Source organism: Saccopteryx leptura, chromosome 4, assembly GCF_036850995.1.
Source record: "Saccopteryx leptura isolate mSacLep1 chromosome 4, mSacLep1_pri_phased_curated, whole genome shotgun sequence".
NCBI classification, from domain to species: Eukaryota; Metazoa; Chordata; class Mammalia; order Chiroptera; family Emballonuridae; genus Saccopteryx; species Saccopteryx leptura.
Window position 1 is genome coordinate 812946 of NC_089506.1, and position 262055 is coordinate 1075000.

The 262055-nt window shown below is 60.1% G+C and overlaps 4 protein-coding genes and 1 non-coding gene across 18 annotated transcripts; 4 read left to right on the forward strand and 1 right to left on the reverse strand.

The window, feature by feature from the left end:
- Positions 1–16169: 16169 nt before the first annotated feature.
- On the reverse strand, positions 16170–17861 carry LOC136403407 (basic proline-rich protein-like). The gene is made up of 3 exons (XM_066382091.1): positions 17689–17861; positions 16768–17589; positions 16170–16683 (listed from the first exon to the last, which is right to left on the reverse strand). Exons 1-3 carry the CDS (start codon positions 17859–17861, stop codon positions 16170–16172), a joined length of 1509 nt encoding a protein of 502 aa, XP_066238188.1.
- A 4223-nt stretch (positions 17862–22084) lies between these two features.
- On the forward strand, positions 22085–102395 carry ARHGEF10 (Rho guanine nucleotide exchange factor 10). 7 transcript variants are annotated; one of them, XR_010750990.1, is made up of 29 exons: positions 22085–22145; positions 34468–34632; positions 35758–36045; positions 37510–37576; positions 41074–41150; positions 43524–43583; positions 48223–48386; positions 50595–50711; positions 53189–53303; positions 54654–54760; positions 56588–56665; positions 58099–58278; positions 64246–64362; positions 65598–65690; positions 67247–67417; positions 68839–68984; positions 71630–71790; positions 82575–82690; positions 83348–83475; positions 83613–83713; positions 86248–86369; positions 87615–87701; positions 89005–89225; positions 89605–89762; positions 91580–91722; positions 96383–96557; positions 98934–99056; positions 100813–102098; positions 102186–102395. XR_010750990.1 is itself a non-coding variant. In XM_066380051.1 (28 exons), exons 1-28 carry the CDS (start codon positions 22118–22120, stop codon positions 101295–101297), a joined length of 3993 nt encoding a protein of 1330 aa, XP_066236148.1. In that variant the 5' UTR covers positions 22085–22117; the 3' UTR covers positions 101298–102395. The 7 variants fall into 7 exon arrangements, 6 of the variants coding, with proteins under 6 accessions (XP_066236148.1, XP_066236150.1, XP_066236151.1 ...); XM_066380051.1 differs by having other exon boundaries at positions 100813–102395; XM_066380053.1 differs by having other exon boundaries at positions 65601–65690; positions 100813–102395.
- Positions 102396–106578: 4183 nt separating this feature from the next.
- On the forward strand, positions 106579–141233 carry KBTBD11 (kelch repeat and BTB domain containing 11). 8 transcript variants are annotated; one of them, XM_066380070.1, is made up of 3 exons: positions 106903–106958; positions 107262–107362; positions 134719–138526. In XM_066380070.1, the coding sequence occupies exon 3, from the start codon at positions 135508–135510 to the stop codon at positions 137464–137466; it is 1959 nt and encodes a 652-aa protein (XP_066236167.1). In that variant the 5' UTR covers positions 106903–106958; positions 107262–107362; positions 134719–135507; the 3' UTR covers positions 137467–138526. The 8 variants fall into 8 exon arrangements, with proteins under 8 accessions (XP_066236166.1, XP_066236167.1, XP_066236168.1 ...); XM_066380073.1 differs by lacking the exons at positions 106903–106958; positions 107262–107362 and adding exons at positions 121150–121278; positions 140745–141233 and having other exon boundaries at positions 134719–137505; XM_066380069.1 differs by lacking the exons at positions 106903–106958; positions 107262–107362 and adding an exon at positions 106579–106763.
- TRNAG-GCC (transfer RNA glycine (anticodon GCC)) lies at positions 130293–130368 on the forward strand. The gene has a single exon. It is a non-coding gene; the product is annotated as a tRNA-Gly (tRNA).
- Positions 141234–156927: 15694 nt separating the features above from the next.
- On the forward strand, positions 156928–242046 carry MYOM2 (myomesin 2). Its single transcript, XM_066380064.1, has 37 exons — positions 156928–157054; positions 162969–163087; positions 165330–165494; positions 172605–172743; positions 172894–173051; positions 173937–174029; positions 180221–180309; positions 183128–183178; positions 184529–184693; positions 188410–188571; positions 190585–190726; positions 192970–193169; positions 193734–193787; positions 200228–200355; positions 200930–201113; positions 202056–202230; positions 205238–205359; positions 207027–207214; positions 210946–211072; positions 213470–213648; positions 214820–214934; positions 216003–216159; positions 216250–216356; positions 218803–218847; positions 219362–219498; positions 223616–223760; positions 223893–223952; positions 228583–228650; positions 230578–230691; positions 230870–230957; positions 231479–231517; positions 232498–232603; positions 235765–235928; positions 236330–236366; positions 238148–238170; positions 239898–239953; positions 241435–242046. The coding sequence occupies exons 2-37, from the start codon at positions 162981–162983 to the stop codon at positions 241750–241752; spliced, it is 4407 nt and encodes a 1468-aa protein (XP_066236161.1). The 5' UTR covers positions 156928–157054; positions 162969–162980; the 3' UTR covers positions 241753–242046.
- Positions 242047–262055: the final 20009 nt, after the last annotated feature.

Below are 262055 nucleotides of genomic sequence, written 5' to 3' on the forward strand. Positions count from 1 at the left end.
AGCAGCAAGGATGGGGGCTCTCACAGGACGGGGCAGACGTGGGGATGGGGGGCTCTCACAGGACAGGGCAGAGGTGGGGCTGGGGGCTCTCACGGGATGGGGCAGAGGTGGGGCTGGGGGCTCTCACAGGACGGGGCAGAGGTGGGGCTGGGGGGCTCTCACAGGACAGGGCAGAGGTGGGGATGGGGGCTCTCACAGGACAGGGCAGAGGTGGGGCTGGGGGCTCTCACAGGACAGGGCAGAGGTGGGGCTGGGGGCTCTCACGGGACAGGGCAGAGGTGAGGATGGGGGCTCTCACGGGACGGGGCAGAGGTGGGGCTGGGGGCTCTCACGGGACGGGGCAGAGGTGGGGCTGGGGGCTCTCACGGGACGGGGCAGAGGTGGGGCTGGGGGCTCTCACGGGACGGGGCAGAGGTGGGGCTGGGGGCTCTCACAGGACAGGGCAGAGGTGAGGATGGGGGGCTCTCACAGGACGGGGCAGAGGTGGGGCTGGGGGCTCTCACAGGACAGGGCAGAGGTGGGGATGGGGGCTCTCACAGGACAGGGCAGAGGTGGGGATGGGGGGCTCTCACAGGACAGGGCAGAGGTGAGGATGGGGGCTCTCACAGGACAGGGCAGAGGTGAGGATGGGGGCTCTCACAGGACAGGGCAGAGGTGGGGCTGGGGGCTCTCACAGGACAGGGCAGAGGTGGGGATGGGGGCTCTCACAGGACAGGGCAGAGGTGGGGATGGGGGGCTCTCACAGGACAGGGCAGAGGTGGGGATGGGGGCTCTCACGGGACAGGGCAGAGGTGGGGATGGGGGCTCTCACAGGACAGGGCAGAGGTGGGGCTGGGGGGCTCTCACAGGACAGGGCAGAGGTGGGGATGGGGGCTCTCACAGGACAGGGCAGAGGTGGGGCTGGGGGCTCTCACAGGACAGGGCAGAGGTGGGGCTGGGGGCTCTCACAGGACAGGGCAGAGGTGGGGCTGGGGGCTCTCACAGGACGGGGCAGAGGTGGGTCTGGGGGCTCTCACAGGACGGGGCAGAGGTGGGGCTGACCCATCACCTTCAGGTTAGGATTCAGATATGAATCTGGGGTGGGGGACACAGACATTCAGACCACACCAGGACTGCTGTGAAACCAACCACAGGACCCTTGCTGAGGGCGGGCAGGAGCAGACTCGCGGGAGGTGGAGGGGAAGCAGCCGACACAGCGGATGGTGGAGACATGGACCGACGTGGGGGTGCGGGACTCCGGCTGCCCTGGCTTCGCAGGGGCCTTAAGAAACTGGGCGAGGGAGGCCGCCCGACCCCAGGAGCCCGGGCTGCCTGTAGCACGTTCAGGGTGCCTGCTGCAGTCGGCCTGGCAGAGCGTCTTCCTGGTCCTTGACCTCGTCCTCACCTCCCAGACCTCCCGCCTCCACGCCGCCGGCCTCCACAGATCAGACTTCCTTGCAGAAACCTGCTTCCTGCCCGGCAGCGCCTCCTTCAAAGCTGTGAGTTTGCTTAACTGACGGAGAGCGTGTAGCGTAGTCACATAGCATAGTCACAACCCACCCGTCCCCTGAGCAAGCACCGTCCTGTCCCTGCGGCAGAGCCAGAGGGCCTCACCGCCGGGGAGCACGGCTGCAGTGGGCTGGCTCCTGCCCCCTGCCCAGCGGGCGGCCCTGCTGGCACAGGCCCCAGGGACCTCTGCATTCCCGCCAGACAGGGACCTCTGCATTCCCGCCAGCACAGGGGCCTCTCCAGTCTGCAGGGTCCGGTGTTCTGCCGGCAGGCTGGGTCGCGCAGCAGTCCTGACGTCCGTCACCTGACCTCGGAGCCCGGGACGTGTTCTCCCCGGGTCCGGAGGAAATCCCAGGTTCCCGGTGCTCCGACTGGCCTTCCGCTGCTTCCCTTCCCGTGAGAACGCCAGTGGTTCCACAGCGGCGGCCTGGGCCAGCTGTAGGACCTTCCCAGGCCAGTCCCCCAAACGGCCCTGAGACAAGCCGCTCGGGGCGGGGTGACCGGAGGTTCTCGCCGTCAGCGGCGCTGCAGGGGCGAGTGTCTTTAAGTCGGGTCCGAGGCAGCGTCACAGATCACGCAGACTGTGTCCTGACAGGGCCACCCCGTTTCCCAGCTCAGAAAACAGACGCAGACCGTGGCATACGTGTCGATATTAAAGTAGCAGGTTTCACTTACACTGTAGCAGCAGGGAAGGAAATCACGGCTAACATCAACCCTGTGGACCTGGGGATAAAAACGACCTCATTCTTCTCTGAGTTACAGGTGCCACCACTTGGCACGTGTCCCAGGTGGGTGCCCTGGACCTCGGCCCTCCCCTCACTGGCTGTGTGCCGGAGCTGGGGACCCCCGCCTCCGGGCTCGTTTCTTCACCCGCAAACTGGGGGTGATCCTGTGGGGCTGCCCTGTAGACAGACACCCCATAGCTGTCTGCCCTCAGCCAAGCACAGACAGACAGACAGCGGTGACTGTGGACAAGCCTCCGCTGGTGTCATCAGTCAAGGACCTACTGACCATGTAACTGACAAGTGACAGGTAGGTCTGAGTTCAGGTGAGACCGCTCCCACCCTGTGTTCCCGGGACCGCGCCGTCCACCTGCAGGTCGGGCTGCTGGGCAGCCGGCACAGCCTGGCTTCCCCTGCGGTGAGCTGGCCGTCAGGAGAGCTGGTGACTGTCCTGTCCCTGCCACCAGCTGGTGTCACTTCGCAGTCGCCTCCTGGGCAGGTTTTCTTCCCTCCCCGAGAAGTGAGAGGCCCGGTGGCTCCCGGGGCCCCCTGTGCCCGCCTGTTGGGGGCGCCAGCACTCCCCAGGAGGGACGTGGGGTGGCCCGTGTCCGGGCAGGCAGAACCCCGCGGTGCCTGGTCCCCGCCCTGCTGGGGGCGCCAGCACTCCCCAGGAGGGACGTGGGGTGGCCCGTGTCCGGGCAGGCAGAACCCCGCGGTGCCTGGTCCCCGCCCTGCTGGGGGCGCCAGCACTCCCCAGGAGGGACGTGGGGTGGCCCGTGTCCGGGCAGGCAGAACCCCGCGGTGCCTGGTCCCCGCCCTGCTGGGGGCGCCAGCACTCCCCAGGAGGGACGTGGGGTGGCCCGTGTCCGGGCAGGCAGAACCCCGCGGTGCCTGGTCCCCGCCCTGCTGGGGGCGCCAGCACTCCCCAGGAGGGACGTGGGGTGGCCCGTGTCCGGGCAGGCAGAACCCCGCGGTGCCTGGTCCCCGCCCTGCTGGGGGCGCCAGCACTCCCCAGGAGGGACGTGGGGTGGCCCGTGTCCGGGCAGGCAGAACCCCGCGGTGCCTGGTCCCCGCCCTGCTGGGGGCGCCAGCACTCCCCAGGAGGGACGTGGGGTGGCCCGTGTCCGGGCAGGCAGAACCCCGCGGTGCCTGGTCCCCGCCCTGCTGGGGGCGCCAGCACTCCCCAGGAGGGACGTGGGGTGGCCCGTGTCCGGGCAGGCAGAACCCCGTGGTGCCTGGTCCCCGCCCTCCACGCAGGAAGTGCTGCGGACGGGCAGGAAGGATGGAGTGACGGCCACCTGCAGCTGCCGCTGAGTTGGGAAAACTAAACAATGGGAAAACGTGAACTATTTTTGGTCAGGAGTTGCTTGTGTCTGACCCCAGGAGCAGCTGGGACACCCGGCCTGTCCAGACCCTGAGACAGCCCTCCAGCAGTGGCTTCCTAGGGGGAGGCCTTCCGGTGCTCATCACAGTGAGATGTCAGCTCACAGAGGCTCCAGGGGAAGCATGCTGACCCTGTCACTTAGCAGGGTTTTAAAATGAGATGGAGGCCCTGGCTCGGTGGCTCGGTAGCTAGAGCTATGGACATGTGGGGTTTGATCCCTGGTGGGGACACATAGGAGAAGTGACCATCTGCTTCTCTCCCCCCCCCTTCTCCTGCAGCCATGGCTCAGTTGGTTTGAATGTGGCCCCAGGTGCTGAGGATAGCTCAGATAATTCAAGCATCGGCCCCAGACAGGGCTTGCCAGGTGGATCCCAGTCAGGGCACATGCAGGAGTCTGTCTTTCTATCTCCCCTCCTCTCACTTGAAAATTATTTTTAAAAGTGACATTGATCAGGATACTAGAGCCAGCCAAGAAGTTTGATTACTTGTGAGTGATGGCTGTGGTAGAAAACTGGTCTTATTACCAAAGAGCTGGCTTGTGAGGACAGGGGACAGAGCGAGTCTCATGCCCACTTTCTCGTCTCTAGCCCCATCCCCGTGCCACCCATGAAAATGGAACGACTTCACTTAAGAAGTCGATGCTTCTGCTTGATCTCATCCTTTAAAATGTCAGCCAGCACTTCAGAGAGCCGTAATCCAAGTGGGAGTGGCCTCAAACTGTCCTACAATCGAGGGACCCTTCAGTCCTCGGGGCCGAGAGGAAGATATCCACGTTGTTCTGACACTTAGGGGAGCAGTGCTTTTATGTGAGACAGTCCCCACGCCCCTCAGTCTGACTTCCTGACTCCGCTGTTTACTTCTTCAGACAGACTGTTTACTGTAACAGGATGATGACATGTCTTCTTATTCTAAAGCGCTATCCTGATGAACTTTTGTCATCTCTGTGGACATGCGTATAGAGCAGAGAAAATGCATTTCATTATTATATATATATATTATAATACAGTAATACGATATGGTATCATAAATGTACTGTGGGTGTATAAACAGGAGCACTGACCAGTTTGGAGTCCACAGGTGATTCTGAATTCCCTGGGGAACTTTCCCGCAGAACCTTGAATTCACCTGTTACTGTGATTGTGTTTTCAGGGTTGGGCATATTCTCTTGCTTTCTGTTCACTTAATTTTGCATTTTTCTGGGGTACCCCTCAGTGACCTTAACAGGCAAGTTGTTCCACGGGCTCAACAAGAACGCGGGGTCCCTGCTGCCCTGCCCTGCCCTGGGGGGCTGCTCCCAGAACCACCTCTCGACTCCTCTGCTGTTTCTCCAGACGCCCGATCCCTCGTGTACGGGTTCCAGCACCAGTCGCTCACCCACCGACTCCCCGGGAAGGGGTGGAATCTCCACAGGGTCGTTCTCCGTCCTTCCTGCGTTCTGGGACTGGCTGTCCACACCCCTGAGGACTGGGGGAACATGGCTGCCCCCTGGGGTGGCGGCGTCTGGGCTGGACTGCGGGATGGACACACTGTCACCACCCACCTGTCAGCCTCGCCAGCTGGTCTCTTCTTGCAGAGACACCTGGGGCCTCTGGTCCCTGCCAGGCGCCCGGAGCCCCTGCCGGCCCTCCTGGCTGGCTCTCCCTCGTGTCTGTCCATCACCTGCCCGTGGCCGGCCCCAGGCGGGGCTGCTGCCTCCTGCTGTCCCCTCTTTGCTGGGGGGGGTTGTCCTCCAGTTTGCCCAGCTCACGTTAGCCAGGTTTCAGGAGGTGGAGGGAGCAAACCAGTGTTCAGTCTGCTGTCTTCAATCGTCACGCCTCAGTCCTCGGTCAGCCTTGCTGTTGTATTGTGTTTCATCGACAAAACTGACATCAGCTGCAGCATTTAATGCCATATATAACCCCAGTCTTTCAATAAAGTAGTTCTTAGGAGCTGGGCCGACAGACTTGGGAGGAAACCGGTTGTGTGACACCCAGACGAGAACTGGAGAGGCATCCCAGCAATGCGAAGTATTCCGGATTTGGGCTGCAAAGAATGTCCTAAAAAATTGCTAGCAGATCGGTTTCACCTCGCTCTGGGGCCTTCTCGGAATATGAGGTAAGTCTGAGGTAAGTCATTTCCCCGTGGGGACAGCGGTTTGGGACCTGAGGGGCCCTGTGTGGCTGCTGTGGGGCGGCCGGTGTTCCAGTGTTGCTCTCTGGCTGCACGGCTGTTCGAGTCACGATCCACGAGTTTTTCTGAACGGATAGTTTACTTCACAGTCAAGTGTCGAAGCAAAGGCATCAGCAGTGCAGTGCGACTTTCTCTGGAAACTTCTCACGGGTGCTTTCTGGTGGCCCACAGGAAGTTGTTATTTATTATTTCTGAATATCATGAAAGTGCCGTGTGTGGGTCGGAAGTGGAAGTGTTAGGTGGGGCTCCCGCTGGTTTTCTCTGGTGAGGCTGCTTTCTCCCCTTGCAGGCAACCTGGCAGGCCTCCTGTGAGAGTTTCTGTGAATTGATGGCTATTCACATGCCTGAAACAAGTAAGGTTAGCCTGACCAGCTGGTGGCACAGTGGGTAAAGCGCTGCACTGGGACGCAGAGGACCCAGGTTCGAAACCCTGAGGTCGCCAGCTGGAGCGTGGGGTCGTAGACATGACCCTGAGGTTGCTGGCTTGAGCAAGGGGTCACTCGCTCTGCTGGAGCCCCCAACCCCCATCAAGGCACATATGAGAAAGCAATCAATGAACAACTAAGGAGCCGCAACGAAGAACTGATGCTTCTCATCTCTCTCCCTTCCTGTCTGTCCCTCTCTGTCCCTCTCTGTGTCTCTGTCACACACACACACAAAAAAAACAAGCAAGTTTAAAACCACAGAAATCACAGGGTTCAATAACTGACTTTAGGTCCGAAAGGTAAGCCTTTGCTTTGCTCTGGGTGTTGGGCCCGTGGACCTCCCATCGGTCACTGAGGGTCACGGGAGGCCGGGTCTCAGCAATTGGGACAGGGGGGCTCTGGTTATCTACGGGAGTAAGTCTCGTCCCACAAACTGGACTTGCTCAGAAATGACGGCAGCACGGGGCACTGAGGCTGATCCCCGGGCTGTGGGGGGTGTGGGGAGCCGCGGCAGGAGCAGGGTGGGGGCCAGCGGCTCTTGCCCTGGGTGCCCCGGGGGGACAGCACCGCAGGGGCACAGGGCCTGGCCTGAGGGGGTTTGGAGGGAGCGAGCTCTGGGCTGAGGGAGGCCGCAGACGCTGAGCCCGGATTGGCTGCACCGCAGGGGCACAGGCCTGCCAGGGGCAGGTGTGCGGGTTGTGGACGGCACGAGAGGACCTGTGGGGGCTAACGTCCACGGGGTGGGGAGCGGGAAGAAGGGAGAAGAGGACCGGCCGGTTTCAGCCGAGATGAAACCGAGCCAGTGGCTTCCCTTCCCCCACGGCCGACAGGCCCCTCAGGTCCCTGCTCGGTCCTTGGGGATGCTCATGACCACCCCCTCCCTGCACGGCAGAGGCCACTGTGTTTAGAGGGCACTGTGCCCTTGGTCCCAGTTTCACTGAGCTACAACGGACACGACACTGGATGAATGTCTGTGTACATGATTCGATACTTTGTGTCACAGCAGGTATGCTTGACATACGTCAGCACCTGTAGACACTGTGATGAGAACTTTTAAGAGGAACTCTCAGCAGCTTCCAAGGACATGATGAAACATTGTTAACTTCAGCACCCTGCCGCCCGCCCCGCCCGTGAGGGCCCCAGGACTGGTTTGGTTACAACAGGAAATCGGAACCTGACCTGTCACTCACCTCGTCTCAGCCCCGTTCCACCCACGGCTCGACGAGCTCGGTGTCTGTAGCTTGCTTGTGAGGTCACACGTGTTTGTCCTGCTCTGAGGTCACGGGGAAGGCAGGCGGGCTTGTGTGGGTCTCCCGTGGGTGCCTGGAGGGATGTGGGAGTCACATGCGGGTCGGGTCCCTGGTGGGCGCGTGCCACCTGGCACAGGACGGGGCGGAGGTCATCCCTGGGGCCCTGGCCATCTGGTGCCCGGAGAGTGAGCTGAGGGCCTTCTGGCCGAGGCTCTGGGGAGAGGGCCAGGCAGGTGTCCGAGCGAGCGGGCGGGCGGACGGCACACTGCGGACGTGCTGGGACGCTGTCTGCGTCCAGGCGGGGCCCGGGGCGAGGAGAAGCGCGTGCAGACGACCCGGTGCTGGCTGTCCGGTGCTCTGACTGTGGACGAAGAGGGCTGGTGACCAGGAGAGCTGGGCGCGCTGGACGCTGAGTGTTGACGAGGGGAACCGGTGGTGGCGGCGGGGAGGAGGGTCGAGGTGGGCGGGAAAGGCGAGCGTGGACAGAGAAAGCCGAGGATAGACACCTCTCCCGACCTGCACGTGAGAGCCAGGATGCCGGGAGAAGGTCCTTATCGCGCGGGTCAGAGCCGGTGTGAGGCCCTGGCCTAGGGAAGGGACTCCCAGGGGGAGGGGACACCAGACCTGTAGGCAACCCCCCCGACCGCACAGCCCCCCCACACACACAGTGCCCCAGGCGAGCACTGCTGCCGCGTCAGGCCACCTGCCGGTGACGGAGCCCCGCGAGGCCCCTCTCCTTGGGGACCCGCGGCGTCACCGGCCTGGAGCTGTTCTCGCGAACATGGAACCCCAGGTCTGTCCCCATGACCCCTCCTCGGGCCACAGCGCGGAACCCCAGGTCTGTCCCCATGACCCCTCCTCGGGCCACAGCGCGGAACCCCAGGTCTGTCCCCAGGACCCCTCCTCGGGCCACAGCGCGGAACCCCAGGTCTGTCCCCAGGACCCCTCCTCGGGCCACAGCGCGGAACCCCAGGTCTGTCCCCAGGACCCCTCCTCGGGCCACAGCGCGGAACCCCAGGTCTGTCCCCAGGACCCCTCCTCGGGCCACAGCACGGAACCCCGGGTCTGTCCCCAGGACCCCTCCTCGGGCCACAGCGCGGAACCCCGGGTCTGTCCCCAGGACCCCTCCTCGGGCCACAGCGCGGAACCCCGGGTCTGTCCCCAGGACCCCTCCTCGGGCCACAGCGCGGAACCCCGGGTCTGTCCCCAGGACCCCTCCTCGGGCCACAGCACGGAACCCCGGGTCTGTCCCCAGGACCCCTCCTCGGGCCACAGCACGGAACCCCGGGTCTGTCCCCGTGACCCCTCCTCGGGCCACAGCACGGAACCCCGGGTCTGTCCCCAGGACCCCTCCTCGGGCCACAGCACGGAACCCCGGGTCTGTCCCCAGGACCCCTCCTCGGGCCACAGCACGGAACCCCGGGTCTGTCCCCAGGACCCCTCCTCGGGCCACAGCACGGAACCCCGGGTCTGTCCCCGTGACCCCTCCTCGGGCCACAGCGTGGAACCCCAGGTCTGTCCTCAGGACCCCTCCTCGGGCCACAGCGTGGAACTCTGGGTCTGTCCCCGTGACCCCTCCTCAGGCCACAGCCCAGGTCCATCCCCATGACCCCTCCTCAGGCCACAGCAGGTGGTTGGACGGCAGCCGTGCTCACAAGGACCCAGGAGGACATGTGGTTTCCTCCCAGGTCTGCTGACCACAGCGCTGGCTCTCTGTGTTCTGGGGCAGAGTTGCCCGGCCCTCCGGAGGATGGGAATGGTCCCAAGGTCAGGGACCTGGTCAGGGGCCAGGCTCCGAGGCCATCCAGGGTCCAAGGCCTGGCTGGACTGAGCGTGGGCAGCTGACAGGGAACGGCCGGATGGAGATCGAGTTGGCGTTAGCACACTCAACGTGCGGGTCTCTGTGGTGGACGGCTGGCTCTTTGCTGGTTTACGGAAGGACACGCAGAGGGACGCGGGGGAGGGGGGGGGCTGCGTGGTGAAGAGACGCAGGGGCGAGGTGGGGGCGTCCCGACAGCAGCTTCTGTGCCCGTGGAGTCGCTGTGTGCCACTCCCCCGCGCGGAGACCTTCCGTAACCCAGACCCCGTGCCGCTGGGACTTCATGGGCCTTCCTCACGACCATGGTCACCTCCCCCTCCAACCCCCTCTGGTGCCCAGCGCCACCCCGGAGCCACCCACAGTCGCCTCCTCAGGACAAACACTCCCCTCTGGTGCCCAGCGCCACCCCGGAGCCACCCACAGTCGCCTCGTCAGGACAAACACTCCCGTCACCCAGGAAGCCCCTGGGACTCGGGATTGTCGGGAAGGAGAGCAGCCGGCTGTGTTGTGCACGATGTCACGTGTGGAACCACTGGGCTGTCAGAGGCACGAGGCCACAGGGAGGCGGGAACCAGAAACGCAGCCCCTTCACCTGGGTCTGCAGACGCTCCCTGGGGGCAGGCTGTGCCTGGTGACCCGGCCTGCACGCGGACTCTGCCGCACTGGCCACTTGGGTTTATGGAACTAAGGTCAGACTGCACAGGGCAGTCCAGCACAGAGTTGTGCCCACGGCCTCGTGCGGGAGCGGAGGCGGGAATACCAGTGACCCTGAGAGAAGAGCCCAGGACTGCACGTTGTGCTGTGGACAGGCTGGGCGGAGGGGGCACCTGGGCCTTGAAGGCACTGAGAATTAGAGCAGAAAAGAACCTTCTATCTAGATCACCTGCAAGAGTCCTGGCCCTCTGTTTCTTTGACCTTCCTTCCCAGACTTTGTTCCTGGTAGAACTGGGGCCCCGTGAGGAAGGGAGGCGTGGGGAGCACAGAGGGAGGGAGGGGTGTGGGGGGAAGTGTGTGGGGGGGGTCCAGCCTGCGTGAAGACGGACACAGCCCTGCTCGCCCTCCGTGCTCTGTGCTCAGCCTGCCGGGCTCCAGAGAGCCTACGCGCCCACCCTCTCACACGAGGCCTCCCATCCATTCTGGCCCCCCCCCCGCGCCATGCTGGCCCCCCCCCCCCGCGCCGTGCTGGTCCCCCCCGTGCTGTCCCATCCCGTTCCCCCCCCCGCGCCGTGCTGGTCCCCCCCGTGCTGTCCCATCCTGTTCCCCCCCCCCCGCGCTGTGCTGCCCCCCCTCTCGCGCCGTGCTGCCCCCCCCCCCCCCCCCCCCCCCGCGCCGTGCCGGTCCTCCCTGCGCTGTACTGGTCTCCTTGCCGGGCGCTGCCTTCCCTTCTGAAAACCCCCTCCGCCCACTGGAGAGGGGGCAGAGGCAGAAAACAGGTCCGCTGTTGTTGCAAGTGCTTGGAACAAAAGGGCCCCTGTGTGGGGCTGGACAATGCCTCCTCCCCTGCTGGACTGCAGCCCATCTGAACTGCAGCGGTGTGGGCTGCCCTGCTGGCCCGTCCCCCCTCTTCCCCCCCACCCCCCATCCCTGCACTGTCCCTTTGGCCTGCTCTCCACTGGCCATCCAAGGGGCGTGGACCATGCAGGGAGTAGAAGTATTTGGGACAAGCAGAAAAAGGGTAGCCGAAAAAGCAGCCTCTGTGCTCAGGACTTGGCGAGAGCCGCTGTCCCTGTCCACTGCTTCCCGGTGACCCTCTCCACCCACTGGCACTTCTGGTCCAGGTGCCGACCCTGGGCTGGGTTGCTGTCTCCACAGACACACCCCTCTGCCATTCAGGAAGAGATGGACTCCCAGGTGTCCGGGCTGAGGTGCAGACCCCGTGGTCTCCAGCACAGTGGGGGAGAGACGGGGTGCTGGGTTACCCAGCAGCCTCGTCATGGCCTGGACTGCCCCTGCACTGGTGGTCAGGGGGTTGGGCCAACCCAGGGGACGACTGTCTGTATTTTACCTGCCTCGCCATTTCCCCATCCAACGCATTCCTTTTTTTTTTTTTTTTTCTGTATTTTTCTGAAGCCGGAAACGGGGAGAAACAGTCAGACAGACTCCTGCATGCGCCCCACTGGGATCCACCCGGCACGCCCACCAGGGGGCGATGCTCTGCCCCTCCAGGGCGTCGCTCTGTTGCGACCAGAGCCACTCTAGCGCCTGGGGCAGAGGCCGAGGAGCCATCCCCAGCGCCCGGGCCATCTTTGCTCCAATGGAGCCTCGGCTGCGGGAGGGGAAAAGAGAGACAGAGAGGAAGAAGAGGGGGGAGGGGTGGAGAAGCAGATGGGCGCTTCTCCTGTGTGCCCTGGCTGGGAATTGAACCCAGGACTTCCACACACCAGGCCGACGCTCTACCACTGAGCCAACCGGCCAGGGCCCACATTTTTTTCTCTCGAGGGACACGGCCCTGTCGTTTGCTCCTGCTGGAATTTTTGCAAACGTGCTCTACAGGCAGGGGACACCATGCCAGTCTGTGAGGAGGGGGCACTGCAGCGTCCACTGGGAGCTTCCTGAGCCGCGGCCGGAGGAAGGTCCCCACTGGGAAATCGGGAAGACTTTGAAGTTGAGGGGGACGCTCAATGTGGGGCATTGCACAGGTGGCCAGCATGGGTGCTGACGTCCTGCAGTTCGGGGCAGAACCCCGGACGGCAAGCACTGGTCCCCCCTGCACTGCTGACCAGTGTCCCACTGGACCCTCACCTGAGTGGGACGCTCTTTATAGCTCTGGCATCTGGACGCCCAGTTCTGTCTTACCTGTGAGCACGTATATGGAGTCTCCGTGAGTGGAATCAGAAGAATTCTGCCGCACAGGGTGGCCCTCAGGGACCTGGAGAAGGGCCTGCGCCCTAGGCCGGACCTCGCGGTCTCCAGTTGTTTAATTTGAACAGCTCACTGAGGTGTAGTTGACACGTGATATACAGTGGGGCACTGAGGGGCACTGCTCAGTGTGCTTGGAGGACGACCGCACTGCAGTGTCACCACCGGCTGGACAGAGAGCCCCCCCCCCCCTCCCGCTCGGGCCACCCGCCCCGCCTCGCTGCTGCAGGGGGCTCATGCTTGCGGGGTTGTTTGTGTTTATGTTACGGCTTCGTAAGGATACGCAGAGGTCAGCTGAGTGGGAGGGTCCCCCACTGCGTGAACAGTGAGCGGTCAGCAGTGGCGCCTCAGAGTGCATAGGGACTCTCCTCAGGTGGCGGGAGGTGCTTCGCCAGGCATGCTGTCCCAGGCCTCCTCCCGGCGTCAAGCGTGGCCCCAGCTGGCTGCGCTGTCCCCTGGCAAGGGGGTGAGTGTGGGAGGCAGGCACCCATGCACAGCGGACAGGGAGCCCGCCAGGGGAGAGCCGCGCTGGGCCGGATGGGGAGGGAAGCGTATTTCACCTTTACCCCCCCCCCCCCGTACCCTCTGTCCAGCCTGTACTTCTGTCAGAGGGCAGACGATGCTTCCGAGGGCCTGGAGAGGCCAGAGGATGGGAGAGCCGGGTGCCCGTTGGGCTCAGAGCTCTGTGGGCACAGCCAGGGCACAGAGGGGCTCCCGCCTCCTCACACGGCACGCGTGTCCTTGCGTTGCTGAGGGCCCCTGCGGGCCCAGTGACTTCCCGGAGTGGTGTCTGCCACCCTGACCTCACGTGGACTTGTCTGAGCGGCACTGGGGTGAGGCCCCTGCTGACTCGTCTGCTGTCCCCGTTGACAGGCACTGGACCACTTAGCGAACAGCCCGCTGCTCTGGGCAGAGCGCCAGGCAGGTGTGTGTCCGCAGCGCACGTGAACTCCACGGCCGGTGCCGCGCTGGGACCGTCCTGAACCCGCCTCTGGGAGACAGCACGGGGCTCAGTGGAGATGTCCCGGCCCAGGGCGCCCGGCCTGGCTGTCGGCACACAGACCTGAGGCCAGGCTCCAGCGCCTGCTATGCTCATCACGGGACACACCGTCTGCTGAGGCTGCACATCTGAGAGCCACGCTCTCTCCCCTGGTGTCACCTCAACTGTAGTGACAGGGCCAGTGGGTGTGGCCACCAACCAGGGGCACACAGAAGTGGAACCGCTTCGCAACGTTGAGATTTACTGCAAGGACGCAGCTGATGGGGTGTGGAGGCTGCCTGTGAGGTCCGGAATCCAGGAGGTAGGCCACGACGGGGGGAAGCCTCCAGGAAGGGAGGCCACGGGCCTGGGGGGCAGAGTCCAGAGCCCTCAGGCTCGAGCTGAGTCTGCCTTCCGCAGGCAGAGCCTCTTGTGCAGGGAAGACTTCTGAGGGGTTGAACGGGGCTCACCAGATGGGCTACTAGAATCCAGCCGTAGTCACGATAAACAGAACCAGAGAGTCCCTAAAGGTTTGAAAATTGAACCTAACTTTTCTAAACATCCCCTGAGGTCAGAGGAATCAGAATGGAAACTCCCAGCTTTCCCACATCCGGACTCACAGACCATGGTGACAGCTGTGACGAGCTCTGGAATAAACCAGATGGATTTGGGTCTTAACACAGAGACTTCTCTCTGCCCCAGCCCCACCCGGCAGTACTGCCCTGGGGTCCCACGGCGTCCTTCCTGGTGGCTCTGAGCTTGGGGTCCTGTGGCCACGTGGCAATGTGGAAGCTGCACTTGCACTTATAGTGCTACTGTGTTGCTGCCACAGGTCCAAACAGCACCGTCTCTTGGTAAAACGTGATGACACAATGGCAGCTTCTTGATCTTGAGTTTTTATTTTTTTTATTTTTTTATTTTTTGTATTTTTTGTATTTTTTTGAAGCTGGAAACGGGGAGAGACAGTCAGACAGACTCCCGCATGTGCCCGACCGGGATCCACCCGGCACGCCCACCAGGGGGCGATGCTCTGCCCACCAGGGGGCGATACTCTGCCCCTCCGGGGTGTCGCTCTGTTGCAACCAGAGCCACTCCAGCGCCTGGGGCAGAGGCCAAGGAGCCATCCCCAGAGCCCGGGGCCATCTTTGCTCCAATGGAGCCTTGGCTGCGGGAGGGGAAGAGAGAGACAGAGAGGAAGGAGAGGGGGAGGGGTGGAGAAGCAGATGGGCGCTTCTCCTGTGTGCCCTGGCCGGGAATCCAACCCGGGACCTCTGCACACCAGGCCGACGCTCTACCACTGAGCCAACTGGCCAGGGCGATCTTGAGTTTTTAAAAACAAACTCTGAACCACCTACGAGAAACACCGATTCAATATGTTTTCTTTCTTCTGAAAAGAAAGAAAAAGATGGACACAGATTATGACTTGGCTTGCTGTGCACATGTTCTTTCCGGACACTACAGTGGGGCGTTCTACTTCTCCCTACTACACTCACCTGTGATCTTTGTTAGAACTCACATTTCCAGGTGGTTAGACGGAAGCTCAGAGACTTACACATCAAGCAGGAGTTTACAAGCCTCAGAAACCTAAACAGGATCCCCAAGCTAAGTCCACACCCCGGACTTAACCCATACATGATATCACATGTATTTCCTGCTTACTTCTGCCTATTTGACCAGGAAGCAGAACCGTTACCAGGATATTCTTGGGTGGCATACAGGAATGAATACCATTTGCCCCTTTACCTCTGTTTGCTGTGGCCATTAAGATAATTGTCTGGGTAGGAGACCTGAGGTTAAGATCCTCAAAGAGCCCTCCAAATAGAGACTAAAATAAGTTTTCTGATGTAAAAGTCACTGATAGGAAAGATCTGCTCTAGTAACTTTGTGGTGGGCTATCAGGTCTGAAATATATAGCATTTAAGAGTAGCTCAGGCCAGGCCTGTGGTGGCACAGTGGATAAAGCATCAACTTGGAATGCTGAGGTTGCTGGTTCGAAACCCTGGGCTTGCCTGGTCAAGGCACATATGGGAATTGATGCTTCCTGCTCCTCCCCCTTCTCTCTTTCTCTCCTCTCTAAAATGAATAAATAAAATCTTAAAAAAAAAAATAGAGGCCCTGGCCGGTTGGCTCAGTGGTGGAGTGTCGGCCTGGAGTGCAGGAGTCCCGGGTTCGATTCCCGGCCAGGGCACACAGGAGAAGCGCCCACCTGCTTCTCCACCCTCCCCCTCTCCTTCCTCTCTGTCTCTCTCTTCCCCTCCCGCAGTCAGGGCTCCATTGGAGCAAGGTTTGCCCAGGCACTGAGGATGGCTCTATGGCCTCTGCCTCAGGCGCTAGAATGGCTCTGGTTGCATCTGAGTGATGCCCCAGGTGGGCAGAGCATCGCCCCCTGGTGGGCGTGCCAGGTGGATCCGGGTCGGGCGCATGCGGGAGTCTGATCTCTGCCTCCCCGTTTCCAACTTCAGAAAAATACAAAAAAAAAAAAAGAAAGAAAGAAAGAAAGAAAAAATAGAGTAGCTCAGTCCCTTTGCATAAAAAAGAGCGTATGCTACCCTGGCCGGATTGTTCAGTTGGTTGGAGCATCCTTCTGAAGCACAGAGGTTGTGGGTTCAATTCCCAATCAGGGCACATGCAGGAATAGATGTTCCTGTCTCTCCTTCTCTCTCTCTCCCTGCCTCTCCCTCTAAAAAAAAGAAGCAAATGCTACTGTCAACATTGCTAAAATGTGGTGGCCCGTCTTTTATTTGCTAACCTTTGCAGTCTTTTATGTGTTAGCCGATGTACATTTCGGTCAGAATCTGCAGGAAAGAACTTCTCCTGAGCACAGGGGCTTCAGGGACACTTACAGTGGGAATTAGTTTTGTGACATTTAACTACTTTGCCTTTGTTGTGTAGGCCAAGTGAAGGTGTGCAGAGTGGTGACTTCAGTTACTCACAGCGTCAGGGACGTGGGCAGGAGGGCGAGGGTGTAGCACCTGTTGACCCCTCTGACTTGTGAGCAGGGGCCAGGGACCCTTCTTTAGTTGTGACTGTGGTTTCTCCTCTTCTTAGGGCCGCCTGTCTCAGGCTTCTCCGTGTTAGTAGTGAGTCACCCCTATTTGTGAAGGCCGGGCACGGGGGCGGCCTCGACCTCCGCTGCCCGGGGCACCGTCGCCCCCTGCCTGGCACGGGGGCTCTCCGGGCGGGCGGGGCGGGGGGCTGCGCCCAGAGAGGGGGCTGGGAGGCGAGGCGATGCCTTCGACGGTTCCTTCTGCTCTTCCACGCCACGGAGTGCGGCCGCCGGTGCTCACGGGGCAGGGACCTGGGAAAACGAGCCCCCGGAGAGCCCCGAACATGGCTGGAAATGTGTGAAATCGGTGCATTTCCTCCGAAGGCGCAGGACTCGGCGGGTCTGAGGGCAGCTGACCTTCCGACGAGTCAGGACGGCCCGGCTGGCAGGGCGGGTCCCGGAGGGAAGGGGCGGGTGCTGCCGGTGGTCGGTCCCGCGCCCCCTGCCCACGCGTGCGCGTCCCGCGGGGCTGAGCGCTGGGCCGCGGGGGTCGGAGGGGGGGGGGGGGGGCGCGGGCAGCCACGTGGCCTCTCAGGAATGCGCTGGCGCGGGGGCAGGGAGCGGCCAAGAAACGGGCAGACACTTCAGCCAATGGGCTTCTGGTGCCATCCAGAGCGGCCAATCACGATGCGGGGGCCGAGCTGCCCTCCCGTGGGCGGGGCCGAAGCACATCCCGGGCGGCGGACGCGGGGCGGGGAGAGGGGCGCTCGGAGGGACGGCGGCGGGGTCCCGGCGGCGTAAGTGAGTGCGGGCCGGGGCGGCGGGTCCTGGCGGGGTCCCGGCAGGGAGAGTAAGTGCGGGGCCGGGGCGGCGGGGTCCTGGCGGGGAGAGTGAGTGCGGGCCGGGGCGGCGGGGTAAGTGCGGGCCGGGGCGGCGGGGTCCTGGCGGGGTCCCGGCGGGGAGAGTGAGTGCGGGGCCGGGGCGGCGGGGTCCCGGCGGGGTGAGTGAGTGCGGGCCGGGGCGGCGGGGTCCCGGCGGGGTGAGTGAGTGCGGGCCGGGGCGGCGGGGTCCTGGCGGGGTCCCTGCGGGGTGAGTGCGGGCTGGGGCAGCGGGGTCCCCGCGGGGTGAGTGAGTGAGTGCGGGCCGGGGGCGGCGGGTCCTGGCGGGGTCCTGGCGGGGTCCGGCGGGGAGAGTGGGTGCGGGCCGGGGCGGCGGGGTCCCGGCGGGGTCCCGGCGGGGAGAGTGGGTGCGGGCCGGGGAGGCGGGGTCCTGGCGGGGTCCCTGCGGGGTGAGTGCGGGCTGGGGCAGCGGGGTCCCCGCGGGGTGAGTGAGTGAGTGCGGGCCGGGGAGGCGGGTCCTGGCGGTGTCCGGCGGGGAGAGTGGGTGCGGGCCGGGGCGGTGGGGAGCGGCTCCGCTGCGGGTGATCGCGGCCCAGGCGGCCCCCAACCTGGGTGAGTGCCCCGGTTTCCGCCGCGGGCGGTGCGGGGAGCAGGGCCAGGCGGCGGGTGCTGGGTGCGGGGCAGGTGGGGGGTCGGGCCTGCAAGCGGGGCCTCGGGCGGCGCTGAGCCGGCAGGTGTCTTCGCGGGAGCATCCTCTGTCCCCTCTACGGGCGCGGCCCTGGCCTCGGGGTGTGGGGCGCCCCGGTCGGCAGGTGCTCCTCCCAGCTGGCCTCTGTCTGCTGCTGCGGCCCCGAGGGTGCGGCGGACGCGGCGCAGTAACGGTCGTGGCCCCTGGTGGAGGTCGGAGGCGGCAGCTCAGGATCTGATGCAAAAGGCCACATCCCTTCAGTCACCGACTTTGCTGGGAGTGGAAAGTCCTCATTGGGATTTGTCCTTTTGTCTGGCGGGGCTCCAGCGGAGCGAGGTCGCTGTCAGGGGTCTGATGTCCTGCGGGAGGTGACGTTTCTGCTGCTCCCTTGTTGCCGGGAGTGTAGTCTGAACATCTCTTCTATGGGGAGTAACTCTTGTTAGAAGGAAAGGAGAGGTTAGTTAGCTCTGTGTGTCTTCTATATAAAACGTGCCCAGCCCCGGAGCTCTAACAGCAGGAAGGTACTTGCTTGGCGGAGGTTGGCTTTAGTGGCCGGTACCAGCGCTGTGTACACAGTGGCCTTAGGGACAGATGCGGACTCTAGAGTCCTTCCTCTCAGATGCTGTGTCACGATTGGCCAGTGTCTCCTTCAAGAGGGTTAGGCAGTTAGGGAAGAGGTAGAATTCCAGGTTATTCAAGATAGCTTTGTGTCTCGTAAAAGATGAGCCTAACTTTCTAGTTTTGTCAAATTCATCATCTTTGTATTTAGAGTTACACACTGTCTCCTGAGGTTTCTGTGGTGAAGTTAGAGGCGGACTCTGGGAATTCTGGATGGAGGTGCCTGGTGGCGGGTGGGGTGGGGTGGGGTGGAGGGCTCAGCAGGCGAGCCCCTGGCCGAGTTCCGGGACTCTTCCCCTCATACACCTTCATCTCACAGAACTTCAGCTTACGCAATTGCTGGAAGGCAGTTGTCTGAAAATGCTCTTAAACTAAAAATGTTCTGCAGATGGTCGAGCAAAATAAAAATGCAGTGATTCTGGCTGTACAACAGCGTTAAAGAACGTTACCATAAAAACTTAGAAGCCCTGTTGTCTGATGTTACTCTTTTGGTGCCCAAGGCGTGGTAGAAATGCTGCAACGAGAAGCCCCGGTCCTGAGAGACTGAGCAAGGCATGCTTTATGCGCACGTTACAGTTTGCACAGGCAGGAAGGTCCGTGGAGCCACATGGGACAGACGGGGAACGCAGATGTTAAACATTTATGAGGCAGGATTACAGCCGCAGGTAGGCCTCCTGGAAGTGTAGTTTTGGAAGAATGGGAGGGATGTTCTGGGCTTTGCCGTAGAGAGGGGAATTCCGGGTCCAGGGAGACCTGGCAAGGTCCCAGAGGTGGGGTCGCCATGATTGTGTCCCCCAGTGGGTGTGGCTGGGCCTCTCCTGTGTCACAGGTGGTGGCCGTCAGTGGGCCCTGCCTGAGAACAGGTGAGACACAGGTGCGGAGCTGACAGAGGGCCCACTGCCCTGCCACCAGCCCCTCCCAGCACATCCCATTCCTCCTTTCCAGAGAGAGTGGCCAGGCTGAGAAGTTTCTCTTTGCTTCTTTGCTTTTGGAGATGAGTTTTCAAAATGACCAGTCATGCCATAAAAATAGTCAGCCGCCAGCACGGTGTTGCTCTGCTGTTTCCTGCTCCTCTTTGTGTCATTGCCATCACGCCCACCTGCACGCCCACCTGCTGGTCGGGAGGGATCTCCGGGTTGTCAGTGCTCCATGTTCTTATTAAAGAATGTTTAAGACACTTTTTAAAATGTCAAAGAAACTTTCTTAGGGTTAAAGCTCTGCTCGTCCAGGAGCCACCTTCGGATACTAGAAATGATTTTCTAAAGTACAGGGTCCCAGCTGGAAGGAAGCCTGGAGAGAAGCTCAGGAACATTCGGTGCTCCTGAGCTCCCGGCCCTGCGAGGTGCTCCTGAGCTCCCGGCCCTGCGAGGTGCTCCTGAAGGCAGCGGCCCTGCGAGGTGCTCCTGAGCTCCCGGCCCTGCGAGGTGCTCCTGAGCTCCGGGCCCTGCGAGGTGCTCCTGAGCTCCCGGCCCTGCGAGGTGCTCCTGAGCTCCCGGCCCTGCGAGGTGCTCCTGAGGGCAGCGGCCCTGCGAGGTGCTCCTGAGCTCCCGGCCCTGCGAGGTGCTCCTGAGCTCCCGGCCCTGCGAGGTGCTCCTGAGCTCCCGGCCCTGCGAGGTGCTCCTGAAGGCAGCGGCAGGGCTGCGGCTTCCCCCGGGGGCTGCCTGCCTGGCAGCACCGTCTGGGCTCCAGAATCTCAAATCTCGGCTCAGAGGGGCCTTCGGGACTCTGGAACTGGGGAGTTTGTGAAGAAAACAGAAGGAACGGTGCTTGTGCACTGATAATGGTCCGGTGCAGCCCCAGGGTCTCCCGGCAGGGGCTGTGCTTCCGATCCAGGCTCGTGGCTTGTCTGGCAACGGGGACCAGACCCTTAATAACAATAACTGGACGTCATTGTTATTATTATTATTATTATTATTGTATTTTTCTGAAGCTGGAAACGGGGAGAGACAGTCAGACTCCCGCATGCGACCGACCGGGATCCACCCGGCATGCCCACCAGGGGCGACGCTCTGCCCCTCCGGGGGGGTCGTTCTGCCGCGACCAGAGCCACTCCAGCGCCTGGGGCAGAGGCCAAGGAGCCATCCCCAGCGCCTGGGCCATCTTTGCTCCAATGGAGCCTCACTGCGGGAGGGGAAGAGAGAGACAGAGAGGAAGGAGGGGGTGGTGGGGGTGGAGAAGCAAATGGGCACTTCTCCTATGTGCCCTGGCCGGGAATCGAACCCGGGTCCCCCGCACGCCAGGCCGACGCTCTACTGCTGAGCCAACCGGCCAGGGCCCATTGTTATTTTTAAGGAAAGTAATGTGGGCATTCAAACTTCACCGTCAACTAGATGTGTGTGCTTTGAACGTCTGTTATCTCTCGTTGGCATGACCCTAAGTGCTGGCCGGGCAAAGAATTACATCTTGATGCAAGTTACACATAGTTGCTGTTTTGTGCTGTTATTTGCCTTCTTTCTCTGTCGGGAAAAGAGCCGTGACTTCGGCCGGGTTCTGATGGTCAGGATCGTGAGAAGGTGAATTGGAACGGGAGGTTTACATGAACATGGTCGCAGGTGCCCATTTGAGAGGAGGCTTCGGGCTGGGGCGGGAAGGCTCCGTCTTCGGGAGGATGTGGTCGGGATGCAGCGCACGAGTCGCTTGGCTGGTCCCTGACGGGGCCAGGCTCTGCCTCCCTGCAGCCCGGCGTCCAGGTGGCCTGAGGAGGCCGGGCACGGGCTGAGCAGTCAGGACAGGAGCCCTGTGGACTCAGCCCAGGGGCGGGGGAGCTGATGACGGCACATTTCGGAGGCCGAGCACCTCTGCGTCCAGGGGCTGAGCTTTGCCGGAAAGAATCCGGTGTGTCTCCTTACTCATCCGTGCAGGTCCGAGCCTGACCCAGTCAGGAGGCGGCTCGCAGGGTGAGCGGTAGGAGCGAGGGAGGCTTGACTGGGAACTGCTCTGTCCCTGCCCTGGATGGTGGGTTCCGCCAGGGCCTCAGCAGACCCCTGAACTCCAGGTGGCACTGGCTGTGCCCCCCGTGAGGCTGGACAGGCGGGCCCCCTGACAGCAGTGTGCTGGGACGGCATGGGGGGAGGGCCTGGACCCCAGAGCCTGTCCCGCGGGAGGTAGAGGGGTCGTGCAGACGGCTCTGGGCGGGCGGCTCCGGGCGGGCGGCTGTGCCAGGTCAGGGTGGGTGTCCGTGCTGGGCCATGGGCCTCTGTGTCTCCCCCACTGCCTTGTCCGGGGTCTCTGCAGATTCCCAAAGGCTCCCTGCGGAGTGTGGCCTCTGGAGCACACTGTGCTGTCCACCTGTGACTCTGCTGGAAGCCGGGCAGGTGTGACGGTGACACTCTAGAACCAGGGACCACGGAGGGCCCCTTCCTGTGGTGCAGCCCCTGCCGCACTTATGCCCGGCTTGCTTTTCCCACGAGCACGCAGGGAAGCGAGAGGAGATACAGAGGACAAGCAGGGGTCGGGTTAAGACAGTGGTCAGCCTGCGTCTGAGTCCTGGGCAGTCAGTTCTCCACTCAGGACCCTGGATCTTGGTGGGAGGCAGAGGAAGACAGACGTGTGACTCGCGTGTCTGCTTCTCCCCTGGCCTGTGTCTGCAGTGAAGCAGAGGGGACGTGGGCCTGGCTAGGCGGGTCCGGCGGGACCAGCGGTGGAAGCCAGCCCTGTCTGCTGCCCAGCTAGAGGCCGGCACATGGGACTGTGTTGGGTTTCTCGCTGGGTTATTTACGGGAAGTTTGCTGTCCTTGTGGCTCTTTAATTGTAGCTGTGCTGAGAAGCAGCGTCCCCCCTGCCCGGGGGCTGTCCCTGGGGCGCCCTGTGGGCTGAGGGCAGCTCCCACGGGCCGTGACTGCCTGTCTCCTCCCACAGGGCTGCCCAGCCGGAGGCTTCCGGAGCCACAGCATGGACCCGCCTGCCCCCACTCCGCAAGGTAAGGACTGCGCCTCACTGGAGGTGTCCGGGCCGGTGACCCTGCGCAGGGGGTGGGGGTGGGGTGCCGGAACTTCCTCCAGGGGCTCTGTGCTCTTGGAATCAGTCATCTGCTGGCCACGGGGCTGTGACCAGGTGGGTGCCCCTTGGCCAGGAAGGTGGTGGACCCCAGACACTGTGGAGGCGGAGCTCTGGTGCCTCCCGGGGGGGCTCAGTTGGGGTGTCCTGGCTGAGCCTTCTCCGTCCCCCCAGGAGCCCCCCGAGCGGAGAGGTTGGTGAGGAAGGTCCTGGGTGGAGACTCACTCAGGCGGCCCCACTGGCTCCAGGCCCCTGCAGGTTGCCAGGCAGCGTCCAGTTCTGCTTCCCTCCCGTCCGGCGATGGCCCCTCAGGGACGGCAGGGCCTTCCCGTTCTGCTGCTCCCTCAGGGAGGACCGAGGGAGGGCGGCAGGTTGGTTCCCCTCTGCGGTCCTGGGCCTCCCGGAGCTGAGCCGCTGCTGGAGAGACTGAGGCAGGGAGGTGGCCATGCACACCTGGGATGGAAGGGGCTCCCTGCTCCCCAGGCCTGCTCCTGGGGTTCTTGTCACCCAGGTGTAGCTGGGCCACCTGTGTGCAGACAGCCGTCTGTGCCTGCAGACCGGAGGCCACGGGGGAGGGGTGGAGTCGGGACACCACCACGGGCTTGGGAGTCGCTCCTGTGTCCTCCCAGCGGGGGTGGGGCCCTGCTACCCAGCCTCACGGGTCACAGGGGGGCTCGCCATGTGCGCTTCCCACGCCTGCTCTTACAAACTGGGGGCCAGACCCTCCACCAGCCGACAGGTCACCCCTTTCCCTGCCCCAGCCCTCGCTCACGCTCGCTCTTATCCACGGAGTCCTGTGTTTGCAGCGGGGTCAGGCTGTCCCTCTGGTAAATCGGGACCAGGTTGCCCTCGTCCCCCCCTGGGGAGCGTGGGGCGGGAGGGGTGGGGGGGGCGTGGTGAGGGGCCGTGCACAGACAGCCGGCGACACGGGCGCACGCACCGTCGGACCCCCTGCACGTTAGACACCGGGTCTGTGCTGGGCGTGAGTGAAGCCGTGGGACACAGGGTCTGTGCTGGGCGTGAGTGAAGCCGTGGGACACAGGGTCTGTGCTGGGTGTGAGTGAGGCCGTGGGACACAGGGTCTGTGCTGGGTGTGAGTGGAGCCGTGGGACACAGGGTCTGTGCTGGGTGTGAGTGAGGCCGTGGGACACAGGGTCTGTGCTGGGCGTGAGTGAAGCCGTGGGACACAGGGTCTGTGCTGGGCGTGAGTGAAGCCGTGGGACACCGGGTCTGTGCTGGGCGTGAGTGAAGCCGTGGGACACAGGGTCTGTGCTGGGTGTGAGTGAAGCCGTGGGACACAGGGTCTGTGCTGGGTGTGAGTGAAGCCGTGGGACACAGGGTCTGTGCTGGGCGTGAGTGAAGCCGTGGGACACAGGGTCTGTGCTGGGTGTGAGTGAAGCCGTGGGACACAGGGTCTGTGCTGGGCGTGAGTGAAGCCGTGGGACACAGGGTCTGTGCTGGGCGTGAGTGAGGCCGTGGGACACAGGGTCTGTGCTGGGCGTGAGTGAAGCCGTGGGACACAGGGTCTGTGCTGGGCGTGAGTGAAGCCGTGGGACACCGGGTCTGTGCTGGGCGTGAGTGAAGCCGTGGGACACCGGGTCTGTGCTGGGTGTGAGTGAAGCCGTGGGACACCGGGTCTGTGCTGGGTGTGAGTGAAGCCGTGGGACACAGGGTCTGTGCTGGGCGTGAGTGAAGTCGTGGGACACCGGGTCTGTGCTGGGCGTGAGTGAAGCCGTGGGACACAGGGTCTGTGCTGGGTGTGAGTGAAGCCGTGGGACACAGGGTCTGTGCTGGGTGTGAGTGAAGCCGTGGGACACAGGGTCTGTGCTGGGTGTGAGTGAAGTCGTGGGACACCGGGTCTGTGCTGGGCGTGAGTGAAGCCGTGGGACACAGGGTCTGTGCTGGGTGTGAGTGAAGCCGTGGGACACAGGGTCTGTGCTGGGTGTGAGTGAAGCCGTGGGACACAGGGTCTGTGCTGGGTGTGAGTGAAGCCGTGGGACACAGGGTCTGTGCTGGGCGTGAGTGAAGTCGTGGGACACCGGGTCTGTGCTGGGCGTGAGTGAAGCCGTGGGACACAGGGTCTGTGCTGGGTGTGAGTGAAGCCGTGGGACACCGGGTCTGTGCTGGGTGTGAGTGAAGCCGTCAGACAGCGGGTCTGTGCTGGGTGTGAGTGAAGCCCGAGCCTCTGCCTGTGGGACCTGGTGAGCACGGTGTCCTGCAGGAGCCCGGCCGTCTGAGAGCAGGGCCAGGGCTCGATGCTTCTGCTTCCCTGGCTGTGCACCAGAGCCTGTGGGCCAGGACGCCGCAGGGCTCACGCGTGATTGCGATTCTGCTGTAGGGTCTCTTGTGTGGGAGACTGCCTGCTAGCACAGCCCTCGCAGTCTAAGGCTGAAGCTAAGGGCTGGGCTCTTCCCCACAGCTCCACGTTGGCTGTGAAGCTGAGTATTTCTCCTGGTTTCACCCCCCACCTCACTTGCCTGGTTAAGTTGCTAGAGGCTAAGCTCTCCCCACAGCCTCTGACTGTTAAGGGGGTGAAGGCAGTTTGCGTGCCCTTCCCCACACCTCGTGCCAGCTGGGTGTCCGCTGTCCCATCCCCGTGTCCCTCAGGGAGACTGGAGGCAGCTTCCCTTTTACCTTTGTTTTGTGAAGTTAAGATGTTACGCAGGGTAGAGCGGTTTCTGCACTGGGCCTCGGAAATGTGACTTTGTATCAGAGATCCCTTTGATTTGCTAATGACTTTGCTCTGCCCTATAAATAAAGCGTTGGGGGTCAGACTCGCTCCTGCAAGCTGTCGGCTGCATTGCATGACCTCCTGATTCCGTTCTTCTCCGAGTGAGCTGCCTCATTCCGCCCCGCTCTCACTCGGGACCTGCACAGTTATTACCCGCGCTCGTCTGCGGCACTCTTGGGCTGCATCTGACTTTGTTTTCTTTTTCTTTGAAAGTGAAGGAACACGCTCACCACCTCCCATCCTGTCTAACTGGCGATGCCCAGAGGGTGCTGGGAGTGTGTGTCCTCGCGGGTGGGGTGACTTCCCCCGACCACTGCACGGGCTCTGCTACTGTGTGAGCTCTCTGAGACGTGGGGGCCGTGGGAGGCCCCAGCCGTCTGCGTTCAGTGCAGCTGTGCAGACGCCGCCCTCCGTGGGTGCCAACCACATGTCCGCACCTGAGGACGTTTATCTCGGCTCTCAGTCCTGCGTTTGTGCCGGTGCCTTCGTGTAGGGTTGTGACACAGTCACCGGTGAGCCGAGCCCGGGGCGTGGCCTGCAGTGGCCTGCGCTGAGGGACGGCGCTGTCCAGCAGTGACACCCAGAGCCAGGCGGAGGCGGGAGGCTGGGAGCAGCCCCTGCTGAGGAGCCATGGCAGCTGCTCCTCCTGCCACACTCCTTCCTCTGTGTTTGGCTTTGTTTTCAACAATAAAGGAATTAAAGACAAGTAGCGTTCATCAGAAATAAGAGAAACATCGTATCTTGGATAAAACTTTCATATTACAATGAACGACTGTTCTTTAGGCCTCAGGAACAAAATGCGTAATTTATATCTCTGAGCTTGAAATTGAACACTTTCCATCCTCTCCTCACCGTGGTCGTCTGTGCACGTCTCTGGAAGCTGCTGGTGGGTTTTGAGCAGTCTGGAGAGTTCTCTGCGCCCAGGGAGGGACCTGCCCCCTCGCCCTGAGCCCTGCGGCCGGCTGTGCTCTCCCCGGGGAGGGTGAGTCCCAGCCCACGTCACTCGAGCGACTGGTGGGCTGCAGGTCCGGCTGGCTCAGGCTTGGGCCGCCGGGTTCGGGGCAGTTGGATATGCCTTCCCTTCCCTGTGCTGCTGAGGGAGGGGCTGCGGTGGGAGACCCCCCCAGGATGCTGGCGACAGAGGTGTCTCAGGGGTCGCTGGTCAGAGGGCTCTGCCTCCACCAGGAGCTTGTTTCCCTCAGTGAGAGGAAGTGGCTGGACCATGACCCCACCTTGGGGACAGCGGCCCAGTGGGCGGGCCCTGCACCCTCATTGCAGCTGGGGCATAGGGGGTGCGGCCTCTTTGGGGGGCAGTGGGCGGTTCTTACAAGGCTGAACCTCACATCTTCTTCCCAGTGACTGAGCGATCCCACTCCTTGGTATTTACCCCAATGACCCCAAAACTGATATCACGTGACGTTCGTAGCCGCTTTATCCAACCTGCAGTTGTCCTCCTGCAGGTGACAGACTGTGGTCCGTCCAGACTGCAGGTTGCTATTCAGCTGACCAGAGACGGGCTGTCCTGTTGTGGGGGGACACGTGGAACCCCAATGCACGTCCTGAGCGACAGGAGCCAGTCGGGGAGGCTCGCCCTGTGGTTCCGACCCCGTGGCGTCCCAGAAAGGGCCACACCACGGAGATGGCAACAGAGTGGTTGCCATGGCATTGGGAGGGGTGACAGGTGGGATCACGGGACTTTTAGGGCAGAGACTCGACTCTGGTGAGACTAATGATAAACACACATCGCTGTGCATCTGTCTGGACCCACAGAATGTACAGCACAGAGTGGCCTGCTGTCCACTGTGGACTCTGGGTGGCAATGACATGTCAGTGTAACAAGTGCCCTGCCTGGTGGGGGTGAGACGGTGGCGGGGGGTGTATGTGCGAGGTCTCTGTGCCTTCATCTCAGTTCCTGTGAAACCGAACCCGCTCCAGAAATGAAGCCTGTTAAAGCGACACGAACCGCTCAAGATCGATAATATCAATGAAGCCCTTGGAATGCGGAGCCGGTGCTGCTGTCCCAGAGGACCCGCCCTGGACCTTTGGGTGGTGACACAGGCGAAGTAGCCCTTGGGCGGGGCCCCAGGCCACACTGCGCCCCGCAGAGCGGTTTACAGAGATCAGGAGAGAGCGGGTGCGGTGGCCGTGGGACGGCTGGTGCGGACGGAAATCAGAAACATTGTGTGGAGTCAGCATCCGTGTGCCAGCACCTTCCTGCTGTGGGTGTCCCTGTCCCTGTCCCTGTCTCGCGTTGGGACACTAACTGGGCTCGGCCTGAATCAGTGCTTCTGGAAAGCCGTTCTTACTCATCTCAAATCGGTGCTTGTCGCTTCTCACCTTGAAGGCTTTTATTTTTACATGAGTGAGTCTCGATCTAGGTCCTGTCTCCTGGGCACAGGTGGAGGGCCTGGTGGGGTGTCCCCTGGGGTGTGGGGACGGTCCGCGGTGTGTCCCCCGGGGTGTGGGGACGGTCCGCGGTGTGTCCCCCGGGGTGTGGGGACGGTCCGCGGTGTGTCCCCCGGGGTGTGGGGACGGTCCGCGGTGTGTCCCCCGGGGTGTGCGGACGGTCCGTGGTGTGTCCCCTGGGGTGGCCGGACGGTCCGTGGGGTGTCCCCTGGGGTGTGGGGACGGCCTGTGGGGTGTCCCCTGGGGTGGCCTCTATGGGGCTCAGCGTCTCGAGAAACCAGAGTCGGTTCGTAGGTCATGCTGGCCTCCCGGAGTTCAGGGCCACACAGGGGGCAGCACAGGGCCCGTCCCTCGACCCCGGAAGCTCTGCTGGACGGCTCTGTTGCCCAGAAAAGAATTCCAAAGATCGGAATTGAGGTAGCTCCTGCTCCTTGCATAGAGGCACAAAGTGAGAGGTGTGTGTTGTGTTAGGTTGTGATGAGAAGAAATAGGACATTCCTAAAATGTTCTGTGTTGTAATAGGTTTTAAAAATCTGTGCTTAAGTTGGTGAGCGAGTAGCTGCTCACTGACGAGCTGAAGCAGCAAGCTTGGTTAGAAGTTGGTCAGTGCATTAAGACCCTGGCTGGTGGCTCAGTGGACAGAGTGTCAGCCTGGTGTGTGGATGTTCCAGGTTCGATTTCCAGTCAGAGCACACAGGAGAAGTGACCTTCCTCTCCCCTTTCTCTCCCTCTTCCCTTCCCACAGCCAGTGGCTTGGTTGATCTGAGTGTGTCAGTGTCAGGCACTAAAAATAGCTTGGTACTCTAGTGTTGGCCCCAGATGGGGCTGCTGGGTGGGTCCTGGTTAGGACGCATGTGGGAGTCTGCCTCACTATCTCCCTGCTTCTGACCTAAGAAATAAATTGGTCACTGCAGCCAAGGCTGTGCCCTGTGCTGTGCCTGGGAAGGAACCAGGCCTCATTCCTGGTTCAGGGGCCACTGCTGTGGGTGGGGTCGGTGGCATCCTGCTGAAGACTGGTCGCCCCGGTGACTAACGGGATGGCTCTGAGGATGGCTGTGCCTGCGGTTTCCTGGAAGGAGAGGGTGTGGTGGGGACAGTCCCCCAGAGGCTCCTGGAATGGGCAGGCCTCTGCAGGGCTGTGCTCACAGCCTGGACACTGGCTTTGGTTTGGGCCGGGTATGAGGGCGGTGGCACTGGGTGCTGGTCTGGGCCTGAGGGTCTCAGCGTCCGTCTTCTTGGGCCTGAGCTGGAGGTGCTGCACTGTGTGTTTAAAACGAAGGCTCAAACCTTCGGAGGGACGTGGTCACTGCTTTCCCCTGTCCTGCTGATCGGACGCTCAGGGAGCTGTGTTAGGAGAGGTGCCTGTCAGCAGCCTCCCCTCCCCTCCCCTCCTTCCCCTCGCCTCCCCTCCCCTCCCCTCCCCCCTCCCCTTGCCTCCCCTCCCCTAGCCTCCCCTCCCCTCCCTTCCCCTCTCCCCTCCCCTCCCCTCCCCTCTCCCCCCCCCCTCCCCTTGCCTCCCCTCTCCCCTCCCCTCCCCTTGCCTCCCCTCTCCCCTCCCCTCCCCTCCCCCTCCCCTCTCCCCTCCCCTCTCCCCTCCCCCTCTCCCCTCTCCTCCCCCTCCCCTCCCCCTCCCCTCCCCTCCCCCCCTTTCCCCTCCCCTTCCCTTCCCCTCCCTTCCCCTCCCCTTCCCTTCCCCTCCCTTCCCCTCCCCTCTCCTCCGTCCCTTCCCCTCCCCTCCCCCTCCCCTCCCCCTCCCCTCCCCTCCCCCTCCCCTCTCCCTCCTCTCCCCTCCCCCTCCCCTCTCCCCTCCCTCTCCCCTCCCCTCTCCCTCCCTCCCCCCTCCCCTCCCCTCCCCCTCCCCTCTCCCCTCCCCTCTCCCCTCCCCTCTCCCCTCCCTCCCCTCTCCACTCTCCTCTCCCTACTCTCCCCCTCCCCTCTCCCCTCCCCCTCCTCTCCCCTCCCCTCCCCCTCCCCTCCCCCTCCCCTCCCTTCCCCCCTCCCCTCCCCCCTCCCCTCATCTCCCCTCCCCCTCCCCTCTCCCCTCCCCTCCTCTCCCCTCCCCTCTCCCTCCCCTCTCCCCTCCCCTCCCCCCTCCCCTCCCCTCCCCCTCCCCTCTCCCCCTCCCCTCTCCCCTCCCCTCTCCCCTCCCCTCCCCTCTCCCCTCACCCTCTCCCTCCTCTCCCCCTCCCCCTCTCCCCTCCCCCTCCTCTCCCCTCCCCTCCCCCTCCCCTCCCCCTCCCCCTCCTTCCCCCCTCCCCTCCCCCCTCCCCTCATCTCCCCTCTCCCCTCCCCTCTCCCCTCCCCTCCCCTCTCCCCTCCCCTCTTCCCTCCTCTCCCCCTCCCCTCTCCCCTCCCCCTCCTCTCCCCTCCCCTCCCCCTCCCCTCCCCCTCACCCTCCCTTCCCCCCTCCCCTCCCCCTCCCTCATCTCCCTCCCCCTCCCCTCTCCCCTCCCCCTCCTCTCCCCTCCCCTTCCCCCTCCCCTCCCCCTCCCCTCCCCCCTCCCCGTCCCATCCCCTCCCCTCCCCTCATCCCCTTCCCCTCACCCTCCCCTCCCCTTCCCCTCCCCTCCTCCCTCCCCTCCCCTCCCTCCCCTCCCCTCCTCTCCCCTCCCCCTCCCCTCCCTCCCCTCCCCTCTCCCCTCCCCTCTCCCCTCCCCTCCCCTCTCCCCTCCCCTCTCCCTCCTCTCCCCCTCCCCTCTCCCCTCCCCCTCCTCTCCCCTCCCCTCCCCCCTCCCCTCCCCCTCCCCCTCCCCTCCCCCTCCCCTCCCCCTCCCCCTCCCCTCCCCCTCCCCTCCCTTCCCCCCTCCCCTCCCCCCTCCCCTCGTCTCCCCTCCCCCTCCCCTCTCCCCTCCCCCTCCTCTCCCCTCCCCTTCCCCCTCCCCTCCCCCTCCCCTCCCCCCTCCCCCGTCCCATCCCCTCCCCTCCCCTCTCCCCTTCCCCTCACCCTCCCCTCCCCTCTCCCCTTCCCCTCCCCTCCCTCCCCTCCCCTCCCCTCCCTCCCCTCCCCTTGCCTCCCCTCCCCCTCCCCTCCCCTCGCCTCCCCTCTCCCCTCCCCTCCCCTCCCCTCCCCTCCCCCTCCCCTCCCCCTCCCCCTCGCCTCCCCTCTCCCCTCCCCTCCCCTCCCCTCCCCCCTCGCCTCCCCCCCTCCCCTCCCCCTCCCCTCCCCCTCCCCTCCCCTCTCCCCTTCCCCTCACCCTCCCCACTTCCCAGGCTGCCCTGCCTCTCGGACGGACAGTGGTCATGGTGAGCAGGACACCTGACCTCAGCAGCTCCCTGCCCTCCCCTGCAGGGGTGCTGGGCAGGGGTGCTGTATCCCTGTAGCATGTGGGTGCCCCAGGGCCCTGCACGCGGCCACTGTCCTCTTTCGAGGGAGCGTGCACTGGACACCCCGAAGTTCACCTCCTGTTTTGTCCTCTCACAAGCTTGTAGGAGCCTGTCTTGGGCCACGTGTTTGAAAGCTTTATTTTTTTTAAGTAACAAGTTTCCTCTTGACATAATTAATTGTTCGGGTTCAGCAGCAGGAAAAAGCCGTTCCTAAGGCGCGTGCGTGCCGGTGGGAGGAAGAACGTCAGACTGAGTCGGGGCTCGGGTTCCGAGCCTGCGCCGGCCGGCACCTCGTGAGGCAGCGTCTACTCTCCTGTCACTTGTCTGCTGTGTCAAGGCCACCGTCTCGCCGTCAGGCTTACCTGGCGACCGGGGCCTCAGGAGAGGGTGACAGTTACACTTGGAAAACATCCTGGAAGCTTCTGTGCTTCCGTCACAGAGATGGATTGCTCTGACGTGAGTTCACCAGTTTATTCAGTGAATGGAGTGACTAAGGGTAGATTCAAAAGCGTCGTCTGAGACATGCGTCGTTTCCCAGCCGTGTGGGACAGACGGGGTGGTGAGCACCGAGTCGGAGAGCCGGAGAGCGAGTCGGAGAGCGGTCTCTCGTCCCAGAGGGCGGCGTCCCGGGCGGGGCTGAACCTCAGCGTTATGTAACAAACGCGCTCTTCTCACTTGTAGCGCACAGGAGGTCTTGTTTTTATTATTTATTAACTGGTTGATTTTAGAGAAAGAGACAGAGAGAGAAACATGGGTTTGTTCCACCCGTTCATTCATTGGTTGTTTCTTGCATGTGCCCTGACCGGGGATCACACCCACATCCCTGGTGCATCAGGATGACGCTGTATCCGCTGAACTACCCGGCCAGGGCAGGAACGGGTGGTTTTATATTTTAATTGAATAGGAGCATCAGAGGGTTAATATGCTGCACAAGGAGGAGATGACTGAGTAGCAACATGTTCTTAAAACAAAAACCTCTGTGGAACAGACAAGAAGTGACTTCGTTATAGAAAATTTGCAAAATGGAGAAAGGCACGCAGAAGAAAAGACAAATTATTTTCAGCAGTCCAGAGACAGCGCTCTTAATGGACTGCGTGTGAGCACACGGGGATTAAGTTACCAAAGCCAAAGTCTTCTTTATTGTGGTAGAATATGCGTGAGGTGACACCGACCACCTTCCCCGTGTTGACGTGCACGCGGGTGGCAGGAGGTCCGGTCACCCGGCTGCAGACCTTTCTCCTCTTCCAGGGCTGAGCCCCTGTCCCTGTGAGCGCTCCCGCCCACCCCCCAGCCCGCGGCACCGCCACCTCCCGGCTGGGTGGATCTGATGACCCCGGGACCTCGGGACCTCCTACAGGTGGAGTCCCCGCACCTATCCTTTGTGCTGGCTTATCTCACTCAGCAGCGCCCTCCCTGTCACCGCTGTAGCAGGTGTCGGGATTTCCTTCCTGGGGGGGACCGGATAATGGCCCATTGTGTGGCAGACACATTTCCCGGGGTCATTTGCCCGAGGGACACTGGACAGCCTGCCCCTCCTGGTCCGGAAACACGGTGAACACACGTCTGTCTGCACCCGGCTTTCAGAAGTGAGGCTGCAGGGTCGAATGGTGACTCCATGTTGTCACCGCCGCCCTGGTTTCCACGGCGGCAGCTGCGTGTCCCATGCCCACCAGTGGGCAGCGCGGCTCCATTTCCCCGCAGTCTCGCCAGTATTGACCTCTGTTGAACAAGTGAGAAATGACAAGTTAATAACCTGTATTAACTTAATAGATCAGGGACTTCTGTCCATGTTACTGCATAACCTTCAACGAGATCATTGTCTTCATTTCACAGCATGTCACTGTGTGAATGTGCCATAGTTTGAGAAATTATCTTTTATTATAAGACAGGTTGTTTCTTCAAAAGTATCCTTGTACTCAAGTTTTGTAAAGATCTCCAATTAGTTCCTGAAGATAAATGTTAGTAAAATAATTTCTGAGAAAAGAATATACAAAATTGTGAGGCTTTTAGTGTATTGGCGACTTATCACCCTAAAAGGGCTCCACATACAATCTTTTTTCTTTTTTCTTTTTGATTGCACGCAGAGAGAGAGAGACAGGAAGGGAGAGAGACAAGAAGCATCAATTCTTCCTTGTGGCACCTTAGTTGTTCATTGATTGCTTTCTCATATGTGCCTGGGTGGGGTGGTGCCACAGCAGACCCCTTGCTCAAGCCATCGACCTTGGGCTCAAGCTGGTGAGCCTTGTTCAAACCAGATGAGCCTGAGCTCAAGCCAGCAACCTCGGGGTCTCAATCCTGGGTCCTCAGCCTCCCAGGACTACTCTATCTACTATGCTACCACCTGGTCAGGCCATCCGTTTCTTTTGAAAGAAAATACTTATAAATATAAGGTCTACCGGAAAGTTCTGTCCGTTTCTATCACAAGTTTTGACACGTAAGCACATGTTTCTTTAGCACATGTGTGCCTCTCTATTTTTATCACTTCATGTATACATACTGACGTAGCAAATTAACTAAAACAAAGTTGATTCACGTTAGTCTTATGTGTGAAGTGATAGTGTACCCATGGCTACTGATAAAGTTCATTTACCCCACTGTAATTTTTACGAATTTCAACAAGGAAGAAATGCTACAGAAGCATGTCTGTCACATCCACCATATTCCCCGGACTTAGCACCCTCCGACTATCACTTGTTTTTGTCCTTACAAAATTTTTTGAAGGGCAAAAAATTCAAAAATGAAGAAGATATCAAACAAGGACTGGTTCAGTTTTTCACATCAAAAGATAAAAAACATTTTTCAAAAATGGGATCTACAAATTGCCCTCATGCTGGCAAGAAATCATTAATAACAATGGCAATTATATTATTTAATAAAGTTTATTGACGATAAGAAAAATTTGTATTTTGTTTTATTCCCAAAACGGACAGAACTTTCCGGTAGACCTTATATAATTTTTAAGTGTTTCTGTATATAATATACACAAAACACAGGTCAACATAGAGGATTTTAATGCCAAAGTTATGCATTTTTTCCCCTAAAGTTTTTGAGGCAGGTCCCTGTCGTGGTGCGGGGTTGCGGCCATCCCAGGGTGGGGGCAGGCTCACGGCTGGGGCAGGGGCCCTCCGGTCTGCGGCCAGGGCAGGGTGGGGGCAGGCTCACGGCTGGGGCAGGGGCCCTCCGGTCTGCGGCCAGGGCAGGGTGGGGGCAGGCTCACGGCTGGGGCAGGGGCCCTCTGGTCTGCGGCCAGGGCAGGGTGGGGGCAGGCTCACGGCTGTGGCAGGCCCCCCCCCTCCGGTCTGCCGCCCCCGGCCCAGGGTGGGGGCAGGCTCACGGCTGGGGCAGACCCCCGCCCTCTGGTCTGCGGCCAGGGCAGGGTGGGGGCAGGCTCACGGCTGGGGCAGACCCCCGCCCTCCGGTCTGCGGCCAGGGCAGGGTGGGGGCAGGCTCACGGCTGTGGCAGACCCCCGCCCTCCGGTCTGCCGCCCCCGGCCCAGGCGGGCACTGCTGTGTGAGCAGGACGGGTGGGAGGGGCCGCGGCTGAAATGGGCCCCCACACGGCTCAGCCCCGCGCTGGGATTTGAGTTCCCCGAACGTCAGGGTCCGCCGTGGAGCTGAGAGCGGAACCGTGGCCCCTGACCCCAGGGCCGGGACTCCCGCGAGCGCGCAGTGGTCCTCGGAGCTGGGTGGCTGCCGCCCGCCCCTCTGTGGCTCCCTCTGCTCAGGAGCAGGACAGTGGTTTTGCTGGTAATGGATGTCTGACCTCTGTTGCCTTAAACTGTAGGAAATGAAGTCAAGTACGACACTAACAATAACGAGGAGGAGGCGGAGGAGGAGGGGGAGCAGTTCGACTTTGACAGTGGAGATGAGGTTCCGGAAGCTGACAGAGGCGCCCCGGGTGCTGTCACGGCCAACCCCACAGGGGCCCAGGCCGCCTCCCACAGCTCAGGTGAGTCCTGTCACGGCCAACCCCACAGGGGCCCAGGCCGCCTCCCACAGCTCAGGTGAGTCCTGTCACGGCCAACCCCACAGGGGCCCAGGCCGCCTCCCACAGCTCAGGTGAGTCGGGGGCCCGCCCGCCCCCCCTTCCTGCAGGTGGAATCCCAGGGGAGGGGCCTGAGCCAGGGTGGTGACGTTTCTGGGATGCGGTGGAAGCTACAGTGACTTCGTGTCAACGTGGCCGGGTTTCCTTAAGTGTGTGTTTCCAGGACCTCAGCTGACCTTCTGTGTTTTGGAGGGAATATGTCCTCCTCATTTCTAACAAAAACGGCCTCATCAGCGTCTCACTCCAGCACACAAAGTCGTTTTGTTTTGTATTTTTCTGAAGTTAGAAGCAGGGAGGCAGTCAGACAGACTCCCGCATGTGCCCGACCGGGATCCACCGGGCACACCCACCAGGGGGTGATGCTCTGCCCATCTGGGGTATTGTTCCATTGCAACCTGAGCCATTCTAGCGCCTGAGGCAGAGGCCAAGGAGCCATCCCCAGCGCCTGGGCCATCTTTGCTCCAGTGGAGCCTTGGCTGCAGGAGGGGAAGAGAGAGACAGAGAGGAAGGAGAGGGGGAGGGGTGGAGAAGCAGATGGGCGCCTCTCCTGTGTGCCCTGGCCGGGAATCGAACCCAGGACTTCCACACGCCGGGCCGACGCTCTACCATTGAGCCAGCCGGCCAGGGCCGCACACGGAGTCGTTTTAAACGAACGCTGCTTAAGGTGAATTAAATCACTTCAGACTTGGAGTTTATGTTTTGGTGTTAGGAGGGGAGCTGGCTGTTTTACTCACGGCCGATGGACGGGTCAGACCAATCTTGGTTTCTCTGTCGAAACAGAGCCCCCCTGTAGCTCACAGTCCCAGCTTCCAGCAGTCCCCCCCACTCAGGTCCTTGGGCGAACCGTCCTGGGCACTGCCTGGCCGTGCCTGCCTGCCCCACAGCTTACGCTCCCTGATGTCAGCCTCCCCTGCGGGAGCCGTGGCATTGATGGGTGGGTGGGGGGCTCACGGCTGTGGGGGGCTGTGGGGGCTCACGGCTGTGGGGGGCTGTGGGGGGCTGTGGGCTGACGGCTGTGTTCTCCTCCAGGGGGGGAAGACGGGACCGGGACAGACGTGGGCGTGCCGGCGGAACCGACGAAACTCGGCGTCCCAGCCAGAGTCAACCCCTACTCCGTCATCGACATCACGCCCTTCCAGGAGGAGCAGAGCCCGCCCCCGGCCCCTGAGGCCGCGGAGGAGAGCGCCATCCTGCCGGTGCCCAGCGGGTACTTGGTGCCCGTGCCCTGCGGGTACGCGGTGCCCTCCAGCCTGCCCGCGCTCCTGCCCGCCTACTCCAGCCCTGTCATCGTGCGAGCCGCGTCCCCGGACGAGGAAGGTAGGACCCCTTGCCCTACGTGTCCTCCGGGGCTCTGGGTCCGAAGGTGGGAGGTGAGCCCTCAGTTGTCGTCTGGGACGGGCACACGGTCGAGGGTCTCAGACCTCGTGGTTGGGGAAGTTTTGAAGTGGAGTCTGACCTGGGACTCACCCATCCCCGCCCCCCAGGGGCTCCCGTTTGTCACCTCTCTCTGAACAGGGGCTGTGTGTGAGGCCCGGGCCATGCACTGACCCGAGCGCAGGCTCTTGGGGTCGGTCTGTCTGCCTGGCGTCTTTGTTCACCCTCCTCTCAGACCCGACACGGGCGCCCCAGGAAGGGGCCTGGCCGTCCAGGGGCCTCGGGAGCTTCTGAGTCAGCGCCTGAAGTTCCTGGGACGCAGGAGGGGTCCCTGCTGCTGAGAGCGGCATCGTCTCACTCAGCGGGGTCAAGGGCGTTTCTGTGGGCGAGGCTCCCAGCTCTCCCGGAACTCAGACGCTACAGCACTCTGAACGGCTCTCTAGGCTGCGGGGCAGCTCTGCCTGTCGAGCTGCTGACAGTGGTCTGTGTGCTGTGGCCTCTGTCCTGAGTGCATCCTCCCTGCGTGTGTGCACAAGGGCATGCATGTGTGGGGATGTGTGTGCATGGGTGTGTGTGCCTGGTGCGTGTGTGTGCACGTGAGTGTAGGGGTAACTTTGGTTGTCAGACATTATTACACTTAAGTATTTCTCTCTTGAAAATCTTCTGCCCTGGCCGGTTGGCTCAGTGGATAGAGCATCGACTCAGCATGCGGACATCCCAGGTTCAATTCTCGGTCAGGGCACACAGGAGAAGCGACCATCTGCTTCTCTTCCCCTCCTTCTCCTTCTCTCTTTCTCTCTCTCTCTCTCCCCCCTCCCCCCCAGCTGTGGCTCAGGTGGTTTGAACATTGCCCCAGGCACTGAGGATGGCTCAGTTCATTCGAGCATCAGCCCCAGACGGGGGTTGCGGGTGGATCCCGGTCAGGGTGCATGTGGGAGTCTGCCTCTCTCCTCTCCTCTCACTTAAAAAAAGAAAAAAATCTTCTAAGGTTGCCATGAAGACACACTTTCAAACAAATCACAATTATAATTTCCTGTGAAAACTCAAAAAATGGGGAAGAGTATGACACACACACACACACACACACACACACACACACACATTTAACTCTGGCTTGATTTAGTTGGGTGTGATTTTATTTCTGGCTGCTTCAGACTGTTGGTCCCACCCTTTCTTGTAATTCCATCTGGAATATACTTCATCTGAAAGCTAAAAAGCCTTGACTCTATCAGTTAATCGCCTTCCCGCCAGGATAGGCCTGTTGTTGATAAGAAACCAGGTACGAAATTTAGGTTGAAGGTCAGCTTGCTGAAGATTTTTGTCGTCCCGGAGTGATGCACAATGTTTCCTTTCTAAGAGACGCCGGAAGTGGCGGAAGAGAGTGATACACAATGTTTCCTTTCTTAGCAGAGACACCGGAAGTGGCAGAGGAGAGCCAGTTCAATTCCCTGAGCTCCGAGGACCCAGCCAGCAGGTACCGTTACTCACCTGACAGGGACGGGCCCACGACTGTGTGTCTGAGTGCCCAGCGCCGGCCCCTCCCTGGCTCCTCACCCTCTGTCTTCCGCACGCTCTGCCCTGCGCCCCGGCCCCCACCTGGGTCCCCCTGAATACCAGGACTCCGCGGGACGCCAGCGTTGCTGTGTGGAAAATCAGCCGCGAGCGCAGGGCCAATAGAGCCGAAGACGTGCGCCCGCGGCCTCCCTGGCGGCACTTGGCCTCAGAGAGGCTCTCAGAAGTCTTGGATGGAAAAATTTTTTTTTTAACTTTCCCCAAAGCCAGACTCCACCTAGAGTGCTCCAAACTGATGGGCTAATAGGCTTCTCTTCATACCCCTTTCCTTGACAAATGCTCCTTTATCTGCTTAGCATGCCGAGGAAAACCCTTGCCTAGGCAAACTCCTCACCCCTCAAAACCCAGCCAAAGGTGGCATAGGGTTTTCTCTGTGTGCTCAGCTCAGTGCAGCAGATGCTCTGTGCTCTCACTGGTGTCCTGTGTCCCTCTCTGCTGCTAGATGGACTTCTTTTTTATTATTTATTTATTTATTCATTAAATGAGAGGAGGGGAGGCAGTCAGACAGACTCCCGCATGCGCCCAACCAGGATCCACCCGGCATGCCCACCAGGGGGCGATGCTCTGCCCATCTGGGGCGTTGCTCTGTTGCTCAGCAACCGAACTCTTCTTGGGGCCTGAGGCAGAGGCTGTGGAGCCGTCCTCAGCACCCGGGGCCAAATTGCTCGAACCACTGGAGCCATGGCTGCAGGAGGGGAGGAGAGGGAGAGAGAGATAAAGGGGGAGGGGTGGAGAAGCAGGTGGGCACTTCTCCTGTGTGCCCTGGCCGGGAATTGAACCCTGGACTTACACACGCCAGGCTAACGCTCTACCACTGAGCCAACCGGCCAGGGCCTGGACTTCTTCAGAGACGGAGAGCAGGCTCTCCTGGGCCTCTGAACCTGACCCCCCGGCCCGGCCGGGTGCTGCCCTGTTTCTAAGCAGCTCTGTGTGACGTCATCGCACATCACACACCCAGCCATTAGACTGTCTTCTACTCTAGTTTTTAAGAAATTAATTTTTTTTACAAGTGCTTGTTTTTTAATTTTTCCACTGATTTGTTTGGGGGGGAGGGGGACAGAGAGAGAGAGAGAGAGCGAGAAGCATCAGCTCGCCGTTCCACTGAGCTGTGGACTCGTGGCTGCCTCTCATCTGTGCCCGGACTGGGGGTCGCACCCACAACCTTGGCATTTCCGGACGACACTCCAGTTGACTGAGCCAACTAGCCAGGAATGCTCTTCTCTAATTTTTGATAGGTTGCGTTATTCATTTTAAAATTGTAAAAAGTCTCCACATAAAAGTTGTCAGTTTAACCATTTTTAAGAGTAACATGCTGTGGCATCAGACACATACAGAGCAGTAGTTTTCAACTGCACAGCCCGACTGTTTAGTCCGAGGAACCGACCTCTTGTCCTGAGACTGTCAAATAAAAAACGACAGTGGGGCCCTGGCCGGTTGGCTCAGTGGCAGAGCATTTTCCCAGCGTGTGGAAGTCCCAGGTTCGATTCCCAGACAGGGCACATAGGAGAAGCACCCATCTTCTCCACCCCTCCCCCTGCCCCATCTCCCTTTCTCTCTCTCTTCCCCCCTCACAGCCGGGGGCTCCGTTGGGTTGAGCGTTGTCCCCAGACCGGGTGGCCAGGTAGATCCCGGTTGGGGCGCATGCAGGAGTCTGTCTCACTTTTTCCCCTCCTCTCACTTAAAAAAGAGATGACAACAGCCACCACAACAATAGCTCCCAGTTTGAATCCGTCAAAATTATACGACTATTTTTTTTTGTCAGATCGGCAGATGATACAACAGTTTTTGGTGTGCCACAGAATTTTAGTCATTAGTTTGTGTGCTGTTAGATGAGAAAGGTTGAAACTTGCTGGTTTAGAGTTCTGCTCAACCATCACAACTTCCTACTTTAAACCGCCTCTTCCTCCGCCCAGTCAGGAACTGGCCCCTGACGCAGTCAGCCCCGCCCCGCCCCCACCCCCGGCCTCTGTCCTGCATCCCGTCTCCGTGGATGCGCCCGTCACAGCCCACTGGTGTAATTGGAACCACACAGCATTTGTCCTCCTGTGGCTGCTCAGTTCACGTGGTCATGGTCTCCCCATGTGGTGGCAGGCGGCAGGGTTTCCCTGTTGTTTTTTTTTTGTTGTTTTTTGTATTTTTCTGAAGCTGGAAACGGGGAGAGACAGTCAGACAGACTCTTGCATGCGCCCAACCAGGATCCACCTGGCACGCCCACCAGGGGGCGACGCTCTGCCCCTCCGGGGCGTCGCTCTGCCGTGACCAGAGCCACTCTAGCGCCTGGGGCAGAGGCCAAGGAGCCATCCCCAGTGCCCGGGCCATCCTTGCTCCAATGGAGCCTTGGCTGCAGGAGGGGAAGAGAGAGACAGAGAGGAAGGAGAGGGGGAGGGGTGGAGAAGCAGATGGGCGCTTCTCCTGTGTGCCCTGGCCGGGAATCAAACCCGGGACTTCTGCACGCCAGGCCGATGCTCTACCACTGAGCCAACCAGCCAGGGCGGGTTTCCCTGTTTATGATGAAACACGCTCCCACATCTTGTGCCACATGTTGTTTGTGGGATCAATCCCCTGTTGGTGGGAACGGGGTGCGTGCCCACCGCTTGCTGCAGTGAACACCGGGGTCCGTGTGGGAGGGGTGCATGCTCCTGTGCCCAGCGTGGCCCCCAGTGGAGCAGCTGGCTGACGGGCATGGTCACCCTGGGCGCCAGCACCGGCTCGCACACCAGCAGAGCCTCCGTGTCCCCAGCACGGTGGTGGCACGTCCCCTTCACGCACAGCCTCGCGGAGACCGAGTGGGGGCTGGGAGCGGGGCCAGCGGGTCAGCACACGTGGCCGAGTCCTGGGCGCGGTGGGCCTCACGCCGCCTCTGCGTTTCCTTCCCGTCTGGCCTTTAGAAGAGTGAGCGCTCGCTCCCCGGGGCGCGGAGGACACGGGGCAGGTCTCCGGGAACAGCGCTCACTGTGCACTCTCAGAGTGTGTCACGGGGACCCAGCGGCCCCTTCTCAGACGCGGAATTCTGTGTAAAGATGGGGGGTCGTCTCCCTGGTCACTCAGGACTCAAGAAAGGTGGCTGTATCCACAGAGGGCGGTTTTTTCTTGTTTTCCTTTTTTTTAGAAGAAGAAATGACTACAAAATGAAGTGAATGGAACCTGAAATGATTTTCAAAGGCAACATTTTTTAGACAGATTAAAGTATTCGGGAGTAATTTGAAATACCCTGTATATTTGATTCATATTTTCTCTTCATTTTTTGAGGAGCGTTTTATTTTGGTATAAACTCAGACTTGAATAGTGCCAGAAACAGGCAGTGGCTCGTGAGGTGGCATCTGTGTTCTTTGGGGACATCCAGCCGCCTCGTGGCCGGAGGACTGTCAGTGTGGTGACTCACGGTTTGCTCTCCTGCAGCGAGGACCGCGTCCATGCCGAAGACAGCGCCCTCGCCCGCTGGGCCGCGGATCCAGCCAACACCTCCTGGATGGAGAGTAAGCACCCTGAGTCCTCGCCACGCCCGGCGCTCTGCCCGGCTCTGCCCGGAGCCTCCTGCCCTAGCAGATTGGGACTGAACGTTCTAACACGGTGCCCGGCTCTGCCCGGAGCCTCCTGCCCTAGCAGATTGGGACTGAACGTTCTAACACGGTGCCCGGCTCTGCCCGGAGCCTCCTGCCCTAGCAGATTGGGACTGAACGTTCTAACACGGTGCCCACTCTGCCCGGAGCCTCCTGCCCTAGCAGATTGGGACTGAACGTTCTAACACGGTGCCCACTCTGCCCGGAGCCTCCTGCCCTAGCAGATTGGGACTGAACGTTCTAACACGGTGCCCGGCTCTGCCCAGAGCTTTCTTCCCCAGCAGATTGGGACTGAACGTTCTAACACAGTGCCCGCTCTGCCCGGAGCCTCCTGTCCTAGCAGATTGGGACTGAACATTCTAACACGGTGCCCGGCTCTGCCCAGAGCTTTCTTCCCCAGCAGATTGGGACTGAACGTTCTAACATGGTGCCCGGCTCTGCCCAGAGCTTTCTTCCCCAGCAGATTGGGACTGAACGTTCTAACACGGTGCCCGGCTCTGCCCGGAGCCTCCTGCCCTAGCAGATTGGGACTGAACGTTCTAACACGGTGCCCACTCTGCCCGGAGCCTCCTGCCCTAGCAGATTGGGACTGAACGTTCTAACACGGTGCCCACTCTGCCCGGAGCCTCCTGCCCTAGCAGATTGGGACTGAACGTTCTAACACGGTGCCCGCTCTGTCCGGAGCCTCCTGCCCTAGCAGATTGGGACTGAACGTTCTAACACGGGTCCCTCACCTGGCGTGTAGCCTGTGCTCTGCAGCCCACCCTCCCACCCCGTCCCGTGTCCCTGGCTCTCAGCCCCAATGCGTGCCCCCCCCCCCCCAGCAGAGCGGCTTCCAGCACACGTATTGGGTTGGGTGACCGCGGCACCGATACGTGTCCCCAGCCGCAGCCGGCAGTCACCCTGGGACACAGCCTCTCCCCTGTGACTGGACCACTGCCTCACTGGCCGGGGGCACGCCAGACCTGTTCCACATGTGGTGTGGAAAGCTCAGTGATTTTTAGCTAGATTTACTTGTTCAGTAACTTTTAAAGGAAAAATGAAGCTTACTTTTCTAATGACCTCTTTTATTATCTGCTGGCTCCCTAATTTCTGTGTAATTGTTTTATGTGCTTGACTTCCAACCACCTTAGCTGTCTCCTGAATCTGAAGTCATCCCTGGACCGTTTCACCCTGGTTTTCCCTCTGACACTGTCAGACGCGAGCATGTGTGACGAGCTGCTCCTGTATGTGTGTGTGTGTGTGTGCAGGGGTGTTGGGTCAGGACCGTCACAGGAGTCGGTCACGGTCTCTAGTCCCAGCAGTTTTGTTTCCAAAGGAAACTTGTCTGCCTTTCCCGTCCCCGTTTGTGTTACCCGTGTGGCCGTCACCTGGGATGGCGGCATCTGCAGACCCCGTCCTTGTCAGGGGCTCACTGCCGTTCACAGAGAGGAGGGCACCCCCCCGATGGGCTGCAGTGGCTGAGGCCACAGAGACCCCCCCGTTCACAGAGAGGAGGGCGCCCCCCCGATGGGCTGCAGTGGCTGAGGCCACAGAGACCCCCCCGTTCACAGAGAGGAGGGCGCCCCCCCGATGGGCTGCAGTGGCTGAGGCCACAGAGACCCCCCCTGGGCTCCCCTTGTGCTCCTCGTTTCCGGGTGGGAGGGTCGGAGTTGGGCTGATGTCCACGTCGGCCCAGAACGCTCAGACACTCAGAGGAGTGTCAGATGTTGCTGCCGCCACCCTCCTCCACGACTTTCTAGTGCAGTGGACACTAAGAATTTCGCCCGTGGAGGACCCTCCCACTGGTATTTAAGAAAAACACACATGTTCCACATAACACTGTTTGAGAAACTTTGTCCAGGAAGCTCATTTGTGTGCTCGCCTGAGTCTGCCCCTTGTCCTGGGGGTGCAGACGTCACAGGTGTCAGTCTATTTGTGGCTCCCCACTTCACAGGGCAGGCTCTGAGCTGCCCCTGGGGTTCTGAAAGCCTGCGTGTCGCCTTCGCACGTCACCTTCGCACGTTGCCCGTCAGGCACGTTAACTTCACAGCCTGTATAACAGAGCCACACTGAGGGGGGCAGCGGGGCGTAAGATAACTGGAAACCGTCGAGCTCCTGTGGGGGATGTTTCACAGAGGGGCCATTTGAGGTGATTTCCTTCAATCCTGAGATAATGCTCGTGGTTGGGTAACACCATCCGTGACGTCTGGCCAGCTGCTGGTTGTGACATCGCAGGAGACGGCCCCATCACGGGTAATGTGCACTCGGCTGGTCTTGGTCCGTTTTTAAAGTTCTCTTTCATTCCAGATCCGGAAGAAGAAGCCGTTTACGACGATGTGCCGCACGAGAACTCGGACTCGGACCCAGGTCTGGCTTCCTCTGTGTGTGGGCAGGCCTCTGCCGGGCACCACGTGCCACCCGTGTTCCAGCGTGGGCTGTGTGTGTGTGTGTGTGTGTGAGACCACACGAGATGGGGGGTCAGGGCCGGAGTCTCCCTAAGAAGCGGGAGGCGTTGATACGAGAAGTGCTCACGACGAGGACAGAAGCACGCAGGCTGAGAAGTTCTGGGAGCGTCTGGTAAGTGAGAACGCGGACGGAAGGATGACGAAGAATCTCTGGAACTAAAGACAGACAGAAATTCCCAGATCATAGAATTCAGATTCGAAGCAGGACAAGCATCGGTCAGCCCGCTCCTGGCCCCCCCTGCGGCGCTGCCGGCCCCAACCCCATGGTGGACACTGAGCTACGGGCCGCAGGCACGGGGGCCGCAGGGGAACCGCCTTTTGTCCAGCAGAGCCGACGTCGCGCTGCGCAAGGAGACACGGGACAGTAGTCTCAGCACTGACGGAAACTGGGTATTTCAGCCCAGAATTCCACACGCAGCCAACGTTTCATTCTCTAAAAAGAGACGAAGATTGGGGAGGTTTTCTAGTCATTGGCTGTAAAGAAATACTCGTTGTATTTCGAGGATGGGGGTGCTGAGCATGAGGGGAAGCTAAGCAGGGTGGGGGGCAAATAAACCCATCAGTCTGTGAGTAAAGGGACACAGCATGAGCCAGCACTGAGGGTGGGGGTAGGAGAGGATGGTGCACGGCGGGCAGCTGGCGCGGGCGCTGACCCGAGACCCTCGTGTCTGCGCACACCTTGGGGGAGGGACGCACGTGAGTAATGAACACAGCACGAGCCAGCACCGAGTGGGGGGGGGGAGGGCGGTGCACGGCGGGCGGCTGGCGCGGGCGCTGACCCCGAGACCCTCGTGTCTGCGCACACCTCGGGGGCAGGACTCACGTGAGTAATGAACACAGCACGAGCCAGCACCGAGTGGGGGGGGGGAGGGCAGTGCACGGCGGGCGGCTGGCGCGGGCACTGACCCCCAGACCCTTGTGTCTGCGCACACCTCGGGGGAAGGACGCAGACTGGATTTTTTACATCATCAGTCAGGTCTGCATTTCCTGGGTGACACTAGAAGAACAGAAATAGATTGAACTTCCAAGTGAGTAGAGCAAAACCAGGCCAGTAGACTGTGAGAAAATACAAGAACAGGGCAAACAGTATGAAAAACAGGTGGCAAAGTCCGTCCAAATGTGCTGGTGTTTATCGTAAATACAGAGTGGCCCCAGCTGCGGGTGGAAGGTCGTTCTCGGAGGACAGCGCACTCGGCACACGCGGCAGACATAGGTGTGCGGTCGTTTGTATGGAAAGTGATACAGTACTTAATAAATAACAACACAGGACAGCCTCTGTGTTTCCCGTCCTCACAGCTGGGGACCTGCGTCTGCCCCGCCCTGTGGCTGACGTGAGCCACACGTGGAAGGACACGCAGCATTTGCACGGCGAGCAGATGGAAAAAGGAACGTAAGACAAGTCTAACCAGCATGTAGCCACGTAGCTACAACAATACGGGTCGGGCTGTAAAACCTGATCCATACGGTTCTTCACCAGGGAAAGGTGTCATAGCTCTGATCTGTGCACCTGACGCCATAGCCTACAGCACGTAGAGCAGAATGAGTGGCAGGCAGACCCAGGCGTGGACAGGGCGTAGCCGCTGTGGGCGGCTTTGGGACAGCCGTCCCCACTGTCCGGGACCCACCTCCCCTGCAGAAGGACAGAACGTAGGATCGACTTAGAGGACAGAGAGAATCCTGAAGCTAACGGTTCCTGAATGGTTCCAGAACACGTCTGTTCCCCCAGATGCACGGACACTTCTAAAACTGTGCCGTGTGCCCCGAAGCAAATAGGAGCAGATGCCGGAGACGAGGGCTTCAGACCTCATTCCGGGATGAACGCCCGACCCAGCATTAGAAAAGAGGCAGCGGTGTTGGAGGATCGAGCATCACACCACCGCGCAACTCGGGCCAAGGGCGAAATCAGCGTGGACGCTGGAGAATGCCACGAGGCATGACAAAATGACCACAGAAACTCCTGGGAGACACGGGAATGGGGCTGTGGGACTCGGCATCCACTGAACCGGGAGAGGGAAGCAGACGAGCCGAGCATCCGACCCCGTGTGTCAGGGAGGGGACCAGAGATGACGCCCTCCGGGTCCAGGAGACACGGTAACAGGCTGTGGGGACTTGGCATCCACTGAACCGGGAGGGAAGCAGACGAGCCGAGCATCCGACCCCGTGTGTCAGGGAGGGGACCAGAGATGACGCCCTCCGGGTCCCGGAGACGGGGAACAGGCTGTGGGGACTTGGCATCCACTGAAGCGGGAGAGGGAAGCAGATGAGCCGCACGTCAGGGAAGGGACCAGAGATGACGCCCTCGGGTCCTGGAGACGGGGACGCGGAGAAGCGACCAGCAGGACGGGGTGGCGGTCCCCAGGGACGTGCGGGAACCAGGAGCCCGTGGCGCGTTAGCGGGAGGGGCTGTCATGGAGGGGCGTCCCCCAGGAGGACGTAACTGCAGGAGATGTGTATGAGACCCGGACAACCAGGAGAGGATTCTGTGAACTTTGTCGATAAATTAAAACACTTAGAAAACTGAGCCCTTCCTTCAAATGGGCTGTCGCTGAAGTAGAAACAGGGATAAATCTCTAACGTCTCAAGGTGCTGGGTCAGTTGCTCAGTGAATCTGCCTGACAAGACCCCAACCTGAAGGCCACACGTGGTCCCTGTGACGAGAAGGCGGGACTCCCAGTCACCCACGTTAGGATATCGTCATAAACTTACAACCCCGGTCACCAGAGAGCCAGATGCTGAATGTCCCAGATGTCAGGAAGTGACGACCTGCGGTACCCAGTCAAGGAGGACAGCCCACTGAGCCTCCCGGCCTCCCCGCGGGGTTCAGGGACTTTTAACAACGCAGGTTTTTTACGACGACATTCCCCACAGGCACTGACCGCTGGGCGCAATCCGTAACCTGTCTCAGTGTTGACTAAGACCCGTGGCCGTCGGATGTTAACTCAAAAGGAAACAGCTAACAGAGGTCCTGTCCTCAGAGTGTGCGGCAGCCTGACCATCAGGAGCTCGGGTTGATGCTTTCATTCTGTGACTGCTTGTGGACACTGTCCTGCCCCCGAGGTCCTGCAGGGGCCCCCGATGCTTACCTCCGGGCCTCTGTCCAAGTCGGCTCCCAGATGCTTAGGGATGAGTACGCTCTGGGTTGATCCTAAAGTCTGTGCTGCAAATCAAGTGAGACAAAGGCTAGTTTCTGCCGAAACAAGTTCAAAGGCACTTTTGGGTAATTTATGCCACCAGATCTCTCAGCAGACGGTGAATGAGGCCACTACAGCCAGAGCACCAAGAAGGGTCTGGTGTGGTCCTCCTGCCAGAGCTGGTGGGCCTAGTCAGACCCCTGTGTCCCTCTGTGAGGACGCCTTTGTCATGGTGGTCTGTGTGTTCTCCAGTTCTCGGTCACTGATGTGGTGCAGCCTCTTCCGTACAGTAACAGATTAATTACAGGTCTTACTAGGTCATTCTTAGCACAAGAGCGAAGTTTATAGTTGTCTGCCATGACCTTCACTGTGTTCATATTTGAATTAATCTGCTATCCACCCATCAATCCATCCACCCATCAATCCATTCACCCATCAATTCATCCATCCACCCACCCATCCATCCACCCACCATCCATCCATCCACCCACCCATCCATCCACCCACCATCCATCTATCCATTCACCCACCATCCACCCATCAATCCATCCATCCACCCACTCACCCACCCACCATCCATCTATCCATCCACCCATCCGTCCATTCATCCACTCATTGATTCATCCATCCACCCACCATCCACACACCATCCACACATCCATCCATCCATCCACCCACCCACCCACCCACCATCCATCTATCCATCCACCCATCCGTCCATTCATCCACTCATTGTTTCATCCATCCACCCACCATCCACACATTTATCCATCCACCCATCCACCCACCCACCATCCATCTATCCATCCACCCATCCGTCCATCCATCCACCCATCAATTCATCCATCCACCCACCATCCACACATTTATCCATCCACCCATCCACCCACCCACCATCCATCTATCCATCCACCCATCCATCCATCCATCCACCCATCAATTCATCCATCCACCCACCATCCATCTATCCATCCACCCATCCGTCCATTCATCCACTCATTGATTCATCCATCCACCCACCATCCACATTTATCCATCCACCCACCCACCCATTCATCCATCATCCATCTATCCAATATGTTTATATTCCTTATGTTTATCTAAACAAGACCTTTCCTTCGTGGAAAGTGTCCTGTGGTCCACAAATCAGTGGTGCAGTTGTGGGCTCTGTGGAGCACCAGGGTCCGAGGACACAGAGGGGGCTGGGGGTGTCAGAGCCTGGTCAGGCTTTCAGGCCTCAGCTCAACCCCCACCAGCCCCACGAGGGCCCTCCCAGGGGACCAGACCCAGGCCACCCTGCTCCCCCACTTTTCTGAGACGCCCCACGCACTTCGTGGTGAAGTGCAGCGTGCAGGAAGCGCCCGCCCGTGAGTGTACACCTTTAATCTCACTCTGGCGTTTGTGCATCAGATGAGATGATTTACGACGACGTTGAGAATGGAGACGAAGGTGGGAACAGCTCCCTGGAGTACGGGTGGAGTTCCAGCGAGTTCGAGAGCTACGAAGAGCAGAGCGACTCGGAGAGCAGGAACGGGGTGCCCGGCTCCTTCCTGCGCAGCAGCCACAGGAGGCAGGTGAGTGTCCGGTCCGGTTGTCCGTGTCGGGCGCGGCAGGCGGGGCCGGGCCACCTTGTCCACGTGGCAGGCGGGGACATGTCACCTCGTTCACGCGGCAGGCAGGGCCGGGCCACCTTGTCCACGCGGCAGGCGGGGCCGGGCCACCTTGTTCACGCGGCAGGCGGGGACACGTCACCTTGTCCACGCGGCAGACGGGGCCGGGCCACCTTGTTCACGCGGCAGGCGGGGCCGGGCCACCTTGTCCACGTGGGGCTGCCTGTTTCAGAGCGGCGGGTCTGTAGTTGGGGAAAGCGGAGGCGTTGGCAGAGAGGCACCTCACTCCACACGGGGGGGGGGGGGGGGACTGACCTTTCATAAACTGAGTCGCTCAGAGGCCCCGAGGAAGCTGCTGTCGTGAGCGTTTTAAGGAAAGAACGGTCTGAGTCACTTGGGCTGTGCACACGTCATCCCGCTCTGCCCGCTGACGGACCCAGTCGGGCTGCCCAGGGTGCCCTGCGACCCGCTCGCCTTCCGGGGGCGTCTGCGCTCCAGGGCTCCCAACACGCACAGGAGCGTGACGGAGGGTGTGAAGGGTATCCGAGCCGCCCGTGACCACCCTGCGGGCATGTGTGTGTGACTCCTGGGCGGGGTCCAGCCAGAAGTGTGGGGAGCAGAGCGTGGTTCTGGACTGGGTGCTGTATCGTCAAAGTCCCATCACCCGAGGGAGTCCCGGTTCTGTGGTGACTGAGCCGTGTTCCCTGTTGGTCGGGGCTGGTTCTTGCTGATGGCTGCAGCGCCCTGGCGACTCCTGCCCCCTGTGGAGGGGGAGGTGTGGGCCGCGTGCGGACGGGGCTGGTGGGTCTTGCTGACGGGTGCCCCCTGTGGAGGGGGAGGTGTGGGCCGCGTGCGGACGGGGCTGGTGGGTCTGCACAGCAGGTGCAGCCTGTGACCTAGTCCCCGTCATCATGACAAGACCGGTGAACAGCTCCACCAGCCGGCCCCCGGGAGCCAGGCCCCTGCACGCTTCAAGGCGGCCTCCACGGTCTGTTGTGTGTGGGTCGTCACAGGTGCTCAGTGGCCCCTGTTGTGTAAACTTGCGTCCTGACCCCCGAGAACAGGCTGCGTCTGTGCAGGTTGGCCGACTACTTGTGCTGTCACGGCCCCCAGGAGCTCGGGCCCCTGTCGTCACCGGCATGGTCACGCCCGGCCCTAGCCAGTGGGCCAGGGGGGAAGCCGCCCTGGCACTTGACTCGGTAGAGCCGAGCCCAGCACTCTGGCTCTCAGCTGAGATTTGAACGTGACACTTCAGGGCCCACTTTGGGCAGCATGGCGTGGTCAGTGGGTGCCATAGAAGAGCAGGCAGAGCTCCCTTCTCTGTCGTCTCTGGTCAGCCGGTCAGTCCTAGGACTGCGTGAGCTCAGCGGGTGGGCCCCTCAGGGAGCTGCTGGCATGATCACTGAGCAGACCTGTCCGCCAGCCGTCCGAGTGGACCGGCCCCGACAGCCTGGCCGTAGCGCCGGCTGAGCGTGTCAGCTGGTGCAGCGTGGACACCAGGGTGAGGCCAGCACAGAGCAGCTCAGCACAGCCCCGGAGCGCGCATGGCAGGGCAGCGTCCTGGGGAAGGGTTTGCAGAGCTGGGCGTTCAGACGCAGGTGCGTGGAAGGACCTGGTTTCCTGGAAGAAAAGGTCAGGTTGTGACTCACAAAAGGACTCACCTCAGAAGTGGTCTCAGGCTTCCACCACAAGGACTCCCCGTGCCCTCGTCCCGGCGGAGGCGGCAGGACGCCTGCGTGAGGAGCAGAGGCCAGCCTCACACACCTGGGGCGCTCGTGGTCACAGCTGCCCGCTGGGGACGGCTCACGGCCGCGCCGGCCACTCCTGGGTGCGGCACAGCCCTGAGCTTGTCCAGGGTCCTCCGCCAGGTGATGACACGCGTGAGGGACTCCATGCCTGTTCTGCATGTTTGGTCATTTTAGTTTCATATAAATAAGAGTGTGGCCGGAGCAGGGTGTCCAGTTGCTCTCACCTGGTGGAGACGCCTCCTGTCCGGCTCACCTGACGTCGCGTCCGCCTTCGGACGCCGTTTTATGCCCCGGCTTGCCGCCGAGGGTTGTGGGGCCAGAAGGGGGTGGTCCCAGGGCCGGTGCGGCCGCTGGCCCGTCAGTGTAGGGCTCTCTGCAGCACCAGGAGAGCGTCCTCGTGAAAAGACTGTCTCTTTGTGCTCAGCTGTCCCATGACCTGGCGCGGCTAAAGGAGCGCTATGAGAGGAGGATGAGAGAGGCGGTGGCCAGCGCGGTGGGCGCGGTCGAGGCGCAGCGGCTAAAGCAGAAGCAGGAGCTGAAGGTAGCGTGGGCCCCTCCGCACAGCGGCGCCCACCACGCGCTCAGAACACACTCGGGGACCCGTCCGCCACGTCCACCGCAGGGGTCCCCCCACAGTCGGTCCAGGGGCTCCGGGCGTCCCCCGGACGCGCTCTGTGGGTCCCTGCTGGTTCTGAGGCCGTTTGCCTTCCTCTGTCTCCTCTTCGCACACGTGAGGGGAGGGATTTCCCAGAGGCTCTGCGTACGATGTGTGACATCCCAGCTGATGGAATGTGACCTGGATGCAGGAGAGACTGCCCCCCAAAAGTGGAGGATGCCACCCATTGTTTCTGTTTTGGAAAACACAATAATTACTCATAAATGTGTTAGCTGAGGTAACGTTAATGGGTTTGTTACCACTTTTAAATGAATGTCGGTTAAGGCAGTCAGCATCCTCCTCAGCTTGACCTCCTCCTGCAGTAAACGCAGGCGCATGAGACCCGGGGACATGGCGGTCATGCTCGCCAGAGGAGAGGGCCCTGAGGCCGACGGTCTGGGAACGGCTGGACGGAGGTGGTGGCGGCCAGTTCCCCGAGCTGTGTTTTAAAAGGCCACTGTCAAGTAGTACGTCCTTCAATCCGGCCTTCCGCCCCCCTGCTCTGTGACTTGTTGAGCGGTGCTTACCTGGAAGCAGATGTCCACGTGGAAATGGGGCCGCTGCTTCAGTCCAGGGAGCCTGTGCCTGGGCTCTTGGCGGGCAGAGCCGCAAGCAGCACACCCGCTCGGGTCAGGGTCGGCGGGCTCCTTGCAGGTGGCATGACTGGTCAGGGGTCCGTCCCGGGCAGGGGTCCGTCCCGGGCAGGGGTCTGTCCCGGGCAGGGGTCCGTCCCGGGCAGTGGTCCGTCCCGGGCAGGGGTCTGTCCTGAGCAGGGGTCCGTCCCGACTAGGGGTCTGTCCCGGGCAGTGACCCGTCCCGGGCAGGGGTCCGTCCCGGGCAGGGGTCTGTCCTGAGCAGGGGTCCATCCCGACTAGGGGTCTGTCCCGGGCAGTGACCCGTCCTGGGCAGGGGTCCGTCCCTGGGCTAATTCAGGATCTGGCGGGTTTTCCGGGCAGTCCTCCACGTGGCCATTGGGAGCGTGTGAAGAACAGAGGCCAGGTCTGGTCAACAGTGTGGGAGCAGGTGGACAGTGGGGAGCGGCAGGGCCCAGGGGGTGTGGGGGTGTGGGCAGCATGAGCAGTGTGGTGGGCGAGTCACCGAGGGCCAGCGGCTACCCCGCCTCAGGCTGGAGAGGGAGCCAGTTGTGCACCCTCCTGGCCTCTCCTCTTGCATCCTTGTCCCCTCATGGGGGGGACTCGGCTGGAGGCTCCTCCCTCTTCATCTGCCCACAGTCCTGGTTGTCCTTAGAGGGATCCGGGCTGGGGTCACAGGGGTCGGGGTGGAGATGAGGTGAGGCCCCAGGTCTGGGGAGAGGGAGGCTTGGACACGGAGAGGGGAGATCTCAGGTGCTGTCGGGCGTGTCTGTCAGGACACCCGGTTTGGGCAGGAGGGACGCAGGATCGGAGCAGCCCACGAGGGGTGCAGAGGGTCCCTGCCACTGACGGATGGGGTGGGCCCTGCTGGGAGCTGATGTGGTGTCAGTGGGCAGACACTTCAGGGAAGGCGTCTGAGGCACAGGGACAGCGGGCTGGGCAACCCTGTGTGACGTCCCCTCAAAGCCGTTCCCAGGGGCGACAGCAAGCAGGCAGGTGAGCCGGCGGCCGTCCGGACACTCTCTGCTGGGACCAGGGAAGACAGGGCCAGAGGGTCCCTCAGGAAGGATGCTGGACCGTCTCACGAGAGGCCGTTCGGGTTTTCTCTGGAAGAACCTCTAGCACCTCGTGGCCAGTGCCTCCGACTGAGACTGTTAAAGAATCAGAAACGCTTCCGAGCCCTGAGGCCACCGGAGGCTCTGGCTGTGGGACGGAGCGGGGGAGCCCCACGCTGCAGGAGTGGCCTTGGGCTCACCTGTCGCAGAGGAGCGGAGTGCTGGCTGTCCCTCTGCCTGTCTCTGGGCACTAGCTCTCTGGCCTTCCGGGGGGGTGCAGGTGGGAGGCTCCACGCGGCTCAGGCTGGCACGCCTGTGCCAGGGGCTAGTGGGTGGGCAGGTATCCGGTCTGTTCTCCCGTCTCCTCGATGTGCCATTTGTCACCTGTGGGCTCTGTGTCTCCACCTTTAATATCTACACAGTTGTCTGTGTCAGCGAGTCTAGTAAACATAAGGACCGCATGAATTTTAAATGTGGCAGTTTTGTAACCATGTCAGCGAAGGGCTCTGCAGCTAGTTTGTAGCGGACGGCCCCAGACCACACCCGTCAGTCCCCGCGGGCGGGAAAGCGCTGCCCCATCAGAGAGCCAGTGTCGGGGGACTCATTTCGGGGGACTTTTCAAGACCAAACTACTTGACAGTATTCTTTTAAAACGGGTGGGCAGCGGCAGGGTGACCTGTGCCGGACGCCTGCTCCTCACGCTCTGGCCCCGCAGGTGCAGAAGCTGGTGAAGGCGGCCCGGGACGGCACTCGGGACGGACTCGAGAGGACCAAGGCCGCCGTGAAGCGAGGCCGCTCCTTCATCCGGACCAAGTCCTTCGTCTCCCCAGGTCTGTGCCTCGGGCCCCAACCACGGCCGGACCCCGGCCGCATCCTCGGACCGCACACCACAGGGTCCCTCGGCCGGGTCTCCTGGGGTCGGGGCTCTGGGGGGGTCTCGGGCACACTCAGCAGGCAGCAGAAAGGGAGTGAACTCTCCCGGGTGGCAGGTGTCACCCCCACTTCACTGTCCCCTGTCCCCATTCAGCCTGGGTCCCCTGAGGGGCTGTCACCCCCTCTTCTCCCTCCTGAAGCCCCCCCCCCCACCCTGGCACTCAGGGGCTCAGTCTGTGTGGATTCTCCGTGAGTTCGTGCTGCGTGGTGACGGAGTGTGTCGTCACGGAGCCCCCTCTCCTGGTCTGTGCGCTTCCCACGGGGGCTGACGCGCACCCTGGGAAGGCGGTGTGCCAAGCGGGGGCTGTGGGAAGAGTTGGGACGATTCTGGAGTCTTGAGACTGTGACACAGCTGCTCACTGAGGGCAGTGCTGTGCTGTGGGGGTCAGAGGCCCCCCGGGCAGGAACGGGGTCCGCAGGCACAAGTGGGAGGACAGGACTGGGGTGTGCGAGGGTTTCTGTGCCCCAAGCTGCAGCGGAGTCCTGGGTGTGCGGCCAGGAGCTCCGAGCGGACCGTTCCGGGGTGGCCGCGGTCTCTGACCCGCTGTCCCGGAAGCACGGCTCTGTTGATCCACGAGCTCCCAATGGCAGACGCGGCCGTGCAGCGTGCGGCGTGCGTCTGCTCCCTGCGCGGGGTGAGGACTGAGCCCCTCGCGTGTCCTCGCGGCCGGGCCGGGGACGAGACGTCAGTCTCTGCAGCTTGAGCTGATGAGGCCTTTAGGAAGCGCAGTCGTGGGGAGGCCTCCGAGGGTCCCGGGTGCGGGAAGGAGACGCCCGTGGGCAGAGCCCAGAGGGACAGGCTGGGCGGGGATCCCGCCCTGTGCTTTTCTGGTTTCCAGCCATTTTGCACGATCTCTTATTTAGCTTCAAGTGTTTAAAGAAGGACTTAGTTTTGGCCTAAACTTTGTGACCGGGAGCCCGTTCCTTCCCAGACTGGGGGACAGGCAGACAGACGGCCGGTTTCCTGAGTGTCACTGTTCGCGGGCAGGGACCTCGGCCTCCTCGCTGCCGTCCTACTTGCTGGTTGGGGTCGTGCGGAGGTGGAAACGTGAGGAGCCGTCTCTGCTTTAGCAGCTGGGCACTCAGGTGGCCCCTCCGCCCTCCGAAGCGCTGAGAATTCCAAAACTTGGCGAACACTTCTGAGTGGGTCGGATTTTCTCGGGGTGATGGTCGCTGGCGGGTGTGCGTGTGGAAACGGTGTGGCGAAGGTGTCGCCCCTGTCCTAACGGGGGGCCCCGACTTCTCAGACCACAGGTCGGGCCCCGAGGAGGAGCAGAGCGTCTTCATCGACGTCGACTGCAGGCACCCGGACGCCGTGCTGACCCCGATGCCCGACGGTCTGTCTCAGGAGCAGGTAGGCGGCCGCGCGGGGACACAGCCGCACGGTGACACAGCCCGCACCTCCTGGTGAGCCGCTGTCCGGTGTGGACGTGCACCACCGGCTGGTGACCGGCTGCCATTCCTGTCACTGTGTCCCCACCAGCCTCTCCTAGTCCAGCAGGGCCTCCGGGACCCCGGTCAGCAGCAAGGCCCGGGTTCGGACACCAGTCCTTGATGTTTTGAGGCTCACTCACGTGTAACTGAGGAACACGTGAACTCATTCCCTGTGAGTTACTGGTACTAGCGTGTATGACAGGCACTCACGTGTAACTGAGGAACACGTGAACTCACATTCCCTGTGAGTTACTGGTACTAGCGTGTATGACAGGCACTCACGTGTAACTGAGGAACACGTGAACTCACACTCCCTGTGAGTTACTGGTTCTAGCGTGTATGACGGGGTGCTCTACAGGGAGAGCGTGTGGGTGTCTCAGTGTACGGGACAGTTCTTTGCTTTTCTTTCTGTATTTCCAGATTGCCACGTACCAGTTCCGTGCTTTGACCCGATACATTAGTATTGTCTCAGGACTCTTAGGAAACAAATGTAGTTCTCAGATCAGTCACCCAGAGTCTCACTCCCAACCTCAGTGCTTGAGGTTGTGTCAGGGAACATGGGTTTGGGGCGTAGGCTGGCCTAGACTTGACCCTCCGCCAGGTTGGGGGTGACTCGGCCCCGGGGTCAGACGCCCTTGCAGATGGGCAGGTCTGGGGGGAACTGTGCCTGGACCCAGCCGGGTCGCACGGGGCTGCAGCCGGGGGGCTCTGTGCTTGGGTTTCAACCCTGGACACAGCTGGGGTTTTTTAAGTATATCACTTTCCTCAAGTATCCAGAGGGTTGGTTTTGGTCTGAATTTTTGAATCAAATGGCCCTTTTGGTAAGGAAAAGCCACGCCCCTGTCATAGAGGCTTGCAGCCTCCTTCCTGGCTTGTGCCTGAGGGCTTCTGTGCCAGACCTGTCCCCACCACCAGGTGGCGCTGCGTCCTCTGCGGGCGGCGGACCCGGGCGTGGGGGCTCGGACTGGGCATGTGTGCGCTTGTGTGCCTGTGCGCCTGTGTGCCTGTGTGTGGTTTAGAACCAGCCCAGTTGTGACTCCATGCTTCATTTCTCATTTACTGGCAAAAATAACTTGCCCCAGGCTGTGCTGGGTGTGACCACACCTCACGGGCCTTTCCCCGGCCAGAAACTGGTGCTTGTGTGCACACTCCGTGGAAGGCACCGAACCAAAAATGAAGTCAGCGCTCGGAAGGGAAGTGTCTCAGGGCGCAGCAAACTGCTCCTGGAAACGACACTGTTGACTTCCCGAGTTCCCCTCCTCGAAGCTGCGTCTTTCATGGTCACAGGTCTTTGCAAAAAGAAGTGTGTTCCCTCCACCTTCCAAAAGATTTTGTTTTTCTGTCATTTTCGTAGGTGTTGCCAGTAGCGTTCTAAGATGACCTGTTCCTAACACTGATTTACACGTGAAACAAGTAATTGGGAGTTGGGCACACAAATGAGTTAATTCAGTTAGTTATTGTTGCATTAGTGAGTGAATCTGTTGTTAGCCCTGTAGGGTCACGTGTCCTGCTGTTGTCATAGTTTATAACTTGAAGCTTAAAAATGAACACACTGTAGCAATGGGAGGTGTTTAGCTCCTGCAGTGCTCGCTGGTTAACACACCATTTAAGTATTCCGGAGGCCTTGTAGATTACACTTACTTCCTATTTTGAAAACAAAAACCGTCTTTATCAACACGCCTTAAGTAGAAGTAAAATTTATCTGCATGAAGTAATTTCCTGCTATTGTATTTTCAAATCCCATCAGGTTGTAAGAAGATACATTCTGGGTTCGATTGTCGACAGCGAGAAGAACTATGTCGACGCCCTCACGAGGATTTTGGAGGTACCCGAGTGTCACGCTATAGAGTGTATGCGTGTTTTATCCACCTTTCTCACATACATGTGCTTGTCACATGCACATGTTTATCTGTACGAATCATCAAATACCCAAATTTGCAGAATCCTCAAAAGAGTTTAAATATTGTGCTTGTGTCATTGACATCAGAAGTCCAGTGATAGCAATAAAAACATTGCAGAAGAAATCCAGGCACAAGCAAATCAAAGTAGTGAGTATTAAACACATTCCTGCCACTTCCTCCAGGAAATGGGCTGCCTCGCTCAAGCACAGGGTAGTGGCTGGCAGTTGAGGCCGCTGGCATTTTAGAAGGACTTGTGGAGCCCTGGCTGGAGAGCATCGTCCAGCTTCGAGCCCCGGTCAGGGCACAGGCGAGAATCAGCCAACCCAACGCATAAATAAGTGGAACAACAAATCAGTTCTCTCTCTCTCTCTCTTTCTCTCTAAAATTAATAAAAATACGAAAGACTTGTGTGCAGAGACTGTCTGCAAACCAGTTCTGTGTCCTCACCAGTTTAAGTGGGTGATGCCTGTCCTTTACGATCAACTTTCCGTTGCCAACGGCTCTTTCATTTTTGCCCTTAAACCCGAGGCGTTCACTAAAAAGTGTTCTGTAAAACACAACATGTAAGGCTGTTGAAGTGGTTCCGTCTGTGAGAATGCGTTAATAACATCTTTTTTACTCCGAACCCTAAGTGGAGGGGGTGTGTTGAGTCGTGCGCCCGCCGCGGGCCGCCCCTCGCGCTGTGCCGCCCTCACCCCCGCTGTGTCGCCCTCACCCCCGTGCTGTGTCGCCCTCACCCCCGTGCTGTGTCGCCCTCACCCCCGCGCTGTGTCGCCCCCACCCCCGCGCTGTGTCGCCCCCACCCCCGCGCTGTGTCGCCCTCACCCCCGCGCTGTGTCGCCCTCACTCCCCCCCCCGCGCTGTGTCGCCCTCACCCCCGCTGTGTCGCCCTCACCCCCGCGCTGTGTCGCCCTCACCCCCGCTGTGTCGCCCTCACCCCCGCTGTGTCGCCCTCACCCCCGCTGTGTCGCCCTCACCCCCGCTGTGTCGCCCTCACCCCCGCGCTGTGTCGCCCTCACCCCCGCTGTGTCGCCCCCACCCCCGCGCTGTGTCGCCCTCACCCCCGCTGTGTCGCCCTCACCCCCGCGCTGTGTCGCCCTCACCCCCGCTGTGTCGTCCCCACCCCCGCGCTGTGTCGCCCTCACCCCCCGCTGTGTCGCCCTCACCCCCGCTGTGTCGCCCTCACCCCCGCGCTGTGTCCGCCCTCACCCCCGCGCTGTGTCGCCCTCACTCCCCCCCCCCCGTGTCGCCCCCCCCCCGCTGTGTCGCCCTCACCCCCGCGCTGTGTCGCCCTCACCCCCGCTGTGTCGCCCTCACCCCCGCTGTGTCGCCCTCACCCCTGTGTCGTCCCCACCAGCAGTACGAGAGGCCGCTGTCGGAGACGGAGCCGCGCCTGCTGAGCGACCGGAAGCTGAAGGTGGTGTTCCACCGCCTGAGGGAGGTCCTGCAGTGTCACCGCCTGTTCCAGATGGCGCTGGCCAGCCGCGTGGCCGAGTGGGACTCCGTGGAGATGATTGGCGACGTCTTCGTTGCCTCCGTGAGTGACCGGCTGCCCCGCCCCGTGGTGTGGTCCCCGGGACATTAGCACCGTGGTGAGCCACCTGCATTCCCAAGGGAGGAGAGTGATGGGCACTGCCAGGGAGACGGGCATGCGGAGGCCCGGGACAGGGACGTGTGAGGGCACTGCCAGGGAGACGGGCGTGCGGAGGCCCGGGACAGGGACGTGTGAGGGCACTGCCAGGGAGACGGGCGTGCGGAGGCCCGGGACAGGGACGTGTGAGGGCACTGCCAGGGAGACGGGCGTGCGGAGGCCCGGGACAGGGACGTGTGAGGGCACTGCCAGGGAGACGGGCGTGCGGAGGCCCGGGACAGGGACGTGTGAGGGCACTGCCAGGGAGACGGGCGTGCGGAGGCCCGGGACAGGGACGTGTGAGGGCACTGCCAGGGAGACGGGCGTGCGGAGGCCCGGGACAGGGACGTGTGAGGGCACTGCCAGGGAGACGGGCGTGCGGAGGCCCGGGACAGGGACGTGTGAGGGCACTGCCAGGGAGACGGGCGTGCGGAGGCCCGGGACAGGGACGTGTGAGGGCACTGCCAGGGAGACGGGCGTGCGGAGGCCCGGGACAGGGACGTGTGAGGGCACTGCCAGGGAGACGGGCGTGCGGAGGCCCGGGACAGGGACGTGTGAGGGCACTGCCAGGGAGACGGGCGTGCGGAGGCCCGGGACAGGGACGTGTGAGGGCACTGCCAGGGAGACGGGCGTGCGGAGGCCCGGGACAGGGACGTGTGAGGGCACTGCCAGGGAGACGGGCGTGCGGAGGCCCGGGACAGGGACGTGTGAGGGCACTGCCAGGGAGACGGGCGTGCGGAGGCCCGGGACAGGGACGTGTGAGGGCACTGCCAGGGAGACGGGCGTGCGGAGGCCCGGGACAGGGACGTGTGAGGAGCCATCCTCTGCACACGTGCTGAGTTTCGGACTCGGTGGCAGGAGATCTGACGGGCTACTCGAGGCCCAGCCAGGCTGTGTGCGGTAGCCATGTGGGTGGCGGTCCAGGCGAGCCCCCTGTCTGAGCACCAGCCCCCCCAGGAGCGATGGGACCCTGTGAGGAACCCCACTGTTCCCTACAGACCTGGGCTCTGTGCCCGGAGCTCCGTGTACAGCCGTCCAGGCCTGGCACCCATGCTGGGCACAGCCGCCCGTCAGCTCAGCAGCTGGAGATGGGTGGCACCGGGTGAACATCGGCCGCGTGGGCCCGTGTGGGGACTCCACGCTCTGTGTGCTGACTCCTCCCCACCCAGTGTAGGGGACACACTGGGGTCTCTGATGGCTTCACCCCAGCTGCAAAGTTTCTGTGTCCGTGGGCGTGAACGGAGACCGTGGCAGTGATGCGTGGTCTGTGTGTGTGCCGGGTGGTGCGTGGTCTGTGTGTGTGCTGGGTGGTGTGTGGTCTGTGTGTGTGCTGGGTGACGCGTGGTCTGTGTGTGTGCTGGGTGGTGCGTGGTCTGTGTGTGCTGGGTGGTGTGTGGTCTGTGTGTGTGCTGGGTGGTGTGTGGTCTGTGTGTGTGCCGGGTGACGCGTGGTCTGTGTGTGTGCTGGGTGGTGCGTGGTCTGTGTGTGCTGGGTGGTGCGTGGTCTGTGTGTGCTGGGTGGTGCGTGGTCTGTGTGTGTGCTGGGTGGTGTGTGGTCTGTGTGTGCCGGGTGACGCGTGGTCTGTGTGTGTGCTGGGTGGTGCGTGGTCTGTGTGTGCTGGGTGGTGCGTGGTCTGTGTGTGCTGGGTGGTGTGTGGTCTGTGTGTGTGCTGGGTGGTGCGTGGTCTGTGTGTGTGCTGGGTGGTGTGTGGTCTGTGTGTGTGCTGGGTGGTGCGTGGTCTGTGTGTGTGCTGGGTGGTGTGTGGTCTGTGTGTGTGCTGGGTGGTGCGTGGTCTGTGTGTGTGCTGGGTGGTGTGTGGTCTGTGTGTGCTGGGTGGTGCGTGGTCTGTGTGTGTGCTGGGTGGTGTGTGGTCTGTGTGTGTGCTGGGTGGTGTGTGGTCTGTGTGTGTGCTGGGTGGTGCGTGGTCTGTGTGTGCTGGGTGGTGCGTGGTCTGTGTGTGCTGGGTGGTGCGTGGTCTGTGTGTGTGCTGGGTGGTGTGTGGTCTGTGTGTGCCGGGTGACGCGTGGTCTGTGTGTGTGCTGGGTGGTGCGTGGTCTGTGTGTGCTGGGTGGTGCGTGGTCTGTGTGTGCTGGGTGGTGTGTGGTCTGTGTGTGTGCTGGGTGGTGCGTGGTCGGTGTGTGTGCTGGGTGGTGCGTGGTCTGTGTGTGCTGGGTGGTGTGTGGTCTGTGTGTGCCGGGTGGTGCGTGGTCGGTGTGTGTGCTGGGTGGTGCGTGGTCTGTGTGTGCTGGGTGGTGTGTGGTCTGTGTGTGCTGGATGACGTGTGGTCTGTGTGTGTGCTGGATGACGTGTGGTCTGTGTGTGTGCTGGGTGGTGCGTGGTCGGTGTGTGTGCTGGGTGGTGTGTGGTCTGTGTGTGCTGGGTGGTGTGTGGTCTGTGTGTGCTGGGTGGTGTGTGGTCTGTGTGTGCTGGATGACGTGTGGTCTGTGTGTGTGCTGGGTGGTGCGTGGTCTGTGTGTGTGCTGGGTGGTGTGTGGTCTGTGTGTGTGCTGGGTGGTGCGTGGTCTGTGTGTGTGCTGGGTGGTGCGTGGTCTGTGTGTGCTGGGTGGTGCGTGGTCTGTGTGTGCTGGATGACGTGTGGTCTGTGTGTGTGCTGGGTGGTGCGTGGTCTGTGTGTGTGCTGGGTGGTGCGTGGTCGGTGTGTGTGCTGGGTGGTGCGTGGTCTGTGTGTGTGCTGGGTGGTGTGTGGTCTGTGTGTGTGCCGGGTGGTGCGTGGTCTGTGTGTGTGCTGGGTGGTGCGTGGTCTGTGTGTGTGCTGGGTGACGCGTGGTCTGTGTGTGTGCCGGGTGGTGCGTGGTCTGTGTGTGCTGGATGACGTGTGGTCTGTGTGTGTGCTGGGTGGTGTGTGGTCTGTGTGTGCTGGGTGGTGTGTGGTCTGTGTGTGCTGGGTGGTGCGTGGTCTGTGTGTGCTGGATGACGTGTGGTCTGTGTGTGTGCTGGGTGGTGCGTGGTCTGTGTGTGTGCTGGGTGGTGCGTGGTCGGTGTGTGTGCTGGGTGGTGCGTGGTCTGTGTGTGTGCTGGGTGGTGCGTGGTCTGTGTGTGCTGGGTGGTGTGTGGTCTGTGTGTGCTGGGTGGTGCGTGGTCTGTGTGTGCTGGATGACGTGTGGTCTGTGTGTGTGCTGGGTGGTGCGTGGTCTGTGTGTGTGCTGGGTGGTGCGTGGTCGGTGTGTGTGCTGGGTGGTGCGTGGTCTGTGTGTGTGCTGGGTGGTGCGTGGTCTGTGTGTGCTGGGTGGTGCGTGGTCGGTGTGTGTGCTGGGTGACGCGTGGTCTGTGTGTGTGCTGGGTGGTGCGTGGTCTGTGTGTGTGCTGGGTGGTGTGTGGTCTGTGTGTGCTGGGTGGTGCGTGGTCGGTGTGTGTGCTGGGTGGTGTGTGGTCTGTGTGTGTGCTGGGTGGTGCGTGGTCTGTGTGTGTGCTGGGTGGTGCGTGGTCTGTGTGTGTGCTGGGTGGTGTGTGGTCTGTGTGTGTGCTGGGTGGTGCGTGGTCTGTGTGTGTGCTGGGTGGTGTGTGGTCTGTGTGTGCTGGGTGGTGCGTGGTCTGTGTGTGTGCTGGGTGGTGTGTGGTCTGTGTGTGTGCTGGGTGGTGCGTGGTCTGTGTGTGTGCTGGGTGGTGCGTGGTCTGTGTGTGTGCTGGGTGGTGTGTGGTCTGTGTGTGTGCTGGGTGGTGCGTGGTCTGTGTGTGTGCTGGGTGGTGCGTGGTCTGTGTGTGTGCTGGGTGGTGTGTGGTCTGTGTGTGTGCTGGGTGGTGCGTGGTCTGTGTGTGTGCTGGGTGGTGTGTGGTCTGTGTGTGTGCTGGGTGGTGCGTGGTCTGTGTGTGTGCTGGGTGATGTGTGGTCTGTGTGTGTGCTGGGTGGTGCGTGGTCTGTGTGTGTGCCGGGTGATGTGTGGTCTGTGTGTGTGCCGGGTGGTGCGTGGTCTGTGTGTGTGCCGGGTGGTGCGTGGTCTGTGTGTGCTGGGTGGTGCGTGGTCTGTGTGTGTGCTGGGTGGTGTGTGGTCTGTGTGTGCTGGGTGGTGCGTGGTCTGTGTGTGCCGGGTGGTGCGTGGTCGGTGTGTGTGCTGGGTGGTGTGTGGTCTGTGTGTGTGCCGGGTGGTGCGTGGTCGGTGTGTGTGCTGGGTGATGTGTGGTCTGTGTGTGTGCCGGGTGGTGCGTGGTCTGTGTGTGTGCCGGGTGGTGTGTGGTCTGTGTGTGTGCCGGGTGGTGCGTGGTCTGTGTGTGCTGGGTGGTGCGTGGTCTGTGTGTGTGCTGGGTGGTGTGTGGTCTGTGTGTGCCGGGTGGTGCGTGGTCGGTGTGTGTGCTGGGTGGTGTGTGGTCTGTGTGTGTGCTGGGTGGTGCGTGGTCTGTGTGTGTGCTGGGTGGTGCGTGGTCTGTGTGTGCTGGGTGGTGCGTGGTCTGTGTGTGTGCTGGGTGGTGCGTGGTCTGTGTGTGTGCTGGGTGGTGTGTGGTCTGTGTGTGCTGGGTGGTGCGTGGTCTGTGTGTGTGCTGGGTGGTGCGTGGTCTGTGTGTGTGCTGGGTGGTGCGTGGTCTGTGTGTGTGCTGGGTGGTGCGTGGTCTGTGTGTGTGCTGGGTGGTGTGTGGTCTGTGTGTGTGCTGGGTGGTGCGTGGTCGGTGTGTGTGCTGGGTGGTGCGTGGTCTGTGTGTGTGCTGGGTGGTGTGTGGTCTGTGTGTGTGCTGGGTGGTGTGTGGTCTGTGTGTGCTGGGTGGTGCGTGGTCTGTGTGTGTGCTGGGTGGTGTGTGGTCTGTGTGTGTGCTGGGTGGTGTGTGGTCTGTGTGTGTGCTGGGTGGTGTGTGGTCTGTGTGTGTGCCGGTGGTGCGTGGTCGGTGTGTGTGCTGGGTGGTGTGTGGTCTGTGTGTGCTGGGTGGTGTGTGGTCTGTGTGTGCTGGGTGGTGCGTGGTCTGTGTGTGCTGGATGACGTGTGGTCTGTGTGTGTGCTGGGTGGTGCGTGGTCTGTGTGTGTGCCGGGTGGTGCGTGGTCGGTGTGTGTGCTGGGTGGTGTGTGGTCTGTGTGTGTGCTGGGTGGTGCGTGGTCTGTGTGTGCTGGGTGGTGTGTGGTCGGTGTGTGTGCTGGGTGACGCGTGGTCTGTGTGTGTGCTGGGTGGTGTGTGGTCTGTGTGTGCTGGGTGGTGCGTGGTCGGTGTGTGTGCTGGGTGACGCGTGGTCTGTGTGTGTGCTGGGTGGTGCGTGGTCTGTGTGTGTGCTGGGTGGTGCGTGGTCTGTGTGTGTGCTGGGTGGTGCGTGGTCTGTGTGTGTGCTGGATGGATGGAGAGTGTCCATCACAGGACGCGGCTCTTCCAAACGCCTGCACACCCCGCTCGGGGCGTCAGGGAAAGCTGACCGTAGGGCGTGTCCTCTGTCACCGCCGTGTCTGTGTACTCTCTGTTAGCGTCCATCTTTACCCTTCTCAGACGCCTGCCTGGGAACACATGTCTGAGTGGAGAACCTTTCTTGTTCTAACTACAACGTAGATGAAAGTGTTCCTCGCTTGGTGACGGCCACACCAGGCGTGTGTGGGTGGCTCTGTTATCAGCATCGCTGTACGCTGGTGGTCATTCCTGCAGCCCACCCTGCCACTGTGTCGAACGTGAGGCCTCCCGTTGCCCTGGGGCCAGCAGCACTAGGCCACTGCCGTCTGTCTGTCCATTGTGGACCCGACTGGGGTGTGGGTCTGGGGGTGCGGCTCGAGGACACTGCCCGTGCGCGGAGCCCCCAGACGTCCCCGGCGTCAAAACGCGCCCAACCAGTCTGCTCAGAAAGTCCCGGCCGTCCTGACGTGTATCTCGTGACCCGTCCCAGCTGCTGGGGCCGAAGGGAGGACCCCGTGGGCTCCGCTTCGCTCACTTTTCTCAATCTCCCGCCCCCAGTTCTCCAAGTCCATGGTGCTGGACGCCTACAGCGAGTACGTGAACAACTTCAGCACCGCCGTGGCCGTCCTCAAGAAGACCTGCGCCACGAAGCCGGCGTTCCTGGAGTTTCTGAAGGTGAGGAGCCTTCTTCCCTCTGGTGACAGGTTCCGTGCCGGCGTACGTGGTGACGGGTCCTGCCCAGCCTCACCTCTGCCTGCAGGGTGCTGCTCGTTAGGAAGACCTTCATGCCAGCAGCACTCTACGTATCGGGGCCACACTAGAAATAAAGATGAATTTTTAGTGGTAACATAGCTTTAAAAAATATCCCTCATTTGCATACCTTTCAGAGAGTGGGGCTGACCGGCCCATCAGCAGGTCAGGTCAGGTCCGAGCGGAATGTGGGGACAATGGCCCTGGTGCTCGGGGTGGGACGGAGGCGTGTGTGGCCCCGTGAGTCAGGCTGCGCAGGCCCCCGGGAGGCCCGGTGGGTCTGTGTCAGGAGGGAGCCCTGCGCGGGTGCGTGGGGCACCCCGTGTCGCAGGCTGGTGTACACACACGACAGACAGGTGAGCTCCGGGCCACTGAGCAAGGTTAAAACTCCTCCTCAGATGCTGTGGCCCCCCTGGCCCGGCCTCGTTTGTGTGAGGCTCAGTGCCCTGGGCGAGCGCAGACCTGAGCTTGTCCTGCTGGGTGAGCCGTGTCCCTGCTGCCCGTGGTGAGTGATGCGGGGAGGTGTCCTCGCCAACCGCAGGCTGTGCCGGAGCCAGACACGTCCTTGCCCTCCTTCCTCCTGGAGGGCGGGCCCCACCGCCGGACAGGGGCTGCTGTCTGGGCCTCTGGGCGTGAAAGCTCCGGCTGTGGGGGCCTCGGGCCTCGGTGTCTCTTTCGGGAAGGAAAATAGTTTCTGCCGGAGCCTCTCCTGGGGCCGCGTGTCCGGGACACAGGCACCGGGCCAGCCTGCAGTGGGGGCAGGGAGCCCACCAGGATGAGCCCTGACCAGCGAGTTCGCTGGCACCAGGCTCGGCCTGCGTGGTTTGCTGTGCATGGTGGCACCCTCCCGTGGTTGTGGCGTCTCAGGGACTCGTCCTTAGAGGCTGAACTAACTGGTAAACAGAAGCAGAGGGTCGGAGGCGCTCTGAGCACGTGGGGTGAGACGGCTGGATACTCAATTCAACAGCCAGTCCCGCCGTGCTCTGGGCCGGGCGGCAGGGTGGGTCTGAGGGGCGGGCGGTGCAGCCGGTCTGGACGGACCGTCTGTGGAGACCGCAGGGCCCTGCGCAGTGCCGTGTTCGTCAGGAGGGCCGCGCTGGGCGGGGACGGGGGCGCCGAGGCCCGGCTGCTGGACTGGTCGGACCGCTCTCTCCTCGCAGCAGAGCCAGGAGTCCAGTCCGGACCGCGTCACGCTCTACAGCCTGATGACGAGGCCCATCCAGCGGTTCCCGCAGTTCATCCTGCTGCTCCAGGTACCCCGTCCCTGGGCGACCCGGGTCCCCCTGTGGCCGTGTCTCAGCCCCCTCCCCGGCTGGGTCTGGGGCCCCCCAGTCGGCGTCCTGCACCCAGCTCAGCTCTGACACCGACTTCCCAGAAACCATCAGACCCTGCAGGTCACGGGCTCTGTCCCACTTGAGACACCAAGTGCAGTGCTGGTCCCAGGCCGCCGGTCTGTCCAGGGGCTCCCAGGGTCAGTACCTGGCTAGAGGGACCCCCAGAACTCAGGAATGCACCCAGGCTCTCTGGCTTAGGACCACGGCTGCAGCTCAGGCCCCAGGTGAAGAGATGCAGGGTGAGGGGTGGGGCCTGGAGCCTGAGCTGGGCCAAGACCAGGGCTGGGGCCTGGAGCCTGAGCTGGGCCAAGACCAGGGCTGGGCCGTACGGGACGGCAGCTCTGGCCCCGGGAGCCGGCGGGGAGGGAGGCCCGACACAGCGGCTGCGCCCTCCCTGACTGTCCAGGTTCTGGTCCAGGTTCTGGCCCAGAGTCAGGAGAGAGTGCCCTCTCCGTGCCCAGCGGGCAGGGAGGCTCAGCACCCCCATGCCCGCCCGGGGCCGAGACACCAGACTGTCTGAGGCCGGGTCCACGGCGAGGAAGAGGTTCCTTTGGACCCCCTGGTTTTAAACCAAGAATTCTCAGTTGGTTCCATTTACTGAGCTGTAGGCAGGTTATTTTTTCCTAAAGTTAAGTATCCAGAAAACGTTTCATTTGTTCCGTGGGCAAGGCCTCGCTGGCCTCTGGCCACGTGCAGACACTGAGCTTTAGGGGGGGGGGGGGCGTGACAGGAGGGGCTGGCCTCCCGGGGGGCAGGTCGCAGAGTGGCGAGGAGAGGTCCACGCCCTGACTGCCGTGGGGTGCTGGGGTGTCCTCACGGGAGCAGGGCCGCTGTGCCCCCCCAGCTGCTGGAAACACGGGTGTCGTTGTGTTTTTAGTGCTTTTTTACTGGAAATCACTACTTTCCCTTACAACGTCTTTAGTGAGTTAGTTTTGTTTTTTTTTTGTATTTTTCTGAAGTTGGAAACGAGGAGGCAGACAGACTCCCGCATGCGCCCGACCGGGATCCACCCGGCACGCCCACCAGGGGGCAATGCTCTGCCCATCTGGGTGTTGCTCTGTCGCAACCAGAGCCATTCTAGCACCTGAGGCAGAGGCCATGGGGCCATCCTCAGCGCCCGGGCCAACTTTGCTCCAATGGACCCTTGGCTGCGGGAGGGGAAGAGAGAGACAGAGAGGAAGGAGGGGGAGGGGTGGAGAAGCAGATGGGTGCTTCTCCTGTGTGCCCTGGCCAGGAATCGAACCCGGGACTCCTGCACGCCAGGCCAGCGCTCTACCGCTGAACCACCCGGCCAGGGCCTTAGTTTTGGTTTTGCAGAAGGAGCCATTGAGCATTCAGCTGAGCCTGTGTCCTTCCGAGTGGCTGTCCTCCTCCCCGAGACTCGGCTGGGGTCACGGTCACCCTGCTGTGGCGTGGGCGATGCCGCGGCGCCCCCCACTGCCCTCAGATTCCCCGCCGCCTCCTCTGTCCCGAAGGACATGCTGAGGAACACGCCCCGAGGACACGCGGACCGGCTGCCGCTGCAGATGGCGCTGACGGAGCTGGAGACGCTGGCGGACAAGCTGAACGAGCGGAAGCGAGACGCGGACCAGCGCTGCGAGATCAGACACATCGCGAAGGCCATCAACGAGCGCTACCTGAACAAGGTGCGGGTTCCCCGGGCTCTGTCTGAGGTCCCTCGGCCGTCACTAACCCACCACCCGCATTTCAGCCGCGCAGCACTGACCACTAACCGGGGGCCTTGGGGGTGGTGGTCCTGGCCTACCTGGGAGTGGATGGGGCCCCCACCGGCCCCGCGCCTGAGCCCCGTCCCTGGGCGCCTCCGAGCGGGCTGCACGGCCCCGGGTCCTCGGGGGGCAGGGCCCAGGCAGGTCAGGGGCGGCTCAGACCACAGACGTGTGCGCTCAGGTGCAGGTCTGCACTTCAGACGCTCGTCATGGAAGCATCGTGTGCACACGTGAGCCGTGCTCGCGTGCCCGTGGACGAACCGTGTCCATCGAGGCTGGTGAGGGAGCGTGGAGGGCCCTCCTGTGTTCACAGAGCCCCAGCTTTGCTCACGGAGCTGCGACCTGTGACAGCCGTCTGGCCTGGTCACTTCTCCACACGCCCCCCGTCCACCGGGAGGGCGATTCGTGTGAGCTGCGCTAAGGAATGGCGTCTAATCGTCGTCACTGGCAACATGCCCTGTTTGTGTGAGGACGGTGGCTTCCCACCACACGGGGACAGCCAGTCATTTAGTGTGAGAAGTTTATTGTGATCTGTTTTAAGCAGCAGACTTTTTTCTGATTCTCCAAATGACTTACAGGAATTTTCATAAACAGACAGTCTCATCAGACGATAGCCGCTGCTGTTTAAAATTGTGCTTTGCTGCGGTTCTCACGTAGGAGAGCCGTGTGGTGCGGTGTGCTCTGGTTCCGTAGACAGTGGGGTGTGCCGGAGGCCAGGGCAGCGTGGGTGGGTGAGCGTGAGCGTGGGTGTGGGCGTGGCGGAGACCATCTGCGCTGAGGGTGCTGGGCTTCCGGGGGCTGTGATAAGTCTGCGTCTCTGGGCTTACCAGTGAGCACAGCACACCCCCCCAGCCGGCCATGGGTGTTTCCTGGGCTCGTGAAGTAAGACGAGGCCCTGAGCGGTGCTGACGTCACTGCTGTCTGGTGGGGAAAGTGACATTGCTAAGTGACCACTTCCACTTATGTTTACAAGTGGACACAGTGTCACACAGAGGAGGGCAGGTCAGCACGGCATGAGTGGTGGGGGCGGGGCCAGAGCGATTCTTCCAAGAAGTCAGGTAACGAGAAGGAATGTGCTGGTGACAGGTGACTGCAGGTGCAGCCACAGAAACAAGTGTGTTTTCAGGGAATAAGTTACTTGTCATTGTGTCGAGTCACTGAAACCCTGTGTGTAAACTTAGTTAAAAAAAAAAGCTCCTTCCTGATCTTGCTGCACTTGCATGACGTGTGATGGGGGGTGTGGAAACGGGGAGGCTGCGTGCTGACCGGGAGCCTCTCTCACCCTCTCCCCTCGGTGAGCTCGGAGGTGGTGACCGTCACGGGTGACTCTGAATGTTCAGCTTCTCAGCAGTGGGACCCGATACCTCATTCGCTCCGACGACATGATAGAAACCGTGTACAACGAGCGAGGGGAAGTGATCAAGACCAAAGAGCGCCGACTCTTCATGCTGAATGACGTGCTCATGTGCGCCACCGTCAGCGCCCGGTAAGGATGCGTCCCGCCCCGCGCTCGCCGGGCTGCCACCGTCAGCGCCCGGTAAGGATGCGTCCCGCCCCGCGCTCGCCGGGCTGCCACCGTCAGCGCCCGGTAAGGATGCGTCCCGCCCCGCGCTCGCCGGGCTGCCACCGTCAGCGCCCGGTAAGGATGCGTCCCGCCCCGCGCTCGCCCGGCCGCCCCTGCGGCCTCTGGCGGCTGCTCACTCGCTCCGAGCCGTCCGCGTGGGAGCTCGTCTCCCCGTCCTGGGATCGAGGGGCGCGCACGCACCTGTGCCCAGCGGTCTGGCCTGAGCCGCCGGGCAGTGTGGGTCGGAACTGGGGACGGTGAGGGGTGATCTCTGCTCGGACCCCAGGTCGGGGCTGGAATGGACGCGAGCTGGGTTTCCCTCCGCGGCCGTCCTGCGGGTCCCGTCGTCATCGTGAGGATTCTTTCTCGTCAGCCACGCCTGTGTGGACGTGTTTCCTGTGGGCTCAGACGGGGCGGGCGCCCGGGGGCCGTGGGAGTGCACCTCGGTGTCCTTTTCCTGACGAGGCTTCACGTCCGAGCTGTCCTCGCATGCCGGGCAGCGGAGGGTCGACAGGAGGTCAAGGCCGTCAGCTGTGGGTGGAGATAAGGGGGGAGCAGGCTCTGGTGCCCGTCCCGTGACCCGGCTGCAGGGTGTCCTGGGGCCGCTCCTGACACTGGGCAGGGTCGGGGACACTTCCTGGAGCCGTGGGAGCCGTGGCTAAGCTGTCACTAACCTGAAGTCGTCTCCAGCGGGAGCGTCTGCACCGTGGGAACTGGCCACCACGCCCGGCCGGAGCCCTGTCTTCCCGGCGAGCGCTGGCGATGGAGCCCGTGCCAGCTCACCGCCGAGCACAGCAGAGCCCATGGTTGTGTCCTCACTCACTGGCTACCCACGGACCTGGTCCCCCCTCCCCGCAGCGTCCAGCCGATGGCGTGGCACTGAGGGCGCACGGGGCACCCAGAGCAGTCGGACTGCTTAAAGCTGAGTTCCTGCACCGCTTTCTCGTGACCTAGTGACGGCCGCTGGGACAACCACTCTGACGGCCACTCTGACGGCCGCTGAGACAGCCACTCTGACGGCCACTCTGACGGCCGCTGTGACGGCCACTCTGACGGCCGCTGAGACAGCCACTCTGACGGCCACTCTGACGGCCGCTGTGACGGCCACTCTGACGGCCACTCTGACGGCCGCTGAGACAGCCACTCTGACGGCCACTCTGACGGCCGCTGTGACGGCCACTCTGACGGCCGCTGAGACAGCCACTCTGACGGCCACTCTGACGGCCGCTGTGACGGCCACTCTGACGGCCGCTGTGACAGCCACTCTGACGGCCACTCTGATGGCCGCTGAGACAGCCACTCTGACGGCCACTGTGATGGCCACTGTGACGGCCACTCTGATGGCCGCTGGGACAGCCACTCTGACGGCCACTGGGACGGCCACTCTGATGGCCACTGGGACAGCCACTCTGATGGCCACTGGGACAGCCACTCTGACGGCCACTGGGACGGCCACTCTGACGGCCACTGTGATGGCCGCTGTGACGGCCACTCTGACGGCCGCTGTGACGGCCACTCTGACGGCCGCTGGGACAGCCACTCTGACGGCCGCTGAGACAGCCACTCTGACGGCCACTGGGACAGCCACTCTGACGGCCACTGGGACAGCCACTCTGACGGCCACTGGGACAGCCACTCTGACGGCCACTCTGATGGCCACTCTGACGGCCGCTGGGACAGCCACTCTGACGGCCGCTGAGACAGCCACTCTGACGGCCGCTGAGACAGCCACTCTGACGGCCACTGGGACAGCCACTCTGACGGCCACTGAGACAGCCACTCTGACGGCCGCTGGGACAACCACTCTGACGGCCGCTGTGTGGCCTTGGGGAGCGGGGGGCCCAGCGCTCTGGGGAGGAAGCCTCGCCATTTACGTGGAGGAGTGGCCTCCACCTTTGAAACATGCGCTCAAGCCGTGGACCGGGCTGCATCCCGGGGGACCAGCCGTGGAGCGGAGGCCGGCGTGCTGACCTCAGCCATGCCTCAGTGCGGGTCAGCGCCCAGCACGCTGGCATTCCTTTGCGTTTTCCCTTAAAATATATATATGTATGTACACACACACATATACACACCTTGAAAAAAAGTGAAGTGTGGTTATTGCAAAAAGTAAAAACAGCGGTTGCTTTGGGTGGAGGTCCCCGTGCGTGCTCTGACGTTCTCTACATGTTCTGTGCTTCTCTTCACACATTACACATGTGATAAAAGGAGAAAATAACCCATATGGGTCATGAGGTTTTTTAAAATTTAATTTCTACATAATCAGTACTCTAATTGTGGAGTCCCTGGTACGATTTGGTTTGATTTCAGTGGTTGCCCTGCGCCCGAGAGTAAGGGGGGAGTTTGGGGTTGACCCACGTGTCCGGGGAGCTTTGTCGTGTCACGGTGTCCCGGGTCCTCCGGGACCTACGGGAGCCAGGTTCCCACCCACGCACCCTGTGGGGGCTGCATTGCCCGCTCTGCGGGCCGGTTCCCCTGGCGCAGGGTGACGCGGCGGGCGTGGGTGCCGTGGACGCCCGCGGGCTGGACCGTCCGGCGGCCTCACCTCTCGCCCTGGTTGTCTGTTGCAGCTCCTCCCCGGACGGCCACGCACTGCTGTCGACCAGCCAGAGGCACCTGCTGAAGTGGAGCGTGCCCCTGGGCCACGTGGCGGTCATCGAGTACGGCCACCCCGCGGGCGCCGCCGAGCTGCCCCCCGAGAGCCTGGCCGTGGTGGCCAACGTGAAGCCACGTAAGTGACCCGTGACACGCTCGCCGTGGGGGGCGGTGTGACCACCGCAGAGCAAGCGTCTAACGCTGTAAGTGACCCTGTTACAGTGTGTATGTGGGGGTGACTCGTTAGACCCCGCTGACCGATGGGCTGACCTGCCTATCAGGAGGTGCGACCTTTGCACATGGCCTCAGGGATGGGCGTTGTGACCCTTGGATTCGCGGTGAAGCACTCGTGTGTCTTGCCCATGCTCCGTCTCCCGGTTCCGTCCTGCGTTTCCTGTAAGCAGTGAAGACTCTGCTGTAGTCCTGAGCGTGCACTGAGTTCCCGCACAGCAAGTCCTGGGTCACAGGTCAGCCCTGCCGTGCACCGGCTGTGACACCTCTCCTTCAGCCCGTGGAGGTGGCCCTTGCCCGTGAGTGTGACAAGGTGCAGGGAGAGAGAGGTGTCAGCTCACTTTGGAAATGCTTCAGTGGTTGCATAATATTTACGGTTATTACGACTGAATGTTCTTTGGACGGGGGTTTTGAACTTAGTGCAACATGATTACTTTCTCCTTCCCTCTCTCTCTTTTTAATCCAAATAAAACTAGGCTAAGATTAAAAAAATTTTTTTGTTTTATTACTGGTTTTAGCGAGACAGGAAGAGAGAGAGAGAGAGGAACATTGGTCTGTCCCTGTGTGTGCCCTGACCAGGGATTGAACCGGCAGCCTCTGTGCTTTGGGATGGTGCTCTAACCAGCTGGGCCATCTGGCCAGGGCCAGGCTAAGTTTTATTCAGTGACTGGCCTCATGCAGAACGCAGTGAATGGGAGCCTGTGATAAATCTCTCTCCGTCTTAGGTGAGTCTGTCTGAGACATCAGTAGCACACGTGTCCCGGCACCTTTCTGGTTTGTCTCTGGGTGTTTCCCAGGCACCGGTTAAAATGTTCAGCTCACTGAGCACGCTCGGCCACTGGGATTCACAGGAGCACGGTGACGAATGCTGGGCCTGATTGGCGCTGGGTTGGGGGTGGAGGGCAAGTGTGTCTGGGCCGTGGCCACTGGGCGAGTGCCTGGACCCTTCGGAGCCTGGAGTTGTCCGTCCAGCGTGGCCATTGGGCGAGTGCCTGGACCCTTCGGAGCCGGGAGTTGTCCGTCCAGCGTGGCCATTGGGCGAGTGCCTGGACCCTTCGGAGCCGGGAGTTGTCCGTCCAGCGTGGCCATTGGGCGAGTGCCTGGACCCTTCGGAGCCGGGAGTTGTCCGTCCAGCGTGGCCACTGGGCGAGTGCCTGGACCCTTCGGAGCCGGGAGTTGTCCGTCCAGCGTGGCCATTGGGCGAGTGCCTGGACCCTTCGGAGCCGGGAGTTGTCCGTCCAGCGTGGCCATTGGGCGAGTGCCTGGACCCTTCGGAGCCGGGAGTTGTCCGTCCAGCGTGGCCATTGGGCGAGTGCCTGGACCCTTCGGAGCCGGGAGTTCTCCGTCCAGCGTGGCCATTGGGCGAGTGCCTGGACCCTTCGGAGCCGGGAGTTGTCCGTCCAGCGTGGCCACTGGGCGACTGCCTGGACCCTTCGGAGCCGGGAGTTGTCCGTCCAGATTTGTCTCTGGGGCCCAGGCCTCCCTGCAGGATCAGAAGCCAGGAGGGGTCTGTCTGCTGGGCTCTCTGAGACGGGCCCTCAGCTCTGGCTCCGGTGGTGACACGTGGAGGAAGACGGAGCATCAGAGCGTTGGACTTCCCATCCTGAGACCTCGTCCTCCCCATCCTGTGAGCCTCTCTCTGGTTTCAGGGACACACGTGGTCGGATGCCAGGGGCGGAGTCGGGGTGAGGGGAGGGCAGTGGGCTCACTGCCGGTAGCCTAGTGCCCTGTCCATATGGGAGGGACAGTGACAGAGCGAGGTGACTGCGGGTCATTGCTGCTGACGAGACGGAGCCGCGTGTCTGCGCCCACTGACCGGCGGGTCCAGCGGGACAGTGACTGGCACGGTCGGGACGATCTCCAGATTGAAGTGCAGTTCTCAGCGCAGGTCTGAGCTGCGGCCCCTCCTGCGCCTGCCCTGTGGGCGTCTCAGTCCAGCCTCGGGCGTGTTCCTGGCGGGCGCGTTCCTGGCGGGCGTGTTCCTGGCGGGCGCTGTTTCCACGGGGTCCCCACAGCACCGCCGCTGTGTCGGGTGCGCGGGCCCGTTGTCTGGGACGACGCTCCGTGTGGGGGTGGGGGCCCCGGGACCGAGTCGGTAGGTCCGGAAGGCCGCCCGGGTCCTCGGCACACAGGCTGCGCTTGGCGTGGGAGCCGACACTCCCCGGGCTCCTGGGGTGGGTGCGACCTCAGCCCTCGGTCCCCCGTCCACAGAGTGCGCTCTGAAGGGAGAGAACACAGAGTAAGTGGTCCCTAAAGTGCCTTCTAGGTTAAAAGAAGTTGTTTTAAACAAGTTAAAGTTATTTTGGGTTGGAAGACGGACCTCACGTGGACGAGACAGGGCCCGGCCGTGAGCCGGAGTCGGGGGGGGGGGGGTGGCCGGGACCGTCGTCCCGAGGAGCCGTCCTGACCGCGTGGGGGACGGTCCGCACTGTGCCGCACGCTCCCTGCCACGTGCAGGTGCTCTGCGTGTGATGTCACCGTCCTGGAGGGAGAGTGTGGCCGCGCCTTGTCGTGAGGAGGGCTCTGGCTCAAGTGCTGGACCAGCCGCGGTTCTGTGCGGCTGTGCTGCTCGGACTGGCGAGCCGGTCGGGGGTGTGACGCGCTCGTGCGTGGAGCAGTGAGAGGCGCCCTGGTGGGGCCGCGGGGCAGACGCCGCGTCGTGACAGGGCTGGCGTCATCTCGGGCGCCCGGCACTTCCGGGTGGAGGACGGCAGGTCCATGGGCAGACCCCCCGTGTGCCATCGGGGGCTTTGCAGAGAGACTGGGAGGCCAGCCGCCTGCCCTGGGCGAGGTCACGCCCGTCCCCACAGCAGTGACTCGGGCCTCCCTGTGCTGAAACCTCTAGAGCTGCCCCCGGTGGCGGAGGGACAGGGACAGTGGGGCCGAGGGAGGCCGCCTGTCCTGGCTGACAGCGAGCTGCACACGGCCGAAGCTCTTGTCCAGAGCAAGACGGGGCAGGGGGATGGCAGACAGTGGGGGGACTTCCTGTAGAAGTTCAGACCCAAAGAATGAGCACAACTAACAGACAAGCGCAGAGCAGGAGGAGGAGCTCTGGTTCTGACAGAAGCGGGCGGGGTGACGTGCGCTGGGGCCGCAGAGCGAGAGCCCAGCCTGGTCCCTCTGCAGAGGAGGAAGAGAGAGACCCTCCTCCCGCAGAAGCCCCACCTGGGGCAGGGCCAGCGTCTCACTCCCTGGGGGCACGGCTGGCCGGCTGCGTGGTTGTGGGGGTCAGGCTGAGCGCTGTGACCTGTGCCGTTCACCCAGACGCACCCCCGAGTCCCTGCCAGGCTCTGCCAGCAGTGCCAGTGTCCCCACGGCGGGGACAGCACCGTGTCCCATCGGAGCTTGGCTGCCCTCGTCCCCGGCCCTGCCGCCTTGCACTGGGTTGAGGGTGGGCAGGCAGGAGCAGCGGAGCCCTGGGAACACCTCGGGACCGACACAGCCCTCTGTCGTGGGCTGCGCAGGCGAGGAGGTGCCGTCCCCCGGTGTGCGGTGGGCGCTGCGCAGGCGAGGAGGTGCCGTCCCCCGGTGTGCGGTGGGCGCTGCGCAGGCGAGGAGGTGCCGTCCCCCGGTGTGCGGTGGGCGCTGCGCCGGCATCTGGAGTTGTGCCGTCGGAACAGCGCTCGGTGCGGGCACAGCGCCACCTTCCCCGTGACCGCGAGTGTCAGGTCTCCCCCGGGAGGCCTGGGGGCTCAGAGCCACGGAAGGTTCTGGATGGATGTCGGGAGCAGACGTGGAGGTGGGCGGTCCCAGACTCCTGCGGGGAAGCTGACGTCCTGCAGAAGGTCTCAAGCCGGCTCCTCAGCTCCCCTCACTAAAATCCAGTTCACTCCTTGCTTTCCATGACATCAAACTTTTTTTTTTTTTGTATTTTTCTGAAGCTGGAAACGGGGAGAGACAGTCAGATAGACTCCCGCATGCGCCCGACCGGGATCCACCCGGCACGCCCACCAGGGGCGAGGCTCTGCCCACCAGGGGGCGATGCTCTGCCCCTCCGGGGCCTCGCTCTGCTGCGACCAGAGCCACTCTAGCGCCTGGGGCAGAGGCCAAGGAGCCATCCCCAGCGCCCGGGCCATCTTTGCTCCAATGGAGCCTCAGCTGCGGGAGGGGAAGAGAGAGACAGAGAGGAAGGAGGGGGAGGTGGAGAAGCAAATGGGCGCCTCTCCTGTGTGCCCTGGCCGGGAATCGAACCCGGGTCCCCCGCACGCCAGGCCGACACTCTACCGCTGAGCCAACCGGCCAGGGCCCATGACGTCGAACTTTGAAAAACTAAAACGTGAACTTCTGGAAGGGAGTGCTCGCCAGGGCTGGAGCCTGCGGGGCGGGGCAGGTTGGCTCACTCCCCCCCCTGCCGGCCCCACACCCCCGGGAGCGCCCAGCCTCCTCAGCGCCGTCCGGGACTCTGGAACCTCCCCGGACGTGGCCAGCCCGCAGCCCCACGCTGCTCAGCAGTCTGCATGCATCACAGCCGCCCCCTCGTCCCTGCCGGTCTCCTCCAGCTGACGGCCCTACATTGTCCCTCGCACGGCAGGCTTTCCATGGTGACGGGCCACGTGGTGACAAAGTGCTGGAGGCCCCGCGGAAGGGGGCGTTGGCCCCGGGCAGCCGTCACTCAGAACGCTGACTCGCTCCAGGGAAGTCTTCTGTGCAGATTTGTTGTCCAAATCCACTTGGCCAGAAAGAAATTATTTCCTAAACCACAGGTTTCCGTTAAGAACACGCTCACCCCTGTGCTGCGTGTGTAACAGGAGTGGAGCCACAGGTGTTTCCGTGTGCGTGGTCCGTGTCCACCAGGATTTCTGTTCACTGACTTCCCCAGGATGTTCTCGCTCGCTCTGTGGCCCCTCTGTGTCCACCTGCCCGGGACTCTGCTGTCCCTATGGACGGTGGCCCCTTGGGCTCCTCGGGGCTTTGTCCCCATTCGGCCCGGGACTCTGCTGTCCCTATGGACGGTGGCCCCTTGGGCTCCTCGGGGCTTTGTCCCCATTCTGCCCGGGACTCTCTGCTGTCCCTATGGACGGTGGCCCCTTGGGCTCCTCGGGGCTTTGTCCCCATTCGGCCCGGGACTCTGCTGTCCCTATGGACGGTGGCCCCTTGGGCTCCTCGGGGCTTTGTCCCCATTCGGCCCGGGACTCTGCTGTCCCTATGGACGGTGGCCCCTTGGGCTCCTCGGGGCTTTGTCCCCATTCTGCCCGGGACTCTGCTGTCACCGATGGACGGTGGCCCCTTGGGCTCCTCGGGGCTTTGTCCCCATTCGGCCCGGGACTCTCTGCTGTCACCGATGGACGGTGGCCCCTTGGGCTCCTCGGGGCTTTGTCCCCATTCTGCCCGGGACTCTGCTGTCCCCAATGGACGGTGGCCCCTTGGGCTCCTCGGGGCTTTGTCCCCATTCTGCCCGGGACTCTGCTGTCCCCGATGGACGGTGGCCCCTTGGGCTCCTCGGGGCTTTGTCCCCATTCTGCCCACCCCCCACCCCCAGTTGCACAGACAGCCTGGTGGACCCTGGCAGTGGTGACCACAGGGAGTCAGGCCCTGGTGACGGAGCTCCAAGGGCAGGTCCCTGAGCTGCCAGGACATGTCTCCACCTGCCTCCACCAGCAGCCTGTCCCCGCAGGTCAGAGGCTCACAGTGGGGGCCCACCTTCCTCTCGGCTTTTCTCCGTATTTCTGTCTTTTCCTGCTTCTTCACTCTCTCTGAACTTTCCACTTGACTGTCTTCCAGAGAAGCAGTAGTATGCACTCCAGGAGACTTTAATATACCTGCTTATTGAAAAGCCTCTTCGCCTGACCAGGCGGTGGCGCAGTGGGTAGAGCGTCGGACTGGGACCCAGAGGACCCGGGTTCGAGACCCCCAGGTCACCAGCGTGAGCCCAAGGTTGCTGGCTCGAGCAAGGGGTCACTTGCTCTGCTGTAGCCCCCCGGTCAAGGCACATGTGAGAAATCAATCAATGAACAACTAAGGAACTGCAATGAAGAATTGATGTTTCTCATCTCTCCCTTCCTGTCTGTCCCTCTCTCTGACTCTCTCTCTCTCTGCCACACACACACAAAAAAGACTCTTCGTTACAGAAAGAGGAGTCTGAACTCCGGACTCAACCTGAAACTGAGCTGCTCCTCCCTGGTGGTCACAGCAGAATCCCAGATTAGTCCCCTAGTCACAAGGTGTGAGTCGGGGGTGGTGAGAACCCCCACTCACCTAGTTCACACGTGGAGAGACTCCCAGAACTTGCAGATTTTTAAAACTTCAGTTTAGTGGGGTGACCCTAGTTAACATAGTTATCAGGTTTCAGGTGTCCAGCCCTATAGTACGTCTCTGCACCCCATCGTGTGCTCACTGCCCCCCAAGTCAAAGGTCTGTCCATCACCATCTATGTCCCTGCACCCCCTATAGCACATCTCTGCACCCCATCGTGTGCTCACTGCCCCCCAAGTCAAGGGTCCATCACCATCTATGTCCCTGCACCCCCTATAGCACGTCTCTGCACCCCATCGTGTGCTCACTGCCCCCCAAGTCAAGGGTCTCTCCATCACCATCTACGTCCCTGCACCCTTGTCGTGTGCTCACTGCCCCCAAGTCACAGGTCAAGGGTCCGTCCATCACCATCTATGTCCCTGCACCCTTGTCGTGTGCTCACTGCCCCAAAGTCACAGGTCAAGGGTCTGTCCATCACCATCTATGTCCCTGCACCCTTGTTGTGTGCTCACTGCCCCAAAGTCACAGGTCAAGGGTCCGTCCATCACCATCTATGTCCCTGCACCCCTATAGCACGTCTCTGCACCCTTGTCGTGTGCTCACTGCCCCCCAAGTCACAGGTCCAGGGTCCGTCCATCACCGTCTATGTCCCTGCACCCTTGTCGTGTGCTCACTGCCCCCCAGGTCAAGGGTCTGTCCATCACCATCTATGTCCCTGCACTCCCCGCCCCCTCAGTAATCACCACACTGCTGTCTGTGTCCTGAGCTTTTTTTCCCCTTTTTTCTCTCTCCCTCCACCCCTCCCCCAGCCGCCGCCCTCACAGCTGTCAGCCTGCTGTGTGAGTCTGTCAGTTCATTTTGTTCATTAGATTCCACATGTGAGTGAGATCACAGGGCCCGTGTCTTTCTCTGACTTACTTCTCTTAGAACAGTGCTCTCCAGGTCTGTTCTCGCTGTCACAGAAGGCAGGATTTTCTTTTTCTTCTCATGGCCGCGTAGTATTCCACGGTGTAAATGTACACAGCTTTTTATCCACTCATCTGCTGACGGGCACTTGGGCTCTTGTAAAGAGCACTGTAGTAAACACAGGAAACCTTCAGCAAAGTGCAAAGAAGACCCACACAACAGGAGAACATACTCGCCAGTGATACATCTGATAAGGGGTCAATATCCAAAATTGATAAAGAACTTGTAAAACTCAACACCGAAAAACCAAACAATCCAATTAAAAAATGGGCCAAGGACCTGAATAGACACTTCTCCAAAGAGGACATACAGGTGGCCCACAGACACGTGAAAGGGTCTGTCAGCGTCACTCATCATCAGAGAAATACAGACGAAAACCACAGCGAGAAGCCGCCTCACAGCCTCAGCATGGCCGTCGTCAGTGAGTGAGCACACAGCAAGAGCTGGCGGGGGTGTGGAGGAAGGGGGACCCTCCCGCACTGCTGGCGGGGGTGTGGAGGAAGGGGGACCCTCCCGCACTGCTGGTGGGGGTGTGGAGGCAGGGGGACCCTCCCGCACTGCTGGTGGGGGTGTGGAGGAAGGGACACCCTCCCGCACTGCTGGCGGGGGTGTGGAGGAAAGGGGGACCCTCCCGCACTGCTGGCGGGGGTGTGGAGGAAGGGACACCCTCCCGCACTGCTGGCGGGGGTGTGGAGGAAAGGGGGACCCTCCCGCACTGCTGGCGGGGGTGTGGAGGAAGGGACACCCTCCCGCACTGCTGGCGGGGGTGTGGAGGAAAGGGGGACCCTCCCGCACTGCTGGCGGGGGTGTGGAGGAAGGGACACCCTCCCGCACTGCTGGCGGGGGTGTGGAGGGACACCCTCCCGTACTGCTGGCGGGGGTGTGGAGGAAAGGGGGACCCTCCCGCACTGCTGGCGGGGGTGTGGAGGAAGGGACATCCTCCCGCACTGCTGGCGGGGGTGTGGAGGAAGGGGGACCCTCCCGCACTGCTGGCGGGGGTGTGGAGGAAGGGGGACCCTCCCGCACTGCTGGCGGGGGTGTGGAGGAAGGGACACCCTCCCGCACTGCTGGCGGGGGTGTGGAGGAAGGGGGACCCTCCCGCACTGCTGGCGGGGGTGTGGAGGAAGGGACACCCTCCTGCACTGCTGGCGGGGGTGTGGAGGAAAGGGGGACCCTCCCGTACTGCTGGCGGGGGTGTGGAGGAAGGGACACCCTCCCGCACTGCTGGCGGGGGTGTGGAGGAAGGGACATCCTCCCGCACTGCTGGCGGGGGTGTGGAGGAAGGGACATCCTCCCGCACTGCTGGTGGGGGTGTGGAGGAAAGGGGACCCTCCCGCACTGCTGGCGGGGGTGTGGAGGAAGGGACACCCTCCCGCACTGCTGGCGGGGGTGTGGAGGAAGGGACACCCTCCCGCACTGCTGGCGGGGGTGTGGAGGAAGGGACATCCTCCCGCACTGCTGGTGGGGGTGTGGAGGAAGGGACACCCTCCCGCACTGCTGGCGGGGGTGTGGAGGAAGGGACACCCTCCCGCACTGCTGGCGGGGGTGTGGAGGCAGGGGGACCCTCCCGCACTGCTGGCGGGGGTGTGGAGGAAGGGACATCCTCCCGCACTGCTGGCGGGGGTGTGGAGGAAAGGGGGACCCTCCCGCACTGCTGGCGGGGGTGTGGAGGAAGGGACACCCTCCCGCACTGCTGGCGGGGGTGTGGAGGAAGGGACACCCTCCCGCGCTGCTGGCGGGGGTGTGGAGGAAGGGACACCCTCCCGCGCTGCTGGCGGGGGTGTGGAGGAAGGGACACCCTCCCGCGCTGCTGGCGGGGGTGTGGAGGCAGGGGGACCCTCCCGCGCTGCTGGCGGGGGTGTGGAGGAAGGGACACCCTCCCGCGCTGCTGGCGGGGGTGTGGAGGAAGGGGGACCCTCCCGCGCTGCTGGCGGGGGTGTGGAGGAAGGGACACCCTCCCGCGCTGCTGGCGGGGGTGTGGAGGAAGGGACACCCTCCCGCGCTGCTGGCGGGGGTGTGGAGGCAGGGGGACCCTCCCGCGCTGCTGGCGGGGGTGTGGAGGCAGGGGGACCCTCCCGCGCTGCTGGCGGGGGTGTGGAGGAAGGGACACCCTCCCGCGCTGCTGGCGGGGGTGTGGAGGAAGGGACACCCTCCCGCGCTGCTGGCGGGGGTGTGGAGGCAGGGACACCCTCCCGCACTGCTGGCGGGGGTGTGGAGGAAGGGACACCCTCCCGCACTGCTGGCGGGGGTGTGGAGGAAGGGACATCCTCCCGCACTGCTGGCGGGGGTGTGGAGGAAGGGACACCCTCCCGCACTGCTGGCGGGGGTGTGGAGGAAGGGACACCCTCCCGCACTGCTGGCGGGGGTGTGGAGGCAGGGGGACCCTCCCGCGCTGCTGGCGGGGGTGTGGAGGAAGGGACACCCTCCCGCGCTGCTGGCGGGGGTGTGGAGGAAGGGACACCCTCCCGCGCTGCTGGCGGGGGTGTGGAGGAAGGGGGACCCTCCCGCGCTGCTGGCGGGGGTGTGGAGGAAGGGGGACCCTCCCACGCTGCTGGCGGGGGTGTGGAGGAAGGGGGACCCTCCCGCGCTGCTGGCGGGGGTGTGGAGGCAGGGGGACCCTCCCGTACTGCTGGCGGGGGTGTGGAGGAAAGGGGGACCCTCCCGCACTGCTGGCGGGGGTGTGGAGGAAGGGGGACCCTCCCGCACTGCTGGCGGGGGTGTGGAGGAAGGGGGACCCTCCCGCACTGCTGGCGGGGGTGTGGAGGAAGGGGGACCCTCCCGCACTGCTGGTGGGGGTGTGGAGGAAGGGGGACCCTCCCGCACTGCTGGCGGGGGTGCGACTGTAGCCCCGTGGAGAAGAACAGTGTGGGGTAACTTCAAAAAATTAAAACTGGAGCGGCCTCCTGCCTTGCGACCCCGCTCCTGGGAATTGACCCTAAAGACCCCAAAACACGAGCTTCTAGACCGTTTAGGTGCTAACTAACCATCTGTCTGATCTGTCCCAAAGTGAGGTCCTGGATTAGGACTGAGCAGCCCGGAGGCCCTCGCTGTGGCCGCTGGTCATTGGCGGTGCCTGTGGCCGCTGGTCGGTGCTGTGGCCGCTGGTCATCGGTGCTGTGGCCGCTGGTCATCGGCGGTGCCTGTGGCCGCTGGTCGGTGCTGTGGCCGCTGGTCATCGGCGGTGCCTGTGGCCGCTGGTCGGTGCTGTGGCCGCTGGTCATCGGCGCCTGTGGAGGGACCCGGCCCCTGCGATGGCAGCGGGCTCTGCTGGGTGCAGACGGGGTCCCTGGTGACGCGGGGCTGCTGTCCTGCAGGGTCTTATCGGGGGTGGAGCTTCCTGGAGGGACGCCGCTGTTTTTAAAATGTTTCTGTGAATCTAAAACAATTTCAAAGTAAAAAGTTAGAAAAGCTAAGGTTCCCAAAACCTTGAGAACACTTACTTTGTAAATGACGGAATTTACCTCCGCGTCTTCGTCCTGGAGCATCGCGTGAGCGGGGCCTGAGGCCGCGGCCCCTGTGCTTGTCCTGCAGACAGAGTGGACGTGGGGCCCGGGCAGCTGTACCAGGACCTGCAGAACCTGCTGCACGACCTCAACGTGGTGGGTCAGATCGCGCAGCTGGTCGGGGACCTGAAAGGGAGCTACCAGGTAGGGGGGGCCGCCCCGCGTCCCCTCCCTCCCGCCCCTCGCTGGCCGCCCAGCGCCCCCTCCCTCCCGCCCCTCGCTGGCCGCCCAGCGCACCCTCCCTCCCGCCCCTCGCTGGCCGCCCAGCGCCCCCTCCTCCCGCCCCTCGCTGGCCGCCCAGCGTCCCCTCCCTCCCGCCCTCGCTGGCCGCCCAGCGTCCCCTCCCTCCCACCCTCGCTGGCCGCCCAGCGCACCCTCCCTCCCGCCCCTCGCTGGCCGCCCAGCGCCCCCTCCCTCCCGCCCCTCGCTGGCCGCCCAGCGCACCCTCCCTCCCGCCCCTCGCTGGCCGCCCAGCGCCCCCTCCCTCCCGCCCCTCGCTGGCCGCCCAGCGCCCCCTCCCTCCCGCCCCTCGCTGGCCGCCCAGCGCACCCTCCCCTCCCGCCCTCGCTGGCCGCCCGCAGGTGGGCCCCGTGGCGCGGACCCTAGTCCACGTCCACTGTGAGGCCTGGTCGGGGCGTTTCCTCTGGGTGGACGGGGTAGGACCCGTCAGCGTGGCTGTCTGTCCCCTCTCGGACCCGAGTGTCCTCCTCGTCATCAGACACGAGTTTTCCACGGGATGGTGTGGCCCCCGGCAGCCCCGTCCCGCGAACACGTGAAGACGTGTGCGTGTGTCTGTCGTAGAACTTGAACCAGGCTGTCGCCCACGACTGGACCTCGGGGCTGCAGAGGCTCATCCTGAGGAAGGAGGAGGAGATCCGCGCGGCCGACTGCTGCCGGGTCCAGCTGCAGCTCCCGGGCAAGCAGGACAAGTGCGTGGGTCAGGGAGCGGCCCCGGCGCCGCCCACCGGGGGTTCCGGGTCAGAGGGCACGTCTGGGGCCGGCTGTCGGCCGGCGCTGGGGGCGTGGGGCTCGTTCCCCCATCACGCGGGGGCTCCGTCCTCCACAGGTCGGGGCGGCCGACCTTCTTCACCGCCGTGTTCAGCACCTTCACGCCGGCCGTCAAGGAGTCGTGGCTGCACAGCCTGCAGATGGCCAAGCTCGCCCTCGGTAAGAGCGGTGCGTGCACCGATGGGACGCAGTCCGCCAGGGACCGTGCGTCTCTCAGTCCCCGGGGGTTTTCTGGGTCGTGACGAGCTGTGTGCCTGAGCTGATGGATCCTGCTGGGGCGGGGACCTGGACCGTGAGTCATCCGTTCACCTGGGAGGGTGCTTTCAGACTGGGAAGTGAGTCCCAGCACAGGGCAGGGAGCAGCAGCGTCTGACGGAGGGGCGTGGAAAAAGCCCGCCCTCTATCACCGCAGAACAGACCCTCAGCTGGGACCCCTGAGCTCGGGTGCCGGCCCAGGTCCCCTCAGGTCTGGGTCCACACGGCTGGAGAGGCAGGGACTGGACTGTCACCCTCCCCGCTGGGACCCCTGAGCTCGGGTGCCGGCCCAGGTCCCGTCAGGTCGGGCCACACGGCTGGGGAGGCAGGGACTGTCACCCTCCCCGCTGGGACCCCTGAGCTCGGTGCCGGCCCAGGTCCCGTCAGGTCTGGGTCCACACGGCTGGGGAGGCAGGGACTGGACTGTCACCCTCCCCGCTGGGACCCCTGAGCTCGGGTGCCGGCCCAGGTCCCGTCAGGTCGGGCCACACGGCTGGGGAGGCAGGGACTGTCACCCTCCCCACGAGCGGAGTGCAGGGGACCTCCCGTCACGCAGAGACGGGGCCAGTTTGTGATGATTTTCTTCTCCCGGGCCCTCCCGCCTTGATGTGGATGAGTGTCATCCTGACTCCCACACAGGGAGCTGCAGTCACACTGGGGCGGAGCGTGTGAGCGCACAGAGCTCTCTCAGAGGCAGACAGTTACGCTCACTGACAGTGAACTAGTGACGGACCGCACAACACGTGACCAGTGGCCGTGGGAGCTGTGGACAGTGGAGACGCGGTGTCAGCCACGCCCGTGGGAGGGGACTGTGACTCAGCATTGCCTCAGGCTCAGGGCGACCCGGTGGGTTCAGGGGGACTCAGAGGGCTCAGGGAGACCCGGTGGGTTCAGGGGGACTCAGAGGGCTCAGGGAGACCCCGCGGGTTCAGGGGGACTCAGAGGGCTCAGGGAGACCCCGCGGGTTCAGGGGGACAGCAGAGGACTCAGGGAGACCCCGCAGGTTCAGGGGGACTCAGAGGGCTCAGGGAGACCCCGCGGGTTCAGGGGGACTCAGAGGGCTCAGGGCGACCCGGTGGGTCCAGGGGGACTCAGAGGGCTCAGGGAGACCCCGCGGGTTCAGGGGGACTCACAGGGCTCAGGGAGACCCCGCGGGTTCAGGGGGACTCAGAGGGCTCAGGGAGACCCCGCGGGTTCAGGGGGACTCAGAGGGCTCAGGGAGACCCCGCGGGTTCAGGGGGACTCAGAGGGCTCAGGGAGACCCCGCAGGTTCAGGGGGACTCAGAGGGCTCAGGGAGACCCCGCAGGTTCAGGGGGACAGCAGAGGGCTCAGGGAGACCCCGCGGGTTCAGGGGGACTCACAGGGCTCAGGGAGACCCCGCGGGTTCAGGGGGACTCAGAGGGCTCAGGGAGACCCCGCAGGTTCAGGGGGACAGCAGAGGGCTCAGGGAGACCCCACGGGTTCAGGGGGACAGCAGAGGGCTCAGGGAGACCCGGTGGGTTCAGGGGGACTCAGAGGGCTCAGGGAGACCCCGCGGGTTCAGGGGGACTCAGAGGGCTCAGGGAGACCCCGCGGGTTCAGGGGGACTCAGAGGGCTCAGGGAGACCCCGCGGGTTCAGGGGGACTCAGAGGGCTCAGGGAGACCCCGCGGGTTCAGGGGGACAGCAGAGGGCTCAGGGAGACCCCGCGGGTTCAGGGGGACTCAGAGGGCTCAGGGAGACCCTGCAGGTTCAGGGGGACAGCAGAGGACTCAGGGAGACCCCGCGGGTTCAGGGGGACTCAGAGGGCTCAGGGAGACCCCGCGGGTTCAGGGGGACAGCAGAGGGCTCAGGGAGACCCCGCGGGTTCAGGGGGACTCAGAGGGCTCAGGGAGACCCCACGGGTTCAGGGGGACTCAGAGGGCTCAGGGAGACCCCACGGGTTCAGGGGGACTCAGAGGGCTCAGGGAGACCCCGTGGGTTCAGGGGGACTCAGAGGGCTCAGGGAGACCCCGCAGGTTCAGGGGGACTCAGAGGGCTCAGGGAGACCCCGCAGGTTCAGGGGGACTCAGAGGGCTCAGGGAGACCCCGCGGGTTCAGGGGGACAGCACATTGAGCCTGAAAATAAACCCCTCTTGTCTCTACATGAATTCTGGGCTTACCCCTGAGAATGACCAACTCCTCACTGTAGTTCTGAGGTTGAACATCTCAGTTGCTTTAAAAAAAAAAAGAGAAATAGATAAAAGAAGCCCCAGGTGTTGACGCCGCGCTGTCAGGCCCTCTGTGTCGTGTGTCCGTCACTTGCCTGTGGCCACCGCGCTGTCGGGACAGGACCGTGGGGGTGTGGCCGTCCTGGCAGGAAGGGTCGTCCCTGCCCCAGGAACAAAGCGGTCAGCGCCCCCGTCTCAGCCCCGTGGGGCCAGTCACTGCTGTCCTTGCTCCTCCCCGAACGTGAGCAGAGGAAGACAACCACATGGGCTGGTTCTGCGTGGAGGACGATGGGAACCAGATTAAAAAGGAGAGACACCCCCTCCTCGTGGGACACATGCCGGTGACGGTGGCCAAGCAGCAGGAGTTCAAGGTGAGGGCGGGTGGTCCCCGTCCAGCTCGGGGTGGGTGGCTAGCCGAAGGCGGAGTCCAGTGCGGGTCTCCAGGCCACTGTGGTCACTCCTGCTCCAGGGGTCATGGCCTGGAGCACCTCGGGTCCCTGTGGTGTGAAGCCGTCCCCGCCGTGTGTCAGCACGGCTCCGTGTGCGGCAGCCTTCAGCGTCCCTGGCTGTCCAGAGGCACCGTGGGGGCTCGTGCTGCGTGAATGCAGGCCCGCTCCCGGGTGGTGGTCTGTGCACGTCCCCTGCGTGGGCTCACGTGTGACGTCCCTGTGGGAGACGGGAGAGGCCACTTCTCTCTGTTCTCTGGTGACACCCACACCTGAGGGTGAGGGGACCCCCCCGGGAGGCACAGTGTGCGGCAGGGGAGGACCTCACCGCCTCCAGCCTGTGGCTGAGCTGCCTGCGCCCGTCCCAGCGGGCACTGTGGTCTGAAGGTCAGCCCAGACGCCCAGCGCCGCTCACTCTGCCGTTTGCCCCTGAGACGTGAGCTCCCTGTTCTCACGTGGGCCGCGCAGTCACCCGGTTTCTCTGGTCACACATCAGAACCCTGTCATTCGTGTAAGCCAGTGGCGGTCAACCTGGTCCCTCCCGCCCACTAGTGCTGGTCAACCTGGTCCCTCCCACCCACTAGTGCTGGTCCGCCCACTAGTGCTGGTCAACCTGGTCCCTCCCGCCCACTGGTGCTGGTCAACCTGGTCCCTCCCGCCCACTAGTGCTGGTCAACCTGGTCCCTCCCGCCCACTAGTGCTGGTCAACCTGGTCCCTCCCGCCCACTAGTGCTGGTCAACCTGGTCCCTCCCGCCCACTAGTGCTGGTCAACCTGGTCCCTACCGCCCCCTAGGGGGCGCTCCAGCTTTCATGGTGGGCGGTAGCCGAGCAACCAAAGTATAAATAAAAAGATGGATTTAGCTATAGTAAGTTGTTTTATGAAAATTTATTCTGCCAAACTTAGCGAAAATCCGACATAAAGTACTTGGTAAGTAATTATTATCATATGCTTTAACTTGCTATAACTGCTTTATAAATTTTATAAAGTTAAGTTACTTCCCTACTTTATAAATCACCATGACTGTGGAACCGGTGGGTGGTTAGAAAATTTCACTACTAAGAGAGACACAGAAGAGGGCGGCAGGTATAAGAAGGTTGACCACCCCTGTGACGGCGTCCTGATGCCCGCTGGCCCCAGCGTGACCGGGTGGTTCGTTCTCTTCCCTCAGATCGAGTGTGCCGCCTACAATCCGGAGCCCCACCCGGGCCGGGCGGGCCAGCCGGACCCGACAGCCGCGGCCCAGGGCTTCCTGTGGGTGAGACGCCTTCCCCGCCCCCGAAGCTGCGCGGTCGCTGTCTGTAGCCAAGTGACAGGAGGTCGGGACCTGGGAGGCCAGCAGGGTCACAGTTCCCAGTGTGTCCTGGCCACGTGTCTAAACGTGACAGCTGTGCGCCGTGATGGGTGGCTCGTCCCTTTTGGAAAAGTTATAGGATCCTTAGAAATGAAGATGTGTTTGTTCTCTGTTCTTTTTCATTTCAAACCTGTCAGACTAAATTCAGCCCCAAAACAAGCCATTTAGCTAATCTGAGAATAAGTGAAATGATATTTCTTCAGTTCGGTGGCTCCATGCAGGGTCTCCCCACCCCCGCCAGACATCGGGGGCTGTCACACTGGAGACTGAGCAGCTGAAAGTCGTGCCCCTGAATTATGCGCCAGTGGTGATGTGTGTGGTCGGTGCAGACTGGAGGTTGAGGTGCCCAGTTCCCCCCCAGGAGCCTCCAGGAAGACCCCCTTCCTGAGGACCCCAGCGTCCTGCCTTCCCCAGAGGTTCTGGGTGAGGGTCCCAAAAGGAAAAGCGTGGTCACCTGACAGTTCTCCCGCCAGCTCGAGTGACGGGACAGTTGGCCCCCTTCCTGCTCCTGGTCACACCCCACTGCGCCCCCCCCCCTGGGCGCTCCAGTCCGCCTCCCCCCGGAAGGGCTGTCTCAGTGGGAGCTTGCCTGTGACGGGGACGCACGGTCTGGGCAGGGGGCGTCACCGTGTTCCCGGGGCTGGTGGAGAGGACTGCACACGCCCATCCGGCCAGCGCCCTCTCGCTCTGCTGCCGAGGTCCGACTCTTCCCCACATAGAAAGCAACTAAATTTAAGTTTAAATTGGGACACAGGACGTCCTGACGTGACCAGCGAGCAGGAGGACTGTGCTAGCAAAGCCCGTTCTAGGGCAGGACAGCCGCCCGCTGTAGGCTGGGCACTGAGGACCACTGGGTGGCCTGCGGCCTCTCCTTTCTCGTGAGAACCCCTGTGACCTTGGGTCACTCCTGTGACATTACTTAAAACTGACATTAATGGGCTTTATAGACTAAACTGTGTATGGAAACCATTGCATAGGGTGAGGTATAGGACTTGAAAGCGTATAAGATAAAATTTTTTATTATCAAAATTTTTAAAAATAGCCTAATTAACACATGGACAGGGGGCTCTGCCAGCAGGCTGTTCAGACACCCCCTGAGCTCTCACGCGCTTGGCTCTCGTGCGAGACCGGCCGGTCGCTGCGGCCCGGAGCTGGTCCGCTCTGTGGACCTCACGGCCGTCTCTCCCTCCCTGCCCCCCCCCCCCAGATTGGGAGCTGCGCTGGTCAGATGGGTCAGATCGCCATCGTCTCCCTCCACGGTTCCCACCCCAAGGTCATCGAGTGCTTCAACGTGGAGTCCCGCATCCTGTGCATGGTGCACGTGCCCTCGGAGCCCGGCCCGGAGCCCAGCCCTGTCACCGAGCCCGGGGCCGCGGCCGGGAGCACGCTGGGCATCCCCACCGTCTGCCTGGGGACCGAGGAGGGCAGGTAGGAGGCCCTGTCCCTGTCCCCTCGCTGGTCCCGTGTGGGGCAGCCGCCCCTCCAGTGTGAGAGGCGAGGGCAGGGATGGGGGGGGTGCGCAGGACCCCGTGCTGCTGCAGAAGCTCCAGCCCCTCGTGGGGGGCAGACAGAGCGCAGTCCGAGCTGCGGTCGATGCCCACGGACGCGGCTCACGGGAGGCGGAGCTGGTCCTGAGGAGACCTAGGAAGGACCAGTCCCTTCATAACCAGAGCGTCTCCTGTAAAAGGGAGGGAGGGTCAGTGGCTGTCCCAGACGTGGCCCGGTTTCCAGAGGTGCAGGGCGGGGCGCGGGGCCGTGCCTGCAGGGAGGCCGCGGGAGCACGGCTCATGACCGGCTGTCCTTCCAGCATCTGCGTGTACAAGAGCAGCCCGGGCGCCAAGAAGGTGCGGCTGCAGCAGTTCCTCACGCCCGAGAAGGCCGCGGTCATGAGCTTGGCCTGCACGCCGCGCAGCCTGTACGCGGGCCTGGTGGACGGGACCGTGGCCGTCTACGCAAAAGCCCCAGGTGAGGGGCCACGCAGGCCGGTCAGTGCCACGTACCGCCGCGGACACTCGCTCACCGTCCTCGCCCTGCAGCCGGGCGCCCGCGGTCAGGGAGCCTGCAGGCGGTTCCTTCTCCGTGTCTGCGCGGGGCGGCGAGGGCTCCACCTCCTGTTCACAGGGGCCGTGGTCCCTTGTGGGTCCCCCGTGTGACCTCACCTGACCCTGAGCCTCCCACAGGCCTCCTGACGCCACCGCTCTGGGGTTAGGGCTTCAGGCGGGCAGTGGGGGGCGCGTGGCCACCGTGACCCCCCCCAGGCAGAACTCCATGGCCGCCCTCCTGCCCCGGCCCCCACGTCCCGACGCCTGTCTGGTGTCTGCACCTGAACCTCCCAGAGAAACCAGTGCCGCCATTCTCCAAACTGAACATGTGGGTGTCCCCCGCCCGCTGCTCCTGGCCGGCTATGTGTCCCCAGCCCTGGACACGCCTCAGAGCAGGTCCCCTCCCCCCCTCCCCCCTCATTAACCCCCCCCCATGGGCAGAGGAAGCCCCAGAGACTGCTGAGTGTCACCCCCACCCTCCAGAGGCACCGGCCCCTCTGCCTCAGCCCCAGGCTCACGGCTTCTGCTGTCCTTCAAACACAGGCCGGCCGTTCCCCCCGAGAAGTCAGTGCCAGCCAGCGGGTCCCTTGGCCTGGACCGCTGCCGTGCCCTTGACCTTTGACCTTCAACCTCACCTCCTCAGAGAGGCCGGCCTCAGAGGTGCTGTGGGTTTGGGTCCAGACCACCGCAGTACATTGAGCGGTGACCTTTCTGTAGGTGGGGGTCTTACCTTGACTCTGTGGAAAGAAGCCACATGTCTCAAGTGCAGGGGGTTAAAGTTGGGTTGTAACTGAGAAGCTGGTTGGTCACAGAGACAGCACTCGCCTTGTGGTCAGTGACTGCTCCCCGCAGCCTGGTCGGCAGTCCTGTACAAGGTTTGGGCCAAAGGCTCGGGACAGAGAAGTGGACCGACCTCGTCCTGCCTGCCGAGCGGACGGTGTTGGTGGGCGGACAGCCAGCTGTGTCTTAGACACGATGACTTCGTTAGTCTTTAGTCTGAAATTGAAGAACTGGTTTAATTACTTGCAGGGTAAATGCCCCAGGCAGGCATGTCTCCAGCGTGTGTTAAGTCTGCTCTCTGGTCGCTCACTTCTCTCCCGCTCTGTGGGCTGGCACCAGGCACACACGGTGGTCAGCCTCGTCAGTGGGTCCCTGAGGACGCTTTCACGCCAGCATGGTCATTCCCTGGGCTTCGGGGCGGGGCGAGCTCATCCTGTCCAGTGGGTGTCCCCTTCTTACAGCACAGTTGACAGCACAGGGTAGTCTTAGGTTAGAGCAGGACTGGGATGGTTAAACATTTGCTGAGTTATTTCAGGTACAATTGCTTTACGATGACTGGGTCACTTTACCTGTTGTTATTGTAAATAACAGCATTTATTGGACATCTGTCTGCCAGGTGCTACCACATTGTAACTTCCCACAACACCCTTTGAGGCACATGGCAACATTGTTCCCATTCTGTTGAGAAGGAACCTGAGCCTCGGGGTGACCCGTCCAGGACGCCGGAGCGGCTGGGTGGGGTCGGTGCGAGCCGCAGACCTGCGCTCTGCGTTGGTTGCCGGTCTCCGGTGGAAACAGTGCGTGTGGGACACCCTAGACCCCAGACTTGGTCTAAGCGTCAGAGTCTCAGCTGACACACCGGTTGCCTGTGACATCGGGCCGTCTGGGAGCCGCCCAGCCCCGGCCCCCGAGCACAGGTGACCAATGCGAGTGGAACTCAGAGAGCCGTGTCCTTTCCAGACGGGTCCTGGGACGTGGAGCCGCAGCAGGTGGTGCAGCTGGGCGTGCTGCCCGTCAGGAGCATGCTGCTGACCGAGGGCGCTCTGTGGGCAGCGTCCGGGGGCCAGGTGTCCATCCTGCACGTGGACACACACGCCGTGGAGGTGAGTGGTGGGAGGTGACCGCGTGCGTGGGAGGTCACCGTCCAGGGCTGGGCGTCGGCGCCCCGCGGCAGCCCTGCCTGAGCTGAGAGATTCCTCCCCGGTTTGGGACAAAGAGGGTTACTAAGCACCCCCGCGTCGGCCTGGCCACTTACCCTGGAATAGCTGGTCACTGGTCATCGAGTGCCCAGTGTGAACGTAACAGTCTTCAAGTCAGCGTTGGATGGAAGTGACGGCTCAGCCCGGGGATCGGGGCTCATCCTCACGGGGGTGAGACCAGGCCCAGCCCTGCTCCTCTGAGCACTGCAGGTGAACGTAACATTGTTGCCAGCAGAGCAGCAGAGCGCTGGTTTATTACCTCCAGGGGGGGCGGCTCCTCACGGAAGACACGTGCCTAGGAATTACCAGGATAAGGAACGCACACATCTGGTAGTTCTAGAACATCTTTCACGTGTCAAGTGCGTGCACCAAAGTTTTGTAAATTAAAAATTGGGGAAGTAGGAGCTGCATCTCGGCTGAGCACAAAGGTTCTCAGACTGAGGAGGGTCCTTGCTGAGCTAGTAGATGTCCAGCGGCCCGAGCTGTCCCCTCCCTGAGCGGGAGACACAGATGCCCCCCCCCACTGTGTGTCAGAAGGTAGATGCAGAAGTGCAGGCGTGTGTGTGTGTGTGTGTGCATACATTCCTGCACGCACACACACCTTGGCCTCGGTCGTAACTAAACTGCTCAGTGAAACAAGGAGCCGATGTTCAGAGGGCTCCCGGGAGGCGCTGTGTGTGCTGGGCCCGGGCTCTGGGACCGGCCGGGGCGGGAGCCGGGGCGGAGTGAAGGCGGCCTTGTGTCTCCGGTCAGCTCCGGCCGTCTGCTGCCCTGCGTGCTCTCTGCAGGTCAGCGCACGGCACACCGGGGCTCGCTGAGATGCCGTCTGGTCTCGCAAACACCTAGAAGGACCCAGCCCCGGCGGGGTGCCGTTAGAAGAGGCGTGCTCTGCGTGGGGCAGGGGGACGGGAGACGCCCTCGGGCGGGAAGGGGTGCAGCCACTGAGTCGCCGCACAGACGGGGGACGCCCACCGCTCTGGAATATATGTGTCGTTGGTCCTTGGTGGTTGTCTAGTGTGTTTGTGTGTGCGTGCAGACACAGGTGTGGTGGAGAAAAATTTTGGTTTTTGTCCTTTTGGAATTTTTAGCCATATCACACGTCTATTATTTAAAAACCACGTGTACCTAACACTTCCAGTCCGTCCCCACCGCCTCTGGCCCCGCTGGCCCCTCAGTCAACTCCAGGGGCACAGGCTCTGCAGCCAGTGGACGTGTTTCCTCAAGAGAGGAGAGTCCAGATGTGGGTCAGGGGTGGTCCTCCCCGCCCAGCTCCACGTCTCCACAGTCGGGCGCCCCGATCCCTGTGGACCTCTGCACAGACGCGACCTCTGCGGCCGGGCCACTAGGACGGGACTCTCGAGAGGAGAGTCCAGACGTGGGTCAGGGGTGGTCCTCCCCGCCCAGCTCCACGTCTCCACAGTCGGGCGCCCCGATCCCTGTGGACCTCTGCACAGACGTGTCCTCTGCGGCCAGGCCACTAGGACGGGACTCTCAAGCACTTTGCTGGTGTTTCCCGGGACACGTAAGGCGCCCACGATGTGTGTGGGTGGCGTGTTCTGTAATCTCAGAGCAGAGCCTGAGCCTCCACACGCCCTTTATGTTGTACAGTGTGGCCAGCAGTGGTCAGCCTGACCATGTCCGTGCCGGCCAGTGTGGGTGGACAGCAGGGCCGGTGATGAGTCACCAGGTCCCACATGGGGGGCAGAGGCTCCACCAGGAACTGGGTCCCCACGGACGCCGGGCCGAGGCCCTTCCTGCTGGACCAGGACTAGCTGTGCCGTCTTATTTTGACGTGACCTCCCCGTGTCCTGCCAGACCCTGCCTCCCAGTGCTGCCAGAGGCGGTCAGTGGGACACTGGGCGGAGGGGGAGGCACGCAGCTGCACACCAGGGCAGGACAGACCATTTTAAAACAATTTCGTCCAGTGTTTTGTAGTAATTTCTACTTTCTACTGTCTGTCGGAGACTTTAGTTCACGTGTCCTTAGAGAATTGACCTCCAACCTTGCCTGGAGCAAATACTGAGCCGAGGTCGCCGGGCAGGGCCCTCCCCCTCCCAGAGCCGCTGGGAGCTGCTGGGATGGTTTCCTAGTCCTCACGTCGTGAGAGGCCAAGGTCACACCTTCGCCCATCCAGCCGCTGGGCTGAGCCACATGGCGGGGCCTCCGTCGTCACCCCTGTGAGCTGGGGAGAAACCTCCTTTCTCAGGTTGTTTTGAGGCTGGAGGGAAACAGCATACCTAGCAGGGAGCCCCAGTAGGGGCTGTTATTGATGGTGGAGCAAGTTATTATTTGAATAAATAGACAAGAGCCAGAAAGAACATTCTTAGTCCATACTTGGGTTCCTTTTCACAGCGAAGGAATAATTATATAACCATCTTTCTTTAAAACATTTCTCCAAAACTAAGGCATTGGTTTTTCCGTAGTTTACGCCAAACAGCTGAGTGTGCGGTTTCTGTAGCTCCCGCCAGGGTGCTCGGGGCTGACGTGACGGCACAGCGTGTGCTGCGAGTCTCGGACACTCAGAAGTAATGGACTTCGGTGCGTTTTTAGGACCAAAACGAGTAAATGCATTCATAGAGAAAGAAGTAGAAATTTCCTTCTTTAAAAAAAAAGAAATTTGTTGTGAGTTCCAGTTGTGCAGGGAAACCAGTTAGCCGTCCAGTCTGATGTCCGAGCACGTCCACCTGGGGGGACAGCTGTCCAGTCTGACGTCCGAGTGCATCAACCCGGGGGTCGGCTGTCCAGTCTGACGTCCAAGTGCGTCCACCCAGGGGGACAGCTGTCCAGTCTGACGTCCAAGTGCGTCCACCCAGGGGGACAGCTGTCTAGTCTGACGTCCAAGTGCGTCCACCTGGGGGGATGGCTGTCCAGTCTGATGTCCGAGCGCATCCACCCGGGGACAGCTGTCCAGTCTGATGTTCGAGCGCGTCCACCTGGGGGGATGGCTGTCCAGTCTGATGTCCGAGCGCATCCACCTGGGGAGGACCGCTGTCCAGTCTGATGTTCGAGCGCGTCCACCCGGGGGGATGGATGTCCAGTCTGATGTCTGAGCACGTCCACCTGGGGGGACAGCTGTCCAGTCTGATGTCCGAGTGCATCCACCCGGGGGGATGGATGTCCAGTCTGATGTTCGAGCGCGTCCACCCGGGGGCAGCTGTCCAGTCTGATGTTCGAGCGCGTCCACCCGGGGACAGCTGTCCAGTCTGATGTCCGAGCGCATCCACCCGGGGGGATGGATGTCCAGTCTGACATCCGAGTGCATCAACCCGGGGGTCGGCTGTCCAGTCTGACGTCCAAGTGCGTCCACCCAGGGGGACAGCTGTCCAGTCTGACATCCGAGCCCGTCCACCTGGGGGGTGGGACTGTGGGCATGGGCCGAGCAGGACACAAGGTGCAAGAACTTTTGGGAGAAGCAGCTCAGAGGTCTGAATGTGTTCGGGTGACTTTGTTCCGGTGTTGTGATTGGTGCCTCGTGGGAGGGGGGTGCAGGGTGCCGCCCAGCTCTGTCTCATAGTCGGGCAGCGCTGGGCACGCCCCCCAGAGGCGAGATGTGGGAGCCCAAAGGGCAGGACTGAGAGTGGTCCGTAGGATAGATGGACACCTGGAGAGCTGCCTGCCCCGTGACAAGGGCTGCGGTCTCCTGGATTTCGGGTGGGGAGATGTCTTTTTCTCTCCCAACTACTACGGCTTTCTACGTTGGGCTTATTTAATGTCTTTCTTTTAAAAAAAAAGTGTTAAAGGCGGGTGGGTTCTGGATGTGAGTCGGCATTGGGTCAGGTGCTTCCGTGGGTTCCTGGCAGGTGTCGACGTCACGGCCGTTTCTTGGAGCGTGGGTGCCACGTCGTTCATTTCGTCACTGGGGCCACTCTGACTCAGGGATTCCTGTCTCAGACCCTCTCGGGGGCTTATTCTATTCTACTTTTTCAAACAAGACCCTCTGCCCTCACACCAGGCAGCAGAAGGCACCTCGGGGGTTCGGAGCCGGGCTGTGCTCAGACGTGGCAGCACAGCAGAACTGTCTGGGGACCTTCCCGGAGCAGGGTCACGAGGGTGGACACGGGGGATGGAACTGGACAAGCAGAGGTCAGCCAGGCCCAGCCAGGAGTGAGTGCTGGCCCCGGGAAGCAGGGCAGCCTGGGGCACTCGGAGCAGGAAGGGGCGGGGTCCGCAGGCTCAGGCTGGGGAGGGGACACTGTCTGCCACCTCCAGCGGTTGTGACCGCGTTCCCTGGCGTCTCCGGTCCCCCTGCAGGCCCCCACGTCCCTCGTCTCCTACGAGCAGCTTCCTGGGCTGTGGTAACTGGGAAACAGTGTGACAGGCTCTTTAATCTGGGGGGGGGGCAGTAAAAATAAGGAGCACGTTTGATGGCTAATGTGTTTCCACCGACACAGACTGTCAGGTTTCGGAGTGAGGGTTCCCTGGCCGGGGGCCCGAGAGGGCACGGTCAGTGACTGGGGCTCCTGCTGGACCCGTCGCAGGCCCGAGGGCGGGTTGTGGCAGACGGCGCGGTGGCCTGGCTCCTGCGCCCACCGTGCCCGCTCAGCCCTGGCCCTTGGCTCCGCAGAGTCAGCTGGAGGCCCACCAGGAGGAAGGCATGGTGGTCTCGCACATGGCCGTGGCGGGCGTGGGCATCTGGGTCGCCTTCACCTCTGGGTCCACGCTGCGCCTGTTCCACACGGAGACACTCAAACACCTGCAGGACATCAACATCGCCACCCCCGTGCACCACATGCTGCCAGGTACCCGGCGGGCGGCAGGGCCCCTGGGCCGGGCCGGGCGGGGGCGGGGGAGGCGGGCGTGCCGACAGGAGGGGGCAGCGATGGGGGCTCAGCGTGTCTCGTGGTTCCATGCGTGCTCCGTTCTGTCATCTTTGTCCTGTAACTCTGCGGGTTGGAATAGAGTGAAATTAAAGTGATGTTTTATAGCCTGAAGCCTCAGATTCAGACGATTTCTCAGCACAGAACCCAACTGGCAGGGCCCTGGGGCTGGAGACGAGAGAGGAGGCTCCCGGGGCGGGTTCTTGGGGTCACGGGCCATCACCTCTGCTAGATGGGTTGTCACCCAGGTGGCAACGTGCAGTCCTGTCCTGTGAGCTCTCCCTGGAGTGTCAGGTCCTAGGAGTTCTCAGAGGGAGACTCCCAAGTCAGGAAACACTTTGTTACACTGTAGCCACACTTCTGCAGTGAAACCCTGGGAACATGTGTTCCTCGCACCTGACTGCGCAGTGAGCTGACAGGAACCACATCACACCAGGCAGCTGAGGCCGCCCTGTAATCAGCACGCACATCCTCCGGGCAGGCAGCCACACCTCTCCTCAAAAGATCAGAAGCTCTCAGTGCAAACGATCCCGGCAAGTTACATCAGGGCCCAGATGTTCAGAGAGGAGGATTTTCAAGGGGGAAGTGCCGAGACCTCGGGTTAAATTAGCCCCTGGTGTCCCCGCTGAGCAGATGATGGGTTGTCTTCCAGGGGTGATGTAATCAAATAAGACAGCCAAAATTTCTATTTTTAAAAAACCAGTGTAACTTTTCTCGGTACTAGCAGTCACGTCTTAGGGGAATTCAGCAACCAGACTCGAAGTTGTCTACAACTTAAGGAATAAGCCCCAGAGACAACACCTTCACACCCCCGCCCCGGGTTCCAGGGTCCATCTCGGGTTAACCAGCAGCTGGTTAACCAGCATCTAACCCCTGGGTTAACCAGCAGCTAGTTAACCGAGCAGCTAACTCTGGGTTAACCAGCAGCCTGGCCACTTCTTTTGCTGTATGTTCTGGGTGGGAGCAGTGAATTCCCAGTGTAGCGGAGAGCGTCCCATATTCCTGTGACCTGGAGTCCAGAGGCCTGGTGAGAAGTCAAATTCTAGTTACATGCAGAAAGGTGAAAGAATTCCCAAGGAGTAAAAGATCATTTTCAAAATGTTCTAAACAAAAATAGTCAAGTTTTATCCATGCTGTCTCATCTGCAAATGTGTCTCCTGGTGGCATAGAGCTGGCCCGTGGTGTGCATGCCTGTGTGCATGTGCCCACACGTGTCTGCATATGTGTCAGCCTGTGTGCACATGCAAATGTATGTTTATGCATTGTGTAAACATTCACATGTACAGATGCATGTGTGTGCATGCATGAGTGTGTGAACATGTTCACATCATGCAGATGTGCAGGCACATGTATGGCTATGTGCATGAGTGTGCTTGTACCCACATTTTAGTGTATGTCAGTGTGTGCCTTTATATATGTGTGGGTGCATGTGCTCATTTGTATATTCACGTGTGTACACGTGCTTGTACTAGTGTATATGTGTATGTGCATTTCTGTGCTCGTATGTGTGTGCATGTGTGTACATGTGCCTCCATGCCTTCATGCCCATGTACACATGTGTCTGGGCATGTGTGTGTGCGTGTATGTATGTGTGTATATGTGTAGTGCACGCACCTCAGGGCTCTGGTGTTGCATCAACCAAGAGTGAATGGTCACAGATGGATGAGGGTGTTTGCTTCGCCTCCGAGGACGCCAGCTGGAGCAAGGCTGAGCCAAGGGGCCCCCGCCGATGCCTGTGAGGGCCGTCCCGGGGCCCACGTCCCACAGTCTGGCCGTCCCGGGGCCCACGTCCCACAGTCTGGACGGCCGTCCCGGGGCCCACGTCCCACAGCCTGGCCGGCCGTCCCGGGGCCCACGTCCCACAGTCTGGCCGTCCCGGGGCCCACGTCCCACAGTCTGGACGGCCGTCCCGGGGCCCACGTCCCACAGTCTGGCCGTCCCGGGGCCCACGTCCCACAGTCTGGACGGCCGTCCCGGGGCCCACGTCCCACAGTCTGGCCGTCCCGGGGCCCACGTCCCACAGCCTGGCCGTCCCGGGGCCCACGTCCCACAGTCTGGCTGTCCCGGGGCCCACGTCCCACAGCCTGGACGGCCGTCCCGGGGCCCACGTCCCACAGTCTGGTCTCATTCTTCTCGTCCAGCTGACAGAGTGCAGGCTGTGGGGAGCACCAGTGACACTGGCTCCTGGAGGCTTGCTGTGGACACGAACTCCCTGGCAGGGCTGTCGTAGTTCCAGACAGGCCCCTGGGCCCCTGGCCTACTTGGCCTCAGGCTCCGTCTGTCTGTCTGTCCCCACAGGGTACCAGCGGCTGTCCGTGACCAGTCTGCTCGTCTGCCATGGCTTGCTGATGGTCGGCACCAGCCTGGGGCTCGTGGTGGCCTTGCCCGTTCCTCGTCTGCAGGGCATCCCCAAAGTGACCGGTGAGTGGACACCTCCTGGCCATTGTCCCTCTGTCACCTCAGGAAGCACCTCAGCCTGTGTCTCGCTCTGTTGTCCTGACAGTTGCTTACGCCATTTAAGTTACTGGGTTTTCTTTATCCCCAGTGCTCCAGGGAGATGTTACTTTGACTCACCTTCCTGTCCTGCAGTATACTAGACCCTACACTGCAGCTTACAGTGTCGTGGGACGTGTGGGGTCGTTACGTTCTGTATACAGTATTGCTGCATTGCGCACAGTAGCGTGCCACAGTGTACGTCACAGTGTGTGACGTGTTTTAAGGCCCTGTGCTCTGCTTTGGGTCTCGTGTCTGTCGGGCCCAGGGAGACTCGTTCACCTTTCTGCCTTTTGTGTTCCACATTTCTCGTTGCATAGAAGGGAGTGCAGGTCTGGACCAGCCCCCTGGCAGTTGACCACCCCGGTCGCGGCTCCGGTGGGCCCCGAGCCTGACCAGCTCCCAAGTGCAGGGTCGGGGTTCCGTCCAGGGTCCGCCCGGGCGGTGGCATCGTCTGTGCAGCGTGGGGCCGGCGGATGCTGGACACAGCATTTAATTTTTAACAGCACAAAACAGGAAGCCACCTAAACGCCCCAGATTAGGGGTCAGGAGAGGTTGAAGGAAACGGCCGTGTTGCCATTTCAGAATATCCACACGGCCGGCAACCACGTGTGTGGTGCGTGCGCGTCACACAGACGACCGGTGGCTCCTTCGGTTTTAGTAAAACCGAGAGTTCACACTTCGTGTTGATCATATAACATGGGCCATTTGAAAACAAACTCCCAGAGAAAAGAGGTTTGTAGAAGACCCCAGTGTGTTCCTCGAGATCCTGCTCCTGTGGTTTCTTGCTGACGTGGCCTTGAGAAGCTCTTGCTGGGCCGCGGACGCCCCTCCCGTCCCCGGCCGGCGCTGCAGGGTCTGTGCAAAGAGGCCCCTGATTCAGGCACCATCACAACAGCTGACCCCCCGCTAGGACGAAGGACTTGTGGTCCTGCTCACCTGCTTCTTATAACCGGTGTGTCACACGCAGGGCTTGTCCCCAGCGGGCACGTACTGACTGAGGGCCACCTGCATCTGCGGCAGGGGCGGGGACATTGCTGTTTTTACCTGTCGTTCAGGTGTTAGGGCCCTTTGCAGGATTGTATCGTTGGGGCGCGAGAGGCAGTGGGCCACCCCTGCCCGGCCCCCTGTCTACACGGCCCGTGGTGACCCCCTCTCCCCTGCAGGGAGGGGCATGGTCTCCTACCACGCACACAGCCCCCTGTCTGCACGGCTGGTTGTGACCCCCTCTCCCCTGCAGGGAGGGGCATGGCCTCCTACCACACACACAGCCCCCTGTCTGCACGGCCCGTGGAGACCCCCTCTCCCCTGCAGGGAGGGGCATGGTCTCCTACCACGCACACAGCCCCCTGTCTGCACGGCTGGTTGTGACCCCCTCTCCCCTGCAGGGAGGGGCATGGCCTCCTACCACACACACAGCCCCCTGTCTGCACGGCTGGTTGTGACCCCCTCTCCCCTGCAGGGAGGGGCATGGCCTCCTACCACACACACAGCCCCCTGTCTGCACGGCTGGTTGTGACCCCCTCTCCCCTGCAGGAAGGGGCATGGTCTCCTACCACGGACACAGCCCCCTGTCTACACGGCCCGTGGTGACCCCCTCTCCCCTGCAGGGAGGGGCATGGCCTCCTACCACGCACACAGCCCCCTGTCTGCACGGCTGGTTGTGACCCCCTCTCCCCTGCAGGAAGGGGCATGGTCTCCTACCACGCGCACAGTGGGCCCGTCAAGTTCCTGGTCGTGGCCACCGCCGCCCCCAAGGCCGACACGGACAAGCCCAGGGACAGCCTGCCCCCCAGCGTGGACCCCCAGGATGAAGACCAGAAGGACGCAGCCCCCGGGGAGGCGGCCGGGCCCTGCCTGAGCCAGAGCAGCCCCGAGGCCGTGTGGCTGGGCGGTTCGCTGGGCTCCGTGACGCAGCAGAGCGAGTTGTCCTCCTCGTCCGGGTCCCTGGAGCCCAGATCGGAGGAGAGCGTCATCTATGACCTGCTCCGGCACCCCAGCACCATGCCGGGCCGAGGGCAGCGCGCCAGGCGGGCGAGGGTCAGCTCGGTGCTGGTTGCGTGTGGAGGCCAGGGCCACCGGCGGGTGGGCAGGAGGCCGCGGCCGCAGCGGCCGGAGGAGCCGGCCTCCTCCCTCATGGTCTGGCAGATCCCGCTGCTCCACGTGTGACAGCGGGTGGCCGGGCCGCGTCGACGCCGGCTGGGGACAGCTGCAAGCTCTCTCTGGGGAAGAAATGTGCAATATCGTGACGGTGGCTTCTGCCTGTGCTGCCTTCTCTCTGTGCAGAGAGCCGAGCAAACTTGTCAGGGAGGCAGGAGGGGAGGCGTCTCCCCCGTGTCGCGAGTTCTGGGGGCCGCACGCCCGTGCGCGGTGCTGCGGGCCTCCCCGCGGGCGCTGCACACTGAGGGCTCTGGTAAAACAGCATATGAGGTGGCGGAGGAACCTATTAACAATTCCTAAAATAATCTCCTTGACTCAGATTCACCACTTTTATTTATATTGTGTCTCTTCTGATTCCAGAGCAGAGTGTGTGACAGTGAAGAAAACCAGGGAACAGGGTCCAGCCAGAGGGTGGTTTCTGCTTTCTGACATGAACCGGGTTTTCCAAAGTGATACAATGTGCGTATTGTATATGTTAACAAAGTAGTATTTTTATATTGCAACTTTTTCTATTAAAAATTAACAGTTAACGTTCATATTGTCGGTAACATTTCATAAATGATGTTTGCTTTGAACCAAAATGCTCTGTGAGGTCAACCCTTAGACGCCAGCATTGGGCCCAGTGCTGCCCGTCTCATGTTCAGGGACGCCGGTGTCCACGCTGGACGGACACACGTCTCCATCCGGTGGGGGTGCAGGTGGAGCCTCGGGCGAGGCTGACGCGGCGTCTGGTGCCCGTTGACCTGAAACACTGTCTGTTTCTGAGGGTGCGTTCTGTGACGCCGGCTGCCCGTGGCGGTGCCACTGCTGGTGTGGGACGCAGGCCCGGGAGGGGGGGGCCGAGCCCCAGGACCGGCCGCCGTGGAGCCAGCGGCGAGCGTGGCGGTGCATGAGGAGTCAGTCGTCCCCCATGCGCAGCATGAAAGCACGTGTCCGTGCCCAGCCGCCGTGTGACCAGAAGACTAATGAGGCTTTCACCAGAAAGGACGTTCTTGGCACTTTACAGAGGACTAAACATGCTAATTCTGTGACTTAGCCAAATGTTCTCCACGGTGCCTATCTTGTCTCCATGTGACAGTAACCGGCTCAGGCTTTCTGAGGCTGTCAGCTGCTATCTGACTTCGTAAATAAAGTCTTTTTATTTAAAAATACAGTGTTGTGAGTTGCCTTTGCCCCCATAAGACGCAGCGGGCCGGGACGTTCTGGAGCGTGAGGGGCGGCCTGGGTCCTGCTGTGCTGCGGTCAGCGCTCCCTGGTCGGGAGTGTTTGTACAGACACGGAGCCCCTCACAGCGCGGAAGGTCTCTGACCTGGGAGCCGGCGCTGTGAGGCTGGGAGAGACCCACGCCCTCAGTGTCGACTGGGACTGCCACCCCGGACGAGAGCGCTGCGTGTGAAACAGGCGGAGGCCCGCGGAGGCCCGGGGCCGTGAAGACGAGAACTGTCCAGTGTGCTCACTGCCGGAGGACGCACGGCCAGGGAGCCGCTGACCTGCTGCTCACCTGAGGCAGAGGCCGGCTGAGCTCCACGCCCCCGGGGGTGACCCTCTGGGCTGCGATGTCCCTTCTCCTGCCACCTCTGCGGAGTCTGGAGCTCCCGGGCCGCGTGCACAGCTCTGCATGGGCTTCCTGTCCGTCTGCCCAGTAGCTCAGAGGCCCGATCGTCCAGGAGACGTGTCCCTGGGTCCCTGGGTCCCTGGGTCCCTCGCTCCTGTCCTGCCCTGGGTGCAGCCGGGCCTGGTGCGGCCCTCACACCCAGTGTCGGGTCCACTTTGGGCTCTGGTTCCTCCTGGCAGCCAGACAGGTGATGCCACCGCCTCAGGTGTGGTGAGTTTGGGGCACTGCTGTGGCAGTCCACTGAATACATGCTCCCAAATCCAAACGTTCATCCTGCCCCTGAGGTGATGGGGTCAGGAGGCGGGGCCCGTGGGGTGAGGAGGTCAGGACGGTGGGGCCCCATGAATGGGATCAGTGTCCTCAGCAAAGGACCCCAGAGCTGCCGGCCCCTCCCACCGGTGAGGTCACAGAAAACTTGCCCCGGACACCCCATCTGCTGACCGTGGCCGTGGACTTCATCCTCCGGGGGTGGAAGTGGGCCCCCCACCCAGACAGTCCCCCCAAGCATCCCACCAGGACGGGTGCTTCTTCCCCTGCTGCCGGGAAGCAGGTCCTGTGTCCTCTTCCCTGGGGTCACAGCTGTCTGCAGCTGGACCCTGGGTTCCCCCAGCGCAGGCCGGGCCTGGACCCTGATCCCGAGAGACGAGGGCCACTGTGGAGGAGGGGCGGGCCGGTGTGTGTGCCCGTGATAAGTGTCAGTGACCAGCTGCGGCCACCACAGCCCCTCGGGCACAGGTGCCTTGAGGGCGGGCTCCCGCCCATGCAGGGAGGGGGTGTCTCTGTGGGGGCGGAGCCCTGTGCTGAGGCCCCAGAAGGCTGTGCAGGGGCTTGGCCTCCCACGTGTCCCACGTGGCCCAGGGGCACTGAGGAACAACCTTGAGATGGGGAGACCTCAGCTCACAGACACGCCCCACATGACACGCCCTGGTGACTGCTCTGGCAGCGCCAATCACAGGGCCACACCCGGCCCCCCGCTGGCCTTGTCTCCTTCCTCCCTCCTACTCTCCCTCCCTCCCTCCCTCCCTCGGGCCCCCTCCTGTCCCTGCCGCCTGGACCGGCCTCGACGGAAGGGAAACCCCTTGTGCTCTGTCCAGGTCCTCGTCGAGGGAGGTCACGTCTGAGCTGACGCTTGGGAGGAAGTTGACCAGACGTCACGAGGAGAAGGCACTCCCAGTCCAGAGCCGCCTGGGCACACGCCAGAGACACAGTGACCAGAGAACTCTCCGGGACGGGACGGGGACAGGCCTTGTAGACAGTCCCCAGGGAGGGCGGGCTGGTTCCTGAGCTCCCCCGGAAGATGGGTCCACGCCCGCCCGGGGCTGGGGCCGTGAGAAGAGCCGTGGAGTCCACACCTCGCCTCCTAACAGCTTCCCTCTGCTTGTCAGGCTCCCGCCCCCTGGGTTCCCCGACCCGTCAGGGCCGCTGAGAAGCTGGGTCAGCTCTCTGCTTCCTCTGAGCTGACGTCCAGCTGGTCCGAGTCCCTCGGGGACCGAGTGTTCACTCGATCAACTGGGATCTCTCTGCCCCAAGTCCGTCCCTGCCTTTGGGTGGGTGTTTCCTGGGGTCTGAGCCTGTAGGACGGGCTCCCCGGTTTAACGTCGGCCACGCGCTGTGGTTCAGGGAGAGGACATGCCTCGTGGGCACGGGGACATCTGTCCTGTGCTCTGTCCTCTGTGGCCGTTAAACCCTCCAGCTCAGAGCATATCCATGGACGCCAGAAAAGTGAGCGTGAGGCTCCCTCTCGGTCCCCGGGGCCGTGACCTCGGGCTTGGTGGCCTGTCGTGCGGAAAGCCCAGGGAGCTCACTGCACAGCGCAGGCAAGGTGACGGTCACCTGCTGCGCGCCCCGCGGGGATTTCCAAGAAGCGGCAGGTTAATGGGGTTTTGCAAATTTTATTTCCTAAATTACACCCTAAATTATCTGTAAATCAGTATTTTTCTAACTTTGATTGGCTAAGACTTTCCTTGATCCTGGGGGGGGGGGGGGGGGAGAAGTAATTCCTGCCACAGTTTTTTCGCCTGTAAAGTGGACGTGACCGACGCCCTAGCAGCCGTGCAGGCTCCGGCGGGTGACAGTGCCTCTGAGAGCTGAGACGGGGGAACTCCGCTGTCGATGGGGCTGCCCAGCTCCGGAGGGGCCGGCTGTCGAGGGAGCCGCGTGCAGAGCGTGGGGATTGCGGCCCTGCTCCGTTTTCTCTTTTAAAAGTGGAAAGACGGGCCCTGGCCGGTTGGCTCAGTGGTAGAGCGTCAGCCTGGCGTGCAGGAGTCCCGGGTTCGATTCCCGGCCAGGGCACACAGGAGAAGCGCCCATCTGCTTCTCCACCCCTCCCCCTCTCCTTCCTCTCTGTCTCTCTCTTCCCCTCCTGCAGCTGAGGCTCCATTGGAGCAAAGTTGGCCCGGGTGCTGGGGATGGCTCCGTGGCCTCTGCCTCAGGCGCTAGAATGGCTCTGGTTGCAACAGAGCGACGCCCCAGATGGGCAGAGCATCGCCCCCTGGTAGTCATGCCGGGTGGATCCCTGTCAGGCGCATGCGGGAGTCTGTCTGACTGCCTCCCCGTTTCCAGCTTCAGAAAAATACAAAAAAAAAAAAAAAAAAAGGAAAGACGTCAGAACCCTGGAGCGCGGAGGCTGTCGGCTCGGTTCCCCAGTGGGGCACGTGCAGGAGCAGCTCGAAGTCCCTGTCCCCCTCTCTCTGCCTCTCTAGGAAAACAGAGCGTCGTGAGGAGAAGGAGTGAATGATCACGTAGTGCTCTCTGTCCAGGCTCCAGGCCGTGGCTGCACTGTCTGTCCCCATCCAACGCTGGGGCTCCACCTCAGGGCACGGGGCGCTTCCGGTTCCTGTGCAGAGGACGGTCCTCCTTTCCCACTCTGCACCCTTCACATATGCACACGCACATATGCACACACATATGTGCACACACCTGCACTCAGAAAACACACAGATGCGCTCACCTATGTTACACAGGCACACACATGCATGCACACAACCCTCACACGCACACCTACACACACGCACATGCATGTCACACGTGCACACTCACATCTCACACACGTGTCAGCCGTGCACACACTCCTCCAGGCTCCGTGCCCTCCCTGCAGGGGCTGTTTGGACGATGTTTGTTCGGGTGGAAAAGACAAGAGGCAGCTGGCAGGGCCCTGGGCCTGGCTTTGGTTTGCGCCCGGGACGCTCTCCAATAAGCGCAGAGAGAATTAACCCTTGGGAAGCAGGTTAGAGAACTCCTGGGCACCTGATGGCTTTTGTCAGCATGAAGACACAGGCCTATCTCTGTAGCCTCTTTATCGGGTTGAAAATGCTCCCGGTCCTTGGAGGGGGGTCACACGCCTCCCCCACTGTCCAGGTCTGAACTGGGCGCCACTTCCGTCTGCTCCTGATGAGAACGGGCAGAGTCCCGGGTGCTGGCCTAGGAGGTGTCAGAGAACGTCCACTTTGTCACTTGCAGGTGGAGGGTGACTGAGCACCAGAGGGGCTGGGACAGCGCCCTGTGCGTCCGGGTGTGCCTGCCACACAGGCGGTCACTTAGCTTCCTCTCAGGGGTGGCCCGACGTCCCCTGGGAAGGACAGGGAGGGCCTGTGGGCAGGGTTTCCAGGACAGCAGCCCTGCGGGGAGGTGGCCTCATCGTCCCCTTCCACAGAGAAGGACACGGGCTCAGTGCTTGGGAGTCTTGCCCAAGGTGACTGCCAGGGAGCGGCCGACGCTGGGGGCTCGGGGGTGTCCCCGGGGTGGCGCCCAGGCGGGGGCCGCTGGTGGACCCCATTGCTAAGGCCCCGAGCCCGTGTGTTGCTAAGGCCCCGAGCCTGTGAGACCGTGCCAGCGAGAGGGCCTGGCGTCGGCCCACATTCGTGAGTGGAAGCTGCCAGACTCCGGGGGGCAGGCCGGGATTACCGGGCAGGGGGTGCAGTGGGGGGACCCTCTGCGGGCAGCTGGGGGCCGGGGCTGCGTCACTGTGCTGTCTGGAGCCCAGCCAGGGCCCAGAGCGGACGCACAAAGTGCTCACAGAACCGGGCTGTCGGGCCCCCTCGGACCGTCCCCTGCGGGTGAGGTGAACCCGGAAGGCCCGGCGCCGGGAGTGGGGTGTCTGCTGCTGGGAGTGGGGTGCTGCTGCTGGGAGGGGGTGTCTGTGGCTCCACCTCAGGGGGGCCCGGCCCAGCCGCCCTTGTGTGGGAGCCAGACGAGGCTGCCTTCTGTCCTCGGATGCTGCTTCCCGGCTGAAGGCAGGAGCAGGACGTGGTGGTGCGTGTGTGTGTGTGTGCGCGCGTGTGTGTGCGCGTGTGTGTGCGTGCCTGGGGGCAGCTGCGGTGGGGACTGCCGGCCTCCGCTCCGGCCGCCTCCGGCCACAGGACCCTCCGCTCCGGCCGCCTCCGGCCACAGGACCCGCAGAGTGCTGGTCGGGCGCACGTGTGGATGAGGCGTAGGACGCAGCGCGCAGGGCTCCGGGAAGGTGAGTGTGAGGACCCTCAGGGGTGACTGCCGGCTCTCTCTGGGTTTTCGTTGTCTTGTGTTTCTGGTCCTCGGTGCTAACATGGGGTCCAGCTCTGCCCGCAGCTCAGTGGGTGTCGACCCAGGCCATTGTCTGTCCGCCCGGGAGATGTTGACCCTGTTGGGGCATTCCTGGTCATCACGGCTCGCGGGGCAGGGGTGCTGGCAGGCGCCCCGAACGCCAGCCGTGGGGGGCAGGACGCCACACGTGGTCAGGAGGGGAGGACCCGCCGTGTCCCTCCCGCCCGTGAGAAGCGGCTCCTGGGTGTGAGCACAGGGTCCTCCCAGGCCAGGGAGTCATCACACCGCCCTTCTAACTGGACATGAACTCTCTCGTTTCCGTCATGAAGTGGGGGTGACGGGTGAGCGGGAGCCGTGGCCAGAGTGGCTGTGTGTGTCTCAGGTCAGGACAGATCGGCACTGGGCCGGGAGGGCGGACGCAGCGGCAGAGAGAGCCCTGCACCCCTGTGGGCGCTCAGCGCAGAGCACAGCGCCTCGCCCCGTGAAGGAGGGCTGCTCCCCCTGGGGCCCCTTCTCTCCCCCAGGAACGAGGTGGCAGGGACGACCTCACCAGCACGGCAGGAGGCTGGGGCCGAGCAACACGCCGGAGGTCTCGGGTGTGCCGGGCAGGCCGCCCGGGTCCCACAGGAGACAGCTGTGACTGGACAATGCGGCTCCCTGGCTGGTGTCCTCCACGCAGCACTCAGGCCGCGCTGCTCCTGACTGACCCGTCATCTTCTCACTTCCTCAGCTGTTTTCACTCCTGGGGGTGTGTGGGGGGGTGCGGAGGGGGTGGGCAGGTGTCACTGACACCGTGTGGGGTGCCACCCGCCTGTCTGTCTACCGGCACCCCGCACTCGGGGCAAGTGACCCCCAGACGTGTCCTCACTCTCGTGCCGGACACTGAATAGTGACTGCAGATGTGACCAGGGACCCTGACACGAGAGCAGGTCCAGCATCTGCAGAGGGTCCTCAAAGAAGGGAGGTGGACTGTCAGAGACGGAGATGGAGACGGGTGTGATGACAAGGAACTGTCAGAGAGAGCGAGTCTGTGTGTGTGTGTGTGTGTGTGTCTGTATGTGTGTGTGAGTCTGTGTGTCTGTGTGTCTGTGAGTCTGTGTGTGTGTATGTGTGTGAGTGTGTGTGAGTGGTGCATGTGTGTGAGTGTGCGTGAGTGTGTGTCTGTGTGTCTGTGAGTCTGTGTGTGTATGTGTGTGAGTGTGTGTGAGTGGTGCATGTGTGTGAGTGTGAGAGGGTGTATGGGGGGACACATGACACATCTGGCTTTGAGGATGGAAGGGTCCAGAAGCCCAGGAAGTCGGTGGCCCAGAGCTGGGAGCGAGGTCACAGATTGTCCCCCTCAGTGTGGGAAGGAGGTGGTCCCGCCCACGCTCTGACCTCAGCCCAGGACGCGCTGTGCCCTTCTCTCAGCTACGGAACCGTCAGGGACTTGGTATTGCTGTAGCCACGCCTGCTTGGCGTTTTGTCACCGCAGTCGTGGGAAGCTGACGCGGTCCTGTGGGTCCCCCCGGGACCGGCTGGGCAGGCACCCCGGTCTTGGACTCTGGCCCCCAGGACCCTCCTGAGAGGGACGTGTGTGCTGTTGCACCGGGTCTCGGGGTCTGTGACAGCAGTCAGAGGGCTGATTCAGGGTGACACAAACACACAGCCACCACCTGGTCACGCAGACGGAACTGATATCAGTGCCAGGCACTCTGCTGGGCCTGGGCGCAGAGAGTGAGCTGAAGCCACTGGTCTTTGCAGAGGACCAGGGACAGGCAGCTTAGGGACAGTGCACCCCCCCAGCAGTGCACGTGACTCTGGACCAGGGACAGGCAGCTTGGGGACAATGCACCCTCCCCCCCAGCAGTGCACGTGACTCTGGACCAGGGACAGGCAGCTTGGGGACAGTGCACCCCCCCAGCAGTGCACGTGACTCTGGACCAGGGACAGGCAGCTTGGGGACAGTGCACCCCCCCCAGCAGTGCACGTGACGCTGGACCAGGGACAGGCAGCTTAGGGACAGTGCACCCCCCCAGCAGTGCACGTGACGCTGGACCAGGGACAGGCAGCTTGGGACAATGCACCCTCCCCCCCAGCAGTGCACGTGACTCTGGACCAGAAACAGGCAGCTTGGGGACAGTGCACCCCCCCCCCAGCAGTGCACGTGACGCTGGACCAGGGACAGGCAGCTTGGGGACAGTGCACCCCCCCAGCAGTGCACGTGACTCTGGACCAGAAACAGGCAGCTTGGGGACAGTGCACCCCCCCCAGCAGTGCACGTGACTCTGGACCAGGGACAGGCAGCTTGGGGACAGTGCACCGTCCCCCAGCAGTGCACGTGACTCTGGACCAGGGACAGGCAGCTTGGGGACAGTGCACCCTCCCCCCCAGCAGTGCACGTGACTCTGGACCAGGGACAGGCAGCTTGGGGACAGTGCACCCTCCCCCCCAGCAGTGCACGTGACTCTGGACCAGGGACAGGCAGCTTGGGACAATGCACCCTCCCCCCCAGCAGTGCACGTGACTCTGGACCAGGGACAGGCAGCTTGGGGACAGTGCACCCTCCCCCCCAGCAGTGTACGTGACTCTAAACCAGGGACAGGCAGCTTGGGACAATGCACCCTCCCCCCCCCCAGCAGTGCACGTGACTCTGGACCAGGGACAGGCAGCTTGGGGACAGTGCACCCTCCCCCCAGCAGTGCACGTGACTCTGGCCCAGGGACAGGCAGCTTGGGGACAGTGCACCCTCCCCCCCAGCAGTGCACGTGACGCTGGACCAGGGACAGGCAGCTTGGGACAGTGCACCCTCCCCCAGCAGTGCACGTGACTCTGGACCAGGGACAGGCAGCTTGGGGACAGTGCACCGTCCCCCCAGCAGTGCACGTGACTCTGGACCAGGGACAGGCAGCTTGGGGACAGTGCACCCCCCCTAGCAGTGCACTTGACTCTGGACCAGGGACAGGCAGCTTGGGGACAATGCACCATCCCCCCAGCAGTGCACGTGACTCTGGACCAGGGACAGGCAGCTTGGGGACAATGCACCATCCCCCCAGCAGTGCACGTGACTCTGGCCCAGGGACAGGCAGCTTGGGGACAGTGCACCCTCCCCCCCAGCAGTGCACGTGACGCTGGACCAGGGACAGGCAGCTTGGGACAGTGCACCCCCCCCCAGCAGTGCACGTGACTCTGGACCAGGGACAGGCAGCTTGGGGACAGTGCACCGTCCCCCAGCAGTGCACTTGACTCTGGACCAGGGACAGGCAGCTTGGGGACAATGCACCATCCCCCCAGCAGTGCACGTGACTCTGGACCAGGGACAGGCAGCTTGGGGACAGTGCACCCCCCCAGCAGTGCACGTGACTCTGGACCAGGGACAGGCAGCTTGGGGACAGTGCACCCTCCCCCCCAGCAGTGCACGTGACGCTGGACCAGGGACAGGCAGCTTGGGGACAGTGCACCGTCCCCCCAGCAGTGCACGTGACTCTGGACCAGGGACAGGCAGCTTGGGGACAGTGCACCCTCCCTCCTCCAGCAGTGCACGTGACTCTGGACCAGGGACAGGCAGCTTGGGGACAGTGCACCGTCCCCCAGCAGTGCACGTGACTCTGGACCAGGGACAGGCAGCTTGAGGACAATGCACCCCCCCCAGCAGTGCACGTGACGCTGGACCAGGGACAGGCAGCTTGGGGACAGTGCACACTCCCCCCCCAGCAGTGCACGTGACGCTGGACCAGGGACAGGCAGCTTGGGGACAGTGCACCCTCCCCCCCAGCAGTGCACGTGACGCTGGACCAGGGACAGGCAGCTTGGGGACAGTGCACCCCCCCCAGCAGTGCACGTGACGCTGGACCAGGGACAGGCAGCTTGGGGACAATGCACCCTCCCCCCCAGCAGTGCACGTGACGCTGGACCAGGGACAGGCAGCTTGGGGACAGTGCACCCCCCCCAGCAGTGCACGTGACGCTGGACCAGGGACAAGCAGCTTGGGGACAGTGCACCCCCCCCAGCAGTGCACGTGACACTGGACCAGGGACAGGCAGCTTGAGGACAATGCACCCCCCCCAGCAGTGCACGTGACTCTGGACCAGGGACAGGCAGCTTGGGGACAGTGCACCCTCCCCCCCAGCAGTGCACGTGACGCTGGACCAAGGACAGGCAGCTTGGGGACAGTGCACCCCCCCCCAGCAGTGCACGTGATGCTGGACCAGGGACAGGCAGCTTGGGGACAGTGCACCCTCCCCCCCAGCAGTGCACGTGATGCTGGACCAGGGACAGGCAGCTTAGGGACAGTGCACCCCCCCCAGCAGTGCACGTGACGCTGGACCAAAGACAAGCAGCTTGGGGACAGTGCACCCCCCCCCAGCAGTGCACGTGACTCTGGACCAGGGACAGGCAGCTTGAGGACAATGCACCCCCCCAGCAGTGCACGTGACTCTGGACCAGGGACAGGCAGCTTGGGGACAGTGCACCCCCCCTAGCAGTGCACTTGACTCTGGACCAGGGACAGGCAGCTTGGGGACAATGCACCATCCCCCCAGCAGTGCACGTGACTCTGGACCAGGGACAGGCAGCTTGGGGACAGTGCACCCCCCCAGCAGTGCACGTGACGCTGGACCAGGGACAGGCAGCTTGGGGACAGTGCACCCTCCCCCCCAGCAGTGCACGTGACGCTGGACCAGGGACAGGCAGCTTGGGGACAGTGCACCCCCCGCAGCAGTGCACGTGACGCTGGACCAGGGACAGGCAGCTTGGGACAATGCACCGTCCCCCCAGCAGTGCACGTGACTCTGGACCAGGGACAGGCAGCTTGGGGACAGTGCACCCCCCCCAGCAGTGCACGTGACGCTGGACCAGGGACAGGCAGCTTGGGGACAGTGCACCCTCCCCCCCAGCAGTGCACGTGACTCTGGACCAGGGACAGGAAGCTTGGGGACAATGCACCCTCCCCCCAGCAGTGCACGTGACTCTGGACCAGGGAGAGGCAGCTTGGGGACAGTGCACCCCCCCCAGCAGTGCACTTGACTCTGGACCAGGGACAGGCAGCTTGGGACAATGCACCCTCCCCCCCAGCAGTGCATGTGACTCTGGACCAGAAACAGGCAGCTTGGGGACAGTGCACCCCCCCCAGCAGTGCACGTGACTCTGGACCAGAAACAGGCAGCTTGGGGACAGTGCACCCCCCCCAGCAGTGCACTTGACTCTGGACCAGGGACAGGCAGCTTAGGGACAGTGCACCCCCCCCCAGCAGTGCACGTGACGCTGGACCAGGGACAGGCAGCTTGGGGACAGTGCACCCCCCCAGCAGTGCACGTGACGCTGGACCAGGGACAGGCAGCTTGGGGACAGTGCACCGTCCCCCAGCAGTGCACGTGACTCTGGACCAGGGACAGGCAGCTTGGGGACAGTGCACCGTCCCCCAGCAGTGCACGTGACTCTGGACCAGGGACAGGCAGCTTGGGGACAGTGCACCGTCCCCCAGCAGTGCACGTGACTCTGGACCAGGGACAGGCAGCTTGGGGACAGTGCACCCTCCCCCCCAGCAGTGCACGTGACTCTGGACCAGGGACAGGCAGCTTGGGGACAGTGCACCCTCCCCCCCAGCAGTGCACGTGACTCTGGACCAGGGACAGGCAGCTTGGGACAATGCACCCTCCCCCCCAGCAGTGCACGTGACTCTGGACCAGGGACAGGCAGCTTGGGGACAGTGCACCCTCCCCCCCAGCAGTGTACGTGACTCTAAACCAGGGACAGGCAGCTTGGGACAATGCACCCTCCCCCCCAGCAGTGCACGTGACTCTGGACCAGGGACAGGCAGCTTGGGGACAGTGCACCCTCCCCCCAGCAGTGCACGTGACTCTGGCCCAGGGACAGGCAGCTTGGGGACAGTGCACCGTCCCCCCAGCAGTGCACGTGACGCTGGACCAGGGACAGGCAGCTTGGGACAGTGCACCCTCCCCCAGCAGTGCACGTGACTCTGGACCAGGGACAGGCAGCTTGGGGACAGTGCACCGTCCCCCCAGCAGTGCACGTGACTCTGGACCAGGGACAGGCAGCTTGGGGACAGTGCACCCCCCCTAGCAGTGCACTTGACTCTGGACCAGGGACAGGCAGCTTGGGGACAATGCACCATCCCCCCAGCAGTGCACGTGACTCTGGACCAGGGACAGGCAGCTTGGGGACAATGCACCATCCCCCCAGCAGTGCACGTGACTCTGGCCCAGGGACAGGCAGCTTGGGGACAGTGCACCCTCCCCCCCAGCAGTGCACGTGACGCTGGACCAGGGACAGGCAGCTTGGGACAGTGCACCCTCCCCCAGCAGTGCACGTGACTCTGGACCAGGGACAGGCAGCTTGGGGACAGTGCACCCCCCCAGCAGTGCACGTGACTCTGGACCAGGGACAGGCAGCTTGGGGACAGTGCACCCTCCCCCCCAGCAGTGCACGTGACGCTGGACCAGGGACAGGCAGCTTGGGGACAGTGCACCCCCCCCCAGCAGTGCACGTGACGCTGGACCAGGGACAGGCAGCTTGGGACAATGCACCGTCCCCCCAGCAGTGCACGTGACTCTGGACCAGGGACAGGCAGCTTGGGGACAGTGCACCCTCCCTCCTCCAGCAGTGCACGTGACTCTGGACCAGGGACAGGCAGCTTGGGGACAGTGCACCGTCCCCCAGCAGTGCACGTGACTCTGGACCAGGGACAGGCAGCTTGAGGACAATGCACCCCCCCCAGCAGTGCACGTGACGCTGGACCAGGGACAGGCAGCTTGGGGACAGTGCACACTCCCCCCCCAGCAGTGCACGTGACTCTGGACCAGGGACAGGCAGCTTGGGGACAGTGCACCCTCCCCCCCAGCAGTGCACGTGACGCTGGACCAGGGACAGGCAGCTTGGGGACAGTGCACCCCCCCCCAGCAGTGCACGTGACGCTGGACCAGGGACAGGCAGCTTGGGGACAATGCACCCCCCCCCCAGCAGTGCACGTGACGCTGGACCAGGGACAGGCAGCTTGGGGACAGTGCACCCCCCCCAGCAGTGCACGTGACGCTGGACCAGGGACAAGCAGCTTGGGGACAGTGCACCCCCCCCCAGCAGTGCACGTGACACTGGACCAGGGACAGGCAGCTTGAGGACAATGCACCCCCCCCAGCAGTGCACGTGACTCTGGACCAGGGACAGGCAGCTTGGGGACAGTGCACCGTCCCCCAGCAGTGCACGTGACTCTGGACCAGGGACAGGCAGCTTGGGGACAGTGCACCCCCCCCCCCAGCAGTGCACGTGACGCTCGACCAGGGACAGGCAGCTTGGGGACAATGCACCCTCCCCCCCAGCAGTGCACGTGACGCTGGACCAGGGACAGGCAGCTTGGGGACAGTGCACCCCCCCCAGCAGTGCACGTGACGCTGGACCAAAGACAAGCAGCTTGGGGACAGTGCACCCCCCCCAGCAGTGCACGTGACACTGGACCAGGGACAGGCAGCTTGAGGACAATGCACCCCCCCCAGCAGTGCACGTGACTCTGGACCAGGGACAGGCAGCTTGGGGACAGTGCACCCCCCCTAGCAGTGCACTTGACTCTGGACCAGGGACAGGCAGCTTGGGGACAATGCACCATCCCCCCAGCAGTGCACGTGACTCTGGACCAGGGACAGGCAGCTTGGGGACAGTGCACCCCCCCAGCAGTGCACGTGACGCTGGACCAGGGACAGGCAGCTTGGGGACAGTGCACCCTCCCCCCCAGCAGTGCACGTGACGCTGGACCAGGGACAGGCAGCTTGGGGACAGTGCACCCCCCCAGCAGTGCACGTGACGCTGGACCAGGGACAGGCAGCTTGGGACAATGCACCGTCCCCCCAGCAGTGCACGTGACTCTGGACCAGGGACAGGCAGCTTGGGGACAGTGCACCCCCCCCAGCAGTGCACGTGACGCTGGACCAGGGACAGGCAGCTTGGGACAATGCACCGTCCCCCCAGCAGTGCACGTGACGCTGGACCAGGGACAGGCAGCTTGGGGACAGTGCACACTCCCCCCCCCCCAGCAGTGCACGTGACTCTGGACCAGGGACAGGCAGCTTGGGGACAATGCACCCTCCCCCCCAGCAGTGCACGTGACGCTGGACCAGGGACAGGCAGCTTGGGGACAGTGCACCCCCCCCAGCAGTGCACGTGACACTGGACCAGGGACAGGCAGCTTGGGGACAGTGCACCCCCCCCAGCAGTGCACGTGACACTGGACCAGGGACAGGCAGCTTGGGGACAGTGCACCCCCCCTAGCAGTGCACTTGACTCTGGACCAGGGACAGGCAGCTTGGGGACAATGCACCATCCCCCCAGCAGTGCACGTGACTCTGGACCAGGGACAGGCAGCTTGGGGACAGTGCACCCCCCCCAGCAGTGCACGTGACACTGGACCAGGGACAGGCAGCTTGGGGACAGTGCACCCCCCCCAGCAGTGCACGTGACTCTGGCCCAGGGACAGGCAGCTTGGGACAATGCACCCCCCCAGCAGTGCACGTGACGCTGGACCAGGGACAGGCAGCTTGGGACAATGCACCGTCCCCCAGCAGTGCACTTGACGCTGACGTCACAGAGGAGCCCTCAGGGTGGGGGGACTGACGTGAGAGGCTCCGCAGGCCCCTGGTGTGAGGAGAGGAGGCCCAGCGCTCCCTCCCACTGCGTCCTGTCCCTGCCCAGACTGCCTCCTGCCCACTGGCTCCACAGGGGCACAAAGGACCACGGGGGACACCTGGGGGGCACAGCAAGAGACAGGAGCCTCTCTGGGCAGGTGGCCGGGGCCCTGGAGCACGCAGGTCCATTGGAGCAGAGAGGCTGGTCCAGCCCCCCTGCCTGTCCCTGGGTTGCTGCTCAGGGGACAGGCCAGGGGGAGGTGGCCGTGGGCACACGCAGCTGTGCCCGTTCCTCCGGCTGCCCGGGTGGGCAGAGTGCAGCCCGGGGGAAGGCGGCACCTTGGTGAGTGCCACGTTGGGGAGCAGCCCGCACCCGAGGCTGGTCTCCCAGCGGAGTGTCCACCCGGGGTTGACGTCAGCGTCCGGGGCCTGGAGACCAGCAGGAAGGGGCTGTCTGGACGGGGACGGGGAGGTTTCTGTGTGTGACATAGCTCACTGGACATAACTCAGGGCCTGTTCATAAACATTTCACCCCCAAATCCTAACTTTCCATAAGTGCACCCTAACCCCACAGGAAGATGTCTGGAAAGACCTTCCGGGGTGCTGCAGCCGCACCTCCGAGTGCTGTGGTCCCTGCAGCCGTGACCTGGGATCCAAAGGGCAAGGCCCCTGCAGCCACGTGTCCTCCACGGGGCCAGCATCGTCCTGGGGCCAGCGTCCTCCACGGGACCAGCGTCCTCCCTGGGCCAGTGTCCTCCACGGGACCAGCGTCCTCCACGGGGCCAGTGTTCTCCACGGGACCAGCGTCCTCCCTGGGCCAGCGTCCTCCATGGGCCAGTGTCCTCCACGGGCCAGTGTCCTCCACGGGACCAGCGTCCTCCCTGGGGCCAGCGTCCTCCCTGGGGCCAGTGTTCTCCACGGGCCAGTGTCCTCCACGGGGCCAGTGTCCTCCCGGGGCCAGTGTCCTCCACGGGGCCAGTGTCCTCCACGGGGCCAGTGTCCTCCATGGGGCCAGCGTCCTCCCCGGGCCAGTGTTCTCCACGGGCCAGTGTCCTCCACGGGACCAGCGTCCTCCCCGGGGCCAGCGTCCTCCACGGGACCAGCGTCCTCCCTGGGCCAGCGTCCTCCATGGGTCAGTGTCCTCCACGGGCCAGTGTCCTCCACGGGACCAGCGTCCTCCCTGGGGCCAGCGTCCTCCACGGGACCAGCGTCCTCCCTGGGCCAGCGTCCTCCATGGGCCAGTGTCCTTGGAGCCGGGCTCCTCCGGGTACTCAGCCCTCAGTCAGCTCCGAGTTGAGATGACAGAATGGGTTTTATGGCTGTTTAACTTAAAACAAAGAAAACAGTTTTCTTGTATGCCTGAAAATTGTATGTCTGTCTAGCGGCATACTCTTATGGGTTGAAAATCAGGAAGTTAACTGGTCACCAGCTCAGGTCATTTGGAAGCAAGCACAGCTCCGACCGAAGGGACGCACGACCGTGCATCTGATTGCTGGGGCCACCGTGACAAAGGACACGGGTGGGGGCTTCAGACAGCAAGGCGCGCTCTCCAACGGTCTGGGGGACCCGGGTCCGTGGCCAGGCTGGGCAGGGCCATGCTCTCGGAAGGCCCCGGGGAAGCTTCTGCTGTCTGCGGGGGTCCTTGCTGGCATCGACTGGCAGCCGAGTCACCGCCATCTGTCCCTGCTGTCCCAGTGCTTAGCCCTGTGTGTCTGTGCCTGTCTCTCCCCGTCTTACAAGGACACCGGTCACACTGAAGGAGGGCCACCCTACTGTTGTCAAGGTGATCACTTCCCTAGAGACACGTCACCGCACGAGCGCACCTCTGAGGTCCTGGGATTAGGAGGGAACTCAGTTCAGCTCACGAGAACCTTTCCGGGGGCGGGGGGACAATGAGCATGTGCTCCGTGGCACGGGACCTTGCTTAGTTCATTATACTTTTGAGGATTTGCTACTTGGGGCCCGACTGTGAAAATAGTTTAAACACCTTGAAAATAGTATAAAAACTATGACATTTAAAATTTTCTTTCTTTCCGAAGAGGGTGTGTGAGGATGTGGAACACGAATGACCTCAATGGTGGTGGTAAGTCTGCTCCCTTGACCAGAGCGTGTTGCTTCCCAGTGGCTTCGGTCCACTGAAGGCAGGTGCACAGCAGACAGGTGTCCACGGAGGCCATGAGGAGGGACAGCAGCAGGCGGCCGCGTGGTCCACCGAGCACAGTCACTGAGCCTGCGTGCGCCGTGTCACAGCGCTGGTCCGGGCTGCAGGCTGAAGGGCGAGTGTCTGTTCTCACACTCCAGTCGGGACCACTGGGACCTCGCCTGCACCTGGGGCCTGCCTGGGGCACCTGCGGTGACCCACCTCACCCTGTCGCACGCCCAGGGACAGTGACAGTCGGCAGTCAGCAGTGCTGCAGAGCACCTGTCCTGCAGGAGGCTGTCAGCCACGGCTCACAAGACACTCGCACAACGCAGGAGAGAGGGAAGAGCCTCGGGCAGTGGGGAGGAAGCTCACAGGAGAGGAACGCACCCGGTCCGTCCATGCGCCGGAGGCAGCAGCCACGGAGCCGTCTGTGGGGAAGACGGCTTTCCTTCCATCCAAAGGGACGGGAGTTTGAAATGCAACAGTGAACACTACCTCAGTGCCAACTCACAGATATTCTAATTAATTTTTCATGCCAAGAGACTCGAAGTACTTTGTAGCAATTGGACCCATTCCTGACAGCTACTGGAATTTAATTGCTGCTTTTTTGGAAGGCAGGGGGAACAGAGGAACTCGTACGGATATGAGAAGCTTTGGGGATATTATCTGGTGTTTGGTATTGGGGCAGGTAGGAAAACAGGATTTAGTGTCTCCACAGGGAGCAGAACCAGGGATTGTGGCTGACCAGCCACCTCCCTCCCGTGGCTGTAAAGCTCCGGTGTCACGTGATATCTGCGCAGGGAGGGAAGAGCCTGCAGCACGTCGCCTGGGGCAGCAGCAGAATCAGACGTGGTGCGTGTGTCATCCCGCCCGAGGGTTCAAGCCCACTGTTCTAAGTGCAGGCTCGCACCAGCTCGGTCCCCATGGGGAAGGGGGCCGCCACACCCCCATTTACAGAAGAGGACGGTGGTGAAGTATCCAACATCCACAAGACTTGCAAATGGTGACACTGGTGTTTGAAGTCCCATCTGCCAGCCCTGTCCGGTTGGCTCAGTGGATAGACCGTCGGCCGATGTGTGGACGCCCCAGTTCGATTCCCGTGTCAGGGCACACAGGAGAAGTGGATTTGTACACGTCTTCAAGTATGGAGAAGTGAAATAGTAAAATATTATTACTCTTGAAATAGATGTTACTTAATATTATTTAATATTTAGGATATACCCCGCCTCCTTCTGGACATGACTGTCCCCAGGTTCAGTTCCAGGAACTCGAGAGGTGTCTGCAACCCACACGAGCTACTTAAACCATGAATGTTCCTCTGCAGTCCCCACGGACCATGAGGGGGCCACAGCGCGCTCTAACAATGACACACCTACAGTCCAAACACAGGCGGGGCTCCCACACTACACAGTGTAGGGGGTTAAGTTAACTCACCTCGTTTTCCTTTCCACCAATACATATTATTGAGAATCCAGTGTACACCGAGCATTGTAAGCCCAGTGGGAAGAAAAGCTAACGTGACACAGTCCCCCATCGCCGGGAGCACACAGAGTGGCAGAGAGGACAGGGCTGGACAGGCCAGCACCCAGGGCTGGGGACAGCCGAGTGCCCAGTGCTCATGCAGGCTCACCCACAGAGGTGGGTGGGTCAGCCAGACCCAGCAGGAGGCTGACGTTCGGCCCAAAGTTGCTTTCAAAAAGAAAATGGGGATAGGGGGTAGAGGTAAGGCTGAGGAAATGACTTTAAACTCCACTCCGGACCCTGGAAGTCACTGGTTTGGGCAGGCAGATTTGCGGGGGTGGAGGGTGGGGTAAATTGAACAAACTAGAAATGGAAAGCGACAGGCATTATTGCAGCTCCTAAAAGATGTGGTTCTGCCAGAGTTGGCTGATAAATAAATATACGGGGGTGGGCAAAAGTAGGTTTGCAGTCATTCGTCCGTTCAAAGACGTGCAGGTTATGATGATCACAGTAGTTTTTACTCAAAGCAATGTCACTCACAACTGGACACCTACTTTTGCCCTCCCCTGTCTATGTGCCAGTAATTAGCTCGGTTTTGGTCTCGTTTAAGGAAGACTTGATGTGAAGTATTCTACTTGGCCTCGGAAGGCAAATGTCGTCTGTAAGGGTGTCAGGACTCACGGTCCGTGTAACCCGCAGAGACTCAAAAACAAAATTTAAGAAAAAAACAAAACCCAAACAGTCAATGCTCCGGCTCCCTGTGTCTGTAAAAACTTCATAATTATTTTGTACATAACGTTTAAAAACTGCGTTCTTAGAACCGGAGCGCGGTAAGCACCATGCGGGGTTCAGAAGTCATCACGCGTCCCTGGCCACAGGCAGGTAGGTTCTCTGGAGCTACTTTCGCGTCAGTCACCGGGTGCCCAGGGGCCGCGGTCGCCCGCAGGGGACCAGACCGGAGGACACATTTCTAGAATCAAGACCCAGTGCCAACGCGCTGTCCGCTTCAGTACTCCCAACACCCTTCTTTTTTATTCCGGAATCCGCAAGGATGTGCGCAACAGGTCTTGAACCACTCACTGACTGTGTTGACAAAGCTCTCCCTAGTGTTATACAATTCTACCCACGCTGACTGCCATTATTTCCCGTTTCCTAGGGGAGGGGCGACGCAGAAGAGCGAGTCCTCGGTAAGGGACGTTTTCACGCGCACTCGCCAAGCAGGCGGCCCTGGGCCCGGTGCGCACAGGTGGCGCGCCTCCCGTGCGCGCGCTCCGGCCTGGAGCCCCTCCCCGCGGAACCTCGGTGGGCGGCCCACCCTACCCGCTCCTCTCTCCCCTCTCCCCTTTCCCTTCTCCCCGCTCGCGGCCCCCGCCCCGCGCCCGCGCTCTGCGCCCGGGGCCGCCCCCCGCGCCCCGCCCCTGCGCAGCCTCGCGCTCCTCCCAGTGGCTGAGCTTCCACCGGCGCCGGTGAGTGCGGGGCCCGCTGCGGTCGCTTCCCGGGAGCGGCGGCGGTACAGTGCGGAGGCGCGGGGGCGCCGGGGGCCGGGAAGGTGCTCGGGGCCCGTGGGCGCTCGCACAGGTGCCGGGAGGAGGTCCGCGCGCACGCGCACCGGAGCCCCGCGCGGGGGCCGCGTCCCAGGCTCGGGTGAGCGCAGGGGCGGAGGGCGAGGCGCGGAGCGGCGAGGTAGGGGTGTCCGGGGGCGGGGGGAGGCCGCGACGAGACGCCCCTGGACGCGGAGGACATGGGAGCGGGGGCAGGAGGGGGTGCTCTGGAAAGAGAGTGGCCGTCCAGGCCGAGGAGGCGGCGGGGGTGGCCGTGCTCGCGGGGAAGGCGGGAGGGGTTGGGTGGACCTCGTCCTGGGCGACCGCGTGGAGATGGGGGCCACCCGCGGGGACCCCCAGTGCGCTCCGGCGGGAAGCGGGGACAGCCAGCTCTCAGGCGTGCGAGGGGGCGGGCCAGCCCCCGCGGTGACCGCCTCCGAGACCACAGCCGCGGTGACCAGCGGGTCCCGCCACCGGCCGCGCGTTCCCGCGCCCGGCTCCTCTGAGTCCAGCCGGGAAGGCGGCCCGCGCTCGCACGAGCGTTCCTGGGGAGGCAGGCCGGTCGCGGGGACGCGTTTGCGGCTGGCGGGGCGGGCTGTCTTGCTTGGCTCTAAGCTGCCGGCGGGTCTCCATCTCGGGGGCGGGTTGGGGGGGGAGAGGCCCCTCCCGGCCCTGGGACCCGGAGGACGGGAGGGACGTGCTGGAGTTTGTGCGGGGCCGGTCTCCGTGCCCTCGGGCACCTCGGTGGCTCTCCGCCCCCGGCCCCCCCAGCCCCCCCTCCGCCGCTCCTCCTGCTGCCGCCCGCCCGGGATTGATTGCTCGGGGCTCCTGCAGACTCAGAGCTTTGTTTTCGCGGAGCCTTGGCCCCGCTGGCCGCGCGGCGGGCGGGCTGTGGCGAGCTGTGCTGCCTGCGCACGTGACCGACATCAGGATGAGTCGGGGAGGGGTGCGTGTGGGGGGATGACAAGGAGCAGCGTTCAAACAGCCTGCGTGTGACCAGCTCACCTGCATCACTGCTCCCCCCCCCCCCGAGATTCTGGTGTGGAATTTAAATTCATTTCCCCAGCGCCCCCCCCCCCCCGTGCTGAGGGACCAGCTTCCTGTGTGGGTCTGGGGGCGGGGGCGTCCTCAGAGGTCCCTCACTCCCGCATGACTGCTGGCAGATCATTAAGTAAGGACGGTTTTAAAAATTAACCACCTCTCACATTCCTGCATAGCCATCTCTCTCCACCCTCTCCCATATCGATTCTAAGGAAAGAGAAGGAACCAATGTCCTAAGGGGCTTTATTTGTGCTGACCACTCACTACAGGCAAGTGCCCGGCAGCTTGTAAATTCCTGCCCTCCCCCCCTCCCCCCCCAGCACTGAGGGCCGGAAGGGTTCCCTCTGCACGGTGTCTGCTACTTAGTTGCCTCTGGTTAGGGCCTCGAGGGATGCGCGATGCCCTGAGTGAGCCTCCTGTCCGGCTACTGGTGTCCTGGTGTTAGAGCAGCCCTCTTGACGGGCTGACCCCCACCCGGCCATTGGCATTCTGCTCGCAACCAGGCAAAAAACTTTAATGAGACAAAAAAAAAAAAAAAAAGTCTTTTGAGCTTTTCCTGTGAACTGCAAGACAATTCTTAGAAGTCACAGAATGGAGACTAAAGATTCTGTTTGCAGTACTGACAGCAATCCTGGGCTTGGGAGGAGGAGGAAGAAGGTGTCCATCCTCGGCTAGAGCTCGAGTCCTCTGGAGGGGGGGGGGGGCTGTGGCCGTCCTGCCTTTCTGTGTTCCCCGTTCACATAGTGCGCGCCCTGCCTCCAGCCGCCTGGCCCTGTGCCTGGCGGGAGAAGGGACGGACCTGCCGAGGTGGCCGTGAGCCTGCTGCTTCATTTCTGAGCACCCTTCCAGACTGTCCCCGTGGCTTCTGATCTGCCCCCCCACACACACCCCGTTTATGTAAGAAGCAACCTTGTCAACAGGAAAGCGGCAGGGGCTGCTGCCGCGTCAAGCACACTCTGGGCGCCTTTGTTCCTCCGCGGGAACAGCGCGCCCTCCACGCTGCGAACGCCTCCGTCTGGCATCGCGCTCACTTGTTTGCGAAATGCCAACAGCATCACTTGCTCGGGAGGGAAGAGTGGCTGTGCTGCCAGCCGGGGTGACGTAGGCAGCTGGGGTGCTGTCCCGCCCACGGCACCTGAGGCTCCGTGGCCGTGGGCTGGAGCCCGGTCACCTTGAAAGCACATCTTCCCCTGGCGACTGCAGGGGCTGACGGCTGCCCTCCTCTGCAGTTCACGGGGTCACGGCCTCCACCAGGGCCTTGATTTAGGTTTTCCTAGTGCAATTAATGTAAATATGCTAAAATCATAGCTTCAGTACCGAGCACAGGTTTGCATAACAGTTAACAGTGAGCAACAATGTTCGGAATGAAAGAAACTTCGAGGAGCTCACCTTTTGCGGGCACCCAGCTGCGGCCGGGGAGGCTGTCCCGACGCAGGAACTGGGCCCGGAGACTGAGGCCCCCGTGGGCCCCTGCCCTGGCGATGGGGAGACCTTAACTTCCTCCTGTCACCGGTACTTAGGGATGCAATGCCCACCACAGTCTGGCACAGGTCTAGGTGCTGGGGGTACACTGGCAAGTGAAACAGACCCAGGCCCCACGCCTTGCAGCTGAGATTCTATTCAATAATAAGGCATCGAAGGGTGGCAACATAGAATCAAGTTAAGTCATGTGTAATAACAAAGGGATGGGGGCTCTGACAGGGAGAACCACTCGGTGTCTGGTAGAGGGATCGTGAGCCGAGGTCTGAAGGATGAGGGGTATAAGGAAGAGGATGGTGTGGGGATGTCCCGGGAAGAGCACGTGCAAAGGCCCTGTGGTGAGGACTGGGGCACCCGGAGACCTGAAGAGAGGCCAGGCAGCCCCCCACAGCAGGGCGGTCATTTTAACTCGCCATAATTTTTATTTTTAATTTGGCGTTTCTTGTATGTAGGCCGGTGGAGCTTTATGGTTCAGGGCCTGATGGATTAGGTGGGACGTGTATTAGTTTTTACAGAGCTGAGCTCTCCGGAGTCATAAAGGGCAGCTGTTGCACAGGATGATGGAGATGTTTTGTAAGTGGGTGCCCGCTGTGCCCCTGTTTGAGGCTGTGGTTACTGTTTGTTTTTTTTTTTTGTATTTTTCTGAAGCTGGAAACGGGGAGAGACAGTCAGACAGACTCCCGCATGCGCCCGACCGGGATCCACCCGGCACGCCCACCATGGGGCAACGCTCTGCCCACCAGGGGGCGATGCTCTGCCCCTCCGGGGCGTCGCTCTGCCGCGACCAGAGCCACTCTAGCGCCTGGGGCAGAGGCCAAGGAGCCATCCCCAGCGCCCGAGCCATCCCCGCTCCAATGGAGCCTTGGCTGCGGGAGGGGAAGAGAGAGACAGAGAGGAAGGAGGGGTGAGTGGAGAAGCAAATGGGCACTTCTCCTATGTGCCCTGGCCGGGAATCGAACCCGGGTCCCCCGCACGCCAGGCCGACGCTCTACCGCGGAGCCAACCGGCCAGGCCCTGTGGTTACTGTTCCTTCTCAGTCTTAGAGTCGTGGGGACCTCTGAGTGAACGGCCCCGAGGCTCCTACCTTTGTCCCCGCTGCTGTCGTTGCTTCAGGAGCCCCCCCGCCCCCCCCATGCCAGCTGTGCATGTCACCCTGTCTCCCCCCCATCAGGTCCTTGAACGGTGCTCAGAGTGGCATTCACACACACAAACCTCACTATGCTGGACTGCCAGGCTTCCCTCTGCCGCAGGAGACAGACACCCCGCAGTGCTGAGTGTGGTAACCAGAGTCCGGTCCTGGGCAGCAGCTTCACAGTCCACCCACCAGAGGAGGTCAGCGTCACACAAGCTCGTGTGTGGGAACCGAGCCCCCGGGGTGATGGTGTTAGGAGGGGGCCTTGGGGGTGAGGTGTTGGAATGGGATGAGTGTTCTTACCAGAGACACCCCCTCAGGCCCCTTGCCCGCCCTCCCCTGACCCTGATCTGCTGAGTCCTGGGTCCGGAACGTCCAGCCCCCAGGACTGCGAGAGCTGAATCTCTGGTGTTTCTGAGAGCCTCCCGCGTGGACTGAGACAGTCTCAGTGGTCCTGCCCACGGTGGGGGCAGCTCGTCTCTGCGCCTGTGAGTGTGGCCTGGCTTCACCCGAGGACCAGGAGCTGGACTCCCCTGCGGCCTGTCTGAGGGGCAGGCTGGTGGCCTCACACCGGGCCCTGGAGCACCTCTGTGCCTGTAGTCCCTGGTCACTAAAGGCCGAGCCCTGAGGAATTGTGGCCGGGGGCGGGGGAGGCTGTATCACCTTTGCTAACTTGCCTTGGAAGTCACAGGGCGGGACTTCTCTGTAGCCTCAGGCTGCGGGGCTCAGGTGGAGGGACCCTGGACACCCCCTCATGTGAGGAGACCGTGCTGAACAGAATAGCCACGGCCCGTCCTGTGGGGCAGCCTGCCGCAGCCCACCCCACCTGCTGTCCCGTTCCCGTCCCTGCCCTGCACCTGGGTTCCCAGGTCTCACCCTGTTGTGGCCTGACCCCTAGGCTCCAGGTCTCATCATCACAATCAGGTCCGGGTAGGAATGACCCATGGACGTGGGTCCCCGGCACATTCTTCTGGGCGTGAGGACTGATTCACCAGAGAGATACAGTACCCAGCATGCCGTGACGGACCGTGTAGGACCATGGCACCGGCCTGTGTGTCCGAACCAGCAGGCTGCGTCTGTTTATACAGAGAGAGGCCATGTTGCAGAATTGGCTTTTGCATCTACGGGAGCTGGCGTGTCAGGAGTCGCCGGGCAGGCCACCAGCAGCCCTCCGCGAGGAGCAGAAGCCACCATGATGTCGTTCTTAATGCAAACACCCTTCTGTTTGTTGTATGAACGAACGCTTCTCTACGGGTTCCCTGTCACGAGCAGACACGTTGGGTTGGAAAATACAGGCCCTGTTTGTGTGACACTCTCACGTGAAGCCTCTCAGACGGACCGTGGGAACCGAGCCTCGTGTGCCTGCCAGGCGCTCAGGGGCTCCAGGACGGCAGACCTCCGGGCTCTGGGTTTGTGGCGGCCTTGGGGTCTCGGAGCGGGCGGGTCTGCGTGCCCGCGGAGCCCAGACGACCACAGGAGGGCTGCACGGCGGCGCCTCTCCACGCCCTTCCGCTCACTCTCCTCACTGTTCCGACTGGCTCCCGCGGAAGCAGGTGACCCGGGCCAGCGCCCCGGGCAATGTCGGCAATCCGGTCGGCCCGACCACGGTGACAAACAGCGGTAGGAGCACGTGCAGTCACACTTCGCGTTGTGAACTGGACGCTGCTTCAGACACCCTGCCTGTAACAAAGGAGACACTCCCGCTTCCCCGAAAGATGGAATACACCTGTTAGTTAACGTGTTGCTTTGAGACTGTAAAAACCCACGTGGGGCAGAGCCCGGAAGCCGGCTCCCTCCTCCCCTTCCTCCTTCCGAAGGAACCGGAATCCACGCCTCTCCTTTCCAGGCGCCCGTGAATAATGGAGAGTTGGTTTTGTGTTTACAACGTATTACATAGTATCTTCCTGCCAACCTTCAGAAGTTCGCGATGTGTCGGTGAGATGTGCTCAGTGTTGCCCGTGGCTCCGTCTAGTTTGCCGCAGTAGACGTGTTTGCACTCGTGGCGGGGAGACAAAATCCAGCTGAACACAGTCCAGTCGGTTCTTTTTGTACAGAGACGCACTGCGGTGCTTCTGGACCAGGACTGACCCCAGTGAGGTCCCAGCGTGAACTCTGGGCGCTGCCTAAGCCTCTACCGGGGTCTGCTGAGCCCCCTCCGCCCTTGCGGTTTCTGGGGCCGGTCAGGCTGGTTTCCCCTGAGGGCCCCCCCGCGTCCCCTCCCCGCCTCCCCTGGCTCTCGCTCCTCTCTGGGTGCTCATGGTCAGCAGGCACCTGTCTCACAGGGGGTGTTCCTGACCCGTCCGCTTCTCTCAGGACCTTGAGGTCCTATTCCCACGAGAGCTACGATGGCTTCAGGCTTGCCGTCCACACGGGCTGCCCTCGCCGCTCCAGAGGGGGGGCTCGCTGTGCACCCTCAGCCCACGTGCGAGGGGATACGGTTCATTCCTGCGGCCCTGCGGCGGCCGTGGGGGCTTGGATTGAACAGTTGTGAACCACGGGATTCCTTGACCCCCGGCCGTCCCTCCTGACTCCAGCGTCCCATCGTTGGGACAGTCAGCGTTGACCTCAGTGGATGCACAAGTCAGGTTTACCCCAATACTGCTTAGCATTGGACCTTCTCGCTGCAAGTTTCAGGTACCTGGCACTCACGGGCTCCTCCCAGAGGCACCGCGAGTCTGTCCTGAGCTCCGTGTTCACACTGTGTGCTTGGCCAATTCAGTCACTCCTGTACTTTGTGCCACCAGGAAAATGCAAATGCTTCTATTTGGGAGTATCCCCAGTTTGCAGCTGTCTGTCTTGGAGACTCTGACGAATGGAGGCACAGGTCTACTGTCCCCCACGTTCCTCTCCGTCCCCGGAAGCCTGTGACGGCACAGGGTGTGGGGGAAGGGTAGCAGGCCCGGCAGGCGATCCTGCCGGAGACGGGTCCCCAGCGCACCGCGCTCCCTGGAGCGGCAGCTGGTCCTCGCCTTCCTCCGACATCACCCACCAAGAAGCGTCTAAGCCCCAAGCTCTGGCAGCACGTGAGACTCTGAGTTTAAAAATATCCAGGATCAGTTACCTCAGAAAATTAAAAACGGAACTGCCTTTTGGCTCAGTGATTCCATTTCTGGGAACACATCCAAAGAAACCCGCAACACTAGTTTGAAAGAATGTATGATCCCCCATGGTCACTGCCGTGTTGTCGATGACCACCAAGGTCTGGAAGCGGCCCAGCTGCCCGTCAGCCGGCAATGGACACAAAGTGGCGGCACGGTTACACCACGGAATACTACGCAGCCGTTAAAAAGAACAGCCTCCCTTTGCGACAGTGTGGATGGACCAGGCGAGTAAGTGCAATAAGCCGGTCAGAGAAAGACAAGGACCAGGTGATCTTACTTATATGTGGACTCGAATGAACAAAGAGTAATGGAACAGACGGAGGCACGCGGCTGGCGCCGTCCAGGGGAACGGGCAGGGGCCGGGTGAAACCGGCGAGGGGGTTAAGCAGGAGTCCCTCTGCGAAGTCTCTCCGGGGTCGGCCAGTTGAGGGGGCAGAGACAGCTGTCCCTGGGGTGTCCCCGAGGCCACTTGGGAAGGGCTGTGGGGGTGGGGGATGTCCAGAAAACCATGCTTTGGATTTGGTCTCAGGACGAGGAACTGTGTTTGTGGGCAGCGGGCGTGTTCTCGTCTCCTGAACCAAGGTCACGTGGGCTCTTCCACCGTCCTCCGATGGGAAGTGTGAGAGGACGTCGGGTGGTGGCCGTGAGGGGACGGGGACCCTCCTGGACCGCGCTGGGAGGATGTCCGTGCTGTCTCTGTCCTGCTGGGGCCTTCGGTGGCCGGGAGCTGTCCTGGTCTCAGAGACCGGCCTCGCCCTGGGCACTCGCCCTGGGGCCCAGGACTGGGGGTGCAAGGCTCTGGACAGGCCTCCCACTCAACCCCCAGGAGGTAGCTGCTGGTGTTTCCAGGGACAGGAGGCTACACACAGGAGCTTGAGCCAGGAGGAGACTCTTACCACCCGGTGCAGCTCAGAGCCTCGGGCGCCCGGCCCGGGTTGGTGCTCTGGGTGTGGCTGCCTCCCCTCCGCATGGTCAGCTTTCCCTGGATTCCAGCTCCAGTCCTGTGCCTCCGCCCGAGGTCCCTGCAGCAAGGGGACCCACCCAGGCCGTGCCCTCCTGGACCAAGCTCTGGGGACAGGGCTGTTTGCTGGGCTGGGCCTGGAGCAACCTTGTAATTTAATCCACAATGTCTCATGATGGTAAAAGCAGTATAAATTTATTTTAGGAAACGCGGAAACCCAACATAGGGACACTGACGATAAAAACCTGTCTACTCCCACCTCCAGAGAGACCCCGATTCCTCTCCAGACTTGCTTATGCCTGTGTTTTAACCGAGATGTTTCTAGGGTGGTTTTCTCTGGTCTCCTGGGCTCACGCACGCTCACTCCTCTGTGAGGCCTGTGCTGATCCCCCTGCCAATGCTTCCTGTGCAGAGGACAGCTGGGGTCTCCTCCGTCAGCTTCACATTCTCATGATAGGGCCATGCAGTGCTAAAGTGAGACCTGTGCACACACAGCCAGCACAGTGGTCTTATAGCACACCCACACACATGCATGTACACGCAGCCACACACACATGCATGCATGCATGCACACAGCCACACTCACATACACACACAACAGCCACACACACGTACACACACATGCATGCACAAACATACACACATAGCCACGCACATGCATGCACACAGCCATGCACATGCACATGCATGCATGCACCCCCACATACAACAGCCACACACACATACATGCACGCAAGCCACACATACATGCACACAAGCACACACATGCATGCACCAACATGCACACATAGCCACGCACATGCACATACATGCACACGTGCACACAGCCACACATGAATGCATGCACATGCAGGCATACACACCCACCACACACACTTGGTTTCCAGGGCAGTGCCCACCCAGCCCCCTTTGTGCCCCTGCGGTTAGAGAGAGACGAGGGCGGAGGTGGCCTGGGAACAGGTGCTGTGGAGCCTTGTTTACCGGCTCAGGAGCTTGTGCTGTAAGAACAGCTCTGACATAAATGCCTTCTTTGAGAAATTCTCATTTTTCTTTTTCCAATTAAGTCCTGCCAGGAGAGCCACCCCACCATCACCCCGGAATCACTTCCGCAGAGGGTGCTGTGTGGGTGGTGGCGCAGCCGGGGAGCCTGTCCTGACCCAGCCTGCTTGCCGCCCGCCGCCCCACCGGCTGCCCGGGCGTGGATGCAGCAGAAGTCCCCTCCTGGGGCTCGGGACTGGAAATCTTGGGCAGCGGCGTGCGTGTCACAGCCTGGGTCCCGGAGCGAGGCTGCGGCTGCGTTTCCGTCTCTGTCCGACACCAAGTGCATGGCTGTGTGACAAGTGACATCGTCACCCAGCTCATGTCCCCTTCTGTCAGATGGGCTGGTAAAAACGGCACCTCAGGCCCTGGCTGGTTGGCTCAGCGGTAGAGCGTCGGCCTGCCGTGCAGGAGTCCCGGGTTCGATTCCCGGCCAGGGCACACAGGAGAAGTGCCCATCTGCTTCTCCACCCCTCCTCCTCTCCTTCCTCTCTGTCTCTCTCTTCCCCTCCCGCAGCCAAGGCTCCATTGGAGCAAAGATGGCCCGGGCGCTGGGGATGGCTCTATGGCCTCTGCCTCAGGCGCTAGAGTGGCTCTGGTCGCGGCAGAGCGACGCCCAGGATGGGCAGAGCATCGCCCCCTGGTGGGCAGAGCGTCGCCCCCTGGTGGGCGTGCCGGGTGGATCCCGGTCGGGCGCATGCGGGAGTCTGTCTGACTGTCTCTCCCCGTTTCCAGCTTCAGAAAAAACGCAAAAAAACCAAAAACAAAAACAAAAACAAAAAACGGCACCTCAGAGAACAGGTGTTGCGGGGGCTGAGTCGTCAGTGTGACGTGACACACGGGGACTGTGGCTGACCGTCATGTGGTCAGTGTGGTCAGGCGAGGCTGAGCCTCATCTCGTTTCTCGGGAACGTCCTTCGAGAAAATAGATTAAAAGGGACAGACTGACTTGCGGAATAGACTGGTCAGTCACCTGACCTCCAGAAGGGCAGCCACGCAGTCACTGCCTCTCACCGCACGCCCTGTGTTTCTCAGCCCCGCGGACACGCCGCCTCCGTCGGCTCTGGATTCCTGTCGCTCACTGAGCATCTCCGTGCTCGAAGCACGTTCAGGGTCCACTGCTCACACCTCCAGACCCCACACGGCCCCTGCCCGCAGCGCTGGGACCGCAGCATTCTGGAATGAAGGACTCTGGGACAGTGCTCCCTCATGGCGAGCTCTGGCCTGTGCCATTCTGACACGCTTCGCTGGGGCTCCTGGAACTCTGGCCACTGTGGGGAGACCCACGGAAGCGTGAGTCAGGTGAGCAGGGACATCACTGGTTTACTGGGACGTGTGCGGTCAGTGCAGCCCGGCCAGCTCCCTCCCACCCACCAACAGGGCCACCGCTGTCCCATGTCCCCCGGGGCTGCTGACTCATTTTAAATGGGCCCAGAGAAGAAGTCATCTTGAAAAATGTGTGTGTGGACCCCTGAAGCAGATACACACGCTCATCAAAAAGAAATTCTGAGGCTCCCTACAAGTTTCTAAGACTGGGTAACGTTTCTTACACATAAGGTTTTGTTAACCTCATAATTCACAGGCTACTGACTGAGTGACCGGTGTCCTTCTGGTGCCGTGGGGGCCGGCAGTGGGCAGCGCACAGGTGCTGTCCTGGGGAACTCTGAGGTCCAGCAGGTGCGGCCGGGGACAAACGTCAGAAGGCACGAGGGCGTGACGTGAGTGACCTGGGAGGAGTTCCTAGGAGCAGTGCGTGCCGCAGAGGCCGGTTGGGCTGAGTCTACGACAGACACTTTTAAGTATTTAATTACTAGAAAGGAAGATTCTTTTTAGCAACACGTATTATTACAACAACGAAGCGTATTTAACTTTAAATAAACTACAGCCCACGTTAAATACATAAATAATGTCCACATTAGGAACTCACACAATCTTATTTTTTAAATATCATATTAATAGTGAAACAATGGGTAAAAAAAAAATAAAAAAATTTCTGTTTAGGTATTTATAAGGTCAAGAAGGAATTTATTTATATATTCTTCAGGGGTAAAGGCTACATAAATGATACCAAAATAAGACATTTCTATTCAAGTATGTCCTGAGGACAGTCGAGAAGGACACCTGCCGTGACCAACCACACCCCCACCTGACAGGGCCCTTCAGCTGACAAGCTCAGGCTGCCTGTCACCTGTTGTCACTCTCAGCCCTGTTCCGGGCAGGACTGCATCGCCCAGGACAGGAATCGTCCGGGATGACGGGTTAGGTCACTCACTGGGGTGGCTTCCTGCACAGTGCCCTCAGTGGCCTCCTGGTGTCGTCCCGACTCCAGAGCCAGCTCACCATGGCCAGAAGCCCCTTCAGAAACCTGAGCTCCAGCCTAATGACACGAGACACTGCCTGTCTCAGCGGAGTGGCACACACCTCGAAAGACTGCCGGGTGCCCTGTGGGCATCGCTGCCCCTGGACAGCACAGTGGCGGACAGTCTGACATTCCTGATGCCTCCCTGTGGGCGGCATCGGCTGGCCAACTGCACAGGCACAGGGACGTCCACCCTGGGGTCATGGTGGGTGGGAGGAGGCTCACAGCTGGAGCCACCCTGGCTCGGCCAGAGTGCCCTGGGACCCGTGCAGGGCAGCAGGGACGCAGGAGAGACCAGCGGGGTGACCACCGATGGCTTCAGGGCTATTTCATCACGGGGCTGGGGCTCCTGCTTCACTGTGGCTCCAACAGAGCACAGGCAGGCGAGAGCAGGCGGACAGCTGCGGGCATGCACCAGGCCATGCCGGGCTGCTATTTATTAGTTATTGTACGACTTTCCATGTGAACATCTGCACCTACTCTCGCCGCACCCTGTATATAATAAGTAGCCTGATAGTTTCAGGTGTTAAACTGATGCTGTGGGGCTTTAAATTTTTCTTAATTCTTTAATTTTTTATTTTAGTGAGAGAAGGGGAGGCAGAGAGACAGACTCCCCCATGTGCCCCAGCTGGGATCCCCCTGGCATGCCCACTAGGGGGCGATGCTCTGCCCTTTGGGGCCCTGGCTCCGTTGCTTAGCAACCACACTTTTTTTTTTTTTTTTAAGCACCTGAGGCAGAGGCCATGGAGCCACCCTCTGTGCCCAGGGCCAACTTGCTCCAATTGAGCCATGGCTGCAGGAGGGGAAGAGAGAGCGAGAAGGGGGAGGCCAAGGGGTGGAGAAGCAGATGGGCGCTCCTCCTGTGTGCCCTGCACTTTCCAGTAAGTCACACAGAACAGAACTGGAAGCCCTGCAACCCTTTCCCAGGCCAAAAAATTAAAAACAAAACACTACATTTGCTGAGGTCTAGCACGCCTTGGTTTTCACCTGACTCCTCCTGGAGCGACTCAGCCGAGTCCTTGGGACGGTGCCAGTGACCTCTGCTTAACAAAACCTCCGCAGCTTTCCAGTGTCATCACATTCCGTCGCTGTGGCCAGCGCGCTCTCCCCCAGTGGACGCGGGCGGGGCCTCTGGGAGGCCGGGGAGCAGAGATAGCATCACCGTGCGGCACAGCTGAGTAAACAGCCCGAGCTCTGTCCCCCAGCGTCCCACGACCCTGGGGCCCCCGGGCGGCTCGGATTGCTCTCAGCTTTTCTCACGTGCTTCCCTGCGGCCTCTGGACACGGCCTCCCACTGCGGATGTGAGCGTGCCGGGCCACAGTTGAAGACGTCTGGGAGAGACGGAGCGCTGAACGTCAAATTTCCAGCTCTGAGACACTTACTTAAAGAACAATGGGAGAGTTTTTTAGTAACAGTGGCATAAAGGACAGGACAAGCAGGTAAATGCACGCGCGTGCGCCCACACACACACACGCTCTGCCCTGGATAGTACAGGCAGCGGGTCACAATCATGAGTGTCAGGGGACACCGGCAGTCGCTGAGGGAAGGTGGTTAATGTCACTTCCTCTGGGAGGCAGAGGCACAGTGTCTGACCGCCTGACCCGACTGTGTGGGCTGCTTCCTGCCTTCTCCCTCTTCTCTGGGAAGGTGGGGTGCATCGGGCCCTCTCTAAGGCTACGTGAGCCCCCAGGAGGGCTTTGCTAGTTTAGGAAGGACCTTTCCTTATAATTCATCAGAAGGTTCCCACATCTGCTTCCAGGTACTCTGGTATTGGGGTTTTTGTTGTTGGTTGGTTCTGTGGGCGTTTGTTTCTCTTGCTGCACGTGGGCTTTTTGGAGAGTTGCTGGTCTGAGGTTCTCCAGACACAGTCCCCAGAACGAGCCGTTCAGACAGGTTTCGGAGTCCGAGCCTCTTAGGCTGATGTAGGGAAATGCCCCCGGCACCTGTCTGCAGATACTTCCTGTAACTGAGTTTGAGATGATGGCCTGGGCGGGGCGGCAGGAATAGTGCCGTACATAATAAAAGGAGTAAGGTCACACCGGCTGCCACACTTTCCGGTTGAGTCCTCAATGTCACACATGGTTCATTTCATCGGATAGAAACTGGGAGATTTGGTATTTGACCGCTTTGTCCCAAAACTTCCCTCACGTCAAAAGACTGAGCCCAGTGTGTGCGGGTACCCTGCCTGAAGTGAGTTCACCCTCACAGGCCCCCAAACGAGGGGAGGAGGGGGAGTGAGGGGCACCTTTGAAGTCCCTCAGCTACTCTAGATAGCTGACCACCAAACTGTCCAGCAGGAAGTCACAGTCCCCCTCCCACAGAATTGACTTCTGTGACCTGAGGGTTGTGGAGGGAAGTGTGGGAGACACCACCCGACACAAACATCCCTGAGAAATGCAGACTCAAACATCCTCTCTCTCTCCTCTAACAGGAACAAGACGCGGATGCTATGGAATGATACGGGGGCACCTGGCCTTCCAGCAGAGGAAGCCGCAGAGCAAGCCCTGCCGGATGAGTGACGTGGGGTCATTCTGTTTTTCCTAACACGCACCTGGTGAGTGAGTTACGGACTCGCCCCCAGGTGGACAGCTGGGACCCCGCTGCATCCTGAGAGCTGCTGATGCTCCCCCACTGACTTTTCATAACCCTGCGTGACAGATGGGGGTCACCAGCAGAGAAACCTCCCTGGGGCGGCCCTTTACGAAGGATGGAGTTAAAATCAAGGTTCTGAAGCACAGTGATGCCCCCGTCTGGGATTGCTGGTCCTGGGGGCAGCGAGGTGACACAAAGTCATGAAGACTGACACAGAAAGAGAGGGCGCCCGGGTTTGTGCCGGGGGCTACCGGCCCCCTGCCCAGAGAGGGGGCCACAGATGAGCTGGGCCTCGGCTCCAGGACTGTCCTGGGACTGAGTGAGGCCATCACCACCCTGGCCTGGGGACAGAGCCACAGAGACTTGGCACATGGCTAGCCAAGGGTAACCTTAGGACGTTAACTAGGTCCTGGGAGAGTCCACCTGAGGCTGACACGCCCTCTTCTCCCGAGAGGAGGGTGGGAAGGACGCAGGGGGGGGCAGAGTGTGAACAAAAGCCAGAGTGTGGACACAGGGGTGAAATCTGATCTCGCGCCAGGAGAGGCATTTGAGGCCAGAAGCCGCGGAATTACCATCGCCCTTGAGCAGCCCGAGGTCATGGTGGGCTCCTGAGCCGGAGGCCGCTGCCATGGAGAAGCCGGTGGTTCCCTGCGTCCTCTACCCGGGGGACGACCACGGCCCCGGGCCAGAGCCTAGGAGCGCCTTGGCGCAGGGAGCGTGCAGCCCGGCCGGGGGCGGCAGTGGCGCGCCGGAGACTCCGGGAGAGGGCAGCCTGCAGCCACCGGATGCGGCTGCGGGGGAGGGCGCTGCGTCCCCGGCGCAGTCACCCTGCAGCCTCAGCGCGTCCCTGTGCTTCAGCTCCGGGGACGACTCCCCGCCGCAGTCCCGCGCCTCCACCGCGGAGGGCGCAGCGGCCTCCCCACCCTCCTGTCGCAGCGGCCAGTGGGTGGTGGAAAGGCAGTGGGAGGTCGGCGGGGCGGGCGCTGCGTCGCCCGAGGAGCCCGGGGACCCCGAGGAACCCAACTTCCCGGAAGATCCCGCGTTCCCGGAGGAGCTCAAGTCCCCGGAGGAGCCGGCGGACCCCGCGCCTGTGCCCCCCGGCGTTGGGCCCATGCACGGGGAGCCCGACCTGGTCATCGAAGTGTCGGGCCGCCGGCTGCGGGCTCACAAGGCGGTGCTGGCGGCGCGCAGCGACTACTTCCGCGCGCGCGCGTCGCGGGACGTGCTGCGAGTGACCGGCGTGGGCTGGGCGGCGCTGCGGCTGCTGGTGGCCTACGCGTACAGTGGCCGTATGGCGGGCGTGCGGCCGGACAACGTGGCCGAGGTGGTGGCCGGCGCGCGCCGCCTGCAGCTGCCCTGCGCCGCGCAGCGCGCCACCGAGGCCGTGGCGCCGCAGCTGAGCCTCGCCAACTGCCTGGAGGTGCTGAGCGCGGCCAAGCGGCAGCGGCTGTCCGAGCTGCGCGACGCCGCCTACCGCTTCATGAGCGACCACTACCTGGAAGTGCTGCGCGAGCCCGCCGTCTTCGGGCGCCTGTCCGGCGCCGAGCGCGATTTGCTGTTGCGCCGCCGCCTGCGCGCGGGCCGAGCCCACCTACTGGCCGCGGCGCTCGGACCCGCCGGGGAGCGCGCGGGCAGCCGACCGCAGAGCCCATCGGGGGACATGGAGGGCCGCGGGGAGGCCGCCGTCTACTGCTGGCACGAGGCGGCCGGCGAGTGGAGCGAGCTGACGCGGCTCCCCGAGGGCGCACCGGCGCGGGGCTGCGGGCTGTGCGTGCTCTACAACTACCTCTTCGTGGCCGGCGGCTTGGGGCCCGCGGGACCCGACGGCCGCGCGCGCCCCTCGGACCAGGTCTTCTGCTACAACCCGGCCACCGACCGCTGGAGTGCCGTGCGTCCACTACGCCAGGCGCGCTCGCAGCTGCAGCTGCTAGCCTTGGACGGCCACCTGTACGCCGTGGGCGGCGAGTGCCTGCTGAGCGTGGAGCGCTATGACCCGCGCGCCGACCGCTGGGCCGCCGTGGCCCCGCTGCCCCGGGGCGCCTTCGCCGTGGCCCACGAAGCCACCACCTGCAACGGCGAGATCTACGTGTCCGGGGGCTCGCTCTTCTACCGTCTGCTCAAGTACGACCCCCGGCGCGACGAGTGGCAGGAGTGCCCGTGCAGCAGCAGCCGCGAGCGCTCGGCCGACATGGTGGCGCTGGACGGCTTCATCTACCGCTTCGACCTGTGCGGAGGCCGAGGTGACCCGCAGGCGGCTGGGCCGGCGGGCGGGGTCAGCGTGCTGCGCTACCACTGCCTGGCCAAGCAGTGGAGCCGCTGCGCCACGCACCTGCGGCCACCGGGCGCGCCGCCGAGCCTCCAGCCCTTCCGCTGCGCGGCGCTGGGCCGCAGCATCTACTGCGTGAGCCGCGCGGGCACCTGGCGCTTCGTGCCCCCGCGGGACGAGGAATCTGGCGCGGATGCAGGCGCTGGCGGCAGCTTCGAGGCCGAGGCGCTGGGAGCTCCGCTGGACGTCCGGGGCGCGCTCTTCCCCTTTGTGCTGAACCTGCCTGAGAAGCCGGACAGAGGCGAGGAGGGCGCCACGTAGGGCGGGCCGGAGTCACCTGGGTATCTCCCCTGGGCAGAGGTCCGCACCGGGAAGGGGAACAAACCGAATGGAGGAGGGGAAGAGAGAGAGAGAGAGTCGCGGGGCGAGCTGCTGGCCCCCGGGGGTTATGTAAGGCTTTGAAGCCAGGAGCTTGTGGCGGGCCCTCCAGGACATTTTGCTGTTTACAGGTCCGCTTTCCTATCGTGCGTTCCATGTAGCTTCGCTTTGCTTAATGGGGTCGATGGTCTAAGAGGCAGGATGTCTGCGCATAGGAACCATTACAGAGAGACATAGAATACCCAAGGGGGAATGATCAAAAGATGATGACGAGGATGCCTCGGGGTGGGTGGGCAGGCGCGAGGGGTATTCAGGGTGTGGCCCGGGGAGCACCCGGGAGGTCCTGGGGTGCACTGGCACCCCTGAACGGAGTGCACAGGAGGCCAGACTGGCGTCGTGCAGGGTACCTTGGCTCCTGTGCCAAGAGCAGGCTGCCAGGGAGTTGGGGCGCTCAAGTAGGTCAACGTGAACTCTTATCAACACAGCCAGAGAAGGAAGCCACACGTGTTTTGGCTTGAGCGTTAAAATGATAACTGATAAGTAAAGCTTTTAAACCCTTTCCCATGACCAAGTAAAAACAGGTTCCTGCCACCCTGTGCTCAAGTTTTGGTTGGCTCCACGCCAACAAATTGATATGCATTGAAGGTCAACGCCTTTGACGATTGGATGCTTTTCTTGTCCAGTGAGCAGCAGCAGTATCTTCTCTGCCATCACACAGGCGGGGTTCCCAGACGGGGTTGAACCCACACACGCCTCAAGAAGACTGTGGCTCTGTTCAGCTGAGATGGGCTTAACATGTGCAGGTTAAAAGCACGTTAATAATGACGTCCAGTGATGTAGTAACTAACGATTTACTATTATTTGAATTTAAAATCTTTGGTGACTAAATATTTACCGATGTGCATATCTTGACTAGGAAAAAGCTGGCTGTCAGGGGTGCCGGACTATTTTAACTTATCAATAGCCACAAGATGATGCCAGGTTGCTTATATATTTTATAAAAGACTCAATGGTAGAATTACCCCCCCCCCCCAAAGAAGGTTAAACTCGTCGCTGTTGACAGTGCGGAAGGGAAGCATGAAGCATGCGTGCACCTTTAGAACTGACTGCCTGTGATGTTGTAAGCATGTAATATGCAGTTCTGATGAGGGAAATGGTTTTTTTAAAAAACATCCATTCTGGGAACTAGTGGCAGAGTGACAAGAAGAACACAGGAACATCAGGGGACGTTACATGTATTTATAATGTAGCTGAGCAGGTGACAAGGACGTTTCTCTAATTGTAAACTCCAAAATACTGTAATGGAGTTGCTGTGGAGACTCACTACATTGTGACAGAGAGCACAAGGATGAAAAACCAACCGATTCTTCCTCCTCTGTTGTAGCACCTGACATTTCCCTTGTGGATGGGCAGGGCTACTACTTATTTAGGGTTTACGGGTAAGAAATAGGTCCCTAACCAGGGGCAAGGTGACCCGGACTCTGAATCCAGTCTGTCTTTGCTGATCTAGGAAGGGAGACACGAAGAAGGTCACTGGGGCGTGGTCAGGTGACATTGTGCCCGGCCTGGGATTATTTGCTTGTTAATCCAGCGATAGGACTTACATCTCAGTGGCAGTCGGTGGGTCATGGGGGGATGGGCTGTGGTTGTAAGGAGTCTGTGGTCATGAGAGTTAGCAGTTAAGTTTGGGAATGATCAGCTTGCATCTTATGCATGTGCTGGGGGGGATGGAATAGTTTATACAGTTTCAGTTTTAGCCGTCAGGAGACTTGAATGCTCGCTTGCTCCAGAACTGAGGAGGTCACTTGGCAAACTGGCGAATCATCTTAGGATAGAAACAGGCTTCCCATTGCCTGACCGCACTGGTCTTCTCTCTGAGGAGTCTGGACACTCGAGCAGGAAGAGAACCCAGAGCCGAAGGGACACAAATCATGTTCTTTTAAGAAAATGTACATGTCACACTGTAGGACATCCTCCTGTAGAACTTTTATTATGTATGCTAAGTTCTTCTCCAACCTGGGGGCCAGGCTAAGATTTTCATTCCTTAAATGTAACAGGTAAAATACGACTGCCGTGATTGTCCCTGAGAAATCATTCCTATAATGTTGACCATTTCAGAACAAGACCCCGGAGTGGAGCTTCTAGAGTGAGACCGTCCCCACGGAAGTGCTGGACGTCCGCTGTGGGTGGCCACGCGGTAACACGCCCACGTGGAGTTTTGTGTCTTTATTTTGCCATCTGGTTGAGAGAAGGCACGCCTCTCTAGGCGTGGCATCGCCTTCTGTGGTCTGGGTGTCCCAGGGACCTGTCAGATGCTACACACAGGGTCACCTGCAGGGTCAGGGAAAGGGTGTGTGGCACGTCACAGATCATATTCCGAATAGAACATCACATAAAACAAGGGCTAGAGGAACTGGCAGGCCACAAGGACCAGTTTATTTTGCTTTTTTGGGGGCAGTTTCTGGGGTGAAGCCACACGGTTTGCACCCATTAAACAACAGGAAAGCCGCCCTGTCCAGGGTTGCCGGTCAGAGAGGCCGGAGGGGCCAGAGCCTGGGCTCTGGAAACCTGGTGTTCCGAGGAAGGATGTTTCGTGTTTGACGTGATGTTCTCAGTTCGTTTCCAATGCTATTTTGAAAAACGGTGCGAAACTGTATTTCCTAGCTTGGGTCACTTGTCCCACGAAGCTCATGCATTGAGGATACCTGCCCACAGCCCTCCCAGGCAGAGGGACACTGCGTACAGGGAGGGCTTGACCTGTCAGTTTGTTGACACGCAGTGACTTTTGTGTCATCGATCGAGGTTCATTTTGGAAAACCCCAGGGGACGGGCTGAAGATATGGTTATTTTCCTTCTGTTTTTCTTCCTAGTCTTGGGACGGCCCTTTCACGTGTGAGTTCCTTTTCCTGTGGGATTGTCAATGCTGTGGAGATCCTTTTGCTACTTAGTTAAAACTTTTACGTGTCCCGGCTTTGTTACAAACACTCTGTTCCACCTGCGGTCATTCCACCATTACTTGGGTGATTCTGGAGGCGGCGGCTTCGTCTGCTGGCCTCTTGGGTAACTTCCTGTAAGAGATTTTGAAATGGAAGTGTCTGTGGTTTCCCGCCCCTTCTGGAGAGTTTCGAGATGGATGTGTTGTATAACATGGATGTGTTGTATAACACCTCGGTGGGCTGAGTGTAAGCAGCAGTGCTACTTTGTGTCCTGTTTTCATTTAGACGCCTCCTCCTCGCTGACAGAATGTTTTATCGCTCTGTTAATTTCTCCCCTGTCCTCTGTGTTCTTGTTATTTGGAAGGGAAGACGAGAAGCGCCCGGGAGGGGACACCCACCTGTGTTCGCCGCGCCTGGATTTGTGGCCGTGGCAGTGTTCTCTTCCCACCCCACCCCTGGGGCAGTGCTGGGACCATGACTCCGGCCCCTGGCGCCAAGCTGGCCACTGGGCTCTTTTCGTGGCTTGGAGATGACTGGACATGAAAGGCTCGATGCCGTCACGGGAAGTGAAGTCCTCCGAAGCTTTCCGAGGCTCCGGACATCCTGCTGTGCTGCCGCGCATTAGAGACCAGCCAGAGTAGGGCACAGCGTGGCGGCCGATGCTGTCCGTGTAGTCAACGTGTGACTAACGCTGTCGTGTTTACATCCCAAGCTCCGTGCTGTAGAACTCGCCATGTGTCTGTTTCTGCCGAGAGGAAATAAAACGCTGGAAAACACCAGAGCTCCTGTGTGCCGTCTGGGCGGGTGGCCTGTCCTTTCCCGGCTCTACAGCCGGCCGAGCGCCAGGTGAGGGGTCCGCTCCTGGGAAGCGTGCTCACCTGGGCGGCGCTCTCGGCAAGGGTTGGAGCCTCCCCATCTGTGAGTGCGGACTCGGACGACTCCTGAGGGTGCTTCCAGCAGCAGCCCCCAAGTCCGGGGTCTCTGAATGCTTACGAGGTCTGTGTCCATGCCTCTGCCCGTTCCTTCCCTGTCCCCTGCCCCCTGTCCCCTGTCCCCTTGGCCTGCAGGAAGTGCCCATCATAGCTCCGGTGCCCTGCACACTCCTGTGTCCACCGGCATCTTACACATAAAAGGTTTGAGTCAAGATTTTTAGACCCAGACATCTCTTTCCACAGTTTGCTCTCAGCATGAGCAGGGACCCCCGTGTTGCTGGTAAGTTGTAAGGTAAGGGTTCTTTAAAATATGATTTCCTTTCTTCTTAAAATATTTATTCACGGGGGGGGGGGCGTGTTGCAAAGAAAATATCCTTCAGCAAAGGTGGGGACGAGCCAAGCTCAGGTGAGGACGAGCCCAGGTGAGGACGAGCCCGGGTGAGGACGAGCCCGGGTGGGGACGAGCCCGGGTGAGGACGAGCCCGGGTGGGGAAGAGCCCGGTTGGGGAAGAGCCCGGGTGGGGAAGAGCCCAGGTGAGGATGAGCCGAGCCCAGGTGGGGATAAGCCCGGGTGGGGAAGAGCCCGGTTGGGGACGAGCCCGGGTGGGGACGAGCCCGGCTGGGGACGAGCCCGGGTGGGGACGAGCCCGGGTGGGGAAGAGCTCCGGTGAGGACGAGCTCAGGTGAGGACAAGCTCAGGTGGGGACAAGCCGAGCTCAGGTGGGGACGAGCCCGGGTGGGGACGAGCCCGGGTGGGGACGAGCCCGGGTGGGGATGAGCCCGGGTGGGGACGAGCCCGGGTGGGGACGAGCCCGGGTGGGGACGAGCCCAGGTGGGGATGAGCCCGGGTGGGGACGAGCCCGGGTGGGGACGAGCCCGGGTGGGGATGAGCTCAGGGCCCTGGGCTCACCGTCTCTCGTGGTTCTTTCCCTGCATTTTCCTGCAAACGTAGAGTTAAATCTGAGTTTTCCCACAGCTTCAGCCTGCATCCCTGCTGAGTGTTGGGTTTTCATAATAAACGAGAATGATGCCCCTGGACTTTGGCATCTTTCAAAGTAGATGTAATGACACAAAACGCACGGGACCCTCAGGCAGGTGAAGAATCTTAAAGCTGGGGCAACGGGGCGACGTGGAAGAGATGCTCAAAAGTCCGACATTCTGTCATCTGGGGCAGGAGGAGGACTTCACTTCTGCAGACAAGTTGATTTTCATGAAGAGGAGGAGTTCCTTGTTCCCGGGAGACCATCAACAAGGCACATGAGGGACCGCCTCCCATGCCCCCTGTTGCTGGTGGCCAGTGTCACACGCTGGGGCGTAGATAGCCTGCCCCGCACCCAGCAGCCCCGAGTCCAGTCCAGGTGTGAGTGACCCCACAGAGTCATGTGCCGTCCCCATGTGGAAGGACTTGATTCCATCAGGATCCAGGGGACCAGACTTTCCCCCTTAGTGCCTTGAAGCCTTCTCTAGGTGACTGACCGGTACATTCACTCAGCAAAGGGACTGAGGACCAGGCTCTATTCTAGGTGCTGGCCGCCAGGGCACACAGCTGACCCCAGCCTTCCTCACGCAGCCCCTCCTAGACAGACAGGAAACCCCGTGTTCACCCCACAGGGTGACCTGCTCTCCTTCCCAGATACGGCCAGGGCTGCTCCCCACCCACCCCTGCGGTCTAGGGCTCACTGTCCCCTTGGGGAGAGAGTTCTTGACCCTCAGCCGAAAAGTGCTAGGTGGTGCCCAGTATCAGCGAGAGTCTGGAAGGTCGGTCCATTGTGTGGCCATCAACACAGGCCATGTGACACGTCTAGAGTACGTCCCCTGTGGCCCCACACCAGGCCTGACCGCTGGGCAGCCACAGACACTGCTCAGGACTCAGTGCCTCGGTCTCCCCACCTGTGAACGGGGAGCTGGGCAGTGACCCTCATTTAACTGTAACTGGGTCAGGGCAGCCCCAGAGCGCTCACCACTGTGGTCATGGCACAGAACCGGCAGGGGGCTCACAAACTGGGTTTTCCAGCTGGGCTCACATGTGACGGTGAAGATGACATCAAAGCGTAGTTCCCAGTGAGTTCTCTGCTGTGTCCGTGGCAGTCGGAGACCCAGGGCCACACGGGGAACCAGTCAGCATCTGTCCCTCCGTGCAGTGAGGGCTGGGGTCTGGCTGCTGTGGGATTCAGCGGAGCTTTGTTGGTCACTCAGTCACTCAACAACCGCCTCGGCGTCTTCTGAGCACCAGACCCTGTGTTAACACAGAGCAAATGCCGCCAACCACGGGTTCCGGAGTCGGACAGGACACGGCACAGGCCTGGCTCCTTCCTCAGCCGGCAGGACCTCTTGTCCTCCTTCCCGTGAGGGGACCACCTCACTCCCTGCTCTGGGGCTGTGGGAGCCCCTTTCCTGCCCAACACGGCCCCTCCTGTGGCCAGCCTGTGTGCCCAGGGGCCACCCAGTCCCTCAGCCAGATGGTGAGGTGTCTCACTGCCCGTCCGGGGCCTCGCAGCTCCCTGGCCAGCCTCCCGTGCTCACGCTGAGCGTGTTGGGTGTGAACACAGTCCTTGCTGAGAACTGGACCGGCAGCGAGCTCTCGGGGCTGAACTCAGCGGTTCTAAAACCTGTGGGAGGAGGCGACACGAATCTCAGGACGTCACTGTCCCCACATCAGGCGCTTGTCCTGGGATGTGCCCGTCACTGTCCCTCTCAGAGTCCGGTAGCGGCAGGCCCCTGCACGCCTCCCCGCCGTTCCCGACACCTGCTGTCCAGGCGCTCGGCTGTTGCTGTCCTCACACAGGCCTGGCTGGTGCCCACCCCAGAGCCACCCGCTGGGAGCCTTCTGCCTGGGCGCTCTGCCCTGGGTCCCCATCGTCCCCCTGGTCCTGTCCAGACGCCCCCTCACGCTGATCACTGCCCACTCAGCCTGTTTCATTTTTTCTCGTGGTTCTCGTTAACATCCGGTATATCATGGTTTCTTCTTCTTGTTCACTTAGGTCGTGTCTGCATGGTTAATACCCGGTTAGGTCACGTCTTTGTCTGCTTGCTGGCTGTGGTCTGTTGTCCTCTCTGAAGTCCACGCGCCATGAGGCTGTCGGCCTTGTCTCGTCCACCCTGTGCCCCAGGCTCTCGGCCAGTGGTGGGAACAGGGTGGACGCACCTGTGCTTGTGGGGTTACTGAGCTACAGACGGGTGAGTGATGCACCTGCTGGAGCCCGCAGCCAGACGGGAGAGAGAAGTGCTTACAGAGACAGAGGAGGGGATGCTGGGCCGCCCCCGAGGAACGCACGGGCCCTGCTGCTGTGATAGCACCTCCGTGGTCTCTGTATTTTATCTAGAAACATCCGTTTTCGGCCCTGGCTGGTTGGCTCAATGGTAGAGGTCAGCCCAGCTTGTGGAAGTACTGGGTTCGATTCCCAGTCAGGGCACACAGGAGAAGCAACCATCTGCTTCTCCACCCCTCCCCCTCCCACTTCTCTCTCTCTTTCCCTCCGGCAGCCATGGCTCCAATGGTTTGAGCAAACTTGGCTCTAGGTGCTGAGGATGACTCTATGGCCTCACTTCAGGAGCTAAAAATAGCTCAGTTGCCAATCACCAGAGCAGCGGCCCCAGATGGGCAGAGCATCTCCCAGAGCTTGCTAGGTGGATCCTGGTCAAGACACATGTGGGAGCCTACCTTTCTGCCTCCCTGCCTCTAACTTAACACCCCCCCCCCCCATTTTCAGAGCACCATGAAAAGGCACACGAGCAGTTCAGAGTCCATGGTTCAGTACAGAGGCCCGACCTTTCTGTAGGAGAATCTGCCGCCAACCCACTGGGTCACAGAGCTGGGCTCCCCCCTTCGTGTTTCTGGCTCCTGCGTTCCTGACCCCGTCTCTCTCTCCCTACACCACACACCCGCTCCTATACAGCACCCTGCCCCCACACACGTGTGCCTGCGCGGGGCACGCCAGCTCTCGGGGAAGGCCCCAGCACTCACGTCCAGCTTGCTAGGAGGAGCTGACCTGGAAGTGGACTGGCCGGAGACACTTACATGACAGACGGCCTCTGTTTTTAAAACCCTCTGCTCCACGGGGAACATCTGTTTTTCCCCGTTTCCCACATTTGGTGGGTTTCAGTTTGCCGGGACAGGAGCACACTGTATAAACCATGATAGGAAGTGGGAACTTTGTAAAATATGTCTGCAGTGTTGCATGTCCCCTAAAACCTCCAATGATCCGGATGGGAAAATACTTTTTAAAAAGGTCGGTGGCGTGAACATGTCTAGTACGTGGGAAGAGGCACCGCGGTCCCCCTGGGTGATGTCCGAGTGGCTGATTCCTCTGTGGAGTTCCACTGCTGCGTCCCTCCAGACGAGCTCCCCGCCCCCTCCCCGGACCTGTGAGGTCCAGTCCACGCCCAGCTGCGTCCCTGCCCAGCAGCTGTTGCTATTTGCAAATGTTTACTCTTAACAATGTGGTTCTGTGATTTGGGCGGTAACCTCGTTGTACAGAGGGGGGTCACCTCCCGGGCGGGCGGGGAGGGAGGGGGCTGGAGAAACCAGAGGCGCGGCCCCCCCCCCCCCGTGCTGATGGGCTGATGGGCGCGGGCGTGCACCCTCTCACTGGGATGCCCGGCCCTGGCAGGCTTCCCCTGCAGCCCCACAACCTGAGCAAACCCGGCTGTGGTCCGGAGGCCCAGCTCTGTGTCCCGCTGCAGGGGGGGTGGGGCCCGGCCTGGCGGTGTCCCCTGGCTCTTTGTCCCGTTTCCTGTCCCGGGAAGGGTTTTGGGAAGTGACCTCACCGGCCCTCCTGGGGCAGCGTTCTGTGTACAAGACGCTTTCCCCTTTCCGCCCGGCGAGTCACGGCTCACCCTCTGCAAGCACAGAGGGACAGACACAGAAGGGATAAGTGTCTTTTGTCTTCCTGTGTGTGTGACAGGGACTGTGGGAACTCGGCTCGGGCGGACAATGGCCCTTTCTCTCTCTCCGCTGACCTCCGGCCTCCGCTCTGAATTTCCTCCCTGTTTCCTGGGGACACAAGGGAAAACTCACAGCGCCCTCTGCTGCTCCAAGAGGGCACTGCAGTGGAGAAAATAATTATTTGCGAATTCCTTAGGATTTTTGTTAACAGTTAAAAAGTTTCTTTTGATGTGGATTATCATTTTCTTCTCAAAAGGTCAGGCTTTGAGTGATTTCTGAGTAGAGTCACAGGCATCATTCTTTGACCCTTGACCCTGAAGAATGGGTGAACCCCTCCATCTCATTACTGATCATTTGTTTGGCACAATTCAAATGCCCCAGTGTTCGGGTTCAGTGCATTGCAGTTTTGAGGCATAATATACAACACAGTGTTAGTAGTTGTTCCGACAAGTGTGGAGCCCTGACCGTTAGGGACGGGGGTGAGTAAGACGCAGAGCCACGGCCCAGGAGTGCAGGCAGGAGGCTGACCGAGCAGTGAGCAAGCAGCTCTTCACAGAGCTGCGCCTGGTCCTGAGATCAGGGAGGGCTTCCTGGTGACTGTGGTATCTATCGTGCCAGGTAGTGAATGGACCCAGGACAGCTCACCCTGGGTGGGGTGGGGGTGGGGTTGCTGCAGGGATGGAGCCTGGCAGACGCGGGGACAAGCACATCACCAGGGCGGCTGGTCCGGCTGTGGGCCTGGCGTGTTTCCGGGGTGGGGGTTGGGGGGCGGAGGTGGGCCAGACAGGGAGGCAGAGACAAGGTCCTGCCGAGAGGGCTCACCCAGGGCCCCTCCAGGCCTCTTGACGTCTGATTGGCCAGGAAGGATTGTTTGCTTGGTGGGGGTGGCGGGAAGAGCGGCCAGGCTGGGAGGCTGCGCTTGGGGCCATCAGGGACCCATGAGAGGTGGCGGCCAGGAGCCCATGCAGGCTGGACTCCTCACGCCTTGCTTCCCAGCACCTGACACCTAGACCGTGAAATATTATACTTTCTTAGAGGCTGTGTTGACACAGGTGTCAGCACAGGTGGAGGCAGCCGGCAGGTGCCCGGTGCTGTCGGGAGCACCAGGTGAGTGTCAGCGGTGCAGAGACCTGCAGAGGAAGGGGCCAGTCCGTGTCCCTGGAGGAGCATGGTGAACTCCGTCTTCCGGAAGTAAACAGACGTTCAGGGACTGAGATGGTGTGAGGGACCAGGACCCAGTTTCCTGGCTGCTCCGACATCCCCTCCTCGGAGCAGTCGCTGCAAAGACAGGGTGGTGTCACTCAGCCCCTTAGGGACAGAGGCCTGGTGTGTCCCGCGGAGCCGCAGGAGGGGCATATGTTGAGGTCGGGGGAAAGGCAGGAGCTGGGGAGCACGTCGGTCACGGGGTTCACTGAGCTTTCCCCGGGAGAAGGGGCGGGCAGGGGGGCGCGCAGGGCTGGACAGAGTCCTGGGGGCTTTGGGCTGTGGGCGGGGTCCCGGTTGCCAGGCAGCCGACCCTGGGATGGGCGGGGTCCCGGTTGCCAGGCAGCCGACCCTGGGATGGGCGGGGTCCCGGTTGCCTGGCAGCAGGCCCTGGGATGGGCGGGGTCCCGGTTGCCTGGCAGCAGGCCCTGGGATGGGTGGGGTCCCGGTTGCCTGGCAGCAGGCCCTGGGATGGGCGTGGTCCCGGTTGCCTAGCAGCAGGCCCTGGGATGGGCAGACCTCACCTGTCCCAGGTGTGCTCCCAGCTGGGCTGGAGGGGCAGCCTCTCTCCAGCCTGGGAGGTTCTGAAGATGTCAGGACATCATAATGTGCAGGAAAACCAGACCCGGATTATGCGCTGTGGGAGCCGTTGTTACCCCTTCTCCTCTCAGCTTTGACTTACCCACCGCCATGCGCTCCTCGTTTCCTGGAGAAAACTCGCGTGGTTCAGCCTCCTGCCACCAGCCCGCAGAAACCTCAGGGCCCCCCTGCTGCCCCTGCTGGGTGTGAGGGCTGCTTGCTCCTCGTGCGTGTGAGGACCCCGCTCTGCTCTGTGGGCGCTGTCAGGGTGTCACGTCTCCTCGCTGCGCCTCAGCCACGCCCCTCCCCCTTCCCTGTGCGTTTCTCACAGCTCGTCCTTGGCCTCCTTAGTTATTTGTAGCCTACTTACTCATCAAAACCTGTGATTAAAGGCACTTAAATTATTCCTGAGATTGGTCACGACTCCGTTGATCACATGCCACTCTGTTCACTTATTTGTGGTTCACTTTAGGTCGGGCCATCCTGGTGAACCCCAAGTTCCCAGGGACAGAAACGGTGCCCGTGCTGCCCCGTAGCTGGTGTGTCAGCCGTGAGGTGGGCTCAGCGGCTTAAGCACTTTAGAAGTTTATGTCCCTTTCACGAGACAGGAGGGTCACGACTTTGCCCAGACAGGACCCCAAGAAGGTCACTGGCTTGAGACCAAGGTCACTGGCTTGAGCAAGGGGTCACTGGCTCGGCTGGAGCCCCCCCCCCCCAGTCAAGGCACATATGAGAAAGCAATCAATGAGCAACTAAGGTGCTGCAACTACAAGTTGATGCGTCTCATCTCTCTCCCTTCCTGCCTCCCTCTCCCCTCTCCCCTGCCCCTTGCCAAAAAAAAAAAAAAAGTTACTATCTGCAAATGTAATATATAGATATGGCAACTTTTTGCACCCACAATAGAAACAAAAGAAAATGGAAGAAAGCCCGCACCACCCTGCATGTCAGATACTCGGGAGCAGTGGTCAGCGGACCTTCTGCGCAGAGGGCTGGACATGCTGGGTTTGGGCACCTGCTGGTCTTGACTGCTGACTTGTTTTGTTTTTGTTCCATTTAGTCTCCACAGCCCTTGAAGCACATAAATGCTGTTTGGCTCGGGCTGCTGCAGAAGCAGGTCCTGGGTGGGACCAGGCCCCACGCAACACCCGTCACTTCTGTGAAGTGTTCCCAGAACAGGTCTCCCTTATTTCCCCCAAATCGGTCTGCCCCGCACAAGAGGCACATCCCGAGAGTGTGGGCGATGACGCGTACCTCGCCAGAATGTCCTCCACGTCTGCAGAGTGCACCCCGATTCCACGTCACTTCCCGTGAATGTCGGGACCCAGGTTTGTGGAGAGCGGCCTCGTGTCTGTCCCCGTTCTCGGTGGGTTTTGTGCTGCAGACGCTCCGGGTGGGGCCGCGTCCTGCTGTTCGGATTGCTGGTGGCAACGCTCAGTGCTGCTTGCCCAAAGGTTGTGCACGGTCCTCGTTCCTGGACACATTCTCTGGAATTTCAGGTGGGCTGGTGGTTCCCCCAGAAGTTTCTGTTCCCCATCACGGGCTGTCGGGAGTCGTGGCTGTTCTCACACTCGCTCCTCGACGGGCGACCCCCGTGTTCTCTGCGTCTGTGACATTGATGTCGTGTGTGTTTGGTTTCTGTTAGTTTCCTCACGGTTAGTTCAGGTGTGAGTTTTTTTCTTGGTTCTGCTTGGAATTTGCTCTTATTCTGCGGTCTGTGCACTGGTGTTTTCACCAGTTCCGAAGGGCCTCTTCCTGTCTTGCATCTGGTCACTAATAAAGTTTATGTTAGATTCTCTTATACTAGTATTTTTTTATAGTTCTCACTTTCCCCTCTATATTCTTAGTATGCTTGTCTCTGGATGACATAGTCTGATGTATATTATAGTTCTTAAACTGTCAAGTCTGCAGCTAAATGTACCCATCGTTGTTTTTTTTTCTCTTAATTTTGGTTATTTAATTTTTAACTTTTATTTCTAAAGTTCTGTTTAATGATTTAAAAAAATCTCCCATGTCCCCTTTTATGGTTTTCTGTTATCTTAGAGATCTTCAGGCTCACCTTTTGCTTATTTCAACATTTTAACCTATTTACCTCTATCATAGCTTTATTAAGATGTAATTCATAGACTACACAATTCGCCTATTTAGAGCCTACCATTCAATGGTGCTCAGTGTATTTACAGGGTTGTGCAACCATCACACAGTTTTAGAAATCTTCGTCACCCCAAAGTGAAACCCTGAGCCCTGAATCTGTTAGCAGTCACTCTCATCTAAACAAAACCTCAGAAACACCTTGACTGGGGTTTGACCAAACGCCTGGGTACCATGGCCCAGCCAAGCTGACACCTGCAGTTAACCATTGCAGTGTGTATACACACACACACACACAGACATGCACACACATGCAGACACATTAACACACATGCAGGTGTGCACACGCGCGCGCACACACACACACACACCTCTTCATATTTTTGAAAATTAATTTTTGATGTAAAAGTTGTTGCCAATGGGCCAGGCCTGTGGTGGTGCAGTGGATAAAGCGTCAACCTGGAACGCTGAGGTTGCTAGTTTGGTTCCACGGGCCAAGACAGATCGCAGGACGTTACTGTAGTGGGGCGTGAGGAGTTGGGTGGCACGACCTGTGCCTTATCCTGATGCCCCCTCGGTTTAGGGGGCGGGGCCAGTCCAGCTCCAGGCAGCCAGCCCACCGGTCACTTCTCAGGCACGTGGGTGGGCTCCTTCAGACCTGGCGGCTGCAGAGGGACGGCCATCGTGGGGCCTCCTCCCCACGGCTCCCCAGCAACTCGCAGGAGCCCCGAGCAGCACAGGCCGGTCCACAGGCAACGGCCTGGGCTTACCCGGTCAAGGCATATATGACAAGCAACTACTGTAAGAGTTGATGCTTCCTGCTTCTCCCCTCCCACCCCCCGTTTCTCTCTCTCACTCTCTCTCTCTCTCTCTCTCTTAAAAATCAATAAATCAAACCTTTAAAACAAAAAAGGGGAAAAAAAAAGTTGCCGCGAATGACTAAACTGTCACCACTGAACCTGGAGTTCCCTTACACTCTGTTTCCCGGTAGATGCAGTTACTGTTACTCTGACGAGCTGGAGCCACGTTCGGGTTCATAGGATGTTTTTCAAAGTGACAAGGTAGTATTGGGGGAACAATTATTTAAATTCGCTTATAACTTTTTACTTCTATAAGATGTTTCTGCATTTCTTTCTCAAGCTATTGACACAGGTAAGATTCTTGCTCCCTCTCAGGCGGACGAAGACGGTTCTGCGGGTGCGGGGCGCCCCCTAGTGGACGTCTGGGAGTCAACATGCTCTTCCCGGCGCCGCTGCCCGCGGTGGCCGTGTGACCAGCCTGCGTCTTCGCCTGCCCACGATGGGATTTAGGAGGTCTGTGTCATTCAGGGACTGTTCTTTTCCACGGGCCAAGACAGATCGCAGGACGTTACTGTAGCGGGGCGTGAGGAGTTGGGTGGCACGACCTGTGCCTTATCCGAGGTCACTGAGCTGGTGCGTGACCACTTGAAGCACGCGAGCCTGGAACGGCATCCATGCCCATCACACGGCCCTGTCTGACGCGGGTCACGTGCCTGTGGACCGGCCTGTGCTGCTCGGGGCTCCTGCGAGTTGCTGGGGAGCTGTGGGAGGAGGCCCCACGATGGCTGTCCCCCTGCAGCCGCCAGGTCTGAAGGAGCCCACCCACGTGCCTGAGAAGTGACCGGTGGGCTGGCTGCCTGGAGCTGGGCTGGCCCCGCCCCCTAAACCGAGGGGGCGTCAGGAGCTCCGCTGTCGATGGCGGTGGGGGTGGGAGAGCGTTGCCTGGACCGCAACCCTGCCCTCGAGGACAAGCCCCTTCGTCTCTTTGTGATGCTGGCTGAGAAGCCGCGGCTCTTGGTTGTCCTCGGGGGACCTGGACGTAACCGGTGGTGTGAGGTCGAGGTTTCTGGGAGGCCCAGGAAAACCAGACACAGAGTGCTCCCCAATCTCAAGGAAACCCAGGGCCCACGCCCTGTGCAGAAGTGGGTGTTCCCGCGCCCCGCCCGGTCTAACAGCCCGTTCCTGGCAGAGGGAGTCTGGGCCCAGGCCTGTCCCTGTCCCGTGCCTCACTGTGTCCTGCTCTCGGGAACGAGGAGACAACACTGAGTGTGGTGACCACTCCTGACCTCCACGTATCAGGAGGAGCGTGACCTCAGAGCCGTGTTTGATGTGTCCGGTCGGAGCAGCGTCTCAGCAGACGTGGCCGTGACTGCACCCCCCAGGCCGTGACTCACCCTGGCTGTGCCCCCCGACCCCAGCCCCCCAGCGGGGTTTGGCCTGAGTCATATGCTGAGCTGGATCCTGACCTCAACCTTGACCTCGACCTTGACCTCATCCTTGGCCTGGCTCCAGACAGCCCCCTGGGAAACCAGCTCCTCTCTGGAGGGTAAATCACAAGGCCTAGAAGTCAAGAGTGCGAGTTTTAGTTCAGACCCCCATGCAGAGCAAACCCCATGTGACCAGGTCAGTATTTTTTTTTCCCTCTTTGGACCTCTGTGGGCTCACTGGTACGCTGAACAGCAGGGGCCGGGCGAGGTGACAGCCAGTGTTCTGTCCGGCCCTGAGAGGCTGGCCCTCGGCCTATCTCAGCCTCCCCTGCACGCCCACCTCAGCTGAGCCCAGGGGCACACGTGTGCCAGCTTGCTCTCCCGGGACAGGGTGCCCTGCCAGCCGGGTGCTGCCGGTGCCTCCCATCCAGTTTTACATGATTACACCCGCCGACCATTCTTGTAAGCACGCGGTTCGTGGCCGTGCCTGCAGTCTTTCAGCCCTTACGCACTCTTGGAACGGAATCCTCTTGGCACGACGTCCGGCATCCTGCGTCCTGCTCTGAGCCGGTGGGCTCTGACCCTGCATGCTAAGGCCCCTTCCCCGGGCACGGCCTCCAGGACTGAGACCGTAGCATGCTGGGGTTTACACGAGGATCCTCTAATCCAGCTCTCACTTTACCAGCGGAGAAGCCAAGGCCCCGGGCAGCTGAAGAGGCTTCTCCGGGGTCACGCAGCCTCGGCCCCAGATTAGCAAGCATGAGACCAGGCCTGGCGCCAGCCCCTTGGCGATAGCTCGGCCCGGCCAGCCCTGTGCTCTCGAGCCCCGCGGTGATTATTTAGTGACACGTGGAGATAAACTGCCCATTAGCGCAGGGCCGTCTCCGTAAATAGAAACCTGGAGACAGCACCCATGGGACAGAAGCCACGCTCCACATCTAATAAAAAGCACAATTACTCGGCTTTCACGACGAACAAGGCACTTCCCAGGTGCAGGCACGGGGCCGAAGTAAGTGTCACCTCTGAGCAGAGCGTGGGTCGCGGTGCCGTCCGTGAGGGGGAAGGTCTCAGGGTGTTAAAGCACCACGGTGACCGCCGCCCTCAGGAGACATCTGCCACGTGCACTTGATCACGATGAGGAAGTTGTGGCCGCCCCTGCAGACTCCCCGTGACCCGGGCCCCGGCCGTCCCCCCTCTCACGGGGGGTGTTGTGCAGACTTGGGGGGGGTTTTCCTCTCGGCTGAGAACATTCCCCTCCTCTAACTGGTCCAGGTGAGCCCTGTCGGTCAGGGGCCACGTCCTGCTTCTGCGGGAGCTCCGTGTCCCCGCGGCCCCGGGCACAAGGCTCCCCACACCCCACCTTGTTGACACGTCCAGAGGTGGTGCACCTGCAGGGCACAGGGCTGCCCAGGTCTCCTAGGACATGCCTGGGTTTACAGAACAGGGGAGACTCTGGCCTGCGCTGCGGAGACGTTGAGTGACCTAGCAACCTGGCGGTTCAGGACGGGCGTCGGTGCCGTCACCACCCGTCCCGTGCTGACGTGATGGAGGCGTGCTGCTGCGTGCATTTGCTCTGTTCCTTCTGTGAGCACCCGTCTTGCCAGAGCACGTGGTGTGCCGCGTCCTGGGGTTCAGGGTCAACAGAGCCCCAGGGCTCCCGTTCCCGTGGGTGAGACAGACCAGCCAGCTGCTCACCGGGAGGAACGTGTGCTTGCGTGTTGCCGTAAGGGTTCACACGTGAGGTAGGGTTCGTCTTGACTTTAAGACACAAATGGCTTTAAGGGGTGGGGGTGACGGAGCAGGTTTGCATTCTGAGATGTTTGCTTGGACGATACAGAGAAGGGTAGGGAGGCATGTCCCAGGCTGGAGGTCACCCAGTCCGAGCTGGGTGACAACAGTGGACACAGAGAGGACAGCAGAGGAGAGGGTGTCTGGGAGGAGGAGGAAGGGTCACGGTGTCTGGGGCCTGAGGGACGTGTCCATGCCGTCCACGGGGTGAGGGACGCTGGGCAGAGACCTGAGGGAGAGCCGTGCGGAGCCTGGACTTAGAATGATTGACTCGCTGAGTATAAGTTCCGTGTAGCCTTCCGCAGAGCGGGCGAGGCCACATGCTGCGTGACAGGGCAGCCCAGCCCACGCAGGCCCTGCCCAGCGCGTGGTGTCCTCAGGGTGGGGGCTGGGGGCGTGGACGGGGAGGGTCCTCTGAACAGGCCTGGGCGGAGCTTCGGTATAAGCGGGTGCCTTGGGGCTGGTTTGGTGGGTGACCTGGTGGGACTGGCAGGTGGGGTGTGATGGGTCACAGAGTCTACGACAGTGACCGGGCCGAGAGGGGGAGGTCACCGCTCCTGCTGAGGTCAGCCTGCGGAGGAGGGATGCGGGCCTGGCGGACGCCGTGGCGTGGATCCTGCACGTCCAGCCCCTGTGCGCCGAACACCACGCTCCTGCCCTCGCTTTGGGGCTGTCCCACCAACGGCTGGTGCTCAGCAGTTCGATCACGACGCGGCTTGGTGCCTTTCCAGTTTGTGTGGCCGGAACTGGGTGGCTGTGGGGCTCCTTGCGTCTGTGGGTTTACAGTTTCCACCCGATTTCGAACACTTCCGGTAAATGTTCCCTGCTGATCTGTATCCCGACGATGACGTCGGGCCTGCCTGGGGCCTACTCTGTCCCGACCCAGCCTGCTGCTGAGTGATGTCCCCGGGCCTCCGAGGACCCCGGATGCTGTGTTCCAGGAAGGCGGCCTCCTGCATCGGGGGAGGGGGAAAGCAGTTCCTGAACTACGTGGGGGTGAGGAGCTGGTGGCCTCGGGGTCCCTTCAGGAGACTGCCCACCCCGGAACGGAGAGTGTCTTCTCGCGAGAAGCTCGGGCCCGAGGTGGGTGCTCGCAGACGGGAGACGGGCATTGCAACTGTCCTTCTCGCTGTGGGACCCCCGGAAGAGGGCGGGGCGGCTCCCGGAAGAGGGCGGGGCGGCTCCCGGAAGAGGGCGGGGCGGCTCCCGGAAGAGGGCGGGGCGGCTCCCGGAAGAGGGCGGGGCGGCTCCCGGAAGAGGGCGGGGCGGCTCCCGGAAGGAGGGGGCGCTGATGGACGGAGGTCACGCTGATAAATGAAACGCCGGCCGTCAGAGTGCTGAGGGGAGTTCGCAGTGTGCTTAAAATGCGCCGTCCCCGAGGGAGCGTGTGGGGGACCCAGTCTGTGTCTGTCTGTCTGACTCACTGACTGACGTGGGGGGCTGGTCCGGCTGTTTCTGACTCATGAGATGGGGGAACATGGAGGTTTAAGGGCTCCCAGGGACTTGCCATGGGCTGTTTCCTCTGATTTTTGCAACAACTTGTATGAGTTAGCTGGAATTACACGGGTTTTACGGATGGGGAAACGGCCCCAGGGAGGCTGACCAGCTGGCCTCCGGGGGGTAAGCCGTGGCGGGAACCCGCTCTCTGGAGTCTGACTGAGGTCAGGGGGCCGTCCCCGCGGGCCCCTCCTCTTGGCCACACAGGCCAGGGTCCAGCCCACGGGCGTGCCAGTGCTGTGTTATTTATACTCGGCCGTGAGCCCTGCCAATAGGTGGACACCCTCTGCCGTTCGCTCTCTGAGGGGTCTGGAGGCAGCGGCATCGTCTGGGCATCACTATAAATAAGATGTGATCTGCCGACGGGGCAGGGCTGGGCCCCTTTCAGGGCCCGGGGTGAAAGCAAGCAGAACCCTCAAGCAGTTTCTGAAATGGAAAAGAAACAGACAAACAGCTGCAGAGCCGCCCCCCCGCCAGCTGCAGAGCCCCCCCCAGCTGCAGAGCCCCCCCCCGCCAGCTGCAGAGCCCCCCCCAGCTGCAGACCCCCCAGCTGCAGACCCCCCACAGCTGCAGAGCCCCCCCCAGCTGCAGACCCCCCCCCCCCGCCAGCTGCAGGGCCCCCCCCAGCTGCAGAGCCCCCCCCCAGCTGCAGACCCCCCCCACCCCCGCTGCAGAGCCCCCCCAGCTGCAGAGCCCCCCCGCCAGCTGCAGACCCCCCCCCACCAGCTGCAGAGCCCCCCCCAGCTGCAGACCCCCCCCCCCCCCCCCCCGCTGCAGAGCCCCCCCAGCTGCAGAGCCCCCCCGCCAGCTGCAGAGCCCCCCGCCAGCTGCAGAGCCCCCCCCAGCTGCAGACCCCCCCCCCCGCCAGCTGCAGAGCCCCCCCCAGCTGCAGCCCCCCCCCCCCCCGTTCGGTTCCCCTGCATTCGGTGCCCGGGCTAACGAGGCAGTGTGCTGGTGGGACTCCGGCCGTCAGGGAAGACTCGCAGACGTCCCGTCTCTGTGCCCGGGACCTGTCTCCGACCAGGGCTGGAAGCGAGTCCACACACTTGTGTTTTCAGAGCTAGCGTGCGTAAGGATGTGGGCGCCCTGTCCTCCTGCTGGTCACCGGCAGGGTGGTCCCCGTTTCCCGGGAATGGGCAAGAGCGCTCAGTGACTTTCACTCTCCGATGGGACTGTTTCCGACGGGACGGGACCTGCTTCCTCCCCAGACTGGCAGTGCTTCCTGCGTGGGTGTCGGTTTGGGCCACGGCCATGTGTCTATTTATAGCAGCTCCTTGGCCATAAATGGGGCGGGACGGGCTCTGTGGGGAGACCTGGGTTCTCCTTCGCCGCGGAGCCCGGAGCTGGGTGAGCCGGGCAGCACGGCCGCCCCCTCTGCCACTGTCCTCTCCTCTCGGTGAGTTTCCGTGTCCTCTTTCCTTCCCCGGTTCGAGGCGTGGGCAGGAGCGTGACACCTCGTGCATGAGGCTGCCCGCGTGGACCCATTTCAGGGCAGAGAAGACTTAACCTGCACAGAAAAAACAACCCCAAATGGTCCAATCTCAGGTCTGTCTTTCTTGGCTAGATGCTAACAGTGTCTTTATTTCCAGTAGCCGAGGTCTTTGCTGAACAGTGTCTTTATTTCCGGCAGCCGAGGTCTTTGCTGTCAAATGTGCCAGCGTCTCTCCCGGCACTGCGGGCACTGACCCGGTTCTGGAACAGGCCCCCTCGGGGCCCCCGGTCAGTGGGTTCCCATCCACAGTTCTCGTGAGTCTCAGAAGGACAGGGTCTGTGTCGAGGACGCAGATGTGAGGAGCTGTGAAGTAGAACGGGATGTTTTCTAAGGAAAAAAGGAACGAGGCCATGAGTCACAGACTTGGACCCTGGTGCCAAGGGGACAGGAGGGTAGCCAGTGCTGTGTCAGGTGTCCCCGCAGAGCGGTGGCACTCTCGGTGCTTTCTGCTCTGTGCCCTGACGTGTGATGACCCTGCACATGTCCGGCTCGGTTTCACCGAGATCCCAGCTTCCCGAAAGAGGCCGGGTCCCTGCACCCAGCGGCCGGGCGGGGGCGGGGGTGGGGGTGGCAGCGAAGGAGGAGAGTGGGGTGCAGGGGTGGGAGGGCTTCCTGCCCCCTCCCTGCTGGTCCCACTGTCCTTCTGACTGAGCAGGAGCCAGATGTCGGGGGGCAAAGGTGACTTGAGGAGTTCTTTAGTAAACGGAGTCCGGCTGCTTTTTGGGGGAGTGAACCTGAAGCTGACCTGTGGGACGGCCTGTCCACTCCGTGGCCGCTCTTCCCTCAAACAAGGAGAATCTGTGTGTGTGTGGGGGGGTGTATGTGGGAAAACTCACAGATGGACAGATCTCTGTAACTATCGATTTGTTTTTAATTCTGTGGACCCGTGACGTGGCAGCGGTCCATCTGGGTGGCCGTGTGCTCCTGGTCTGCGGATGCAGCCAGGCCTCAGAGGGAGTCGGGCCCCGGGGGCGAGGGCTGGTGGCCGCGTGGGGAGGCGGGTGGTTGCAGGACCTCCGGTTGCCGTGGAGCCGTGCTTGTGGACGGGCTGCTGGGCGTCAGACGCCAGGCCTCCTGGGCGTGTCTGGACGGTGACTGGAGAATGGTTCGGGGCTCCGTTAGCTTTCCCTCAGTGCCAGGTGGTCCCCGATGTGAACGAGCCCGAGAAAGCCCGTCCTGGGGCTGAGGGCCTAGTTGCTAGGGGTGCACCCCTCTAGATGCCGGCCACCCCTTCCTGTCCCCCTGGAAAAGCCGTGATTTGCTGTGTTTGTCGACTCGGACCGCCTAAGCGGCCCAAACAGCCGTTTCTCTTGTTAGATGGAAGTCAGTGCGTTGGAGCTGAAGTGTTTTCAGAAATTAAAACCCTCTTGGCAGCAGGAGAGATGGGTTCCCAGTAGTGCTCACAGGAAGGGATTAGCCTGAGCGTGGCCCGGACACACCATCCCTGGACTTGAGGGCCGGCTCACGTTTCACTTGCTGTGACAAACCCGGGCGTCAGGAGCGTTGGGGGCCGTGGGCGGGGGGCAGAGTCAGAGGTCTGTCCCGGGCAAACCAGGGACCTGGGCCAGTGTCCACAGGTAGCTCGAGATCTGAACCAGGACGGCATGAGATCGTTCACCGTCAAACTGTGTGAATTTGGTTCTTTTTTCTTTTAATTATTTTTAAAATTTTTATATTATGTGAGAGGAAGGGAGGCAGAGAGACAGACTCCCGCATGTGCCCTGACCAGGCTCTGCCCATCTGGGGTTGCTACTCTGTTGCTCAGCAACTGAGCCATCCTCAGTGCCCGGGCCAACTTTGCTTGAACCATTTAAGCCATGGCTGCGGGAGGGGAAGAGAGAGACAGAGAGGAAGGAGAGGGGGAGGGGTGGAGAAGCAGATGGGCGCTTCTCCTGTGTGCCCTGACCAAGAATCGAACCCAAGACTTCCACACGCTGGGCCGACGCTCTACTGCTGAGCCAACTGGCCAAGGCGAATTTGGTTCTCATTTGCTGAGAAAACCAAAACCCATGGGTGGGGCTGCTCCTGGTCTCCACTGGTGACGTGGGAGGACGAGGCCACTGGCGATGGCCTGTCACCTCCACTCGTTGTAACCAGGGCCGCAGATCCACACACACGCCAGAGCTGAGGGAATGTGAGCCCCTCCCACCCCGTTTCTCAGCAAAGCAGACTGAGGCCCGAGAGCTGGACGGGTCACCTGGTTGCTGACGGTGTCCAGGGCTCCCGAGGCCCCTCCGTCCCAGGGGACTGACACCGGAGCTGTGTCTGAGGAAGGGCTGCTGTCCCTGCTGTGAGTGGCTGTGGGGAGGAGACTCGGCACGTGTTGGGGTGACTTCCCCTGGGAGTCCCCAAGGGGTCTGGGGCTGCTCGGCCCCACCATTCCCTTTTCTTTCTGGTGTCATCAGAGCGGGTCCTTCCTGGTGGCCCGTGACTCCGGGGCGGCACTCTGGCACCTGCCGAGCCCCATGGAGCGTGCTTCCCTGAGAGCGTGTCACCCTGTCTGGGCCAGCCGGGCGGTCCTGACCCCTGGGGCCCGCGGCGGCGGCGTGGAGAGAGGGAGCCAAGCACAGACACGTGGCCCAGGGGGACTCGGGCCGCCGGGTCCTGCCGACGTGTCTGGTTTGGTGTGAGATTGATCAATGTTGGTGCAGCAAGTGGCGTGGGGACCAAGGCACGGAGCCGCGAGCCCACTCCGTCCCTGCGGCGGACGCTCTCTGAGGCGTTTCCTCCTCGGGGTGCCCGGGTCCGCGTGCCGGCTGGGCCGGCACGCAGCACGAGCTCCAAACGCGTGTGGGTGACAGATGGTTGTGCCGAGTCCCCGAGCCGAGCTGGGCAGTGCTGACCCTCATGGGGGCCCTCAGAGCGCTGTCCCCCAGGGAGCCAGGGACGGGGGGTCAATGCAGGACTGTCTCTGGAGAGACAGCTGTGGCGTCCACAAGGCAGAGCGAGGAACCCCGGCCGCAGACCGCGATTCCAGCCGCAGGTCCTGACCGCCACAGGGTGGCCTCCTCACATCCTCACGGGCCCTGTCGGGACCTCCAGGCCCACACAGCCACGCACCGAGCTCAGTCCGTCATGTGCGAGGTGCTGACCCTGCAACCCAGGAGGGAGGGCCAGCCATCGGCTCTGGGCAGTGCTGACCCTCGGAACACTGGGTCCCCGTGCACGTGGCTGCCCTCTTCTGGGGGTGCTGGTGGCCACATCGGCTCTGGGCAGTGCTGACCCTCGGAACACTGGGTCCCCGTGAGCCTGGACTACCCTCTTCTGGGGGTGCTGGTGGCCACAGTGCAGACTTCTCAACACGGCTCACCCTCTCCTGTCACCTCGGCCATTCTGGACTCTGTGTTGCCAGGAAACACAAGCAGATTTGGAGATGAAGCCCACCCGGGGCTGGGCACACGGGGTGCGGGGACGTGACCATCTGCGTGGGTCCTGGGTCCCTGCTGCAGTGGGTGCTCCTCCGCGAGTGCAGGAGCGACTGGAAGTCTCAGAGAGGACACTGGCCCCAAGTGGTCAAACGTGTCCCCCCACTAGGGTCTGGCTTCAGGTCCGTGAACCTCACCGGCACCCCCCGGGCGGCCTCCGGGCCGGGTGTGGGATGCTCGCGATGACTGAAGACGTTGGATCCCACTTCTTTGTCCCTGGGATCCTTCAAATGTGGAAGCGGTCTAGGCATTCTTTCAGCTCTATTACCAAGTTCGGGTCCACAGCCACAGTCACAAGCCAGCCCAGTGCCTGCGCCCTCCAGACGCGGGTGAATGTCATGGTCAGACGGACGAGGCGTGCTGGAGTGCGGCTGGGCCCCGGGTCTGTCCGACGTCACAACCTGTGTGCTTGACCTTGACATTCTAACACCTCTTCCGAAACTGCCGCGGGTGGACGGGACGTGCTGGTATTGTGTCCTGCTATGTGCGCTATTCTGTGGCAGCTTGATAGTCGACCGATGCCAGCGTCCCGGAAAACACCTGCTGGGCATGGGGGCGGGGGGTTGGTCGACTGCTTGAGTTTTAAGAGGACATGCTGAGCTAAGTGAGTGTGGGGCGGTGTGAAATGCCCGGAAATGGAAGTCTGAGGACTGCTGGTGGGCCAGCCCTTCCCACGTGTCTTTGGGGGAATCATGTCTCTCTCTGGCCACCGTCCCCTCACCCCTACCCAGGGGCACAGAGGTTTGGGTCATCCCTAAGGGTCTGCCCAGGTAAGCTCTGTGCTCTGGGACTCTGGGCCCTCCCGGTCCGGAGGAGAGGGATCATGAGGAGGGTGGCTGGAGCACACGGTCTGCTCAGCGGTGGAGAGAGAAGCTGAGGACGGTGCAGCGGAGCTGGGCCTGGCTCTCCTGCTCCCTGTCCTGCCCCGTGCTCCGTGTGAGGGGCGCCCCCCAAGCCTGGGTCCAGGGCCTCGCCCCAGAGGCCCCTCTTTAAATCAGGGCAGATTATTTTAGTTATTTATTTACTTATTGACAGAGACAGAGAGAGGGACAGATAGGGACAGAGAGACAGGAAGGGAGAGAGATGAGAAGCATTGATTCTTTGTTGTGGCACCTTAGTTGTTCATTGATTGCTTCCTCATATGTGCCTTGATGGGGGGGCTACAGCAGAGCGAGTGACCCCTTGCTCAAGCCAGTGACCTTGGGCTCAAGCCAGGGACCCCTCACTTAAGCTGGTGAGCCTGCACTCAAGCTGGCGACCCCGGGGTTTTGAACCTGGGTCCTCCACATCCCAGTCCAATGCTCTATCCACTGTGCCACCACCTGGTCAGACAGGGCAGGTTATTTTAATTTAAACACAAATGACAGTTCGGAGCTCAGATTTGGGGGCGTTCTTTCCCTTGCTATTTGAGACACCAGCAATCACAGAGATGTAGGAATACAGTTCTTTTAGGGCCAAATAACCCGGAAAGCCGGCATTTCACTAATTTTGGGTGAACATATGCCGTCTAGCACCTGCGCTATTTCAGCTCCCAGATCCCATCCCAGATGGAGTCCAGCTCGCTCTTGCTTGGCGATAATTTAACCAGAATGTGCTCACCCCCCCCCCCCCACCGCCCCTTGGCTTTCTCCTGGGGCTCGGTCCCCGCTCCCTGCCCCCCCCCTCCCCGGGGAACCTGTGAGGCGTGACTTCGGAGGAATGGATCTGGGAGGCGTCCTGGAGACTTAATTCCCTTCCTCCAGCCCCCCCCCCCCAGCGGCGGGGACTCCCAGCTCTGGCGGCAGACACGAAGGTGGCCCTGGGGTCCGTCTCTCCGAGGGACTGCTCCTCTGGCTCCCACACATCTCCCGAGCTCCTCTGAGCACCTGCTCACGGGGTGCCCTTCCTTCCAGCCCCGCCTGCCCACCCGTCACGGCTCTTCCCAGATGTCACCTACCGTGGGGACCCCTTCCGACCCCCTCCTCGTCAGCTGCGGGTCCCCTCTCCCCTCTGGGAGCGCCTGGTGTCCCTCTGCCCTTGTGTCCTAAGTGCGTGTCTACCGTCTAATCCGTGTTGTAATTATCTTTATCCTCTTCACCGGCGTGGCCTTGAACAGAACCAGGCGTTCTAAAAATATTCGTGGGGTTCACAGTTAAACGAAACATAGAGCCCCTCCCTTCTCACTGCGTGGAAGTGAACAGCCCGTGCGCCCGGGTGGCAGGGAGCGTCGCAGGCGTCCAGACTCCAGTTTAAGAGGAGCCGCACTTCTCTCGCCGTCCGTTCACCACCCCTCTGGGCTCTGCTGACTGGAGCCGACTGCTTTTCCTTGGCGGCGACGCACGATATGTCAGGCAGTCATCGCAGGACCAGGTTCCCACAGGGCCTCAGGGCTGTTTGTCACTCTCCATCCGCAGGCGCGCCCCAAGATGTCCCTCGTCGCTGTGCCCTTCTACCAGAAGAGACACAAACACTTCGACCAGTCGTACCGTGACATTCAAGCGCGGTACCTCCTGAGCGAATATGCAGCGAAAAAGTAAGCTGGGATTCGCGGGTTGGACGCATAGGGTCTCCGTGAGGGGTGTCCAGCACTGGAGGGCAGGAAGCGTTCTCCGGTCCCCTGCACCCTGGGGTGGCCTGTTCGGGGAGGGTCAGAGGTGGCAATGCTCCCTGTCCTGATGCCCCTTTTCAGTGCCAGAGGGGGGATGTGGCCGACCCCGCTGGGCAGCAGATGATGTGTGGAGTGTTGCATGGCGTCATGGTAGACCCTGGTAGATACTGGTAGATACTGGTAGACCTGGTAGACTGGCTCTGAGCCCTGGTAGATATTGGTAGACCCTGGTAGATACTGGTAGACCCTCGTAGACTGGCTCTGAGCCCTGGTTAGATCAGGGGGAGGACAGGGATTCTTCAGTAAGTGCTCATTGACTTTGTCTTCTTCACACGTCTTCTAGAAACTGGAGTCTAGAACGTCACCAAAGAGCCAGGGATATGGGAAAGATGTGAGTGGGAGGGAGTCTATGGGATGATAAAGATTGATGGATGCTGACTCTGTAATAACTTTGCTGCATTAACAGGAAATGTAGCGAGAAGTGGACTGATTCTCTGAATTATAGGCTGGGGTCATGCCACAACTTCTTCTGTACGTTTACAAGTCTGGTGTCCTCCGGGACCTGCAGCTCATTTTTACTGAGCCAGCCCCGTGGACAGCCTGGTGGACAGCAGTTCTAGTGGACAGCACAGTGGACAGCAGAGTGGATAGCAGTTCTAGTGGGCCAGCACAGTGGACAGCAGAGTGGACAGCAGTTCTAGTGGGCCAGCACAGTGGACAGCAGAGTGGACAGCAGTTCTAGTGGGCCAGCACAGTGGACAGCAGAGTGGACAGCAGTTTTAGTGGACAGCACAGTGGACAGCAGAGTGGATAGCAGTTCTAGTGGGACAGCACAGTGGACAGCAGAGTGGACAGCAGTTCTAGTGGACAGCACAGTGGACAGCAGAGTGGATAGCAGTTCTAGTGGGCCAGCACAGTGGACAGCAGAGTGGACAGCAGTTCTAGTGGGCCAGCACAGTGGACAGCAGAGTGGACAGCAGTTCTAGTGGGCCAGCACAGTGGACAGCAGAGTGGACAGCAGTTTTAGTGGACAGCACAGTGGACAGCAGAGTGGATAGCAGTTCTACTGGGACAGCACAGTGGACAGCAGAGTGGACAGCAGTTCTAGTGGGCCAGCACAGGGGACAGCAGTTCTAGTGGGCCAGCACAGTGGACAGCAGAGTGGACAGCAGTTCTAGTGGGCCAGCACAGGGGACAGCAGTTCCAGTGGACAGCACAGTGGACAGCAGGGTTTCAGGGGGGCGGTGAGAGGCTGGGCTGCAGGAGGGAGACGCTGCAGGCGTGGGGTGCCCCAGCCTGGGGTGCCTGTGCACATGTCACCAGCGCCCTATATTTAGAAATGCCTATGGTCCTTGTGTTCAGTTGTCATCCCTGTAACCAACAAAGCCAAACATTCACGGCCCCTCCTGACAGCCTCAGGGCGCTTCATGTCAGGAAGATATATATAATCGTGGCGTTCCGCCAGAGCCGTGGGTGGTGCAGGCTGACACTGAGTGGAGGCGGGAGCTCCGTGTGTGACAGGGTCCCTTGAGGGTGGGCCTGTGCAAACAGGGGGACTGGGCTGCAGAGGGATGTGGCTTTGGGTGTGTGCCTGTGCCCATGTGCATGTGTGTGTGCACGTGTGGATATATGTGCCTGTGCACACATGCTCACAGATAGTATGTGCAGGGGTGCATGCTAGTGCACATGTGTGTACTTGCATGGGTGCATGCATGTACATATGTAAGTATGCACGTACATGCACACATTTGCGTACTTTCATGCACCAAGGTCATGCACAGGTAAGTGTGTGCATACACATTAGCCTGCATGTGTGTGTACCGTGTACACGGATGTGCGTGCATGCATATGTGCAGATGTGTATGTGCAGGGGGTCTGTGGAGGGTAAGGAGGTGATGTCATCTGCTCTGACACGTGATATGTGCAGATGTGTATGTGCAGGGGGTCTGTGGAGGGTAAGGAGGTGATGTCATCGCTCTGACACGTGATATGTGCAGATGTGTATGTGCAGGGGGTCTGTGGAGGGTAAGGAGGTGATGTCATCGCTCTGACACGTGATATGTGCAGATGTGTATGTGCAGGGGGTCTGTGGAGGGTAAGGAGGTGATGTCATCTGCTCTGACACGTGCCCAGTGTGCTAATGCCCTTGTGTCCCAATGCTCTCCAGACGCACCTCGACCCGGTCATCGTCCCAGCAGTCGCTCATGCAGAAGTCGTCGTCCCAGAGAGCCTCCAGCCAGACGTCGCTGTCCCAGGGGGGCACGGTCTGCAGGCTCTGCGCCAAGCGCATGAGCTCCACGCAGGAGGAGAGCGAGCATGAGGACAAGGGAAGGTATGCTCTGCCCTCCCCTGGGGACGCTGGGGTCACGACATCCCTCCCCTTCCAGGGACGGGGTCACGGTGTCAGGGTACATCCATCCAGGGCCGGGGTGATGGCCTCAGGGCACATCCATCCAGGGACGGGGTCACGATGTCAGGGCACATCCTTCCAAGGACGGGGTCACGGCCTCAGGGCACATCCATCCAGGGACGGGGTCACGATGTCAGGGCACATCCATCCAGGGACGGGGTCACGATGTCAGGGCACATCCGTCCAGGGATGGGGTCACGGTGTCAGGGTACATCCATCCAGGGCCGGGGTGATGGCCTCAGGGCACATCCATCCAGGGACGGGGTCACGATGTCAGGGCACATCCTTCCAAGGACGGGGTCACGGCCTCAGGGCACATCCATCCAGGGACAGGGTGATGGCCTCAGGGCACATCCATCCAGGGACAGGGTGATGGCCTCAGGGCACTCCATCCAGGGACGGGGTCACGGTGTCAGGGTACATCCATCCAGGGACGAGGTCACGGCCTCAGGGCACATCCATCCAGGGCCGGGGTCACGGCCGCAGGGCACATCCATCCAGGGACGGGGTGATGGCCTCAGGGCACATCCATCCAGGGACGGGGTCACGATGTCAGGGCACATCCTTCCAAGGACGGGGTCACGGCCTCAGGGCACATCCATCCAGGGACAGGGTGATGGCCTCAGGGCACATCCTTCCAGGGACGGGGTCACGGCCTCAGGGCACATCCATCCAGGGCCGGGGTGATGGCCTCAGGGCACTCCATCCAGGGACGGGGTGATGGCCTCAGGGCACATCCCCCTGGGGACTCCCTCTGGGGACTCTCTCTGGGGACTCCCTCTGGGGACTCCCTCTGGGGACAGGTCAGGAGAGGAGTGCAGGCACCTTGGGTGTCGGGGAACAAGGGAGGACAGGCAGGTGACACTTGGAGTCAAAGCCTTAAGGTCCTGTTTTCTAATTGCTCATGATTCGCCACCGTTGTTGTCTCCATCAATTCCCACAAGGGGCCTATTGGGGTGAAGTTCCCCTTTTGTTTTGCAAAGAGAACCTCGTGGCCCTGGGAACTGGTGCCTGTGGCCTGGGGTCCCATCCTCACCCCCACCCCCTGCCTCTGGCATTGGCCACAGGTGTGTGGCTGTCCCACCTGACACTCAGCCTCAGCCTGGCCACACAGAGCAGGACCGTCAAGTCAAAGAGCCCCCGGGCCAACAGTGTGAAGTCGACCCGAATTTCCATGACCAGCCTCTTTAGCTTGAAAATAGCTCCGGGGAGGGTGGTGGACTCGAGCAACAGTTTTCCAAAGTTGTGGGGGCAGGTTTCCACCAGCTGTCTGTGTGGGAGCAGCGAAGGGCTGTGATTGGTTACACTCCACATTTTGAAGGACTCAGCTCATGGGAAAATGTCACAGGAATGAGATGGAGTAATAAGAATGTCAGTCCAAAAATTATTTCCAGATCCCAGAGAGACAGGTGGTGATCTTGCTCTGATCTCTTAAGAACAAAACAGTCCAACACCCCGTGAACGCTGCGTGTGGCTCCTGCTCTGGTTTCTCCCCTCCCCCCTCCCCACCACATAACAGGGTGGGTTCCTCTATTTCTCTAAACACGTCAAACCTGAGGGTAATAGGAGATGTGGGTAAATGTCTTCATGTTGAAAGTTGCTCTGTGACTAAGGAATTTATTAAAAACCAAGCTGAAAAGACAAACCCTTATTTTTTTAATATTTGAATCACCTTTTTAAATGCTTTCTGGGGATTTGCCACATGAATTCATTTTTATTGTAAAGCAAAGATTTCTTTTGTAAAAGGACCACTTATCAAAGTGTGTCCATTAAAAAACCTGGGTTTTGGCCCTGGCCGGTTGGCTCAGCGGTAGAGCGTCGGCCTGGCGTGCGGGGGACCCGGGTTCGATTCCTGGCCAGGGCACATAGGAGAAGCGCCCATTTGCTTCTCCACCCCCCCCTCCTTCCTCTCTGTCTCTCTCTTCCCCTCCCGCAGCCAAGGCTCCATTGGAGCAAAGATGGCCCGGGCGCTGGGGATGGCTCCTTGGCCTCTGCCCCAGGCGCTAGAGTGGCTCTGGTTGCGGCAGGGCGATGCCCTGGAGGGGCAGAGCATCGCCCCCTGGTGGGCAGAGCGTCGCCTCTGGTGGGCGTGCCGGGTGGATCCTGGTCGGGTGCATGCGGGAGTCTGTCTGACTGTCTCTCCCCATTTCCAGCTTCAGAAAAATACAAAAACAAACAAACAAAAAAAACAAAACAAACAAAAAAACCCCTGGGTTTTGCCGGTTGGATTTTTAAAAAAAATTTTCTTAAGTGAGAGAAAGGGAAGCAGATAGACTCTGGCATGCACCCACCTGGCAAGTCCACTAGGGGGCGATGCTCTGCCCATCTGGGGCTGTTGCTCAGCAACCAGAGCCATTCCAGCACCGAAGTGGAGGTCATGGAGCTGTCCTCAGCACCTGGGGTCAACTTGCTCCAATGGAGCCATGACTGAGAGAGAGAGAGAGAGAGAGAGTAAGAGAGAAAGAGAGAGGGAGAGAGAAGAGAGAGGGGTGGAGAAGCAGATGGTCACTTCTCCTATGTGCCCTGACCAGGAATTGAACCTGGGATATCCACATGCTGGTCCAACGCTCTGACGCTGCATCAACTGGCCAGAGCTATGGGTTGGATTATATATAAAAAGAAGGTTCTACCTACATTTACTTTTTTAGTGCAGGGAGGAAGAAGACCTGAGCTTTATTATTTTATTTTTATCAATTATGCTTATTGTGACCTTGAACACATTGTGTAAACTTCCATCCCTCAGTTTCCCCAGGGGTGAAATGTGGAAGGTGAATAGCCGGGTGGTGGTGGCGGTGGTGGTCAATCCGTGGGGTTTCTGAAGAGTTCATTTTGTGACAATCCCGGCTGTTGGAAATCTTCCTAAAATGCCATCTGCTCACTGATGGTGGTGACAGTGCCATCGTCTGTGTCTGGCTGTCCTGGCAGGACACTGCTCAGCCCTGGAACGGGGCCTCCCCGGTCGCCCCCAGTGACTCTCACGGGCCACGCACGTGCCTTCCCTCTTCTGAGAGTCTATGGTGAGTGGCGGTTTTGGTGAGCTGGGCCAGGGAGAACTGAGATTTTGTCACAGTCCCTGCTCCATCCCGCCATCTGAAGGCGGGCGAGGGAGGAAGCGCTTTGTGCAGCGTGACTGAGTGTGAAAGGGGTTCGGGATTCTAGTCCTGGCTGAGCGTCCCCTGTCCCGGGAGCCCTGGCTTTGTCCTCGCCTCCGGTGGCAGACACTGGATTAATGTCACACACTGGCCCTTTGCTAACAGTGGAGCTGTGGGTCCATTGCTGAGTCACTGCTGTGTCTCCACACGGAGAGAGTCCCAGCGGGGCCCCGGCCTGTCCTGGGGCTCCCCGACACGGAGCTGTGGGTCCATTGCTGAGTCACTGCTGTGTCTCCACACGGACAGAGTCCCAGCGGGGCCCCGGCTTGCCCCGGGGCTCCCCAACACGGAGCTGTGGGTCCATTGCTGAGTCACTGCTGTGTCTCCCCACGGAGAGAGTTCCAGCGGGGCCCCGGCCTGCCCCGGGGCTCCCCGACACGGAGCTGTGGGTCCATTGCTGAGTCACTGCTGTGTCTCCACACGGAGAGAGTCCCAGCGGGGCCCCGGCCTGTCCTGGGGCTCCCCGACACCCTCCCAGAAGACACAGCAGATTGGAAACGCCCCTTCCCACCTTCACTCCTGCCCCGGGGCTCCCCGACACCCTCCCAGAAGACACAGCAGATTGGAAACGCCCCTTCCCGCCTTCACTCCTGTCCTGGAGAGAAACGGGTGTGGTCCTCACACAGGCTCTCCAGGGTCTTTCCATAAGCGTGCACGCACGACCAGGGACAAGATCTGCACACGGGGCCCGAGTCACGTCACCCCTCGCAGATCGACAGGAGTGTGTGAGCTTGGGAGGGGGGAGAGACTCCAGTGCCAACATTTATTCCAAATTATAAAGAGTTAGATACAGGAGGCCCTGGGCCGGTCCCTCACACACAGACGGTTTAAACAGCATCAGGCCTGACTTCAGACTCTGATCGCGGGGATCACGACAGCGTGAGGCCCACAGAGGTCTGTCCCCTCTGTCACTTACTTAGCAGGACCTGTCCTCAAGCCTCCTGGGACGATGGCTCACCCGTTTCTTTGACACACACCCCCTCATGCACCTGGTTCCTGGGGGTGCAGTGCAGCCAGGCAGACCTCTCTCTACCCTGCTGGGCATGACAGGTGTCATCAGCACATACCTGTGCACACCTGAACCCCAGCACGTGGCCTCCACGTCTGTGCCCTGAGGGTGACAGCAAGGGCTTAGAAGAGGATGCTGGGGCTCTGGTTTGGGGGTCGGCAAAGGAGAGATGCTTCAAGCAGAGGTCTCTGAGCTGAAAACCACAGGCTAGCGTGGGGACCTCTGCGTGAAAGCCAGCGTGTCCATCCTGGAGGGGACATGGGGCGGGGATGTCAGAGTGACAAGGAGGGGACGCGGGATGGGGAGACGTCAGAGTGACGAGGAGGGGACACGGGACAAGGACGTCAGAGTGACGAGGAGGGGACGCGGGACGGGGATGTCAGAGTGATGAGGAGGGGACACGGGACGGGGAGATGTCAGAGTGACGAGGAGGGGACGCGGGACGGGGATGTCAGAGTGACGAGGAGGGGACACGGGACAGGATGTCAGAGTGACGAGGAGGGGACACGGGATGGGGACGTCAGAGTGACGGGAAGGGGACACGGGGTGGGGAGACATCAGAGTGACGAGGAGGGGACACGGGGCGGGGAGACATCAGAGTGACGAGGAGGGGACACGGGGCGGGGAGACATCAGAGTGACGAGGAGGGGACACGGGGCGGGGAGACATCAGAGTGACGAGGAGGGGACACGGGGCGGGGAGACATCAGAGTGACGAGGAGGGGACACGGGATGTCAGAGTGACGAGGAGGGGACGTGGGACGGGGAGATGTCAGAGTGATGAGGAGGGGACGCGGGACGGGGACGTCAGAGTGACGAGGGGACACGGGACGGGGACGTCAGAGTGATGAGGAGGGGACGCGGGACGGGGACGTCAGAGTGACGAGGAGGGGACGCGGGACGGGGACGTCAGAGTGATGAGGAGGGGACGCGGGACGGGGACGTCAGAGTGACGAGGAGGGGACACGGGATGTCAGAGTGACGAGGAGGGGACACGGGATGTCAGAGTGACGAGGAGGGGATGCGGGACGGGGACGTCAGAGTGACGAGGAGGGGACATGGGATGTCAGAGTGACGAAGAGGGGACGCGGGATGTCAGAGTGACGAGGGGACGCGGGACGGGGAGATGTCAGAGTGACGAGGAGGGGACGCGGGACGGGGATGTCAGAGTGATGAGGAGGGGACGCGGTGCTGGGTTCTCGGCTTAGTTTTTCTAGTTCCTCACTCACGTTTCTCTATGAAGAAGCTGCAGAGTTCTCTGAAATTCGTTATGTGATCCAAACTTCCCAAGCTCCTGCCACCAGCTCCCTGTTCCGTGTGGGGAGGTGCTGACCCGTGTCTGGTGTCCTGGCTTGGAAACTGCACCCCAAAGTTCCATCTCTGATGGCTCCCTGCATGCCTCCGGCACACGTGCCACGTACAGTCCCTGACTCCAGACGCCCTGCCTCGTCACAGGGGCCACCTCTCCCACACGCACCGTGTGTGCTGCTGCTGACACCCGAGTTCAGCGTCTGGCCTCTGTCCCTTCCCAGGCCATGCTGGACACTCTTCCCAGTCCTAGCTCGCCTCTCTCTGCTCCAGTTCAGACTAAGGGACACTCACTAGGCACCTGCCATGCATGGTCATGGAGGGGTTCGTTGATGAGGCACTGACCCAAATTCTGAAGGCACCTGTGTCCTGCCAGGTGGTGGGGTCGAGTGTGGGTTGACATGCACACACAGTCATTGTCACGAGGCTATGGAGACGTAGGAAGAGCTTTGGGGTTCAAAGGGGAGGGAAGGGTCAGGAGTGCCTTCATGGACACCATGGCTGTTGAGACGAGCCTTGAAGGACAGAATGGGACGAAAGGGACACCTCTCTGGGGAGAGGACAGTCACAGGGCAGGAGCGAGCAGCCTAGCAGGTGTCCTCATCCTGCTGGGACCCAGGGATGCTGTGGTGAGGGGCACAGGAGGCTCTGAGCGGGGTGCCCAGGCGAGGGGGGTTGTTTTGGGGGGCTCACAAAGGTGACCAGACCAGAAGGAAGGAGAGCCTCGTTTCTCTGCCCCATGGACGGACGAAGTTGAACTGCTTATTTCGGCCTTTGTACTTTTCTAGAACGCGGACTTATTTCTAACCTGTCTCCATGAACGCGGAAGGCTTTGACTCAGCCCTGGATTTGCTCAGAGGGGGCAGCCCCCAGGAGCACACGGGGCTTTACCTGCCACCGCGCAGAACCAGGCTCAGGCGCTCAGCCTGTCCTCAGCTGTCCTGGTGGAACTGACCGTAACAAGCCCTGGCCCAGTGCCCCAGAACCCTGACCATTGCGTCCTGGGCCCCGAGGCAGCAGACGCCTCACCTGGGTGACTGTGTCCTGTGAGGCCCATGGTTTGTTCATGCTACCTGGCCGGTGTTGAGCAGCGGCTGCGTGTGCGTGGCCAGGTGAACGTCCTGAGCTGAAGAAGTCCACCTTCTGCCTGTGTCCAGGGCCTGCTGTCTGTCACTGTGATCCTCCACGTGAGGGCACCTCCTGTGTGTGGCACACCAGGAACGGTATGACAGTCACATGGGGCCGCTCACGGCCACCGTTCAAGGTGCAGTGTGCAGACCTCCAGGCGACTCTGAAGGCGCACACCCCCCGAAGGAAGCAGGAGTGTTTACTCATAAGTCTCTGTTTTATTTATAAAACGCGCCCCCTCCTCCGCAGCCTCACCTGTGGGGCAGCACACCTGCACACGCGCCCTGGAAGGGAGGAGAAAGGCAGAGTGTCCCCTGTTCTCCCCACGCCCAGCCTAGGACGGTCCTGGGAGAGACACGCCTGGCTCCCCGCCTCCCGTCACCAGGCGCCCTCTCCCGGGCGCTGTGCCAGCGATGTCCCTTCTTTGTCCCTGCAGGTACCAGTCCCTGGTGGCTTTGTACGGAGAGGCCAAGCGGCAGCGTTACCTCAACGAGCTGGCCGAGCTGGAGGAGAACGTGCACCTGGCCCGCACGGAGGCGCGGGAGAAGCTGGACAAGTACGCCGTCCAGCACATGGTAGGTGGGTCCCGGGGTGTCTCACAGAGGTGGCCGAGGGTGGCGGTCGGCCTGTGGGACGCTCCTGTGGCCTGACGGCAGAGGGCCTTGCTTGCCCACGGAGCGTGTCTTCTCTGCCACACACTGACCGTCCGTGCTTCCTGGGGACAGATGGAGAACAAGCTGGCCTGGGAGAGCCACATGTTCGAGGAGCGGATAAGGAGGGCCCCCGAGATCCTGGTCAAGCTGAGGTCCCACACGGTCTGGGAGAAGATGTCCGTGAGGCTCTGCTTCACTGTGCAGGGCTTCCCCACGCCCGTCGTGCAGTGGTGAGTGGGGTCCCCTGGGCCGAGCGCGGCCACATCGCGTAGGAGCCTGCAGGAAGGCCGAGGGGCCACGCCAGGGCCACGCGGCCGATGGCCACTCCACAGATGGCCGTGGTTGAGCCACGTGGGGAGCAGGTCCACAGAACACTCGGGGCCTGTTGTAAACACACAGGGCTGGCACTTCTTAGTGATGGGCTCAGCGAGGTTCCGGAGGACTTTTATTCTGCGAGGACCTGCCTTCCACGGCTATGTCCCCAGTCTGTGGAGACTGAACTCCTGGCCTGGGGCAGGGTGACTGTGCAGTTACCTCTCTGAGCCCCCAGGCCCTCAGGGTCACCCTCGCTGTGTCTGTGTTCACGTGTCTTGCTGCACGTGGTAACAGTCCCCAAGGTCTGCGGCCTCCTACACGCACCACAGACATTTCCCGTGTGGCCGAGACCTGCACTCTGGCCTTGGGACACGGATCTGCTGCCCTGGGTGGGCTGAGGGGCAGTTCCCTCAGGTCAGGATCAGAGTGGCTGGAACCCCCAGAGCTCTCCCTGCATGTCCCTGCTGTGTAGAGGCCCAGGGAGGCCAGTCTGGGGCCCAGCCGACATCGGTTCCATTTGTTTTCTCAGGGAATGGCTAGATCCTGAATTCCCAACAGGGTGCAAGGGGCCTTTGACACATCTGTCCTCGGCCCAGGAGCGCCTAGCAGTCGGAGTTCAGCAAGAGCTGCTCCGTCCTTGCGTAGGCCGCGAATGTGGGCTCTGGCGTCCCCCAGGCGCTCCTCGGCCACCACCTGTGACACTGAGAATCACGCGTGCAGCGGCCGGTGACCTATCAGAGGACCATGAGGAGGGCTGGGGCATGTCTGTCCCGCTTTAACGTGGCTGTCTCCTCCTGCAGGTACAAAGACGGCAGTCTCATCAGCCAGGCAGCAGAACCCGGCAAGTACAGGATCGAGAGCACGTATGGTGTGCACACGCTGGAGATCAACAGGTGAGGGGGTGCGGGCCGCGCTTGCGCACTGATATATACGGGTGAGGGCTGCGCATGCGCGCTGATACCTACAGGTAAAGACCATGCATGCGCGCTGATACCTACAGGTAAAGGCCATGTATGCACACTGACACCTACAGGTGCGGGTCGCGCATGTGCGCTGATACCTACGGGTGAGGGCCGTGCGTGCGCACTGACACCTACGGGTGCGGGCCGCGCATGCGCGCTGACACCTACGGTGCGGGCCACCCGTGTGCGCTGACACCTACAAGTGCGGGCCGCGCATGCGCGCTGATACCTACAGGTGCGGGCCACGCGTGCGCACTGACACCTACGGGTGCGGGCCGCGCATGTGCGCTGACACCTACAAGTGCGGGCCGCGCATGCTCGCTGATACCTACGGGTGTGGGCCGGCCGCAGCACCTGCCTCAGCAGGTCAGTGTGGAGAACCTGAGCTCCGATTCATACACGAGGTCAGGCCGAACCCCAACTGGGTGCATCCCACGCAGCGTCACTGGGCTTTCTGAGGTCACGATGCGGGTACCATTCCCCTTCCCCATCTCTGGGCCGCAGGGGCGCAAGGTCAGTAGCCCCTTGAGCCTCCTCTGGGAACAGAGAGAATCAGGGGTGCGGGGAAGGCGGGGTTCCAGGTGCAGGGAAGGTCATTCCCTCAGCTGGTGAGCAGCCGGGCTGCACCGTGCCCCGTGCCCCGTGCCCCGGGGTGAACAACAGTCCCTAAGCTCAGACTCTGCAGAGAAATAGAACGTTATTTTTTCTCAGAACAAATGGAAAAAACGTAGAAAGTACAGGTAAGTAAAAGAAGACATAAATTACCCATGTTTCTAAGACCCAGTGCCGTTTATTGGTGTATAACATGGCTTTTATCCTGACACAACCACGGGTCTGAACATACACACAAACTGATTTTTTTTTTTTTTTACAGAAGTGAGGTTCTCCTATCCTTTTCTGTTTCTCTGTGTACACGATTTTGATATTTTACAGAAAGATTATAGTGTCACGCAATCCATTTTTTTCTTATCTGCACAACCCCATTCTCCAAAAATTGATGACTTCATGTACGGTAATTAAAATGCACACAGTGTGGCCTGACCAGGCGGTGGCGCAGTGGACAGAGCATCAGACTGGGATGCGGAGGACCCAGGTTCGAGGCCCCGAGGTCGCCAGCTTGAGCGTGGGCTCATCTGGTTTGAGCAAAGCTCACCAGCTTGGACCCAAGGTCTCTGGCTCGAGCAAGGGATTTCTCGGTCTGCTGAAGGCCTGCAGTCAAGGCACATATGAGAAAGCAATCAATGAACAACTAAGGTGTCGCAACAAAAAACCTGATGATTGATGCTTCTCATCTCTCTCCGTTCCTGTCTGTCTGTCCCTGTCTATCCCTCTCTCTGACTCTCTCTCTCTGTCCCTGTAAAAAAAAAAAATGCACACAGTGTGTGGGAGACAGTGACTAGGCTTGGTCCCCAGTCAGCCACCAAGCTGTGAGCTGGGTCACAGCCATGAGCCTGTCAGGAACTGCAATCCTTCTGGGGTAATGATCAGGGGTCAGGTAAACGTTGCTTTTGCCGTTTGCTGATAGGGTTACCCTGAGGATGGCATAGAATGTGTTTCTGTATCTGTCATGTAAACGTATGGCATTTGTGTGCGCAGTGAGTTATAGCAAAGCTTTTCAGGAAAAGGTGGGGGACCCTGGTGCACACAGTCCAGGAGGACATTTGAGAGGATGAGTGTATGGGTTTTAGTATCACAAAAGTGAAATGCTGTGACTACATTGTAACTGGGCTCAGTGTAGACTCTGGGTGGGAGCCCAGCCTCCGCATGCCCCTTGTCCACACCCCAGGCCTGGGCTCCCAAAGAGCCGGGCCCACCATGCCGGCTCCCCTGTGTTCCCTCTCCCGACCCTCACCGCCTCCTCAACAGTCAGACACAGACTCCCAGGAGCCTCCTCGTGGTCTGGAAGGCTTCCCACCAGAACCAGAGTTCCACTGGCAGGTTACTTAGAAGAGATGTTAAAAGGTGCTAACAGGTGTTAACTGTGTGATGAGTCCTCACCTTGTTTCTCTAGGTAAAGCTGGGATTTTTTTTAAGTGAGAAGAGGGGAGATAGTGAAACAGACTTCTGCATGTACCCCAACTGGGATCCACCTGGCAACCCTGAACTGGGGCTGATGCTTGAATCAACTGAGCTATTGTTAGTGCCTGAGGCTGATGCTCAGACCAACTGAACTATTCTTAGTGGCTGGGGCCAATGCTCAAACCAGTTGAGCCACTGGCTGTGGGAAGAGAAGAGAGGAAAAAAGAGAAGGGTGGAGAAGCAGATGGTTGCTTCTCTTGTGTTCCCTGACTGGGAATTGAACTTGGGACGTCCATACACTGGGCAAACACTCTATCTACTGAGCCAACCAGTCAGGGCTAAACCTGGGGGTCCTTAGAGAAGCTGGCGGCCCTGGCCTTGTGGCTGGAGTGGCATTGCCCATGGAGAAACTCTGGCATTCCAGGACTGTTCTAGATGCTTGGACACAGGACCCAAACCAAAATTCTGGTTTGGAGGTCTTGCTTCGAACATAGGGACGGCAGAAGTGAACCACAAGCCTAATAGAAAGTGACTTACACAGAAAATAAGAAGATGATGGATGCTGGGTTCAGGGAGAGGGCAGGGGTCCTGGAGTGGGTGGGTTGTAGTGTTGGGTATGGTGGCTGGTTGGCCTCCATCGAGATGACGTGTCCTGAGCCAGACCTGCAGGAGATGGGGGTGGGGCAGGGATGGCAGCAGAGGCTCCAGGAAGCTGTCTGCAGTCCTTGGGCTGTCCTGTTTGGTGGGAGTCACAGGACAGGAGGCCGGAGGTGTAGGTAAGGCCTGTGGTCACCATGGACCCCCTGGGCCGTTGCAAGGATGCCGGCTTTTCCTCAAGGGTGAAGAGAAAACTGGAACAGAGAAGCGACAGGCTCCCAGTGACCAAGAGTGGACAGAGGGCAGATGGTGGGAGTTTTACTGAAATGCAGGCCCAGAGTGGGCAGGCAAGAAGGGCCGACTCAACGCAGACCAGAAGGCATTGCCAATAGGGTTTGCTTATGGGTTGGACCTGGGCTGTTTGTGACCAGGAGGTGACAAGAACAGTGGCAGTTTGGAGCTTCACTGTGAGCTGGGTGCCCAGGGCTGGGGGCACGGCCCCCTGGAGGGTGGGTTGTCTGGCCCCTGCGCTGCGTGTCTCAGTGTAACCCTCCCCTGATGCCCACGGTGACTGGACACTTTCACAGGCAACGGGCCATGCTGCCTAGAAGGAGAGCGTCACCTCCGTGTCGGGAGAGCTCATTTATTCTGGGACGTCTGCTCTAATCTGGCTGCATGTGACTGCTGGCAGTCGGGTGGGTCCGTGTGAGCTGCCACGTGGCTTTTGTCCAAGCTGTATTTTAGTAATTGGTTTAAAAAGAAAGGCTATTTTCATTTCTCAAGGATGAACACAGTCACCCTCTGGCTGGTGTGGGCCTCCAGGATAATGCTGAGCCCTGGGGTCTGGTGGGCACAGGTGGGGACCCCTGTGTCCCTGTGTGCCTGTGTCCCTGCGTGCACTGGGGTTTTGCATGGTCTGCTGATACGCCAGGACTTTGTGCAAAGGAAACTCCCAAGGCTACTTTTCTCACAACAACTCTCTTACCTGTTGGTATTTAATTTTTTTATTTACTGATCGATTTTTAGAGAGAGAGAGAGAGAGAGAGAGAGAGAGTTGTTGTTCCTCTTATTCATGCATTCGTCGGTTGATTCTTGTATGTGCCCTGACTGGGGATCGAACCTGCCACCTTGGTGTGTCGGGATGATGTTCTAACCAGCTGAGCTGCCCGGCCAGGGCTGCAGGGACACTTTAAACAGAAGCAGTCCTTCAGAAAAGGAGCCCGGGGAAGCCCACGCGGGCTGCCCTCAGCTGCTCGACCCGATGTGCTGAGTCCCTGTCATCGGATCTGAGCGGCTCCGGCCGGGCGGCGGGTGCTGCTGGGGACTGGGCCTCGGCTCCCGTTACAGGGTGACATCTGTTCCTATGAATGTCCTTTGGCCACTGCTGCGGATTCTTGAAGTGCTGAGGGCAGCATGGAGCCCCGACCTGGGGGCTGCTCGGCTCGGGCTGAACCAGACACCGTCCCCGGACCCAGGGGGCGTGCTCTGGGGTCTCCCGGCATGAGCTCTGTTCCTCAAAGAATTTTCATGCTGTTCTCATGTTTGGTAACAGTGCAGGGGACAGTGCCTCCGGGTTTGTTTGTTTTTATCACTCTCTCTACCCCACCCCTCTATTGCAGAGTGACTGTGGGGCTAACCCTCTTCTTGAACTTTATTTTTAGATGGTGATATTCAAATTCTAACTTGAGCTAAATTTTAAATCCGGTGCCAAGGTCCAGCGTGAAGACCCGGGGCCCTGACAACCCGGGAGAGAGTCAGACGCCACACAGACCTTTGTCTGCCCACCTTTGAAAGGGGCACATGTCCGAAGTTTGTCCCCATGGAGACGCTGGTTACAAACTCTTGGAAGTTTGTAAGAACGGTCTCGGCCTGTCCTGGGAACCAGTCCAGGCAGGAAATAAGACCCTTTGACCTCCTTACTGGGTTGCAGCGTGAGCTAAAGGCTGTGTGGCCAGGAGGGACAGAAAGTCGGGTCTCCCAGGGACGCAGGGGTGTGTGGGGGGCAAAGCCCTGTCCCCGCATCACCCCACGGGCAAGGTCCTCCCTTGGGCAGAGTGTCCTCAAAGTTGACCCGACCCGACTCACCGACTCGCCCTGCCTGGGACCCTCCTTCTGGTGGTCCAGCCCCTGCACCACGGTCCCATGCACTTCCGTACGGTTTCCATAGCGTAAAACTGTCACCAAAGGGACATGCAGACCGAGTGACCAGGCGTGAACGTCACCAGAGGTTCTGGCTTTCCCAGCACGCCCACGCCTGCCGTGGGGATGATGGCGTCTGTCGGTGGGTCTGAAGGTTTTGGGGGTGGTGGCCTTGTTCACAGACCTGCCGAGAGCGGAGGACCCGCTCTCTAGGGCAGGGACACACGTACACCTGCTGCTGCCTGAGGTCTGGCCGCCGAGTGGGACGGGGCGGGCGGAGCTCCCCTGCATCCCTCCTGCTAAGCACCAGGTGCTAATTGGTGAGCCCGTCCGCGCTGAAGTGTTAGGTCGGTCCCCGTCCTAATGTGGGATCTTAATTAGTGAGTCAAGTGAAAAGCAGGTTAAAACCCTCTGGGAGACGATCCCTGGGGCTTTGGCAGGCAGATGTCTCTGCGCCTCCTCCGTGTGTGAGCGGCTCACTGTCACCGTCCGTCGGCTCACTGTCACCATCCATCCGTCTGTCCAACTTTCCTCCTCCTGGTCCCCTCCAGCTGGTCCAGCCCAGGAGCCATGGAAACAATGAACCCATTCACACCTCATGGTGACGTGGGCATTATTTATATCCTGCTGCTCAAGGTCACCACCGAGGTCTGACTGTTCACCCACACCTGCCCCGAGGGTGCGTGTCACCACGTGGTGCCCAGGGGTCGTCACTGCCACAGAGCCTGGCGTGATGGCAGCTTGTCCAAAAGTGATGCGAATTTTCAGAAAATTTTTTGAAGAACTGAATTTTAATAATTTCGACCTCCGGCCTACACGGGTTAAGCGCAGTTCTCAAGATGCCGAGCAGCCCGCGCTGCCCTGTCGGGAGGCTGGCGGGGACGGAGGAGGGGGGCGTGTTCTGGGGACGCCCGGAGCTTCCCTGTCGGGGTGACTGGCAGGGACGGAGGAGGGGGGGCATGCTCTGGGGACGTCTCGTCCAGGAGTCCCGCGATGGGCTTTACTGAGTAGCAAGCATGCCAGATGCCCCGGCTCTCTGACGCGTCACAGCGTTTTCAAACGCACACGGTCTGATTAAGTCGTGGGTCGCCCGAGCGAAGTGCAGGCACGCAGTAGGTATGCTCTTGTGGCTTAAAACACACACATTCATTTGTCCTGAGGTCCCAGTCAGGCCAGACCTCGCCGTGGCTGTGGTTCCACCGGGCGCGGGAGGGACCTGGCGTTGTCCTCGGGCACGTCTCCCACGGACAAAGGGTCGGGTCACACGGGCTGCTTTCCAGGGACCTGGGCGCTCCAGTTCTGGTCGCCGGCTTTCCCGGAGCCACCGGCAATGGGCTGAGGGCCTTCTCTTGCTTTCTCCCTCCAAGGGCACACTTTGACGACACAGCCACCTACTCCGCGGTGGCCACGAACGTGCACGGGCAGGTGTCCACCAGCGCGGCGGTGGTGGTGAGAAGTGAGTGTGTGCCCACGGGCGGGGGTGGTGAGAAGTGAGTGTGTGCCTGTGGGCGGTGGTGGTGAGAAGTGAGTGTGTGCCCGTGGGTGGGGGTGGTGAGAAGTGAGTGTGTGCCCACGGGCGGGGGCGGTGAGAAGTGAGTGTGTGCCCACGGGCGGGGGTGGTGGTGAGAAGTGAGTGTGTGCCCACGGGCGGGGGTGGTGGTGAGAAGTGAGTGTGTGCCCACGGGCGGGGGCGGTGAGAAGTGAGTGTGTGCCCACGGGCGGGGGTGGTGGTGAGAAGTGAGTGTGTGCCCACGGGCGGGGGGCGGTGAGAAGTGAGTGTGTGCCCACGGGCGGGGGTGGTGAGAAGTGAGTGTGTGCCCACGGGCGGGGGCGGTGAGAAGTGAGTGTGTGCCCACGGGCGGGGGTGGTGGTGGTGAGAAGTGAGTGTGTGCCCACGGGCGGGGGTGGTGGTGAGAAGTGAGTGTGTGCCCACGGGCGGGGGTGGTGAGAAGTGAGTGTGTGCCCACGGGCGGTGGTGGTGAGAAGTGAGTGTGTGCCCACGGGCGGGGGTGGTGAGAAGTGAGTGTGTGCCCACGGGCGGGGGTGGTGGTGGTGAGAAGTGAGTGTGTGCCCACGGGCGGGGGTGGTGGTGAGAAGTGAGTGTGTGCCCACGGGCGGGGGTGGTGAGAAGTGAGTGTGTGCCCACGGGCGGGGGCAGTGAGAAGTGAGTGTGTGCCCACGGGCGGGGGTGGTGGTGAGAAGTGAGTGTGTGCCCACGGGCGGGGGCGGTGAGAAGTGAGTGTGTGCCCACGGGCGGGGGCAGTGAGAAGTGAGTGTGTGCCCACGGGCGGGGTGATGGTGAGAAGTGAGTGTGTGCCCACAGGTGGGGGTGGTGGTGAGAAGTGAGTGTGTGCCTGTGGGCGGGGGCGGTGGTGGTGAGAAGTGAGTGTGTGCCCACGGGCGGGGGTGGTGGTGGTGAGAAGTGAGTGTGTGCCCACAGGTGGGGGTGGTGAGAAGTGAGTGTGTGTCCACCAGCGCGGCGGTGGTGGTGAGAAGTGAGTGTGTGCCCACGGGCGGGGGTGGTGGTGGTGAGAAGTGAGTGTGTGCCCACGGGCGGGGTGGTGGTGAGAAGTGAGTGTGTGCCCACGGGCGGGGTGGTGGTGAGAAGTGAGTGTGTGCCCACGGGCGGGGTGGTGGTGAGAAGTGAGTGTGTGCCCGTGGGCGGGGGTGGTGGTGAGAAGTGAGTGTGTGCCTGTGGGCGGGGTGGTGGTGAGAAGTGAGTGTGTGCCTGTGGGCGGGGGTGGTGGTGAGAAGTGAGTGTGTGCCTGTGGGCGGGGTGGTGGTGAGAAGTGAGTGTGTGCCCACGGGCGGGGGTGGTGGTGGTGAGAAGTGAGTGTGTGCCCGTGGGCGGGGGTGGTGAGAAGTGAGTGTGTGCCCACGGGTGGGGGTGGTGGTGGTGAGAAGTGAGTGTGTGCCCGTGGGCGGGGGTGGTGGTGAGACGTGAGTGTGTGCCCACGGGCGGGGGTGGTGGTGGTGAGAAGTGAGTGTGTGCCCACGGGCGGGGGTGGTGAGAAGTGAGTGTGTGCCCACAGGTGGGGGTGGTGAGAAGTGAGTGTGTGCCCGTGGGCGGGGGTGGTGAGAAGTGAGTGTGTGCCCACGGGCGGGGGTGGTGAGAAGTGAGTGTGTGCCCGTGGGCGGGGGTGGTGGTGAGAAGTGAGTGTGTGCCCATGGGCGGGGGTGGTGAGAAGTGAGTGTGTGCCCGTGGGCGGGGGTGGTGGTGAGAAGTGAGTGTGTGCCTGTGGGCGGGGGCGGTGGTGGTGAGAAGTGAGTGTGTGCCTGTGGGCGGGGGCGGTGGTGGTGAGAAGTGAGTGTGTGCCTGTGGGCGGGGGCGGTGGTGGTGAGAAGTGAGTGTGTGCCTGTGGGCGGGGGCGGTGGTGAGAAGTGAGTGTGTGCCCACGGGCGGGGGTGGTGGTGGTGAGAAGTGAGTGTGTGCCCACGGGCGGTGGTGGTGGTGGTGAGAAGTGAGTGTGTGCCCGTGGGCAGGGGTGGTGAGAAGTGAGTGTGTGCCCACGGGCGGGGGTGGTGGTGGTGAGAAGTGAGTGTGTGCCCGTGGGCGGGGGTGGTGAGAAGTGAGTGTGTGCCCACGGGCGGGGGTGGTGAGAAGTGAGTGTGTGCCCGTGGGCGGGGGTGGTGGTGGTGAGAAGTGAGTGTGTGCCCACGGGCGGGGGCGGTGAGAAGTGAGTGTGTGCCCACGGGCGGGGTAGTGGTGAGAAGTGAGTGTGTGCCCACGGGCTGGGTGGTGGTGAGAAGTGAGTGTGTGCCCATGGGCGGGGGTGGTGAGAAGTGAGTGTGTGCCTGTGGGCGGGGGCGGTGGTGGTGAGAAGTGAGTGTGTGCCTGTGGGCGGGGGCGGTGGTGAGAAGTGAGTGTGTGCCCACGGGCGGGGGTGGTGGTGGTGAGAAGTGAGTGTGTGCCCGTGGGCAGGGGTGGTGAGAAGTGAGTGTGTGCCCACGGGCGGGGGTGGTGGTGGTGAGAAGTGAGTGTGTGCCCACGGGCGGGGGTGGTGGTGGTGAGAAGTGAGTGTGTGCCCACGGGCGGGGGGCGGTGAGAAGTGAGTGTGTGCCCACGGGCGGGGTAGTGGTGAGAAGTGAGTGTGTGCCCACGGGCGGGGTGGTGGTGAGAAGTGAGTGTGTGCCCATGGGCGGGGGTGGTGAGAAGTGAGTGTGTGCCCACGGGCGGGGGTGGTGGTGAGAAGTGAGTGGTGCCCATGGGCGGGGCACGCCTGGCGCCCTCTGGCCTCCGTGCCACGCTCACCCACGCACCCGCTGTCTCGCAGGGTTCCGAGGGGACGAGGAGCCGTTCTGCTCCGTGGGACTCCCGGTTGGATGTAAGTCAGCTTTTTTTCTTTTTTGGGGTGATAGTGACAGAGCACCTGATGAAAAATTTATTTTCTAAATGTCAAAGACTTTTTGTCAAAGTCCCCAAAGCTCTCGGGTTTCCCCGGCCGCTGTCAGTCTTGACAGTGAGTTGGCTCTGATGTGAGGCCATGGGAGGCGGTGGTTTTAGACCCTCGTGAACTGGGGAACAAACAGGAACCCCAAGCCCTGACCAGGATGCAGGCTGTTGCCGTGTTTCTGTTTAAGGGCCGTTTTCCTATTTTCCCCAAAGCCATGCGCTCGTTGGTCAGGAGCGGCCGCCGCAGGCCCGGGGTGGACACCAGGCGGCCTGGACGGTCAAGGGCTGTGTTCCGACACACGGACACGCCCACACCTCTGCCTCCCGCCGGCCACTCACGTCACGTTGTTCCCTTCCCTCCGAGAGCCCCTCACGTGTCACGGTGTGCTCCCAGTTCCCCTGGTGACCCGCAGTGGCCCTGGGGGAGGCCAGTCCCAGGGCTGGTGTTGGACCAGCAGGCCCAGGAAGCCGGCCTGACCAGGGTGAGGTGGGCCATCCCAGGGACTGTGACTCGGGACACTCGCTGTCACCGGGACTCCTTTCTCGCCAGGGAACGATTCAGGGCTGCCCGACCCTCCCAGAGCAGCTGGGACTTGAGGTCTCGATGTTACAAACCGGGGTCAGTGAGGGAAGCACCGGCCAACCCAGCGGCCGAGGGGAAGCCTTTCCGGGCCACCAAGCGTCGAGAGTAGTTTATCCTCTGTCCCTTCCGTGTGGGCTTACTGGAAGGGCTTGTCCCCAACACTTGGGGGTGTCCAAGACCATGAGCAGGCAGGTGGGACTAATTCACAGCTGACACAGGGGTCGGGGAGGCTGCGTCTGTGCCCGCGGACAGCAAAGGATCCACGTGGAGGATGGCCCCCGTGAGGACGCAGGACAGGGTCTCAGAAGTCACCGTTCACAGCTGTTTCTAAGATTTCCCCCGAGTGCCTGTGTTTATAAATCACAGGTTTAAAAAAGAAATCACAGTAGATTTCCTTCTGAAACATCCTTGCCTGTCTGACCCCCAACAATGGATGCTTGAGGTGTAATGGGGTTGGGGCCCCTGGATCGAGCTGGTTCAGGGCTCTGCAGTCACAAGTGATGTTCTGTTGGTGAATGCACTGTGGCCCGTGCTCCAGAGACCCCGGGAGGGGCACACGTGTGCTCGGACGGCCCTGCCCCCGTGACTGTCCCTGTCCCCTGTGCAGAGACCCCGGGAGGGGCACATGTGTGCTCGGATGGCCCGGCGTGTGTGCTCGGACGGCCCTGCCCCCCGTGACTGTCCCTGTCCTCTCTGCAGTGCCCCTACCATCGGTGGTTCCGCACATGCACTTCGATGTCCAGTTTCTGGAGAAATTCGGGGTCACCTTCCGGAGAGAAGGCGAGACCGTCACGCTCAAGTGCACGCTGCTGGTGACGCCGGACCTGAAGCGGGTGCAGCCCCGGGTGGAGTGGTACCGGGACGGTGAGTGACGGCCCCCCCGGGTGGAGTGGTACCGGGACGGTGAGTGACGGCCCCCCCCGGGTGGAGTGGTACCGGGACGGTGAGTGACGGCCCCCCCGGGTGGAGTGGTACCGGGACGGTGAGCGACGCCCCCCGGGTGGAGTGGTACCGGGACGGTGAGCGACGCCCCCACCGCGACGGCCCCCCGGGCGGAGTGGTACCGGGACGGTGAGTGACGGCCCCCCCGGGTGGAGTGGTACCGGGACGGTGAGCGACGCCCCCCCGGGTGGAGTGGTACCGGGACGGTGAGCGACGCCCCCCCGGGTGGAGTGGTACCGGGACGGTGAGTGACGGCCCCCCCGGGTGGAGTGGTACCGGGACGGTGAGTGACGGCCCCCCCGGGTGGAGTGGTACCGGGACGGTGAGCGACGCCCCCCGGGCGGAGTGGTACCGGGACGGTGAGTGACGTCCCCGGGCGGAGTGGTACCGGGACGGTGAGCGACGCCCCCACCGCGACGGCCCCCCGGGTGGAGTGGTACCGGGACGGTGAGTGACGGCCCCCCCGGGTGGAGTGGTACCGGGACGGTGAGTGACGGCCCCCCCGGGTGGAGTGGTACCGGGACGGTGAGCGACGCCCCCCGGGTGGAGTGGTACCGGGACGGTGAGCGACGCCCTCAGCTCCCTGCCCTCCCCGTGCCCTGGGAGCTTGAGCTCGGCCACGTTTGGGCGGAACGACTGTCAACTTCAGTGTTGACTTTCTTTCCTCTTTCCGCGGAGGTGGCTGCAGGGGGCAGAGCCAGCGGAGGGTCAGGGCGAGCCTGAAGTGAACACGTCACCAGAGATTCCCATAGCTCTCGAACGAGGCTCTCGCTGATCCAGAAAGGAGAGCGAGTTAACGTGTTAGCGTGTGTCGGGGGCGGGCTGTGCTCTGAGCGTGACGCTCAGTGCTCACGGGGACTTGGAGAGGGCGGCCTCCACCCCCGGTACAGGCGGGAGCGAAGGGCACCTCCGGGCTCCTCCCAGGGAAGGGCGGTGCTGGCGTGGGCCTGGAGGTGCTGGCGTGGGCCTGGAGGTGCTGGTGTGGGCCCGGCGGTGCTGGCGTGGCCCCGGCGCTCCAGCTCAGGCTCCGGGTTCCTCGCCACTGTGCGCCCCGCCTGTCCCAGGGGTGGTTCTGTGTGCGCACTGTACGCGGGGATGTGCCTGCCCTCCCCTGGGCTCGGCCCCTAAAGGCAGCGGCGTTCTGTGGTCAGGACCTGACCCATGCAGAGTGGCAGAGACCCCGGGCCCTTCCCGCCCCAGCACCTTGGTCATCCCCGGGGGAAAGAAGCGATGTCGTAGAGCGGGGTTGGTGCACAGTGCTGGAGACGGCCCAGAACCGGTCGCGATCCTTGGCCAAAAACATGGCCCTGCTGTGCGTGCCGGCCCGGTTCCCCGGGAGCACAGGTGTGGCGTGAAGACAGATTACGGGCGGGTGGGTGGACGGAGGGGAGGCTCCCAGCAGCTGGGGGGAGGGTCTGTGTGCTCCGCACGGAGGTCGGAGCCAGGAGAACAGGCCCTGGGCACACATGGCTGCGCAGGGGGGGTGCTGGGGGCCTGAGGACCGTGACTTTCTGTCGGAAGAGAACACAGCGGTCCTTCCTTATCTGCCGTTTCTCCTTCCAACGTTCCGTGGAAGCACGGTCCAGAAATAGCAAATGGAAAATTCCAGAAGTAAACAATCCCTAACTTTTCAATCGGCCGCTGCTCTGAGTGGCCCGATGAAATCTCACACTGTCCTGCCTCCTGCCAGGACGTGACCGAACCCTCTGCCCGTGTGAGCTCTCCCTGCCCGGGGGTCACTCAGCAACCTGCTCGCGAGCAGGTACTGGTCACGGGTCCCAGGGCTGGTGCTCAGCGCCCTCACCGTCCTGCTGCCCCCTGCCAGGACGTGACCGAACCCTCTGCCCGTGTGAGCTCTCCCTGCCCAGGGGTCACTTAGCAACCCGCTCGGCGAGCAGGTACTGGTCACGGGTCCCAGGGCTGGTGCTCAGCGCCCTCATCGTCCTGAATCGCAGCCCCAAAGCCCAGGGGTGGTGACGCTGGCAGTTAGGTTACGCCAAAGAGAAGCCGGAAGGTGCTCCCCTTAAATGAAAACTTGAGCACAGTACAATCCCACGTTTTGAGAGAGAGAGAGAGAGAGAGAGAGAGAGAGAACACATTCCTATAGCTTTTATTGCAGTATATTGTTACCATTGTTCTGTTTTATTATTAGTTACTTTTTTTTCGTCTCTGGGCCTGATTTCTGAATTAAACTTCACCACATGTGTGTGTGCATAGGAAAGAAACAGGGCTCAGTCTTGGAAGGTGACCCCTGGGGTAAGGGTGACAGCCGACCGCCGTCGTGACCACTGTGGTGACCACGGCTGCTTTTATTTTCCAAGGCGCAGAGCACGAGGGACAGAGAGCAGGGGGCCAGGGGAGCCTCGTTCGCCCTGGCCTTCTAATTTAAGATTGACTTTCCAGTGTGAGTTCCGAGGTTCTCAGTCACCCTTTCCGGAGACAAAAGGAATTGATTTTAGGAGAGTTTTCTAATGTCTCCAGGAAGTGCCGTCAGCGTTAGGACTTCTTCCAGTGACGAGATGCCTGGGGTTCTGGGGACGTGTGTACCCACCCTGGACCGTATGAATGGGACACATGTGTCCGAGGGCTGTCACCCACCGTCTGGGGACTTGGGGCCCACAGGGGACGTGGCTGAAAGGGCAGCTGCACGCTCACCACCCCGGCGAGGTCCCTGCAGGCCTTGTAATTCAAATAGAGGCCGATGGAGACCTTTCTCTGTGGCTTACTTTCACACATTAAGAGGCAGGGAGATACCTTTTACTCAGTACAGTTAATGCGCGGAGAGCCACCTGGTGGCTGATGTCCTCAGACGGTGTCAGTGGACAGAGTGATGGAGGCAGGGCTGCCCCGGGAACCAGTGCGCTTCGGATAAACCCAGTTCATCGGAATGCGAAGCATTTTAGCAACAGAGTATTTTTAATTGAGGCGTGTACACAGCCCCGCCCCCTCCGTGTTATTGTGCCAGGTGGGGGAAGCCCAGCGCTTCTGGGGTCCCGTTGCTCGCCCGTGCTGACCTTTGTCCCGTGTGGCAGGGGCGTCCTCGCCCTTGTCTTCGCCTGGGCGTGGTTCTTGGTGTGGAGCGTCCCTCAGACCCGGTGGGGTTGCCCGGCGGCCCTGTGCGGACACAGCGTGTACAGCGGTCCACCTGGGCGTGGGTTCTTGGTGTGGAGCGGCTCTCAGACCCGGTGGGGTCGCCCGGCGGCCCTGTGCGGACACAGCGTGTACAGCGGTCCACCTGGGCGTGGGTTCTTGGTGTGGAGCGACCCTCGGACCCGGTGGGGTCGCCCGGCGGCCCTGTGCGGACACGGCGTGCACAGCGGTCCACCCGGGCGTGGGTTCTTGGTGTGGAGCGACCCTCGGACCCGGTGGGGTCGCCCGGCGGCCCTGTGCGGACACGGCGTGCACAGCGGTCGCGTGGGCGTGGTTCTTGGTGTGGAGCGGCTCTCAGACCCGGTGGGGTTGCCCGGCTGCCCTGTGCGAACACGGCGTGCACAGCGGTCGCGTGGGCGTGGTTCTTGGTGTGGAGCGACCCTCGGACCCGGTGGGGTCGCCCGGCGGCCCTGTGCGGACACGGCGTGCACAGCGGTCGCGTGGGTGTCCGCGGTGGCCCCTGGAGCCCGTCTTCCCGTCTCTCTCAGATGTGCTCTTGAAGGAGTCCCAGTGGACGAAGATGTTCTTCGGGGAAGGCCAGGCCTCGCTGACCTTCAGCCACCTGAACAAGGATGACGAAGGCCTCTACACCTTGAGGATCCTGTCCAGAGGGGGCGTCAGCGAGCACAGAGCCTTCCTGTTCGTCAGAGGTTCGGTGGGCTCGGGGGGGGGGTGCGGGGGTTCCGGGGGCCCTGGGCCTGGGGGGGGTGAAGGACGGGGCAGAGGTGGGTCGGATGCTGCAGCCAGCCGTGGGTCCGTGAGGCCCGTCGACCTCAGTGGGGACTGGTGGGAGCCGGGGCTCTGCTCCTTGGGCGTGGATTAGATCGCTGTTCTGACCTGGGAGCACGCTGAGCTGCTGCTTCTCACGGGCGTTTGCACAGGAACAAGGGTGCGGAGTGGGAACGCCAGCGAGCGCCCACCGGCACGTCCTCGCTCCCTCTCCGGCTGCCTCTGGACGTGCTCAGCAGGGAGGGACGAGGGTGCGGCCGTGGCGGCTGCTGCTGTCCCCGCCGCCTCCTGTGAGCCGCGTGCTCGGAGTGTGAGCGGTCCCCGCGGAGACTCTCTGTCTGGGTGGCGTGCCCGTGTCCTCTCGCAGACCACAGAGTGTCCTCTTCTGTGGAAAGGAAAACGATTCACGATGCACCAGGCACGGTGTCAGGCATTCTATATGTATCTCACAGACAGAAGCACTGCTATGTTGTGTATATTTCTGTAGTACATATAAATGCCTGCCGTACATAGGTGTGTGTAAATAGGGATATGTGTGTATATGTATCTATCACACAGATACATATCTGGTATATAAAATGGATACATAGATATATACATGGGTAAAATTATATGTATTATATACAGTGTTCCTGTGTGGATATGTGTACACACATCTGCAGTCATTGATTCCTATCCCAGTTTTGTTAGGAAATGTCCTTGTTCTGTCCTTTTCAAGGGAAGACGTGGAGGGTTGGGGGCGCAGGGCGGGGCAGCTGGGGCTCCCCTCGCGGGGCCCTGGGCTGCGTGTGGGGGGGCACCTCCCTCAGGGTCTCCCATGTCAGGAGAGCCTTAGCTTTCACTGTGCTGAGGAGACTGGAGCAGGAAGCTGCCTGCTCGGGGCGCATCTGAGCCCAGGTTCTGGGAAAACCCAGGTTTCAGACGAGGAGGCGAAACGGTCAGTGTCCTGACTCTCTGGGCAGCACTGGCGGTCTTCTTCCCACTGTAATTAAACATTCAGAACAGGACCTCCTGCCCCAAGGTCACAGGCCAGCCCCAAGGTCACAGGCCAGCCCCAAGGTCACAGACCAGCTGTGGCAGAGTGGCTGGATGTGGGATGGACCCAAACGTTTGCTCACAACATGTCAGAAAACAAAACAAAATTCGAAGTCTTCAAATTTTCTGAGGACTTTGAAATACAATATAAACGCATCCAAGGTCCTATTTCCCGGGTGCTAAAAAGACCACATTATTATTGTTGACTCCTCTGTGGGTTTTTGACGTCACGCAGTCGGGGGACCATCCGTTCTCAGGAGAGAGTAAACGTTACCTTTGGGTCCAGCTGTGAAAACTCATAGAGTGGAGCATGGCGTAGACCAGTGGTCAACCTGGTCCCTACCGCCCCCTAGTGGTGGTCAACCTGGTCCCTACCGCCCCCTAGTGGGCGCTCCAGCTTCCATGGTGGGCGGTAGCCGAGCAACCAAAGTATAAATAAAAAGATAGATTTAACTATAGTAAGTTGTTTTATAAAGATTTATTCTGCCAAAGTACTTGGTAAGTAATTATTATTATGTGCTTTAACTTGCTGTAACTCTGCTTTATAAATTTTATAAAGTAAAGTTACTTCCCTACTTTATAAATCACCATGATTGTGGAACCAGTGGGCGGTTAGAAAATGTTACTACTAACAGAGATACAGAAGTGGGTGGTAGGTATAAAAAGGTTGACTACGCCTGGCATAGGGGATAGGAGGTTTTGAGTTTAACTCGTGAATTTGTGTACATTTCTGGTCACCAACCCATCACGGTCACATAGTCCTGTCCCTGGGTGTGAGGATGAGATGGGGGTTCAGTCAGGCAACCGGAGTCTCGGCTGAAGAACGTTGTCAACAGGCTTTAAAATGTCCCCAGTCCAGTGACTTTCATCGTGGCCCCTGTCCCTCCCTTGCCCCCCAGACGCTGACCCACTGGTGACGGGGGCTCCCGGAGCGCCCATGGACGTGCAGTGTCGTGATGCCAACCGAGACTACGTCATTGTCACCTGGAAGCCGCCCAACACGACCACCCAGGGCCCCGTCATCGGCTACTTCATTGACCGGTGAGTGTCCGTTGCGTTCTTTCAAGGATGGAAACATTCCTGGGATGGATATGGTTGTGGACAATGTGTTAGGATACTTTTTCCAAACTCAAGTTCACGACTCCATTCCCGATGGGCTCTCGGTTCTCGCTATGTGGTTATTTAACGCTCCTGAGACCTGGTGAGTCTCAGCAAACGGGCAGGGCTCGGTGTAGACACCGCCCTAGACGGCACTGTTGCCGTGGGAGTCGTGGTGCCTGTTTGGCACCTGCTGTCCCTCCCATGAGCTTCTCCAGACACGCTCTGAGCGGGTTTGTGGTCCTGCTGAGGGTCTGGCCCGGGCTGGAGACAGGCCTGGCCGAGGAGGGTCACGTTCAGCCCTGTCCCTCCCCCTGGAGGATGAGACCGGCCTGGTGACCTGTAGCTGTTCTTCTCTTCTGGATAGAGCGTTCCTCCTGTTTCCAAGGGAAAGGCATCCACATAATGTGGGGATTCTTCTCCGAGATAATAACTGACACGTAGGTCATTAAACCCGACGAGGGCGACGCTGCCATGTCCCTCACTTGGAGAGGGGCCCCCGCCCAGGACGGGCAGAGCAGAGACACCAAAGTGCCCGGGCCTGCGACTTATGCCTCAAATAGACATGCCAGTCACTGACAGAAATGGCAGTCAAGGAGATGAGTTCAGGAGTTAGACGGAAGGGTGCAAGCTACTGGGCTATAAGCAGATGGTTCTGGGTGGGAATTTAAGGTCTTATATGCATACAACACAGCGACAGAAGCTGGTTTCTTTGAGGAAAATGCCAATCAGTTTGGTTTTGGGCATTCTGTGGAGTAAGTGTTCTTCACCCCAAGAAAGCTGCTGGTTTAGCTACAATGCTCATGTCAGGGTAACGTTTTGAAATGCTGGAGTCAGGTCCGCACCGGGGTCGGGGTCCTTCAGGGTGTCCTTTGAATAAAAACAATACAACCCCCCCCACCCCCGAAAACAAAACAAAGGCTGTTTCCCACTCCGCTGTGACATTTGGTGATTTTCCCAACCATCTGGCCAAGCGCGGTCTCACGCCCTTCTCGGTCAGTCCCCCTTCGGCCTCACTGAGACGACAGGAACCCAGAACCCGGCTGCAGCCGGCTAGCACGCGTGGGCCAGAGCGCCTTCACGAACAATTCTGAACAATCAGGGGAAAAGAGAGTGGGTTTTCTACAGCGAATATGCAACCCTGACCCGAACTTCTCTGAGAGACCGACTTTCTCCACTCCCTGTTCTCTCCCGTGGGGGCTGGGTGCGGGGTGTCGGCATTTAAGTATCTTAGCCTTTGAAAAGGGGAGGCCAGTCTTTTCTACATTTCCAGATTTCTGGTCAGGACTTAGTAATTTCAGGAGACTTCCAAATTCCACAGAGAAGCGTGCTAGCAAAGAACATCTTACCATTGTTGGTGTGGACAGTGAGCCGGCCCCTCAGGGGATGCTGGCTCTCGGCTCCGTGGTCAGGAAGCCTCCGGGCAATGTCCTTCCTCAGCCTGGGCAGCGGAGTGGCCAGGGTGGGGGTGGAGGGCACCCTGGGATTTGTGATGTGAGTTGTTCAAGAACCACCAAGAATGGGTCTGAAGTGACATTTGCAGGACAGATTTTTCCAGTGTGTTTGAAGTCAGGGACTGATCTTAGCCTCTGAATCATAAAGGCTCAGGGGTATATATTTCCTATGGAGCTGCCTTATTTATACTGTTTGTGTAAATCAGTGTTTATTTTATTTTATTTTTTTAATTTAGTGAGAGAAGGGGAGGAAGAGACAGACTTCTGCATGCGCCTGACAGGGATCCACCCAGCATGCCCACCAGGGGGAAATGCTCTGCCCATCTGGGGTGTTGCTCTGTTGCAACCGGAGTCATTCTAGCACCTGAGGCAGAGGCCACAGAGCCGTCCCCAGCGCCCGGGCCATCTTTGCTCCAATGGAGCCTCGGCTGCGGGAGGGGAAGAGAGAGACAGAGAGGAAGGGGGGGGGGAAGGGTGGAGAAGCAGATGGGCGTGTCTCCTGTGTGCCCTGGCTGGGAATCAAACCCAGGACTTCCACACTCCGGACCAATGCTCTACCACTGAGCCAACCGGCCAGGGACTTAAATCAGTGTTTTGATGGCATTGATCTTACCCATGGGAGAGTGTTTCCTGCTGTAGTTGTTACACATTCTGTGCGTGTCGTTATGTGTATGCCCGTCTATACTCGTCAGCCTGGTCCCAGTGTTGTCCTCTGCTCTCTTTGGTTTGAAGATGTGAAGTGGGAACCAACAACTGGGTTCAGTGCAATGACTCGCCTGTGAAAATCTGCAAATACCCCGTCACCGGCCTGTTTGAAGGGCGGTCCTACACGTTCCGCGTGAGGGCGGTCAACAACGCCGGCGTCAGCCGTCCGTCCCGGCCCTCGGAGGCCGTGGCTGCCCTCGACCCTGTGGACCTCAGAAGGCTACAAGGTAGGTCGCTAAGGTGGCACGTCCCAGCTCTTCCCGGGAACCTGGGGGCCGTGCTGTGTGATCTGCTCTTTCTTGACCCCGGTGGCCGAGGACCCTTGAAACGTTGTCAGGGGCTGGCCAGGGCAGCGGCATCTCGAGGTCCCCACGAACGTCCTTTGACGGGCGGCAGCTTTTTCTTGCTCTCCACTGAAGTCCAGTTAAATCGGTGCAGAATTAGACTTTTCTTAGTCCCTTGATGATATAATTTCAACACGTAACGAAACTTAAAAGGTGTTGAAACCAAGCCAGTCCATTGTGAGATTTTAAATTTCACGCTGCAGATTCCTTAGTGGGATTGGACCCTGGGTTCTGGTCGTACGTGAGCCGCTGGGCCTCCCTTCCCTGGGTGGCCTCTCAAGTCCAGTACAGAGAGCTGAGGCACCGAATACCGTTCGGACCGTTTCCAGTGCCAGCTCTGAGTTCTTCAGGGCAGTCACGTGCTGTGACCATCGTCACGAAGGCGATGGCACCTTGTGCTTCTCGAACGTTGGACGTCAGATTGAGCCTCAGCCTTTCTCTCTGCAGCCGTCCACTTGGAGGGAGATAAAGAAATCGTGATCTACCAGGATGACCTCGAAGGTAAGTCGCTCTTATACCCGAGGGATTTGGGGGTGTAATTAGAGGCTGGGGGGGGGAGAGAAGCACCCACATGGCAGGGATCCTCTTTACAGGTACCAATAAAAACTGCAGGTCAAGCCTGCAAGCTTAAGGTCTGTAGACGTTAAAAAGATAGCGAGACAGAGTGAGAGAGAGGGTAATAATCAAGGTGAGTGAACTCGTGGACATTATTGTTGTCATTTGGGGTTCACGAATGTGTTCTTTTGGGGACGGGTGGAAGAGAAACCCAACTGAACCTCAGATTTGATTCCTGGCGGATGCCGGGTCCCATTCTCACACATCCCGTTACTGGGACAGTTCCTGGGTCAGTACCGGGTGGCATTGGTTTAAGCAAAAGTTTTACTTGTCATGTTTAAACTAACTGGATTGAGTCTCCCCTGTCAAGTGACATCCTGTTGGATTTTAGGAATGCTTCTTAACGTTCCTTCCAGAGATACCCAGAGGATCGGTTTACTAAGAAGGAGGAACTGGCATGATTAGTCAGAAATCCAAAGATGTTTAACTGGACTTAAAATTAGAGGACAGCGAGTGGAGATTTAAAAACAGAAAGAATTCGTTAGTGTGGACCCACCGTCTTCGGAGCTGTGAGCTCCCCTCAACGCCGCGCCAGCCCCCGTGTTTGCTCCGAGCTCTGCCGGCTCGGTTTTCCCATCAGTCCCCACACGGCGTCCAAGATTGTACATTCTGCCTCCGTAGAGACTTTTCTCTAGTGTCTCAAAGCACGCCTGTCGTTCCGCGAGGACACGCTTTGCGAGTTCTGGTTCACCCCACAGTGACACCCACAGCCGGGCCAACGCCTCCATGGGCAGGGGAACCCAGAAGCCAGCTACGGTGCCCCCTGAGAAAGCACCAGTGGAAATAATCTGATCAAGGTGGACTTATGAATTCTTAATGACCGATTAGAACATAGATCGGAGTGAGTGAAATTGGCTGATAATCATATCGGAAAAGCAGTCCTTATAGCAGACCAACCTCTAGAAACAGGTGTCTTTGCCGTGTTGGGGGAAACACTCTCTGTACCGACCCCAGGGGACAGGTGGGACCAGGGCGGGGACAGGGATCTGAACTGTCCTGAGTGGGCAGGTTTGAGTTCAAGCCCCGGAAGCGGTCACCTGGAGCAGGAAGGTGTAAGTTGGGTTGTGAAGGTGGCGTAACCCTGATGAAATCTGCGGTGTGTCAAGGCCACTGCGGAAAGCAACAGGGATATGGAATAATATAATCCAGTGAACCGGTCCAAGGCCCAGACCCCGGCATTCTGGGCAGAAGGCTGTCTTCTCACGCACAGACACAGACGCGTAAAATAGCCAGATAGGGGAACAGCGCGTGTTCAAAGCAGCTCGGCTTCCCGACGGATGGAGCGGGAGTCTGGTGCCGACCCGGCTGACCCGCTTCCCACGGGGGCGGAGTCGCGGGCGAGGGTTTTCTAGTCTGGTACCGACGCGGCCGACCCGCTTCCCACGGGGGCGGAGTTGCGGGCGAGGGTTTTCTAGTCTGGTGCCGACGCGGCCGACCCACTTCCCACGGGGCGGAGTCGCGGGCGAGGGTTTTCTAGTCTGGTGCCGACGCGGCCGACCCACTTCCCACGGGGGCGGAGTCACGGGCGAGGGTTTTCTAGTCTGGTGCCGACGCGGCCGACCCACTTCCCACGGGGGCGGAGTCACGGGCGAGGGTTTTCTAGTCTGGTGCCGACGCGGCCGACCCACTTCCCACGGGGGCGGAGTCACAGCGAGGGTTTTCTAGTCTGGTGCCCACGCGGCTGACCCGCTTCCCACGGGGGCGGAGTCACGGGCGAGGGTTTTCTAGTCTGGTACCGACGCGGCCGACCCACTTCCCACGGGGGCGGAGTCACGGGCGAGGGTTTTCTAGTCTGGTGCCGACGCGGCTGACCCGCTTCCCACGGGGGCGGAGTCGCAGGCGAGGGTTTTCTAGTCTGGTACCGACGCGGCTGACCCGCTTCCCACAGGGGCGGAGTCGCGGGCGAGGGTTTCCTGGGCCCTGCTCGTTTACTTTCCCGCGAGGAGGCAGGTGTTCTGGCTCCTGGGCCTGTGCCGTCACCGAGCCAGAGGCGTTCTCGGACGTGGCTGTTTCCTTCCGACTCTGGGACGTGTTCCGAGGCTCAGTGGTCGCGGCTGGTTCCGGGAGGGGGAACTGTGGATGGTGGTACGCTTGTGTTCAGTGTGTGGGGTGTCCATCCCCCGAGGGGGCTTCGCACGGGGCCAGCGGGCATTTCCGTGGTCTCTAGAACAAATCAGGAGTGAAGCAGAAAGCCCTGGACGCAGGTGGGTGCTTTGGAAAGTTTGCCCGTTCACTCAGGTTAAATAGTGCACACTTATAATTTAACCCAGGGGTAGTCAACCTTTTTATACTTACTGCCCACTTTGTATCTCTGTTGGTAATAAAATTTTCTAACCACCCACTGGTTCCACAGTCATGGTGATTTATAAAGTAGGGAAGTAACTTTACTTTATAAAATTTATAAGGCGGAGCTACAGCAAGTTAAAGCATATAATAATAATTACTTACCAAGTACTTTATGTCAATTTTCACTAAGTTTGGCAGGATAAATCTTCATACAACAACTTACTATAGTTAAATCTATCTTTTTATTTATACTTTGGTTGCTCCACTACCGCCCACCATGAAAGCTGGAGCGCCCCCTAGTGGGCGGCAGGGACCAGGCTGACCACCACTAGGGGGCGGCAGGGACCAGGCTGACCACCACTAGGGGGCGGCAGGGACCAGGCTGACCACCACTAGGGGGCGGCAGGGACCAGGCTGACCACCACTAGGGGGTGGTAGGGACCAGGCTGACCACCACTGGTTAAACCGATTGTTAGTGGGAGAAAGGGGTTCCACGGTGTTTCCCAGCAAACCCAGTTCTGGGTGCCAGAGTGTGGGATTCGGGACGGCGTCCCTTGTCTGACGGCGTCTCTTCCCTTCCTCGAGCTGACCTTTCTCTTTTCACATTGTTTTTGGTGGGAAAGAATGGAAAATGCCCTTGTTTCAGTGACAAAGGAGCGTTCCTCTTCTTGGTTAAAAAAATGACTTCTCTGCTCTTTTAGGATTTTTTTTGCTGAATTTTCCTAATCACTTTGATCTTGGCCGATGTCTCTCTTGAAACATTGCAGTCAGTTTCAAGTCTCTTCTTGTCACATCATCTGACAGCCATTCTTGAGTTGCTCTGCTGAATGAGGGACCTCTGTTCTCGCCCGGGCAGATTGGCTCCTGCAGGGACGGGGCTGTTCTCAGCAGCTGGTCCTGCCCACAGACCTCCAGGGCCCTGTCTGGACCCGGGTCCTCTGTGCTGATGGGTCCCATTTGTCACCGGCTCAGTGACTCTTGTGCATTCTCGTCAATCCATCATCTTGGGGGCCGTGCAAACCTCAGAAAAACTTCGGGTTTCGTGGACGTAGAGAAAAACCTCCTGATGGTTGTGGTCCCCCCCCCCCGGTGGACGGGACAAAACGCAGGATTTGGGGTCAAAGACTTGGACATGGATCCTGGTTCTGCCGTTTGACGGCCGTGTGATCTCAGCAGAGAACTCCCTTTTCCTGAGTCTGTGTCCGTCCCCCACGCCTGTTCATCCTGCCTTGACGTGACCCGTCAGACGGCTTCACAGAGGTGTTGTGATGCCCGAGCCAGGCTGGGGGCCGGCCGGCCGCTGTGCTGAGGACGGTGCACTGGGGAAGCCGTGGGCCACGTCCTCACTGCTGTGCTGAGGACGGTGCACTGGGGAAGCCGTGGGCCACGTCCTCGCTGCTGTGCTGAGGACGGTGCACTGGGGAAGCCGTGGGCCACGTCCTCACTGCTGTGCTGAGGACGGTGCACTGGGGAAGCCGTGGGCCACGTCCTCACTGCTGTGCTGAGGACGGTGCACTGGGGAAGCCGTGGGCCACGTCCTCGCTGCTGTGCTGAGGACGGTGCACTGGGGAAGCCGTGGGCCACGTCCTCACTGCTGTGCTGAGGACGGTGCACTGGGGAAGCCGTGGGCCACGTCCTCACTGCTGGCTTTTTGCTCATTTGCTCGTCCTTCTCCGGTTCTCCTCTCAGCGGCTGGGGGTCAGGACAGCTGTCTGTTTGTCTCCTTGGCTTCCAGGGGCCACACTGCCTCCCCTCCTCTTCTGTCCCTGGGGTCCCCGTCCAGCTTCCAGGGCTCACGCTCCTGCATCGCCCAGGACGACCCCGAAAGTCTCTCTCACCTGAGCCTCTTCCCGGGGCGCGGTTCCCTGCCGACAAGACCTGGGTTCTTCCTTCTTGCGTCACATGAAGTGCTTCCCACCCTCTCCGTTTCCCTGTCCCAGCTCTGCAAACAGCCTGCCTTCCCGATCTGAGTGTGCGGGGCATGGCTTTGTGCCTGGGGCTCACGCTCTGATCCCAGCGTGCGGGGCGCGGCTCTGTGCCCGGGGTTCACGCTCTGATCCCAGCGTGTGGGGCGTGGCTCTGTGCCCGGGGCTCACGCTCCGATCCCAGCGTGCGGGGCGCGGCTCTGTGCCCGGGGCTCACGCTCCGATCCCAGCGTGCGGGGCGCGGCTCTGTGCCCGGGGCTCACGCTCCGATCCCAGCGTGCGGGGCGCAGCTCTGTGCCCGGGGTTCACGCTCCGATCCCAGCGTGTGGGGCACGGCTCTGTGCCCGGGGTTCACGCTCTGATCCCAGCGTGCGGGGCGTGGCTCTGTGCCCGGGGTTCACGCTCTGATCCCAGCGTGCGGGGCGTGGCTCTGTGCCCGGGGTTCGTGCGGGGCGTGGCTCTGTGCCCGGGGTTCACGCTCCGATCCCAGCGTGCGGGGCGTGGCTCTGTGCCCGGGGTTCACGCTCCGATCCCAGCGTGTGGGGCGTGGCTCTGTGCCCGGGGCTCACGCTCCGATCCCAGCGTGTGGGGCGCGGCTCTGTGCCCGGGGTTCACGCTCCGATCCCAGCGTGTGGGGCGTGGCTCTGTGCCCGGGGTTCACGCTCTGATCCCAGCGTGTGGGGCGTGGCTCTGTGCCCGGGGCTCACGCTCCGATCCCAGCGTGTGGGGCGTGGCTCTGTGCCAGGGGCTCACGCTCCGATCCCAGCGTGCGGGGCGCGGCTCTGTGCCCGGGGCTCACGCTCCGATCCCAGCGTGTGGGGCGTGGCTCTGTGCCCGGGGCTCACGCTCCGATCCCAGCGTGTGGGGCGTGGCTCTGTGCCAGGGGCTCACGCTCCGATCCCAGCGTGCGGGGCGCGGCTCTGTGCCCGGGGTTCACGCTCTGATCCCAGCGTGTGGGGCATGGCTTTGTGCCTGGGGCTCACGCTCTGATCCCAGCGTGCGGGGCGCGGCTCTGTGCCCGGGGTTCACGCTCTGATCCCAGCGTGTGGGGCGTGGCTCTGTGCCCAGGGCTCACGCGCCCACACGACGTCCGGTGTTTCCTGCTGCTCTGTCCTTGGGTCTGCGTCCTGTGTCTCCGGGCTTCTCCGAGACGAGCTGCCCCGACCCCGTGTTCAAAAGGCAGCCCCCTCGCGGGAACACTCTCAGCTCGTGGTCACGTCTCTGCGCTGGTGGCCCGTGAGGTGGGCTGAGCTCTGAGCCGGGACTCCTGCAAGAGGAGATGAGACACCGTGTGGTCTGTGCTGTCCCCAGGGGGCGGGTCAGTCCTCGCCGGTGACACCGTCCCCAGAGCGGCTGGGTTTTACTCAGGTGCTAAGCTCATCATATTTGCTGTCACAGTTACGGGGACTGTGGGTCGGGGACACCTCTACCCGTCATGAAGAGCGCTCACATCCAAACGTGACACCTCGACACCCCACGTGGCATTGAAACCAGGCGTGGTGGGCGGGGAGGGGGAGGAGGTGCCGACGTGTCTGATGGCAGAGGCTCTGTTGTAGTTGTTTGCAGAGGCTTGCGGCCGGCTCTCTGCAGTTTCAGACCCGCAGGCACGGGTCACAGTGCTGGGGACAGGGCGGAGCTTGGGCCGCATGGGGAGCCACCTGCGTGAGGGGTTGGCGTGCGGTCCCAGTGCTCCGAGGGCACACGGGACAGAGAGGACAGGGCACGGCCCTTAGAGCAGGTCCCATTGCGCTGGGCTTCCACACTGCAGGACACAGGGGCAGAACCTTCCGGAAACAAGTCCCCGGGGCTGCCAGGGCTGCATCTGAGGATGGAGGTGCTGTGTCCGTGGCTGGTCCTCCCCACTTCCAGCAGAAACGGGCGGACTCTGGACAATTCCCTCCCCATGAAGTGGCCCACATCAGAAACGGGAACACCGGGTGGTCTGTCCCAGTCCCTGCAGCTTTGGCTCTGTGCACCCGTCCGAGCCGTGTGCTGCCTGCCTGTCCCCGAGTGGACACGGCAGTTGCCCTGTGCGGCCACCAGCCTGGTGGACGGGCTCTGAGGACCAGGGAGCCACGGGCAGGCCCGGCCTCACCCAGTTCGTTCTCCCTCCAGGTGACGTGCAGATTCCGGGGCCTCCTACCAACGTGCACATCTCGGAAAACAACAAGACCTACGTTGTCCTCAGCTGGGACCCTCCGACCCCCCGGGGCAAGGAGCCGCTGACCTACTTCATTGAGAAGGTGCGGTGCCCACGGTCCCCAGGGCAGCAGACCTGTGGGCGTGCCGTGTGCCTCAGAGGTGGGGAGCTCCCCTGCAGAGACCGCGGCACCTCATTTACAGGAAGGAGGTGTCGGGCGCCGGCCGACCTGTGGACACCAGAGCTCACGCTGGTATCCGGGGACCGCCCAGCTCTGGCTGGGCCGCCACCCCCGTGAGCGAGCCGGTTCCATCAGGTCACTAGGCTCAGAGTCCCCACTGTGCAGGAAGTCTTGGAACTGAGTCTTCTCGCCGAAGCTTTCTCGAACCCCCAGTCCCAAGGGCTCTGAGCAGCAGGAAAACGGCTTCCCACGGCCCTCTGTGTGTTCACAAGCCGTGCGCCCGCTGGGTAGCAGCCTCGTGGAGGGATTCACACTTCAGGGGGCCGGGCAGTAGGCAGTCTTCGGTCATAAAATCCCGAAAATATTTAATGATGCTGCTGTATGCGGAGCACGGGGTGGACATCCCACAGCGTCATTTGGCCAGCTGAAACGGCCATTTCCCCCAGCTCGCTCGGGGGGCCCTCCACTGTGTCACGAGCCCCCTTTCTCTCTGCAGTCTGTAGTCGGGAGCGGCAGCTGGCAGCGGGTCAATGCCCAGATGGCCGTGCGGTCCCCTCGTTACGCCATCTTTGATCTTGCCGAGGGGAAGTCCTACGTGTTCCGAGTTGTGTCGGCAAACAAGCATGGCCTGAGCGACCCGTCGGAAATCACGGCCCCCATTCAGGCACAGGACGCCCTGGGTGAGTCGCCGCAGTGAGTGGCCGGAAGTTAGGACAGGCCCGCGAATAGACGACCTCGGGGAGCTATCACTCTGTTGATAGAGGCACTGATGCTGCGTAGGAGTTAAACGCTAAAGTTAAACTGTCATTTCACAGGAGGTGAAGCTCTCCCTGAGACGCTGTGGTCATTTTTCAGTGTTTCTCCAAAGTTTCATCTCCTTCCTGTGAAACTGACAAATGTGTTAGAAGGATGTTCCGGCAATGGTCACTTAAAAAGTTCCCAGCCCTACGTGCGCTGGGTTCTTACCTGTGTGACTGAGTTTCCCTCTCTGAAGATATCAAACCCTGGATAAGAAATTTCAGTCAAGAATTTGAGTTCCTTACAGAGTCTGATAAATATGATGGAAATGTGACTTCCCTTCTTACCATAGGCAGTTTTCCATCCCCAAAATCGTTCCTCCCTGCTTAGCCAAGTCATGTCTGTCCCGGGAACATTGTGTTTAGATGGTCCCGGTGGGGGTGCAGGGGATTCTGGGGCTGTGCCCCTCTCTGTTTGTGGTCAGGTAGGGCCCTGGGCTGGTGAGCGCCCTTGGGCCGTCTGGTGGTCGGCCATCCTCGTTTATCTCCAGGCGTCCCCAAACTACGGCCCGCGGGCTGCATGTGGCCCCCTGAGGCCATTTATCCGGCCCCCCGCCGCACTCCCGGAAGGGGCACCTCTTTCATTGGTGGTCAGTGAGAGGAGCACTGTATGTGGCGGCCCTCCAACAGTCTGAGGGACAGTGAACTGGCCCCCTGTGTAAAAAGTTTGGAGACCTCTGATTCTACTCCCTCATCCTTGTCAAAGTTGTATCTAAAGGCCCGAAGCTGGGTGGCCATTCCCTGTGGACAAAGGGGCTTGAGGTCTTGCTGTGCCTTCCGAAACTCTGGTGTCACTGACCGTGTGCCATTGTGTGTCCCCTACAGTTACTCCTACCGCTCCCGGCCAGGTGCTTGTATCTCGGAACACGAAGACATCAGTTGTGGTGGAATGGGACAGGTCAAAGTGTGAAGAGGACCTACTGGGCTACTATGTGGACTGCAGTGTGGCAGGGTCCAACGTCTGGGAGCCCTGCAACCATAAGCCCATCGGCTACAACAGGTGAGGCCCCTTGCCCCGCCTTCCCGAGGCCCCAGATCACTGCCTGCAAACAAAGTTCAAGAAGCAAAATTGAAACAGGAACCACACAGCATGGAAAGCAGCATACACTGTGATAGCCACACCTCTGAGAAGTTCATACAGAGTGAGACAGGAACCACACAGCACCGGGTGCAGCATATGCTGTGATAGCCACACCTCTGAGAAGTTTGTACAGAGTGAGACAGGAAAATACAGCACCGGGTGCAGCATATGCTGTGATAGCCACACCTCTGAGAAGTTTGTACAGAGTGAGACAGGAACCACACAGCACCGGGTGCAGCATATGCTGTGATAGCCACACCTCTGAGAAGTTTGTACAGAGTGAGACAGGAACCACACAGCACCGGGTGCAGCATATGCTGTGATAGCCACACCTCTGAGAAGTTTGTACAGAGTGAGACAGGAACCACACAGCACCGGGTGCAGCATATGCTGTGATAGCCACACCTCTGAGAAGTTTGTACAGAGTGAGACAGGAGCCACACAGCACCGGGTGCAGCATATGCTGTGATAGCCACACCTCTGAGAAGTTTGTACAGAGTGAGACAGGAACCACACAGCACCGGGTGCAGCATATGCTGTGATAGCCACACCTCTGAGAAGTTTGTACAGAGTGAGACAGGAACCACACAGCACCGGGTGCAGCATATGCTGTGATAGCCACACCTCTGAGAAGTTTGTACAGAGTGAGACAGAAACCACACAGCACCGGGTGCAGCATATGCTGTGATAGCCACACCTCTGAGAAGTTTGTACAGAGTGAGACAGGAACCACACAGCACCGGGTGCAGCATATGCTGTGATAGCCACACCTCTGAGAAGTGACCGCACAGTGTGTTTGATTCCTTGTTCATACCACAGGATGTGAGATTTTTGACGTGGATGAGCTAGTTCCTGTGCACGGGGCTCTATGAGATAAATGACACTTTAAAAAAAAATATTTATTTATTTATTTATTTTTTACAGAGACAGAGAGTGAGTCAGAGAGGGATAGACAGGAACAGACAGACAGGAACGGAGAGAGATGAGAAGCATCAATCATTAGTTTTTCATTGCCCGTTGCGACACCTTAGTTGTTCATTGATTGCTCTCTCATATGTGCCTTGACTGCGGGCCCCCAGCAGACCGAGCAACCCCTTGCTCGAGACAACGACCTTGGGCTCAAGCTGGTGGGATTTTTGCTCAAACCAGGTGAGCCCGCGCTCAAGCTGGCAACTTTGGGGTCTCAAATCTGGGTCCTCCGCATCCCAGTCCAACGCTATATCCACTGCACCACTGCCTGGTCAGGCTAAATGACACTTTTATAAACGATGAATTAGAATTTAGAGGGTACATGGTAGATTTACTGAGCACTTCCCAGGTACACAGGTGGGAAGCAGTCTTGTGGAGTTAACTTGCTGAAGGTCACGGCATCTGTTGTCACGGTTGTGTTTGGGTCCAGTCTGAATTCATCTTAGCTGCAGTAGACTGCAAGTGGCAAAAAGCCACTGTAAGCCCTGGCCGGTTGGCTCAGCGGTAGAGCGTCGGCCTAGCGTGCGGAGGACCCGGGTTCGATTCCCGGCCAGGGCACACAGGAGAAGCGCCCATTTGCTTCTCCACCCCTCCGCCGCACTTTCCTCCCTGTCTCTCTCTTCCCCTCCCGCAGCCAAGGCTCCATTGGAGCAAAGATGGCCCGGGCGCTGGGGATGGCTCTGTGGCCTCTGCCCCAGGCGCTAGAGTGGCTCTGGTCGCAATATGGCGACGCCCAGGATGGGCAGAGCATCGCCCCCTGGTGGGCAGAGCGTCGCCCCATGGTGGGCGTGCCGGGTGGATCCCGGTCGGGCGCATGCGGGAGTCTGTCTGACTGTCTCTCCCCGTTTCCTGCTTCAGAAAAATGAAAAAAAAAAAAAAAAAAAAAAAAAAGCCACTGTAGACTCGAGGCTTAGCAAAAGGCTCAGTTCTCCCCCCCTCCACCTCCATATTGGCTGTGATGCTGAGTATTTGCACCCACTTCACTTGCTTCCTTAAGTTGCTGGAAGCAATTTACATGCCCTTCCTCGATACTGCTATCAGCATTGAAGAGGTCTACTGGTCCCATCCTTTTTCTCAGCGAGTCTATTTTCTTAATTCCACAGTGTTCTCCCTGAAAACCCAGAATTTCTAGCCGCGCTGGACCGCAGCACATAGCCCTGGCTCCCACAGTGTCAGGCTGCTCACTGAGCTTCTCATGCATGTAGTCTTCAAGCTGAGTTCAAGAATGTTTTATTATTTTATTTTATATTCTTCTTCTTTTCCAAGTGAGAGGAGGGTAGATAGACTCCTGCATACGCCTTGACTGGGATCCACCTGACAACCCCTGTCTGGGGCTGATGCTCTGCCCATCTAGGGCTGTACTCACAACCCAGCTATTTTTAGCACCTGAGGCAGAGACTCCACAGATTTATCCTTAGCACCTGGGGCCAATATGATTGAACCCATCAAGCCATGGCTGTGGAAGGAAAAGAGAGAAAATGGAGGAGGGGGAGGGATGGAGAAGCAGATGGTCACTTCTCCTATGTGCCCTGATGGGAATCGAACCTGGGACTTCCACATGCTGGGCTGATGCTCTACCACTGAGCCCACTGGCCAGGGCCTCCATAACATTTTATAAGAGACCTTTGGTCCAGATGAACCTGGAAATACAGGAATGAGAGGGGAGCATGGAGTAGGTGACTTTGACCCCGAGTGAGGTCACTGGGGATTGGTGAGGGCTCAGCTCTCTGCCACAGTCAGCTGGGTGTCACCAGCTCACTTTTTGACCCTGTGTGTTCATTTGAATTAATGAACTAGGAAAGTGAGAGGGAGCTAAGTTATGCACACGTGGGGCGCTCAAAGGGTCAACTTCCTTTCGGTCCTGGTGAAAGACTTCAGGGACGGTTCCACCCGGTCTGCTCCTGCGGCCGGAGGGAAAGGCCGCCCCTCCTAGCTGTGCCCCTTCCTGTCTCCCCAGGTTTGTCGTGCACGGGCTGACCACGGGCGAGCAGTACCTCTTCCGAGTGAAAGCTGTGAACGCCGTGGGCACCAGCGAGAACTCGCAGGAGTCCGACGCCATCAAGGTCCAGGGCGCCCTCAGTGAGTGACGCTCGTGGCCTGGCTCCGCGTCCACCGTGCGCCGGGGCGCGAGCTTCTGCCCGGGCGCGAGCTTCTGCCCGGGCGCACACTTAGGATGCCATTTGGGGAGGTACAGAGGGGAGGTGGTGTGAACCGTCCCCCAGAGAGCGTGTGGTTTGCAGAAACCTCTCATCAGTTAGGCCCGTGTCCTACAAATGCCAGTGTGACGGGCAGGAACGTCCATCTGCTGGGAACACGCGCGTTGGAAACAGAAGATCGTGCTGTTTCCCCGCTCACCCCGTTCAAATACACGCGTCAGGGCACGGGTTCCTCGTCTCAAAGGAGAGGCTGCAAAGTCTCGGTGCCGGGAAAGTGGTCCTTGGTGAATGAGACGGAAAAGTGGTCCTTGGTGAAGGGCCCAGGGAGTGTCAGACTGTCTCTGCGCCTTCGCGGCCGGGCTCAGTCATCTTGAAACATCAGCGTTGAGACGGGAAAGTGGTCCTTGGTGAACGAGACGGGAAAGTGGTCCTTGGTGAGCGAGACGGGAAAGTGGTCCTTGGTGAACGGCCCCGGGAGTGTCAGACTGTCTCTGCGCCTTCGCGGCTGGGCTCAGTCATCTTGAAACATCAGCGTTGAGACGGGGCCGAGCCATCCAGGTCCTGACGTGCAGGGAGGGTCCTGGAACGGCGGGCGTGCCAACCCGTTGTTGCTGACTGTCCCTCGGTGACTTCCCAGCAAGCCCACTGCATGCTCACACACAGGCAGGACGGGCGAGACCGGAGTGACACACAGGACACGTGTGGGTCGTAGCACGACCTTTCACCTCCGAGAAACATGGTTTGCTCTTCCGTTGTTTGTGTCTCCCACTCAATTTAACAATATTTTCAGCCGTTAAGATTTCTCTTCTGATAATAATGTTTTTAGAATTTCCAAGGAATGTCAAATCTGATGAGACTTAGGTGGGCAAATTTAGAAAAAAAAACTATATATATATTTTTGTTTTAAGGTCATTGTTCTAATCTTCATTGTTCCCAGGAGGAACTTTCAGACAGTCCCGTCTGCTCCTTTAAGTCATTCCTGTGAGGTGAAAACCAAGTATTTACATTTTTATTCCACACTAAGAGCTCATTCTCAGCTCACCTGTCTCTCTGGTAACAGGATGTAGGTGACTCAGAGTTGGGGGTCAAGGGGACGGGGGATGCAGAGCTGCGTCCTTTCCAGACTGTTAGAAAATCATGGTCCGGTTCTCGTCTGCTGTTCAACAGAGAATTAGGACTTCATCCTCACCAGTTAACCTGAGGTTTCCATAGCCGTGCGGGACATGAGGTCTCCCTGGCCTGGACGGTCCTCACCGGCCACGGAGGCCCAGTGGTCATTCTTCACGGGGTCAGGAGACAGCCCCTCTTGGGGTGCTGCTCCTCAGAGGGTGGCAGGGTCTGCTGCTTCAAGTGCCTGGGCCAGTTTTAAGCACTCGATCGCCCGGCATGATGGAGATAGGGGAGGTGTATTTGGACACAGCCGTGAGTATATCTGAGAAGATTCTAAAGCTTTCCTGGTTAAAAGGGAGGCCAGGCCAGGGACAGAGGGCCCAGCGCTCAGGGCCACCCTCGGTTGCTGTCACGTGGGCCACGCGGTGGGACTGAGACAGAGGTGCGGGCGTGGGTGACGGTCACCGTGTGTCCTTGCAGCCGTCCCGTCCCACCCGTACGGGATCACGCTCCTCAGCTGTGACGGCCAGTCCATGACGCTCGGCTGGAAGGTGCCCAGGTTCAGCGGGGGCAGCGCCATCCTCGGCTACTTTGTGGACAAGCGCGAGGCTCAGCACAAGAACTGGCACGAGGTCAACGCAGCGCCCGTCAAGGAGAGGATCCTGAAGGCAGGTTTTCCGGGGGCGTCCTGTGGGGGCCGCCCTTCCCTTCTCCTGCGGTGTCCCCGGGGCTCTGGGACGGTGACCGTCCAGGAACAAAGATGGGTTCAGACCGTTCACAGCCTCGTGAGGCCCCTGGGCTGGGACGGGTGACCATCCAGGAACAAAGATGGGTTCAGACCGTTCACAGCCTCGTGAGGCCCCGGGGTTCTGAGATAGGTGACCATCCAGGAACAAAGATGGGTTCAGACCGTTCACAGCCTCGTGAGGCCCCGGGGTTCTGGGACGGGTGACCATCCAGGAACAAAGATGGGTTCAGACCGTTCACAGCCTCGTGAGGCCCCGGGGTTCTGGGACGGGTGACCATCCAGGAACAAAGATGGGTTCAGACCGTTCACAGCCTCGTGAGGCCCCGGGGTTCTGGGACGGGTGACCATCCAGGAACAAAGATGGGTTCAGACCGTTCACAGCCTCGTGAGGCCCCGGGGCTCTGGGACGGGTGACCGTCCAGGAACAAAGATGGGTTCAGACCGTTCACAGCCTCGTGAGGCCCCGGGGTTCTGAGATGGGTGACCATCCAGGAACAAAGATGGGTTCAGACCGTTCACAGCCTCGTGAGGCCCCGGGGTTCTGAGATGGGTGACCATCCAGGAACAAAGATGGGTTCAGACCGTTCACAGCCTCGTGAGGCCCCGGGGCTCTGAGATGGGTGACCATCCAGGAACAAAGATGGGTTCAGACCGTTCACAGCCTCGTGAGGCCCCGGGGTTCTGAGATGGGTGACCATCCAGGAACAAAGATGGGTTCAGACCGTTCACAGCCTCGTGAGGCCCCGGGGCTGGGACGGGTGACCGTCCAGGAACAAAGATGGGTTCAGACCGTTCACAGCCTCGTGAGGCCCCGGGGCTGGGACGGGTGACCCCATCCAGGAACAAAGATGGGTTCAGACCGTTCACAGCCTCGTGAGGCCCCGGGGTTCTGGGACGGGTGACCATCCAGGAACAAAGATGGGTTCAGACCGTTCACAGCCTCGTGAGGCCCCGGGGTTCTGGGACGGGTGACCCCATCCAGGAACAAAGATGGGTTCAGACCGTTCACAGCCTCGTGAGGCCCCGGGGTTCTGGGACGGGTGACCATCCAGGAACAAAGATGGGTTCAGACCGTTCACAGCCTCGTGAGGCCCCGGGGTTCTGGGACGGGTGACCATCCAGGAACAAAGATGGGTTCAGACCGTTCACAGCCTCGTGAGGCCCCGGGGCTCTGGGACGGGTGACCATCCAGGAACAAAGATGGGTTCAGACCGTTCACAGCCTCGTGAGGCCCCGGGGTTCTGAGATGGGTGACCATCCAGGAACAAAGATGGGTTCAGACCGTTCACAGCCTCGTGAGGCCCCGGGGTTCTGAGATGGGTGACCATCCAGGAACAAAGATGGGTTCAGACCGTTCACAGCCTCGTGAGGCCCCGGGGCTCTGAGATGGGTGACCATCCAGGAACAAAGATGGGTTCAGACCGTTCACAGCCTCCTGAGGCCCCGGGGTTCTGAGATGGGTGACCATCCAGGAACAAAGATGGGTTCAGACCGTTCACAGCCTCGTGAGGCCCCGGGGCTCTGAGATGGGTGACCATCCAGGAACAAAGATGGGTTCAGACCGTTCACAGCCTCGTGAGGCCCCGGGGCTCTGAGATGGGTGACCATCCAGGAACAAAGATGGGTTCAGACCGTTCACAGCCTCGTGAGGCCCCGGGGCTCTGGGACGGTGACCCCATCCAGGAACAAAGATGGGTTAGACCGTTCACAGCCTCGTGAGGCCCCGGGGTTCTGAGATGGGTGACCATCCAGGAACAAAGATGGGTTCAGACCGTTCACAGCCTCGTGAGGCCCCGGGGCTCTGAGATGGGTGACCATCCAGGAACAAAGATGGGTTAGACCGTTCACAGCCTCGTGAGGCCCCAGGGTTCTGAGATGGGTGACCATCCAGGAACAAAGATGGGTTCAGACCGTTCACAGCCTCGTGAGGCCCCGGGGCTCTGAGATGGGTGACCATCCAGGAACAAAGATGGGTTAGACCGTTCACAGCCTCGTGAGGCCCTGGGGCTCTGGGACGGTGACCCCATCCAGGAACAAAGATGGGTTAGACCGTTCACAGCCTCGTGAGGCCCTGGGGCTCTGGGACGGTGACCCCATCCAGGAACAAAGATGGGTTCAGACCGTTCACAGCCTCGTGAGGACCCGGGGTTCTGGGACGGGTGACCATCCAGGAACAAAGATGGGTTCAGACCGTTCACAGCCTCGTGAGGCCCCGGGGCTGGGACGGGGGGGGGTCTTAGGGAGCATTTGGTGTCTTTCTGAGAAGCAGTAAGGAGGAGTGAGGGGTGACAGTTAGTGACACTGCTGTGACTGTCCCAGGCCCCGGCCGTGGGCCCCAGCAAGCAGACGTCTTCCCCGGGGACTCGGCTCAGCCACAGTCCAGCAGGAACGGTGTGGTGTCTTCTTGTTTATTCGTATTTTCCTGGGAGTCGCTGGGATGTCGAGCTTCCGAGTACGTCCCTTGTCAAACTACGTCCGGGTGAGGAGAGTAGAAGGAACATTGGTTTGGGGTGAGAAAGATTGGAATCAGGTCCTGAGCAGCCAGAGGTTGCTCTCTGAGCCTTCTGTCGGGTGAGGAGTGACGGATGAGTGACAGCTGCCACACAGGGCCCCTCCCTCCTGCCCTCCCTCCTTTTTGGGGGTGGAACCACAGGAGGAGGCGGCTAGGGCAGCCCCTGGGACACCTCGGGCGGTAGGACACGGTGGCTCATGTGTCCCCACAGCGGGACATGTCAGCGTCTAGGAGCCACCCACTGTGAGCTGAGGCTTTTGTTTGGGGGAGACTGGCAGGTCTCATCACCGTCCTGCAGGGGGTTCTGCTGCGTCTCGGGTTTGGAGATAACGCCTGTGTTGAGGGTTCCTGTGTTTAGGGCCGAGGCTCGGAGCCGCACAGCTGACCTCTGTTACCTTCTGCGCCCACTGCCCCCATCGGGCCCACGGTCCTGAGAGAAGCCCGCTCCTGCTCTGACGGCCTGCTCCTCCCTGGGGAGGGAGGGGGGGGAGGGCTCCGTCTGCAGGAAGGAAGCGTCGACTTCCAGGTGCTGGCTGTGGGGGCGCCCTGGTCTCCCCGGGGAGGGAGGGCTCCGTCTGCAGGGGAGGGGGGGCTCCGTCTGCAGGAAGGAGGCGTCGACTTCCAGGTGCTGGCTGTGGGGGCGCCCTGGTCTCCCCGGGGCACCCCCTGTGGTCCGTGTGTCCCCACCACCTGCTCGGAGCAGGGCAGACAGTCTGAGGTGGAGCCCTTGTCCCCTAAGGGACCCGTGGCCAGTGTGCTGAGAGCCGGGGACAGCCAGCCCAGCCTCACACGGCAGGCCTCCGCCCGGGAGCAGATGCCCTGTGTCCCCTCCCTTGACACCCACGGCTCAGTGTCTGCCAGGCAGCACCCCCTCTCTGAGGCTCAGCTCCCTCTCTGCCAGAGGGCACCCCCATATCTCCTGTGGGAGCCTTTATGGGGCAATGAGGCCGGATCGTAGTGCTCTGTAGTGACCACCACGGGGTAGGGGCATGACCGCCGCCAATGGGGCCATCTAGCCGACAAGGACCCCACCCCGCAGCCATTCTGTACATCGATCACAAACACGTCTTCATCCCTCACATCCCGGGGACTGTGAGGTGGCTTCTATTGCACTTACTAATTTAAACGCCATCTAACAGGTGGAGAACTTGACAGAAGGGTCATTATATGAATTCAAAATTGCCGCCACCAACCTGGTGGGCATCGGGCAGCCCTCGGACCCCAGCGAGCTGTTCAAGTGTGAGGCCTGGACCGCGCCAGAACCGGGTAAGAGGCCGCTCTCCTGCCCCCCCCCCATGCGCCTTGCCCCCCGTGGGGCAGCCTGAGAACCGGGTAAGAGGCCGCTCTCCTGCCCCCCCCCCCCATGCGCCTTGCCCCCCGTGGGGCAGCCTGAGAACCGGGTAAGAGGCCGCTCTCCTGCCCCCCCACACGCCTTGCCCCCCGGGGCAGCCCGAGAACCGGGTAAGAGACTGCTCTCCTGCCCCCCCCACGCGCCTTGCCCCCGTGGGGCAGCCTGAGAACCGGGTAAGAGACTGCTCTCCTGCCCCCCCCACACGCCTTGTCCCCCGGGGCAGCCTGAGAACCGGGTAAGAGACTGCTCTCCTGCCCCCCCCACGCGCCTTGCCCCCGTGGGGCAGCCCGAGAACCGGGTAAGAGGCCGCTCCCTGCCCCCCCCCATGCGCCTTGCCCCCCGTGGGGCAGCCTGAGAACCGGGTAAGAGGCCGCTCTCCTGCCCCCCCACGCCTTGCCCCCGGGGCAGCCCGAGACTTGCTTCCCTGGCCCCAGCCCCACATCAGCGGCGGCCCCACTGGTCTTGGGCGTGAGTGGGTTCTGTCACGTCCCGTCTCGCGTTAGTGCCCGCTGAGCCAGGCTCCCGTGCGGCTGCAGTCAGACTGCCCCATGCACAGTGGGGTGGGGTGCAGGATGGTGTTAGCAGGTGCTGGCCGACCGTGATGAGCGCTGAGCTCTGGGGCACGAGGGCGCGTGTAGAGTGAGGCTGGCTTCCCGGAGTCGGGGACACTGCAGAGGCTCCCGGGCAAGGTCAGGTGTCCAGCCTGCTTCGCCCAGAGAGGGACAGAGACCCTGGAGATGGGTCCCAGGCCGGAGGGGACGTGTGCACGCCAGGCTGAGGCGGGCATGACACCGGGGCTCCCACGTGTGTCCTCTGGATGACGGCATCTCAGGGCCCCTGGTTCTAACGTACGGAATTGTTGCAAGTCAGCGTTTATGAGGACTGCATCGTGGGGCTCCCCTCCGTTTCTCCGCCTCAGCCCACCAGGGAGCTAATGGAGGAAGCAGAGCCAAACACAACAAGTGAAAAAGCTAAAAAATTCACTTTTTTTCCCCAATTTTGTGGCTAGATGATATTGCTTTTTATCTTTTTCTTTTTTAATACTTTTTTTAAATTTAGAAATTGAATTTAAGGAGGTGACATTGGTCCATAAGAACACATAGGTTTGAGCTATACAGCTCCATAGCATGTGAACTGTCAATTGCGTTGTGTGCCCGTCACCCACGGTCAGATCACTGTCCATTCCTGTGTCTGTCCCCCTTGTCCCCTCTGGTGACCACTTCACCTTTATCCATGTCCACGAGTCTCAGTTTCATATCCCACCTCTGTGTGAAGTCATGTAGTGCTCACTGTCTTCTGATTTACTCATTTCACTCAGTATCACGTTTTCAAGGTCCTTCTATGTTGTGGTAAATGTCACTATGTCATTTCTGATGGCTGAGTAGTATTCCATTGTGTATATGTACCACATCTTCTCTGTCGAGGGGCACTTGGGTTGTTTCCATGTCTTGGCCACCGTGAACAATGCTGCGATGAACATGGGGCTGCATGTGTCTTTACGTACCAATGTTTACGAGTGTTTTTGGGGTATATGCCCAGTAAAGGGATTGCTGGGTCATATGGTAGTTCTATTCTTAGTATTTTGAGGAACCACCATACTGTCTCCCATAATGGCCATACCATAAAACAGAAGAAGAAGCAATGCTCTCTAACAACATTTTACGAGGCCAATAAAACCCTGATTCCAAAACCTGCGAGGACAATGCAAGGAAAGAAAACTGCAGACAATCTCTCGGGGGCCTTTTTGAGGCTCAATCTAGAGTGACCGTGCCTCAGGCCAGGACACAGGGTGACGCAGGCTCAGGTGGAGCCGCCCACCTTTCCTCCACACCCGGGGGTCAGCACCGCACCCTGAGAGTGGCTTTGGGTGTCGGCAGAGAGCAGAGCTGAGACCACATGGTGGTGACCAGGGGTAGCAGTTGGCTGACAGGTGGCAGGCAGGCATCCCGCCCAGTGGGTGGGGGACAGCAGGCCTGCCTTTGCTGTGCACACTTCTGTCTGCGAAGCGCCCCTGCTGGTCCAGAGTGAGTGAGGGGGGCTCGTGAGTTGCTCCGAGGAGGCCCACAGTTCCCCGGACACCTCATTGGTGCGGCTGCAGGGCCAGCCGGTCAGACTCTGCCCTCAGCACCGTGCTCGGCCGGCTCCTCCTGGGGAAGGTGGCCTGTCCTGTGACCAGTGGCCTGTCCTGTGACCAGTGGCCTGTCCTGTGACCAGCAGCCGTAGTGGCGTCTGTGGACAGAGGTGTCCGCTGAGCGCCCTTGGGCACCCGCTCGCTGCCCGTGGCCCCTGACCCAGCCCCCCCCCCATCTCAGGCCCCGCCTACGACCTGACCTTCTGCGAGGTCCGGGACACGTCGCTGGTGCTGCTGTGGAAAGCGCCCGTGTACGCGGGCAGCAGCGCCGTGTCTGGGTACTTCGTGGACTACAAGGAAGACGGTTCTGAAGAATGGACCAGCGCCAGCGAGGTGCCAACTGCCAACCGGTATTTAAAGGTGAGGGCGCTCCTTCACGGTCTCTGCCTCCTGGGAAGAGGGGTTTGATCGCTGCCGCAGACCACCCCTCGGGAGCTCGGCCCAGGGGGTGCAGGGACCGTGCCCGAGTGCAGTGTCAGCACCAGGACAGCGCCCGGCCAGGCCGCGGTTGGGTCTCTGCTCGGCGCCCTCTGTGCCTCCCCTGGGGGCTGGCATTACGGTGTCTCCCCCCTGCAGCCCACACTGAGCGTGCGCAGGTCATGGGGTTGGCGGTGAAGGAAACCTGACACACGGACTTACACATGTGTGATCTGCATGCACGTGTGCACAGTTTTACTGCAGTTGGCAGAGTTATAACAGGGAACTTGCTCTCTCCTCTCTCTAAATAGTTGCATTTTAGCCCTTAAATTTACCAGTCACTGGGGTCAGCCGTGACCACCGTCCTGAGGCCTGTCCCCTTGGCTCACAGCCCCGCTGGGACTTTGTTCTCTGGGTCGTGGGCTCTGTGGTGTGACACAGACTGAGAAGTGACACGTGCCCACCCTTAGAGAAAGGCCACACCTGAGTGGGCACCCCGCTACACGGGGGCAGGGTGGGGGTGGTCCGCCCCCTTCCGGAAGTCAGGGGTGGTAGGAAACAAGATTGATTTAATTAGGAGTATATCAGCTTTTAGGAATCGAGCTAAACACATTGGTTAGGAATTTAGCAGGTTCATATTTTACTTATGCTTATCAGTGCAGATTACACTGCACATGATCAATATTGGTATCACGAGAGAGTGATCAAATTGTGATGTGCCCAAAGGATGGGACGTTTTTGCAGTTAAAATTCAGTTTTACAAATATGTCAAGTAATTCTCTACATCAGGTTAGAAACTAGAGGACATCATTTCAGTTCCGCTTTAAAACATGCGAAGAGAAAGGAGAGAGAGCATCAACATCGTCCCAAAGTCAGGTTCTGGGTGTGAGCCTGTCACCTGCTGTTCTAGCCGCTACGCTCAGTGACCCGTTCTCCGGGAGGAATATGCTTCTTTTTTCTTTTCTTTTTCTTTTCTTTTCTTTTTTTTTCTTTTCTTTCTCTCTTTTTTTCTCTTTTTTTTTTTTTTTAAGAAAGGGTGTTCATTATGAAACGTTGAAAAGAACAAAGTCCTCCCATTTATCTATTCACGTGGCTTTTCCTCCACCCTCTCCAGGTCTGTGACCTGCACCAAGGGAAAACCTACGTCTTCCGAGTGCGGGCCGTGAACAGCAGTGGCGTGGGGACTCCATCGGACACGTCCGAGCCAGTGCTGGTGGAGGCCAGGCCCGGTGAGTGAAACGGGGGACAGCCGTGCTTGAGGGGGGACCCTGGATGTGAGTGTGGATGAACACATAGCGGGTGGGTGGCCGGAGTCCTGTCCGGTTTATAGAGGAAATAGCCCGAGTCCTCTGAGCCTGTGGGCTGCCCCCGGCGTCTGGAGAGGGCACGAGGGCCTGTGTGTGGTCAGCCGAGTCCTCTGAGCCTGTGGGCTGCCCCCGGCGTCCGGAGAGGGCACGAGGGCCTGTGTGCGGTCAGCCGGGTCTTCACGTGACGGGTGAAATGTCACGTCAGGTCACGGTGGTCTGCTAGTCACTGCTGTCTTTGGAGCAGGAAGTTACAGAGTCCTTGGTGACTTATTTGGTTGCAAGTAAGGGAAGCCCCAGTGAGGTGACCTGGACGGGGACTTACTTCTGAGGGTGGGACACGCTCACGGGGTGTGAGGGGAGGAGTGTGTCGGAGTCGTGGACAGCGGGGGAGCACAGACGGTAAGAGCACGTCTGCTCTCGTCTCCTCTCTCTGGACACCTGCCGCGTTTATCCTGCACCCGGTCTTCTGAGCGTCCCCGTCCTCAGGGTGACCGCCAGTGTCCGTATGTGCCTGGCCTCAGTCACACTCGCGGGGTGGGGGAGGCTGAGATGCCTCCTCCCATTCCTCATTCCTAAGAGCAGATCTCACTGGCCTGGGTTGGACCAGGTGTTCACCTTGGTCAAAAAGTCACAAAAATACCTCCTTTATTCCCCCTTTAAAAAGTAAAGTGGGCAGAGAACTGCCTGCACCCGGGTGGCCGTGAGGGGCGACCTCAGAGAGGAAGGGGGTCTTCACGGCCAGGACCGGCAGCGCCCTAGACGCTCTTGGTAGTCATGGATACACAGAGGGAGCCGGCAGCGCCCTAGACGCTCTTGGTAGTCATGGATACAGAGCGGTGGGGACTCCCCATCAGTCCCTGCCCTAACGTCCTGGAGGACGACTCGATGTCAGATGAGCTCACCCGTGCCACCACCCCCGCCCCGAGAGGAGCGCCCGTGGGACCCCGCGTCCCCCAGCCTCACGGGCTCCACTCGGGTCCCTGCCCGCAGGGACCAAGGAGGTCAGCGCGGGGGTGGACGAGGAGGGCAACATCTTCCTGAGCTTCGACTGCCCGGAGATGACGGACGCCTCCCAGTTCACGTGGTGCAAATCCTACGAGGAGATCGGGGACGGCGAGAAGTTCAGGATCGACACGGTCGGGGACCAGTGAGTCCCCACCTTGCAGCCGGGGGTCGGGACCCGTTAGGAACGCGGACGGACACGAAGAATGAACGCCCTCTGTGTCTCTCTCTGCAGCTCGAGGCTGTACTTCCAGAACCCGGACGTCGGGGACCTGGGGACTTACTCTGTGTCTGTGAGCGACACGGACGGTGTGTCCTCCAGCTTCGTCCTGGACGAGGGAGGTAATGTCGGCGGGGCGCTGGCGGGCCCTCTGGGCTGGCGACGGGTTCAGAGATGGGCACTCATGTTGAAAAGGCTTCTTTGCTTAAGAAAAAGGGTGTGGGCCCTGGCCAGTTGGCTCAGTGGTAGAGCATTGGCCCAGCGTGTGGAAGTCCCGGGTTCGATTCCCGGCCAGGGCACACAGGAGAAGCGCCCATCTGCTTCTCCACCCCTCCCCCTCTCCTTCCTCTCTGTCTCTCTCTTCCCCTCCCGCAGCCAAGGCTCCATTGAAGCAAAGTTGGCCCGGGTGCTGAGGATGGCTCCATGGCCTCTGCCTCAGGTGCTAGAATGGCTCTGGTCACAACAGAGCAACGCCCCAGATGGGCAGAGCATCGCCCCCCCCCCCCCGTAGGCGTGCCGGGTGGATCCCAGTTGGTGCATGTGGGAGTCTGTCTCTCTGCCTCGCTGCTTCTCACTTCAGAAAAATATATATAAAAAAAGAAAGGAAGGAATAACAAGGGTGTGTGTTTGTGGGAGGTGGGGGTGGGGACTATTTATATAAGGCAGACCTCAGACACAGTCCAGAGCTTGTCCTCTGTCCCAGGAGCTGTGGCCCACACACAGGGCCCTTAGCCCGATTGCTCTGCAGTTATGGGCCCGTAGTCGGGCGCGTGGGAGGTGGTGTGTTAGCAAACAAGCCAGTAGAATGAACGTGAGGTTCAGGTGAAGTGAGGAGACTCCTCCCCTCTCTCCTCCCCACGCCGAATAATCTGGTGGCAAAGAAAACCAGATCTGCCGGTACTTCTGTGCGTGAGGCGGTGTTTTGTTGACACGGGCAGAGTCTCATTCCCCCGTGAGGAGAGACGAGGGGAGACGGGAAGACTGTTCTCTGGGCCTCGGGGGGAGCGGTCGTGTCCTGTCGGTCGCTGGGTTGGCAAACCCCAGATGCGGGTTCGTTTCCTGCCTGGGCTCCTGGTTCTGTGGTCCGCCCTTACCTGCCCTTGCATCGGGGTGGGCCAACCTTGCCGGTGCTTTCAGTGAGTGGTCAGTGTGGCGGGGAGCCCTGGGCAGCACCGGGCAGGACCCCCGAGTCTCCACAGCATTGGGTCTTTAGGGTGCCGGCGTTTCTGTGTCCCCTGTGGAAGTGCCCGGCCTTCTGGGCGCCTTAAGCTGGAGAAGTGCACCCTCCCCTCCCTGTCCACTGGCATCTTGGTGGCAGCGTGCTGAGCGCAGTCCCCGGGAAGCTGGCACAGGATGGGTGCCTGGTGGGGCAGGAACAGCATTCAAGGGTTTGGAAACCTGCAGGTCTGGCTTGGATGTTGGGGGATGTTGGGTTGGCTCATGCAGACTTCACCAGACTCAGCAGGGTAAGGGGGGAGCTCTGTACTGTCCACCTCTGGGGTCCACTGTGGGCTGGCCCCAAGTGCTGCTCCCTGAGCTGCCTCTTCTGACCCTAAGGTGGTGGCCCTCAAATAGTTTTTTTCTTCCCACAAAACGTCCCTAAAGAATTCTGAATTACAGTGTTCTCCTCTGCACCATTTTACAGGTTACGGATGAGGTTTCACCTTAATTTTAAATATATAGTTGCAGAGGACGAACATCTCCAGCATATTTTAAATCTAATAGGGACCTTGGAGCTGCCAGCTCACCTGACCTGATTTGTGGGGGTGCCCACGATCAGCCCTAGACGGGAGGCTCTGTGCCTGCGGCCAGGCCGTGCCCAGACTGGGTGACTTTGTGTCAGGGAGAGCCTGGCTCCATCTTTCAGCTCAGATAAACATGTTCACCCACGGCTCTGGCCATGGTCTCATTTCTAAATTCTAATTTTAAGAAGGAAGGAAGAAAGAAGAAGGAAGGGAGGGAGTAAGAGAGGAAGGAAGGAAGGAAGGAAGGAAAGAAGGGAGGAAGGAAGGAGAGAAACAGGGAAAGATGAAGAAATGGCTTAGAACCTTCCATTTCTGTTGACTTGCCCTTTGGACGCTCTCAGGAACAATGCATTCTACGTCGTCATGACTGACGGATCCTCATGGTGACACACCACGGTGAAGCCCTGGGTTGGGGAGAGAGGTGTTGGAGGCGGGCATCTGAAAGGGGTCGGCAGTCACAGACCACCAGCACCTTCTCAGCCAGATCGATGTGAGGGCGGAGTCCCCCTGAAATGAGCAAACCCAGGAACAGACCTTCTGCTGCAGGGACTTGCCTGCCCACAGCCCCAGCCCCTGCACCCAGGACCTCTGCCCTAGCGTGTCCTAAATGGTCCCTTTAGGAAGGTGGACGACTGGCTGATTTATGGAAGACCACACGGAGGTTAAAGTGACCCCCAGGCCCTTTCCCGTCTGGTTGAAGTTCCTTTCACGTCCTCGATTAAATCTGGGGCCGTAGTCTCCGCTGCTGTTAGCCTTGTAATTGCTTGCAAACCTCTGTGGACGCAGGGGTCAGAATCAACGGACGTGCTTTTCTTCCTCGTAGAGTTTGAACGTCTGATGACGCTGAGCAATGAGATCAAAAACCCCAGTAAGTGAGCCCAGACCTGGATGCCACGACCGCACGGGGTAGGGTGTGTCCTCTGTGTGGGGTGCTCCCTCAGTGGCACTGGGGAGGGGTGGCCTCGTTTCCCACCCCAGCCTACAGGCTTGTTACCTCATCACCTGAGTACTAGCTTCTGTTGAACTTGTAGACATTTTCACTGAGTAGAGAGTATTTTGAATTTGGGGTTCAGTGTGGCCACCTGCCACATGGGACCCTAACGGCACTGAACGTGGAGAGATTGCTTCCCCTGCACCCCTGGGCCCCCCGAGAGCGCTGGACGCCGCCTGCCCGCACGCAGGGCTCCCCCGTGTGGGCTCCAGACCCACAGGCTGGCGGGAGTCCTGTCTGGTTCTCGGGCCTCACCCTCCAGTTCAGCGCTCGGGGCTTCACATTCCGGACAAGTTATATGAGCCCCCCGGGGGGTTTCTACAGCGAGCTGCCCCCTCCCCTCCTGTCAGGGGGCTCGTGCTGACCCCCCGCCCCCCCCGTCTCTCCGCAGCGATCCCTCTGAAGTCAGAACTGGCCTACGAGATCTTCGATCGGGGCCAGGTTCGCTTCTGGCTGCAGGCTGAGCAGCTGTCACCAGATGCCACCTTCAGATTCGTCATCAACGACAGAGAAGTCTCCGACAGCGACGTGAGTGCATGTGCGTGTGCGTCTGTGTGTGTGCGTGTGCGTCTGTGCGTGTGCGTGTGTGTACACATGTGTGTGCGTGTGTGTACACGTGTGTGCGTGCGTGTGTGTGTGCGTGCGTGCGTGCGGGTGCCCTGGCTCCGCGGAGGTAGGTCACTCACTCACGCTACGCAGTCTGTGCGTCTCCGTCCCTGCTCACCTGCAGAAACTGGGGGAGGGAGGCTGACGGTGTGGATGAGGGAGGCGCCTGGCTCTGGCCGAGCTCAGAGGTTTGCTCCGGGTTCGATGAGAGATCAGGGGTCTTTTCAGTCCAAGCCCACTGGAGTGAAGAGATGACCATCTACGTCTTGGAGGCGTCCAGTTTGGTTTTATGAAAAGACCCAGGTTCCGGGGGGAGCCGGGCCTGGGGGATCTTCTCGAGGGGCCGGTTTATAGACTCTGGGCAGCAGCTGAGGCAGGCACGTGTTCATGCTGCGTGGGGAGCGCCCGCTGGCCGAGAGGCTCCGTGGAGGTGGACGTGGAGGTGGAGGTGGAGGTGGACGTGGAGGTGGACGTGGAGGTGGAGGTGGAGGTGGAGGTGGACGTGGAGGTGGAGGTGGAGGTGGACGTGGAGGTGAAGGTGGAGGTGGAGGTGGACGTGGAGGTTGAGGTGGACGTGGAGGTGGAGGTGGACGTGGAGGTGGACGGCATCTTTCTGCTGCTTCCCTGACCTTCCAGCTGCCCTCCTGGCAGACCGGGGGACAGAGCAAGCAGCAGAGCGGCCAGAAACGCTTGCCGTGTGCGTGGGTGCCGGGCACAAACACCGCCGGGGGCCACCTCCCCTCATCCGGGGCGAGTCCTGCAGTTGTTACGGGCGTTCCTTCTGGGGCTGTGGAACCTGGACGAGGTGGAGGTCTCGTTTCTCTCCTCTGATCACCGTAGCACCCCTGGGGCCCGGTCAGGGACGACCTCGCTGACGGAAGCTTCTGTGGTCAGGAGCGAGCTGACCTGTTTTCCTCCTCTGTTCCGGGTCATGGTGCTCAGGGCTCGGGGTCGTTGGTCCACTGCGCCTCCTTCCAAGTCCCGAATGTGTCGTGCCTTTGCCTGCTGCACAGATATTCACCGGACGCTTGAGATGCAGGAGTCGGCCACGCCATGTGGGCGGCCCGTCCATTTCTCTGAGCTGGGCTCCTCCTCCCTGGTCCAGCCTTTGTGTCTGATGGTCATCTTGTGACGCAGAACCCGGGGGTGGACAGAGGTCATGGGATCATTCATAGCCAGCCTGTCTCTCCCAGGAGGACAGTGACACACGTCAGGGTCATGCACAGGGGGGCCTGGCTCGCAGGGAGAGGGGGTGTGGTGTCCTCCTGGCTGCAGGGAAGCCAGCAGGTGGGCGTTGTCTGCGGGCACGTCCTGTGTGACCCGGGTAAGGGCAGGTGCCTCCTGACACAGAGCTCACGCTAGGAAGTGAAGGGAACTGGGTGGGATCTCACTTGAGCTGCAGGGACCCTTCGAGTCCCGTGTCCCACGTGCGGCAGGGAGCGCGCTTCAAACCCCGCGTCCCCGCCGCACGCTGCTCTCCGGGAAGATGGCTGGGCCACTTCACGTCGGGTCCTCCAAATTCAGACGTCAACCCTCAAAGCTATGAAGACACTCACGGGCCCTGGCAAGGCGTCCCCATTGCAGCTGTCCTGTCCCGGCCCACTTCTCGTCCCCTCCCAGAAGCCCCTGGGTCTCCAGGGTGGTGACAGCCTGTCGCCATCTCCTGTGCTCAGTGCCGTTTCTTCCTTCCTTCCTTCCTTCCTTCCTTCCTCCCTCCCTCCCTCCCTCCCTCCCTCCCTTCCCTCCTTCCCTCCCTTCCTTCCCTCCCTCCCTTCCCTCCCTTCCTTCCCTCCTTCCCCCTTTCTTTCTTTCTTTCTTTCTTTCTTTCTTTCTTTCTTTCTTTCTTTCTTTCTTCTCTCTCTCTGTCTCTCTCTCTCTCTCTTTCTTTCTTTTTTCTTTTTTGTGGCAGAGACAGAGAGAGTCAGAGAGAGGGACAGATAGGGACAGACAGACAGAAAGGGAGAGAGATGAGAAACATCAATTCCTCGTTGCAGTTCTTTAGTTGTCCATTGATTGCTTTCTCATATGTGCCTTGACCGGGGGGCTACAGCAGACTGAGTGACCCCTTGCTCAAGCCAGTGACCTTGGGTCCAAGCTGGTGAGCCTTGCTCAAACCAGATGAGTCCGCGCTCAAGCTGGCAACCTCAGGGTCTCAAAGCCGGGTCCTCTGGGTCCTAGTCCGACGCCCCGTCCACTGCACCACCACCCGGTCAGGCTCAGTGCCGTTTCTTCCGACGACCTCTCTCTCCTCAGAAAGCACCCCGAGGCTGGGCTTCTCCCTCCTTCTGTCCCTCCCTCTCAGCTTGTGTATCAACCTCCTGTTCCCGTTTCCCGTTCAGAAAACATCTAGGTGACCACGTCCGAGGACACGCTGTGTACTTTACACATGTCTGAAATAATATTGGAATTTCTAATTGTGAGGGTGATATTTTTTGTGTGTGTTTGCTGGAAGTGAAGGCCTGGGCTGTCCTCACTCGAATCCTGAAAGTCGTGTTTGATTGAAACAGACCCAGAAATGTCCCAGGTACCCACTGGGAGCACGGGGCCTCCGCTTCCATTCCCAGCGACACCAGCGTTTATTCTGCCAGACCGCAGAGAGGGATGTGAACCTGCCTCGTGGGGTTATCTCAGGCTGAGGAATACCACTTCAACCAGAGAGGGACGGAGAGAAGAGACAGTTAACAGTGTGTTAGGAGAGAGCAAGGGGCACGTCTCAGGCTGAGGAATACCACTTCAACCAGAGAGGGACGGAGAGAAGATACAGTTAACAGTGTGTTAGGAGAGGGCAAGGGGCACGTCTCAGGCTGAGGAATACCACTTCAACCAGAGAGGGACGGAGAGAAGAGACAGTTAACAGTGTGTTAGGAGAGGGCAAGGGGCATGTCTGAATGCGGACGTAGCTGAGATTTGGAGAAGCCGGAGGCGTTAGGCGGGACTCAGGCAGGTGGATCCCGGAATGAGTCCGAGGAGGGAGAGTCGGGGGAAGGACAAGGGGCAGCCACCCTGCTGTCCACCCGTGTCCAGAGCTGGCAGTCCGCCCGCCTGGCCTTGGACGTGGCAGGCACCGCTGGACACTGCACGTGGAGTGAGCGGAGGCCAGTGCAGGGCTTGTCTGGACAGTGACAGTGGGAAGATGCAGGAACAAGGCTGTCCTGGGAGAAAACTTCCCAGCCTCACTCAGCAGCATCGGGAGACGTGGACGGGAACGGGCTGACCAGCCACAGACGCCGTGCTCACTAGTGATGCCGGAAACGCGTGTTGGGTATTGAGTGCTGCTGGGCACCATGACGAGGGACACAGTCCAGGTTCTCAGGATGCCCCCTCCAGCAAGACAGACGGGGGCAGGAAGACCACTGGACCCATGTCCGATGAGGGGCTGGGGGGGCGCCCATGGGATGTGTGCTCAACTGAACTCCAAGGTCAAGTCCAGGAGAGTCCTCCTTGAGCGCGTCCTGAGGGAACGGGGCGGCCACAGGGCGAGCGTGGGGAGCGTGGGGAGCGCTCTGCCCGGCCGGGGAAGGTGCGCGGGGTGCGGGGCGCGGGGTGCGGGGCACAGGGGCTGGAAAGGCACAGGCCCCCTCACGTCAGGCTTCTGCCCGGGGCAGGAAGCCTGTGTGTGGCTCTGAGTCCTGGGAACTGAGGACAGCGTGGTTGTGAAGGTCACTGCGTTCATTGTTGCTGCACGTGACACCGTTAGTTTATTTTGCCCCGTGCTTTTAATTGTCTCTGGTGAAGTGCATGCCGGTGGGCGGGGCAGGGGAGGGGAGGGGGCGTTTTTACTGGAGCCTTCCGGCCACAGGTCCCCCTCCCCTCACCCTGGTCCCTCGCCAGGACTGGGGATTTCTCCCCAAATTCATATTTCTGTCCCGTATTCGATGTTTGGATCACCGAGGGGTTTAGTGGATTGTTTCACTTCCTGTTTCCTGTGCCTCACAATCCCCAACAACGATGCAAGAGGTGATGTCACCGTTCAGTGTCAGAGATAAAGCCGGGAGAGAGGGGTTTTCACGGTGGCACTGTCTCTCCTCCGGCTTTCCAGACGCACAGGATTAAGTGTGACAAGTCGACAGGCATCATCGAGATGGTGATGGATCAGTTCACTACTGACAACGAGGGCACCTACACCGTGCAGATCCACGACGGGAAAGCCAAGAGCCAGTCTTCTCTGGTCCTTATCGGAGACGGTAGGGAGACCGAGGGTTCCACACGTCCATAAAAAAAAAAGAAAAAAGATTCATAGCAAATTCTCTTCACTGGAGAGAAACAAACATCTTATGTTTCGTTTGTCTGTTTTTCCCTGTCCACGTGGAGTTCAGCGTTCAGGGCTGTCCTGGAGGAGGCTGAGTTTCAGAGGAAAGAATTCCTCAGGAAACAAGGTAGGCATTGACTGGCTCGCGCCCGAGTAGCACATGGCGAAGACTTAGGGTTTGAATGTGTAGGTGAAGCAATCCCTCCCCGATGACCAATGACTCGATGCTGTCTTCATGGGCCAGCAGTTGGACCATTTCTAATCTCCAGATGTTAGGGTCCTTTCCTGTTCTTTGACCTTTTCCTCTATTTCATCTGGATATTTTTCCTTGATTTTTTTTTTTTTTTTGCCTTTAAAACCTTAGACTCTATTGTTTAAAGTCCACGTGTGCTGTCACTCTGCGTGTCAAGGGAGGGACCGACTTACCCAGGCTCAGTGTCTGACTTGTTAACTAACTAGTCTCTTTTTCACACGGCTGGGAGATAATATTTTTCCCAAACACGCATTTCCATCAGGGGGTGCCTTGGGTTAGACACTTGAAGGACTCCACGCCTGTCAGATAGGCTCCCCTCCTGCTGAACCAGATGTGTTCCCCCCACGCCCCCGGGCCAGCTTTCTGGATGAGCCGGCTGGTTTACGTAATCTCTCCGTGGGGCTGGCCCAGTCCGCCTCCCTGTGGCGCTCTGAGGCCAGCCCTGGGCCCCTCTGGCCTCACCTACCATTTTGGGGTTTGTGACTTGAGCTCTTGTGTTTTCTGTCACGTCCATAACACCTCCTCCAGGCAGAACTCGGTCCTTAGCAGACAACCTTTAGAGGAAACAATACATTGCAGATATATTGTTTTAAAAATACATACTCACCAGCTACAAAGAAAAAATGGATCTATTTTAGAGCCTGAAAAATAACCCAATGGCCTATTTTTTTACGGGATTTTAAAAATATGGGATTTCTATGCCTTTTGAAAATAAATTAGTATATGGATTATGAAATATGACACCAAAACATTCTTTTTATTTTTGTTGTTAGTTATTTTTAGTAGTCAAAATACATGTTTCATTTCACTCTTTTTCTACATTCTGAAGTTTTTAAGTTTGTAGAATATGTTTATATGAAAGAATTCAATCAATACTTTCTAAAGCTGCCTGTATCCTTGTGTTGAGTGGGCTAGTAACATTCTTTCTTGTATATGATTTACATACTTCTGCATTTGTTTCAGATAAAAATATTTTTAAAATACATAAATCCATATTTGGTTTCAAAATATGATGCTTTTATCAAATTGCTGGTCAAGCTACATTTCTTCACCTTCTCTGTACTGATTCTCCCATTTTTAAGTTTTTACACACCAGCCCGTTGGGCGTTCAGTTAGACGTGCGCCCTGAGAAGAGACAGGTCTCCCTTCCTCCTTCTGGGGAGCAGGAGGTCAGACGTGGCAGCGTGGGGAGCAGGAGGTCAGACGTCGGCAGCGTGGGGAGCAGGAGGTCAGACGTGGCAGCGTGGGGAGCAGGAGGTCAGACGTGGCAGCGTGGGGAGCAGGAGGTCAGACGTGGAGCAGGAGGTCAGACGTGGAGCAGGAGGTCAGACGTGGCAGCATGGGGAGCAGGAGGTCAGACGTGGAGCAGGAGGTCAGACGTGGAGCAGGAGGCCAGACGTGGCAGCATGGGGAGCAGGAGGTCAGACGTGGAGCAGGAGGTCAGACGTGGCAGCACGGGGAGCAGGAGGTCAGACGTGGCAGCACGGGGAGCAGGAGGTCAGACGTGGCAGCACGGGGAGCAGGAGGTCAGACGTGGCAGCACGGGGAGCAGGAGGTCAGACGTCGGCAGCATGGGGAGCAGGAGGTCAGACATGGCAGCATGGGGAGCAGGAGGTCAGACGTGGCAGCACGGGGAGCAGGAGGTCAGACGTCGGCAGCGTGGGGAGCAGGAGGTCAGACGTTGGCAGGAGGTCAGACGTCGGCAGCGTGGGGAGCAGGAGGTCAGACGTGGCAGCGTGGGGAGCAGGAGGTCAGACGTGGCAGCGTGGGGAGCAGGAGGTCAGACGTGGCAGCGTGGGGAGCAGGAGGTCAGACGTGGCAGCGTGGGGAGCAGGAGGTCAGACGTCGGCAGCGTGGGGAGCAGGAGGTCAGACGTTGGCAGGAGGTCAGACGTGGCAGCACGGGGAGCAGGAGGTCAGACGTTGGCAGGAGGTCAGACGTGGCAGCACGGGGAGCAGGAGGTCAGACGTGGCAGCATGGGGAGCAGGAGGTCAGACGTGGCAGCGTGGGGAGCAGGAGGTCAGACGTGGCAGCATGGGGAGCAGGAGGTCAGACGTGGCAGCGTGGGGAGCAGGAGGTCAGACGTGGCAGCGTGGGGAGCAGGAGGTCAGACGTTGGCAGGAGGTCAGACGTGGCAGCACGGGGAGCAGGAGGTCAGACGTGGCAGCGTGGGGAGCAGGAGGTCAGACGTGGCAGCGTGGGGAGCAGGAGGTCAGACGTGGCAGCGTGGGGAGCAGGAGGTCAGACGTGGCAGCGTGGGGAGCAGGAGGTCAGACGTCGGCAGCGTGGGGAGCAGGAGGTCAGACGTTGGCAGGAGGTCAGACGTGGCAGCACGGGGAGCAGGAGGTCAGACGTGGCAGCACGGGGAGCAGGAGGTCAGACGTGGCAGCGTGGGGAGCAGGAGGTCAGACGTGGCAGCACGGGGAGCAGGAGGTCAGACGTGGCAGCGTGGGGAGCAGGAGGTCAGACGTGGCAGCGTGGGGAGCAGGAGGTCAGACGTGGCAGCGTGGGGAGCAGGAGGTCAGACGTGGCAGCGTGGGGAGCAGGAGGTCAGACGTTGGCAGCACGGGGAGCAGGAGGTCAGACGTGGCAGCGTGGGGAGCAGGAGGTCAGACGTGGCAGCGTGGGGAGCAGGAGGTCAGACGTTGGCAGCACGGGGAGCAGGAGGTCAGACGTGGCAGCGTGGGGAGCAGGAGGTCAGACGTGGCAGCGTGGGGAGCAGGAGGTCAGACGTGGCAGCGTGGGGAGCAGGAGGTCAGACGTTGGCAGGAGGTCAGACGTGGCAGCGTGGGGAGCAGGAGGTCAGACGTGGCAGCGTGGGGAGCAGGAGGTCAGACGTGGCAGCGTGGGGAGCAGGAGGTCAGACGTTGGCAGCACGGGGAGCAGGAGGTCAGACGTTGGCAGGAGGTCAGACGTTGGCAGCACGGGGAGCAGGAGGTCAGACGTGGCAGCACGGGGAGCAGGAGGTCAGACGTGGCAGCGTGGGGAGCAGGAGGTCAGACGTGGCAGCGTGGGGAGCAGGAGGTCAGACGTGGCAGCGTGGGGAGCAGGAGGTCAGACGTTGGCAGCACGGGGAGCAGGAGGTCAGACGTTGGCAGGAGGTCAGACGTGGCAGCGTGGGGAGCAGGAGGTCAGACGTGGCAGCGTGGGGAGCAGGAGGTCAGACGTGGCAGCGTGGGGAGCAGGAGGTCAGACGTGGAGCAGGAGGTCAGACGTGGCAGCGTGGGGAGCAGGAGGTCAGACGTGGAGCAGGAGGTCAGACGTGGCAGCGTGGGGAGCAGGAGGTCAGACGTGGCAGCGTGGGGAGCAGGAGGTCAGACGTTGGCAGGAGGTCAGACGTGGCAGCACGGGGAGCAGGAGGTCAGACGTGGCAGCATGGGGAGCAGGAGGTCAGACGTGGCAGCGTGGGGAGCAGGAGGTCAGACGTGGCAGCACGGGGAGCAGGAGGTCAGACGTGGCAGCGTGGGGAGCAGGAGGTCAGACGTCAGCAGCGTGGGGAGCAGGAGGTCAGACGTCGGCAGCGTGGGGAGCAGGAGGTCAGACGTGGCAGCACGGGGAGCAGGAGGTCAGACGTGGCAGCGTGGGGAGCAGGTCAGACGTGGCAGCGTGGGGAGCAGGAGGTCAGACGTGGCAGCGTGGGGAGCAGGAGGTCAGACGTTGGCAGCACGCTCCACTCAGGAACTGAGGTGTCAGGGGACGTCCGTGCCACACACATGGCAGCCTCGGCCTGTGCACCTGTCATCTCGGTCCATGCTGAGCAGCTGTGTCCTGCTACCAGAAATGCACACCAATAAATGCATGTGCACACACACATTCATATACATGCACACACACATATTCACACGCATACATATATACACACATGCACACGCTCACACACACATACGCATGCACACACATGAACAAACACACACATATGCACACACATGCACACATTCATACATGCACACACATACATCCATATAGACACATATGTATACACACATGCTCACATGCTATACATGCATACACACATACACACATGTACATGCATAAACCCCCACACACATATATACATATACATGCATATGCACGCACACGGTATAGGACTGACATATCTATGTGTTAATGTGTACTATATATTATTGCTCTTTACTTTTTTTTTGTTTACAGAGACAGAGAGAGTCAGAGAGAGGGATAGATAGGGACGGACAGGAACGGAGAGAGATGACAAGCATCAATCATCAGTTTTTTGTTGCGAGACCTTAGTTGTTCATTGATTGCTGTCTTATATGTGCCTTGACCGTGGGCCTTTGGCAGGTTGAGTAACCCCTTGCTCGAGCCAGCGACCTTGGGTCCAAGCTGGTGAGCTTTTTGCTCAAACCAGATGAGCCCGCGCTCAAGCTGGCGACCTCGGGGTCTTGAACCTGGGTCCTCTGCGTCCCAGTCCGATGCTCTATCCACTGCGCCACTGCCTGGTCAGGCCATTGCTCTTACTTTTTAAACTCTCTTCCCTACTCCTCAGGCCCTCACTTTGCTGAGCAGCTTCACTGGGATGTTACGGAGGAGTGTGAAGTCCGGGTGTTCTGTAAGGTAAGGGTCAGGGCCGGCAAGGGTGTGGGCTCAGTCTGTGACTCCAGGGGGGGCTGGGGCTGGGATGCAGGGGGTCGTTGCTGAGAGGGGAGGGCTCGGGGTGGGCCGGCTGTCTGGGGAGAGTGGGGGGTTCAGAGAGGTGTGCTCCTGCTGGTCTCTCCAGGTGGACTTGGGCCTCGGCGTGAGTTCTGGGACGGGTTCAGGTCTGAGTGACGTCTGGCTGCATGGACGTGCTGGGGGAAGGTGTCCTAGGTAGCTGGGGTTTTGTCTGATAGTGGTACAGCTGGTCGACCAGCTGTCTAAGCTGAGCGGGAAGGTGATGGGGCCGGATGGGTCAAATGAAGGAGCAGCAAGCCCGTCCTGGGGTGACAGAGTCCTGCACAAGGGCCAGAGGGACAAGCAGTGCTGACCGGTCAGCTCGACCAATGAGAACACAGCAGACGTAGAAAGGGAACCACCACATGGTGCCCCGAGCACAGGCTGTTAGTTTATGTGGGGAAATGGCAACTTTCTCAAATGACTGTCATACGCAAGGAGGTGCGTGTCTGCGAGGGTCTGGACGTGAGCACTGCACGTGTCTGTTTTCTGGACGGCGACTTGGAGGGCAGTGTGGCCGGTGGGTCTGCGCAGGGGTTTGCCCCTTATTCCTGGGACCAGAGCAGTAGGCTCGGCAGGAAGAAACAGATGCCGAGGCCACCTGTGCTGTGTGCCCCCCTGGGGACGTTTGGTGACACTGCACGTTCCCTCACAGAGTGGTCCGTGAAACACAGATACTTGAGAAACTGAACAAGTACGACTCGAGCTTTTGCCGTTTAATGCACTTAATTTGCATATTGTACCTGACCTGTCCCGGGGTGGCCAGGGGGGAAGATTTCAAAATGTTAAGTAGAAGCTTCCTGAGCTGGAGTTGTTTGGTGACAATCCAGCCTACCGTTGATACCAGCTCTGGTTCTGATACCAGCTCTGGTTCTGACCTACCGTTGATACCAGCTCTGGTTCTGATACCAGCTCTGGTTCTGACCTACCGTTGATACCAGCTCTGGTTCTGATGGTAGAAAGAGAATCCGACTTCCAGTCCAGTGGGGACGCTCCCTCCATGAATTCCATGCACACGTGTGGACGACCTTCCTGTGTCAGGCACACCACCACGTCCAGGGTACACATGTAAGACACGCAGGACCCCTGCTGCGTGGGATCGCATGCTCCTGCTGTGGCCAGCCCAGCACTGACGGAGCCACCTGGACGTCCTAGACCCACTGCCTAAATATTATTCTGTGTTCTTGTCATCACTCTCTTCCCTGCACACGATGTGAGTGCAGAATCCCACGTGATCAGTGCCTTCTGCGTGTAGACGGCCCAAACGCCTTCTCATCCGTAGCACGTGTCCATCGGAGCATGGGACTCTAGCGGCTACCCATCTGGGAGGCCATGAGCTTAGTTTCCAGTTCAAGCTAATGTCAGAGATTTCAGGAGGAGAGCCCTCATCCCCCCTGGGCTTAACTGGGGTTAAGGTTTCTTTCCCTCAGGTAGGTGCACCCGGGGTTGTCATTCTGCTGAAGAAGTGGCCACCACACAGGGCTGCAGACCTCTGAGAACACGTTACACTGTTTAAAAATGTAAAATGCACTGCCTGCAACTTGTCTTCATTGTTGACGTTGCACATAAACCCCAAAGACCCGTCTGGTTCCATGGGCTGCGACAGGAGGGGTCCTTCCCTGTGGGAGCGTGAGGGCTTTGCCATTTCGGAAGCTGGAACGAAGGCATGCGTTTGCCATCGTCGGGACGGACGGCTTTTCCACGAGCCTCTGTCTGAGACTGTCTATAATAAAGATGGGTTCCTGGTCCGGTCTGCGATCTGAAACCGGAAGAGACGGTCCTCTTGTGAGCCAGAGTGACTCCGTGCTAACTGCGGGTTCCTGCCTTGCAGGTGGCCAACACCAAGAAGGAGACAGTATTCAAATGGCTGAAGGATGACGCTCTGTATGAGACGGACACTCCGCCTGACCTGGAGAGGGGCGTCTGCGAGCTGCTCATACCCAAGGTACCGCACACCACAGCCGCTGGACCGACCGACAGGCTGGGGCTTCCCCGTGACTTAACCCCGCCCGGTCTCCCAGTTTGTGTCCTGAATTTTGGTGGTGTGCACAGAAGATGTGTTAGCTCACATGACGTTTTCTAGGGTGACCTTGACCTACACGTGGGATGTGATTTTTCCATAGATGTCAAAGAAGGACCATGGTGAATACAAGGCCACCCTGAAGGACGACAGAGGTCAAGATGCATCCATCCTCGAGATATCTGGCAAAGGTGAGACCTCGCGTGTGCCGAGAAGAAACCCATTTCACCAACAGGATGAGGTGTGTTCACGGGCACCTTCTCCTGTATCCTGGGCTGCAGTGCCCATTGGTTTTTAGCAGGAGGCATAAAGGAAAATAGATTTGTACATTAGCTGCATTCAAAAGCCGTTTCCTTGTTCTAGAAGAATGTATGTTCCTTTGGGTTTCCGTGGAAATGTCATTTTAGTCCATTGTCATGAGCCAAGTTTAATCCCACTCCTCACATAGTTAAAATGATTGAAACCGTGATCAGGAGATTCAGTTACACGGTGTGATTTATGTTGTGCAAAGGCTTCTTGTTCCTTGTTTAAAAAGTGAATAGGTCCGGAGGATTTATTACACACGTCAGCCTGTTACGAACAAATACAGGCCATTGTTAGTATTTTATTTATCCAATGAATGTCACGGTTCTCTGCATCAACGTGATTAAGCATGAACCACTGCCTCCGACGAGGCTACACGCAGTAACGGTGTGTCTGCTCTCTCTCGCAGTCTACGAGGACATAGTGCTGGCCATGAGCAGAGTCTGCGGTGAGTGGACGCCCTCTAATTCCAGCTTCACTGTTTCCCGGGGTGGGCATCGGCCACTGCTGGGAGTTCATGGGGTCATGCTGCCCGTCGGCAAGGGCTCCAGGGAGACGGCAGAGAGGTCACCTGACAGCCTCAGGGAGAGTTCTTCAGGGATTTTCCAAATTGGGGTTTTTTTCCTTTCTTTTCCAAGTGAGAGGAAGGGAGGCAGAGAGACAGACTCCCACATGTGCCCCAACCAGGATCCACCCGGCAAGCCCACTAGGGGGCAATGCTGTGTCCATCTGGGGCGTTGCTCACAACGGAGCTGGTTTCAGCACCTGAGGCTCCTCCCACTGTTTTTTTTAATTGAATTTATCGGGGTACCAGTTCAGGTGCGCTCCACAAAGCCATCCTCAGTGCCTGGGGATGTGCTTGAACCATTTGAGCCTTGGCAACCAGAGGAGAAGAGAGAGAGAAAGAGAGATAGAAGGGGGAGGGGTGGAGAAACAGGTGGGTGCTTCTCCTGTGTGCCCTGGCCGGGAATCGAACCCAGGACCTCCACATGCTGGGCTGACACTCTACTGCTGAGCTAGCCAGCCAGGGCTGTGAAATTCTTTACTAAGGAGTGCAAACCACATTTCATTCTCATCAAAAGCTGCACAGTGCACGCCTTTGAGCAAAGGAAGGCTTTTCCCCTCCCCTGATACTTGGAAGTAAGTCCTTTGACTGAATCCCCTGAGGACGACGACCATAGAATACCACGAATACTTTGAATCTTCCTGACGGCATTCAGCAGTTTTTCCGGCAGTTCTGCTGAGTTTAGTGCTTGTGTCAGAAGTGACAGGGGCACGGGACAAGCGTTCACACTCTGTGGCCGACAGCGTGGGACGCCCAGTGGTGGGACCGCGTCTGCGGCGGTCGAGCCACGGTCCCGGGCAGTGCCCCCCTGCGGACGTGGCCGCCCCTCCCAGGTCTGAGGGTGTGTGCCTTGTTCTCCGCAGGCCTGTCGGCGTCTCCCCTGAAGGTACTCTGCACCCCGGAAGGAATCAGGCTGCAGTGCTTCATGAAGTATTTCACCGAGGAAATGCGGGTGAACTGGTACCACAAGTGAGTGCCACGGCCCTGGCCGGCCAGCTGTGCCGTGGACAGGGCGGTGCCCACCCTCTCCAGACGCTGCAGTTCTGAGAGATGTTGGTGCGCCTCCGCTTGGGGCAGGGGGCCGTCGTGGCTCTGGGGGTGGGAGAGGGGGACGGGAGGAGGAGACGGGCAGAGATGCCCACGGGGCACAGACACCGATTCCCCAGCGTCTGGGTTTGGACACGGGTAGGTCTCTCCTGGGAACACGTTGTGTCTGGAACTCACCAGACACCTGCTCCAGGAAAACCGAGATCTAGAAACCCTGCTTCAAACGTCCAGTCTGCTGGTTTCTCAGCAGAACAGTTTTAAAAAAGGACTAAAGCTATTGCTCCCTCTTTTTTAAGCCCAATGGTTAAAATAAAAGGAGAGGGGAGCCCGCTAAGTGCTGTGTGAAGAGCAGTTTTTTTTTATTTTTATTTTTTATTATTTTGTATTTTTCTGAAGCTGGAAACGGGGAGAGACAGCCAGACAGACTCCCGCATGCGCCCGACCGGGATCCACCCGGCACGCCCACCAGGGAGCGATGCTCTGCCCACCAGGGGGCGACGCTCTGTCCCTCCGGGGCGTCGCTATGTTGCGACCAGAGCCACTCGAGCACCTGAGGCAGAGGCCAAGGAGCCATCCCCAGCGCCTGGGCCATCTTTGCTCCAATGGAGCCTTGGCTGTGGGAGGGGAAGAGAGAGACAGAGAGGAAGGAGAGGGGGAGGGGTAGAGAAGCAGATGGGTGCTTCTCCTGTGTGTCCTGGCCGGGAATCGAACCCGGGACTTCTGCACGCCAGGCCGATGCTCTACCACTGAGCCAAACGGCCAGGGCCAAGAGCAGGTTTTTGGCACCCCCTCTTCGCTGCCCAGCTTCCCCTCCAGGGCGGGGGCATGGGTCCCAGGTCTGACCACTCAGTGACGCTGCATCAGATAAGGCCACCAGGGGCCGACAGGGGAGGTGGTGGCTGCTCATGTCGCAGACTCGGGGACGTGGCCCCGGTTCCCCGTCCTCTCTTCCCAGGCAGAACTAGGGATGCGAGGCAACGAGGGTTTCTTTAGCCCTTTTCTAACGAAAACATGGTGGTTGTGTTTTCCTGCTTGGTGATCAAACAGTGTTAAGCGATTTGTTACACCCCATTCTGTACTTACAGTCTGTCACTACTGTACAACACGGGGTTGTCCTCCACTATCTGGCAATGAAAACACAAGTTCCTAGCAGGTAACAGCTGGACAGACAGGACTTCCCACCTGTTGCAGATGTTCCCACAGACGCGGAATAGTCTGTGTGACCGGGTGGCACGCAGTCAGTCGAGGCGGGTGGGAGCCCTGAGAAGTGCCCGCTAAGCAGCGACGGCTGCTCCTCGGTGGAAATGCAGTCAGAGATCCAGGCCTGTGGGCGGGGCCTTCTGGAGGGCGGGGCCCCAGAGGGCGTGGCCTTTATGGAGGGCGGGGCCCCAGAGGGCGTGGCCTTCCTGGAGGGCGGGGCCCCAGAGGGCGTGGCCTTTATGGAGGGCGGGGCCCTGGGCGGGGCCTCCCCGGAGGGAGCTCGAAGCCGCCCAGGAAGCGCTCAGCACGATGGTCCTCCCAGGAAAGGCTCTCGTTCTCTTGCTCAGAGATGAAACCCACGCGTCATCTGGGAAGGGCGGGACCTCTGGCTGGCTAGGTGTTGACTGCTGACGACCTGGCTGGGTCCTGTCACTGAGGAATTTCATGGTGTCTCTATAGGAGAGAAAGACAATAGCTGGTTTTAAAAAAATTTTATTTGGAAAATTTAATGGGGTGACATTGATCAACAGGAGTACATAGGTTTCAGGAGAACCTCTCCATAGCGTGTGAACTGTTGATTGTGTTGTGTGCCTATCACCCGAAGTCCAAGCACTGTCTGTCACCTTCTGTTTGTCCCTCTGTACTGCCCTTCCCCCAGCCCTTCCCCCCCTCCCCCCCCTCCCCTGGCAACCACTTCACTTTTATCTTTGTCCCTTAGCTGGCTTGAATCTCAGTGGTTTTGTGTGTGTGTGTGTGTGTGTGTGTGTGTGTGTGACAGAGACAGAGAAAGACAGAGAGAGGGACAGATAGGGACAGACAGACAGGAAGGGAGATGAGAAGCATCAATTCTTTGTTGCAGCTCCTTAGTTGTTCATTGATTGATTTCTCATATGTGCCTTGACCGGGGGGGGGGGGGGGGGGGGCTACAGCAGACTGAGTGACCCCTTGCTCAAGCCAGCAACCTTAGGCTCAAGCTGGTGGGCTTTTGCTCAAACCCGATGAGCCCGCACTCAAGCTGGCGACCTTGGGGTTTTGAACCTGGGTTTCTCTGCATCCCAGTCAGATGCTCTATCCACTGTGCCACTGCCTGGTCAGGCACAGTGTTTGTTTTAATTAAACTTGGGAAACTTCACCTGTGGAGGCCCCCACAATCTCAGGGAGGAACTGGGTGGGGAGGGGAGACACTGAGACACCTGTCCATGTCCCCCGACCCCCAGCATGTGTGTCCCCACTCAGTGCATCATGTGGGTGTGACGGCTCCATGGGACACACAGAGCAGGGTGGGTGGGACGGCCCTTCTGACCCCACGGAGTGGCTTTGAAGCCCCCGTGAGTGTCCTCACTGGGCTCCTCCCTGTTTCGGGCTGGAAGGTAGTCTGTGGAATGGATGGACCCCCTTTTGCTTAGCCGTCCATCACCGACGGACATGCGTGTGTCATTTCCACCTGCGGCCGCCGTGGACACTGCTGCCATTCACACAGCGCCCGGGTCTCTGTTTGAGCCTTTGTTTTTGGCTCTTTGGGGTTTATATCCAGAAGTGCCGTTGCTATGTTATACATAATTAAACATTATTTTTTGAGGAAAACAGTGCCATACGACGACGTAGGCCAGGGTATTTTAAAGTCCTTTAGATTGTAGCCAACAAGCATATACTAAATAACAATGTTTCTTTAAAAGTGTTGTTTAACATTAGGAGGTTTCCAGATCTGAGCCGCTGATGTAAATAATAAATTACTAATACCCAAGAACGTACCGTGACGGCAGCCCCAGCCGGGCAGACGGGCGTCTCTCCCACGGCTGAGGATTCTGCCCTGGAGGCATCTACGGACCGCACGTTTGAGAGTCCGAATTCCAACACGTCCCTGTCGCTCTTTCCTGTTAAAGGGACGCCAAGGTGGCGTCCAGCGAGCACATGAGGGCCGGCGGCAGCGAGGAGATGGCCTGGCTGCAGGTCTGTGAGCCCACGGAGAAGGACAAAGGCAAATACATGTTTGAGATCTTTGACGGCAAAGATAACCACCAGCGCGTCCTCGACCTGTCGGGTCAAGGTGAGACGATCCTCCGTCAGCCTCTCTGACCTGGCAGTTAAGAGCTCCACTCAGCATGCCCAAGGGGAGGCCGTCGGGTTTTGTGAGTGAGTTTCGTGTGGGGAAACCCCTTCCAAGTCACCAGCGGATTCACCCGGCTGTGTGCCAGCTTTTATCAGGGGGACCCCCTCCCTCACCCCCAGCGGAGCAGCCCAGCTCGTGCGTGGGAGCTGAGCCTGCCGGAACCCTCAGGGGGACCCCCTCCCTCACCCCCAGCGGAGCAGCCCAGCTCGTGTGTGGGAGCTGAGCCTGCCGGAACCCTCAGGGGGACCCCCTCCCTCACCCCCAGCGGAGCAGCCCAGCTCGTGCGTGGGAGCTGAGCCTGCCGGAGCCCCCGATAACGTTGATGTGTTTCCTTGCAGCTTTCGATGATGCTTTTGCAGAATTCCAGCAGCTGAAGTAAGACTTGCCTGTTTGGTCCTAATTTACCGTCTGGGGTGGGGTGCGGGGGGGGGGGTCGGGTGCCTCGCAGTTGGTTTTGGCCGACTGTGGGAATGCCTCGGGTGCCCAGGTGACCCGAGGTGTGTCATTTCCTGGGAATAGGACTAAAAATGGCAAGGGAAGCAGTTTTTATGGGGAAGGGCGGGCCTTCTTCTCTTAAACCCTCAGCATCTCTATAGAGTAACTTCTAGAGTCATGGTAACCCTGGGTTGGTTCAGTGATTAAAATGACACATTTCTGAATTAGTGATCATTAGGGAAACACATCACCAAGAGCAATTTTTTTAAAAAAAAGTTATATATATATATATATATATATATATATATATATATATATATTTTTTTTTTTTTTTTTTTTTTTGCTATTTTCTGAAGCTGGAAACAGGGAGAGACAGTCAGACAGACTCCCGCATGCGCCCGACCGGGATCCACCCGGCACGCCCACCAGGGGCAATGCTCTGCCCACCAGGGGGCGATGCTCTGCCCATCCTGGGCGTTGCCATGTTGCGACCAGAGCCACTCTAGCGCCTGGGGCAGAGGCCAAGGAGCCATCCCCAGCGCCCGGGCCATCTTTGCTCCAATGGAGCCTTGGCTGCGGGAGGGGAAGAGAGAGACAGAGAGGAAGGTGCGGCGGAGGGGTGGAGAAGCAAATGGGCGCTTCTCCCGTGTGCCCTGGCCGGGAATCGAACCCGGGTCCTCCGCACGCTAGGCCGACGCTCTACCGCTGAGCCAACCGGCCAGGGCAAAAAAGTTATATATTCAGGTTCTATTGAAGACTTGATATTTTTAAAGAGCCCCTTTCGTTTCAGAGAAAAATTGAGATAAAGGCATAGAGATTTCTCACATCCCCTGCTCCCCCCACCTGCCCAGCCTTTCCCGTTAGCAACACCCCTCCAGACGGGCCGTTTGTCACCCCTGGTGAACCTGCACTGACAGGTCACTGTCACCCAGAGTCCACACTGGACATCGGGGTCACTCTGTGTTGCACATTGTGTGGGTTTGGACAAATGCACAATGACAGGTGTCCATCAGCACAGTGGCACAGAGAGTGGCTTCCCGGCCCTGAAACCCTCTGTGCCCCACTGGTCATCCCTCCCCGGTACGTCCAAGCTCCTGACGACCACTGACTGGTCACCGTCCCCATAGCGTTGCCTTTCCCAGGATGTCACCGAGTCGGACCACACATGTGGAGTCCTGTCACACAGGCTCTGTAGTGGCGTGTGCAGGAGGTCAGGTCCCTCATGGCCTTTCCTGGCTTGAGGGCTTATTTCGTCTGAGCGCTGAATACAATTCCATTTTTCAGTGCAGCTTGAAAAATAACTTAGGGCTTTTTTTTAAGCATGCACCTGAGTTTTAGAGCATCCGAAAAGAGCAGCCGTTGGCTGGCGCTAGGTCATTCGAATCAATGTCTGCTCCGGATGGACAGACCACCGAGATCCCATCAGAAACGACCTTTACAAATACATCTCAGTGTCTCCTGTCATCGGCGCCCCTGCCTCTGACTGTGAACGCTAAACTCCGCTGTGGGTTCCAGCGGCTGAGAGACAGGGCGCCCCCTCTCAGCACGGGCAGCGGGGACATGGGGAAAACGCAGAGCCGTGGTCCCCAGAGCCAGGGGCGTCCTCCGGAGAGAAAGCAGACCCCCCCTCCCCCGCTAACCCCTCACACGCGGATGCTCCCTGTGGACTGCGGTTTCTCACGCCTCTCTTCCTTCTCTCCCCTCTGCCCCGCGATGCTCAGGGCGGCTGCGTTCGCGGAGAAGAGTGAGTACCTGGTGGATGAGAACCAGCACCTGTGTCCTGCTGGGGGGGTGGGCAGGGGGCCGTGCAGCAGGGCGTTCGCTTGTGTGTTCAATGACAAGCAGACCTTCTCGCCCCTGTGGACACCTTCCATCCTCCTTACTGCCCTCCTGATGCCACCAACACCCCCACCCCCTGTCCCCCCATCCCTGGCCAGCCCGCTCAGCATTGCTCCTCACACCCTCTGGCCACCTGTCTGCCCCCTGCCGTCACCCACCTGAGCTGTGTTGTTTTATGAGATGGTCAGTCAGGTGCGGCCGCAGAGGAGACAGAGAAGCTCAGGAAACAGAGCTAACCACACCTGCGAGCTCTAGACACTCACCAGGCTGTGAGGGGAAGCACTAGGGCGGGGTGGGGGGCGCTCAAGAGGCCGAGGGCCGGAGCCTGGGACCATGTCGGTCACAGGGTCCACTGGGCTTTCCCCGGGAGAGGGGGCGGGCACGGGAGCACGCAGGGCTGGACAGAGTCCTGGGGGCTTTGGGCTGTGAGCATGGTCCCGGTTGCCTGGCAGCATGCCCTGGGATGGGCGGGGTCCCGGTTGCCTGGCAGCTGGCCCTGGGATGGGCGGGGTCCCGGTTGCCTGGCAGCTGGCCCTGGGAGGGGCGGGGTCCCGGTTGCCTGGCAGCTGGCCCTGGGATGGGCGGGGTCCCGGTTGCCTGGCAGCACGTCCTGGGATGGGCGTGGCCCCGGTTGCCTGGCAGCCGGCCCTGGGACTCAGTCCTGAGTGTTGCCCGCAGGGGCAGGGCAGGTGGGGGCGCTGGCTCTGGGTGGCGGGTGGGCAGACCTCACCTGTCCCAGGTGTGCTCCCGGCTGGGCTGGAGGGGCAGCCTCTCTCCAGCCTGGGAGGTTCTGAAGATGTCAGGACATCATAATGTGCAGGAAATAAAAATAGTGTCTGCACAAGACGCCACCTTGTACAGCCAGGTTCTCCAGTCACATGGACCCCTCTCTCTTCCCGAGTGGGTTAGGGCCAGGCCTACCTTTCCCTGGGTGTCCCTGGGGTGCCACTTCTCCATCCTCACAGCCCTGCTCACACCCCACATGCCCCCAAAACTCCTCACAGCCTCCCGCACAGGCCAGTGCCCTCCTCGTGCCCACTCTCCATTGCACACGTGTGCACATGTGTCCCCTGTGCCCACCCTCCACCACACATGTGTGTATACGTGTCCCCCATGCCCCGCTCTCCACCACACACGCTGTGCACATGTGTCCCCCATGCCTTGCCCTCCACTGCACATGGTGTGCACGTGTCCCCTGTGCCCACCCTCCACTGCACACACTGTATACATAAGGGGCCCCCGTGCCCTGCCCTCCACCACATGTGTGTACACGTGTCCCCCGTGCCTTGCTCTACACCACACACACTGTGCACGTGTCCCCCATGCCTTGCTCTCCACTGCACATGCTGTACACACGTGTCCCCTGTGCCCACCCTCTGCCGCACATACTGTATACACGTGTCCCCCATGCCCTTCCCTCTACCATACATGTGTACACGTGTCCCCCATGCCCCACTCTCTACCACACACGCTGTGCACGTGTCCCCCATGCCCACTCTCCACTGCACATGCTGTGCACACATGCCTGCCGTACCCTGTCCTTCGTCACACGTGTGCACATGTGCTCAGCATGGGCGGTGGGAGGAACAGCCTTGGTGGTGGTTTCTCAGCGGCGTCCCTCTCGTGTTGCAGATCGTGGCAAGGTGATTGGTGGCTTACCTGACGTGGTGACCATAATGGAAGGCAAGGTAAGGACAGACAGCAGGACCCCAGCGGCACGGGCTCAGCAGTGCACTTGGCCACAACGAAGGGCCGTGTCAGGAGTGGGCAGTGGGTGTGCGCCGCCCGGCTGCAGGGTGCTGGGGCCAGGGCTCCTCACGTGCTGCTCGTCCCGGCTACCGCTGGCAACCCTGGTGCTCAGTGTTCTGAATCCACAGACGACAGCTTTGCCGCCTGGGGACACGCTGCCCGACTCGGGCACCACACTGTAGGTCTTGTGGCCGCTCCTGGTCCCATGCCTGTGCGTCCACCAGGTCCTGCTGCCCCTGGTCCCAGATCTGGTCAGGGCAATAACTGAGCAAGGATCGGTGGCCACACCCACACCCACAGGCCCTCCTGCCCACTGTGGAGGTGGGAGCCACCTTCTTCAAGTGTGAAATTAAAACGAAACCTCGCCCCAACCTTCAAGGCCACTTGGAACAGAGACCGAAACGATAGCCAGAGTTTTACCTGTTCCCCTGTCAGTGGGGTTGTTGGTGCCCCATCCATACGTCTCTGGGTGCTTCAGGGGTCCTACCCCAGTGTCTCAGGACTTCCAGGGGTGAATTTTATCGGCCAAAGTGTGAAAGTGTGTAGATCTGTTCTCTGGCAGCTGAACAAAGCCCAGAGCTGAGGCTGAATGGCCCTGGGGCTCGTGACAGAGACGTCACTGGGATTTTCAGTGGTGTGTCGTCATCCCAGGCTCGCAGCCTGTGTCAGTGTCTGCCGTCGTTGCTGCAGCCGACTTACTCTAACACGACGTCCTCTCTGGGTTTGCCAGAGGACCCACACATCTGAATATAAAGGAAAGTGAGAAACATGCTAAAAATATCAACTGTGATACATAGATACATTTAACTGCCCTTAAATCCTTTTTTTTTTTTTTTTTCTGTGACAGAGACAGAAAGAGGTACAGACAGGGACAGACAGACAGGAAGGGAGAGAGATGAGAAGCATTAGTTCTTTGTTGTCACCTTGGTGGTTCATTGATTGCTTTCTTGTATGTGCCTTGACCGAGGGCTACAGTAGAGTGAGTGACCCCTTGCTCAAACCAGCGACCTTGGGCTCAAGCCAGATGAGCTCATGCTCAAGCTGGCAACCTTGGAGTCTTGAACCTGGGTCCTCCGTGTCCCAGTCTGACGCTCTAGCCACTGCACCACCGCCTGGTCAGGCTAATTGACCCCAAATCTTTTAATTGGCTTAGCCCGTGGATTAAAGCTAAGAAGGAATAGAAAAAAATAGCACTGATTTTTCTCACGAGCTGCTGCATGAAACTGCACTTGTCTGCATGCTGCTCTTTCGGGACCCCGGTGTCTGGCGAGTGCTCACATATAAAAGAGCCGGCTGACAGGGAGTGCTGGGAGGGACCAGTGTGTACAGCCCCGTGTGGCAGATGGCCGGCGCCATTCAGAGGGGACCTGACCTTTGTCTCTCTCTCTCTCCTCTCTCTGCCCTCCCCGCCCTCCGGAAGACCTTGAACCTGACCTGCACGGTGTTCGGAAACCCCGACCCCGAGGTGGTGTGGTTCAAGAACGACAAGGACCTGGAGCTCAACGAGCACTTCTCCGTGAAGGTGGAGCAGGCCAAGTACGTCAGCATGACCATCAAGGGCGTGACCGCGGAGGACTCCGGCAAGTACAGCATCAACGTCAAGAACAAGTACGGGGGCGAGAAGATCGACGTCACGGTCAGCGTGTACAAGCACGGCGAGAAGATCCCGGACCTGCAGCCGCCCCAGCAGGCCCAGCCCAAGCGCCTCCCGGCCTCCGACTCCGCCCCCGCCCCGTGAGGGCCGCGCCCCCACCTCCCGGCGTGCTGTGTGCTGTGCCCGCGCTGTGACGCCCCGTGTGCCAGACAGGGACCCCACGTGGTGCTTTCAGCTTAGCCACTCCTCAGTCTTAGCTTAGGTCCACTCAGCAGGAGGCCAAGGGCTCTGGGCGGCGGCTGCCCGCGTCCGGGGGGCTTGGACTCTCCGTGCCAACGGTGCAGCCGCTCCGGCGTCCTGGGTGGAGCCTCTTATGCCCGTGACCTGGTCTCTCCGTTTCCTCTTGCTTCTGACGAATAAAACCTTAAGCGGCAACTAGTTGTGGCTCTCCCGCGCCGTGCTGTCCCTAATACATCCCCTCCTCCCCGGATTCATGGTGGTCAGCGTGCCGGGTCGCGGCTGGGAGCCTGACCCCCAGAGCCGCGGTGGGGGGGCACTCTCTGGAGAGAAGCGTTACCCTCGGGCTCGGTGGTGGTGAGGTGAGGGGACCTGGCCGAGAGGCACGCCCACAAACGACAATCCCTGGGGGGGGGGGCACCGGTGCCGACAGAATCACTGCCGGTTCTCACACTGCTGTTCCTCCAGTCTGCAGAGGAAAGTGGGAGGCAGAGGTGGCTGCGTGCTCTCTTTTTCTAAAATCATTTTCAGAGTTTTCAGTGACAGTTGACATACTCTGTTATATTCGTTTCAGGTGTATACCCAGTGGTTAGACAACACATAACTTCCTGAGTGACCGTCCTGACACACCTCGCACCCAACCCCAAAAGTATCTCTCGACTGTATTCCCTGTGCTGCCCCTGACAGCCCTGACTATTCTGAATCCATCACTTGTTCTTGTTAATCCTCCTCTATTCCCCCCGCCAACCCCCTCCCGACTGGCAGCCATTGAACCTGCTGGGCACCGGTGGTCTGTTTCTGTTCCGGTTGTCCACTTCCTCGGTTTCTTAGATTCCACTGCTGATAAATAGGTGTGCATCACCGTGTTGCTGTTTATCTGGTTTATCTTTTCTCTTCCTTTTCTTAAAGAAGACCCTTTGACGTTTTATGTGATACTTGTTTGGTGGTGATGAACTTTTTCAGCTTTTTCTTGTCTGGGAAGTTCTGGGTCTGTCCTTTCTCAGGGACAGCCTTGCTGGGTAGAGGCATCTTGGTTGTAGGTCCTTGCTTTTCATCACTTTGAATATTTCTTGCCACTCCCTTCCGGCCTGAAAAGTTCTGTTGGGAAATCAGCTGACAGTCTTATGGGAGCTCCCCTGTCGGCAACTAACGGCTTTTCTCTCGCTACTTTTAAGATGCTGTCTTTGTCCTTTGGCATTTTAATTGTGATGTAGGGCTCAGTGGCACAGCCCCCTCGCCCCCCGATGACCCAGGCTGGCCACTGAGGCATACCTCCATGTGGGCTGTGCCCGCCTTCCTCCTATAGTGGAGCCTCGATTGGTGTTGGCCCGTCAGTGGGAGGGATTTGCCACCAGGCTGATCAGCTGGAAGGGCTGGTGGTGACCACTGGCCACCATGGAGGGTCAGCCGTGCAGGGGCTGGTAGTGACCACTGGCCACCATGGAGGGTCAGCCGTGCAGGGGCTGGTAGTGACCACTGGCCACCATGGAGGGTCAGCCGTGCAGGGGCTGGTAGTGACCACTGGCCACCATGGAGGGTCAGCCGTGCAGGGGCTGGTGGTGACCACTGGCCACCATGGAGGGTCAGCCGTGCAGGGGCTGGTAGTGACCACTGGCCACCATGGAGGGTCAGCCGTGCAGGGGCCCCCCCACAGAGCAGGACTTGCTTCAGCAGGGCTCTGGTGCCTGAGTTCTCCCCTTGAGTGTGAGCTCATAGGGATGGTACGATCGTAACCCGGTGTGGTCTGAAGCTGTCCACTGCGCTGGTTCTGAGGCCTCCCAGGAGGTGCAGGCCAAGGCCCCAGGGTCAGCGGCCACCTCTGGTCTGCCCGGGCCCTAGGGTTATGAGCTACAGAACAATCTGCAGATGGTTCCTACTTGGGCTGGGCTGGGAGGTGTCCAGCAAGGCCAGGCTGCAAACCAAGGCCGGCTGCTGCTAGTGCCGGGCGCGGGGTCCCTCAGTGAGAGGTACAGGTCATGCCGATGCCAGATGCTGCTTGTTTGACAGATTTTTTGGAAAGTCTGGAGCCTCAGCCAAGATTGACCATTTGTTTGGAAAAGCCATTAGAAGAAACAGCTTGAATGGGCCTGCCTGCCGGGTGGGGCAGGCCAGGCTGCTGGAGACTCAGGGACCTGACCTGCCGGTTCTACGGGTGGGTGGTCTCCTCAGAGGAACGGTGGTCTCTGCCAGCAGTCTGTCTGCAGGAAGCTGTCCTCCAGCTCTTGTCTTCAGGCCGGACAATGCCGTTTGTCCGTGTGTGTGTCTCTGGCACCTTTCACGCTGCTGCCCCAGCGCTGGGGCTCAGAGGGGGTGAGTCCGAGTAAGTCCGTGCACGGCCCGCTAAGAGGAGCACCTGGACTCCAGCGGCCTCCGTCTCCCTCAGCTACAGTCCCCGCTGGTGTTGACAGCCAGACGTGATGGGGACTTCTCTTCCTGGCTCTGGAACCCGGCGCTGGGACCCCTCACTCCTCAGGGGAGCACTTCTGCAGCCATAATATCTCTCCCTACTTTCTTTATCCACCACCCGTGGGTGTGGCCCAGCTGGTTCTGGGTCTGCGCCCCTCCCCACAGGCTCTCTGTGGCTTCTTTGATTCCGTAGTTGTAGGACTTCCAGTCCGCCGGGTTCCAGGCGGTTCTGAATGGTGGTGGTTCTGTAGGTGAGCCGCACGGTGGATGTGGTTGTGGGAGCAGAGGCGAGCACCGTGTTCTCTCTACGTGGGTTGTGGGTTAACTAATGAGCGGGGAGGTAAGAGAGGACGAGAGCACGCATCAAAGTGATCACTGCAGGGGCCGTGGAGGAAAAGTTGGAACTCAGTTGACTCTGTCTCTTGGAGAGAATTAAAAAAAAAAAATTTGTAGGATCAGCACAACTCCTTTCTTTCAATTTTTTCTTTCTTGGGGGAGGGGGAACAGGCTGAAATTCCTCTGGCATAAACATCCTATCTCATTGTTGTACGTGTATATGAAACCCACTGCTATATAGCAGGAGGAGCTGTGACAGTTTAGAACGGTATTTTCAGCTCACCACCTACATAAACTACATAATTACTAGAATTCTGTGGGGCACCAAAAAGATGTATTTTTTGCTGATCTGACAAAAAAAACCCCAACAACCACCAACAGATACACTTCTGATTTTGTTCCCACCAGGTAGCTATGGTTGTGTGGGCTGTTGCCAGTTTTTCTATTCAATATCTAGGGGGAAAGGGGTCAGCGCCCCCGACGAAGCTGTCAGGCAGTGCATGTTTCAAAAACTCTTGCAGCATACGGGTTGAAATTCGCTGATTTAGAATATTTTCTCTCTGAATCGTTAGGGCCCATTCAAACTCTGTGATGCCGTGTTATGTTTCTGTAAGGTAATAAGAGAACCCCTGAAACGTAAACATGGCCCTCATGACACAGCCAGCTGAGCCGGGTTTCATGTGGGGTCAGGGGGGTCAGCAAGAATTTCTAGACTGACCTCCCCCTCTGTTGCGCAGGTGAAGGTTGGCCGAGTTTGTTATCATCTCTGCATAGAGGAGCAGGCATTCTGAACAGCCTCGGCCGGGAAGGCCTGCGCTTTTCCATGTCCAGCCTTTGTTGAGTTAGAGCTCACTTATTTTTCAGTTTCAATAGTCATTCTGTTCAGCCAGTGTGGTTCACAGGAAAGAAGAAAAGAGATCTGCATTGCTTCATTTCTTTTCAAGTTATCTATCTATCTATCTATCTATTTTTTTGTGACAGAGAGAGGGACAGATAGGGACAGACAGGCAGGAAGGGAGAGAGATGAGAAGCATCAGTTCTTCATTGCAGCTCCTTAGTTGTTCATTGATTGCTTTCTCATATGTGCCTTGACTGTGGGGCTACAGCAGAGCGAGTGACCCCTTGCTCGAGCCAGCGACCTTGGGCTCAAGCTGGTGAGCTTTTGCTCAAACCAGATGAGCCCGCACTCAAGCTGGCGACCTCGGGGTCTCGAACCTGGGTCCTCCGCATCCCAGTCCGACGCTCTGTCCACTGCGCCGCCGCCTGATTGGGCTAGTCATATAATTTTTTCAGTAGGATTTTATTTTATTTTATTTTTGACCAGTTTAAGGTTCAGAGCAAAGGTTCGGAGAGGAAGGTATGAGGTTTCCCTGTCTACCTCCTGTCCCCCGACCTCCAGAGCCTCCTCCGCCGTCAGCGTCCCCACCGGGTGAGGCATTTGTCACCGCTGATGACCCTGCTCCGGGTCTGTCCCCATCCCCGGAGCTCACGGGTCCCGAGGGCCCCCCAGCGTCGTAGGCTCTGTGGGTGCTTCAGGCCCAGCCATGCTCCAGGGGGCGCTCAGAGAACAGGGATGGGGTGGGCCCAAGGCCACCGCGGATCCGTCTCTCAGATGCAGACCTCCCTTAGCGAGTGGAAGATGATTAAAGGCACGGTACTGACCCCGGGGACAAGGACAGGTCCAGCCAGTGACGGATGGCAGGAAACAGCGGCTAACGTTGAAGACAGTAATGCGGCCCCTTAATCTCCATTTGGGTCCACATTAGAAGGAATAAAACATACCTTGTGAGATATTACAAGGCTCTTATTGTATCGGTAAAGCCATAAAAATATGTGAGCTGTCTGCACGCAGAGCTTGGGCGTGAATTTTAAATATTCCATGTTCCAAGGGGCATGTCGACGCCGGGCCTCACTCATTGTTCAAGCGGTCAGTCCCCGCATTGACCGTTTCCAGGGGACGAATGTGAGACTGCAGCGCTATCAGCCGGGATGGGGGCTCTGAGCAGGTGGGGGCTGGGTCTCGGGGATCCTGTCCTCCTGGTGTCCTCCTGGTGTCCTGGTGAACTGGTGTCCTCCTGATATCCTCCTGATGTCCTGGTGTCCTCCTGGTGTCCTCCTGGTGTCCTGGTGTCCTCCTGGTGTCCTGGTGTCCTCCTGGTGTCCTCCTGGTGTCCTGGTGTCCTCCTGGTGTCCTGGTGTCCTGGTGTCCTCCTGGTGTCCTGGTGTCCTCCTGGTGTCCTCCTGGTGTCCTGGTGTCCTCCTGGTGTCCTCCTGGTGTCTTCCTGGTGTCCTCCTGGGGTCCTGATGTCCTGGGGTCCTGGTGTCCTCCTGGTGTCCTGGTGTCCTGGTGTCCTCCTGGTGTCCTGGTGTCCTGGTGTCCTCCTGGTGTCCTCCTGGTGTCCTGGTGTCCTCCTGGTGTCCTGGTGTCCTGGTGTCCTCCTGGTGTCCTGGTGTCCTGGTGTCCTGGTGTCCTGATGTCCTCCTGGTGTCCTGGTGTCCTGATGTCCTCCTGGTGTCCTCCTGGTGTCCTGGTGTCCTGGTGTCCTCCTGGTGTCCTGGTGTCCTCCTGATGTCCTGGTGTCCTGGTGTCCTCCTGGTGTCCTGGTGTCCTGGTGTCCTCCTGGTGTCCTGATGTCCTGGTGTCCTCCTGGTGTCCTGGTGTCCTCCTGGTGTCCTCCTGGTGTCCTGGTGTCCTCCTGGTGTCCTCCTGGTGTCCTGGTGTCCTCCTGGTGTCCTCCTGGTGTCCTGGTGTCCTCCTGGGGTCCTGATGTCCTGGTGTCCTCCTGGTGTCCTGGTGTCCTGGTGTCCTGGTGTCCTCCTGGTGTCCTGGTGTCCTGGTGTCCTCCTGGTGTCCTCCTGGTGTCCTGGTGTCCTGGTGTCCTGATGTCCTCCTGGTGTCCTGGTGTCCTGGTGTCCTGATGTCCTCCTGGTGTCCTGGGGTCCTGATGTCCTGGGGTCCTGGTGTCCTCCTGGTGTCCTGGTGTCCTGGTGTCCTCCTGGTGTCCTGGTGTCCTGGTGTCCTCCTGGTGTCCTGGTGTCCTCCTGGTGTCCTCCTGGTGTCCTGGTGTCCTGGTGTCCTCCTGGTGTCCTGGTGTCCTGGTGTCCTGATGTCCTCCTGGTGTCCTGGTGTCCTGGTGTCCTGGTGTCCTGATGTCCTCCTGGTGTCCTGGGGTCCTGATGTCCTGGGGTCCTGGTGTCCTCCTGGTGTCCTGGTGTCCTGGTGTCCTCCTGGTGTCCTCCTGGTGTCCTGGTGTCCTGGTGTCCTGATGTCCTCCTGGTGTCCTGGTGTCCTGATGTCCTCCTGGTGTCCTGGTGTCCTGGTATCCTCCTGGTGTCCTGATGTCCTCCTGGTGTCCTCCTGATGTCCTGGTGTCCTGATGTCCTCCTGGTGTCCTGGTGTCCTGGTGTCCTGGTGTCCTCCTGGTGTCCTCCTGATGTCCTGGTGTCCTGGTGTCCTCCTGGTGTCCTGGTGTCCTGGTGTCCTCCTGGTGTCCTGGCGTCCTGATGTCCTCCTGGTGTCCTGGCGTCCTGATGTCCTCCTGGTGTCCTGGCGTCCTGGTGTCCTCCTGGTGTCCTGGTGTCCTGATGTCCTCCTGGTGTCCTGGTGTCCTGATGTCCTCCTGGTGTCCTGGTGTCCTGGTGTCCTGGTGTCCTGGTGTCCTCCTGGTGTCCTCCTGATGTCCTGGTGTCCTGGTGTCCTCCTGGTGTCCTGGTGTCCTGGTGTCCTCCTGGTGTCCTGGTGTCCTCCTGATGTCCTGGTGTCCTGGTGTCCTGGTGTCCTGGTGTCCTCCTGGTGTCCTGGTGTCCTGGTGTCCTCCTGGTGTCCTGATGTCCTCCTGGTGTCCTCCTGATGTCCTGGTGTCCTGATGTCCTCCTGGTGTCCTGGTGTCCTGGTGTCCTGGTGTCCTCCTGGTGTCCTCCTGATGTCCTGGTGTCCTGGTGTCCTCCTGGTGTCCTGATGTCCTCCTGGTGTCCTCCTGATGTCCTGGTGTCCTGATGTCCTCCTGGTGTCCTGGTGTCCTGGTGTCCTGGTGTCCTCCTGGTGTCCTCCTGGTGTCCTGGTGTCCTGGTGTCCTCCTGGTGTCCTGGTGTCCTGGTGTCCTCCTGGTGTCCTGGTGTCCTCCTGATGTCCTGGTGTCCTGGTGTCCTGGTGTCCTGGTGTCCTCCTGGTGTCCTGGTGTCCTGGTGTCCTGGTGTCCTCCTGGTGTCCTGGCGTCCTGATGTCCTCCTGGTGTCCTGGTGTCCTGGTGTCCTCCTGGTGTCCTGGTGTCCTGATGTCCTCCTGGTGTCCTGGTGTCCTGATGTCCTCCTGGTGTCCTGGTGTCCTGGTGTCCTCCTGGTGTCCTGGTGTCCTGGTGTCCTGGTGTCCTCCTGGTGTCCTGGTGTCCTCCTGGTGTCCTCCTGATGTCCTGGTGTCCTCCTGGTGTCCTGGTGTCCTGGTGTCCTGGTGTCCTCCTGGTGTCCTGGTGTCCTCCTGGTGTCCTGGTGTCCTGGTGTCCTGGTGTCCTCCTGGTGTCCTGGTGTCCTGGTGTCCTGGTGTCCTCCTGGTGTCCTGATGTCCTCCTGGTGTCCTCCTGATGTCCTGGTGTCCTGATGTCCTCCTGGTGTCCTGGTGTCCTGGTGTCCTGGTGTCCTCCTGGTGTCCTCCTGATGTCCTGGTGTCCTGGTGTCCTCCTGGTGTCCTGATGTCCTCCTGGTGTCCTCCTGATGTCCTGGTGTCCTGATGTCCTCCTGGTGTCCTGGTGTCCTGGTGTCCTGGTGTCCTGGTGTCCTCCTGGTGTCCTCCTGGTGTCCTGGTGTCCTGGTGTCCTCCTGGTGTCCTGGTGTCCTGGTGTCCTCCTGGTGTCCTGGTGTCCTCCTGATGTCCTGGTGTCCTGGTGTCCTGGTGTCCTCCTGGTGTCCTGGTGTCCTCCTGGTGTCCTGGTGTCCTGGTGTCCTGGTGTCCTCCTGGTGTCCTGGTGTCCTCCTGATGTCCTGGTGTCCTGATGTCCTCCTGGTGTCCTGGTGTCCTGGTGTCCTGATGTCCTGGTGTCCTCCTGGTGTCCTGGTGTCCTCCTGGTGTCCTGGTGTCCTGGTGTCCTCCTGGTGTCCTGGTGTCCTGATGTCCTCCTGGTGTCCTCCTGGTGTCCTGGTGTCCTGGTGTCCTGATGTCCTGGTGTCCTCCTGGTGTCCTGATGTCCTGGTGTCCTCCTGGTGTCCTGGTGTCCTGATGTCCTGGTGTCCTGGTGTCCTCCTGGTGTCCTGGTGTCCTGATGTCCTCCTGGTGTCCTGGTGTCCTCCTGGTGTCCTGGTGTCCTGATGTCCTGGTGTCCTCCTGGTGTCCTGGTGTCCTCCTGGTGTCCTGGTGTCCTGGTGTCCTCCTGGTGTCCTGGTGTCCTCCTGGTGTCCTGGTGTCCTGGTGTCCTCCTGGTGTCCTGATGTCCTGGTGTCCTCCTGGTGTCCTGATGTCCTGGTGTCCTCCTGGTGTCCTCCTGGTGTCCTGGTGTCCTGATGTCCTGGTGTCCTCCTGGTGTCCTGGTGTCCTCCTGGTGTCCTGGTGTCCTGGTGTCCTCCTGGTGTCCTGGTGTCCTCCTGGTGTCCTGGTGTCCTGGTGTCCTCCTGGTGTCCTGATGTCCTGGTGTCCTCCTGGTGTCCTGATGTCCTGGTGTCCTCCTGGTGTCCTGGTGTCCTGGTGTCCTCCTGGTGTCCTCCTGGTGTCCTGGTGTCCTGGTGTCCTGGTGTCCTCCTGGTGTCCTCCTGGTGTCCTGATGTCCTGGTGTCCTCCTGGTGTCCTGGTGTCCTGGTGTCCTCCTGGTGTCCTCCTGGTGTCCTGGTGTCCTGGTGTCCTGGTGTCCTCCTGGTGTCCTCCTGGTGTCCTGGTGTCCTGATGTCCTGGTGTCCTCCTGGTGTCCTGGTGTCCTCCTGGTGTCCTGATGTCCTGGTGTCCTCCTGGTGTCCTGGTGTCCTGGTGTCCTGATGTCCTCCTGGTGTCCTGATGTCCTGGTGTCCTCCTGGTGTCCTGGTGTCCTGGTGTCCTCCTGGTGTCCTCCTGATGTCCTGTTGTCCTGATGTCCTGGTGTCCTGGTGTCCTCCTGGTGTCCTCCTGGTGTCCTCCTGGTGTCCTGATGTCCTGGTGTCCTGATGTCCTGGTGTCCTCCTGGTGTCCTGGTGTCCTCCTGGTGTCCTCCTGGTGTCCTGATGTCCTGGTGTCCTCCTGGTGTCCTGGTGTCCTGATGTCCTGGTGTCCTGATGTCCTGGTGTCCTTCTGGTGTCCTCCTGATGTCCTGGTGTCCTGGTGTCCTCCTGGTGTCCCCCTGGTGTCCTGGTGTCCTCCTGGTGTCCTGGTGTCCTGATGTCCTGGTGTCCTCCTGGTGTCCTGGTGTCCTGATGTCCTGGTGTCCTCCTGGTGTCCTGGTGTCCTGATGTCCTCCTGATGTCCTGGTGTCCTGATGTCCTGGTGTCCTGGTGTCCTCCTGGTGTCCTCCTGATGTCCTGGTGTCCTCCTGGTGTCCTGGTGTCCTCCTGGTGTCCTCCTGGTGTCCTGGTGTCCTCCTGGTGTCCTGGTGTCCTCCTGGTGTCCTCCTGATGTCCTGGTGTCCTCCTGATGTCCTGGTGTCCTCCTGGTGTCCTGGTGTCCCCCTGGTGTCCTGGTGTCCTGGTGTCCTCCTGGTGTCCTGGTGTCCTCCTGGTGTCCTGGTGTCCCCCTGGTGTCCTCCTGGTGTCCTGGTGTCCTCCTGATGTCCTGGGGTCCTGGGGTCCTCCTGGTGTCCTGGTGTCCTCCTAGTGTCCTGGTGTCCTCCTGGTGTCCTGGTGTCCTGGTGTCCTGGTGTCCCCCTGGTGTCCTCCTGGTGTCCTGGTGTCCTCCTGGTGTCCTGGGGTCCTGGGGTCCTCCTGGTGTCCCCGGTTCTGTGGCTCCATTGTCAAAAAGCCTTCACAGTGGATGTTTGGGGGAGGAGGCAGCATGGGACGTTAGGAGCCTCCCACTCTTTGTTGTAACAAACTCGGTAAACTGGTCTCTGTTTTGTTTTGTTTTTTTAAAGGTCTGTAGCTCAGTTACAAATGGGAGGAGAGTATATGTGATAGACTCATTTTTCATTGGCCTAAAAATGGGTTAAAATGCACTGAGACACCATGTTACCTGCAGAGTATGACAACGTTTCTCAACAAAGAGGGGCGTGTTAGTGCTTGAAACGAAAGTAAACGATCCCAGATCCCTCGTTCCTCATGAACTGAAGGAGACATCACTTCCCTTCACATCCTCCTGAGCGCCTCTGGTCCTATGTGGCTCTCTCATCGCACATTAAGTCCTCTGCTTTTATTTATTAAAGACACCGTGGGCTTCTCCACCAACACGGCGCTGTTTCTTTCTGTGTTTGCTGAGGAAAAGGGATGGACACAGAGTTTGCTTTGTCAGAGACCAGCTGCTCCACCTTGGACAGTTTTTCTTTCTGTGCCTCAGTTTCCCTAGCTGTCAACATGAGCTCCATTCACATGCCAAGGGACTTCACTTGTGACCCTCACCTGAGAACCTGGATCCCCCACCTATGACCCCGCACCCCCACTGTGACCTGCACCCCCACTGTGACCCCGCACCCCCACTGTGACCCAGCACCCCCACTGTGACCCCACACCCCCACCTGTGACCCCGCACCCCCACTGTGACCCACACCCCCACTGTGACCCCACACCCCCACTGTGACCCCACACCCCACCTGTGACCCAGCACCCCCACTGTGACCCCACACCCCCACTGTGACCCCGCACTGTGACCCCACACCCCCACTGTGACCCCACACCCCCACTGTGACCCCACACCCCCACCTGTGACCCCGCACCCCCACTGTGACCCCACACCCCACCTGTGACCCAGCACCCCCACTGTGACCCAGCACCCCCACTGTGACCCCACACTGTGACCCCACACCCCCACTGTGACCCCGCACTGTGACCCCACACCACCACTGTGAGCCCACACCCCCACTGTGACCCCGCACTGTGACCCCACACCACCACTGTGAGCCCACACCCCCACCTGTGACCCCGCACCCCCACTGTGACCCCGCATCCCCACCTGTGACCCTCCACACCCCCACCTGTGACCCCACACCCCACCTATGACCCCACACCCCCACTGTGACCCCGCATCCCCACTGTGACCCCGCACTGTGACCCCACATCACCACTGTGAGCCCACACCCCCACCTGTGACCCCGCACCCCCACTGTGACCCCGCACCCTACCTGTGACCCCGCACTTTCACTGTGACCCCACACCCCTCACCTGTGACCCTCCACACCCCCACCTATGACCCCACACCCCCACCTGTGACCCAGCACCCCCACTGTGACCCGCACCCCCACTGTGACCCTGCACCCCCACTGTGACCCCACATCCCCATTGTGACCCGTACCCCCACTGTGACCCTGCACCCCCACTGTGACCCCGCACCCCCACTGTGACCCCGCACCCCCACTGTGACCCTGCACCCCCACTGTGACCCCACACCCCCATTGTGACCCATACCCCCACTGTGACCCTGCACCCCCACCTGTGACCCTGCACCCCCACTGTGATGTTCCTCTCATCGTGTACGTGGCCTGGTCAGTAAGATTCCTTTTCAACTGGTTCTTGGAATTCCTCTGACTGGGTTGGGATCAGGGAGTTGAAAGGTTTCTTGGAGAACTTATCAGACCTAACGCTTTAGGATGTCAGTCTGTCTGTCCTGACGAGGAGCCAGTGCCAGATCTCAGCTGCTCACCTGGGCTGCGTGGAGGGCGCCTGCCCTGCTCGGTCCTGCCTGCAGCCGTGCCGAGCCCACGGGCACCCTCTGCCCCGCTGGAGCCGTGTCACCCGGCCTGCAGCACCTGCCCACTGTCCACCTTGTGGCTTTCTTCCTGCATCCTAACCGCACTCTTTAGACATTTAAAGAGAGAGGTCACTGTACAGCAGAGGATGGCTGACCTTCGTCCACCTATCAGAGCAGCTCACCAACAGGCCGTCGGTAAACACGGCGCGTTCACTGCTGTCCTGATGGGAGGACCTAGGACATCGACTACCCCTGAGGAAGCCCCTGTGGCCACGAGTACACTGAGCCCTCAAGACTAATATTTAGATGTATTAGTGTTCGTATTGATTTTTTTAAATGTTAAAAATGATTTTTTGATTATAGTTGCTGTACCATACTATATTAGTGCCAGAAGTGTGGCACAGTGGTCAGACAATCAGATACTTTACAAAGTGACACCCGGTATTTTTAGTACCCACCCGGCACCACACACAGTTATTACAGTATCACTGACTGTACTCCCTGTGCTGGACGCCACGTCCCTGGGACTGCTCTGTGACTGCCGACCTGTGCTTCTCAGTCCCTTCACCATTTTCATTCATCTAAACCCTCCCCATCTGGCAGCCGTCAAAATGGTCTCTGTACAAATGAGTCTGTTTGTTTTGTTTGTTACATTCTGCATAGAAGTGAAACCAACTGGTATTTGTCTTTCTCTGACCCACTCACTTCACTCAGCACAATACCCTCTGGGTCCGTCTGTGCTGTTGCAAATGGTAAGGTTTTAATTTTTTATATGGCCCAGTAATATTCCATTGTGTACATGCACCACTTCTTTATCCATTCATCTACCGATGGGCACTTAAGTTGCTCCCGTATATTATTGGCTATTGTAAATAATGCTGCAATGAACGTAGAGGAGTGTACGTCTTTTTGAATTATCTTCAGATAAACACCCAGTAGTGGAATTGCTGTGTCCTTCTTTATCTTTTGTTATAGCATTTGTTTTAAAGTCTTGTATAAGTATTGCTATCTCAGCTTTTTTTTTTTTAATTTCCATTTTCTTGAAATAGCTTTTTCTATCCCTTTACTTCCAGTCTCTCTCTGTCTTTTGATCGAAGTGAGTCTCTTGTAGACAGCATATGTAAGGGTCTTGTTTTCTTATCCATTCAGCCATCCTATGTCATTTGATTGGAGCATTTAATCCATTTACATTTACAGGAATTGTTGACTAATATGTGGCTATTGCCATTTTATTATTCATATATTTTTAATCTTATTATTATTTTAAAAATGATTATTTCATTGGTTTTAAAGAGAGAGGAAGGGAGAGAGACAGGGGATTAAACCAGCAACCTCTGTGCTTTGGGATGATGCTCTACCCACTGAGCAATCCAGCCAGGGTTATTATTCATATTCTTAATTTTTTTCTTCTTTGTGTAAAAGCCTTTTTACTACTTGTAATACCAGTTTGGAGTTTATAAACCTTTTAAGCTTTTTCTCATCTGGGAAGCCCTTTACCTGTCCTTTGAGTCTAAAATGATAGCCTTGCTGGGTAGAGGCATCTTGGTTGTAGGTCTTTGCTTTTCATCACTTTGAAAATTTCATGCCACTCCCTTCTGGCCTGAAACATTTCTGTCGAGAAGTCAGCTGACAGTCCTATGGGAGCTCCCTTGTGAGTAACTAACTGCTTTTGTCTTGTTGCTTTTAAGATTGTCTTTGCCTTTAACTTTCAGCATTTTAATTAAGATGTATCATTTTGTTTAGGGCTGTCTGTGCTTCCTGGACTTGGATGTCTCTTTCCTTCACCGGGTCAGGGAAGTTTTCTGTCTTTATTTCTTTGACTAGGTTCTCAGTCTCTCACTCTCTCTTCTCCCCTGGTGCCCCCGTGATGCAGATGTTGGTGCACTTGTCCTTGTCCCAGAGGCCCTGTAAACAACCTCAGTAGCTTTTTGGATTCTTTTTTCCTTTTGCTCTTCTCACTGTTTTCTTCCAACTTCCCTTTTAAATCACCGATTCAATCCTCTGCTTTATCTAATCTGTTGTTGATGCTACTGAACGCGTCCTTCGTTTCAGTTATGGTATTTTTTATTTCCGACCGGCCCCTTATCATGGTCTCCATTTCCTTGTTGAGGCGCTCACTGAATTCCTCTCCTCTTCTCCTGAGATCATTGAGCATCCTCCCTTAGAGCCAGTGTTTTGAACTCAGCATCTGCTAGTTTGCTTGTCTCCATTTTGTTTAGCTTTTTTTTTTTCCTGGAGTTTTGATTTGTTCTTTTCTTTGGGACATCTTTCTTTGTCCTCACGTTGGGAGCCTCCCGGGGTTTGTTCCTATACCTTCAGTGGAGCTACGCCTCCCAGTCTTGACTGGGGGCCTCAGGTAGTGGGTGTCCTGTGGGACCCAGTGGCACAGTCCCCTGGTCCCCTGAGCCAGGTGCTCCACCTGTGTCCCTTGTGTGGGTTGTGTGTGGTCTCCTGTTGCACTTGAGCCTGGCTTGCTGTTGGCATGCCAGGGGTAGGACTGACCCTCCGGCTGGTTGGCTATGACTGCTGTTCAGGGACAGACACTGCTGAGCAGGACTCTCTGTAGCTGGCCTCTGGAGCCTGCTGAGTCTGCCCTTACGCGTGCCATTGGTGGAGGTGGCTGGGGTGGTGCTTTGGCGTGGTCTGAGGCTGGCTTCTGGGTGTGTTGGCTCTGGGCTTCTGAGAAGGTTCAGGCCGAGGTCAGCCACCACCTGTGCCCTGCATGGGGCCACCCGGCGTGAGCTACAGTGAAATGGCAGACGGACGCCTCTTGTGCTGGGTTTGGAGGTGTCTGGGAGAGGCCAAGCTGCCAACAGAGGCCAGCTGCCCCTCGTGCTGGGCTTCGAGCCGCCTAGCAGGGGCACGGGGCATGCTGAGGCCAGATGCTGCTTGTTTGGAGGTTTTGAAACTTGAGAGGTTTTAGGAAAGTCAGCAGCACGAGCAGAGACAGGCCGTGTGGATGGAAATGCCGCGGGGCGGGGCGGCTTGGGTGGGCCTGCAGGTTGGGTGGGGCGGGGTCGTGGGGAATCACCAGGGTGAGCCAGAGTGAGGGGGACTCAGGTATGGAGCCTACCTGTGCCCGCAGGGGGCAGGCTTCGCAAAGGACTAACAGCCTCTGCCAGCACTTCTCTCTGGGACGGGAGGAAACTGCTCCCCGCGCCCCTCCAGCCCCTGTGCTGATGCCGACATCCACTTCCTCCCTGCATGTCCCTCCTGACTTCTACGCTGCGGTCCCAGCGCTGGGGCTCAGAGCAGTGATTACGGGTAAGTCCGTGCAAGGCCCTTTAAGAGGAGCACCTGGACTCCAGCGGTCTCCGTCTCCCTCAGCCACAGTCCCCGCTGGTGTTTACAGCCAGACATTATGGGGACTTCTCTTCCTGGCTCTGGAACCTGGTGGGGGGGGCTGGTGCAGGGCTGGGACCCCGCACTCCTCCGCTGAGATATCCCGCCTGATACTAACCCACCGCCCGTGGGTGGAGGGCCAGCCGGTTCCTCGTCTCCGCCCCTCCTACCAGGCTCCGCCCCTCCTGCCAGGCTCCGCCCCTCCTACCAGGGGTTCCTCGTCTCCGCCCCTCCTACCAGGCTCCGCCCCTCCTGCCAGGCTCCACCCCTCCTGCCAGGCTCCGCCCCTCCTACCAGGCTCCATGGGGGGTCTTCTTCTTTCACTCCCGAGCTGTGGGACACCCATCATTCAAGCGGTTCTGAGTGAGGGTTGTTCCCTAGTTTGTCGTTTCGATGTGGTTGTGAGAGGCAGTGAGCACAGTGCTCACACCACCGCCTTGACCGGAAGCCAGGACTTACATAAATGTTTTAGGTTCGAAGTGTTTGGTGGATGCTTCCAGGGAGTCTGTCTGTCGTGGACGCAGTCGCTCCTTCTGGACATGGGCCACGTGGCGGAGGAGAGGGGAGGGACGAGCACAGGACACAGGCGTCACTGCTGGGTGTGATGCGTGTGCCAGACGTCGGTCAGGCAGGGTCGCTGTGGAACATGTCAGGGGGCGGGAGGTGGGAGAAAAACATAAATTCTGGCACAGGCTGAATTTAATACTGAGGAGATGCTTTTTATTTTATCTATTGACTCTTTTTGGTGAAGTAACTTAATATTTAGTGTGCAAACTTTTAGAGAGATGGGAGGTTTCTGACCCTGGGCAGCTTCCACATGGAGAGTCAGCTGCCAGGGTCAGAGGAGAAAGACGTGATCGGGGAAGGAGGGAAACCGGAAGCTTACAATGAACGACACTGTTCCCTCCATCATCACGAACACAGGGCGGGGCAGAAGTGAGTTCACAGGGTCCGTGCGCGGGCCAGCTTCTGCTTGCGTTAGTGTTTATTAATTCTTGTGTTATTTTCCACGTGAACAACTGTAGATCTGCTCTTGCCCTCCCTGCGCCTTGAGTGTGTTTGAACTAAGTATCATCTAGCTCTACCCAAACTTGCCCGAGCAAAGGAGAGTAGGTTTTCCATGACCTGCATTCCGAATGGATAGGAAATGCTTTTTTAAGTTTCTAGAGGGCAGAGAGTTGTCCGCACGTCATGAACATGTGACTTTTCCCGGGCGTCGTGAACAGGAGAACTTGGTCACCTGAGGTCAAAGCTGGCACCATACCGCATCCAGCAGACACGTGGTGCCCTTGGGGAGGGCTCTCTCGTTGCCGTTCACCGGGCCTTTCCCCAGAGCAGAGGGCTAGTCGCTTCCTCACCGTCTCCGATGGTAACTAGAATGCCGTGGGTGTCTTGTTTCTGGTGGGATGGCAGGGCCGTGCCAGGGGTAAGGGTAGGTGGTGATGCTGTGAAGGTACTGAAGACCTACTGTGTCTAGTAAAAGTGGAGTGTTTCTCAAACCTTCTGAAACATCTTGATCTGTCTTCACCTTCTCTCGGTCTTGGTTTCCTTGTTTGTAAAATCGAGATGGTAACTCTTCGCAGGGTTACTAGGAGATTGGCAAACAGCTCGTTCCCAGGAACAGAGCAGCCACGAGGCCCCTGGGGAGGTCTTGACACCGCTGCTCCCACCTGGTCTTTGAACCACACAGACCTCAGCCCTGGCCGCTTTTCAGAATTTCTCAAGTTCCCCTGTCGAAGCTTCTATTTTCCTGCCTCTCACTGGACTCCGCGGAGACTTACCCACGCATGGCCACCTTAGTTCAGTTTCTCCATTGGCAGACTTGGGTGCCCAGGAGCAATCGTGGGTCATTCTGGAAGGAATACGAGTGCTGTCCTCAGCCACGTGGAGAGACTGCGGCCTGGGACCTGGCGTTGTCACAGCACGTCCCGGTCACAAGGTGATCGGACTTTCCTTTCCGAGCGGCACGGCCCGGGTTGGGAAAGGACACCGGGAAGATTGCTGTATGTTGGGCAGTCTGTGCCAAGTTTCTGCCAGGACTCGAGAGGTGAAGGGCGTGGTGACGATTTTAGCACAGTCTTCTGCACCACGGCACACACGGTCCCCCGCTCGGGCCAGGTGTGCCGCCCGATTCCAGCGGACGGGTGCTGCCGTCAGCGTTCTTCCCCAATAAAATTTATATTTGTACAGCTTATGCAACGCCAAGGTCTATAAATACCCCGGAGTGCAGGAGTGACTTGTTAGAGAGCCAGGGTCACCTAGTACCCCAGCGGTGAAGGGCTCTGTGTCCGGCCTCCGAACTGGGGGGTAGTCATGGTTTTTAAAATCAAGTGTCTAGGCCTGACCTGTGGTGGCGCAGTGGATAAAGCGTCGACCTGGAAATGCTGAGGTCGCTGGTTCAAAACCCTGGGCTTGCCTGGTCAAGGCACATATGGGAGTTGATGCTTCCTGCTCCTCCCCCTTTCTCTCTCTATCTCTCCCTCTCTCTCTCTCTCTCTCCCCTCTCTCTCTAATAAAAGTAAATAAATAAAATCTAAAAAAGTAAATAAATAAAATCAAGTGTCTGAAACTAAATCAATACACAGATACAGGGTGGGGCAAGACTAGGGTTACAGTTTCAGTACGTGAACACACAGTGCTCATTCTTGGACTGTGATTTATTAGTTATTGTCTTATTCTCCAGGCCAACGATACACCGACTTTTGTAACACTCTGTATAATGGCTTTCTGCTATGCTGTTCTTTGCAACCCAGTATCATTCCTGTTCCTTAAATTAAGTGTTATATAATGTTTAAAAACATAATTAAAAAAATAATATGTAATATCAAATTTTACCCATGAAGTCAAAGCGTGAACGTGGAGAAATTAGGAGAAAAATGAGAAGGTGTGAGAAGTGTGTGCTTGGGTGTGCTGTACCATCGTTAGACTTTGTGTTTTATTTTGTGTGGATCAAGTTTTTTCCCCTGTGGGTTTCATTATTTTTCATTATTTAAATCAAAGTACTCACCAAATATAAATACATAAGCATATTTGTTCCCAAATTATTCATATATTCTATTTTTAAAAATCTCATGGGCTCTAATTTACCATGGATCTTCCCTACCAAGCAAATAAAAAGTCAAATAATTTAATCAAAACAGTCAATGATGCTATTAATAACTGCTGTAAATTTACTGGAAATGACACATCTTTAAATTATTTTGTGGAGGACGGATGAAGAAACCATCACTGGTCTCTTGTGCTCTGCCCTCTGCCTTAGACAACCCTTTTTTTTTATTTTTTTTTTATTTATTTTTTTTTCTGAAGCTGGAAACAGGGAGAGACAGTCAGACAGACTCCCGCATGCGCCCGACCGGGATCCACCCGGCACGCCCACCAGGGGGCGACGCTCTGCCCACCAGGGGGCGATGATCTGCCCATCCTGGGCGTCGCCATATTGCGACCAGAGCCACTCTAGCGCCTGGGGCAGAGGCCAAGGAGCCATCCCCAGCGCCCGGGCCTCCTTGCTCCAATGGAGCCCTGGCTGCGGGAGGGGAAGAGAGAGACAGAGAGGAAGGAGGGGGGGGTGGAGAAGCAGATGGGCGCTTCTCCTATGTGCCCTGGCCGGGAATCGAACCCAGGTCCCCCGCACGCCAGGCCGACGCTCTACCGCTGAGACAACCGGCCAGGGCCTAGACAACCCTTTTATATCGCTACCTTCCAGATGTAAGCGGAGTCTACAGTGGAGGTGTTTTGTGGGGTACCATATTATACTATAACCGAACGTAGGTCATCCACCAACCAGAGTTGGAAGGACGTGGAGAAAAGGGAAGCCCTGGGCACTGTTGGGGGGACGTCCCTCAGTGCAGCCCCCGTGGGAGACAGTGTGGTGGGTCTTGGAGTCTGCTTAGAGAGGTTCCCCCATTCCCAATCCCCCCACCCTCCAACTCTAGGCAACCACCATGCCACCCTTCATTCTATGAGTTCAGGTTTCACTTTTTAGATTTCCCTGGTTAGTGAGATCACGCAGGATTTGTCTTTCTCTGTCTGACCTGTGTCAGTTAGCATAATGACCTCCCCATTCATTGATGTTGTTGCAAATGGCAAGGGTGCCTCCTCTTTTTATGTGGTTGAAGACTATTTCATTCTGTGTATCTTATATATCTATATCTATATCATCTCTATCTTTATATCTATCTATATCTACAAATCTATATCTGTCTATATCTATATCATCTCTATCTCTATCTATATATCTAATCATCTATATCTATATCTTCTTTATCTCTATCTCTATCTCTGAATCTATTTATATCTAATCATCTATATCTATATATCTATATCATCTCTATCTATATCTATATCATCTATATGTATATCTATCTACCATCTATCTCTATCTCTACCACTATATCATCTATCTATCTATCTATCTATCTATCTATCTATCTATCTATCTGTATTGTTTTCTCTCTACATAGATACGTGCATATCTATAGCTATAACTTTATATCACATTTTCTTTATCCTTTCATCTGTTGAGGGACACTAATGTTGTGTCCATGTCTTGGCTACTGTGATGAATGCAGCAATGGGATACAGATATGTCTTTGGCATAATGATTTTACTTTATTTTTTTGGATATGCCCAGCAGAGGGATTGCTGGATCATGTGGGAGTTCTACTTCTAATGTTTGGAGGCCCTCCCTGAATTCAGGGCCTGTGATTTAACACAGACCCACACCATTTTCCTTAGAGGTTGGGCCACAGCAATCTTGAGCAAGCAGAGCAGAGACAGGGGCCTTGCATTCCTGAATTCAAACTACACAGCAAAGTTATACCAGTCAAAACAGTGTGGCCTTGGCCTAGACACCAATACATAGATCAATGGAACAGAATGCCTGGGTCTTTCACTTATTACCTATGCAACCATCTGTCTGTCTGTCTCTCTCATCTCTCTCTCTCTCTACCCATTATCCATCTATCATCTACCTACCTACCCATGTATCATTTGTCTATCCATCAGTCTAATCTACCATCTATTATACAACCCACCAATCATTCTGACCCATCAATCCATCCTGTCCCAGTGGTTTCAAAGCTGTTTAGAGATAACTGACAAACCTTCCCAGGGTACAGTGACGCAGAGGAAGGGGAAGGTAGGTCAAAGAAAACACGAGATTCCAGTTAAGACACAGAACTGAATGCCATGGTGCGAACACACCCAAGGATGAACTATGAACATAGATTTATCTCTGAGCTCAGTAGCACCCAAGACCGGAAGGGAGTTTGTGCGAGTCTTGATAAAGTACCTGTGAGATTCTGCGGGTGCCGAGCTCTTTGAGGTGCTGGGAAAGGTAGCA

Bases quoted from the DNA above. Each gene is read 5' to 3' on its own strand.
- KBTBD11 (XM_066380069.1), top strand. From the start codon at position 135,508: ATGGAGAAGCCGGTGGTTCCCTGCGTCCTCTACCCGGGGGACGACCAC.
- LOC136403407 (XM_066382091.1), bottom strand. From the start codon at position 17,861: ATGTGGCCTTTTGCATCAGATCCTGAGCTGCCGCCTCCGACCTCCACC. The intron at 17,590-17,688 runs GTAGAGGGGACA...CCCCGCACCCAG, and splicing joins CCGAGGCCAGGGCCGCGCCC to CACCCGCCGCCTGGCCCTGC. The intron at 16,684-16,767 runs GTGATTGGCCGC...CCCCCGCGCCAG, and splicing joins GGCAGCTCGGCCCCCGCATC to CGCATTCCTGAGAGGCCACG.
- ARHGEF10 (XM_066380051.1), top strand. From the start codon at position 22,118: ATGGACCCGCCTGCCCCCACTCCGCAAG. The intron at 58,279-64,245 runs GTGAGTGACCGG...TCCCGCCCCCAG, and splicing joins GCGACGTCTTCGTTGCCTCC to TTCTCCAAGTCCATGGTGCT. The intron at 68,985-71,629 runs GTAAGGATGCGT...TGTCTGTTGCAG, and splicing joins TGCGCCACCGTCAGCGCCCG to CTCCTCCCCGGACGGCCACG.
- MYOM2 (XM_066380064.1), top strand. From the start codon at position 162,981: ATGTCCCTCGTCGCTGTGCCCTTCTACCAGAAGAGACACAAACACTTC. The intron at 163,088-165,329 runs GTAAGCTGGGAT...AATGCTCTCCAG, and splicing joins AGCGAATATGCAGCGAAAAA to ACGCACCTCGACCCGGTCAT. The intron at 219,499-223,615 runs GTGAGTGCATGT...CCGGCTTTCCAG, and splicing joins GAGAAGTCTCCGACAGCGAC to ACGCACAGGATTAAGTGTGA.